General features: G+C 44.6%; 1 protein-coding gene and 1 long non-coding RNA gene across 6 annotated transcripts; one reads left to right on the forward strand and one right to left on the reverse strand.

Annotated features, from left to right (window-relative positions):
- The first annotated feature begins 11,814 nt into the window (after nt 1–11,814).
- TBC1D1 (TBC1 domain family member 1) lies at nt 11,815–238,977 on the forward strand. Of its 5 annotated transcripts, XM_078446212.2 has the most exons (22): nt 11,951–12,217; nt 21,364–21,871; nt 118,938–119,456; nt 122,275–122,364; nt 125,705–125,809; nt 126,790–126,922; nt 132,448–132,539; nt 138,853–138,963; nt 145,596–145,724; nt 147,142–147,228; nt 150,870–151,150; nt 153,101–153,262; nt 154,050–154,169; nt 155,115–155,254; nt 191,852–192,037; nt 198,222–198,383; nt 204,099–204,257; nt 218,836–219,080; nt 221,085–221,244; nt 227,911–228,080; nt 234,626–234,799; nt 238,476–238,977. In XM_078446212.2, the coding sequence occupies exons 2-22, from the start codon at nt 21,455–21,457 to the stop codon at nt 238,677–238,679; spliced, it is 3,846 nt and encodes a 1,281-aa protein (XP_078302338.1). In that variant the 5' UTR covers nt 11,951–12,217; nt 21,364–21,454; the 3' UTR covers nt 238,680–238,977. The 5 variants fall into 5 exon arrangements, with proteins under 5 accessions (XP_078302341.1, XP_078302339.1, XP_078302338.1 ...); XM_078446213.2 differs by lacking the exon at nt 154,050–154,169 and having other exon boundaries at nt 11,948–12,217; XM_060655255.3 differs by lacking the exons at nt 11,951–12,217; nt 21,364–21,871 and adding an exon at nt 87,430–87,656.
- Nucleotides 24,021–87,334, reverse strand: LOC132692616 (uncharacterized). The gene is made up of 3 exons (XR_013555316.2): nt 87,174–87,334; nt 32,455–32,547; nt 24,021–24,785 (listed from the first exon to the last, which is right to left on the reverse strand). It is a non-coding gene; the product is annotated as an uncharacterized LOC132692616 (long non-coding RNA).
- Nucleotides 238,978–253,673: the final 14,696 nt, after the last annotated feature.

The raw sequence follows: 253,673 nt of genomic DNA on the forward strand, positions 1-253,673 counted from the left end.
ATGCAGGGCTGGTTCAATATCCACAAAACAATCAATGTGATACATCACATCAATAAAAGAAAGGACAAGAACCACAAGATCCACTCAATAGATATAGAGAAAGAATTTGACAGAATACAGCACCCTTCTTGATAAAAAGAAAGTAGGGATAGAAGGATCATACCCCACGATCATAAAAGCCATATATGAAAGACCCACTGCTAATATCATCCTCAGTGGGAAAAAAACTGACAGCTTTCCCCCTAAGGTCAGGAACAAGACAGGGATGTCCACTCTTGCCACTGTTAATCAACATAGTATTGGAAGTTTTAGCCTCAACAAGCAGACAACACAAAGGACTAAAAGGCATACAAATCAACCAGGAGGAAGTCAACCTTTCACTCTTCACAGATGACATGATACTCTATTTGGAAAACCCAAAAGATTCCACCAAAAAACTGCTAGAACTGATCCATGAATTCAGCAAAGTCACAGGACATGAAAGCAATGTACAGAAATCAGTTGCATTCCTATACACCAATAATGAAGCATCAGAAAGCAAAATCAAGGAATTGATCCCATTTACAATTGCACCAAAAAAAACCCCATGAAACACATAGGAATAACTCTAACCAAAGAGGTGAAAAATCTATACACTGGAAACTATAGAAAGGTCATGAAAGAAATTGAAGAAGGCACAAAAAAATGGAAAAATATTCCATGCACCTGGATAGGAAGAACAAACATTGTTAAAATGTGGATACTACCCAAAGCAATCTACATATTCATTGCAATCCCTATCAAAATAACACCAGCATTCTTCACAGAGCTAGAACAAGTAATCCTAAAATTTGTATGGAACCAGAAAATGTCCTGAATAGCTAAAGCAATTTTGAAAAAGAAAACTGAAGCTGGAGGCATCACATTCCTGAACTTCAAGCTGTATTACAAAGCTGTAACCATCAGGACAGTATGGTACTGGCACAAGAACAGACACTCAGATCAATGGAACAGAATAGAGAACCCAGAAATGGACCCACAAAGGTATGGCCAACTAATCTTTGATAAAGCAGGAAAGAATACCCAAAGGAATAAAGACAGTCTCTTCAGCAAATCGTGCTGGGAAACCTGGACAGCGACATGCAGAAAAATGAACCTGCAAGAAAGTGGACCACTTTCTTACACCATACACAAAAATAAACTCGAAATGGATGAGAGACCTCAATGTAAGACAGGAAGCCATCAAAATCCTCAAGGAGAAAGCAGGCAAAAACCTCTTTGATTTTGGCCGTATCAACTCCTTACTCAACACATCTCTGGAGGCAAGGGAAAGAAAAGCAAAAGTGAACTATTGGGACCTCATAAAAAAAAAAAAAAAAAGCTTCTGCACAGTTCATAAAACAATCAGCAAAACTAAAAGGCAACCTACAGAATGGGAGAAGATATTTGCAAATGACATATCACATTAACGGTTAGTATCCAAAATCTATAAAGAACTTCTCAAACTCAACGCCCAAAAAAATAATCCAGTGAAGAAATGGGAAAAAGATATGAATAGACACTTCTCCAAAGAAGACACCCAGATGACCAACCGACATGAAAAACTGCTCCACATCATTCATCATCAGGGAAATACAAATCAAAACCACAATGAAATATCACCTCACACCTGTCAGAATGGCTAACATTAACAACACAGGCAACAACAGATGTTGGCGAGGATGCAGAGAAAGAGGATCTATTTTGCATTGTTGGTGGCAAGGCAAGCTGGTGCAGCCACTCTGGAAAACAGTATGGAGGTTCCTCACAAAATTAAAAATAGAACTACCCTACAACCCAGCAATTGCTCTACTAGGTATTTATCCAAAGGATACAGGTGTGCTGCTTCAAAGGGGCTCATGAACCCCAATGTTTTAGCAATACTATCGACAAGAGCCAAAGTATGGAAAGAGTCCAAATGTCCACTGATGGATGAGTGGATAAAGAAGATGTGGTGTATATATATATATATATATATATATATATATATTGCCGAGTATTACTCGGCAATCAAAAAGAATGAAGTCTTGCCATTTGCAACTACGTGGATGGAACTGGAGAGTATTATGCTAAGCAAAATTAGAGAAAGATAAATATCATATGAATTCACTCACATGAGGAATTTAAGATACAAAACAGATGAATATAAGGGAAAGGAAGCAAAAATAGTATAAAAACAGGGAGCAGGACAAAACATAAGAGACTCTTAAACAGAGGGTTGCTGGAGGGGTTGTTGTGGGGGGATGGGCTAAATGGGTAAGGGGCATTTAGGAATCTACTCCTAAAATCATTGTTGTACTATATGCTAACTAACTTGGATATAAATTTTAAAATAATAAAATAAATTAATTTAAAAAAATTGTGCTCTCAAAGATGAGGGCCTTCTAATTGCCCAATTTCCCCAGCCCACATTCTCCTTGACTTCTCAGGAGCTCTTAAGCTGAGATCAAAGATCCTCTGATGGGGGCACCTGGTGGCTCGGTTGCTAAAGTATCTGACTCTTGATTTCGGCTCAGGTCATAATCCCAGGGTTGTGGGATGGAGCCCCGCATCAGGCTCCACGCTGAGCACTGAGCATGGAGCCTGCTTAAGATTCTCTCTTCAACGACTCTATGCATATAACAACACACCATAAAAGTTTATCCATTCTCATGACTTTGTCATCAGTAGAAGTCACATTTCAGTTGTCACAGTATCTCAGAAAATCATATATATATATACATCACTACCTCAAAGTCGTGGTAGTTATTAGACCTGTGGCCAGATCTCTTTACTTAATATGTGAATAAAGAAGCATCTATTAACCCTTATTGGATCTGTGTAAATGTTTTCTCCCATGCCATAGGTTGCCTTTTCATTTTGTTGGTGGTTTCCTTTGCTGTGCAGAAGCTTTTCAGTTTGGTGAAGTTGTTTTACATTTTAAATTATTGGAAAAAGAAATGAAAAACAAAACAATATTTCATGATATGCAAAAATGTGTGAAATTCGAGCTTCAGTGTCCATAGTCACTAAAACACAGCACACGTGTGTGTATGTTGTTTATGGTGACTTCTGCCCTCAGTGACAGAATGGCTGGTTGAGACAGAGACCAAATAGCCTACAAAGGCTAAAATATTTACTGAATGGGCCTTTAGCAAAAATTTGTTGACCCTGAATTAGAAGAGTGTAAGAGTGCTGAGGACAGGGACAAGGTCTCCTCTGTGTTTCCATTACTTCAGTGCCTAGCTCAAGTCCATGGAAAGAATCGCTGATCAACAACAAAACTCTACAGGTCAAAAGATTCTACTAAGCCCTTTGTAGTATGTACCTGCCTGTTTAAGAGGCTTGGTATTTTCAATCTTATCTTTTTCTTAATCTTTTCGTCTTCAATTTTTCTCTTAGCTTCACATTCAAGGACTCACGCTCCTTTCCCTTGAATAATAGGATACCATCAGCTTATGTTTTATATTTAGCAATAGGAAAATGAGAAGAGGGCCAAATGTCTCTAGCTCAGCTTTACTGTTAAAGGAAATCACTAAGTAATGAAGCAAGCTCCCACTATAACGCTGTTGCACAATGTGAATGGTGATTCAATAGAAAAAGTGATCAGAAGGAGACTACCCTACAGCCCATTTTTTCAATATGTGCTGATCAAGGGGACCTTGATTCAGTTTAGTAGATGCTCCCTCAAGCTAAAGGATCAGAGTGGCCAAGGGGACACTCAGCCCTCCCACAGAACAGCTCACAACAAAGAAGGTTATGCTGAAAGGCAAGGAAATAGCTAGACTCTCCTGATAATCTCCTTAAAAACAAAAACAAAAACAAAAACAAAACCTCTGTACATTACCATCCTCAAAAACAGTAGTTTCAAAAGATGGTAATATAGAGGTGCCTGAATGGCTAGTTGGTTAAACATCTGACTCTTGATTTCAGCTCAGGTCTTGATCTCAGGGTCATGAATTCAAGCCCTGCATTGGGCTCCATGGTGGGTGTGAAGTCTACTTAAAAATTTTTAAAAATAAAATCAAAGGCGGTAATATGGCATAGAAGAAAAGAATTAGGCTTGGAGGCAGAGTATCTAGGATGAAATTCCAATTTCCCCCTTGACAAGTTTTCTGCCAATGAGAGAAAGATGGAAGATAACCCCTCTGAGGGCTCCTGGGAGGATTAATTAAGATGAGACATGTCAATTACAAAGCAATGTATACTTGCAGATAATACTCAGGGTGGTGATGAATGAGAGTGTTTGGTATAGTGTGGAGCCAGAGGCCATGCTAAGCAGGTTGATATGTTCTTTGCTTTGTGTAAGCCTGTTCATTCATTCATTCATTCATTCATACATTCATCCATGTCTGCCACATCCAAGAAATGATTGAAAGTGTCTTTTGTTTTTACATTCAAAAACCCTTGGGATTTTTATTTATTTTTTAAGTAACCTCTATGCCCAATGTGGGGCTTGAAACTCATGACCCCGAGATCAAGAGTTGGGTGCTCTACTGACTGAGCCAGACAAGTGCCCCTTGAAGGTGTCTTACATGCATACAAGGCAACAAAAAATTTAAAAACAAGTAAATAAGAAAATAAGACTAAAGGATGGGAAAATAGGTGAGGCTGAATGAAGGTAGGAGCAAGGTAGAAAGCCAGTGCTTCCTAGACTTTGGATTTTCTGAACCAGTAAAATTTTCCCAAATACTAGAAAATGACGAAAGCATGCTATGATATTCTTTTTGCCAGGTAAAGGCATTAAATAACAAAAGTAATAATAAAAAATAAATTAATTAATTAATTTTAAAATGTAAAACAGGCCAACAAAGACTCCTACCATTGACTCTTACCATCATGTCATAAAAGACTCTTATTAATACTGACAAAGTGGGAATAACGTGATTTCAGAATACAAGATAGTCTAATTTAGTTTTATGAGATTATACATTGTTATTCATATTTTGTCTCAAATGGATGAAACACACAAGCTGGCAAAGGGTAGAAAAGGTATTTGTGAATCAATGACTTCATATGCAAAATGGCCTCAATACTTGCCAAGCAACAGATCCCTAATCTGACTAATGAGAGCATTAGTTAGTGTAAGGAGGAAGATACAAGCAGTTGCTCAAGAAAAGTTATTCTTTGTAGAACCCTAAGAGAATTGTTTTTCGTGGATTCACCTTAAAAAGACATTGTGTTAGGTATTAATATCCTCAGACTGAATAGGGCATTTTTATAAAATGTATTCCCTTGATATGGGCAAATGGATGTGAAAATGCAATTCAACGAAAGGAATTTTTTTTTTTTCAACGTTTTTTATTTATTTTTGGGACAGAGAGAGACAGAGCATGAACGGGGGAGGGGCAGAGAGAGAGGGAGACACAGAATCGGAAACAGGCTCCAGGCTCCGAGCCATCAGCCCAGAGCCTGACGCGGGGCTCGAACTCACGGACCGCGAGATCGTGACCTGGCTGAAGTCGGACGCTTAACCGACTGCGCCATCCAGGCGCCCCGAAAGGAATTTTTTTTTGATACAGTCCAGGCAAACTGCTCTTCGCTTGGATTGACCTGATATAGAAACTGATTTGAATGGATTCAGATTCTAGAGGGCCAATCAGACGGTGTATCTTTCAGACAATTCACCAAATGGTGTTTTTCTTAACCAAACTTTTGACAAACATTGAATTCCCAGTTGTTCCATGGTTTTACAACCCTTTTACAGTATATCTGGAAATCAGATCCTATGTTGATAGTGAAACGTGGTTAAACAATGTGCTTTACCATTCGGCTCACCTGGAGGGGAGGACTGAACTCTTAGGACAGTTGAGAAACTGGATGAGGGCACAAAGGAGTAAATAGAGGGAAACCTTGAAAGTTTCTTTCTTTTTTTAAAAAATATAATTTATTGTCAAATTGGTTTCCATACAACACCCAGTGTTCATCCCAACAAGTGCCCTCCTCCATGCCCATCACCCACCCCCCATCAACCCTTAGTTTGTTCTCAGTCCTTAAGAGTCTCTTATGGTTTGCCTCCCTCCCTCTCTGTAACTTTTTTTTCCCCTTTCCCCTCCCTGAAAGTTTCTAATCTAAGGGAAGTATTATGTGGAACTCAATGAATCACAAATGTCATGTGTTACAAATTATATTCATTCATTCATTCAGCACCTATTTATTGAATGTCCACTACATGCTAGATTCTATTCTGTGCATTGGAGATATAGCAGTGAGCAAAGCAGAAAAAATTCTCTGCCCTCATGGGTTTGGGGGGTGGGGAACCACGACAGATAAGATACATAAGTAACAGCCAAAAAAGATACACAAGTAACATATTCCAGGGCAATAAATGCTATGGAAAAATACAGATCAGGAAGAGGGATAAGAAGTGGGGCGGGGGGGGGGGGGGGGGGGGGGGGGGGGGGGGGGGGGGGGGGGGGGATAGCAGTGGTTTCTATTTTCAAAAACTTGGCCAGAGAAGGCCACATGGAGAAGATACTATTTAAAAAAAAAAGATTTAAGAAGGTAAACTAAGTAGGTCTAATGTAGATATCTGTGAAAGAACACACCTGGCAGAGAAGATAGTGAATCAAAGGCCCTGGGGCAAGCATATTCTTGGCACGTATGAGGAGCCACAAGATCAATGTGTCCAGAGTGACCCAAAGCTGGTAGCAGGCAATGAAGTACAGAGGTGGTGGGGAGGGGGTGGGGGGAGGGGAGTGGGAGGGTCCCCTAGGGCTTTATACACCATTACAATGACTGACTTTTACTCTGGGAAACATGGGAAGCCATGGGAGGGTTCTAAAGTAGAGCAGTGACATGGCCCAACTAATATTTTAGCAGATTCATTTGGCTGCTGTTTTAAAAATAGACTGCAGGGTGGCAAGGACAAAAGCAGGGAGACCAGTTAGCCAGCTACTGCATTTCCTGGGTGAGATTACACATTGTGTCCCAGCCATGTCATAATGGCATTTGGGATTAGCTCAAGTGGGGATCTTGCCGTGCTGGAAGCTTGGTCATTTTACCCACTCGGGTCTGGGTAAAATCCCCGAAATCCATAACTCTTACAATTTATACAAAGAAATGCTCACTGACTTTAGACAACATCAGATGTCATAACAAAAGGTGACATATGTTATCTGACACTTGCTTAACTTGGTGCTTGACACCCAGACCCACAAAACCAGCTCAGGTGAGCAGTGGGGACCCCAAGTAAAGGCTGGATATTGTCAGAGAGCTGCATGGAACCACTGCTTGCGTAAAGAAAGTAATGATTTAACAAACAGAAGAGGAAGCTGAAAAAGGAAATGGAACCAGTGCCCAGAGTTTTATCTGCTTTGTCCATAAAAGGAAATTGGACATTTCGCAGAAACCTACTCTATACAGTTCACTTTGCTCTGACTCCACATAGATTTATGTTGTCTCATCCACTGTAAGCACAAGTCTGCCATGCAGTGCAATTTTTGTTTGTTTAAATTTCTGAAATTCCGAGATCCACACTGGTTGCTCATTTTATTTTATTTTTTACTATCGTGTGTTTTTATCATCCCTGTGCCTTTCAGAAAAAAGCAATCACAAGGCTCTAGTATTGTAGGCTAGACAATGTAATGTGCTCTCTGATTTAACTTCAATCCATTTTCTCCTCAATGAGGAATATTTCTTAAAGCTAATGACTTAATGTATTGTTTACATGCTAATAGTTACGCCCGGGTTGGCAGGATTTGGGAGATGCCCCAGGGTTGCTGCTGCCTCTTTCCATGTTTTAGATGCTGCTTCTCCATCTTGCACCCTTTTCCACCGACCTTGGACTTGCCTCAGAGACCTTCTCCACCTCAGGCTCCAGAAAGTCACCCCCAATTTCTGGAAGCAAGCATACTCAGTGAACCACCTTACTGTCCTAGGGTTTTTTCTATCCAGTATAATCTTAATTTCTTGCCTTTATGGGTGCCAGTTTTGGAAATAGGCCCACTGATGAAGAACGCTTAGCCTTATTATGCATATTTGGAAATTAGGTGAAAACTTATCATAGCAATAATCCTTTGGGTTCCTAACAACTATGAAGATTTAAACAACTGATAGATTTAATAATAATGAGTAATTTTATTAAAGTTCTCTTTTCTACATTAACCAAAGACTTTTTCATTCTAGATTTGTATATGGTTCCCTTACCTTTTTAAAAGTAACTGTGACCTCTGTTTTTTCTCTCAGCCCCTGGGCTTCCCACTTGATTTAATGGCATTAACAGCTCATTGTCTAGAGCTCACAGCCATCTTAAAGTTGATGTTAATGTTCCTGGCCTTTGACCACGAACAATTAAATATGCTGCAAACGACTAAATTAGGAAGTATCTATAGGGGATGCCCCACAAGAATGATTTCTGGCAGGATTTCAGGAGCTAGTGGAGGTTGTCACACAAGGAATGGTGGCAGCCGTGATGTTGATGCCTTCCCATCAGGGTTTTCACTCACTGAGCCAAAAGGCCAGTAAATGCCCCACGTGGGGAAGAGCTCTACACTCCTGTTCCTGGGTCACATCAGTCAAGAAAATTAAGGGCCTGGAACAAAGTCACAGCCATGTTTAGCCCCACTCCCTGCTTAGTGTTGTTACTGGTGACTTCACTATCAACAGAACACCTTCCTGGGCAGCCAGAGAGCTCTCTGTCGCTGTCACCAAGGCCCTGTGGCCCCAGCTTCAGGCATGGTGTTGTACCTGCCCTGCTGGGAGTTGTGCAACTGCACAACAAGGGCAAGGAGCTCCTTGCACTTGGCAAGTACAAGCTGGGTGGTTAGCTCTTGCCTTTCCGCTCTAACTGGGACAACATGGATGTCCCTTCCCTGTTTGACAGTCTTCATTCTGCTATCCCAGGTGTCACCATCAGTTCCAAAGTCCCTTCAACTATTTCTCCAGATCTGCTAGAAATGAGTGCAAATGAGGTTGATGGCAGGCTATCCCCATTCTCTGAGACAAGGCTTTACAGAAAAAAAAAAAAACAAAATTGAAAATCCTTAATCACATAATATAAGGAGGTTCTGTATCCAGGAAGCTAAAAGTATAAAATTCCTCATTATCATTTCAAGGGCACCAAATGGCCCTGGAAATTGGAAAAGTGATACAGAAATCACTGCTTCTCACAAGGCCATGGCCCTTCCCTAACCCAGGTTGGGGTCAGGGCAAATGGTAATTTGCCACTAAGTTGTAACTCTGAGCTGTAATGTGCTAGATTTCAGCAGTGGGGTGGGGGGAAGGAAGGTTTCCCCTCCATGCCTCAATAATATGAGAGACTTGGGTCTAGGTACCCCCCTGCTCCCCGCACCCCTTCACTTTCTACCTTGGTGGCCTGATGAGCACCCCATGTGGACTAAGTTTTCCTGCACTCTAGACCTGGGGTGTGGATGGAGTAGGGGTGAAAAGGGCTAGTGAGGAAGGGAAAAGGGAGTGGAGTGGCAGGACGGGAGTGGGTTCTAGCATCCAGGATGTTCTGTGTGCAGTGCCCAGTCTTGGCCTGACCCCACCTCCCAGGGGCTGTGGCTGGCAGGCATGGCTGTTAGGTCATTGTTTCAACCATCGTCTGGCAGGATATGTGTGAAAGGCAGTTTGGGGGTGTCAGTGAAATGGATGAGAGTGTACCTGTCTTGACATCGCAGCACTCTGGAGGTAGGTGTCTTCAGAAGGCTGCTGCAGAGAGGGAATGAGACTGTACAGGGCATTGGAGATAAAGATGTGAAATAATCATGGTGTGATCCACGAGACAACAATATGGCTTAACTGGTTTACCTCGTCTTGTAACCTAATGAAGAATAATTTCCACAACCCAATAAATGTTCTAATCATCAAAGTATTAAAGCCTGTATGTACTCTTCACTACTCTTAAAAAAAAATTTGAGGCTAAGTACACAAATAACTGTGCTATAACAAAGAATGAACTGAGTGCTACAAGAGAGGTACACGGTGGCAGGAGAGAAAGTGTGTTACAAGTGGCTTTGGATCTTGGGAGGTCCCAGTACCTACTAGCTCTGTCGCTACCATGAGGCATTAACCTCTTAGTTTCCTCCTTAGTCAAGTAGGATTTAATAATCTCTATACAGCAGAATATTTGTTAGGATCAGAGACAACATATGCAAAGTGCCTACCACAGTGTCCCAAGTAGCCTGGCCCCTCTACAAATAACTGCTACCACTCTTACAAGAATTTTAAATCAAGCCGTGGATAAAACTTTTGTGTCCCACTTAAATATACCTTCCCTGAATGGGAGCATTCAGAGGAATGGGATCAAGGAATCCCAGGGTTCTAATCGAAAAGGCTTCAAGAGTTTCAGTTAACTTCGAGGAACACACGGCTCGGGTTGGGGACCAGGCGAGAACCTTGGATTTCTATTTGTCTCCGGAGCCACGGTATAGATGGCCAGTAGTTGAGGTCTACATTCGCACCAGCGTGCTAAGCATTTTACATGCACTTTCCCACTTTATCTTCACAGTGGTCCTACAAAGCGTGTATCTGTCCCATTACACAGGTAAGAGAATGGAGAATAGAGGTCCAGCAGCTTGCCTAAGCCACCCCAGTGGTGGAATCGGGATTGGGGTTTAAGTCCAACCCTGCAGCCCAAACTCTCAGCCACTACCCTAAAGTCGGCCTCCAGCTACACTGAGCCCAAACAATCCAGCAAGAGGCCGCCTGGCTTCTCCACCGCCGCCCCCTTCAGCGGCTGCCTTACCCACCGCGTCCCACTCTCTTCCCGCTCTCCCTTTCCTGATCACTTGTCGCTGGGGTTGATGTCACGTCCCTACTTCCCTCAGATCCTCTCCCCCCCCACCCCCCCCACGGTGAAACTGCCCCGATTTACCTGCTGGGACAGGAATTTGGCAGGTTTGCCCGTTCCCTGCGCCCTGCCATCCCCTCATCCTGGGAGACCACTCCCCGCCCCCGCCCCCCTCTTCCATCTCCCGGGTCTCTCTTTCCACCCCGAGGCCGCTGGGAACTTCCCCGAATCCCACTCTAGGGCAAGTGCAGAGAGGGGAGGAGAGGCGAGGCGAGGGGTGTGTGAGTGAGTGTGTGTGTGTGTGTGTGTGTGTGTGTGTGTGTGTGCGCGCGTGCTTGCGCGCGCTGGACCGGCGGGAGGGAAGAGGAGCCGGATCGCGCGGCTGCGTCACCCGCGCAGTTCAGAAATGGGGCTGACTGGGGTTTCATTGGGGGACGACACTTCAGCCTTCACTGTTTCCCTGAGCCGCTGATTTTCCTGTCTCGCCTGCCAGCGCCCCACAGAATGGCCCTGCCTCGGTTCACTCCTTGCCTTTGTGTGCAACCCTGGGACAGGAAGAAGGGGTGATGGGGAGAAGGGCCAGGTGGCTTGGCCGCCCTCCTGTGCTCCGCGCGGTTTTCACTGTGTCCATTTCGCGAGGCGAAAGCGAGGGTGCAGATGAGGCGACGCTAGCGCGGGGCAGCGAAGGGCGGGCTGGCGGTGCCACCTGCTGAGAGCGCAGCGGGACGCGAGCGGCGGGCAGCACCACTTGCTATAAATAGGCTGCCGAGGACAGGGTGTGCGACCGCACATCCCGCCGCGAGGGCCTTCATCACGCGCGGGGCCCCGAGTCCCCGGAGCCCAGGCGGACGGCGGGCCAGGACCCTGCGTCGGGGCTGGCTGGGGCGGCGCCCCGACACCCCCGCCCCCCACCCTCCGGACTGGCGGGCTGAGGATGGGCCGTCCCGCGGGGGAGAGGCACGGAGAGGAGGGAGGCCGCGGCGGACCCGCACTGCAGCAGCTGTTGCCCGCGTGGGACTCGCCTGTCCCGGCCGCGCCGCTCGCGCAGAGTCACAAGGCGCAGAGGGGAGGGAGGGAGCACCGCGTCCCCCTCTCAGGTCTCTGGGGACCGAGTTGGGAGATCCCGGCTTCTGCCCTCCCCTCGCCTCCCCCGCGCTCGCCCAGCCCGGGGAGGAGGAAACGCGAGCCGCGCGCAGACACCTCCCCCTCCTCCTCCTCTGCCGCCGCCGCCGCTGCCGCCGCCGCCGGCGCAGCCCCCGCGCCACGGTGCCTGTTGCTGCGGCCGCCGCGGGACCCGCCGGGTCCTCAGCCCGGTGAAGAAGAGGCGGGAGCCGAGCGGAGGGGATCCCGGCCGGCCCCCCGCGGCGGAAAAGCGCAGCCGGCCCGGCACGATGGGCGCCCCGCCCGCGCAGGCCGGCCCCACGCCGCCCCCGAGCACCTGCGCGCCCCGGAGGGGCCCCGGGCTCTGAGCGCGCCGCGGCACAGGTAGGTGCTTTCTGGGTCTCCCGCACCGCCCGCGGCATCTCGCCCCCCTCCCCCCGCACCCAAAGCCTGAGCTCCCCGGCCGGCGAAGCTGGAATTCAGCGGCCCAAGGGCGTTCTTGCCGTGCTCGCCGCACCGGGGGCTTCCGGGGTGGGTGGGGTTCATTGCCACCTCCTCGCCCCCTACTTGGACGAAAGTGAAACCTTGAAGTTCATAACCACCTAGGAGCTCCCACGGGCACCTTCCTCCTGCCTCCTTTCACTCCTGCTGGCTCGGTATCCACCCCCTCCCGCCAAATATCTCTGGGGCTGTTGTGTTTGTAGGGTGACAGGATTAGGAGGAGAGTGGTCAAAGTGACCCCATATCATCCTTTAAAAGTTCAGGGTACTTTGCAGTAGTAACTTTGGCAGCTCCACCGGAGCGCACAACATTTCTTTCTATGGGCACATCCTGTACCAGTCATTTTGAAACCCTGCTTAATTGTTTCTAGCAGCTTCCTGATGGGTCTGTGATTATGAGGCTCCTCAAACTTTAGCACACACTGTTGTTGTTTTAAGAGATTGTTTTCTTTGAAATCCACCTAGAGGTGGCTTTACCTGTTGTTGTTATTTTATTTAAAATATGTTATTCTCTGAAAGTGGCTTAAAAAGGAAAAGAAATTGAAAGTGGTGATTGTTCCTCCCACCGAACAGTTGAATTTTCAGAGTGCTTTACATTAATGGATGTGTGTAGATGTCTCATTCTTCCTTTTAGATGGTTGGATGATTGCACTTATTAATATACTCAGACTTTAAAAGAGCATTTTGGGATGAGCTGGTTTAAATGGCTCACGCCAGGAAACTCCGTTATCTCTACAAATCCAGACTTCAAAACTCTTGGCACTGCACTTAAGCTGAACTGCAGGGATCTTGACAGAAACCCCTTCCTCTGGAAAGCAGACTCTCATTCCCTTCCCAGTTTTGATGCAGTTGGTAAGAGTTGAAGCATAGCCACCCCTGGGTTTTGTTATGTTTTCAGAGCCTGCTCTGGGTGGGAGGGGCAGAGGGTGGAAGACTGACTGGAGACCTGTGGTTAAGAGCCTGGGTATCCACCTTGCTAAATGACTCTCCTGTGTTTCCGGGCTCTTCATGTTCTATTACTCAGTTGGGTTAGGGATCCCCGAAGCAGCTAGACTTGTGATGCCTTCTCTTGCTTGGGGCGGAGGTGTTCCTCATGATCAGCTCTTTCCTGAGAATCCTGAAGATTGTCTGAAGGAATAAGAACATTGCATGAAACAGTTTGTATAAAAAAGGATTGACTGCTTTGCAAACAGGTGTTGTAACAACTGTTTGAAATGGAATGCTTATCACAGTCTTGAATCTCCCTGTTTCTCTTTCTTTTTTTCTTTCTTTCTTTCTTTCTTTTCTTTCTTTTCTTTCTTTCTTTCTCTTTCTTTCTTTCTTTCTTTCTTTTCTTTCCTTTCTTTCTTTCTTTCTTTCTTTCTTTCTTTCTTTCTTTCTTTCTTTCTTTTACCAAGTTACAGTGAAATTAGATCATAAAAAGGGCTTTCTCCTGAGATTTATCTGCAAGTAACCATTGGCATAATATGAGCTCCTGGATTGTGGACACAGTTGTGAATTAAAGGGTGCATGTGAAATGTTTAGGGGATATTTTCCAAAGTGAACACAAGAGGAGTATCCTGAGACTATTAATTGAGTGCAAGGAGATGTGAAAGGGACTAAGTGTGGCTCACATCAGTAAATAAAATCATCAGGTGATAATTAAAATAAATGTCTTTATATTGATCTGTCCAGGCATTTGCAAACCAGTAAAATGGGGGGAAATTCGTTGGTGTGTTATAAGTTTTATTAACGTCGAATTAAAGTTTTGCAGATGGGACTCCTGCCATAGTCTACCACTGTCTTTCCCACTGAGAGCTCTGGGGATTTCCCTTTCACCATGATAGCATTTCTGGTTGGGTGCAGTTGTGTCAGTATTGGGATGACTTTTCTCCCCATGACATTGTTTGTCACAGTACGGGAGGCTATGAGGAAGGAGTGAGTGACTCTGAGGAAACTCAGCTTGCCTCTTCTCCCTGATTATCCACCTGTCGACAGACAGTCTTTGTCCTCCATTTCCCGAAAAGGCAGCCTCGACCAGAAAGGCTGCCTCACACTCAAATACATCCCGTTGGAGCCAGGTGTGGGTGGGCGCCTCCTTTCTGCCAGATCTTCTAGGACCTTCTAGGACGTACCATGGGTAAGCAGTGCTGCGCCAAGCCCCCCATTCACACCAGCTTGTCCAATCATTATGGCGCCCGGAGTAGGGATGCCTGCTTGAGAGGATTCTGTCTTTGAATACGCCTTTAATTTTATCTTGTCAAAATGACAACTCCCTCAGGCCCCTTTTCCTTTTTTCATGGTGGCATGTCTCGAAGTTCCCCAGCCTCTGTTCTTTACACTCCCCAGATGACCTAAGTCTGCTTATGTGTTGGCATGGTTTGCTTTACCCTTTTCCCTGTTTGCTGGGCTGCACTTCTTAAGTATAATGGCCACGTTAGTGCCAACATGTGACATGTTTTCCAGCCTTTTTCTTTTGTTGAACATTAAAATTTGGAGGATCAGAGTCTGTTCGTTAAAGTGACAGGGAGTCCACTTGGGGGATAAGCAGTGTTGGGTTTGTAGCCCCCTGGTGATGGCAGAGGATTTAGGTTTTCAGAGCAGAACTGGTGCCTTACCATTGCCTTTGCTAACTTTTATCTTCATTTTTTCTTTTCCAACCCCACATTCCCCACATTTGGTTAAAAAGATTTTTTTAGAGACACGAAGGTTTCTATTTTCACAATTTTTGACATTTTCAAGCTGAGATTTCCATTTGATGGGTTCTTAGATTTTAAGGGCAAGTGTCGGTTTTCAGGTTTTGAATGTTTAGAAAAGAATTTGTCATATTTGGGCCATATGAAAAATCATGACACTTGGGTTTCAGTAAAGCTGTGCAGAATGTAGGAAATATGTTTTAGCACCCATAAAGGGGCATTTAATTTTGAGTATGCCTGTTTCCTTTGTGACAGGCAGAAGTATTTTTCTCTTAAAAAGAGCGAGTATTGGGACACCTAGCTGACTCAGTCAGAAGAGCATGTGACTCTTGATCTTGGGGTTGTGAGTTTGATCCCCATGTTGGGCATAGAGATTACTTAAAAATAATATCTTACAAAAATAATATCTTGAAAAAAGAGAGTCTACTTATTTAACAATACATTATTTATGATCAGTAAATCTAAGCTTCCAAAGAAGGTAAGTACTTACGAGATTGTTGTCAAACTTAATGAATTTATACATGTAAAGTTCTTAGAACAGTGCCAGATACATGGTGAGCACACAATGCATATTACTTATTGCTATTATTATATCATACCTTATATAATATATTGTTATATTATACTTACTATTATATGATACCTTATGTATATAATACCTATATTATAACATAAGGTATAATTTTGACATTACATTTGGATTAATGAGACCAAGCAAAATTTAGATAGAGAGATATTTTAGAGTTATTCCCTTCTAGAGATGTTTATATCACAAAGAACAGATATTTGGGCATAAGACAAATCCTACCTTCACCATTAGCCAGGGGACCTTTATAGAAAATGGGGATGATAAAACATACTTCTCAGAGTTGTAAGAATACAGAAGATCATATATGTAATGTCCCAGAAGAGGTGGTTGGTCAGTAAGTATTCCTCTAGCAAAGTGGTTAAGAGCAAGCACAAAGTCTGGAGTGGAAGGATCTGGGTTCAAAACTTGGTTCTGCCACTTGTTGCTAGTATGATGGGCAAGTGACCTTATTTCTCTGTGCCAGCAATTTCTGTCTCATCTCTTGTCTTTAAGTTGGAGGTGATAATGGTAAAAGTCCATTAGAGTCCTTATTTACATATGATACTAATCGTCTTTATTGTCCGGGGTTGTTGTAAGAGCTAAATCAGTTAACAGTCACACAGTAAGTGCTATTATGTGTTAACAATTATTATTATTATTATTGGGAGAATAAGTTAAAGCAGCCATGCCGGAGGGAAGTGTATGCATAATCCCTGAAGGCTGCTAGGACCCCCACTCTCACCCCTTCATCCTCTTCCGTACAGTAGCAGAGAATACAAGAAGTGGCCATGGCATTCTAAAGGACTAGTCTAGTCTTAAATTGGCTCTGATTCATGTAGGAAGGAAGTCATTCAAAACATCAGTACTTTACGTGTCAATTTAGAAAGGTGCATACCGGGGCTGGAGCAGCCTTGGTGATGAAAAGGTTGGATCCGCCAGCTCCAGGAGCTCTGTGTGATGGCTCTGTGTGAAAAATAGCCTACCACGCAAAAGATCTTTGGAGCCCAAGGGCAATTCCTAGGTAGCAGCACACTGCTCTGATTGGGCGGGATTCGGGGACAAATAGTGGAGCCACGCCACAGTGATCTTACTGCATGAGATTAGAGTATTTGGGTAGCAGAATAATTCTGTTCAGCCGTGTTCCCACTCTATCTGGGGTGAAGAACAGAAAAACTAAACAACTGATTTGTAAGGGGAAATGAATAGCTATCTGGGACTCTGCCCATCCTAGGAGTCTCCGACAGCTACCCAGTCTTGGTTGGTTCCTAACCTGGCTTGGAGCTAGAAGCTTCAACATCTCTCCCTCTATCCCTCTCCTTCACCCTCCTCCCCTCCCACCAGCACACTGAGAAGGTAGGGGCTGAGTCTGCAGTGGCGGTGGCATTGCTAGCTTCTGGAAAGTTCCCCGTCATACCCGCTGTGGTTTGCTGGGAGGGCGTGGAAAGGGGCTGGGAAAAGAGAGCATTCCCAATGGCGGCTTGCTCACTCCCACCATCTCTTTGCTCGCTTCCTGATCAATAAACCCTATTCTTTCTTCATGTACCTCCCCCACATTTGTATTCTTGACAGGAAGATGAAGCAGCTTTCTATCCCCACACAATGTCGGGACATTTGGTATTATACATTGTGAAAATTAGATTTACCAGATTTTAGAGATAGAAGACAATTTGAGGATGATCTTGTTCCATTCTCTTACAAGAATAAATTTGAGACTCAGAGGTTAAGTGACTTGCTTTCACAACTTCACGCTTGAAAGCATTTTCATGAGGAAACTGAGGTTCTTTGCAGTACTTGGATGGCAGTCAGTGATCGGATTGTCCTAATTCTGTCACCCAACTTGGACAAACCACTTAACTTCTCCAGAACCAAGTTTCCTCAGTTCAAATATAAGAGCTTAAAAGAGCTTAAAAGGACATTCCTAGCTCTCAGATTTTATAATACTAAGTGCATGGGATGTTTGATGTAGGATATTTGATCTAGGACTCACTAAGAAGATTATCACAACTGTTCTAATAAAAGAGTATCTTTGTGTTTGGGGTGCCCACCATGTTTATGGACTGTGGTAGGTAGGAGTGGTGTAGAATACACATGGTCTCTGTCAGGGATAGAGCTTTTACATATGAATCTACGAACAAAAACGTAACTAGAAGTCCCCTGGAGTAACAGATCATGGTATTTCTTACTGAGGGTACGATGCACAATGAGATGCACAAGAGAGCCCTCTTAGAATAGCTGGTTCTATCTGGGAATTACAGTCACATGGCATGCAAATGATGTGGACTGATACGGTTTAAAACATGATTAATATAATTTGAATAGTTCATCTGTTTCATGGAACTTTTTATTAAAAAGAAGTGCAATTACTCACCTAGTCTAAGTTATCATGAATCTTCTGTCAGCAGAATTTGAATTGATTATAAATAATTATTGTCATCTCTGGGGTAGAACTTATTTTTTTAAAGTTTTATTTATGTAAGTAATCTCTACACCCATTGTGGGGTTCGAACTCATGAGCCTGAGATCAAGAGTTCCATGCTCTTCCAGCTGAGCCAGCCAGCGCTCCCTGGGGTAGAACTTATTATGTGATAGTTTACAAATGGTATTAAGGACCAATCTATGTTTTACAGGGAGACTAAGAATGTGCCATAGCTGGTTCAACAATGAAGACTTTAAACATTCAAATAGTTTTGTCAATGACTTGGCAGAACTAATTTGATGACTGATTATTTACTAAATGTTTGGAATGACTACATTGTGTACATTTTTTACACTAGGTGTATATTGCCCTACGAGAAAACTAAAAATAATTTTGTATATTGTTGCCACCATATTAAGAATTGCCTCATCTACACTAATTGATAGATCTCAGGTCTCTCCTTTGTAATAATTCTAGTACTTCTTTAAACATGTCTTGGGATTAGCGGCTGTCAACAGTTAGAACTTGAACCAGATTCAGTTACAAGAGTGAAGTCGAGCCAGACATTTAATCTCTCACCAGGTGAGAGAGAGAAAAAAGAAGAGAGAGAGAAAACATTTATGGGGTTATATGGACTTCAAGTCTGTTTTCATCAACAGAAGGTTTACTTTAAAAGAGAAGAGATAAGGGAATACATTTCCATGAACTATGTTAGAGCTCTAAAGTATGAGTTTATTTCTGAACTTTTGAACATTTAACATAAAAAACTAGCTCCAAACTGTGTTCAAATACTATTACAAAAGTGCAATCATTGTATATGCATATATATCACATAGAAAGAGATAGAGTTAAAAGAATAGACTTTAGTTCTATGTCAGGAAAGGTTTAGCATTTGAATATTGAATATTCTTAGCTCATACATAGCTGTCTTTTCTCTTATCTCCTCACATGGTGGAAGGGGGCAAGGGAGCACTCTGAGTCTCTATGAGGGCACCAATCCCATTTATAAGGGCTTCAGCCTCATGACCAAATCACCTCTCAAAGCCCTGACTTCCAAATACTATCACATTGGGGATTACAATTTCAGCATTCAGTCTGTAGCAGTGACCCCTTGGCCTTTGGCTTGGCCAGTGAAATAGCGATACTGTTTGCAGAGACAGAGTTTATGGGAAGGAAGAGAAGTTCTGGGAAGGGGGGAGGTGAGACTGAGTCAGTTTAAAAATAATAAATTGTGGTTGAGGGGCCTCTCGGCTATTCAGATAGGAATATTGAATGGCCTGCCCTCATCTGGATCTCAGGAAGGAGGTTCAATGGGAGACAAACGCACGGGGCTCATCAATGCATATGTGATAGATGATGTTCTTGTGTAGCATTCAAGGGGATGGGTGGAGAATCAGGAGCAAACTCTCCCACACCCACCTGTGATGAGCACCTCGAGCTCTCCAGGTCTCAGTGACCCAGGCCATAACGGTGGCAATACTAGTAGTCTGTAACTGAGACTAAGGTTGGAGATGAAAGTTGTTGTAAAGACGGAATGAGATCACCCCTGAAATGTGCCTGGGTTGCAAAAGTAAGCTGTTAGCAGCAGCAGGAATTTTAGAATGTGGTTGTGGACACCCAGCCATTAGGTAAGACTGTCCAAAGAAAGCAGGTGGAATGAGGAGAGGGGATGGAGTCAAATGGGGAAAAAGCCATCAAGGAACCTGAAAAGAAGCAACCAGAGAAGTAAGATGAGAAACAGAAGGGTTTCAAGCAGGAAGGAGTGGTCCCCAATGAGAAATTCATCAGAAAGGACAAGACACTTAAGGACTATTTTGGCCCCTTTGGATTTCACAGCCAAAGGACACGGGTGACCTTAATGGGAGTAATTTCAATGCACAGGCAGTACATCTGGTCAAAATCCAGATTATAGATGGGCAGTAGGAAGTGGAGACAGTAGGTGTAGACTTTACTGTGAAGAAAGTTGTATAGGGAAGGAGGAGTTGGGGCTGGAGGTTTGAGGTCAAGGGAAAATGTTTTTTGTGGGTTTTTTGTTGTTGTTGTTGGTTTTTTTTAGATGGAGGAGACTTCATTCACTTGTTTATAATGTTACTGAGCCTCTATTCTGAGCCAGACACTGCCAGGCACTGGGGACAGCAATGGTGAATCAGATAGGTGCAGTGTGTAGGTGCTCAGGGAGAACATGAGAGAAGAAGATCCAGCGAGCGGATGAGGAAGGATGACAATTGAGATCCTGTAGACAAATCAGCTCTGTACAGAAGGATTTTGTTACCAGTGGAACAGGAAGGCGTTAGCATACATCGAATGCATTGAAAATCACCTGTAGGGGGGTGGGGGGGAAGCAGGTGAGAGACTTTGGGTCTCCTGGAAACAGCATCTTCTTTTTTTTTTAATTTTTTTTATGTTTTACTTTATTTTTGAGAGGTGGGGGAGGGGCAGAGAGAGAGGGAGACACAGAATCCGAAGCAGGTTCCAGGCTCTGAGCTATCAGCACAGAGCCCGACGAGGGGCTTGAATCCACAAACGCTGAGATCATGACCTGAGTCGAAGTCAGAGGCTTAATCGACTGAGCCACCCAGGCGCCCCTGGAAACAGCATCTTCTATTGATGAGGAGAGTGTGCACATGATGGCTTATAATACATGAATTAAATGAAACAAAAGATTTATGGCAATATTTGGAGCATAACTGGCACCAATTACATGTTAATGGAATTTGAATTCTTGTTCAGAACCTCTGGACTATGTCAGGGAAAGCCCTTTAAAACTTACGCGGTATCATAATTGAAAAGGTCAGTTGTTGAAAACTGGTCTGGTTCAGTAGACTATGATAATGGTTAGCTGATATTTTTTCTCTCCAGATTACTTTTTTTGGGGGTAGAATCACCACTACTGAATTTGATTATCTTTAAAAAATTCCTTTTAGGGACCCCTGGCTGGCTCAGTCCATAGAGCATGTGACTCTTGATCTCGGGGGCTTGAGTTCGAGCCCCACATTGGGCATAGAGATTACTTTAAAAAACTTCCTTGAAATATATGTTGCTAGAACAGGGTTTAAAAGTATCTGAGCAGGACTGTATTGCTTTCTGTCCTGCTTGCTTCTGCTGGCTCTATGAGGTTTTCGTTTCACAGAAGTTTCCCGGTGGGCTCTTTGTAACCCGTATTGAGTGTGACAGTTATGGCCTTCTCAGATTCTATATGAAGCACAATTTCAGGGCACCTCTTTCTAGGCAAAGCAGATTGTTCGTACTAATATCCGTTTCTGCCTGCGTTTGGGTTTCGGGCTTTTAAGTTCTTCTGAAATAATAACTCTCTGAAAGTAGCTATTGCTATGATTTCATTAAATTCTAATGCCTCTATTTTTCTCCCGCAGGATTCTGCCTCAGAAGCACATAAAGTAGATTGCTCGTTCTAAAGTAGAAAACAGTGGCAACGTTTTGCTGAGCTTCCAGACCTTTCCCAAAATGGAACCAATAACATTCACGGCGAGGAGACATCTGTTTCCTAACGAGGCCTCAGTGGACTTCGGCCTGCAGCTGGTGGGCTCCTTGCCTGTGCACGCTCTGACCACCATGCCGATGCTGCCGTGGGTCGTGGCCGAGGTGCGCAGGCTCAGCGGGCAGTCCTCCAGAAAGGAGCCTGGTACCAAGCAGGTCCGGCTTTGTGTTTCACCCTCCGGATTGAGATGTGAACCCGAGCCGGGCAGAAGTCAACAGTGGGATCCACTGATCTGTTCCAGCATCTTCGAGTGTAAGCCCCAGCATGTTCACAAACTGATCCACAACAGCCACGATCCAAGTTACTTTGCTTGTCTGATTAAGGACAATGCAGGCAGCCAACAGAGTATCTGCTACGTGTTCAAGGCCGACGATCAAACAAAAGTAAGTGGAAGTGGGGGTGAAAACGATGAAGGGGTCGCTAGATGGGTTTTCATCATTTGGGGATCAGGACACTTACTTTACATAGACTGGGATAAACACGATAACGCGGTGGTTATACATAGATTATTTCATCGGGTTTTTCGTTTGTGGGGATCATTTCTTTGCAGTTTTAAAGAACATTTGATAACAGATATTAGGAATTATAAATTTACGAGTTCAAAAATTCAACAGAGAACTTGGTCTCAACTTATAAATAAGAGCTGAAATGTTAGGCTTCAGATCATTTAAGGTATGTGCTCTAAAGCAGTGCTTCTCAAACAGAAATGTGCACATGAAACGCCTGGGACCTTGTTAAAATGCAAAGTTAGGTCCAGGAGGTCTGGGATGGACCGACCATAAGACTGCATTTCTAACAAGCTTCCAGGTGATGCTGATGCTGCTTCTTTGCAGATTGCAGTTTGAGTAGCAAATTCTAGATCAGTGAGCTCCACATCGTTGACCCTATTAATAAAAATATATTTATTTAGAAGCTGTAGGGGCACCTGGGTAACTCATCGGTTAGGTGTCTGACTCTTGATTTCGGCTCAGGTCATGATCTCATGGTTCGTGAGTTTGAGCCCTGCATCAGGCTCCGCACCGACAGCACAGAGCCTGCTGAGGATTCTCTCTCTCCCTCCTCTCTCTGCCCCTCCCCCAAGCGCTCTCTCTCGCTCGCTCTCTCTTGCTCTCTCAGAAATAAATAAGTTAATTAAAAAAAAAAAAAGAAACTGTGTAAGGATATATTAGCCAATTTCCCAAGGTATCACTAATGGCAAATGGTATCCTAACGTTCCCAAGGTATCCTAACGTTCACTTAGGCAAAGACCATTGACAAGAATAGTGGATATGAATCCAAGTTTTGCTACTTTCAGGTTTTGTGTGTGTGTGTGTTGCCAACTTTATGGCAGCTGGTCAACTGGTTATTGTTATAGCTCGCAACGTGGCTGAGAAAAATGTCCTATGAGAAATGGTAACAATATCGTCAGGTCTGTAACCTTCCTGCGTATTGGAGCTTGTGCTGTCGTTACGTCTTGTGGCCCTGTGCAGGACTCACTTAAAGTCACTTGACCTTTTTGTGAGGGTCAGTTTAGGTAAAATTGAAAATCTAATCCCTACGGCCGCTTTCTCAGTTGGGCCCATATGAGCTGCACTTGGGTATAGCCTGTGGAAAGCAAACAGGTGAGGACCCCAGTGCTGACTAACCCCGTGAGCTGGGGAGTGTCCATGGCAGGCCTTGCATCCCTGTGTGGCTGTCTGCCACCCACACGGAATGAGGAGGCTGGCCCGTGTCAGTCATGTGCTAAATGTCAGGAAATAGAAATAGAAATGCTAATGTTTTTCTCCCTGCACCCTACTGGGTTTTGTTTTGTTTTGTTCTGTTTTGTGTGTGGTTTCTTTTGTTTGTCTTGCATTTGGGTGGGTGGGTGGGGGGGTTTCTGCACACCCTCCAGAGTGTAGAAACTTCCTTTAGAAATTAATATTCTTGGTGACTAAGTAGATTTGTAGAGATTCACTTTTGTTTGTTCACACCTTGGTTCTTTCACTCATTCATTCGGTGAGTGCTGCTCCAGGGACCATGCAAGAGGGTATTAGTCCAGTTTGGAAGGAAGGCAGAAGGAGCGATTGGTAAATACCATGTGGCCGGTGCACGGGTCATGGTGGGGGACAGAACGGAACCTAACACGCCGGCATGTAATGAAGGTCTTTGTCAATAAAGGCTAATTTGTAGCTTAAATCCGCTATTTTACCCACAGAATTGGATATCTCCTTGTTAATAAATCATTTCATGTTATTGTCCACGCATTTCAGATAGACAGGATGGCATTCCAGTACAGAGGTTCAGAGGGGACCAAATTCCAGTCCCATCTGCCACTTATAAATTCGGTGACCATAGGCAACACCAAGCCTGTTTTCTCATCTGTAAAATGGGGATAATTATTGTGTCTATCTCATCGAATTGCTGGGGGGACCAAATGAGCTAGAAGAGGACCTTAGCCCTCACGGCCGTAAAAAATTTTCATTGAAGAAAGTTTTACCAGAAGCAGTTTATATGCTCATTTCACTTCAAGTCTTAGGTAACGGGAAAAAGGAGACCGAGATGAGTGTCTTCAGTTCCCAAGATCCTGGTCATCCATGAGCAACATTTTTATAAACTAGATACTTTAAAAATGGGATAAATAAACTTAATGCTTCCTATTACTTGGGCAGACTCCAGAATGTAAATTGAAGGACTGAACAGCCTGTACCCCAGGCCAGTTCTATATAAGGGCTGAATTTCCTTGGGGAGAGTTTTCTCATGGAGGAGTTGTTCAGCACTTCACACTTTTGACTCTTTCCCAATTTTTTTACAGCCATCTGAGAACAGGCTTCTGGCCAGTCATTCAGGTACCTGACGGGAAGAAGAGATTTAGAACTAAATTCCGTAATTGGAGCTTCCAGTCTTGCTGAAAGTAGACAACTGGCCTGACTCCGTGTTCTGAAAAGCCATGGTAGAAATATGAATTAGTTCTTGAGTTATTTTTGGCTTGCATTCCCATTTTTCCAAACACAGATTGCCAGTACTCAGAGTAATAGACTGCTGTCACCCTGTTCCTTTTGTGAAAGGGTAATTTGTACCAGAGGTACCTCAATCAGCGATCCGCTTTTGTGGGAAACTGAATGGCAAGCGAGATTAGCCCTGATTCTCCATCTGGCCTGATAGCTTTTATGTTCTTGGGACACCTCTGGCACTGAATCTCATAGTAGAGGATTATCTGCTGTAGGATCACGTTAACCTATGTCATCGTTTCTCGTGATTTTTGGTAACATTTGCTCGGTGAAATAATTCTTGAGATCAAGGCCTCTTCTAAACAGACGAGATCACTTTCGGTTGTGCCTGCCAGGGGAGAGATATGTGCATTTACTGCCAGGGTCATAAGCACAAAGCTACTATTTGAGAGAAAACCCTTTGAGAGCATATAAATTAGCTTGCTGAAGTGTGTCTAGGGAGAAGAGGCATATAAAGGAAACATTTTTAGAACACAAGATGAATATATATGAATACATATTAGAATGAATATAAGAATATAATCAACATGTTCCACAGAGAAATGCTTCTGCGATCAAAATGCGTTAGGGTAGCATGTCCAACTTTTTGATAGGAGGACCCCTTTTCAGTCTTAAAAAATTATTGAAGATCCCAAAGAGGATGAATGTGGTTTCTATTAGTAACTACTGTGTTAGAAATTAAAACTGAGAAATTATAAAGGAACTAATTTCGTAAAAAGTAATAAGCCCCTTGTGTGTTAGCATAAATAATAATTTTGTGGGGTACCTGGGTGGCTCAGTCGGTTAAGCATCTGGCTCTTGGTTTTGGTTTAGGTCATGATCTTGTGGCTTTGTGGGTTCAGGCCCACACCGGGCTCAGTGCTAATAGTACAGAGCCTGCTTGGGATTCTCTTTCTCTTTCTGCCCCTCCTCTGCTCTCTCTATCCCTCTGTCTCTCAAAATAAATAAACTTAAAAAAAATAATATTTTTGTGAAAACTATATGGTTTCCAAAAATATTTAATGATAAGAGTGACATAGTTTTACTTCTTTTTTTCCCCCCAAATCTTTTTTGTGTGGATTAATAGACAAACTACTGGATTCTCAGCTGCTTCTCCATTCATTCTGTTGTGATATGTTGTTTTGGTTGAGTATATAAAGAAAATTTGTCCTCATGCAGATATATGGTAGGAAAATGGAAAAACATTTTATACCCTTCTTAGAAAATTGTGGATATATATGTTTTTAATGTTCTATTATTTTGGGGGGAGAGAGAAAGAGAGAGTGTGAGCGGAGGAGGGACAGAGAGAGAGGGAGACACAATCCGAAGCAGGCTGCAGGCTCTGAGCTGTCAGCACAGAGCCTGATGCGGGGCTCGAACCCACAAACCATGAGATCATGACCTGAATGGAAGACGGACACTAAACCGACTGAGCCACCCACCCAGGCGCCCCCGTGTGTTTTACTACTATACCAAAACTTGACAAGTGGTAATTTCTTAAAGGTTAGATGCAATATGATATCTGAAACTGTATCAGAGCAGTTTTGTACTTTGTTATTTTAAAATTCATTGGTCTGTCCTGTACTTTAATGAATGTTTTAAGAATGTATGATTGTATAACATCATGCATTGATTATTTGGAAGACATTGGTTCACTGAGTTATATAGACCATACTCTGAGAACCAGGCTTTTAGGAAAGCTGTCTTTTCTATTTCACTCTCGAGTTGTACATGAGTCCATTAAATCACCAAATTTATTGGGCCATAGATTACATTTTCTTCATAACATCCCTCAGAACACATGTGAACACCGTGGCATAGGTTCTGGGTTGAAGTATAGTTTTGAGATGGGGCCCATGGTAGGAAATGAAAACATCCATTCTGGAAAACAGGTGGTTGCCATAGATGACCCTCGCTAGGTCTTTCCCCCTCCACATCACAAAGAAATCAAGAGTTCTGCCCAGACTCAGCCCTTGAAAAAACATAGTCTAGGAAAATTGTCTCGAGATTCTTTCTTCCAGTTCTTCAGCTTTCTCTTCTATGAAAATCTGTACTCAGAAGAACATCAGATTCACCACTCACTTGAGTTTTACTTGAGATCATTCATTAGAATATTTTTATTTCTATCCTTTTCATTATTTATGGGGTGAAAAAACTCTGCTTCCTTGAAAGAGACTTTCCATCACTGAGTTACAGGTAGTGTAAGTACTGGGGCTTCTGAATGGTCTGTTGCTGTTTTATGTCAATAGGAAGAAAGAATGGATTTTCAGAGGGGAAGGGTGGGGACTATGGAGATGGTAATAAATGGAGAAGTGTAGGTTGGTGTGCAGGTGAACGGAGAGGACAGCTGGTGTGGGACCCACAGTAAGTGAGTGATTGGGTGCATGAGAGCAGTTTTGCTGAGTGCCCACTGGTTTTTTGTTTGTTTGTTTGTTTGTTTGTTTGTTTGTTTTTCTGACTGATTTTCCTCCTCTATTAGAATATTTCCTGACTTTTCAAACACTGTTCTTGACTCTCCTCAGATTCTGATCTTCTGGATGCTGTGTCCTGTCTGGGCCCAGCATGGGTGTTTCATAATTGTGACGGGACACATATCATTAATGCAGGAGTGCTCATGGACTTCCTCTTCTCTACCCTGCCTCAGAGAATCTGCCAGAATCTTGATAGCCTTATTCCTCACTCTTCCAAAGAGGAAGTGTTATTTCTTACTGCGAGACAGGCGAAGTTGATCTCCCGTAATAAAGTGCTAAAACTCTATGGGTGAGGAGGAGGGGGAAAGTGTGGGAAGGGAGCATGGGGTTGGGGGTAGAGTAATTGCATGAACTTATAGAAGTAGAAGTGTAGAAAAAGCAGACTTCTAGAAAGAAGTTTGCTTGTAGAAGAGGACTTTATTGGGGTTAAGCATCCTACTCTTGATTTCAACTCAGGTCATGATCTCACAGTTGTGAGATCGAGCCCTGCTTCAGGCTCTGCACTTAGCATGGTGCCTGCTTGGGATCCTTGGTCTCCCTCTCTCTCCGCCCCTTGCTCCCTCAAAAATAAATAAATTTTAAAAAAAAGAAGAAGACTTTATTAAATATTGCTGAGGAAGATGTATTTGAGAGGAGGTCAGTGTCCTTTGAGAGAATGGGTTTCCTTTCCTATGATTTTTGGCATCTAAACTGCATGTCTATTTTTTTTGAGAGAGAGACAGAGCACAAGCAGGGGAGGGGCAGAGAGAGAGAGGGAGACCCAGAATCTGAAGCAGGCTCCAGGCTCCAGGCTGTCAGCCCAGAGCCCGACACGGGGCTTGAACCCACAAACTGTGGGTCCATGACCCTGAGCCGGAGTCAGACGCTTAACCAACTGAGCCACCCGGGTACGCCTAAACTGCATTTCTTGACTGTGACACATACCAGAGACTGAACCCCATGGGACTCCCTTACCACTAATATTAAGAATACTTAACTATTTGCAGACTTAAGAGCAATACATATTTCCTTTTAAAATTTCCAGCGAAGAACCAGTGTATTCTTCCATGATGCCCTGTGAGGATGTTGGCTCTCTCACTAACCCGTGGGTTTCAGAGCCACCTCACCCAGCCTGTCTGGATTAGCTTATGTTACATGTTCAGTGAAGAGGCGGTCTGCATTTTCTTTCCTGTGATTAGCAGGACTGAGACTTCAGTCCCCTATATAAAGGGCCAGAGTTGCTTTGGCTGAGTTTTATGATTTAGTCTAATACTTTGTCGGAATTTGACTTTTGACTGTAGCTTTGTTTTGGTTGCATTTTGTCCATTACTGATTTGTCTTCGTAATTCCCCATCTGCTTGGAGTTAGTTTCACATTAATCGTTTAAAATCGGCCTCAGTGACTTCAGGATTTTCAGTCGAGTCCGGCTTCCATCGCGTCTCCAGCATGGCTATTGGATTTGCCAGCTCATGACTTTCTTTCTTTGCTAGAGTGACGATGGAAATTATGACACTGAGCTGGAGCGTTTTGTTCCTGAGGGTGATGATTCAACGTAGGATTCCTTTCAAGATATTCCTATCTGTTGCCCTTCCTGCATCTGATTTTCAGAATTTCTAAATTTCAGACATTAGTCTTTTTTGCTCCTCAGGGGATGGTTCTGAGCAGGTTTTGCTGTGCAGATTTTGGAGGACTGTTTAATCTATGTTAAATTCCTGCCGGGCATCTTTAATCCTCTTCTGGTTTATTATGTAAGGTTTCGTTTGGGGTCCCCCTCGGCAGCTGTGACTCAGTGCGTGGTTGCCTGGAACAGCGTATCCGCCAGCTGATCAACACTTGACCGTCCGTCACGCTAGACAGAAGTCGGTTGCTGGGTGCAAAGGTTGGCACGGATTCTTCTTCGTCTATAAAAAGAGTGTCCCGGACTGCATGAACTCCAAAGTATTTGTTGGAGGGGTTGGGTTCATGACACGGGATTGATTACATAATTTATTTTTGACTTCGAAAAATGAGTCTGAGGGCTTCAGAAGCATCCACCATGTGATGGATGCTTAATTTTTTAAAAACTGTTTGTTTTTCAATGCATATCACTTTAGATAGCTTTGCATTTTCGCCACATGGCTTTGAGTTTGATAATTACTTTTTAATACAAACCTGTTCCTAAGAATAGAGTTTACAAGTATCTTGAACCTAAAGTTGACTGGTGTCTTAAAAGGATTTATTTATAGCCTAGACCTTTCCTGTCCAGTGCCGTAATCAGTAGCCATATGTGGCTTTTGAGCGCTTGCAGTGTGGCTGGTCTGAACTGAGATGTGCTGTAAGTGTCAGAACATAGTGGATTTCAAAGACTTTCTTTGAAAAAAAGGACTTGAAATATCTCAATAATTTTCCATATTGATTACATGTTGAAATGATAATATTTTAAATATATCGGTTAAACAAAACATTATACTAGAATTAATTTCACCTGTTCATTTTACTTTCTTTCATATGCCTACTAGAAAATTTATAATTACATATGGGGCACCGGGGAGGCCCAGTCAGTTCGGCATCTGACTCTTGGTTTGGGCTCAGGTCATGATCTCACAGTTCATGAGACTGAGCCCCGGGTCGGGCTCTGTGCGGACAGTGTGGAGCCTGCTTGGGATTCTCTCTCTCTCTCTCTCTCTCTCTCTCTCTCTCGCACACTTTCTCAACATAAATAAATAACATTAAAATTACATATGTAGCTTGTACCCTTTCTGCTAGTCAGCACTGGACTAGGCCAGCTACCTAGGAGTATTGCCAGAAATAATCTGAACGTTCATCACAGAGTGACTCCAGAGTTTCCCCCTTTTCTTTGCTGCCTTCTTTTTTTAATGATAGAATTTTGCTCAAAGTTCTTCTGAAAAAAATCATATTCAAAACTGTATCTATTTTTTTTTTGAGGTGGTATCTCATCATAGTTTTTTTTAAATTTTTTTATTTTTTAAAATTTACATCCAAATTAGCATCTAGTGCAACAATGATTTCAAGAGTAGATTCCTTAATGCCCCTGACCCATTTAGCCCATCCTCCCTCCCACAACCCCTCCAGCCACCCTCAGTTTGTTCTCCATATTTAGGAGTCTCTTCTGTTTTGTCTCCTCCCTGTTTTTATATTATTTTTGCTTCCCTTCCCTTATGTTCATCTGTTTTGTCTCATAAAGTCCTCATATGAGTGAAGTCATATGATTTTTGTCTTTCTCTGACTGACCAACTTCACTTCGCATAATACCCTCCAGTTCCATCCACGTAGTTGCAAATGGCAAGATTTCATTCTTTTTGATTGCCGAGTAATACTCCATTGTGTATATATCCCACATCTTCTTTATCCATTCATCTATCAGTGGACAGTTGGGCTCTTTCCCTTCTTTGGCTATTGTTGATAGTACGGCTATAAACATGGGGGTGCATGTGTCCCTTGGAAAAACTGTATCTATTTTTAACTCTAGATGTGTATTGCAATGAACAAGAGCCCTGTGAGCCATGAGTATGGGACATACTGGAAGAGATAAATCTCTTCTTTCTACTTTGTCTTTCTTTCTTTCTTCTTCTTCTTTTTTTTTTTTTTTTAATACTTTTCCTGCCTCTGAATACTCAGGCATCTGCTCCACTAATTGTTGCCTGTGAGCCTGAACCAACAACCAGAGCAGACCACGTGTAGAGCTGGCCTGGCTCTGAGAGCCTCAGAAGAGGCCAGAGGGCAGGTGGGGCTTTGGGGAGGAGCTGACACAGGACACGTGAGAGAAGAGGCAGCCTCGAGTGGTGCCATCACTGAGGTGGGACCCTGTGTCTGGCCGAGCACTTTAAATGTGACTTCTTGACAACCAGTCCTGCAGAAACACTCTTAGTTGCTTTAGTTCTGGGCAGTGTGTCAGAAGCCATGATTTCTTGTGGTCGAGTGATGTAGGTATTTGAAATGTTGCAGATGGAACATTAATCCATGCGCTGGAAGGCTCCCAATATGTCATGTACTTGGCTGGGTGCTCTGGTACAAAATCAAGTAAGATAAGATTGCCCCCTCAAGAGGTATAAGGATATTTTTCTGTTCTGATTGCTGCACTGCCAGGAGTTCACAACATCTGTAAGTTATAGAAGACAACATGCGGGGAGATCAGGAGGAGGTTGTGCCTCCAAGTGCCTGCAGTTATTTGAAAAGCTAACATATATATCCAAAAAGAAATAGACAAATTATGAATTGCTCTGGAGGGCAGAAGTAGGAACAGTAGATATTTGTAAAGAGACAGATCTTTGGCCCTTCCTAGTAATGATAGGCAACTAATTATGTTTAATTATTTTTAACGTTTATTTTTGAGAGAGAGAGACAGACAGGCGGATAGAGTATGAGCATGGAGGGTCAGAGAGAGGGACACACAGAATTGGAAACAGGATCCAGGCTCCGAGCTGTCGGCACAGAGCCCTAGATGGGGCTCGAACCCATGGACGGTGAGATCATTACCTGAGCCAACATCAGATGCTTAACTGACTGAGCCACCCAGGTGTCCCGATAGGCAACTAATTATTTTTTATTTTTTATTTTTTTTTAAATTTTTTTAACGTTTATTTATTTTTGAGACAGAGAGAGACAGAGCATGAACGGGGGAGGGGCAGAGAGAGAGGGAGACACAGAATCGGAAGCAGGCTCCAGGCTCTGAGCCATCAGCCCAGAGCCTGATGCGGGGCCCGAACCCACGGACCGCGAGATCGTGACCTGAGCTGAAGTCGGACGCTTAACCGACTGAGCCACCCAGGTGCCCCAATAGGCAACTAATTATTAAAGGGTCTGTATTGAGCAATGGATGTGGATGGATTTTGTCCCAAGGAGATTTCACCTGGCAAGTCTGGTTCTTGCTCTTCCTCCGGTTTCTACACCTCCTGTTTACGAGGAATGTAGTCCTGACAGTGTTCACCTTTCCTTTCAGACAACAGACTGGCTCCTAAATCTATTTTACATTGCAGTGAAGTTGTTCCTTATAGTGTCTGTTTGTCATAGCTCTGTCTTCTGGAAGGACTCCGGGTGAATGTATTTTCCATGGGACATTTGAATGGGTTTTAAAGACCCATTAGGAGTTTTCCAGGCGAATGATTGGGTACAGATCGAATGGACATTCTAGTTAGAGGATACGGGGTGTGCCAAGCCACAGCAGGACAAGGGAATGTGGAGGCACCTGCTGTGGCTGGGGCTGCTGTGATTAGAGTTTTGCAAGTTGCAGGGTCTGAGATGAGACTGGGAGGAAAGGCTGGGGACAGATTTTATGGGGCTTTGTATACCGTGCTGAGGGGGTTGGATATTCTTCTTGAGAAGGTTGCTATTTAAAGGCATTGATCAGGGAAAGTGAGATGACTGGGCTTGTTTTTAGATTTTGGAGAGGAGGAAGGGCGGAGGAATGAGAGATGAAGCTGATCAGTGAGGAGGCTATCGCCGTAGTGAGCGGGAAGGCTCAAAGGATGTCTTGACCCAGGGAGCCTGGCTGGCTTGGTCAGCAAAGCTTGCAGCTCTTAATCTCAGGTCCTGAGTTTGAGTCCCACACTGGGCAGAGGGGTTACTCACACAAATAAATGAGAAGTGTCTTGATCCGTAAGTATGATGTGAAGGGACTTGTTCTGGTGGAACCAAGTTGATGTCTTCGATCATTTTCCCCCTCTGGAAAAATGAATAGTTTAAAATTTTTTTTATGTTTATTTATTTTTGAGAGAGAGACAGAGTGTGAGTGGGGGAGGGGCAGAGAGAGGGAGACACAGACTCCGAAGCAGGCTCCAGGCTCCGAGCTGTCAGCCCAGAACCTGACGCAGGGCTCAAACTCATAGACTGCGAGATCATGACCCACGCTGAAGTTGGACGCTTAACCGACTGAGCGACCCAGGTGGCCCTGGAAAAATTAATAGTTTAATTTAATAGTTTATTGGTCTCTCCTGGACGAGAAAGTCAGTCACATTCTGATTTGCTGTCCTATTGATGCTGACCTGCCTGGTTCCTAAGGAATGATAAGAAGAGTAACATAGAAGTAAAATTTTGATCTGGTTGTGCTTAGACTTCTAAAAATATATATCCTCCTCTCTCCCATCTTAAAAACAAACCCTCTACTGACCCCATATCCCAATCCAACTTCCTGCAGTTACTGGCCCAATTTTCTGCTCCAGTTTTTTTTTTTTAAGTTTATTTATTTATTTTGAGGGAGAGAGGGAGAGAGAATCCCAAGCAGGCTCTGTGCTGTCAGCACACAACCTGACACGGGGCTTGAACTCATGAACCGTGAGATCATGACCTGAGCCAAAGTCAAGAGTCAGATGCCCAACCAACTGAGCCACCCAGGCGCGCCTTCTGCTCTGTTTGTTAAGAGCTGTCGTGGTGGCGGGGCGCCTGGGTGGCGCAGTCGGTTAAGCGTCCGACTTCAGCCAGGTCACGATCTCGCGGTCTGTGAGTTCGAGCCCCACGTCAGGCTCTGGGCTGATGGCTCGGAGCCTGGAGCCTGTTTCCGATTCTGTGTCTCCCTCTCTCTCTGCCCCTCCCCCGTTCATGCTCTGTCTCTCTCTGTCCCAAAAATAAATAAAAAACGTTGAAAAAAAAAATTTAAAAAAAAAAAAAAAAAGAGCTGTCGTGGTGGTGCCTTCACTTTCACTCACCCATTTTCTCCTCTTACCAATTGGCCTTCTGTCCTCATCATTCTGCTAAAAAGGCTCATATCAAGTCACCAGCCACCTCCAGCTTCTGAGATCTGGTGATCCCGTCACTGCTTCTGTCATCCAATTTCTCTGTAGCTTTTGGCATCGTTGGCAAGATAGCATTTCTTCTATCTTGAAACACTCTCTTCTCTTGGCTTTTGGAGAACTATACCTTTCTGTTTCCCTTTCACTTCATTAGTGGTTTCCACCCAGACCCCTGTGTTTGTTCTTCCTCTGCTTCTCAATTTTGAGTTTTGTTTTGTTTTAATATTTTATCTTTAAGAAATCTCTACATCCAATATGGGGCTTGAACTCACAACCCCAAGATCAAGAACCACATGCTCTACTGGTTGAGCCAGCCAGGCACCCCTCAATTCTGAGTTTTATGTTCCCCAAGTCTCAGTCTTCTACATTTCTCTTTTCGGTCCTCTTTCTGGATGAGCTCATCCAGTCTCATAGTGTTAAATATCACCTGTTTGGTGCTGACTCCCAAAAGTGAACCTATTGCTTCCAACTCGCTGATGACTTACAGACTTGTCTAACCAGCTGCCAACTTGACTTGTCTACGTGGCTGTTGCATAGGCATCTCAAACTCAACCTGGTTAAAAAAGAACCCTTGACTTTCCTCCCCACCAACCTGTTGCTTCCTCAGCCTTCTGCCATTCGAATGTGGCAATGACAGTCGCTCCAGCCAAAATCTAGTTGTCTTTTTCAATTTTCTTCACATTCTCTTTTGAATTATTCAGGACCTGTTCCAAATCTGCCGCTTCTCTGATTCCATTGCTAACCCTGAGCTCCAGGCCCCATCATCTCTCATCTGGACTGCTATAGTACTTCCTAACTGTTCTCCCTGTTTCTGTCCTTGCTGCTTTCTCCACCAGCCAGTCATCCAGAGAGAACCTGGAAGCACTTTTAGAAGACCTATGAATTCATGACACTTCCCTGCCTAAAACCTCTCTTGTAACTTTCCCCTATATATAAACTAGAATCCCGTGTCCTTGCTGGGGCGTACCACGTGGGCCTTGTTCCTCACATTCTTTCCAGTGCTGTCTGGACCCCAGCCACCCTGGTGTTCGTATTCCTAAAACATGACAGCCCAATTCTTCACTCAGGGTCACTGCATTTATTGTTGCCTCTGCCTGGAAGATTCTGCTAGTTCCCTAGACCATGATGGAGTTGGTTTAAATCTTATCCTCTGGCCACCCCGTTAAAAGTACCCCCACACTAATCACTGTGACTTCATCTGCTTTTTATGTCTTCATAATACTTATTAGCATCTGAAATTATCTTGTTTGTTGATAGGCTTCCTTGTTTACCATCTCCTCACCTGCCTAAACTCCTAAGAGAACAGGACAGGGCCTTTGCCTATCTTGTTCATTGCCAGACCTGGGCACCCAGAACAGTGCCTGGTACATAATGGGAACTTCATGAATGAATGAAGTGAGTGAGTGAATGAATGGGTGAGTGAGTGAATGTTATATTTTTGTGGTTATTCTTGGGGATGTGATTCTCCTTTCTGTTTTTGATTTTTTAACCCAATCTCCTCTGGAAACCCCACGTGCAGCCATATTTGTTTATTTTCCTATTTCACCTTTCCTTTCTCATGAGGACAGATTTCTCTTTGTTCGGTCAGGATTTTGTTCTCAGATACTGTCCCCCTCTCCCCAGCTCTCCTGAGCTTCTTTCCTCCCAGTCTTTGTTCATAAAATGGTATTCATTGGCTCTCAGCTCTTTGAAATCTGTGTAGTTCTCATCCTTGCTTTTTATGAACTCAAAATTTTCTTGGCATTTATTGGTCACTATTGTGGGAAAGATTTCATGAATATTGAGCAGTCTATTACTGAGAAACTTTTGCTTGTGTGTAAGGTAAATCCTTTTAGCAGTGACTTGAGCCCATTTTTTTGTATAAGTCTTTGTTTTCCAGAATAAATAGTTTTTCCGATTATACAGGCAATAATGTGAAATGTAAAAAAAAAAAAAATTAGTACAAAAGTGTTAAAATTTAAAGATTCCTCTTAATCCTACCTCCTAGAGAGAAACCAATATGAACAGATTGGCGTATATTCTTATTGATATTATTTTTTATTACATAAAAAATTTTTCTATATGGAATTAATTTATATATTCATTTTGACCATTTCTTTTTTAACTCTGTGCTCTTTGTCTCTCTCTCTCTCTCTATATATATATAATAGAAATAAATACACACACAGATACAACTATAAATATAGATATACCTTAGACACTTTTCATGGCAGTTAAAGTACATCTTTTGAGTGATTGCACAGTTGTATCAGCAAGGAAAAAGGAAGGGTTGGTTTTATAACTGTGGCACAGCCGCTCTTGGGTGACAGCATCATCTTTGGTTAGCTTTGATGAGCCATTGTCATTATAAAAAGAGAACATAGACAGGATGGGCTGCAAGTGACTCAGAGATGTCTAATCTGCTTAGCATAAGAAACAAACAAGATTTTGGAGCCACAAAAGCAAAAATAAGCAGTTGGGACTGCATCAAACTAAAAAGCTTCTGCACAGCAAAGGAAACCACTAACAACAAAATGGAAACCTGTGGACAGGGAGAAAGTATTTGCAAATCACATATCTGATGAGGGGTTAATACCTAGAAAATATAATGAACTCCTACAACTCAAGAGCAAAAAACCAATTCGATTAAAAAAATGGGTAGAGGAACTGAATAGACGATTTTCTAAAGAAGTCATACAAAAGGCCAACAACATGAAAAAGTACTCAATGTACAGGGAAGTACAAATCAAAACACAATCCTAAGGATGTCACCTCACACCTGTTAGCATGGCGATCATCAAGAAGACAAGAGATAACTAGTGTTGGCAAGGATGTGGAGAAAAGGGGTTCCTCAAACATTATTAGTGGGAATGTAAATTGGCACGGCCACTACAGAAAACATGTGGAGGTTCACCAAAAAATTAAAAATAGAATTACCTGGGATCCAGCTATTCTACCTCTGGAGATATATATATATATATATATACACACACACACATTTATATGTGTATATATACATTTATATATCTACACAAAGAAAATAAAAACAGGATCTCAAAGAGCTGTCTGCACTTCTGTGTTCATTGCAGGATTCTTCACAATAGCCAAGGCACGGAAGCAGCATGGAAACAACTAGGTCTCCATTGGGTAAATGGATAAAGAAGTTGTGAGATGTGTTGATAAAGAGTTGTGTGTGTGTGTGTGTGTGTGTGTGTGTGTGTATACATATATAATATGTATTTTTTTTTTAAGTATTTTTTAATGTTTATTTATTTTTGAGACAGAGAGAGACAGAGCATGAGCGGGGGAGGGGCAGAGAGAGAGGGAGACACAGAATCCGAAACAGGCTCCAGGCTCCGAGCTGTCAGCTCAGAGCCCGACACGGGGCTTGAACTCACGGACCGTGAGATCATGACCTGAGCCGAAGACGGCCGCCCAACCGACTGAGCCACCCAGGCGCCCCAATATAATATGTAATGGAATATTATATAATATGTATCACATAATATATAATGGAATATTATGCAGCCATGATAAAGGAAATCCTGTCATTTGTGACAACATGGATGGACCTTGAGGCCATGATGCTAAGTGAAATTAAGTCAGAGGAAGACAAATACCATATGGTATATGATACTTAAAAAGCTAAAAGCATAGAAACAGAATAGAATGGTAGTTACAAGGGGCTGGGCGTAGAGGAAATGGGGAAATGGGGTCAAAGAGTATAAACTTCCAGTTATAGGGTGAGTAAGTTCTAGTGATCTAATGTATGGCATGGTGATTACAGTTAATAACACTGTGTTGTATACTTAAAAGATTCTAACGGAGTAGAACTTAAATGTTCTCACCCCTAAAGAAATGGTAATTATCTGGTGAGATGGAGGTATTAACTAATGTGATGCTATGCTTTGCTATGGTAGTGATCATTTTGTAATAGATAAGTGCATCAAATCAATACCTTGTACACCTTAAACTTACACAGTGTTAAATGGCAATGATATCTCTGTAATGCTGGGACAAAAAGATACACGAGAACAATGAAAAAATAAAGTGAAATAAAATAATAAAAGACAAGACAGGAACCACAAAGGGTTTGGAGAAAGCCAGGCTTCAACACCGAAGTATGGGAAGCTGAGGCCAATTTTCAGTGGAAGAATTGGGGGAATGGCCAAAGTCTTCTAAGAACAGGAGTTCAGATATTAGTTTTTAGTTAGCCGCAGTGGTGTATTATGTTGCAGTAATATATCTCACTCCTCTCTCACCATGGCCTCCGCTTGCTGATATCCCCAAATAACTATTAGCATCTACTACACAGAAGAGGTCGTGTGAATATCATTTGGGGAAATCAAAGGACAGCGGCTATGTGGTCTGTCTGCACAAAGTGAGCAGGGAAAGGATGAGTGATAAGAGTGATAGGAGATAGGACAGGAAAGAGAGCCAGTGGTTGCTGGGGTCTGGAAGCTAGAACAGAGGGAGCAGAATGAGCCATGGACTCTCAAGAACCCCCTGGAGATTTTGCGATGGGTGCTGGCCTTCTCTTTCCCCATGAGAAGAGATTTTGATCCAATTCTTTAATCTCTTAAGTGACAGAATGGACCCGGCTGCTTATCTGGTCTATATATGGATGTACCATAATTTAGCCAGCCCTTATGAATAGTCATTTAGACTTTCCTTATTTTTATTATATAGTTTTTTCTGCAACAAAAACCTTGTGCAGCTTTGTATCTGCTTCTAAACAGAAATAGTTAATTCATAGAGATTAATAGAAACTATGCTGCCTCCTCAAAAAAAAAAAATGTTTTTGGTGATCCCCTTAGCAGCAGTCATGGCTTGGAGCCCATAGCTGCCCTGTGCTACCTCTGTGATGCTAAATTTCAAAACAGAGATTACATTTTAATTATGATGGCATGTCTTGATGAGATTCAGAGCTTTGAAAAACAACTGGAGACATGTCGCACATGCAAGTGAATAAACGTCACATCCATGTGATTTCCATTCTCAGAGCTTGATTTATGACACTTGGACTTCTGAAACCTATTCTTACCTTTCTCCTTCCACGGTATTATGGATTTTCTGAGGATTGCTTATAATAAATGAGGTCACTACCACTGACTTTTACAAGAGGAGATAAAGCTGTATATTCCATTTGTGCTTTATGAAGCAAGTAAAATTATATTAAACAAGATTTTATATTTTTCTTTCTTGGCTTTTATGTCTTCAATAGTGAATAAACCAATGTCATTGTGGAGTGGTTCTGGCGTCTTCTTTGTAAGGCTAGCCTACAGTTTTTGATCAGTATCCAAAACCCAGATGTACAAAAAGCATACTTCATCTATCAACTAATTGTAAATGACGCTTTTATTTTTATAAGTACACAATATATGCTATTTTAAAATTTCTTATTACATCCTCATATATATAACTTTTAAAAAAATGTTAATTAGTATAATTCAACGTAATTGTCAAAAAACTTTTCCTTTAAGGTTTTAGTTGATATTTTACTTGTAACAAAATGTCAAACAGGGAGAAAAGATGTGAAAGAAAATGATTCCTATCTAGATGCTTGAAGACTTATTCCTCACCCCCCACACATACACCTTTTTTTTAATGAGAAATGTGCATTTTAGAAATAAAAGGTTCAAAAGAAGAAACAGACCAAAGAATTTTGAGGCCATAGATTTTAATTTGATCAGACAGTTTCTATACAGTTAACTATACTGGGAAAAGAACATCTACTCCTATTTGAAACTCAAAATGTGATCACTAGTTAAAAATGCATTGCATATTTCTCAAAATAAATACAATAATGTAAATTCAAAATCTGCGATATCATCTGTTTCATAGTTGAGATATGTGAATTTCCCCCTCTTTTGACTCTTATCAGTGCTGAGTGATTACATTAAATTATCTATACGGACTTTTTTTTTTTTAAGTTTACTTATTTATTTTGAGAGAAAGGCGGGGGGGAGCGGGGAAGGGGAAGGGAGAGAGTATCCCAGGCAGGCTCTGCACTGTCAGTGCAGAGCCTAACACAGGGCTCAGACTCACGAACCATGAGATCATGACCTGAGCTGAAACCAAGAGTCAGATGCTTAACTGACTGAGCCACCCAGGTGCCCCATTTATACTGACTTTTGGATGTTAACAAATCATTTTCATCACAAGCAGAATGGTCTTATTTAGCTTTGCTACGACTGGTGCGGATTGATTTCATTCAGGAAACATTACCTGAACATGTACTATATGTCAGACACTGTGCTAGGCCTAAGGGGTACAAAACCCAACCAACTGTCCATGCCCTTGAGGAACTTAGCGCCCGGGGGCCGTGAAAGGGGGGGGGGGGGTGAGAGTTTGGAGGACAATCACAGACAGATGCTTCAGTATAACCTGGTAAGGGGTAGTGGGGATCAGTTGTATCCATGGCACTAGATGAACTCTCCTCCACCTGGGATTCCAGGAAGCTATCTTGGAGAAGATGATGTGTAATCTGAATCTTTAAAGAGGTATGAGAACCAGGTGAAGATACAAGGCACAGAGCCATGGGAAGCGTGAGGTGGGGAATGGCCAAAAAGAGGAGGGAGGATGAATGAATAGGTGTTTGGCCTTAGTGGCTGGCTGAGATGGGGAATTGGAAGAATAAGGGTGGTGACTTTCATTTGGGGCTTGTGGGGTGTTGGAGTTGTTTGAGGGACACCCCATGGGCTGAAGCTCAGATGAGTAGTCAGGACTGGAGATACATGAATGGAGCCTGTGCATGGTAGTTAAAACTATGAGAGTGGGTGACAACAGTAAGGAGAAAGGAACATCGGGGAACATGGTGGGTATTTTAGGAGGTGGGCAGGGGAAAGGGAGTCCGAAAGGGAGTATCAAGACAGGAGGCCCATGAGAAAGCAGTATCCCAACAGCCAAGACAATAGGGATTTTCAAGAATGAGGACAAGGACAGCAGTGTCAAGAACAGTAATGAAGTTTGGATGGCTAACAGCTTGACAAATGTTCCCTAGTTGTAGCCCTGTGGGTGCTTCCTACAGGGGGACCTTTGTTTCAGTGGAGTAGCAGCAGGTCAATGCTAGATGCCATCGAAGATGGCACATCAAAGACATTGAGATGCTGTTGTGACTTCTAACCCAACCCAGGAAAAAAATATGTGTGTATACACACACACACACACACACACACACACACACACACACACACACAGATAGATTGATAGACAAAATTTTCATTCTGCTTGACCTAATTTTTCTTCCTTTTTCTAATTTTATCTCAACGCCATTTGTTGTTTTTTTTTTTTTTTTTTTTTTTTTTTACCATCCCCACCTTTTGACTGTAAAAATAATGGCCACAACTAATTTGCATGGCTCTGTAACTTACAAAATGCTTTTACATACATCATTGTATTTGATATGCTCACCCACCTTTTCAGTTGATACTGTAAGTGATTTACAGTTACTTAGGGTGAAGGCTCACACACATGGGGTCCTGGATGCCTTGTAATTCAACCCCCCTTTTGATATTTAGGAAACTGAGGTTCAGAGAGACTTAGTGCCTTATGTCAAATGTCACCCCTCTCTGGAGGGCCCTAGCACCAGAGACCAGCCTCCTGATTTTCATTGCATGATTCTAATTATAGGGTGGGGACATTGGTGAGGTTCAGGCAACCGTGTCAGCATTCAGTACAAAAGAAGCTTTGACCCATCACCAGCTAAGATCCTGTACATTTAAACCATCTTCCCTCACTCTAATGCCATTTGCCTGTAGGCAACTAAACCAAAGACCCTCCAGCCTCATCTGTGTTAATTGCCTAAGCTTCCCTCACTGTGTTCCCGCTCATGTCCCCTACTATTGGAATTTGTTCTTTTTGCCTGGGCAGTATTCTATTACTTAATCTATCAATAGCCTCTTCCTTTGGTCCACTGGGAGTGACCCATGGCTAATTAGCATATTCTGTTACCTTGGCTTCAATGATTGGTTCAGGGGTGAGTTTATGATCCAAGGCAAGCAAGTCAGAGTCGATCTTGGAAAGACAAGCTCTCTGCTGGGGCTGCTGGGGACCACGTGGCCACTGCCTGGCAAGAGCCTGTGTGAATGAAGCCACCATGGAGGCAGCACAGTGATGGATGGGGTAGCTGGGCCCTGATGATGTCATCTCCGCACTGGGATCCAGCCTGCCTGGGAGCTGGAGCTCTCCCTGCACTTTCAGATGCAGGTGTCCAAGCCAGGAAAGTCCCCATTTATGCCTAATCCCTGTGGGTGGCAGTTGCAACCACAAGAACTTTAATAATTCTCTTCTTGTTTTCTTTTCTTTTTCTTTTTTTTTTTTTTAGCTCATTTGCCCCATGTCTTGACTTGACCCACTGGGTTTGATGGTTGCATTCTCTAGGATTTGCTTCAGACCTATCCTCTTACTCTGGGCTTTTTCAAAGAGGCTGCACTTGCTGGTTCCTGCCCCGTCCCCCCTCCCCCCTCCCCAAACCCTTTCCTGGGCTGTTTTTCTCATTACTGTGCTATGAGTCAGAGTTTATAAGTTTATGAGCAGCCTGTGCTTGGTATGAACTGATTATTGCTGTTATTAATAATGGCAGAAGAAATTCCTACCATTAATGCTGTACTGTTTTATTGTGGTAAAACACATATTACGTAAAATTTATCATTTTAACCATTATTAGGCTACAGTCTGGTGGCATTAAGTACATCCGCTATGTTGTACGACTATCAGCACCGTCCATTTCCAGAACTTTTTCATCATCCCAAATAGGATGTACTCTGTACCCATTAAATGTAACTCCCCATTTCCCTTCTCCCCAGACCCTGGTAACCTCTATTCTACTTAGTGTCTCTGTGAATGTGCCTATTCTAGGTATCTTTTTAATTTTTAAATTTTATTTTATTTTAATGTTTATCCATCTCTGAGAGAAAGAGAGAGACAGAGCACAAGTGGGGGAGGGGCAGGGAGGGAGGGAGACACAGAACCCGAAGCAGGCTCCAGGCTCTGAGCTGTCAGCACAGAACCCAATGCGGGGCTCGAACCCACAGGCCGCAAGATCATGACCTGAGCCAAAGTCAACTGACGCTCAAGTGACTGAGCCATCCAAGCACCCCTCTAGGTATCCTAAAGAAGTGAGATCCTGTAATATTGGTCCTTTTGTGTCTGGTTTATTTCACTTAGCAGAATATTTTTAAAGTTCATGTTGTAGCATGTATCAGAATTTCTTTAAGGCTGAATGCATTCCATTGAGTGTTATAGTCTGCATTTTGTTTATTTGTCCGTCACTTCATGGGCATTTAGGTTGATTCCACCTTTTGACTATCGTGGACAATGCTGCTACGCACACTGACACACAAGTGTGTGTTGAAATCCCTGCTTTCACTTCTTTGGGTTTATCCTGAGAAGTGAAATTGCTGGGTCAACCCTGCACTTTCTATGTGCCAGGCACTGCTGTGCTGTGTATTTTATACTCGTTATTTTCTTTAAGTTTCTCAACGACTTTATGAGGCAGTGTTATTATTGTTACTACTTTACAGCTGAGGAAACTGAGGCTCAGGGAAATTAACATGCCCAAGGACACATCCTTTTCCATGAACAAGCCATGCGTGTTGGACTCCAGAGGCTACCCCTTTGTTACGTCAGAATGCTTGGCTGCTCTAAAGTCAGCCCTTTAGGCCTCCAAGAAACACGTGTCATACCCTGAGTGCCAGGTGCCGGGCTGCAAGCTGGAGGACCTAGCCGCGTGTTCATCGTGCCCACGGTGCTCTTTAGTGACTCGAGATGAAGGGCAGTCACTCCACAGCTTATAGCACAGACTGGAAGGTGCCTGGCCTGTCTCTCGTGATGCTGTCTTCTCTTCTCCATTTGCATTGCTGGGCTTTATTCTTGCCTAGCTGGTGACCAATTTGGCCAGCCCCTTTCAGAGCATGTACAGCTGCTTTCTTTTGTGAACCCAACCCTGTGTGTAGGTGGAGGGAACAAAGAAACAAGCTAAAAACAAATTTACATGTTTCTTGAGGTTAAAAAAAAAATGAGACATGACCATTGCAGATGGTTTGGGGAAAAAAATAGAAACATATAGCAAAGAAAATAGAAACTACCCTAAAATTATGCTATTTGGAGATCAATTGTTTTTGATGAAAGTTTAAAATAAATGAACAAGATGCTATATTATCCTCTATTAGGAAAGATCAAAGTATTTTGGCATCCATTTACTCTGTAAAACTAAAGGGAGAAATTGGCCCTAAAAGTCCCCCCATCTACCTCTAATATGTTTAAATTACTCAATTCAGTTACTGAAGATTTATGTCTTTCTGTTTGGAGGACATTCATCCTACAGAATTTGCCAGATGGTGCCCTGCGATGGCTGTATGATTATCCATCATCATTAGAAGGAAATGCTCTATAATCTGCCTACATTAACTTTAAACTGTTTCAAAGGCATGCGTGTGCTTGGGAAGAAAGGTACTACATGAGGAAAATGCACAGGGAGACATTTCTAGAGAAGATGGGGAATTCTAGCAGTAAACAATATCCAAACTCTAATGCCAGAAGCAGAGAGAATGTAAATGACAGGTGACAGGATATACCCCAGGACATAGATTCCTTCCCTTTGTGCCCCTGTAGGATACCCTGTGCCCCCCATCCCTTAGGTCAGGTTGCTGTGCCTCCTTATGAGGCACATTTAGTAAATGTTCCTAGCTTTAGCATTGCTCTTCAGGGCTGCTAAAGTCCTATGGCACCTTTGTCCGCATAGAAAAAGTCATCCCTTCTTTCCTCTGAGAGGAGGTGGCCCTGCTCTACAACTTGGCCAGTGGAGCAGTGGTGAGTTCACTCTTGACTTGTTTTCCTTGGCCAGGCACCCTTGTTCGGTGAGCAACACGTAAAACTACATAATGGTCCTGGCTCTGTCTTTTCTTTTTTTTTCTTTTTTAATTGAAGTCTAATTAACATACAGTATTCTGTTAGTTTCAGGTGTACAATATAATGATTCAGCAATTCTATACATTCCTCAGTGCTCGTTGCATTCCCCATCCACCTCCCCTCTGGCAACCACCAATTTCTTCTCTGTATTAAGAGTCTGGTTTCTAGGGCGCCTGGGTGGCTCAGTGGGTTAAGCAACTGACTTCAGCTCAGGTCATGATCTCACGGTTTGTGGCTGTGCTGACAGCTCAGAACCCGGAGCCTGCTTCGGATTCTGTGTCTCCCTCTCTCTGTTCCTCCCCTGCTCGTTCTCTGTCTCAAAAATAAATAAATGTTAAAAAAAAATTAAAAAGAAAAGAATCTGGTTTCTTTTGTTTCTCTCTTTTCTTCTTCTTTCTTTCTTCCTTTCTTTCTGAGAGAGAGAGAGGGCGCAAGTGAGCAAGGGCAGAGAGAGAGAGAGAAGGCAAGAGAGAGAAGCAGGGGCTCACCCGGAGCAGGGCTTGGACTCACTTGATGTGGGACTCGAACTCACGAACAGTGAAATCACGACCTGAAATCACAACCTGAGCCGAAGTCAGATGCTTAACGACTGAGCCACGCAGGCGCCCCATTTGTTTTATTTTTTAAATTCCACATATGAATGAAATCATATGGTATTTTTCTTTTTCTGCCTGACTTATTTCACTAAGCATTATACTCTCCAGCTCCATCCATGTTGTTGCGAATGGCAGGATCTCGTTCTTTTTGTCTTAGGGTAATAAGTCCATTGTGCGTATGTATATCACACATCTTCTTTATCCATTCATCTCTTGACGGACACTTGCGTTGCTTCCATATCTTGACTATTGTAAATAATGCAACACGTGAAGCTTTATGTAATGTTCCTGGCTCTGCCTTTTTTTAAAAAAAAATTTAATATTTATTCATTTTTGAGAGAGACAAAATGTGAGTGGGGGAGGGGCACAGAGAGAGGGAGACAAAGAATCGGAAGCAGGCTCCAGGCTCCGACTTCTCAGCACAGAGCCCGATGTGGGGCTCGAACCCACGAACTGTGAGGTCATGACCTGAGCCAAAGTCAGATGCTAAACCAACTGAGCCATCCAGGCGCTCCTTGGCTCTGCCTTTTTGAGGCTTGCCTCTTTCTGGGGACATGGAGGCTGTATATAGTCTAGATGTAGGTGACGCGGCTCCATTTCTAGCCCTGGCAATGTGGTCCCCGATTCAACACGCATTTATTGAGCTCTGTCCAAGCCTAGTCCCCACGGAAAGCTACTTGGATCTGGACATCAATCCTGCCTTCTCTTTGGCCACTGCCACCACCAGCTCTGTTTTTTTAGAGGCTAGTATTTTCTTTTTTTTTTTTTTTTTTTTTTTTTTTTTTTACGTTTTTATTTTTGAGACAGAGAGAGACAGAGCATGAGCGGGGGAGGGGCAGGCAGAGAGGGAGACGCAGAACCGGAAGCAGGCTCCAGACTCTGAGCCATCAGCCCAGAGCCCGACGTGGGGCTCGAACTCACGGTCTGTGAGATCGTGACCTGAGCTGAAGTCGGACGCTTAACCGACTGAGCCACCCAGGCGCCCCAAGAGGCTAGTATTTTCAACAAACTCCTCTAAGCCCTGGCTGAATTTACTGGAAGTAGTTTTGCCTCCAGGTGCTTGAATTATCATTTTGTAATTATTAGTAGCTATTCAGATTCACACAGACTCCTAATATAGTCAGGAACACATCAGCGAGATCTTCCAAAGCTATGGTTCCATCTAAAACTCTCTTCATTTCTAATTTTTTTTTTCATTTGAAGCTAGTTCACTCTCCTTCTGCTAAAACAAATTTTGTTTCTTCTTTGGGTCTCTGTTCTTAAATTTACCAGGGATATTTGGTCTCAAGTCTTTCTCTCTTTTAAGCTACTCCTGAGGAGTCTCTCTTACAAATATTACTACTTAACTCGTATTTTCTTTGGTCTGGAGGGGCCACATCCATGGTTCCAGCTTTAAGAGGCATCATTAGTTTTTGCTTTACCACAGTGATGTGTGTGTTAAAGCAAAACCAGCAATCATATTGTCTTAGATGTGGTGGATGAATTTTTTTGTGTTAGAAACAATCATTGTGCCACAATGCAAATGAAATGTAATTTTATGGAAATATGTGATACAGTGTGAAGCAGAGCTGCTTAGACACAAATCCGTAGGTTTTTATCTGGTTAATGCAACTTCAAAAATATTGGTGGCTTGGGGCGCCTGGGTGGCTCAGTCGGTTGGGCGTCCGACTTCGGCTCAGGTCACGATCTCGCGGTCTGTGAGTTCGAGCCCCGCGTCGGGCTCTGGGCTGACGGCTCAGAGCCTGGAGCCTGCTTCGGATTCTGTGTCTCCCTCTCTCTCTGCCCCTCCCCCGTTCATGCTCTGTCTCTCTCTGTCTCAAAAATAAATAAATAAATAAAACGTTAAAAAAAATTAAAAAAAAAAAAATATTGGTGGCTTGAATTCAGGTCATTTTTGTCCCTTCTCCCAAACAGTAATGATTGATACGTGACAAATGTGGTTAAAAGCTGCACTCTAGAGCCACTTATTAGCTTAAAGACCTTAGAAAGTTACTGAATTTCTCTGTGCCTTAGTTTCCTCGTCTATTAGACGAGGATAAAAATAGTACCACTGTCTTGGGTTGTTGCAAGGATTAAATGAGTTGATATGTAAACTGCTAGAATAGGGCTAGCACATCGGTGGGTAAGAATTGGTGGGTAAGTAGGAATACTTACTACTGTGTAAGTATTAGCTAGTATATGAAAAACACTGGATGAGGATCTTTTGGAAGTCAGACAAAATGTAGGTATGCATTTTTGTAGTGTAGTGTTACTTTTTAAATGTGTTGGCTAAGCTAATTGTGATTTCAACCGTGATAAATACCAAATGTTTAAATGTTCTAAAACAGAGAACTGTTTTATTTTTGCAATTCTGTTTTATTCTGCAAACTTTTGATAATTGAGTGACCCCAGGAGTTTTCCGCCTTAGATGGGAAACAGTTATCAGAGTCAAGGTAAGGGTAAGAAGAAGAATCTGAATGTTTCTTTGACATCTCATTGGGTTTTGTGTTTGTTTGTTGTTTTGACATCTGATTGTTGAATCTCTTCCTCTGTTACTTTTTGTAATCCCCCGTGGCCAGATACTCTGCTCTGTTTTGCTTCTTGCACAGTTTGTTTGGATTTTACTTTCTCTCTTACTCACTGTAAGGCAGCCAGCTCTCGCAGTGGGTACCGTTTAGAAAATTTAGATCTCAATTTTGCAGCTTGTCTGTGCACAATAAACAGTCAACCTGTGCCAGTTTTTTTCCAGGCTCTTTTTCCAGGCAGAGGAAGGACAACTGGCCACGCTAGGCAGGAATGCCCTGTACTCCGCAGTGGGTGGCTAGGAGCTGAGCTAAAATACAAGAGAGCCAACCTCAATCTAATTTTTTCTTTCACAGATTTGGATATCATTACAACTGAAAAATGTGTGGTGGCCACTTAATTTCCCTTTTTACGCTGTTGTAGTTGTTTTTTTTAACAAGTTACTTCTTGAAATTCGAGGTCATACACACCATGAGCAGCATTCCCTGAAACGTTGCAAGATCTTCCTGAAAGGTGTCTGGTCTGGGTTTGGGAACTGTGGGTAGGAAACAAGGAATTTACTTCTGCACTGCTAGTCTGAGCCCATTGATGTCTCCCTTCATCTGTTGGTGCTTTAAATTTGTCTTCATGAAAGGATAAATGGCTCAGTGTAAAACCACATATAGTAATTTGTGTCTTCTTGATTTTTTTTTTTTTTTTTGATAATTTCGTAAGTGACTAGTGGTATCTGTAGTTAAGGGATACCAGAACAATATATCTAGTCCAGCATTTATCTATCGATTCGGTTATTTTTAAAGTAATTAAGTAATTAATTAATTTAGAGACAGAGAGAGAGAGAGGAGGGGAGGGGCAGAGAGAGAGAAAAAGAGACAATCCCAAGCAGGCTCTGCCTTGTCAGCGCAGAGCCTGGCACGGGACTCCATCTCATGAACCAAGAGATCATGACTTGAGCTGAAATCAAGAGTCAGACCTCCAACCGACTGAGCCACCCGGGCGCCCCTATCAATTCAGTTCTTGAATCAGAAATGATCATAGGTGATTTACAAGCATATATGGAATATAACAATATCCTGTGTGTTAAAAGTTGGGTGACAGAGGAAAGAAACACAGTAAGGACAAACTATGGAGTCAGAAAGACAAGTTAAAATACCATACTATAACATTATATTATACCAGTGGTTTCTAAATTTAGCTTGCATTGACCTGGGTATTTGAGTATTTGTTAAGAATGCAGGTTCTTTTGGCCTTGCCCCATGAACTCTGGCCCCAGCATTGCTAACACGTGCCTCCAGGTGATTATGATGGACTGTGTAGGACCACCTCAAGCAGCACTGACCTATGTACTTGCTGCAAATGGGAAGTATGGCTCCAAGCTTTCTGGCATTCAACATGAAAAGGCAAGGTTGCCTTTTCAGTGTGCAGAAGATACCATCTTTGGCTTAGGTATAAATAAAGGTTTAACTGTACTTATATTAACTTGGATATCTAAATAGAATCTTGACGTGCACAGGAATTTGGAAAGAAATGTCTTCTCTTACCCTCCCTAACATAAAGTATGTCAATGAGTCTGTTGTATTCAACTAAATGGTATTAATTGACCTTTTAGGGGGTATGTACCAAAGTCGCTTAGGGAGAATAGAAAAGATGGAAAAAAAAAAGTGGGAATGGGGGGATGGAAAAATACGAAACAGGAAGAGGAGTGAGAGAATGAAAAATGCAGATGGCCACCAGTTTGGACAAGAGTTTGGTCTTAATTACAAAAGGTGAACCTACTGCCTACCCCATAACCCAGCGTTTTCCTTACTAAGAGAATACCTATGAATTTGTGCACACTAATGCCAGGAAACAGGAACAGAAAGTTTATAGCTGCAGAGTTTGCAATAACTAAAAATTGGAAACACTCATCCACAGTAGAAGGGAGAAACCACGGAATACAATGGATTTCTAAACGGTGACAAAAATGAATCAACTACAGTTACGTGCACAAACATGAATTAATTAAAAAAACAATGCTCAGGTGCCTGGGTGGCTCAGTCAGTTAAGTGTCTGATTCTTGATCTTGGCTCGGGACATGATCTCACAGTTCGTGGGTTTGAGCCCTGTGTTGAGCTCTGTACTGACAGTGCAGAGCCTGCTTGGGATTCTCTGTCTCCTTCTCTCTTTTCCTCTCCCCTGCTCGCTCTCGATCTCTCTCTCTCAAAATAAATAAATAAACATTAAAAAAAAATAATGCTGATCAGAGGAAGCCAGATTGAGGAAAATGCACATTGTATGATTCCATTCGTATACATTTCAAATGGGGAAAAAAAGAGCTGACCCATTGTTTAAAGGTGCGTAGTCGGAAGTCGGGAGTCATCACCTTTCCAGGGAAGGAAGGAGCTGGGATCATGAAGGGGGCATATGGAGATCTTGGGCAGATGATGGTCATTCATTTCTTTTTCTTTTGCAGTTTTATTGAGATATAATTGACATAGAGCACTGTATAAGTTCAAGGGGAATGGGTATAATGATTTGACTTACATCTGTTGTGAAAGGATAACCACAGTAAGTTTAGTTAATATCCATCATCTCATATAGATATAGAAAAAGAAAACCAGTGTTTCTCCTGGGGTGAGATTTACACTTTTAACTTACATATATACTGTACAGCAGGGTTAGCCATAGTCATCATGCCATATATTACATCCTGTTTATTTATTTATCCTGTAACTGGAACTTTGTACCTTTTGACCACTTTCTTCCAAGTCCCCCTCCCCTCACCTCTGGTAACCAACCACAAATCTGATCTCTTTTTCTGTAAGTTTGTTTTGCTTTTGTTTTAGATTCCCCATATAAATGAGATCATGTAGTATTTGTCTTTGTCTGGCTTATTTCATTTGGCATGATGCCTTCAATGTCCATCCATATTATCCCAAATGGCAGAATCTCCTCAGTTTTTTTAGCTAAATAATATTCCACTGTATGGATATACCACAACTTCTTTATCCATTTGTCCACTGATGGACGCTAAGTTGTTTCCGTGTCTTGGCTATTGTGAATAATGCTATTAACATGGATGTGCAGCTATCTTCAACATAGTGTTTATATTTCCTTCAGATATATTTCTAGAGGTAGAACTGGATCATATGGTGGTTCTTGTTCATGTCCTGACTTGGCTGGTAGTTATATAGGTGTCTGTTTTAATATAATTCGATAAGCTGCTTTTTGTACTTTTCTGTATGTGTGTTACTTTTCACAATAAAAAAGTTTTTTAAATATGGAGGGAATGGGGCGCCTGGGTGGCGCAGTCGGTTAAGCGTCCGACTTCAGCCAGGTCACGATCTCGCGGTCTGTGAGTTCGAGCCCCGCGTCAGGCTCTGGGCTGATGGCTCGGAGCCTGGAGCCTGTTTCCGATTCTGTGTCTCCCTCTCTCTCTGCCCCTCCCCCGTTCATGCTCTGTCTCTCTCTGTCCCAAAAAAAAACAAACAAAAAAAAACAAAAAAAAAAACGTTAAATATGGAGGGAATGTTATCAACAGGTTCATGGATAAACACATGGTGGTATATCCATACAATGAAATATTACTTTGCAACAAAAAAGAATGAACTGTTGATACAAGCAACAAATTGATGGTCTCAAAATCATTACACTGAAGAAACCAGTTAAAAAGAGGGTATAATCTCTTATTCTATTTACATACAATTCTAGGAAGTAGAAACTATTCTGTAGTGGCAGAAAGGTGCTCAATGCTTGCCTGGGAACTGGGCCAAGTAGGAATGAGAGAGAGAGTTTACTAAGGGCACAAGGAAATTTCAGGAGTGATGGAGATGTTCATTATCATAATGGTGGTGATGATTTTGCAGGTAGTTAGCAAGGCCCGAATTTATCAAAGTGTGTTTGTTAAATATATGCAGATTGTTGCCTGTCGATTATACCTCAATTAGGGTGTTAAAAAAATGTTGAGGGGAGACAAATAAGGTGTCAGAAATGCCAATGTAATGGAACAGTCCTGACCAAACCCTCTCACAGTGAAGTGTGGAAATCCTTCATGCCAAGGGGGAATGAGAAGTGGTCAGAGGGAGAGGGAGGCACAGAGAGTCCCAAGCAGGCTCCACACTGTCAGCACAGAACCCTATGTGGAGTTCGAACTCACGAACCGTGAGATCATGACCTGAGCCAAAACCCAGGGTCAGATGCTCGACCGACTGAGTCACCCAGGTGCCCCACTCAGTTAAATTAAAAAAAATTTTTTTTTTCAACGTTTATTTTATTTTTTGGGACAGAGAGAGACAGAGCATGAATGGGGGAGGGACAGAGAGAGAGGGAGACACAGAATTGGAAACAGGCTCCAGGCTCTGAGCCATCAGCCCAGAGCCTGACGCGGGGCTCGAACTCACGGACTGTGAGATCGTGACCTGGCTGAAGTCGGACGCTTAACCGACTGCGCCACCCAGGCGCCCCGACCCACTCAGTTAAATTTAAATAAAATCATTTCTTAGAATCAGATCTAATTCAAACTAATGTGAAATTATAAGTGCCAAGTATTTAGTTAATTAAATTGAGACTTTGAGTAATTACACTTTTTAAAGGTAGGATAAACTAATTATTAATTCTTTCTTTAAAGATTTCTTTAAATCTTTCTTTAAAATGCTGAGCCTTGGGATGCCTGGGTGGCTCAGTTGGTTAGGTGCCTGACTTCGACTTAGGTCATGATCTCGCGGTTCGTGAGTTGGAGTCCCATGTCGGGCTCTGTGCTGACAGCTCAGAGCCTGGCTTCTGCTTCGGATTCTGTGTCTCCCTCTCTCTCTCTGCCCTTCCCCCAGTTGCACGCTCTCCCTCTTTTTCAGAAATAAATAAATATTAAAAAATTAAAATAAAATGCTGAGCTCTACAGTCAACACGTTTCTAGGGGGACAGGTAGCACTTCTAAGCATCTTCTGAGATGCTCTAGGCATCCAAAGATTTGATACCGAATGAAATGAATACGTATTTTTTATTTTTCTGGAGGAGTATTGTCAGATATTAAAATAATAAATAATTATGTAAAACTATAATGAAAGGTTGAAAAGTGAAGGTACATGCACAAGGTAAAAACTCGCCTCAACAAAGGTAGAGAAAATCACACTGGATTGTACTTTGAGTACTCTACCTGTCACATGCATACGGACAGAGAATGCATTCGGAGACTTGCTGGGATTGAGTCCATACAAGAAGAGTGATGGCCACTGCCATGGTACTCTTTCGTGCCATTCTCCATAATAGGTACTTATGTATTTTGTTTGCAGTTGTCCCCCAAATTTATGAGAATGAAGCCTTGTTCTCCCCAGGCCCCCAAACCTTTTCTGTTGTCCTCATTCTCCTTTCTGTTCACCCTCATCCACACCAGATGTTCCTCAATCTCATCCTTCAGTAGAAAAGAACTTACTCTTCCTTGTGCCTCTTACCTCACTTCCTTTGTCCTAATGGTAGTATCTGAGCAGAATCAAGAAATAAACTGTGAAAAAATGAGTTGGATCTAAAAGCCTTATGGGGTGCCTGAGCAGCTCAGTCCGTTGAGCATCCAACTTCGGCTCAGGTCACGAGCTCGTGGTTCATGAGTGCGAGCCCCCCATCGGGCTCTCTGCTGTCATTGCAAAGCCTGCTTGGGATCCTCTGTCCCCCTCTCCCTGTACCCCTCCCCTGCTCATTCTCTCTCTCTCTCTCTCTCTCTCTCTCTCAAAAAGTGAATAAACATTAAAAAAATAAATAAAAGCCTTGTATCTATTCCATTTTTCCCCCCATCAGCTTCAGTTCGTAGGATTTTGACTAACAAATTTGGAATCATCTGAGGAACTTTTAAAACTCATCTGTCATTGTTTTTTCCCCAGTGGCAGCTAAAGATTGCATTCATGGGGTTTTGCCAGAATAAACAGTCTGAATCTTTAGTGAGATCTGTGAAACCCAACTCCCAGCCATTTCTACAGGATGGGTCAAGACGGGGCCTCTTGAGTTTGCCCTTTACAGAAATAGCTTCTCTATAACTGATTCCTGGCATGGTACATTGTGGAGCCCACTAAACTTAGAATATGCAATAGGTTTTTCATTTTTGAGCTTTTAATCGACATGGGAAAATAAGAATTAACCACCGGTGCTCCATAATTGTTACGTTTTAATGTATTCATTAGATTGGAGGTCATATGAAATCAGCTTTTACTGTTTTCATTGATACTTGGGGAAAATGATTTTACAGAACTTTCGGGATGGAAAATTGTACTAGAACATCAAAAGTGCAAATACTAGTAACCGTTATGAGCAAGCATTAATCTACTTTATAAAGCTGTTATTATAAGAGGGATTTGATTTGAGATTTCATGTCTCATGAATTGTGGCAGTGTAGAGCAGGAATGGCTCTGATGAGACATCAAGTCAAATCCCTTCCTTTTACAGATAAAACCCTGAAGGTATGTGCTGCTAGGCAATGTCAGAGGTGGGACAGGGACCCAGGACTCCGGGCCTCCTACCCTTACAGAGCAATTCCTAAATCACTGTCACATGAAATATAACTTCAGAAGAGTTTATTCGAGTGCACGGGTGGCTCAGGCAGTTAAGCGTCCGACTTCAGTTCGAGTCATGACCTCACGGCTCATGGGTTCGAGCCCCCAGTTGGCCTCTCTGTAGTCAGCACAGAGCCTGCTCTGGATCTTTTGTCCCCTCCTCTCTCTCCCCATCCCCCACTAGCACACGTGCACACACGCACACACTCTCAAAAATAAACAAACATTAAAAAGAAAAAAAAGTTTATTTAATACACTTAAAGCTCAATAAATTTCAGAGTTGTAAAACTTGTGTTGGAACATTGTATGGTACTAGGTGTGATACCAGGTGGTTAACACACGGTGTATTAGAGGCCCCTGCGTGGCTCAATCGGTAGAGCATGTGACTCTTCATCTCAGGGTCATGAGTTCAAGCCCCACATTAGGCATAGAGCTTACATTAAAAAAACACACACACACGATAGGGGTGCCTGGGTGGCTCAATTGGTTAAGCCTCCGACTCTCGATTTCGGCTCAGGTTATGGTCTTAACAGTTTGTGAGTTCGAGCCCCGCCCTGCTGGTGCGGAGCCTGCTTGGGATTCTCTCTCTCCCTTTCTCCTTGCCCCTCCCCCCCCTCGCTCTCTTTCAAAATAAATAAATAACCTTAAAAAAATACAATATATCACCTACCATCTAACCAAAGATTGGAAAACTTTGACGCTTACAGCTATACACACGTGCATGTGCACACACAGACAGAATAATAGAAAATAAAGGCTCTGGAGAACTCGGCAAACCTACAACCCTCCTGGTACTGGCTGTGTTTCCTCAGGCCATTCTGTAAAGTCCTAAAACCCGAGTTTCACATTTGTGAAGTGAGGAGAAACAAATCACTCTTAGACTGCGAGGGACAGAGTGGACAGTGTGTTAAGCGTTTGGCACACTGCCACCTGACGAGCTTTCTACACATGTTCGTAGTAAAAAGATGTGCAAACTGTTGTCATTTGGAGGGAGGGGATGAAGGTATGTTGCTTCCCCTGTCATCTGTGCCCGCATGCTCCCTGTGAGGGTTGGTGCCCGTAGGCCCGAAAACTTATGCAAACGGCTTCTGACAAAGGGAAAAGGAGCAGGGTGAGCAGAGATAAAAAAAAGGGGTTTGCTTCTGTCAGGACGGAAATGCCACAGAGGAGTCTGAGAAAGGCTAGTCTGCAAAAGTTTCTACAGAGACTGGGGCAGGAGCAGACTTTCTTTGTAGGCTCCACTTTACCCGCTGACCCTTCAATGTTGCTTTTCCTCAGGGTTACCTGCTTCTCTCCCCACCCGTATCAGCCAGAGTAGGCTTGATTTTGCCACAATAACCCATGATCCCCAAATCTCAGAGGCTTCTAACAATAAACAGTTAATTACCACCATTACTTGGTTACTTGTAGTCTTTATTCTGAGACCCAGACCGACTGAGTGGCCTCTGTCTGGGATGTTGTTGCTTGTCAGAGCAGGTGGAAAAGACCATGGAGGACCTTGAGCTGGACCTCAGAGCTGCACAGAAGGGAGGAGACACACATAATTTCCATTCGTGTGTCATTGGTCCAAACAAGTAACGTGACCAAACGTGACATCAACAAGATGGTAAAATCTAAACTTCCCCAGGGAGGGGCAGTGAAGCTTTGTAACAGTAACAGTTCACTCCATGACTGTCCTGACCTCAGTGTCATCTCAACTATTCCTGTGGTCAGAGTGACTGTCTGTGTGATCCTAGATTCTGTTGTCTACCTCACATCTCTGCGCTGAAAGCCAGACCCACACACACAGCTGCAATCAGGCAGCTGTCCTTGGTCACTTTAATATGACCAAACTGAAGTCATTTCCTCTTTAGCATCTCATTTCTTTTTGATTAATGACCCACTGTCCACCTGCCCACCCAAATCAGACACCTGGGTGTCATCTTTGACTTCTTCCCCTCCTTATTCACCCCATCTCCAGCCCAACCAGAAGGTCCTCTTGATTGTAACCAATAAATGTCCCTTGAATATTTCTGCTGCCCCTACTAGTTTCTCCTACCCCTACTAGTTCAGGATATAGTCCTTCTATTCTGGACTACTTTGGTGAGCTCTTAAAAATCTCAATGGCTCCATGTTTCTCCTCTCCAATTCATTCCGCCCAAGATCCGAGCGATCTTTCTGGTTTGCAGATCTGACGACACGCCCTTCTGTTGACCCCTCTGCATAAGCCCTTGCGTGGCTTGTGATTGAGAATAAAGCTGTGGAACACGAATATGATTCTTCGTCTGCCTCTCCAGTCTCTCCTAAACCATTATTCCACCCTTCACACCTGCTTACATTTCATGCCCCTACCACAATGAGCCCCTTCCATTTTCTCTAATGCGCCCTGCTCTCTCTTACTTCTAGAATACTGTGTGTGTTGTTCCTGCTGACTATTGGGCTCTATTTCTTCTTCAGCTGGCTATGTAGTTCATCCCTCAGATCTCAGCTTAAACATCACTTCCCCCAGGAAGCCTCTGGCTGCTTCCTAAACTAGGTAAGATGTTCCTATTATGCATTTCTGTGTCACCATATTTCCTTTTCTGTGTCACAGATCACCTGCTTACAGCTTACTTAAGCTGTCTTTGCTCCTACACGGTGATCTCTAAGGGCAGTGACTGGTTCAACATTACATTTCCAACTCCTAGCAGAGTGCCTTGAATAGTCTAGGGGCTAGTAAGTGTTTATGGTACAAGAGTACATGGCCATTCATGGTGTCAAACAGTAGGGTTTGGCCTGAGCTCAAGAGCAAAGCCAGAAAGACATGAAAAGGTGTTTGCTTTCTTAATGTCAAGGCAAGCTGAGGAAGGCTAACTGGGCTTAGGGCTAGAGGTACAGTATCAAAGTGAAAAAGACCTCTGGAGAAAGGTAAAGGAAAGCAGGGTCGGGAAGAAGTGAGATCCACTGGAATAGAAGCTTCTCAAGAGGATGGATTTTTGTTTTGTTCACTGCAAAATCCCTGTGCCTAGAACAGTGTTCAACACATATTAGCCAGCTAAGAATTACTTTTTCGAATGAATGAATGAACGAACAAATTGTGGATCAGGGTCCTTGGGTTCCAGCACCAACCGTGGCTGATGTAAGCAGAAAAGGAATTTAATAGGAGGACATAGGTCACTAACAGAATCCACGTAAAGACCAGAGAATCGAGCCTTGAAAATGAACAGCAACCAAGAAGAGGTGAGCAGGTGGAACCATGGCCAAGCTTCCATCACAGGAATACCTGCTAAGGAGCTGCCACTGGCACCACTGCTGGCAGACACGGCTGTCCCTGGCCCTGCCACCACTGATCGTTAGCTGTAGAGCCACTGGACTCTTAATGCCACTGCCCTCCTTGTGAGTCAGGTCTCACCGACCCTGTGACCTGACTTGACTCCTTCAAGATTCAAAGTCCCGGACAGCAATACCTGACAGGCTGAACCAAGGTTGACTGCCTGCTCAGTGGCTGCCAGAAAGAGGAAGAGAATAAATATTTGTCCCCTGTCAGCAGAGGGGGCCATGTCACCACCTGTTTGAGATTCCTCCCTAAATGAGACATTCTGTGCAGGACAGCCTAAAAAAAAAAAAATCTTTTAAGTGTTCACTGTGGGAGGACCGGACAGAAAAATTGAGAACCAAGGAAAGTATTTTCTCATTTAAATTATTTAATCATAAACATTCACTATTAAAAACACAATCAGTTCAGAAGTTTGTAAAGTATAAAATGTATGTTTCCTCCCTACTTCCCAAGCTCCATCTCGCTGCACGAAGTAACCCCTACTGTCAGATGGGAAGATGTTCTTACACACTTCTTCAAGAAGGTTCTTGGCTAAGAATTGTTTCTTTTAATGTTTGTTTGAGAGAGAGAGCAGGGGGCGGGCAGAGAGACAGGGAGAGAGAGAATCTCAAATAGGCTCCGCACTGCTAGGGTGGAGCCCATGCCGGGCTCTAACCCACAAACCATGAGATCGTGACCTGAGCCGAAATCAAGACTCAGATGCTCAACCAACTGAGCCACCCAGGTGCCCCAAGAATTGTTTCTTAAACCACACAGGGCTGGACTCCATAGCTATTACTGGGTGCTTGTAATTTACATATAGAGCTTTACTGGCTGATGTTTTTTCCTTGGGAATCAAGTGGCTGCTTGGAGCCTCATGCCTGGTGATGGCATCTGTCACTTTGATGAGTGAGCACAATTTGAATTCTGTTGGAGGGAACGTCCTCGCTCTGCCTTACTTGATTTCTGTTGCCAAGGAGACAAGTTCCTATTCAGGATGTCTCATGTGGAGAGTTCTCTAGATTATCTGAAATAATGCTTTGCTGGGATTTTTAAGAAATAAAGTTCTAGAATGAAGCCATCTTCAACTAACCTCGAGTGAAGTTATTCTGGGGGTGTAGCTGTTAATTTTTCTTGTTGTGCTCGTGGCTGGCTGGTCCGTAGTACCCAGGAAGCAGCACTCAGGTGCCCCACTGTGGCTGGGCGGTGCAAACGTCAGACTCTTTTCTTCGAGACCATTTCACACAGAGGGTTGCTCAGATAAGCAAGTTGAATTTTAACAAAGCAGAACTGGTTGTTAAAAGATCATATTTGTAAGAAATACATGAAACAAAGTTGGAAACTGAATAATATGCTTAAGTGAGGTTGGATATAATGTGTCTCGGGTTGTCACGTGGCTGACCCAAATCAGTGAGATTAGCCCCCAAATAAGTATCCAGGGTGGTATCCCATGGGGCCTTTCAAGAGCCTGGAAGCAAATCTAGTACTTTATTCCAGCCTGCTTTGCTCTCTTGTCACATGACTAGGTTTATGTCAACGGAAGATGTTGCATCTGTAGTTTCTGAGTGGTGCCAGGTGCTGCTTCTCTACCGAAGAATGGTTGGTAATATTTGGTATTTCCACATGGACGGGAGCAGATCTGCTAAGATTTAGATGAGATCTCAGGATTCCCACCCAAAACCTTTGTGTCTGAAATTCCTGCAGTGTTAGTACTTAAACAGGTAGCAGTTCTGTTTTACACCCGGGCTAAATTTTAGGTCTTCTTGATAGAATCTAGTAAGCAGATATGGGTTGAGATTTTAAAATGTGGGTTACTTGAGATAATGCCAGTTTGGAATCTCAGCCAAAATAAAAGTCCACTTTTGGGGGCCATTTTGAGTGTTGATAACAGAGAACAGTCTTCGTTTAAAAATACCATGTTACAACAAATAATTACAGCAAAGCAGTGGTGAATATGACAGAAAGCCATAATATTTTACAAAGAAACACTGGCTCTTTAAAAAATAAGGTACCGGGTCAAGTGACAACGTTTAAAAAGAGGTGAAAGCAATGAACTTTGATGTTTTCAGTTGAAATTAAATTTAGCCCTTGCCTTGGTGTTCTTGACTGTTATACAAACAATCCTCAGTAGACAAGAAATATTGGGAAACTCAGTATCACATGTATCTGTTAAAATACTACCCTTGTTTTGTCTGAACAGGAAGTGAACAATTCTGCTGTGTCCCCAGAGAGAGGCTAGACCATGCCCGGGGCATTGAAGGGTCAGCAACTGCCCAAGGAAAAGAATTAGAGGCATCAGCTGCAGAAAAAGCAAGCTTCGCAGCGGTGGCCACGATGATGATTGTGGTGGCAGCATCAGGGGATCAGTGCTGCCTGGAGAGGGGGTTTGGGGCTGGAATCTGTGGCAGTGCTGATTCTGGTTTCCCTTTCAGTCTCTGGGCCAGAAGCCAGGTGCTCTACTGAGCGTTACAAAATTTTGGTACAGTCACAGTTTTCTCCACGGAAATGAAAATACGTGTCCATGGAAGTCTGGAACACCAGGGCTCCTAGTGGCTCTATCCAGAATAGCCCCAAATGGAAAATAGTCCAGAAACTGAAAACAACCCAGATGTCCGTCAACAGGTGGTAAGTTGAGTGTTACTCACCAGTAAAAAGGATGCACGTGGTGATGTGGAAAGTCTCAAAATTTTTATGCTGAGTGAAACAAGTCCCCTACCCCCAATGAAAAGAGTATACGCTATATAATTCCATTTATGTAAAACTCTAGAAAATGCCAACTCATCTTTAGCAAAGAAAATAGATCAGTGGCTGCTTGTGGATGGGGTAGAGGGTGGGGTGGATTACAAGGGGGCACATGGAAGGGCATCTGGGTGGCTCAGTGGATTAAGCGTCCAACTTCGGCTCGGGTCATGATCTCGTGGTTCATGAGTTTGAGCCCCGCATTGGGCTCTGTGCTGACAGCTCAGAGCCTGGAGCCTGCTTTGGATTCTGTGTCTCCCTCTCTCTGCCCCTTCCCTGCTCACTCTCTCTCTCTTAAAAATAAACATTAAAAAAAAACCCAAAACAATAGTAAAAGAATATCTGTTTTGGGGCGCCTGGGTGGCGCAGTCGGTTAAGCCTCCGACTTCAGCCAGGTCACGATCTCGCGGTCCGTGAGTTCGAGCCCCGCGTTAGGCTCTGGGCCGATGGCTCGGAGCCTGGAGCCTGTTTCCGATTCTGTGTCTCCCTCTCTCTCTGCCCCTCCCCCGTTCATGCTCTGTCTCTCTCTGTCCCAAAAATAAATAAAAAACGTTGAAAAAAAAAAATTTAAAAAAAAAAAAAAGAATATCTGTTTTATAGATGAGGAAGCTAAAGCCTAGAGAGGGTAAGTAACTTGCCCAAGGTCATGCAGCCAACTGGTGGTATGACCAGAATGCCATCGACTCCAAGATCTGAATCCCATAGTAGGAAAAGAAGTGTGAAGACAGAGCTAGAAGAATGAGCAGACCCAGAAAGAAGATTGCAAGAGGCAACATGCCAGTGAGGCAGCGAGGGGCAATAGAGAGCAAAGAGCACGGGAAGAACATCCATTGAGAGCATCTCGTGGGCACTCTTTCTTGTGTACAGGAGCCTGCCTTTTCTCTTTTCTCATTCAGTTTCCGACTCACCATAAAATTCACCATTTCAAGTATACAACTCAGTGGTTTTTATTATAGTCACAGGGCTGTGCAATCAGCATCAGCTAGTTTTATTTTTATTTTTAAAAAATGTTTAAATGTCTTATTTATTTTGAGAGAGAGATTTAGAGTGTAAGCGGGGGAGGAGCAGAGAGAAGGTGAGAATCCCAAGCAGGCTGCACACGCTCAGCGCAGAGCCTGATGCGGGGCTCGAACCCATGAGGTGTGAGATCATGACTTGAACCGAAATCAAGAGTCAGACCCTTAACCGACTGAGCCACCCAGGTGCTCCAGCATAAGCTAGTTTTTTTTTTTTTAACAATTTTGGCAGCCCCACAAGAAACTCTGTACCTGTCAGCTGTCACTCTCTGTCTTCCCCTTCACCGCACTCAGTACCCCCATCCCTAGAAACCACTAGTCTACTTTCCGTCCCTATAGTTTTGCCTCTTAGGATATTTCTTATAAATGGAATCCTACAATGTGTGGCCTTTTGTGCCCGGCACCCCTCACGTAGCATAATGTTTTTACAGTTCATCTATCTTGTAGCGTGTGTCAACACCTCATTCTTTTTCATGGATGAATAATATTCCGCTGTACAAATGAGCCACATTCCGTTTATCTGATCATCAGTTGTTGGGCATTTGGACTGCTTCTACTCTTGGTGATTATAGATAATGCTGTCGTTCTCAATCAGTTTAAACAACTGATGGTGATTTTTAAGTGATATAGGGAGAGGCAGGTATCAATCATGGGCACACATACCATCCAAGCAGAAGCCTGTTTATTTGCAGGCTTCTGGTTTACCCTACGGTTAACAAAATATGTAGGGACTCTTCTGAAATATTTTCCCACGTGGTAAAGAATTTAGACTTAGGCTGTATAGGTTACGGTGATAGTGTTTCCTAATACTAATGTTTAGGGAAATTATTTGCAAAATAAGTGACAACATTTACTGGGCCCTTTTTAAAATTTTGCGAGTGTTTTCCAGTATAATTTTACAGTCATCTCTGTGCTAACTAGGGTTATTATTTTTGTTATGGAAGAGGCCTTGAGGCCCAGAGAAGTTGTACCTAGCACGTGCTGTTGATGTGTGGCAGGGGTCTCTGACCCACCTCTGAGCTCACCTGCAGCTGTATGCAGATAGCTTCTCATTTTAGCCACCGCCATGAGGCTCTCTCAGGAGCCACAGGGGTGAGCTCAGATTGCCTGAGAGCAGCTTTGCAGGGCTGGGGATCTAGTGACCCCAGGGCAACCCGAAACTGATGAGGTAAATACCTACTCTGCTTCCCATTTTTCTTCCGGATGTTCTATAGGAGGGATTAGCAAAGTTTTTCTCTTAAGGACAGATAGTAAATATTTCCCACTTTACACGCCAAACGGTCTCTGTTGCAACTATTCAAATCTGCCCTTTCAGCAGAAAGCCCAGCCAGAAACCGTGCTAAGGGAATGAGCCTGGCTAGGGGCCAGTTAAACTTTATTTACAGAAAGAGGTGGTGGGTCTGATTTGACCTGCTGGCTGAAGTGTGCTGACCCCTATTCTCCGTGATTCCTCTGATTCCCCAGTGGGGTTGACCCCAGAGGTAACCCATTCATTACCACACGCTTTGGGCTTGTCTTTCTTTCCCGTGTTGTCACTTGCACATCCTCACTTGTGCTTCCTGGGATTTCTAACCAGACAAACGTCCTGCCCCCAGTTCCTTTTCTTAGGCCTGTTTTGGGAGGAACCAAACTGAGAAGCCAGGACAACGCTACTCAATATGATCTTTTGACGGGCAAACCATGTAAAGAGGTCACTGGCTCTGGAGTGAGTCTGAGCTGCTGTTCTGTGCCTGAATGGCCCTGGGTGAATGAATGCTTTGACCTCCTTGTACTTTGGTTTCTTCATCTGTAAAATGGGTATTATCACAGAACCTACCACAAAGTGTTGTTAAGATTTTAGGTTAATCTTTGTAAGAGAGGGTGGAGGGCCTAATATAGTGCATTTAGATATTATAAAGCATAGCAACTTTTGCACAGTTTATCAAGTTGTTGTTGTTGGTTTTTTTTTTTATTCATGGAAAAGTGCCTTGATGGTCTCTTTGCAGGAAAACTTTATATTGAATTGATGGAAATATGTTATTTATCATGCGTGAGACATATAAATGGCTGACCAAAAGTATGCGTTTATACCCAGTTTGGACCTGGCTTATTTGAAAATCTGTCGTTCATCATGTTTAAACAACACAAAAAGCACAAAGACTCTATCTTTTAGAGCTATATGCTGAAATATTTATGGACGAAATAGTATGTCATGGATCATTTTTTAAATAATCTGTTGGAGAAAAGTAGGTGTGGATATAAGTTAAACAAGATTGGTCCTGAGTTGACAGTTGTTGAAGGTGGGTGGTGGGACCTAGGAGTTTATTGTCATATTCTCTCTACTTTCCTGTTTGAAAATTTCCATAATTTTAAGTTTTTAAAAAAATCTAAAGTTTCAAAAAAATAAAGTAAAATATTAAAACCCCACGGTTTCAGGGGCACCCGGTTGGCTCAGTTGGTTGAGCATCCGACTCTGGCTCAGGTCATGATCTCACAGTCATGAGTTCCAGCCCCGCGTCGGGCTCTGTGCTGACAGCTCAGAGCCTGGAGCCTGCTTCGGATTCTGTCTCCCTCTCTCTGCTTCTCCCCCCTTGCGTGCACGTGCTCCCTGTCTCTGTCTCTCAAGAATAAATAAACATTTAAAAAAATTAACAAAAAACCCCCACAGTTTCAGAATTTAAAAATAAAACCTTGCTGTTATAAGGACTGCACTGTAGGAAGGAAGAAGGGGGATTATCTCCAGCTAGAGTCTGGGTACCACTATACCCCAATTGTCAATATATCAGAAGTACAAGATCTTTCTTATTCTAATATTTTTAATGTTTATTTATTTTTGAGAGAGAGAGAGACAGAGCACGAGTGAGGGAGGGGCAGAGAGAGGGAGAGACAGAATCTGAAGCAGGCTCCAGGCTCTAAGCTGTCCACAGAGAGCCCAATGAGGGGCTCAAATTCATGGACCACGAGGTCATGACCTGAGCCTAAGTCTGCCGCTTAACTGACTGAGCCACCCAGGCTCCCCAGGGTCTTTCTCATTCTAAGTATACCCGTGACCCCCAGCAAGGGGGTGTCTTACATGGTCAGCAGCAAGGGAAGGGGCCTCACAACACTCAGGTGGAGAAGACAAGTCCCGGTAACACTCAGCAAGGATGGGAACATGGACCTTATGGTCACAAATTAGCTAACTGCAAAAAGAATATCTGAAAAAGATGTCCAAGTAAATATTTTAAAGAGATCAGGGTATCCTCTCAGTAAAACACTTAGGATCTACAAAGTGGTGATAGTATTTGTCCAGAAGCATAAAACACTGAAGATCTAGAAAAGGGTCACAGTCTTTGCCGAGAGGAGTAAGTCATTAAGAGTTTTAGGTTTTAGGGGAGCCTGGGTGGCTCAGTTGGTTGGGCGTCCGACTTCGGCTCAGGTCACGATCTCGCGGTCCGTGAGTTCGAGCCCCGCGTCGGGCTCTGTGCTGACTGCTCAGAGCCTGGAGCCTGTTTCAGATTCTGTGTCTCCCTCTCTCTGACCCTCCCCCGTTCATGCTCTGTCTCTCTTTGTCTCAAAAATAAATAAACGTTAAAAAAAAAAATTAAAAAAAAAAAAGTTTTAGGTTTTAGAAAATTACCCTGAGGGGCGCCTGGGTGGCTCAGTCGGTTGAGCGTCCGACTTCGGCTCAGGTCATGATCTCGCGGTCCGTGAGTTCGAGCCCCGCATCAGGCTCTGTGCTGACCGCTCAGAGCCTGGAGCCTGTTTCAGATTCTGTGTCTCCCTCTCTCTCTGACCCTCCCCTGTTCATGCTCTGTCTCTCTCTGTCTCAAAAATAAATAAACATTAAAAAAAATTAAAAAAAAAAAAAAAAAAAAAAAAGAAAATTACCCTGAAGTTCAGTTGACAATGGACATGGGTTATACCATGGCCCCCACTCTGTGAGTGTAACCAATCTACAGATTAATGCCCAAGAGTCCTCAGGCTATAATGAGCCTTTCCCTTGACTGTAGTAACTCTCATTACTGTAGGAGACCTTGAAGGAGATGAAGGCAAAGGTGGGGAAGCCCAGCCAGAAAGCTGCGCTGAGCTACAGGTGTCGGCAAAGCCCAGGGGCTTCCAGTTCCAGTGGCCTTAGATGATTTCTCCTGAATCTTCATGCTGCTTTTTGAGATTGTGTTGTGGTCTTCAGATGGCTCAGAGTGTTTTCAGATTTTTAACCTTCGCAGTATGTGATTTAAAGTTCTTGTGGCTTGAAGGCACCAGGGTGGCTCAGACGGTTAAGCATCTGACTCTTGATTTCAGCTCAGGTCATGATCCCATGGTTCGTGAGATTGAACCCTGCATCGGGCTCTCTGATGACAGGGTAGAGGCTGCTTGGGATTCTCTCTCTCCCTCTCTCTCTCCCCCTCCCTCCTGCGCGCGCTCTCTCTCTCTCTCTCAATCAATAAACTTAAAATAAAATAAGATGAAATAATATAAAATAAAACTTCCATCTCTGGAGTCTTAGTTTTTCTGTTACCACTCATGTCCCTGTCATGTGCACAGATAATGTGATGGTTTTGAGTTGATCCGGGCTGCAGAAAAAGTGTGCTGATTTACGGTGGAAATCAAAGCAAATCCACTCACTTGACTGAGTTTGTGAAGTCTTCACCATGTGTTGACTGATGTGCAAGGTCTCTGACAGCTGTAGAGACTCATTACCCACACACATCTCCATTTCTCTCTCACCCCGGCGCACAGACACATGTTGCATTCAGGTCAGGTGATCTGATTCCTTTTCTGGCAAGTTTGGGATGAAAAGCATGAGTGCTGAATTTTGGAATAATATTTTAAAAGATACATGGGAACACAGTGTGGTATGAAAAGCATGCTGTTAATTAATGAACTAGAATCAGGTAGGAATTCCTTCTAAGAGAGGGGTAGTGTCTTTAATCTGGGAGTGATCATGAATAATTCCTCTGAGCACCGTTTTAAGCTGATACATATTAATATCAGACTTTTAAAAAAAATATTGGAGTGCTATGTGCAATTAGGGCTTAATCAAGGAGGGGCACATGCATGTCACAACTGGCAACAGAACACTGTTCACGTAGTTTGAAATTCCCACATTACTGTAGCAGAACATATCCATTACGTAATATGATATATAAAATCTACTAGACTCCACGGGTTTGTATAATACCCGTGGCCGCAGGCTCAGATGGCAGGCATGTCCCTTCCTTTCCACAGGAGGGAAAGACGTGAGTATACGTGGTACGTGATACCGTGCAAGGCTTTTATCCCTCACGACCATTAAAGCAATAAATAATATTATCCCTTTAGAGGTGAGGAAACTTAGCTCATCACAAGCATATACAGTAAAGGGAGAGGAGAGTTGAGATTCCAACATTGCCTGTCTGACTCCAAATTCCAATTTTTCTTTTACCCTATACTGCTCTTTTGTAAAAGTTCAGAACAGATTGTCTGATGTTTTTCTTTTCCTTCGTCATTACTTTTAAAAAGGTCACTTCTGACATTTGATTTACATTTCCGACAAGCTACGTATCCGTTCTCTTCCTTTCTCTTTTCCTTCCTTTTTTCTTGCATTTATAAAAATGCAACAGATGATGGTTTTCCACGATGTCCTGTGGATGGTACGTTTTATTGAAAATGCCAGACCAAAAAATTTAAGTAGTCGCTGGTGGAATCCTGCACTGGAGATATGATTTCAGCTATAGTTCTGTGGTTTTAAAAATGCTATTTTTGCTGATCTGTACTCGGAACCACAGAAACAGATGGCCACATTTGCTGGATTTGCTGCTGGTTTTGTGCCCCTTTTCTCATATGGTGACCAAGTTTGCTTTTAAAAACATATGCTAAGAATAATGACATTTTTCAGATTGAAGTTGTCTAGTAAAGAAGTATGCTTAAGAAACAGCCTATTAGATCATGGGTGCCTGGCTGGCTCAGTCAGCAGAGCATGTGATGCTTGATCTTGGGGTCATGAGTTCAAGCCCCACGTTGAGCACAGAGTTACTAAAAAAAAGTCTGTAAGATCAACATAGTAGATTTGTCTCCTAGAAAACCCATTCTCTGACCTGTCCACCTTCCAACCCCAAACAATAAATGCCAAACTCCTCAGCTTGACTGTCAAGGGCCTTGACCATGAGGATTTTCATACTTTTCTAATTCCAAGATTTTGTATCCTATTCTCCAACAAAATGGAACTGTCTATTCTTCTTTTTAAAAAAAGATTTAAATTTTTAAAAATATTTACTTATTTTTGAGAGAGAGAGAAAGAGCATGAGTGGGGGAGGGGCAGAGGGAAAGAGAGGGAGACACATAATCTGAAGCAGGCTCCAGGCTCTGAGCTGTCTGCGCAGAGCCCGACGTGGGGCTCGAACCCATGAACCATGAGATCATGGCCTGAGCCAGAGTTGGTTGCTTAACTGACTGAGCCACCCAGGCATCCCTTAAAAAAAGAATTTAGTTTTAGGTCATCTCTACACTCAATGTGGGGCTCGAACCTACAACCCCAAGATCAAGGGTCGCGTCCTCCCCCGGCTGAGCCAGCCAGGTGCCCTGTTTATTCTCTTGAAATAGCCAAGCTTTCCTCTTTTTTGCTCATTGCTGTTTCTTTTATCTGGAGAAGTTCTTCTCTTCCTTAATCTACGAGAAGCATTCCATCTCTCTCAGCTCAAATGCCATCTCCTCCAGAAAGCTTTCCTGGATTCGATTTGCTTTCACATCTCTACACCCCACTAGTCTTTGATTATCCCTTCTTTAGGACACTTAAACTACATTTTTTACTTTATTTCTGCACAGATTCAGAGTACCATTTAGCCCATTTAAGGGATGAATGTGCCAAAACACTTGGGAAGATGGCAATTGGCAATAGTTTCTGCTAATGGCATAATGGGGCAAGGTTGCAGACAGGTGCCTACAGATTTTTTTTTTTTTTTTTTTAAGAAGAAGAAAAGCAATTCATTGAATGCCTGCAGATTGGTGTGCGTGGCCTGTTTTGTGAGTCTTCCCACTCTCTGTGCCTTCCACCTGGCATTTTACATATTTACATTGACTGCCTGACCCCTAATGGTAACTGAATTCACAAGCTCCCTGTAGCAGTTAAATTAATCATGTGATACACCAGATCCAAATCATGGCTCTGTCACTCATTTGAACGGCCTTTTGTATTTGAGGTGGTCCTTTTGCAAATAAACAGATTTTTCTTTTCTTCTCTTTTCTCTTTTTCCTTTTCTTTCTTTCATACAAACTTAAACGCAGACATACCCATGGCTATCGGTTAAAGTTCCTGGAATGATTTGGAGAACAAGCATATTTATCTTTGCACTGAAAGGACTCTCGGTAAAACTGCCTTCAACTTAGAAACAGAAGTGACCCTTTACTGCTGTGCATCAGTAGTAAAGGACTAGGACTAGGTTGGAGTGGGGTTGGCAAATGTGTGCAGTTGTTACAACACCCCAGTACCCTGTGCCCGTGGCAAACATCATTAGTACTCATACTGCCCAGGACATGACTACCGAGTCTAGCAGATCCTTATGACTCTACTCACCACTGTGTGGTGTATTTCTACTACCAACAGAACAATGCTGGTAAAAGAGGTATATTTGGCATCTTGCAGCTGCTTTAGTCACAAGGGGAGGACTTGAATTTACTGAAGGCTGGTAGGAAGTGAGATCATGTATGCAAAAGTATGTTATAAATTAGGAAAGGCTATGGAGGCAGCTGCTGTTTTCTTTATTGGTTGCTCTGCACTTGAGCTATGTGGTTTTCGATCATTTCAAAATGCCTGAAAAATCAACAGTCAAGGCATGTAAGTTCATGATCACAACAATGATCTCTACCATAATGAACATTCTATTTGAATATAAGGTGGATCGTGTTCCTTCTTATTTTCCTTCCGCTATCCCCTGGTTCTACACTCCTTCCGTGCGAAGGCTCCCACGTTTTGAAATATGTGAACAAGATTTGCTCCTTTTTAGGATATATGAACGAGATTTGCTCCTGCAGAGAAACAGGAGACAGGAAATAGCAAAGGATAAAAGAGAAGAGGCCAGGGTCAGGTCAAGAGTTTCCCACGCCTTCTCCCCAGTCTAGCACAAACCAGATGAAAGCCTTCAGGAGATCCTAGATGTGAAAGGCGGTAATCAAGAGAAGATTGAGAGTTAAGTGGAATGCTGAAAAAAGAGGAAACACATTTGCAGCTTGGACTAACATTGATCTTAAAATGTCTGAATGGTTAAATAGTATTTATGAACTCTCATTTTGCTTCTAACGTCTTATTGCTTAAGGCAACGTATGCCCATGCCTTCGATTCTGTACAAAGCTTTTTTGGACTCACAGACATCTGATGTCCATCTAGATGACCTGTGAGGCTTTAGGAGTTCCTCTGTGGTTGATGAATTCCAGGATATAGTGATTTTTCTAGATCAAGAGTTGGTATTTATCATGCATGTTACTAGTTTGCTGTGGCTACTGACAGTGGCTGGTAGTTATGTCTCTGAATGTCTTATTCCATAAAAAGCCAACTGGATGTGGCTATTTAAGAACCATCTGAGGCAGCCAGAGACCAGGGGTTCCAGATTCCTTCCCCGTCAAAGGATGCTCAGAAGTAACCTCCAGAAAAGATAAAGTCTCAGTGTCAGGCTGCCATTCAGTTCCTTATAGAAGAGTCATGATCATGTGACCTTCTCTCCCCCTCACACTTCCCACTGGAGAGTGTTTATTAAGTTTAAAAACTCAAGACAAATCATGAAATGTTTGAGAAGTAATTGTAGGCAGTTCCTTACTCACGTTTTTTAAAACCTAGAGGTCATTCCTGATTCTTTTGTCTCACTTATACCATACTTTCTATCCTTTTGCAAGCCCTGTTGGTTCTTTTTCCAAAACATATCTTTAATCCGTCAGCTCCTATGTAATTTTCACTGCAAGCCCGAGCCTAATTCAAGCCACCACAATAGCCTCCTAACTGAAGAACTGGTCTCTTGTTCCTCCCATCCTCCCCAAGTATTCCATTCTCCATATGGTGGTCAGAGTGACCAGAATAAAGGATTGAGCCATGTGATTCCTTTCCTTAAACCCACCAATATTCCCGATTACATTCAGGATAAAGTTCAGCTCCTTAACACAGCCTTCAGGGCTTTGGCTGGTTTGTCCCTTGCTTATGTCTCTAGCTTTATCTTGAGCCACTTTCTACTCACTCTCTCTGTTGTATTCACAGAGATATTTTTTCCCTTCCATTCTCAGAGCCTTTGCACATGCTTTTCTCCTGACTTGTGACATGGCTACCTCATTCAGGTCTCAGTTTTAGCATTAATTGAGGTCTTTATTGACTGCACATTCTAAAGTAAGTCTCTTGCCCACAAGACTTTCTCTCTCACATTACCTTGTTCCTTCCTTCATAGCACTCAGCACTTTGTAATTATGTATTTCACTGGTTTCCTTACTTGCTTAATGTCTGTCTGCTCCACCAGACTGTGAGCCCCATGAGGGACAGGGACCATGACTGTTGTTCACCATGATGTCCCAGTACTTACTCTTCCCCTGGAGCTGACTGTACGGTGTGTTCTCCACATAAGTACTCTTTGTCTTGGCTCATTGGACACACAGGCCAATGAAGAGTTTCTATAACATGTGGGCATAAGCCCCAACCCATCCATTGCCTTCTTCAATGAAGGAACTGGATCTCTTCTCATATTGTGTGAATGCTAGGGCCCTGTTCTCCTGTAAGGTTCATATCTCTGTTTTGAACTTAGGCCAAGCATCACTAGTGTATCTTATGACAAGACTGAAAGTATTGCTGGGGTCAGAATCTTTGTGTCTTAACCCTGCATTCCTCTACTCATAAACCTTAGGCAGGCTGTTTAACTTCTCAGATTTTACCTCTTGAAGCTGTATTTAGAGACCTCAAACGTGTCTAAATTTTGTTTTAATGTCTAATGTTTACATTTATGTGAAATTCTTAGCTTAATGCCTGGTACATAGTATAGAAGCTCAGTAGATATTTGTTGAGTGAATAAACATGAATAATTTAGTCTCTCAGACTTCAGCTTCATTACTTGTAAATAAAGAGGTTTGGCTAGAGGATAGCTTTCTAGTCTGTTAGCCTATGGATTTAGCTATGAGGGTGTTGGTCGTTATAATAATTTGTTGTTATGTGACTATAGATTTTTTTCAGGATTGTTATAAACAATGATAAAAAGTCAAATTCTATACTGAAATAAATCAAACGAATTAAACCACAAATTGGACAAAAAAATATTTTAAAAAGCACCCTAATCCAACAGTAAGCTGGTCTTTGATTTAGTGTGCCTGTGGTCAGAACGGGGTTCGCAGCTTCTCTGAAGGTCTTTCAACGTTTCCAGGGCAGTGATTAATCATTTAGTGTAGGTATCTCCTACACGAAATGAACATGAACTCTTCATTTCAGATATCTCTTTGCATATCCTCAAGGGCAGAAGATACGAAACCATTAAGAAAACGCAAACCAGGGGCACCTGGGTGGCTCAGTTGGTGAAGTGTCTGCCTTCAGCTCAAGTCATGATCTCATGGGTCCAAGCCCCTCATAAGGCTCTGTGCTAACAGCGCAGAGCCTGCTTGGGATTCTCTCTCCTCTCCCTCTCTCTGCCCCTACCCTGCTTGTGCTCTCTCTCTCTCAAAATAAGTAAATAAACTTAAAAAAATTAAAAAGAAAAAAGAAAATACAAACCAGGGGCGTCAGCCTGGCTCAGTAGGTAGCATGTGCCAGCTACTCCGGGTTGTTAGTTCAAGCCCCCCGTTGAAAAGATAGGCAACAGTCTAGCAACCAGTCAAGGGCAGATTAAAGTAAGAAAATAACATCACACTCATTAGAATGTTGAAATTTAAGAGCTTGATAACATCAGGATTGGCAAGGATGTGAAGCAACAGGAACCCATGCACGCGGGTGTAAGTCTAAATTGGCACAGTGATTCTGCAGAGGAGTATGGCCATGTGCAGCAGAGTTGAAGATGTGGACACCTGTAGCCCGGCAGTTCCACTTTTAGGCATGTGTGATGGACATGTGCACAAGGAGACAAGGAAGAGGTGTTCTTGTGGTTAAAAAAAAAAAAAAAAAACCGGAAAGGGGTGCCTGGGTGGCTCAGTCAGGTAAGCCTCTGACTTCGGCTCAGGTCATGATCTCACGGCTCAAACAGCTCGTGAGTTCGAGCCCCGCATCTGGCTCTGTGCTGACGGCTGAGAGCCTGGAGCCTGCTTCAGATTCTGTGTCTCCCTCTCCCTCTGCTCCTCCCCCGCTCACACACTGTTTCTCTCAATCTCTCTTTCTCTCTCTCTCAAATATAAATAAACATTAAAAAAATTAAAAAAATTTTTTTTCAATGTTTATTTAGTGTTTGAGAGAGACAGAGCACGAGTGGCGGAGGGGTAGAGAGTGAGCGAGAAACAGAATCGGAGGCAGGCCCCAGGCTCCGAGCTGTCAGCACAGAGCCCGACGCAGGGCTGGAACTCATGGACGGCGAGATCCTGACCTGAGCCAAAGTCAGACGCTCAACCGACTAAGCCACCCAGGTGCCCCCCCAAAATGTTTTTTTTAAAAAGGAAAAATTCTATATCCATGAAAACTGGAGTAGGTGTGCCTGGTGGCTCAGTCTTTTACGCATCTGACTCTTGATCTCAACTCAAGTCTTGATCTCAGGGTCGTGAGTTCAAGCCCCATGTTGGGCTCCATTCTGGGCGTGAAGCCTACTTTAAAGAAAAAATGGAACAGATATGGGATAGTCATACAATTTATTACAACTGAATTTCAATCAGCAGTTAAAATACACCATGTTGAATGTAAAAAAGAAACTGCCAAAAATATAGTATACACTGTGATACCATATAGGAACAAATTGAAAAGCACAAAATGCGAGTTAATATAGTTTGTGGATTACTATTCATGGGGATAACATATCAAAACAGAGAGGGAAGATAGACCTAGCACTAGATGGTGGGTACTCCTGGGCCTGTAGGGAGATCTCTGTAAGTAACATCTTATTTCTTTAAAAAAAATACATTTATGTACCTATGCGCAAATATTTAAAACTGTTAAAACTGGGTAGAAGGTACATGAGTATCTGTCATATTATTCTATCTGATTTTTTGGAAAAAAATTTTTTTTTCTTTTTAAAAAAAACATTTTTTTAAATGTTTATTTCTTTTTGAGAGGGAGACAGAGTGCAAGGGGGGGAGGGGCAGAGAGTGAGGGAGACAAAGAATCTGAAGCAGGCTCCAGGCTCTGAGTTGTCAGCACAGAACCTGACATGGGGCTGGAACTCATGAACCATGGGATCATGACCTGAGCCGAAGTCAGATGCTTAACCGACTGAGCCACCCAGGTGCCTCTGGAAATATTTTATAATTAAACAAACAAACAAACAAACAAAACTTAGAAAACAAGAATGTTGGATGTAATAAAAAGTCCAGCATCAGATTCTGCTCTTTTGTAGATTAGGGATAATTTCACTCCTTTTTCCTTTTGTGGCTAACTTCTGCTTGACTTGGTGTGCATCTTTAAGCCTCAGGCCCTTTGGGTGGGTTTACAGGCCGCAGCGTTGGGTTCCAGGCCCTCTCTGCGTGCTCTCATAGCACCCTCTTTTCCTTCTTGCGACACTCCTCACCCGGCTGTGCAGTTTCCTGTTTACTTGCTGCGCGGGCCCACTAGAGCCTAGCACGCGCCTCTGGGGGCAGGTGGCTTATGTGCTGTAGCATCTCCAGGGACTGGTGTGCACTGTTGTACAACAGATACTTACTAAGAGACGAAGAATTCATGGATGCTTCCATGGTTTAAGTTCCCTGCTGTGCACACAGGGGGCCACAGTTGGATGCCTGAAATCACCAACTACATATACTGTGTATCAGCTATGAATTGAAACTATATAGCAACATCTGGGTGCACCGTTCTTGGCTTGGCCCGCCCTTAAGCCCTGGTACCACAACATCGCAGTTGGAGAGGAGGAACAGAGTGATGGGCTGCTTCCTGTGAGGAAACCTTGTCTTAGACCCACTGACTCCTCTAACTGAAAGAGTCAGGCTGTCATTAAACTTTGGCAGAAGACATACCCCATTCAGCCAATTTTCTGGCACTGTGAGGTCAGGGTCTTTCATTCCGTTAGCCAGGCCACCTCTTCCTAGGGAGGATCACTGCTGCCACCTGCCCCACACCCAGGAGCCCCAGCCCCTGCTTTGTCCCTGGTCAGGTTCCGGTTGGGTTGGGCTTGCCAGTCCCCAGGGTGGCCTCAGCGGGGAGTCTGCTGGAGGCCTCATTTCCTTCTTACTAGCCCCCAGCCAGCTGTAGCCTCGGGGAAGCGCCCTGCTTCCTCAGACCCAGAGAGGACTTGCTTCCTTTTCTTTTTCTTCCTCTCTTTCTTTTGATTATTCATTAGAATCTGCTCCTGTTTCAAGCCCACCCCCATGTAGCCTAGCTGCCATTGCCTCATCCCCCAGCCCCACGAAAGCAGCAGAATTCCCCCCCCCCCCCCCACCCCGGACAAAGCCAGCTGTTGGTTGGAAGGTGGTGGGTGTCTTCAGAACGTTTCTTGACGAGAATAGATCCCTGAAGTCTTAGAGCACGAAGCCCAGTGTTAATAGCACTGAGGACCATTTGCTTTCCTGCACCGTGAGAGACCATCAGCTCTACCCAGGCTCGACCTTGGGTGAGGTATTTTACCTTTCTGACCCTCAGCTTCTTTGTCTGCCAAATAGAATAAATAGTATCTTTGCCGCAGAGTTTTGAGATGATAATTAGGGGCTACGTGTGATAAAGTGGTTAAGTTGACAGAGTGTTTGGGCCTGAAGCCTGGTTCTGCCCCTGCAGTTTCCCCATCCAAAATCTGGCCTTCCTGGTCCGTCTGCACATTGGAAATGCTCAGAACAACGGCTGGCCTGTAATGAGTGCTTTCCAAAGGTTTGCTGTTTTAAGCACTGTCTGGTAGATAGTAAGCGCTCAATACACATCATGTTCTATTACTATTATTTTTACTTGTCTTAGTTCCTTAGGGTTACTGTAAAAAAAAAAAAAACACCAGTCCGAGTGGCTTGTGAACAACAGAAATTTATGTCTCACAGTTCTGGAGGCTGAGAAATTCAAGATCAAGGTGCTGGCAGATCCAGTGTCTGGTGAGGACCACTTCCCGGTTCATAGATGGCCATCTTCTCCTGTCTCCTCACATGGTGGGAGAGGCAAGGGGCCCTGTGGGATCTCTTTTACATGGACACCAATCCTATTCCCCATGGCTCCACCCTCATGACCTAATTACTTCCAAAGACCCCACCTCCAACTACCATTACGTGGAGGACTCAGTGTTAACATCTGAATTTGGGGAGGCTGTGAACCTGAAGCCTACAGCATTTTGTCCCTGCCCCCCCCGAATTCATGTGTTTCTCACATGCAAAACACATTTATTCCATTCCCAAACCCCCCAAAGTCTTCACTTGCTCCAGCATCAACTCAAAAATCTAAAGTCCAGCATTTCATCTAAAGGTCATCTAAATCAGATGTGGGTGAGACTGGAGATATGATTCATGCTGACATACACGGAGACAAATTCCTCTCTAAGCTGTGAATGTGTGAAACCAAACAAATTATGTGCTTCCAAAACACAGTGATGAAACAGGCATAGAATAAATGTTCCCATTCAAAAAAAAAACAACCAAAAAACAAAAACCCAACTACAAGGCAAAACTCCATCAGATCTTAAGGCTTAAGAAAAATCCTCTTGGCCTTGATTCTCTGCCTTCCAGACCTACTGGGACAGGAGTCCCACCTTCTGGACACACTGGGATGGAGGTCCTGACCCTGCAGTTTTGCAGGGCAGTGGTTGGGCCCACAAGACTTTGGGGTTGTTGTAAGGATTGATGAGATAATATATGAAAATACTTGGCATGCAACAGATGTTCAGTAGATGTTGTTTCCCTCCTTCCTGACCCTTGATCGTGAAGAAGGGGTACTGCAGACAGGAGGCAGGGGACCCACCCTACCACTGAGCTGTAGGCACTCATTCTTGCAAGCTTCTCCCCTGAGGTAAGGAACCAACTCTAGGTTTCCTGAAAAGTTCCAAGGGCTGCTTTGGTATCCTTGCAACATCAGGACCTTGAGATTGGTAAGCAGGTTTGTTTAATTCTGCCTTGACCCTGAGCTAAGGCTTCCAGGCATGAACCCATCACGGGCATTTAATTTAGCACTTATTTCATAGCGTTCCCAAGGGAAGCTTGGAAGGGACCTTGGAGATCTTGAGTGTAACCTCTGAAATGTACATGGTGGAAATGGGCCCAGAGATGCGACATGAGCTGCCTGAGACCACACAGCCAGTCTTGAGTAGGTAGAAGCTGGCAGTGCACATTGGACGCCCATCCCTGCGTCCCTCCTCGGCGGTCTCTGGAGATGTGTTGCCTCCACAGAGAGAAAGACTCCAAAGGACTGTGTTCAGATCAATCAGATCACTTCAGATGAATTCTGAGCCTCCTCTGACTTATCAGGCTGATTTATCTTCACTTTACCCTGAGCATGGCCTCTGTCAAGTCTGGAAAATCCCAGGTGAAGAGGGCAGTGTCTCAGACCTCCCTACGTTAGAAGCATTGGAGAAATCAAAGGAGACTCGAACATCAAGGGAAAAGGGAAGCCATTCCCTTCTTGTACCTTCTCGTCCCTAACACCTCCTGTCAAAGCCAGCAGAAATTGTTTCCAATTATGTACCTGCTTTAGCTGTATATAGAGACTGGGAGGCAGATGGGTTATTTTATAACCTACGTATTACTTTGCTAAGCTGTGAACCCAGAGGGACCCTTTATCTTCAAGTTCCGAGAGGGGCATTTACCCAGGAATGTGGCTCTTGGGTCTCAACTTCTGGGAAATGTGCTTGCTCTGTGCACCTAAAAATTGCACTGAGCATAACCAGCACTCTCCTCTGGGTGAAATGCAAGCGTACATGGCTCGGTGGACGTTTTGGAGGTATCTATCTCAAGCTATAGCGAGGAAACAGATGTGAATTGCTTTGCGTGACTATAGAGGTATGTGGCTCTGTACCAGGCACAAGTTACCAACATGGGAGAGACATTGTTCTGCTTTTTAGGTGCTTGCTGTGCAGTTCCAAAACTATTGTGATCCAAAAATACCAACATATACAAATTTAGGCTTTGAAAAGAGTGAGAGCATTTACAAGAAGAGTATCCATTGTGTTTCAAACCTGATGCTTTTGTTTAAGACCTCATTTTTCTAGAATAGTTTTAGATTCACAGCAAAGAGTGAGCACAGAGTATAGAGATTTCCCCTACACCCAGCCTCCACACATAAATAGCCTCTGCCATTATCGGCATCCGCCAGCAGGGTAATACATTTATTACAACTGGTGAATCTGTATGGACACAACATGATCACCCAAAGTCCATAGTTTACATCAGGACTCACTCTTGGTGTTGTATATTCTGTGGGTTTGGAAAAATGTAGAATGACATGTATCCATCATTATAACAGCATAACAAGTAATTGTCACTGCCCTAAAAATCCTCTGTGCTCTACCTATTCATCTCCCTCTTCCCATTCCCAACCGCTTGACAACCACTGATCTTTCACTGGTTCCATAGTTCTACGTTTTCCAGAATGTCATATAGTTGGAATTATATCTATGTAGCCTTTTCAGATTGGCCTCTTTCCTTTAGTAATGTGCATTTACAGTTCCTCCATGTATTTCCATGGTCTGGCAGTTCATTTCTTTCTAGCACTAAATAATATTCTATTATCTGGATGGACCACAGTTTATCCATTCACTTACAGAAGGACATCTTGGTTGCTTCTGGGCTTTGGTAACTAAATAAAGCTGCTACAAACATCTGTGTGCAGGTTTTTGTATGGACATAAGTTTTCAACTACTTTGGCTAAATACCAAGAAGCACGATTGCTGGATTCAAAGTTGATGACTTTAAAGAACTAGATGATAGTGGGTAAATAGAAATTGTTTTAGAAGTGGGAAATCACGCTAATTAGAGGTAAACTAAGCCACTTTTTTTTTTTTTTTTTTTTTTTTTTAGGAAATTGTAATCTATGAAATAAGGGAGAAAGGGGAGTTTTGGTCCAATTTTTATTCACTAATGGATTTGGGAATTAATATTTTTCAGTCTCATTTTTTAGGAGAAACATAACTTTCAGTTTAGAAAAAGTTATTTTTTGGTGAAATTAATGCTGTGCAAGGTGGTGTTTTTAATGTTTTTATTATAAATTATAATAAAAATATCTGAGCTTAAAGCTGAGCATCCGTGTTTAGTTATAACACAGGGTGAGGATGTCAAAAATCTTATGACTAAATTTTCAGTGTTTTCTTTTATGAGCTAATTGCTGCTGGGTTTTTCCATGATTTTGAAACGTGTGTGTACAGTACTTTGGAAAAAAGATTATTTGCTTAAACTTTATAGACTGAGCTAAAGGTAGAAAAACATTGTTTCTATTTTTGGAATGTCTTACCAACTAGAAAATGAACAAAATGACCATACATATTAAGCAAAAATACTGAGGTGGGAACAGATATTAAAATAGCAAATATAGGAGCGCCTGGATGGCTCAGTCTGTTGATGTTAGACTTTGGCTCAGGTCATGATCTCATGGTTCATGGGTTCGAGCCCCACGTCGGGCTCTGTGCTGACAGCTCAGAGCCTGGAGCCTGCTCCAGATTCTTTGTCTCCCTCGCTCTCTGTCCCTCCCCCGCTCACACACGGTCTCTCTCTCTCTCTCTCAAATATAAACATTTAAAAAAATAGCAAATATATTAATTTAGCCGGTTAGAAATGTCATAAGCCTTTTCATGAATTGTTACTTTTAATGAAGAGATAAATCTGCTATAAACTGAATTTGTTTTAAAAAGACTGCTGAGGGTAGAGAGAAACTGGTGTGAACTTTACTCTTGAGGGGGTCTGTCACAGACTGGTCCTCTCTAGAGTTAACAATTGAATGGCTCACTTTTTTACACTGCAAAGTCTTACGATTTCTAATTGGGCTGCAGCCAGATTTTAATTTTGCAAGGCTTTTTGATAAATGTACTGAAGGTGACTGGAGCCATTAAAAATGTTATTAAATCTGTTTGCTGTTATTCTGGCTAACAAGAAACTATAACCTGGTAACGGAAATCAAAACAAAATTAGAGACCTAAATTTAAACGTTGATATGGATGCATTAAAGTAGAATGTTCTTTAGCTAATAACCTGAATTTATTATCTACCTTCAAATAAGTCTTCACCAAATTTATCTTTCCTCTTCCCTCCCTCACCAATTTGTTGAGCATTGTTTGTTCTGAAGCTGGTCTTCGGGTGCTTGGGCTTGCCACCCAAAGACTCCATTTTGAATTTAGCATGATTTAAAATGTGACTGCATGTATGTGCTTGAGAGAAAGTGAGAGATGTAGACAGAAGGGGTGGGATGGGTGGGAAGAGGAATGGAATAGTAGTAGTGGGAATGAGCAGGGTTTATTGCTGAAGTAGGAATTTCTGAGGTGCCTGAAAGTGTGTGCATGCCTTCCAAGTCTCTGGCCAGCGAGAATTGTACGAATTTACCAGAGAAACTTGGAATCATTCACAGTGTGCCTTAGAGTTAAGGTAACAAATGGAGCACAGTCATGCTGCTAGACTTAGCAACTCATAAAAAGGGAGAAGCAAATATTGAGAATTGGGGAGGCCCACTCATTCTGGAATTAGTTTTGGCTAACAATCTCCACTTTGATCTCAACTGTTTGTCCTGTCTATAAACTCAGTCATGAACTTGAGACCTCCAGCCCATCATTTGTTTTATTTTTGCATTTGTACCATATACTATGTTAGGGTTCTCCAGAGAGACAGAACCAATAGGATATAGGTATATGTAAGAGGAGATTTATTACAGGAATTGGGTCATATGGTTACGGAGGCCAACAAGTTCCACCATCTGCTGTCGGCAAAGCTGGAGAACCAGGAAGGCTGGTGGAGTGGGTGTGAGTTTGGGGGCTGATAGTGTAAGTCCTGGTCTGAAGGAGAAGACGCAAGAACCAGAGCACTGATGCCCATAGGCAAGAGAAGATGAATGTCTCAGCTCAAGTAGAGAGCACCAATTCGCCCTTCCTCAGCTTTTTGTCCTATTCCTGCCCTCCACAATTGGATGATACCAACCCGATGTGCTGTGCGTGAGAGCTCTCTTCTTTAGTCAGTCTACCTATTCAAATGCTAATCTCCTCCAGAGATGCCTTCACAGATATATCCAGAAATAATCTTTACCAGCCAACTGAGCATCCCTTAGCCCTTTTAAGTGGACACATAAAATTAATCACATCATTAACCAACAGCAATCCCTGCTGGCACTACTCTTCCTACTACTGCTACTACTACTATAGCTAATGTTTCTTGAGCACCTACTATATGCAAGGATTCAGGCGGAAATGCTTCATTTGCATCTCATTTAATCCTAAAACTAGCCCTCTTCGCCTGGCTGGCTCAGTCAGTACAGCATGAGACTCTTGATCCAGGGGTAGTAAGTTCAAGCCCCACGTTGGGTGTAGAGATTACTTTAAAAAAAAAGATCCTAAAACTAGCCCTCTACAGCCCTCTACAGCGTGGGCTCCATTAATATAAAGCTTCATGGAATTAACTTACCTGAAGTCATTTAACCATTGTCACATAGGATTTAAAAAATTGCAACAGAATTCACATACCATGAAATTTAAGTTTTTTAGTATATTTAGTATAGTGAATATACTAAAAATTCCAAAATATTTTCATCATCCCAAAGAGAAACCCTATACTCATTAGCAATCACTCCCCATTTTTCCCTCCTTCCAATTCCTGGAAACCATGAATCTACTTTCTGCCTCTATGGGTTTGCCTATTCTGGATATATATTATCCATGGAATCATACAATATGTTCTCTTTTGTGTCTGGCTTCTTTCACTGAGCATAATGTTTTCAAGGTCCATTTACACCTAGCATGTATCAGCACGCTACTTTTTACGACAAAATGATACCCGTTGTGTGGGATACTACATTTTGTTTCTCCATTCATCAGTTGATGGACTCTTGGGTTGTTTCTATTTTATAGAGCTGTTATGAATACTAGTACTGTGAACATTCATGAGCAAGTTTTTTCATGGCATATGTTTTCAGTTCATGCAGAGGGATTTTGTTGCATGATTTTTTTGGACTTGATAGTACCCTCAGCAAATATTTTTTTTGGAAACAAAGTTTTATGCCAGACAGGGATAACTGCACACCTCCAAACTAAAATTTACTAAAAATTCTTTTTACAATGTGAGCTCTGTTTTCTGCCTTATCTTAGTAAGGCTTGATTTCCAGAGATAAGCACCAATTTTTTATGCTTTTGTCCAGCTGATCCTTCTTCCTAGAAAGCCCACTCCCTCATCACCATCTGTGAAAGTTGTAAAGTCTTGGGGCACCTGGCTGGCTCAGTCAGTAGAACATGTGGCTCTTGATTCTGGGTCATGACTTCGAACCCCTCATTGAGTGTAGAGATTACTTAAAAAAAGAAAAAAAAATGTCCTGTCACCTTCCAGCCAGGAAGCTCGTGCTTCCTTTGCAGCCTTAAGTTACCTTTCGTTTTTTTTCTGGGAACTCCGTGGAGCTTTACCTGGGCCTCTCCCATGGTGTTCCCTTTCCAATCTTACCAGCCACCCTGTATCTCCCTTGAGGTCAAGATTCAGGCCTTGTCACATTTCTATTCCTTGCCAAGACTTGTGTTGCTTTACACAATAGGTGATGAATATGCTAGAACTGAATCACTCCCTGATTAGCTGCCGTGATATTGTGATTTATAATAAGAAACATACATTTGATGTCGGTCCCCTTTCCTGGCACAGAGCTCCTAAAACCTTTGGAATTTCCTGTGAAGAGAGCAATGAAGGTGTCCTTTTGTTATGTTAATCAAGAGACTTTTGGAAGCCCCTTGGTCACCTAAGAAAGGAGACTGGTTGCCAGGGAATCAACCACAGGATTAGAGAGTAGGGACATTCAGTCCTACCCCCTGACCTCTGGGGGGGGGGGGGGGGAGAGGGGCTGAAGTTTGAGTTTCATCACTAGTGGCCAATGATTTAATTGATCATGCTTCGGTAATGAGGCCTGCATTAAAAATCCAAATGACAGGGTTCGGAGAGCTTCTGAGTTTGGTGAACACTTAGAGATGGCAGGACACTGGCACTTTCCGAGAGTGTGCAAGTGCACTTTCTTCACACTTTGCCCTAGGCCTCTCTGACGTCTGGCTGTTCCTGAGTTACAGCCTTTTATAATAAACCAGTTATCTAGTAAGTAAAATGTTCTGAGTTCTGTGAGCCGCGCTAACATAGGACTTGAACTCGAGGAGGGGGATGGGAGAACCTGTGGCCGGCTGGTCAGAAGCCCAGGTGACAACTTGGCCTTGTGATTGCCTTCTGGGAAGTGTGTGTGGGGGCTGCAGTCTTGTGGGACTGAGCCCTTAACTTCAGGTTGATGGTGTCAGAATCGAGTTGAATTGTAGGGTACCCAGCTGGTGTCAGAGAATTGCTTGATGGTGTGTGTGGGCGGGGGGGAAACCCATATTGTCATTGGTATCAGGATCATAGTTGCCGAGTGGTTCTGATTCACTTGAAACCAAGTTGAGTTTCCTCCTATTACGGCTGCCCTATTTTTAGCCAGGTCTTATGGGGGAGGAAGGGTCGTCAGAGTGAGGTCAGGCTTTTGTAGGCTCCCCCCTTTCTGCCTCCACCTCTGAGCTGGTGGAGCACAGCCGAGGAGGTTCATCTCCTCTGGAATTCTCAGAGGAGACTCTGCGGTCCTTGCCTCTTGCTTCTCCTCAAAGGAAGTACATGGTAGAAGAGTGGGAGCAGTGTTGGGGTTATTTCGGAGGGTTCCGGTCAGACTTAAAAGGGAAGCAACTCTACCAGTTTCTGGGTCTCCCCCCCACCATCTCTTTTCAAGTCCTCCTGTAATGTCTCAGGAAAACTGAGATTAAATCATCCTTTTAAAGTTACTTAGAGGGGCACCTGGGTGACTCAGGTGGTTGAACGTCTGACCTCTGCTCAGGTCACGATCTCGCAGTTTTTGAGTTTGAGCCCCCATGTTGGGCTCCTAGCTCGCTGCTGTCAGCGTGGAGCCTGCTTCAGATCCTCTGTCTACCCGCCACCCCCCCCCCCCCCCCCCCCCCCCGCCCCAGCGCTTCCCCGCTTGTGTTCACTCTGTCTCCTTCAAAAATAAATATTAAAAAAAAAAGTTACTTAGCAGTCTTGAAAAAAAAAATAGGGGTGCTGGATGGCTCAGGCAGTTAAGTGTTCAACTTGTCATCTTGGCTCAGGTCATGATCTGGGGGTTTGTGGGATCAAGCCCTAAGTGGGGCTCTGTGCTAAAAGCACAGAACCTGCTTGGGATTCTCTCTCTGCCCTTCCCCTGCCTGCACTGTCTCTCAAAATATATACAATAAACATTAAAGAAAAAAAAAGCAGTCTTGAATTTTCTATAAATCATTTGTTTAGATCTCAGAAGTCCTATTTGGATATATATTTTTTAAAATTGTTATTTATTCAATTCATTCATGCAAGTAATCTCTACATCCGACGTGGGACACACATGTTCTTCCAAGCTTTCAGCAAAATTAAAGGTCAACACCAGTATTGACCTCTGGCTGAATTCATTTGGGTGACCCATTTTTGCTGGGCTGGGTGGAGTTGTTAATAATTGGGTGTCCCTTCTCCAAGATGCCACAGCTCATTCAGTCCTAATTGTCTCACACCTGGCTTTCTTCACACATTTATGTGACCTGCCTGCCCTTTGACATCTCTGAGGATCTGACCCTACCCCCAATTTATCTGCCCTTCTTCCCCCCCACCCCGGGCACCACAGGTAACTGTGATAGATAGGGCTGGGAATCATCAGCACCTTTGAGTAATGATTCGTCTGTCATAGGGGTTCTCAATTCTGACGGAGAGACAATCACCAGGGAGCTGTTAAAAATAACCAATGCCTGGGAGCACCCTGGGGGTTTAGTCGGTTAAGCTTCTGAGCTCAGGTCATGATCTCATGGTTTGTGAGTTCGAGCCCAGCATTGCCCTCTCTGCTGTCAGCACAGATCCGGCTTTGGGTCCTCTGTCCTCCTCTCTCTGCCCCTCCCCTGCTCTTTCTCTCAAAAATAAACATTAAAAAAAACAACAACAACAGAAAACCAGTGCCTGGGATATCTATAGTCCTTCCCTGTGGGAATATACAGTTTCTTGGGGGGAAGGATACTTTTTTTTCAGATGGTGGTGTTTTAATGAAAATTGTTTTATTTGAATGTGGAACCAGTAGCTTGTCTGATGTTAATGGTTTTCCTTTTGTGAAATTCCAAATTATAATAGAATTTTTTCTTGCAGTGTGACTGGCAAGCTCCATGCTGGCAGTGAATTAAAATAAGACCTTTCTCCTCTATTTCTTAAACTATATGCAGAGCTCTGCATTTGACGGTCTATCAAGTCTATTCAATGGAAAGGCCCTTATGTTCCCATATTCCCATGAAATGAGTGATTTTGCCCAGTCCAGGATCAGGCAGAGATCTGGGGCAGAGGGAGACCTCTGTGTGTCTAAAGGATATATAAGCTTTAGGCAAGTCCAAACCAGGTTCTGAGAAGCCTCCACCCAGAAGTGCATATTTGGAGAACTGGATCCAGGTTGAAACAATGAGGACTTGATGTCCCTTTTTTCACCTGCCAGCACACTTTCCCGTTGTAAGTGTTACATCCAGGATTTGGTCTGACTTTTTCTTTTTTTGCAAGAAGTGTATGATTTTATCTCCTAAATTTAATCTAATTTCTTTAGATCTCCTGCCCAATTTGCAGAAAATTTATCTTGGTCAGAAGTAACTCAGGTTTCTTTCATCAATTTCAGGTTCCTTTCGTCCTTTCAACCCTAGAGTTGCTTCTAAATTCTGGGGTATTTTTATAGAGCTCAGTCTGGAGATGGGAGTGATAGAGTATGGTGATGACTGTCATGGGCCCAGCTTGTCCCACCTGGTCCTCAGCTGCCCATCCAGTCCCATCAAACTGTGTTGCTGCCTAGGAATCTTCCAGGTCTCTCTCTACCTGACCTAGTGCATACCATTCCCAGGACACCAGACAATTTTAGCTGTTCTCTCTAGGGGCTGTTGGCCAGAAACCCATTTTAAGCCTCACGTCAATGACTCTCACATACTAGTGCATCCCAAACTTGAATGTGCACACTAGACATATGGAATCAAGGTAAAATCAAAGTTCTGACTCCGTAGGTCTGGATTAGGGCAGGGCCTGAGATTCTGCATGTCTAACAACTTGCCAGATGGTGTCTAGGCTGCTGGTTCTTTGAGTAGCAAGGCTGTGGAGGACAGAAGGGCTCTTGGTGTAATGGACTTGTCAGACTCAATCTCTTCTATTTGGAGGAAGTGATTTGATAACAGGGAAGGATTTGGTTAAATGGCTGCCAATGCACGCCCTTTTTCTAGCTTTTCATTTTCTTCTTTTTTTAGTAATCTCTACACCCAATGTGGGGCTTTAACTCATGACCCTGAGATTAAGAGCAGCATACTCTTCCAGCTGAGCCAGCCAGGTGCCCTAGCTCCTAATTTCTTAGGAAATAATAATCACTGTTTAAAAGAATGAAGGAACAGCAGTTCCTTAAGATGCTCTTAGGACCTTTTTTACCCAGGTAGGCTCTGTTAGAATGCTGTCACTCTTGGCTTTCCTCATGCACTCTATCTGGAAGGAGAAACAAGAGGATGAGATGTCCCTCACCCCCATGATCCTCTCTTCTTGGCAGTCATACCCGTGTGTAATACCCGTTGTCTTGTGTGTGGACTAATTTCCTTGCATTTAATGAAGAAAATACAGCGGAAGTTGTGGGCTGTCACTTCCGAGATCAGTTTCTAAAACAACTGATTTCCTTCTTGGACACATGCTGTTTCTCAGATCATTTGTACTTGGGGGGATGCGAACTGACATTTTATGAGCAGCCCTATGGGGAGGACCACATGATGCAGCAAGAAACCCAAGCCCTTGGGGCACCTGGGTGGCTCAGTCGGTTGAGTGTCTGACTTTGGCTCAGGTCATAAGCCGGTTCACCAGTTCAAGCCCCATGTCAGGCTCTGTGCTGACAGCTCAGAGCCTGGAGCCTGCTTCAGATGCTGTGTCTCCCTCTCTCCCTGCCCCACCTCTGCTCACACTGTCTCTCTCTCTCAAAATAAATAAACATTAAAAAAAAAAAAAAGAAAGAAAAAAAGAAAAGAAACCAAAGGCCTGAGTCCAACAGCCTGTATGGAACAAACTATGGGAGTGTGCTTGAAAGTGGATCCTTCAGTCCCACTCCAGTTTTGGGATGGCCTCGGCCCCAGCTAACCGCTTGAACTCAACAAGAGTGACCTGAGCCAGAGCACCCAGCTAAGATGCTCTGGATTTCTGACCCCCCAGAAACCGGTGTTTTAAGCTTCTCAGTTTGGGGATAATTTGTTACACAGCAATGGGTAATATACCCACCTGACTCAGATTCCAGACGTTTGGAGACGGTCCAAACCGTTTGAATAAAATCTTCTATTGGCCTATCATGAAAATAATGCACAATATGACAAAAGGAAAGAGAAGCACAGTTCTCGGTCTGGGGTTGCTATTTGGCCTGATTCACACAGTGAGTGGCTCAACATGACTTACATTTACACGCTGGCTAGTAGACCTTTGCACTTTTTCTTTTTTTCTTCCAATGTGGAACTGTGGGGTGTCTTGAGTTAGAAACTCAGCTTTAACCTTTGTAGCTATAAACTGACTACACTGTCTTATCGTCTTGCCTTGGGAGAGAAGAAAACCGGTGAAGTCACCATTTCTCACGTGGCTGAAACCTGCCGGCTGGCAGGAGCTTCGTTTCCTACCCCCACCCCGAGTCTCAATAGCTTAGTTTCCTGACTCCAAGAAAACCACCTTTGATTATATAAAGGTATTAGGGGCTAGGGAAACACTAGTCCTTTTGTTACCCGCCATCTCGAGCGCTTAGAAAGAAACGCTGTGGGGGTGGGGGCAACCCCGGTTAAGTTGGGCGGGCTTTCTCAACTCTGGGGCTTGTATCCAACCTGAGCGAGAGGACTTCCCGGTTCTCCGAAAGTTGTGCGAAAGGGACGTCCGAGGCGTGTGGGTTTCCTCCTCCCGAAGCTGCGCAGCCGGGTACAGCCGCGAGGTGCGCGATCCCCGCGCGTGCCAACTTCCCGCCGCGAGCCCAGCGTGGGGGGTGGGGTGGGGGTGGGCGGGGTCGGCCGCGCTCCGTCCCCTCCCCCTCCGTCCCCTCCCCTTCCCCGCGCTCTCCCCACCCACTTCCCTTTCTCGGCCGCCCGGGCAGCCCTGCGGGCGCGACCTCTCCGAGCAGTGACGAGCGGGGAGGAGCCCGCCGCCGCCGCCGCCGCCGCCGCCGCCGGAGCCATGCCCGCGCCCCGCCGCGCCCTGAGCCCGCCCCCGGCTGTCCGCCGTCCCACGGGCCGGCGGCGGGAGTGAGCGGGAGCGACGGGCGAGGAGCCGCCTCCCGGCCCGCGATGTCACCATTGTTCAGCTGGGTGGCCAAGGTAGGCGGCGTCGGGGCAGCGTCGGGCCGGCGCCCGTTACCGTAGCGGACGGCTCTGGGAGCCGGCGTCCCGGCGGACGCGGTTCTGGGGACTTTTGTAACCGTCGAGCCGCGGGGGGTCCGGAGCGCGGGAGGAGCGCCTGCGGCGGGGGGTGGGGGGGTCTGACCGTGCCGAGACCGCCGGCGGCGGGGGACGCCCCGCTGACTGGGGACAGCGACCGGAGAGTGGCGGGCGCGGCTGGGGTCGTTTCCCCGGCGGTTCTCATTCATTAGTTGGCCTAACGGGCTAGGTGGCGTCACGCCCATTTGACGGGTGGGGAGAGCGAGGCTCGGCGCCGGACCCAGGTGTCCGCACCTGGCGGCCGGCTGCCTCTCTTCCCCCGCAGCCCACCACGCGCCGCGGATTCTCCGCCGGTTGTTTCCCCCGCGGCGGGAGCTTGGGTGGCATCCTCCTTGCCACCGGCTTGTGCTTTTTTGCCTGGGTTAGGGCGCCGAGGATGCCGAAAAGCTGGACTTGGTGCACACGGAGGGTGTCTGTCCTTTGTTTTAAACTCCCTGTTTCAGAGGGTTCGGTGGTCTGAGTTTTGAATGCAAAATGTTTACCTTCTATTTCCATAAAGTTTTATTTTCAGAACATTAGCGCCTTCAGAATAACTGAGCGTTGCAAACCCCTGCCAATTTCACTATCGCTAAAACGAAGGGATGGGAGTAGATTTCGAGAGTTCCCACCAGTTTGCGAACATAGAATTATTTTAATACCCTGGCGGAGTACCAGCCGTTTAGGTGTTTTTGAGTGATGGATCCCTCTCAGCTTCTAAAAGGCCGGCAGGACAACTGGGCACCTTTCTCACACTCCAGGGATTCCTCTTAGCCCTTAGCAGGGCTCACTCTTGGAGTTTGACAGGTTGAGTAATAAACTCTTACTGAGAGAATCTGTTAGCCATGATGTGACCGTTTACAAATAATAATTAGGTGGTTGTTATATCTTCTAGTTATGTAGTGCTTTTAGAGTGCTGGTTTTATAAATAAATACCTATTTGTGAGCCACATAAGGCTTGGCCTGTCATTTAAAGTGGTAATAAAATGGAGACACAGAAACCAGATTAGTTATTAGGCACTGTATCCTATCTTCTCATTCTCACCAGAATTTTCACTTCCTGAAACACAGCTGTGATAAAATGAAATGACTTTCAACAAAGTTTTGGGTCCTTGTGGTTTTGTGGTGAATAAAAAGAATGATAATGTCCAGATTTTTTGGTTTGAAGTGATACCTTATTGGCTTTTATAAATAATGCTAAATTAAAAAAAATGTTACGTAGTTTAAAAAGTAATTCAGGGTGTGTTGTCTGATTATATTTTACTTATTTTAGGTTGAGGATTCGAGTCCACCTTTTATACTGTTCGACTTTGTACCACAAGGCCAAAGGGAGACAAACCAAAAAAACAAGAAACAAAACAAAAACTTAGTATATATTTTTTTACTCCAAAATTGGTAAGAAGTAAATCTAAAACAACAATGACAACAACAAAAACCAAAAAGAAAAACCTATCAACAACCTTATTCCTGGTACTGTTTTATAGTTTTGTTTACTTTTCCAAAACATTTAATAAAGATGCTTTTCACTATAGGAGTGAGGTGGACTTTTGTTCACGTTGACCTATGAGATGATAGTGAAAACACCAGACTAAAGCTTTACTTAAAACATGAAGGACTTTTACAAGGATTGTCAGCTTTCTCCAACTGGCAGTACTTTTGAAAAGGTGATGTAAATGAACTGTATATTGTAACTTCCTGTAAATTGTGAATCGTGTTATTCCAGAGTTATTTAAACTACAGAACAACAGCAAAACTATGAAATGTTTTTGGAGCAAATTTATCAGTTTTCAGCAGAAAGTGTAGCTATTTTATGTTTTATGTCTTCTACATGGTGTACTCTCATAAATTGCATCCTGAAATTGATTCTTATAGATGATATGTTGTGAGTTTTTAGAATGTGAAACTATCTGAAATCATTTCTTGGGGTTATAGATTGTAAGAGTGAGTTTCTTTGGAACCTCTTTGGTTTACTGTTAAGAGATAAGGCATTAACACAGTTGGCATTCTAAACCAGGGAATGTTTTAAAAGCAGAAACAAGAGCTGCAAATAAGACAATGTGTATAATCTCAGAGTACATTTATATTTGATTTTAGAATGACTCTTCAAGAACACACAGCTGACTATGAACACACACTTCACACAAACACATCTAATGTAATTGCACATCTAATTACTTTTCTGTCTTGACCTTTGCAGACTGTGTCTTGATACCTGGTAGGGAAAGAGAAGGGGAGTAGACATCACTTGATGCAGGTGGATACCTGAACGGGAGTTTGTTTTTCTTGGGTGCTGCATTAATATTGTATGAATATTGAATATGTGGAGTGAGCAGTTTCATGGTATCGGAATACAGCCCAAACAGGGAAGAATTTTATGTTAAGGAAGGAAAAATTAAGACATACTTTCTGTTAAATTGGACATGACATGGAGCAGGGGTGCAGGTGTGCATTGTATTACCAGTGGGGCAGGTTTTAGAGAGGTGTGGTTTCTTGATTAGTCTTTCATTGGGGCACAAGAGTTTTTATGTAGATTACAAAGAAAACCTAATTTCTCAAGAATCGTGATGTTTATACTAAACCCACAGATGTCCTCAACAACCTGGCAGTTTTGAGTGTTTCTGCTCACTGCTTCTGTGTCTCTCATGCAGCAGCTAGCGAAAACTGCAGAGCTGTCGGGTAATTTTCTGAATTTATCTGAATTTGCACCTGCCTGTAAAGGTAATGGCTAAGATTATTGCTAGTGTCTCAGAGTAGTGGGTTTTAAATGTATGTGTTACTCTGTCAGATAACATGGAAAATGGGACCTAAATATATCCGGATTTGCTGTGTTCTCAAATTCATATATGCAGTTTCATATAGTTCATGCCTTGTGTTATTTCCCAGTGCTCATTATGCAGGGGATGTTTATTGGGTACCTTCTGTGTACCAGGTACTGTTCATACCCTGGAGGAGTGAGTTTAGTTCGCACAATAGGTTTATCCTTTTTATTTTTAATCTTTTTTTTTTTTTAAAGTTTATTGATGCTGAGAGAGAGAGAGAGAGAGAGCATATACAGAGAGAGAGAGGAGGAGAGAGACAGAATCTCAAGCAGGCTCCGCACTGTCAGCGCAGAGCCCAGCACGGGGCTGGAACTCATGAACGATGAGATCATGACCTGAGCCGAAACGAAGTGTCAGACATTTAACTGACTGAGCCACCCAGGTGACCATAAGTTTATCCTTTAAAAAGTGTGCACACTGGGGTTGCCTGGCTGGCTCAGCGGGTAGAGCATGTGACTACTGATCTTAGGGTTGTGAGTTCGAGCTCCACGTTGGGTATAGATATTACTTTAAAATAAAATCTCAAAAAAAAAAAAAAAGTGTGCACGCTGAAACTCTGTAAGCCAGATATTTAAAAATACATTAGGTAAGGAATCCTTTTGTAAAATAGTCACTAATTAATATTTTATGTGAAACCAGGTTTTCCATATTTTGGCCTTGCTGAAAACCTAGGGGTGTGCCTATTATTCATTCAGCAAGTCATTTAACAAATGTGTTCAACACAGATATTTATTGAACACGTAGTATGTGCCAGGTACTGATTGAGGAGTTGAGGGTTTAGCAATGACTGAGGCACACCAGGCTCCTGTTTTCATGGAGCTCGAATAAGAGGTGGGAGAGACTGCAGAGCAGCAAGCACATAGGTAAACAAGGCCATTCCAGATGGTGCTAAGTGCTGGGGAGAAAAGTAAGCAACGAGGTCTGGTAGAGAGTGACTAGGGGCTGGGGCGGCAAGGAGGTAGCAGTTCATCTGGGGAGTGAGGGTGCTCAGCACATTCCAGGCAGAGGGGACAGCAGGTACCAAGCCTGGGGGTGGCCCAGGTGGGCTCGTTAAAGCAGTGGGAAGAAGGCAGGAGTGACTGGAATGCAGCGAGCTGGGGCCCAGTGGGAGAGCGGTAACCAGGCCCGGGCCCTTTAGGGCTCTGTAAGCACAGAATGTGGTTTGGATCTGCATTTAAGCGCAGTGGGAAGCATTTAGGGGGCGTCAACCAGAGGGGTGACATAGGCTAAGGTATGCTTCAGGCAGAAGCAGATGGTGGCCATAGTGGTAGCTTCTGTAGTAGGGAAAGGACGCCTGTGGATACCTAATTGTTCTTTATCTTCTGAAATGAGCTTGTTCGTCTGATCTTGGAGCAAATGATGAGAAACTCCTTGCTTCTGTGTGGAATGCAGCTTGTCCTTGGTTAGCTGCGGCTTACCATGGCTTTGAGGCCCACTTGTGTCCCGATGCGGGCCTTGCTTGTTTACCTTTGTGGTTTCCTGCAGCCCGGCCCAGCCCACCTTGGGTGCCTCTGACCAGTCGGGCTTGCCTGTTCACTGGCACAGGGTGGCCTTCCTGTAAGGAAGCCACTGGCTGTGAGTGGGCAGGTCTGCTTTCTCGGGTACAGTCGGCTCGGTGTTGGCTTGTCCTAGGTTAATGTGATGGATTCTTTAAAACTATAAAATGTTTTTCCTTCGGTAGGCTTCTATTACGTTTAATTAGTGGATGTTTGAGTTTAATAAAGAGGGAAGACCTCCTTGTCAGAGTCAGACCATTCCTTGAATTTGAAACATTTGCTGCCTCTGCTAAGTGAAGCTGATGTCGTCGCCCCAACCAAAGCTTCGGCCGGGCTCCTGTGGGGCTCGTTTGTCTGCTGGGGGCAGGAGCCCCTCTTTGGGAGCTCTGGTTGTTCACAGTGACAGTACCTTGGGCACAGGTTGGTTTTATTAAAAGGGAATGGAGAAAAGCGGGAATAGAATCCCGCCTCATCCACAGCAGAATAGTGAGCCCAGAGTGGATCTCATAATGACAGAAAAGCAGGTTTTTTTCCCCCGCTAAACAAATTCGCTAAACTGATCTTAACCAGTGTATGTCTCTGCCTTGGTCTTCCATTTCTGACTCTCTAAACCCTTCGCATCTTTCACCCCCTCCCTGAAACATCTGTGATTGTTCATTCATTCCTTGGATGACTATATTAAAGGGGAGGTGAATATATAGAAAAAAATAGCCCCTAAGGCATTTCCTCTGCCTCGTAGTAGCTCCTCTTGGTAGAGGAGGGTAGACCACTAGCTATGGGGGTGCGGGACTGGGGGGGGGCGGCTGTAGGGAGTGGCTGCTGCTCCGGCCTGAAGCTGGCGGAGGAGTTCTGGGGGGGGGGGGGGGCGCACGCCCTGCCAAGTGGCCGGAGCAGCAGACACGGAGCCCTGGAGCCACAGTGGAGGAACCTCAGCCCCAGGATGGTCAGGCTGGCTGCAGAATGTGTTGTAGGGATCAGTAGAGGATGAAACTGGACAGGTGGGCAGTGGCCAGAGGGCACATGGCATACAGACCCAGGGCTGGCATTTTATCCTGATGGCAGTGGGGACCCTCTAGGGACCAAAGCTGATCTTTCCCCAAACTCTTGTAGCCGCATAGTCCAGTCTGTATGATGCCTTGTGTTGTGGTTATTTTGTCTCCTTCACTAGCCTGTAGACTCTATGAAAACAGGAGTGGTGTTGTCTTACATACCAGTGCATACCAATCACTTGGGCATCTTGTTAAAATATAGTTCTGCTCTAGTGGGTCTAGACGGAACCCAGGATTCTGCATTTCTCACGGGCTCCCCGGTAATGCTGATGGTGCTGGACTGGGGACCACACTTTGTAGCCAAGTTGTCTGTTATACCTACCATTAGACACAGGAGTTGCTTACAGTTGTTGGAATAAATGCCAGGATTTCAGATTAGTCACTTGTATCTGGGAGGATAGTAGTGGAAATAGAATCCCATGAAATAAAACAACAAAAAGAATTAACCTTGAAATAAAGTGTCTGGCAAATAGGAGTGGAAGGAAAAATTTGCACTGAGTACTCTTGTACCTTTTAAAAATTTCAACATTTTATGTGTTAACTATTCATTTTATCAGATTTAAAAAATACTTTGGCCTTTCATCTTTTTCAGTGTATTGAACTTTGCCTCAAAGACCATTAGGATATTATAATAGACTAGGAATCAGATTATCGTTGAAAAATTGACTCCATTGCCCTCCTATCTTTTCTCTTAAAAAAAAATTTTTTTTTAATGTTTATTTTTTGAGAGAGAGAGACAGCATGAGCAGGGGAGGGGCAGAGAGAGGGAGACACAGAATCCGAAGCAGGCTCTAGGCTCTGTGCTGATAGCAGCGAGCTGGTTGTGGGGCTTGAACTCACAAACCGTGAGATCATGACCTGAGTCGAAGTCAGACGCTCAACTGACTGAGCTACCCAAGCGCCCCTTCTTTTTTTAAATAGACTTATTATTATTTTTTTAGAGAGTATGTAGGGGGCAGAGTGGGGGCGGGGAGAGAATCCTAAGCAGGCTCCACACTCAGCAGAGAGCCCCACACAGGGCTCCATCCCACAACCCTGGGATCATGACCTGAGCCAAAATCAAAGAGTCAGACACTCAACTGCCTGAACCACCTTGGTGCTCCTGGACCTCCATATTTAAAAGCAATTTTTAGGTTCACAGCAAAATTGAGCAGAAGGTACAGAGAGTTCCCATATACTCTGATCCCACACATGCATAGCCTTTCCCATTATCAGTATCCCCAACTACTTGTTAGAGCTGATGCACCTGCATTGACACATTATCTCCTAAAGTCCAAGATTATGCTATAGTTTATTCTTGGTGTTGGATATTCTGTGTGTCTGGACAAATGTATAATGGTATGTGTTTTTACTATCATACAGAATAACTTCACTGCCCTAAAAAACCACTGTAATCTGACTTTTAACACATCTTGTCCTCTCTCCCCAATCCCTGTCAATCACAGATCTTTATAGTTTTGCCCATTCCAGAATGTCCTATAATTGGAATCATGAAATGCATCCATTTCACATTGGCTTCTTTCACACATGTAGTAACGTACATTTAAGTTTCTTCTGTATCTTTTCATGGCTAGATTGCTTATTTCTTTTTAGCTCTGAACAGTATTCCATTGTCCAGAGTACGTCTTAGCTGCTTCCAAGTTTTGGCAGTTGTGAACAAAGCTGTAAACATTTTTGTGCAGGTTTATGTACAGACAGCCGTAAGTTTTCAGCTCCCTTCGGTAAACATCACAAGGAGAGTGATTGCTGGATTATATGGTAAGCGTATGTTTAGTTTTGTAAGATGCTGCCAACCTGTCTTCCAGACGGGGGTACCATTTTTGCCTTCCCACCAGCAGTGAATGGCAGTTCTTGTTGCTCCGTATCGTATCTTCGTTTAACATTTGGTGTTGTTATTGTTCCAGGTGTGGCCATTCTAACAGGTGTGTAATGGTATCTTGTTGCTTTAATTTGCATTCCCCTGATGGCATAATGTAGAGGCCCCCCTTCCTTTTGACTGTTAACTTTTAGGCAGTAGAAATAAAAAAATTTTCCTTTTGAATTTTACTTCATAATATATGGTGGTATTCAGGTACACGTACAAAGGTTATAGAAAGACAAAAATTTAAATGGTTATATTTGTGTATGTATACTTAAGTAGCTTTAATTTTCCCATTATTTCTATTGCTTCTGACTTTGCTGTTGGTAGAATGAATCAGCCACTGACATTTTTTTAGATTTAAAAGAAAGACATGATGGAAAAGAATTTCCTTAGGTTTTTCTCTTTTTAACGTTTATTTATTTTGAGAGAGACAGAGTGTGTGAATGGGGGAGGGACAGAGAGAGAGGGAGAGAGAGACCTAGTCCTTGCTGACAGTATGGATGGTGTCCCGACGCAGGGGGCTTAATCTCCCAAACTGTGAGATCATTACCTGAGCTGAAATCAAGAGTCGGATGCTCCACCGACTGAGTCACCCCGGCACCCCGGATTTCCTTAGTTTTTATGTACTTTGGTACTTCGTTTGCAAATTATTTTTATGTTGGTCATGTGTTATAATGATTAGACTTCTAGGCCTTGTTCATTTACTTTGGTTGAGCTTAGCTGAGTTAATTTGGAGCCTTTCTCGTCTATAAAATAATAATGTAGTCTGGATTAATCTTTTTAAAGATCCTGTTCTAAAACTGAACAATGTCAAAATTGCATAGGAAATTGTGAAGATCATCTGCAAGTATAAACTCTTTGTAACACGGTCGAGTTTGCAGTTTGTCAGTGGTTTTTGTGCAAGAGTGGCTTAGGCACGTGGACCCAGAGACAGGCCCAGCCTTAGAGTGGCTTGCAGCCTAGCAGAGAGAGGTCCACCTGTGAAGGTAATTTAATGTAACAGTACAGATGTGTGCACAGGGAGTCACTAGGCTGGGGATTCGGGGAGATGTTTTAGAGGATATGAGGTCTGAAGTAAGTCTTTAAGGAACGATGATTGAGGCGTAGGTCATTGATGTGTGGGGGATTATGAAAAAGAATTGCTAGGATATGCTTGTGGTAGTTTTCCAGCATGTCTTGGAATCATTCAGGGTTGCTTTCCAACTCTGTTGCCTGTTTTTGAAACCAATGATTTTTAACCTTGGGGAAGGCAGTCACTTTAAACAAATGCCCAGATATAGGAGGTTCTGAAATAAGAGCAGCCCTCTTCCTTCACCCTGGCATGCCCTAGGGCTTACACACCCTTGTCAGTAATGGAGGCTGGTGAGGTGGTCATTCTGTTGCAACCAGAATATTATTCCGTCTTCCCTTTTCTCCGTGAGGAAGCCGAGACCCAGAGCCAGGAAGTAACTTAGTTTGAACAAGATCACATAGCTCATTGTGGCAGAACTTAAACCCAAGATCTTGGACCCCTGGATTTTGCACACCTTGTTGATGTTGCCCTGCTGATTTGTTTGCACTTTTGTCCGTAAGGTATTTTGCTAAAATCAAAAGTATGTATGTCTGTCAATATATTGTATTTTAGAATACCTTATTTAATCACCGAGTCTTTAGATGTGTATTTCACAGTAGGTCCCAGTACCCGCAGAGGAATGGACAAAGGAAGTGTGAAGGTGAGCAGTCTGCTGGAGAGGGTGGAGATCCTCTGACTTGTGAAGGGTGTTCTAAATCCTCCACGGCCTGGGAGGCTGGCCCAGTTGTGTGAACTGTGGGTAGGAAGAACCCAGGGCCTGAGGATTTGAAGAGAGTGGAAGTTGCCCAAGTCCAGTGTGGCGACACAGCTCCCTGGTGCTGGGCTCCAGTGACCTGCTGATTCACTCAGTGCTCTGTTTCTTGGAGGGCGTCCTGTGGGAGAGAGTGTAGGTGCGTATAATAGGTCTCTTCTCCTCTAATACGGGAGATTGACTTTGTTCAGAGAAACATCATTTGCAAAGCGGAATTAACAGGGGAGAAGACTACATTAGTGTTAATGCAGCCATAGAAAGGAAGAGATGATTGCGTTTTTGAGCACTTAATATGTGCCAGCTGTTGTGTTGGGAGTAGTCCCCTTCTAAATCATCGTGGAGTAGAGGTGTTATTTCCTCCTCCTTTTACTTTGGGGAAATAGTATGAAGAAACTGAAGTTCAGAGAGGTTAGGTAATTTGTCAGAGCTATTAAGATTAATGCTTGAATTGTTTGGCTGTAAATTCACATTTTATCTGTTATACCTGTGAGATCTCTGTAATAAAGGGATTACAGCACATGTTCAAGATATGGAACAGAGTTGGTCAGAACTTAAAATATTTTGTCACACCAAGGATTTGAATTTTTCTTGCTCCTTAGATGAGAGGCATAAAATGTACAACTAACTTGCTTTTAAAAATAAGCCACCTGGGTGGCTCCGTCGGTTAAGGCTCTGACTCTCGGTTTAGGCTCAGGTCATGATCTCACGGTTTCATGAGTTTGAGCCCCGCTTCTAGCTCTGTGCTGATGGGTGTCAAGCCTGCTTGGGATTCTCTCTCTTCTCCCTTGTCTCTGCCTCTCCCCCACTCATGTTGTCTCTCTCTCTAAAAAAAATAAACTTAATAAAAAAAAGTAAATAAAAATAGGTGTATAAGATTGAAGTTACATGAGATGCGGAACAAATTTTTTAAAGGCCTGAATTTCATGATGTTCTTGGTTAGAGAGGGAAGACAACAGGAAATAAGAGGAAAATCACTGGCAGAAAGATTGAACATGGGTCAAGATTGGCAGGGAGGCTAAGGGCAATTAAATGACAGACCGAAAGAGGTTAACTTTGAGGTGACCATAGCTTGATTTTTAATTTTCTTGTCAAGTGGTGGACTTTAGAGTATTATCACTTATTATCTGATATTCTCCTCAAAGCACCACGGAAGCATGTTTTCAGCCTCTCTGGGAAATTCTCTTTGTGTTTAGAGACTATTTTGAATAGGCTGTCCAGAGAATCTTATCACAGTGGACGTTTTTTTCAAGCTTAGAATATACACAAGACTGGAAGTTAAAGGCTGGAGTTGGAGGTCTCGGTTTGCCCCGAGTTTGCTGTTTAACTGTGGCTAGATGCCATGGGAGTGGTGATCACTGCCCTGTGCCATCAGGTGGTCATGTTTGGGCGTCAAATGAGATGATGTAAGTGATGTAAACTGTTGAAGCAGTTTTTAGGATAAGCTTACCTAGGAAGAAGGTTGGGTGTACGTTTCCATTAAATTTCCTGACTTATACTTCAAGTTATACTTCAGTCCTTGATCTGTAAAATGAGAACATTGTGTTGAATGATTGCTGTAATTGTTCTCAATTTGGACTCTATGTCTGTATTACTGCAGGTTGGGCCAATCATCTTATATTGTCCACCTCTGATAAGGAAGAGAGGTCCCGTGGAGCTACTGGCCTGGGACAGATAGAGCCCTTCTCCACCTTTACCGGTGGAGGTGTGACCGCAGACAAGTCCCTTCTCTGGGAGGAAGAATGTGTTCATCCACAAATGGGGATGGTAGCTGTCCTCCAGGCTGCGGAGGATTTACCCACATCGTGTACTTAGAACAATGCCTGGCTCAGATTAAGCACTTACTAGGGGTGAAACATCGCCATCCTCATCATTTGAAGTCAGAGGTGGAGACGACATTTGTGGTTGCTTAGTTCTGTTCCCCCGTTTGAAGATGAGAAATTGAGCCCTCCAGAGGTGACGTGGCTCTCCCAAAGTCCCATCTAAGATTAAGGTGTTCTGACTTTTTAGCCCAGAGTTCTTTGTGTCACCTTGTACTCGCTATGATATTTAGATTCGTTTCTGTTGTTGTATCACATTCTTCATGAATTAAACATAAGCCTTGGCTTAGTAGTACGGAACAGGAGCAAAATGCTTTTGTCAGGTCACAGATCAGATAAGGGGAAAATGGGGCAGAGAGAATTACACAGGCCTCTGCCACCACCCCCCCCCCCACCCCCCGTCCCCTCTGTGTGACCTTGATGAAGGTCACAACTTCGCCTTGATTTCTCCTTCCCTAAAATAGAGGTGGGGGGCAGCTGACTGGCTACTTCTGAGGTCCTTTTTCTCTCTCAAAATACTGTGAAGAGTTTCTTCACTGCCTGGGCTGTAAGTCCAGGAAATAGTGTGCCAACTAAAGATGTAGATTCTCCAGTTTTGGAAAACTTTAAAAATAGGAAGGAAGTTTATTTGTTTAGCAGAGTTCATAATTGTAGGCCTGCCGAAGGCAGAGAATTGGCCGAATGGTATTTTGCGGAAGTTCTTTCTACAGGGTGGACCCGGAGGAAATCAGTCATTAGGTGAAAATAAACTGTAAGATCTGTGAGACAATATTTGCTTAGAGATATTTACATAGGTCTATTGTGAAGGTCACTATTGTGTCAGGTTTTTTCTTTTATGTGTAAGTTTCCAAAGTTAAAATATTAGAGGTTTCATTGTAAAAATTGACTTTAGAAACACAAACCAAAAGCCTGATGATGAGTAATAACTTTGTGGCCCTTTGTGCATTGATTATTCATTAATTGTATGAGTATGAAATACTGCCAATACTTGTACAGGGTTTATAACTCTCTTGCAGTTCCAGAAATATCCGTATTACTGAATTTCTAGGTGAATGTGAGGGATTCTCTGCCCTTATTTGAAGATATGTGAAGGAACTATCTAGGAATTTATATTACACTGCAGTTTTAGTAAAAGCAGCTCTTTGAGTCTGTACCACCCAGGATTTGTTAGCCGAAAGAGCATCATACTAAGGTCTGATGTCGTTATTTCGGTAGTGTTGAAACTAGCTGAGATTGGGATCTCCGGCTGTTTTCCCCTGAGGAGGGAGTTCAGTGTGCTAGATCACCAGAGCATACAGGTCTGTATTAATTGTTTTGAAGTCGCCACACCATTTTGGGTAGTCTTGTGCTACTTCCAGACATCTTGGCCAAGAAATTCAGCTTCTTCAAGTTCATTGTTGGTCATGATACATTAATTGCGCATCTTCTCTGTGCCGGGCACTTGGACACGGATGCAAGGGGAGAAAGATGTGATTCGTGCCCTTGTGGAGGTGAAGACTGTGTTCGAAGGTGCTTACACCATAGGCCTGCAATAAAGTGGGCTGAAGGAAACGTAAAACCTCTGAGCAGCCTTTGGTACACGGAAGTAATTTTCCACACACAGTAAATCCCACCTGACAATCTCATTGTTGTTTTTAATCAGCAGGGATAGTCAGGACTGATTGTACACTTTTAACTCGAATGTTGTCTTTCTAAAAAAAAAAAAAAAATAGTTTTCAGTTTGGAAGCCAGTAATGTAGTTTGGATGTGGGTGTTAAGGAGGTCTACAGTGCCCTGGAGTACCTCTCTGCAGATTTTGGGGGGCTTTTTAGCTCTAATAATTTTTTGCTTTGATCCTGATTGAATAAATAGAGGCAGGGGAGCCTACTTGGCCCTTGTATGTGGGGGAGAGGATAAGTCTTCCCTCAAAGCCCTTCATGCAGACCCCAGAATGGGCACCAAAGCCTTCATTTTCACACACAGTGCCTGCTGTTAAACGTGAAAGTGCAAACCGAATAAAGCTTGTGAGTCTCAGAGACTAGAAATGTGGGCACTAGCTGGTGCTCTCTTGTTTTGTTTTTGGGTTTTGTGTGTGTGTGTTTATTTTTTAATTTAATGGGCTTAGAGGCTTTAGTCTAATAAGGAAATTTCAAACCAAAGACTTTATTTCCTCCTAGTTAAAAACAGATCATGGGGACCTGGTGTGGCCTAGAAAAAGAGTCCTGAATGGGGTGGTCCAGTTCTGCCCAGCCTGATGACCAGGTGCCAGTCATTTCAGCTCTGTGAGGCTTTGTTTCCTGATAGAATTGAATACGTTGAGTACGTGGTTTGAGGGTCCCATCCAGGGGATGAGGACATTGAGATGGAAGAAGCTGCATTAAGCCAAGGCATGAGGTAGAAATCCAAATGAGCAGAAGCCCAGGATAGGTTTGAGTGGAGTTGCATGAACCCCCATGCCCCCCATCCTCGGTGAACTCGCAGGAGGAGATGATCAGAGCCTCCCCATGGAGGGTTCTAAAGGCCTGGCCACAGTGTTGGTATTTGGTAGAGATTAGAGAGAAGCCCTGGCAGGTTTGTGCTGACATCATCAGGGCTGTCCGTGGGGAGGGGGATGGATGGGCATCTATCCTGGGAGAGGCTGGGCAGAGCTGAGCGTTGGGGTTCCTGCTGTGGCCTGGCAGGTCCTTGGGGGTGCGTACAGGCTTTGGCCAACGCTTGAGGTTTGGGGCTCATAGTGATAGAACACACACTCTGATGGCTGATGGCAGGTAGAGGGAGTAGAGAGAAGAGTGGAAGACACTTCCCCAAAACTGGTTACCTGGAAGGCATTTGGGTAACAAGTAAAGAGAGGGGCCTATTTTAGGGCAAAGACATGAGCTTGGTTTGGATGCTTTAACGTCATGGTGCCTGAAGTCTGGGGATCCTTAGGGGTAATTGAAAATTTGAGTCAAGTTGAGGGAAGAATTCAGAGCTAAAATGTAGATTAAGAAATTATCTTTGTCGGTTTTGGGGCAGTGGTTTGAGATCCCTGGAGAGAGATAGAGAGTAGAGAGAAAAGTAGAAGACCATATGGAGTAGTCCCCAGGATATCTGAGAAATGGAAGTGCATTTCACTAAATACTTCTAAAGGAGCTAATTACATCAAGAAGATTTCATTACCCCATTCCTTCCTTTAGGGCTTATTTTTATTCTTTTCCTCTTGTAAATCAAGATGAAGTCTCACTTTTGAAAATACCAGGATTCAGAGACGACAGTTCCCACTGGGTAGATTGTAGAATTAATCTGGAGTAGAGCAGAGTTAAGTTTTAGCAAGTCACTGAAGCTTCTCGACACACATTAGCCATTCCCTTGGCATGGGAAAAACAACGGAGCTTTGAATACATTCCTAGCAGCAGCTCTTGGCTGGAGCAGCCTGTCTTTATCTCTTGTCAGCCTTGGTTTCAGTGTTGGCTCTCTAGGAATGTTCCTGATTGTAAAATATCTCCTCTCATGAAGATGAAGTCAGCCCCCCACCCCCACACGTGAGGGAGGCTGAGCCCGAGAAGGAACTGTGCTTTCAAACTCCTGCTTGGTGGGAACCACTGACTACTCAGCACGACCTCAAAGGTGGAAGCAGGTGCCTGTCTTTAAATAAGGCCCTAGACTCGAGGAATTGAAAGTCTGACTCTGAGCACTGGGGACTTGCCCCCTCTGTCTGTGTTCAAGTCTTCTCCAGGGATGCTCAGTATCCATACCATCGCACATAGCTCTAACTGAAAGATTTTTATATTCTGAGCAGAAATCTTCCTCGCCTTGTGTCTCACCCCTTTCCCTTCCCCTTTATGGTGGGAGGGCACTAATGCCTCTAACCTGCGACAGATTTGTAAAGGCAGTGACCTGCTTCCCATCTTCCCCTTCCCACACCAAAAGCCCTGGTCTCCATTCATGGAATTTCAGGTACCTAGTGACTCTTACTGCTGCTGCTTTTAGAGTCTGCTAAAACCGAAAATGAAACCTCAGTGTGGCCCAGTCTGCGGGAGGATGGTGAGGCTATGACTCCCCTCTTAATGGAAAGATGACATTTCTCCTAATGCTGTAGGCTTTTTTTCCTTTTCATTCTTTTGGTATCCAGGCCATTCTGCTGGATTATCCTGGGCTTATGATCAACTAAAATCCTTAAATCTTTTTCACATGAACTTTTGGCAAGCTGGGTCTGCCCCACGGATACTTACTTACCTGCCTGAGGTATTTGGGGATTTTTGTTAGTTTTGCAGTTTACAAATACTACAGACTTTACATATGTTCTTGATGTTGGGATTTTTTGGTTTTCATTCTATATTCTAATTTATTTTTATAGAATAGTAGAATTTTGGAACTGGAAGTGATTTTGAGGGTACCGCAGTTCATTCCCTTCACTATGACACCTGGGTAAACCGCCTTAGGGACACTGGCGTGGACATTTGGTGAGGTGCTAGGACAAGATCAGATTTTCTTTCTCACACTCTAGAAGGGTAGGGTGAGTCAGGGAGGGTGAGAAATGTTAGCCGAGGGCTAACATTCACTGGTTATGAATTCAGGCCTGGGCTGCTTTATTCTGTGTGCAATTTTACTCTCTCTTTTTTGTCTTGTGTGTTTGTTTTATTGATTTCCTTCATCTCTTTAAAGCAGGAAGAAAGTGTTAAACATGTACTCTACTTTTGCGGTATTTTGCTGGGATACAATCTGAGTTTTGTAAACATTTATTGACGTTATCCAGAAGTTTATAACTTCTGAGAAAGCCAAGGAGCAACAAATAGTATTGTTGGTATTTTACAAGGTGAAAATATGTTAAATGGAAAGTAGATTAGACCATTTCTAACTAATATCCTTTACTGGCCAAAGTTCTGATTTGCCTGTTGATCAAGATACAAGAAAAGGAACCACTCCTTGGTGAAGAGAGTTTATTTCATGGTAAAATGAGTTGAGAGAAAAGTCCTGTTTCCACCACTGATCTGAATGAAGTTCAGGGTTTTAGAACATATGTGATAGGTTTTATTCAAGAATGTAATCAGTGTTCTAAAAGCTAGTGTGGTATGTTTAAAAACTGTAAATAACTGATTTATTTATGATACACCAGATTGTGATTGGGTCTGGCAGTCATGCATTAGTGACTTTAAATTTCTAACATTTGCTTGGCAATTACCATGGACCTCCCCGATGCTGGTGACAGGGCTATGACTAGACTGCTGTGTATGGTTGGCAGGTTACATACTGCAGAAAGGCAGAGCCTGAGATCCAGCCCATACCTGGCTTACCGAAGTCTACCACACATGGGCTTTCGGATGAGAGGTGGAGGAGGACAGAGATTTGGCTTTGAATAATTTGAATGGTGCCTTAAAAAAGGCACCGTAGGGGCACCTGGGTGGCTCAGTCAGCTAAGTGTCTGACTTTAGCTCAGATCATGATCTCACGGTTTGTGAGTTCAAACCCCGTGTTGGGCTCTGTGCTGACAGCTCAGAGCCTGGATCCTGCTTCAGATTCTGTGTCTCCCTCTCTCTGCCTCTCCCCCACTCATGCTCACACGCTCTCTCTCTCTCTCTCTCAAGAATAAATATTAAGAAAAAAGGCACTGTAAATGTGAGGGGTAGCCCTATGCTATCAAAAACTTTTGTGTTTAAAAAAAATTAATACTGTTGTAAAGGTGATCTGTACTGTATCCACAAATGTCATAATTTGAATTACATTCATTTTACTGCGGTTCCTAGGAAGTAGCAAGAATTTTTATCTGGTTCACAAGGTTAATGGTTATCTAAACTCAAGTTTGAACTGTCAGCTTCATAAAATAGACCAGTTCTTACTATTAATGCAATTTTGATTTAAACTAAAATTTTTGTCTTAAGTAATTACCTAGGCATATAAAAGGACAGTCTTCTGAATATTGCTTTTTAGACTGCCATCTAAAGTTTTTAGTTTCTATAGACGTTGATGTTTGTTTTTCAGCTTGTATTTCATGACTTAAAAGCTTTTTGTATGTTAATATGGTTGAAACATTTGGGGCCACTTAGAATTGTATGCCATTTCACTTGTACTGTTGAAATAATTTTTCATCATATATTTAAAGATTTTTTTTCTCCACTCTAAATCATTTCGTCTCTGGAAGGCCTCACCTAATAACAGTAGACCATAATCTCTAAAATTCCTTAAAGTTTAAGAAAAATGTACTTTTTAAAAAATGAAAAATAGGGGCACCTGGGTGGCTCAGTTGGTTAATTGTGGACTCTCAGTTTCAGCTGAGGTCATGACTTCAGGGTTTCCTGGGTTAGAGCCAGGTCAGGTTCTGTGCTGACAGTGGGGAGCCTGCTTGGGATTCCGTCTCCCTCTCTCTGTCCCTTCCCCACCTGCGCTGTCTCTGTCTCTCAAAATAAACAAACTTAAAAAAAAATTAAAAAGTGAAAAATAACCTTTAAGATTACAAAAGCAATACAGTACATGAAAATTGTAGAACAATAACCTACTGATAAGCAAAGATAACAAACCACCGCATTCCTGCTACCCAGAGACTACAGACCACAGCAGTCCCTTCCAGATCTTCTTAAATTGTGTTATCTCTTTGGCTGGAAATAAGTAGACATAGCAGCTCTTGAACACACGCTGCATTTTGTTTAGCCTGTGGGAACTTGTGGCCAGAGTGCCCCGGGGACTGAGGGTCAGTGGGTGGGGACCCCGGCTGAGCCCGGGCACACCCGGCTTTGTGGCCCGCACCCTTCCCACTGCTGGTTGGGCTAGAAAACGTCCTTGAAAAGAGTGAGAACTTGTGAATAAATACTGGATTGTAATCGCTGCTCAGGTTTCTGGGGGTTTCTGAGTCTGTGGGTGGATGGATCTGCTTGGTCTCAGCTCTCCCAGTATTACCTTCTGGATGTGGTCCGTTTCCCCTCTTCTTGCACGTGTGCAGCCAGAGCGCAGCCACTGCCACCAGGAGGCGGGTGCTTCTCCCTCCTGGGTTCTTCCATCACATATCATGGGGGTGGGGGGTATTTATCATGGGGATGGGGCGGGCCCTGGGTAACTCCCTCAGCATCCTCCTGCCCGTTGTCCTCCCCTCCAGCTCTGTCCCCCCAAGCCACCTCCCTCACAGGGCCCTTGTGGTCCCCTGGAGGGCACACGGGCCCAGCCCCACCTGCCGGGCCCTGGAGCTTGAGGGCTGGCCTGGGCAAGCCGGGTTCAGGGTGGCTCCTTTGGGCCGTGTCTCTGACCCACCTCCTGCCCCGCTGCCCCCTCAGCAGTGGGTGCCTCTGCTCTGTTCACCTGCTGAGTGAGGCTCCTGTTGCTCCCAACGGCCTCCCTCACCTTGCTTCCTACAGAGTGTCATGTCTCCGTCCCCAGACGGTGCCACGTTGGTGTGCAGCCCCAGCACCGGCATAGATTCCATCCAGAAGAGTCTGCCTTTCCGTAAAACGGAAATGTTTTTCTCAGAGGCTTGGGGTGAGCATTCAGTGAGAGTATCTGTGTAAAGCACGGTGTCTGGCAGTTAGCCCCCATAGGTGGTGGTGGTGCCTGAGATGCCGTATTAACTCTACGTAAGTGGAGGTGTCAGAAGTTTGGTTTTTCCTCCTGACAGTGTGCAGATGGTTATATAAAATACTGGGGTCATACTTTCTCTACCTGATTTTAGGTAAGGCTAGAAAATAAAGCCCTTATTGTTTCATTTCAGTTTAGAGTTCACCTACAGCACTTTGGTGTATTTTCAAGTAAATATATTTAAATTGAGTTTAATTAGTATTACAGTATCCACGTTGCACATTAAGGTGGAGAAACAGAAAACTGCCATTTATTTGCCTCTCGCATTCAAGTTGTGTGTTAAGTAAATGCTCGGACAAGGTCTGCAGGGTCCACATGATGAGTTAGACACCCTTCCACCCCCTAACCAATGTGTGGTGTGGGAGACAGACTCAGTCTTGTGACCTAGGTGACAGTAGAGGGCCAGGTGCCATGGGAACCTGGGGAATGGAGCAGAGGAGAGGTTTGAACTGGATCTAGAAGAATGGGCAGATGGTAGTGGAGAGTGGATGGAAGGACATTCTAGAATAAAGGCTTCTCTGCCTGTCTGAGGTTGTCACATGTGAGCTGTAGCCCAAATAAGTTTTCTGAAATGAGGATTCAGAGGCATTTGTCACATTTTCCCTCTTCTCCCAATGGTAGGGATAATATAAAATTTAGAGTAGAAAATAATTTTCCATCTGATATTAAACTGAATTGTCATATTCAGGGACTAGCTGGGCAGTAGATCACATTAGACTTAAATTGGATCTGGGTAATCTTTGACAAGAGTTGTAATCTTTTTATACTGATGAAGAATGTACATTATGTAGAAATTAATTCTGTAACTCTATGGACACTTGAGTTTTACCCAGTTAGAATTTGCTTTCCATATTGATGGCCCCTTGCCGTTTTAGTTCTCTTTGTAGAGTCTGATGGCTATGGCTTCTGGTGGAGCTTCCCCATCGCCAGTTGGATTTATGTTTGCACTGGAATGGCGTGCTGGTGTTGTTGCATTATTCATATATACAGTGCAAACACACTACGGCCCCGAGACAGATGCCTGGTGGTGGTGGTGATCTTGTCTTTGAGTTAGTTGTAGGTAGCTGGTTTCCCTTACCTGCTGGGCTTCCAGTAGTCCAAGAGCCCTTAACCTGGGATCTGAGGGGAGGCTGTCCGTGAACTGGGGAAAAAATTACATCTTTATTTTTACTAACTTCTTTCTAACTAAAATTTAACATTTTATTCAATTATTAACACAGTCATCAGATCCAGTAGCGTTAGCAGCTCCTGTGATGGTAACATCGACAAAACCAGTTATTTTCATATGGCATTATAATAGTTACACATTTCTAGAAAATACTCTGGATGCTTATCATTACTTTGAATTACAGCATTTATTTGACTTGCCTCTAGATCTTGTCAAATATGGGAATAAGCACATACTGTGTCATAATTATTTGGATTATTCCCTTTTAGTGTAATTAAGTTCTTTTGTATTCCCTTGTGTTCTATTTTGTGCATGTAAAAACTTTTTTCTGAGAAGGGCCCATAGGCTTCACCATGCGGTCAAGACAGAAATTTAGGAACCTCTCCTTTGGGGTGAATGCATTTGAGAGAAGAGCCTGCCAGCATTGGCTTTGGGAGGTGAGTTGGGAATGTGGGATGTTGATGGAAAGCTGGGGTGCTGGCTTTCACCCAAGACGTCTACTAATCCCATTACAGTCTTGCCTGTTGCTTTAGCCCACGGCAGTACACAGCTCAGCACGACTACAGCCCTCGTGCCATACACGTAGCTCATCGCAGCAACGAAAAGGTTAAACTTCATTCTCTGTGGTCTTTGAAAAGAAATGCACTCAGTGATTTCCATCTGAAAATTCCCATCTGAAAATAAAAATAGCTTAGGCGTTTAAAGGGATTGGCCTTCAGCTGTCTAGAAAAATCTTATGATCCAAAAGGACTTAGTCCCGCTGTTTCCGGTTTACTATTTTTGCAGCATTTGTCCTCTGCAAATACTTGTTGCATGCATATGCTCGTACATCGTGTTAGAGATATTACAGAGTTATCATGGTTCTCTTCTAAGATCTGTTTGAGATAGTTCTCATCACTTAAAAACCTTGAAGTCCCTAAATTTTTATTTTCAATTGCCACCATTCGTTAAGCATTTATTGAGTACTTGCTCTGTGCCAGGCACCATCCCAGGCACTTTGGGCTGCATCAGTGAGCAAAACAGACAATAATTCACTCTTGGAGCAGATGTTCAGGCATTTGGTGTCCTATGCTCCGAAGTTTGCAGGCCTGTCCTGAACGCCAGAAAAACTGCTTGCCACCCACAGACCTGTGTGTTTTGTAGGTAGCAGTTTCCACGCTGTTCCTGTGGGTTGTTGTGCTCCCTCAGGTCTGGCTAAAGGAGGGGAAGGGAGTGTTCTGCTTTTTCAGCTCCATTTGAATCAGAGCATTCCTGCTTTTACACATGTGGGATTGCTGGAAGGTTGGAGGGTGGGGTGAGGTGGGGGAGAGTTGTGTTGCCTACTGGATGTTTGGAAAGATGATCAAATTTTTAATGTGTTTGGCATTATCTGTTGCTGGCTGGTATAGAATAAATCTTCGTCCACTCTGTACTGAAAGGCCCTTGGCATAATAGCAAGCCCATTTCCTTTAGGTACTGTTGCTTTAGTTAAAAATTTTTTCAATTGGCTTAACACAACCATTTATTATGCATGCGATTTTGTGGGTAAGGGATTTGGGAGGGCTCCGCTGGGCTGTTTGTCTGCCTGGCTTCCTGTGGGGCAGCGAGGCACCCTCACTTCCAAGGTGGCGTCTTTGCTCAGGTGTCTGGTGTCTCAGTGGTCCTGTACTTCTCTTACTGTCCAGCTGGGGCTTCAAACCCCAGGGCTGCTTCAAGTGGCTTGGGCTCCTCAGGTACTGTCACTTTCCTGGGGAGCTGACCTTTTCTTTGTAAACATGGCAACGGCTAGCAATTATTGGGGGTGAATATGTGCCAGGCTTTATACTAACAACTGTTCCATTCATTGTTTAATTTTATCCTCAAAACAACCTCCAATTAGCTGGCAATACCTCATTGTGATAGAAGAAGAGTCCGAGGTTCTAAGAAGTGGGTGACCTGCTGAGACATGCACCTGAAGCTGCCGAGGTTGGGGGGCCCTATTTCAGCATTCCACTTACAGAATTGCCCTTAGGATCTGGCAGTGTAGCAGGTGCATGGCTGCAGCTGGGGCAGGAGTTAGGGCTGACTCTCTCCTCAGCCTTGTGACCTGCAGCTGTAAGAGTTTATCTCTGTCTTTTTAGGGGTTATTCCGTTTCACTTTCTGCTCCTAAAGAGCCCTTTCCCTCCAGTGGAATGCTTCTCTCTGGTCTAGTAAGCAATACTGGGTTCCTTCTCATCGTTTCCACCTCTCCTGCGCCCCCACTCACCTCCCGCTCACAACATGCACACAAACACCCAGCTACTCAAACAACAGCCAGAGCTCCAGGCAGTTTATGCAGAGGTTGGGATGTTCATCACACGTTTGCCAAAATGACGTATTATTGAGCAGAGTTTGTGACAGCTGACAGAGGCGCATTGGAATTGGATCCTGAGTAGGTTTAAATTTGCGTGTGTTTCTGTGTGTACAGCGTTTGCAGTGAATGGAATTGATGCTGAGGTTATCAGAAAGGAATGAGATGCTTCTCTGAGGGATGGCACGTCAGTGCAATATGTCCATGACGGTAGAAGTTAGTTGCAGAACACTGATCCTGTGCTCACGTTTGTTTGTTTGTTTGTTTGTTTTTGGTAAAGGAAATTAGCATTCTGTGTGCTCAAAGAACCACCTCCTGTCAGAAAAAAAACAAGCTGTTAACTGTGGATATTTCCGGGTTTGGGATTATACGGGCAACTTTAAGTGTTGCTGTATTTTCTTTTATATGGATGTGTATTAAACTTACTGGAAATAAAAGATGACTGCAGAATACATCCTGCTGCTGTGTTTAAAAAGGAGGCTGTATTACTGAGAAGTGGTTTTTCATGGTTTTTGAGGTTGGCCCTTTCACACCTCAGCCTGGCCAGGTTGGCGATGGGGCCCAGCCCTGCCCTCAGCCCTTGGAAGGTGCAAGGTGTTCCTCTTCTCTGTTCCTTCTTCTCAGTAGGAGCCTGCTGATCTCCCAGTGGCTCACTTAGACCTCCATGTAATACGTATATGCATACTTTGTAAATTTCACCTCTTTTTAGTCCTGTTTCTGGTCCTTTTGTGTGTTATACATGAAGACCTCCGTGTAATATGTGTGTGCATACCTTGTAAATTTCTCTTTTTCGCTCCTGTTTCTGGTCCTTTTGTGTATCACATATGATTGCAGTCCTTTCTCGTTCAGCATGGCAGGGCGTGGAGAGGCATGGGAGTAATGTGTAATCAAGTCATTCACATGTGAAACCTACTTCGGCTCTTTCTGAACATTTTTTGATGTGATCTAAAATTTTATATATTCCCTTTTTTTATAGAGAAAAAAATGAGTCAGTTGGACTCCCTGAGCGTCTTTGGTGGCTGCTTTTATTCTAAGGGCAGAATTTTGGTAAATATTTAAATCTTCCTATTTGCTCTTAATAATTTGAAGTGCACTCCGTACTGAGAATTTGCATTTCTCTATCTTCCTACCCTCCTTAGCACCTCTCCTGTAGTGTTGGTGTTCTACTCGGTTTGGTCATTTGTGTATTTCTTATCCCCTCTGTCTAGATTGTAGGTTCCCTGAAGAATAGGATCTATGCGATTCATCCTTGTATTCACCATAGAATTTGGCATAGATTTTTATCTGGTAGGAGTGTGAACAGGACTCTTAATTGCAGATGACAGACACCCAGTGTAAAATGGCATAATCTAAAATTTATTGTCATAAGAATCCCAGTTGATTGCTTCAGGTATGGCTGGATCCAGGTCCTCAAACATCAGAACCATCATTCTCTCTTGCATTTTCTGCCTCCTTGTCTCTGTTTCACCTCCTCTGGAACTGTCTAGCATGGCTGTACTTGTGATGACACCAGCAATTCCAGGCTTAGTCCTCAGAATTCTAAGTCCAAAAGCAGGTTTCCTCAACCTGGGCAATACTTCATTTGGGGGAGGATAGTTCTTTGTTGTGGGGCTGTCCTGTGCCTGGTAGGATGCACAGCGGCATCCCTGGCCTCTACCTATCAGGTGCCGGTTATGTTACCCTCCGGTTGTGACAAACCAGTATCTCCAGACATTGCCAAATGTCTCCTGGGGGGCTTGTGGTGGGTAGAATTGCCCCTGATTGGAGAACCACTGGTCTAGAGCCACAGCATGTTTTTTTTTTTTTTTTTTCCATACCAGTTCCTTAAAATGCATGGGCCTAGTCCTGGTCTGGATTGGGTGACCAACCCTAAACTAATTATATGGTGGGGTGGGGTGATAGAATATGCTGGTTGGTTTAGTCTGGGGTTGCCAGTCCACTCATGAGGTGGGACTGGGACCTAACCGTGGGAATGAGAGATACTACTTATTATTAGGGGAGAGGGCACTGGATTCTACGTAGACAAAACAAACTTCCAAAGCAAAAACAACAACAACAACAACAACAACAACAACAACAAAACATGTGGACCACTGCAGGAACTGGGAAGTCTTTTTGAATTGAGAACGAAGTCTTGGGTAGTAAGAGGATGTGTCTTGGCATCAGGCAGGTGCTGTCCTGACTCTTCAGCTCATTAGCAGGGTAACTTTGGGCTAGTTTTTTTACCCTTTCTCAATCAAATTCTATTGTGCTTGTGAAAATACTATTTTTTCATAAAATTCCATTGATGTTATATGAACAGAATTATACATAAGTCGTGTACTCGGGGCCTTCAAAGTTTGAAAAATCTTGTACAGTCAACACCTGGATGAAGAAACCGAACAGCCCAGAAGCCCACAGGCCCACTCCCTGTCACTCCTCTAGAGATAATCACTATCCTGTCCTCTGTCTTCATAGTTTAGTTTTGCCTGTTTTTGAAATTTTGCAAAAGTGAATTTCTGCCATGTGCTTCTGTTATACCTGTTGTTTTCACTCAACATGACTGTTATGAATATTTACCTATGTTGTTACACATAGAATAGCTTGTTCATTCTCCCTCTACGTGTTTTTGATTATATGAATGTAGCATATTTGTCATTGCTGTAGCTGGGCAATGTTCTGTCTCTAGTTTTTGACCGTTAGTAATGCTGTGACCATCCTTGCACTCATCTGTTGGTGAGTCAGGATGCATCGCTGCTTGGGGTGCCCTGGGCTGGGGTATCGGCTCCTGCACTAGGGCTTTTACTGCTTTTAACTGTCCTGAGATTCTCAAGGACTTTTGTTTTGAGGTATAAATGGGAACAGGTGGAAAGGCTTGTGGGTCTGTTGCCTGGTAGAGGGTCCATATCTCCTGTGTTTCGTCTAAGATTGATTTGGACATGAAAAGACAATACATGGGCACTTGCTACCTTGAAAATCGGTTTTAATAAGTTCAATGTATTTGGTCGTGGATGATTTTAGGTAGAAGCAAACTGTAGTGGGGCCCAGTCCTCTAGCTGATTTTGCTGTTTTGTTTATAAATATACACTATATGACCAAATGTTCCTTTATTCATGATCTTGTCAGTGGCAGAATTTCCAAAGGGCATCATTTATAAAAACTGATTGTGGCATTCATCCTGGAGAAGGAACTGGAGCTTTGTTTAATGTTTTCTCTCAGTACATTTACATGTTTATAGTTCCTGCCTTGTAGAAAAGGGATCTCAGTGTCCCTTTTCAAAGCTTATGTGACATACATATTAACATTGGGTGATTGCTGTGATTAACTGCTAGTTTATTATATTTGTGAGTGTTTCTTAATCTTTGAGAGATTAAGTTAGTAAACTTTGATCAGAATTATAGAGTAGCATTTCTTATAGGACATTAACACATATGCATTTAAAGAGCTGAGACCTTGGAGATGTGGTGAATTTATTTGCAAATCAAATTTGTCCTTAAATGGTATAAATGGCTGGTCAAATATCTGTGTGGAGATTTTTTTGTTTGTTTGTTTGTCTTCACTAGTTTGTTCATGTCTGCTACAAGCATGGTATGGGGCTGTGCTGGTGGTCTGCTTCAATGCTGCTAAAGCACACAGCTCACCTAGGACCTTAACAGTCCATAGGTTTTGGGTATGATGGTGTAGGGGACAGGGTGAGGAGCGAGCATTTCTTACCTTGGGACATGAAGAAGGACGGTGACAGATACATCAGGGATTCTGCCCATCAGAGCTGCCCGGTGCTTCTGAACACTGCAGGTGCCGGGGCCCCACCTCCAAACAGGCTGCTTCATCCAGGCTGGGGTGGGGCTAGACATTGTTTTTTTTTTTTTTTTTAAATCCTGAGTTGAGAACCAATGCATCAGCTGAAGAGGACTGGATTTTGAGGCCTTCTGTTCCCCAAGTTGAGCATTCAGTGATTTACTGCAATGATCTGCTAGTATTTATGCTAGCCAATCAAGACTTTTAAATATCGTTTTAGAAAATTTACAAAATAATTTCACAATCTAACAGTGATCCCTTCTCTTACTCTTCCTTGCTTACCTTCTCCACCCTCTTTCCTCAGCCCCTGCAGCCATTAAATCACTTATGTTGGTTTTTGTCTCATTGTTTTAAACATTTGTAGAAACTTGTTGGTTTGGTCAAAAGGTTGTAGTGAACCTTTCAAATGATTATTTTGGAGTAGGATGCTGGGTTTTGTGTTTGCAGAGACTTCTTTTCATGGGGTTTGAAAGCTAAGAGTTTGTCCAGTTTGCCATTTCAGAACTAGAGAAGCTGAATACTACCTCTGTTTTACACAGGAGGAAAGATCAAGACCCAAAGGACAGAAGGATGGGATGAATGAGGTGGGTGGCCCTGTGTTAGGGGCCATCGGTCATTAGCATTTCTTACGTGCCAGCTGCTTCCTCAGTCAGCTAATGAGCAAGTCTGATCTCTCAGGAAGACCGAACCCATGAGTCTGACCTTTGCGCTAATTGTAAGCATAAAGCAGGAGCTGGGGCCTTCACCGTGAGGCTCCATGACCGACAGGCAGATAAGAGAGGCCTCTACTCAGGACCGGCCTTGTCTAGCACACATTCAGCCGCTTTGCTCATGTTTGTATTCTAGCATCTGTCACATTGTACTGGAGATCATATATTTAGAGTGTCTCTTATTTCCTAGACTGTGAGCCTCTCAGGTCAGGAGGAGTCCTGTCTTATTATTCATTGTTGGAGTGTATTCACATCTCTGTGTTGACTCTAGTCTCAACAGGCCAAGCTGTTGGACAATATGAGTGTTCACGTATGTCTTATCTGGATGGTGTGGGACAGGTGTTTTATTCTCTTTAAATAATTTAAGTAGTGAGCACTCGTAAGAAGATATTTTCTTAAGTATTTTGTATAAAATTCAAGGCATATATGCTAGAGGAAGTACTTGGTTTAATTTAGTTTTCTTCCCCTATTTACCTTCTTTCTGACCAACAAATACAAAAAAACACTCATTACCGACAAAAATGAAACACAAGTCTGTTCCTTCTGGAAAATAATTATGCAGAATAATTTTCCTTTAGCATGTTGTTTTAACTTTTTGCAGTGAAAGGACATTTCATCCAAGGGACAAGGCACAGTGTGGCCTGCTGTATTTTTGCAGTTTGGGAAGGATTTAATGTTAAATAATAGGAAAAATTGCTAGAATTTTAAACACAAATATGGGCTTCTTCAGATTCAGTTAATACTTATTTGTTACTAGTTGGCAGCAAAACACAGGTATAAATGTAACGTAAAATGATTTTTCATTCCAAATATTGTTTTAGAAGCTCTTTCCTAAGTCCTTGTGAATAAAATTACACTTGCTATGTGTTTATCATCCTTTAAAATCCCTAAATCCTTACCAAAACAGTTGACCCAGATGTTTAAATGAGGACTTTATTTACGGAAGTGAATGTTTCTGACTGTCTTATACTATGGTTTTCTGGTGACTTCTAAAACAATACTCCCTTAAGCCTGCTGCAGAAACCATATATATATGTCGTGTTACCATGTGAATTCTGCATTTGTTACTGTGAATTCAGGAGAAAGTTGTGGTTGTGAAATAAGGTGCAGATTTACTTTAAGAAGGAGCTTTAGTATAAACTCAAATAGGCTGACAGAAGAGCAGTTTAAGAAATTTTATATCTAAACAGGGCCTTTTTTTTCATTGTTGGGGGATCATTTTAATTAACTTTTTTTGTTGTTGTGATTCCCAGTGTAAAAGGAAATAAAATCTCAAACCATTATTGAATTTATTGCAGTATGATGCTTTTCAGATTCTTGTTTTTACTGTAGTTAGCTTTGATTTACTCTGCTGCTGATCTGTGGTCAGAAATGACGTAGACATTACAGCTGTGGCTACGCTAAAAAAAGTATTTTTTAGATTGTATCAATGGAAGTAAACCCCACTGGCCTGGTGTATTTGCCCTAAAACGGTCACTGTGTTTGCGGTCAATATTGTAATTTGAAGTATATGTTCTGATAGCCTGAAGTTTTACCTTGAGACCCTTTTCAGTTAAGTTTGTTTATTTTGGGGGTTAGAATTGGCATCCCCCCTTTATTTACTTTTACGTATCCCCAGCCACTGCTGACTCTCCACGGCCTCCTCTCCCTCGGTTGACATCTCTGATGTCATCCTTGACGGCTTCCCTTTCTCCTCCTCTGCCTTCACTCCCTCAGTTTCTTTGCATCTGAGACATCCGTGTAGCCTACGGTCCCATCCTTGCCTTCTTCCTTTGCTTCCCCTTTTTCTGTTCCCGGGGTGTCAGCCGCCGCTTGTACGTGAGCCGTTGACATCCCAGTCTACGTGTCCTGTCTTGAACTCCAGGCCTATTTGCCCAACTGCCCACTAGATGCCTTTACTCTCAAGCCCTCCTGCTGTCACTCAGCCTGTACGGAGGCCAAGCTCCTCCTGTCTCCTTCAACCTCCTCCCGTGTTCGCAGCCTGAGGCAGTCTCTCCAAGCCACCTGCTGTCTTTCATGCCCTCAACTCCCCCACCCAGATAGCTGCTGATTCTTGTGTGTGCGGTCTTCCAGAATCCTTTACCTGGCCTTGCTCTCGACTCCCATCTGCGTTCAGGCCCCCAGCAGACCCCATCTCAGGACTGTACACGTTCTGGCTAAAGATCCTTGGGCCCCACTCCCTGCCTGGGCAGGACTGGCCTACTTCTGGACCCCTACCTCCTGGCATCAAGTGATACCTAGAAAAAGGTTTGGAAATAAAATGAGGTACATGACTCAGTTCCCTCCTGTAATAATTAACAGTGTAGGTGGGTCCAGGACAGAGTCACAAAGGATGGAGAATTCATGATTCATCACAAGTGGATGTTGTGCCTTCATTTCTCGAAAAGCGGTGCTCCAGACCTGTTGTGGTAAAGTGAACCACGGATTTACAAACTTACACATAAGTGGAGCCCATTTTTTATTTAAAAAGTCTCATATCTTACTTCCGGTGATTTTGAAACATTCGATTTGTAAGTGTTCACAATGTATTGCTGTATTATGCTGTATTATGCTGTATTATGTTTGGCGGTATTCTGTCAAATATTCTGAGATGGTTAGGCTCTTGTCAGGATCACCGTGATTCTTTTTAACCCAGTCCTCTCCTTCATACTCGTATTGCAACTCACCAGAGCAAGGAGGAGGGCTCTGGTCCTGGATTTAAAGCCCGCCTCGAGAGGATGGTGATTACTGTGTAGGAGAGAATGGCGGTCGGAAAAACTTCACAGCCTCAACCCTGACCGAGGTTGTGATGAGCTCCTCAGCCTCTTCTGAGCTTGTGAAGTGAGGTACCCCTGTCAGGTTCTCCACTCGGTGTCTTACTTGTGTCTGTGTTGTTTGCTACCGAGTCACCGTAAGTTCATGAGACTTCACACATTTTCTCTGTCCTTTGATTATATAATGAAAAACGCCATCACCTCAGAGGCAGTGGAAGGTCCAGCGTACAGAAATGAAGTTATTCTAACAAGCCTCAGAAGGCTGTGTAAGCTTTGACCTTTCTGTTCAGAGAGTAAGTTTAACAATGGGAAAGATTCATGTGACTCCTGACAAAATAATTTCATACACTTGCTCAGAAATGCGGCGAGGTTTTTTTACTGCAGGAATTGGCTGTTTTCCTTTGAAAATTCTTTGCCAAAATAACTTTGCCTGAAAAATCTTATAAGCTTTGTTTGTTTGTTTGTTTGTTTTGAGAGAAACTGAGGCTGTTTTTGCCAAGGGCCTGTAGTGACTCATTGGCAAAGGTGTGAATGGAACCTGGGCTTCCTCCCTCTCAGTCCTGTCGTCTTTCACATTAACCAGTGTTAAGGCTTCCGTGTGCTATGCGATTTGGCAATAGTGGCCTGTGCTACAGCACAAGCACATACTCGGTGCAAATAGAGGCTTGACATATGCTGCAATGTTGGCTTATTTAGTATTGTTTGGCTCTTATGCTTCAGGAATCAATTTTTAAAATATAGAATATACCTAGATCTATTTGAACTCCTTGCATGATAAAATACCTTGGAAGGGTATATCATAATCTTTATGGCAGAGATTCCGTCTTTAAGATGTGCTTGACATGAAATCACAAAGAAAAGTCTTTGGAGCCATTGGGCCTTACGGGATATAAGCATACATTCTAAACCTGCAGCCATCTCCCTTTATTGTATGTGCTGATCTTTGACCTGAATTGTAACAGGCTTTTTGTTGTTGCTGTTCTCTCCTCTATAATGTTGTTGGAAGACATTGAGCCTATGGGTATTGGGCCTTAAATTGAATTTTCTTACATAGAAAAAAGGGAAAAAAATTGCTTTGGGGTTTAGGTCATAACAAAAACTAGGTCCTTCCTTAGCAAGATTGAATTCATGCCCGTCTTGTGTTAGTGTCGTGGCCATACTTCATCTAAGTGACCACACAGGTGCTTACTGTGGTTGCAGATTTATATCTGCTGCTGCTTTGAAGGCTCTTGTTGGCAGCTCACGATGAGAGGATGTTGCCGTGGGAATGATGATAGCACAGGAGACCCTTTTGTTCGTTCTCTTGATCGTGACTCTGCACTGAACCCAGAGGCTTGGAGTCTCCGTGGGAACAGGCCCCAGTGTGTTGCCGTGATAATGATACAGCCTTAGTTACTCACTCCTTGGTTAAAACCTTCTAGCTCTGCAGTCAGCACTGCTCAACTGCGAGGAAGTATGGGACCGAGTAATACATTGTCAGCTGTCTTTGAAGAAAATAATGGTGTTGTGATTTGAAGAAGTACTTGATAAGATAATTGCCGTCCTCACTTGTCATGGTCATCCACCCATTTATTGTGGAAGACACTCCAAGGTCTACCGCCATGAAATGCAGGAGAACGTTTTGGTGGAGCCACATCAGAGACAGATCTCTTTGGGAGGTGACAGCTGCCGCAGAGAGGACTGTGGCTTTGAAGAGGGACTAAGCCACGTTTGACTCCACGGCCACACTGGGTTGTGTGTCCGTGGGCTCGTCACTCAACCTTGTGGAGTGTTGTGGGCATGTCAGTCCCCTAGCGTAGGCCCTGGCACATAAGAGGTGCTTCCTCAGTATTGTTCCTCTTTTCCTCTCTGAAAGTTGTGCGTCTCGTGGGAAGACATTTCCAGTCCCGGATTCCCCACGGATCCTACGTCAGTACCATGGAGTATGCAGTGGAGTGGTTGTGGAGAGCATAGCGTTGGTTCGTCGCATATTCCTGCCGTGTGTGTGTGTGTGTGTGTGTGTGTGTGTACACACACGTGCGTGCGCACCAGCGTGGGCATACCTACTACCGCATGTTCCAAGTAACACTCTTCCTTTCTTGGCAGGTGCCTGAGATCATCAGCTCCATCCGACAGGCCGGGAAGATTGCCCGCCAGGAGGAGCTGCATTGCCCGTCTGAGTTCGATGAGACGTTTGCCAAGAAGTTTGAGGTGCTCTTCTGTGGCCGGGTGACAGTGGCTCACAAGAAGGCCCCTCCGGCCCTGATCGACGAGTGCATCGAGAAGTTCAATCACGTCAGCTGCAGCAGGAAAGCCGAATTTGACTTGGTCTCCCAGGATTCTGAAACCCCAAATCCTGTGGGAGGGCTTTCCTTCACGGATAAGTTCCGATCTGTGCTCCAGCCGGTGGGGAATGGGGAGCAGGGCGGGAGGCCCATGCGCAAATCCTTCTCCCAGCCCGGCCTGCGCTCTTTGGCCTTTAAGAAGGAATTTCAAGATGGAAGCCTTCGAAGTAGTAGTCTCTTCAGGTCCTTTGAGGAAAACGACATTGAGAACCACCTAATTAGCGGGCACAATATTGTGCAGCCGACAGATATTGAGGAAAATCGAACTATGCTCTTCACGGTAAAATATCATCAAGCCCCGGGCTCATCCCCAGTGTGAGATACACGTTCAAAAGAAATCTTTATGGAGAATGGATTCTTAGTAAATTGCTTTTGGATTTATGTGTGAATCTAATTTTAGAGCAAATAATCCTTTTCTCAGGATAAAATCCTTTAGTTTTAGACCTTTAAAATCATCGTTGGAGGGGCGCCTGGGTGGCTCAGTTGGTTGAGCATCTCACTTTGGCTCAGGTCATGATCTCACATTTTGTGAGTTCGAGCCCCATGTCCGGCACTGTGCTGACGGCTCAGAGCCTGCTTCGGATTCTATGTCTCCCTCTCTCTCTGCCCCTCCTCTGTGCTCTCTCTCTCTCTCTCAAAACAAACATTAAAAAAGATACATATAAAATTATAGTTGGAAACCTAAAGAGAATCAATCATTTTTTTGTTTTAAGTTTATTTGAGAGAGAGAGAGCACAGTGGGGAAAGAGCAGAGAGAGAGAGAGAGACCGGGAGAGAGAGAGAATCCTAAGCAGGCTCTGCACCACCAGCACAGAGCCCAGTGTAGGGCTTGAACTCATGAACCATGAGATCATGACCTGAGCCAAAGTCAAATGCTTAACCGACTGGTATGTTCTTATCTCTACCCACTCCCCACCCTCTTGGTTGAAGGGTACCTTTTCAATGGAAGGAACAGGTGATACATGTAAGAGACTCCAAAAGAATTTTTTAAAAATCTACATTAATTTCAAGAAATATATTTCAACAAAATCTTTTAATTGGAAATTACTCCCTCTTTACTGTTTCTGTTAAATTATAAAATATTTATCCTTTGTTAATCAGAGTAATTGGTTTGGGGAGAACATGATATTTAAAATTTATACCCAAACTGAAATAATAGTTTAGCCAACTGCTTACTCCCTTGTTTTCTAGAAGAGGTTTGGTAAACTAATAGACAAGTACCAGAAAAGGAAATGGATAGGGAAGCTGTCCTCGGCTTGGGATTCCTGGGTTCCGTGCTGCTCTGGGCTCTTCTGTATGGGCTTGCCCTCCTTGGGAGTCTCTGGGTCTGAGCTGACGGGACTCGGGGCTGTCCCATCAGGGAGCTGACCTCTGATGGTACAGGGAACTGATTGTTCTCAGCCCCCTTCTAGAATGTCACGACTGATATTCTAGTGAGAGCAAAATTACCGTAAGTGTAATGTTTTTGTGCCTAACTCAGCGCAGTGAGATGGCCGACAGGTAAGGAGGCTGCCACTTAGGCTAATGGGTTGTTGGATGTAAGCAGGTTTAAGATGAAGACGATGTGTCAGTGGGTAAATAGAGCTGTTTTCATTGTTAACCAGTGTACTGAAAAGAGCTATGTTGGTATTCAGGCTTTTGCATCTTAGTCTGTGATCTGTATTTAAAAAGATAGTGGTGTCATTGTGAAAGCTACTCAGCGCATGTATTTTCAAGTACTTAGTGTGTGACTGCTGTGTGTAGGGTCCCTTTCAGAATGCTAGAAGTCACAGCAGTGAATAGGGCAGGCATGGTCTCTGCCCACACGGAAGTTAGATTCCAGTAAGGGGGACTGACAACCGATTGTACAAGTAATGGCCTCATTACAGTTGTGATAAATGCCACAAAGGAGAAGGAAGTAGAGGATGCTGTGAGAATATCTGAGGATTCCAGGAAGGCTGCTTGGAGGAAGTGATTTTCCACTGAGCAGAGGTTCAGTGTGGCCAACTAGATACTCTTCTAGTAGGAGTATCATGAATTCAGGGAGCAGCAAATGAGAAGGTCCTTGAGGCAGGGATGGGTTGTGGCAACACAGTCCTCTGCTATAATGGCGTTTATTGTGCTGACCCAAAGCTGTAAGGCAGTGTTAACATATGCTAATACTCTAACTTTATTTTTTTTAATTTGTTTAAGTTTATTTATTTATTTTGAGAGAGAGAGAGAGAGAGCGAGCGTGTGCGTGAGTGAACTATGGAGGGGCAGAGGGAGACAGGGAGAGAGAGAATCCTAACCTGAGGATCCTAATCCTGACCTGAGACTAAGTCAGATGCTTAACCAACTGAGCCACCCAGGAGGCCCTAATGCTCTAACTTTAAGAAGTCAAGTAAGTGGTATTTGAACGCCTAACAAATAGTATGTACTCAACCATGGTAGCTTATTTTAACAGTAATTCTAAAAGACTTTGCAGTTAAAAAAAAAAAAATGTCATTAGAAAGTGTTTTGGAAGTTTCAAAAGAGAACCCTTTCTGGAAGATTCGCTTTTATAGACACCTCACTTCTTACAAAGGGGAGATGTGGCATCTGAGGTTTGGTTGCTAACTTTTGGATATTTGGTTCTTTCATCTCAAAGAAGACTGCTTTAGGGCGCCTGGGTGGCTCAGTCAGCTAAGCATCCGACTTTGGCTCAGGTCACGATCTCACGGTTTGTGAGTTCGAGCCCCGCATCGGGCTCTGTGCCGACAGTTCAGAGCCTGGAGCCTGCTTCCGATTCTGTGTCTCCCTCTCTCTCTGCCCCTCCCCCACTCATGCTCTGCGTCTCTCTCTCTCTCTGTTTCTCTCAAAGATAAATAAACATTAAAAAAAGAAGACCGCTGCCTTACACAGGTGGATGTACTCACACACGTGAGGTGCTGCCTGAAATCCCCAGGGTAAACCGGAGCCCCGGGAGCTGTTCATCCTCTGCAGTGAACTTGCAACTTGAACTTGCAGTGAACTTGAACCTTAGAAGAGCTTGCCCCTCTTCTTCTGCATTTCCATAGGTCACAACACGAGAATGTTTGTATGATAAATTTGAGTTCAATTTTCATGAAAAACTGGTTTCTTTTTTTTTGTCTTTTAAGATTGGCCAGTCTGAAGTTTACCTCATCAGTCCTGACACCAAAAAAATAGCATTGGAGAAAAACTTTAAGGAAATATCCTTTTGCTCTCAGGTAAATGGAGATGGGTTGTTGGTTCATTTGCGTTTGAATTTTTAATGAATTCTTTTATTATCTGTCATTCAACAGAAGTGCTAAAAGTTTGCAAGATGTACACTTTCTGGGTGTACTTGATTTGTGATCTTCCATTTTTTCTTCAATTTGGTGTATTAAGGCAAAATTTACATATAATTTTGAAGTTAAGTTTGCTGTCAGCAACGGTAATCTGGAGAGAATACATCTACTTTTCTTTTTTCAATTATTGGTGGTAACATTCTGTAGTCACAATTTCCAGATGTGTGTGTGCGTGTTTTACTATATGTATTCATATATATACATGTAAATGTTTTTAAATAGGTGCTCATTTCTACTGTATAAAAATTCTTCACTTCTTTTGGGTGCCAGTCATTATTTCTTCTTCTTTGAATTAGTGATTATCTTTAAGGATGTTTTCCTCAGAATACAATGCCTACTTGATTCTTTCTTGATAGTCTCCCTAGGCGTGTTTCATAGAGAGATTCTGGAGAATCAGTTATAATAAGCTATGTCAGTTGTACTCAGGATCTTCCTAACAAATACGAGGTCATTTAAAGTCATTGTTTGGCTATTTTTTTAAAAAGTCCGGCTTCTCATTTCCTCACTTCCATTTTCTCATAACTAGATGTAACAAAAATCTCATTGCTGATTTATAACATGATCTACATAAAAAAAATTTCTCTTTCGAACCCTTTTCCCAAAATGTGAAAATAAAGAATGTTCCTTTTGTAGTTGGATAGGGAACCATTTGCAAAATAAATTTTTCCAAATCCTCTTCCCCAGAGAATTAATGCCTGGCATGTGTTTACCTTGCTGTTGGGGAGCATTGATTGAGATATGTCAGTGATTGCCCATTTATTGGAAAATGTTCAGCCTGAGATTATCCACAGAATTTAATCTCAATTTGCTGCTATTTCTATTGAAATGTTAATGTTTAAGGTTTGCTTTTTCGTATGACAGTTTTATTATTTCCTAAAGGGTGCAGCTTACAAGTTTACATGACGACCCGAACTTCAAGTTCATAGCGCTTGTATCTCTGCATGCTGGTGCTTTCTGAAGATACTCACGTATTAATAATTATGCTCTAGGTCTTATCTGTATCAAGGTGCCTTTTAGCTGATACTTTCAAAACAAGTTTACATATTTATTCAGAAGAGCTCTTGAGAAACAATAGTGTACAACCCTGACCTTAATATCTTACATTTAAAAGCCTCTCTACTCTCTGTGTGTACGCTTTGTGACTCATTCTTAATACCAGTGAAGTACTTGTGTTTTAGGAGTACAAATGTGTTTTAAAACTTTTTTTTTAACCTCTGTGACTGTGTTTGCATGTGTGCATGTGCTCATGTAGTTGTGTTTCTTCATTAATCTCTTATCTACTTTGGATTTTTGAAGTAGTTTTTCTTTAATACCTAAGAAAAGTTCTCTTTCTGTGTCCACTTTTCTGCACTTCCTTTTAGTACTAAAATGAACATTAAAAACTCTGGTTTTCAGTTGTTCTTGTATTATAGGGGTAATCAGAATAACATTTTAGGAGAACACTGTTAATCTTCATATTTGAGAGATGTTTTTAGATATTTAAAATATCTGAGAAAATCGTCTGGAACCACAAAAGGCCCCAAATAGCCAAGGCAATCTTGAGAACAACAAAGCTGGAGGTATCACAATTCCAGATATTAAGATAGACTACAGACTTGTAGTAATCAAAACAGTATGGTCCTGGCACAAAAATGGACCCATGGATCAGTGAAATAGAATAGAAAGCCCAGAAATAAACCCATAATCATATGGTCAATTAGTCTGTGACAAAGGAGGCAAGAGTATACAGTGGGGAAAAGGCCACCTGCTCAACAGTGGCCCTGGGAGAACTGGACAGCTACATGCAAGAGAAGGACACTGGACCACTTGCTTATACGATACACAAAAATAAACTCAAAATGGAACAAAGGCCCTAAATGTGAGGCATGAAGCCATGAAACTCCTAGAAGAAAACATAGACAGTAATTTCTTTGACATTGGCTATTGCAGAATTTTCCAGGTATCTCCTCCAGCAAGAGAAACAAAAGCAAAAATAAACTTTTGGCATTAAACCAAAATAAAAAGCTTTTACATAGAGAGGGAGACCAACACCAAAATGAAAAAAGCAGCTTACTGAATGAGAGACGATATTTGCAAAGGATATATCCCGTGAAGAGTTAATATGCAAAATAGGTAAAATACTTAACACAACTCAACACCAGAAAAACAAATAATCTAATTGAAAAACAGGCAGAGGAGCTGAATAGACATTTTCCCAAAGAAGATATACAGAGATCCAACAGGCACATGAAAAGATGCTCAGTATCACAGTCATCAGGGAAATGCACATCAGAATCTCAGTGAGTTATCCCCTTACACCTGTTAGAATGGCTAAAATAAAAAAGACAAGAAACAAGTGTTGGCAAGGATGTGGAGAAAAAGAAACCCTTGGTACCCTGCTGGTGGGAATGTAAATTGGTGCAGCCATGGTGGAAAACAGTATGGAGGTTCCTCAAAACATTAAAAATAGAACTACCATGTGATCCAGTAATTCCACTACTGGGTATTTATCCAAAGAAACAAAAACACTAATTCAAAAAGATAGGTGTATTCCTATTTTTATTGCAGCTTTATTTATATAGTAGCTAAGATATGGAAGCAATCCAAGTGTGCATAAATGAATGGATAAAGAAGATGTACACACACACACACACACACACACACACACACACACACACTGGAATATTACACAGCAATGAAAAGGATGGAGCTCTTGCCATTTGTGACAACATGGATGGACCTAGAGGGTATTATGCTGAGGGAAATAAGTCCAAGAAAAACAAATACCACATGACTTGACTTATATGTGGAATCTAAAAAACAAATGAGTAAACAAAAAGCCGAACTAGACCCAAATATGCAGAGAACAAACTGATGATTGCCAGAGGGGAGAGGAGTCGGGGATACAGGCTTTCGGTTGTGGAATGCATAAGTCCCAGGCGTGGAAGGTACAGCTAAGGGAGTATAGTCAGGGGTATCCTAATCGCACTGGATGGTGACAGATGGTAGCTACATTGGTGGTGAGCATAGCATAACATGCAGACTGATCCAATTACTGCATCATACACCTGACACTAATGTAATGTTTGGTATCAACTGTGCTTTAAAAAATCTGAGAAACTAATTTTATAGTGCTCCGGTCAGTCAGACTGTGCCGTGTCAGTCTTAAGTTGCCCTCTGACAGTTGTGCGTCTTGTGGATACAGCTCAATGTTCCTTCCTCTTTTCCCTGCCTTCAACAGGGTATTAGACACGTGGACCATTTCGGGTTTATCTGCCGAGAGGCTTCAGGGGGCAGAGGCTTTCATTTCGTCTGTTACGTGTTTCAGTGCACAAATGAGGCTCTGGTAAGTGCGACTGAGAGTTCTCCCCTGGAAACCTTATTCATGTGGAATTTCAACCTCACTGATTTTTTCTTCCCTTAGCAAACCATATAGCTTCATCAGTGTGTCATCATTTGGCTTCAGTTATTCATCATGACTATGCAACAATTAGCTAGTATACATACAAGACTTATTTGGGCATGTGTCTTCAATTTTCATTGTTTTTGTGGAATCTGCTCACTTTGCCCTCTGGCCCAGCGTTAAAAAATGTCATTTTGGATTTTTGGTCCAGAGGAGTTGGCTTTTTTGTCAGTATTTAATTTGTGGTTTTAGTTTTTACCTTAGCTCATTTAAGCGTTTTGAACATCTAGGTAGTGTTTTTAAGACTATAATCCTAGCAGATATTACGATAATGACTATGTTTGTCAGTGATTAGTGGTCCCCCCCCAAATCTTCAAATACCCAGTCTTTGCAGAGTCCTGAAATCTCAGCCCACTCATCTTTTTTTTAAAGTTATTTATTTATTTTGAGTTTATTTATTTATTTTTTAAGTTATGTCTTTATCCATTCATTCATCCTTCCATCCATCCATCTATCCCTCCCTCCCTGCGGAGGAGGAGCAGAGAAAGAGAGAATCCCAAGCAGGCTCTGCAATGTCATCACAGAACCTGACGTGACGCTCCAAATCACAAACTATGAGATCATGCCCTGAGCCAAGTCGGAGGCTTAACCAACTGAGCCACCCAGGCACCCCGCAGCCCCACTCATCTTTTTGTTGTTGTTGTTTATTTTTGAGAGAGAGCGTGAACAGGGGAGGGGCAGAGGGAGAGACAAAATCTGAAGCAGGCTCCAGGCTGTCAGTGCAGAGCCTGACGTGGGGCTCGAACCCACAAACTGTGAGATCATGACCTGAGCCAAAGTCTCACGCTCAACCGACTGTGCCACCCAGGGGCCCCAGCTCCACTCATCTTAAATGGGCTTTTTGCTATCTTCTCTCTGATCAGGTTGATGAGATTATGATGACCCTGAAGCAGGCTTTCACTGTGGCTGCGGTGCAGCAGACGGCTAAAACACCTGCCCAGCTGTGTGAGGGCTGCCCCTTGCAGGGCCTGCACAAGCTGTGTGAGCGGATAGAGGGTGAGTAGGGGCCCCCTTCAAGCCTTAACATTTCGGGACTTAAAGGTCCCAGGAAAACCTTAGGCAATCTGCATTCCTTGAAAGATTCTGCCTGAGGCTCATGTTAGTTACAGGGATTACAGGTGAACTGTCAGTATGCTGAGGGTGTCTTCTGTACTGTGCTAGGTGCTCAGGATTTGAAGATAAACATCCACTCCCCAGTCTACCATCGCCCCTCTAAGGGGCTCTGAGTAGAGAGCCAGAAGCTGCATACCGGCTGCATGGCATTTATCAAGGTTGTGCGTGATCAGCCCTATTGGCTGCTATGAAGAGATCTAGTTAAGATATGAGCTGAAGAATTTCCACCGAGTGTTTCAATTACAAGGTCATCAGTAACCTCTGCCAGAACAGTTTTCATGGAGTGAAGGGGGCAGAAGGAGGGTTGCAGTTGAGCTGAAGGGAAAGAGTAAAAAGGACTGAGTGTGGATAGGATAGGACGATAGTTTCTAGAAATTTGGTGTCAGGAGAAACTGTGGTAAATGTTACCATTTGCAGCTGATATTTGTTGAGCATTTAAGGTGTGCCAGGCACTGTGCGAGGTGCTGTAACTTGCACTGTTACCAGTTTGATCTTTAGCGCATTGTGGGAGGAAAGGGGATTGGTCGTATGCACATTTTAGGGGGAAGTAAATCAAGAATGAGTGAAGTGTAGGGGTAAACTAGTGTGTGAGTCCGGGAGTCCTCCTGCGAGGGAAAGCCCTCCCTGTTACCTGCCCCTCAGCTGCACCTCAGGAGAAGGCTGTGCGGGGGTGGGGGGGGGGGGCGCGGAGAGCCAGCTGACCCAGCTTTGTGCAGCTGGGGAGGTTTCAGCACATCCAGAGCCACAAGGGCCAGGTGGGTCAGAGTGGAACAGACGAGACCCTTCCTGAATGAGAGAGGGAATCTTCCTCAGGTGGGAAGAGAGATGCTCCATTTCTGGGCCTGCGGTGAGGGGGAGGCGAGGGGCAGAGAACAAGGTAAGCCTCTGATGATGATCCTCTGAGGGAACCTGCCATTGAAGTGGTTCATTTCCCCTCTCTCCTTGCTTTTGCATTTTTTTCCATTTATAGGAGGATTTCTAAAACTTTGTGTGCGATTCTGAGGGGAGTCACAGGATTTAAACGGCCTATGTTTTTGTAAACATCAAAACAGATGTGATAATTTCCTATGTCTCTAGAATACTTCTTTGTTTTATTTTTATTTTTGAGAGAGAGCATGATCCAGGGAAAAGGGGCGGAGGGGGGGGAGAGAGAGAGAATCCCAAGCAGGCTCCACACTCAGCGCGGAGCCTGATGCGGGGCTTGATCCCACAACGCTGGGATCATGACCTGAGCCGAAATCAAGCATCAGACACTCAACCGACCGAGCCATCCAGGCGCCCCTAGAATACTCCTAATAAGCGTTACTTGTGTAGAGAAGAACACAATTGCTATTTAGATTTCATTTCCCTTTTTGCATAATTGTGGTGAAAGTACATGTGATCTAAAACTGACCATTTTAGCCTTTTTAAAGTGTACAGTTCAGTGGCATTGAGTAGATTCACGTTGTTATGTGGTCATTGCCGACTTCTGTCTCTGGAGCTTTGTCATCTTTCCAAGTGGAGAATCAACTGAAGTGTAACTCCCTCTCCCCCTCCCCTGGTCCCTGGTCACCACCACTCTACTTCTATCTCTGTGAATGTGATGGCCCTAGTGCATCATCAGAGTGGACTCATGCTTCCTTTTGCCACTGGCTTATTTAGCATAACGTCTCCTAGGTTTATTCACGTTGTAGCGTGTGTCAGGATTTTATAGCATTTTAAGGCTGACTAGTAATACATTTTGTGTTTATACCACATTTATCTCTTCATCTGTCCATAGACGTTTGAGTTGCTTTCACCTTTTGGCTGTTGTGAGTGATGTTGCTCTCAAGTTGGTGTGCAAGTATCTGTTCATGTTCCTGCTTTCAATTCTTTTGGGAATATACCCACATGTGGAATTGCTGGATCATATGGTAATTACACATTTAATTTTCTGAGGAACCGCCGTTATATTTTCCACAGTGGCTGCACCGTCGTGCACTCCCATTAGTAGTGCACAGGGTTCCAGCTTCTCCACATCCTTGCCCACGTGTGTTACTTTCTTTAGGATAACCATCCAGTGGGTGTGAAGTGGTATTTGACTTCCCTTTTTAAGTGAGATGGATTGACAGTTATCATCTTAAGTTTCCAAGATTCGTTTACAGACATTGTAGTGCTCTTTAAAATAAATCAAAATGATTAATATTTTCAACTGTGCTTTCCTAGTTGCTACTGTTTCCTGACATTATGCAAAATAGAGCTGGAAATGAGAAAAGTTGTGCTTTACCTAGAGATCTCATCTGAAAGGATCCCTAACCCTTCCCTTAGTGGTTGTCAAGATAACGTAAACGATGACAGAAATGTCCCTTGAGAGCTTATTAAGAAGCCAACAAGGACTCTGGCCCTGAAGATAAAGCAGACCGAGATCTGCAGGAGCTGGAAGGATTCCAGAGTTACACCTGATAAATCTTTCTGTGGTCTGGCCTAGCTTTCAGAAAGTGAGAGCTGGAAAGTTTCGTCAAGGTAGGGATTTTGCTGCTGTGGTGTTGGAATTATTATTTAATTCGTCTTTTTTACCTGATAAAATCCAAGCAAAGCAGAGAGCTCTGCTCATGCAAAAACATCTCAGTAGCACAGGTAGAAGGCTGGGAGGCTGTGTAGTGCGTACCCTGATGGGAAGCATTTCTTAAGTATAGATGACACAGCGTTACAGGCATCCTTAGGCGGGAGATGCTTTTAGGAACACTTGGAAGCCTGTGCTTTTTGCTATATTGTGTTCCTAATAAGTAGAATGAAGCGGTTTATTAAAGCTCCTTGTAGGTTCCCGTAAGAGTAGTTCTCATAGGAAGTCAGGCTCTGGCCGAGCACTCTTCACGGACCAGTGACGTGGCCACAAGAAGAAGGACTTAAAAGGCTGCTTTCTTGATCGGTTGAAATCGTCAGTCTGTGCCCCGGGATTTCGGCAAGAATACGTACGCTGTGCACACCAACCACGGCGGGCGCGCCGCTCACGTCGTGTAAGCGGGTCTGGGTTGGAACTCCACACGAGTCCTAGTGGTGCGGATCTAGCATTTTGTGCATTTTAAAGTTGAGCGGAGCGTTTTGGGAATTGCTAGACTGAATTGTGTGTTCACCGAAAAGGAAAAAAGGTTGAACTGAGGTTTTCCTTTGCTGTCCAGATTTGCCTCTGGCAAAGCAAAGTCATTCATCAGACCTCCCTTAATAAGAGCCTTTTCTGCGTCAGCAGTGTGAAAGTGGCCTCACTAACAACCAGGCCGGGGGGATCGTAGCTTTCGAATGCCCTGGACTCTGGTTCCCTGTTTCTGTGTTGTTCCTCGTGTCCGTTTAACCCAGTAAAGCCTTGTAGCATCGTGTCGAGGGTGCCACGTTCGTGCTGCTGGAACCACCCGGGGCAGCGCAAGGTGTCGAGAAGCCCTGTGGAAAGTGTGCTGTGAATATGGGGTAGACAGCCAGGCACCGGGGCCTGCGTGCGTGAGAAACCTCACCTCTGGTTTGATGTGGGGCATGTACTGAGGCATCCTGGATGCAAGGATAAAACTTGTTAAGGCATCTCTTCATACCTGCTGAATGTGAATAGTCTGTGTTGCTGCCCAGTTGTTATAAGTGTGGACTTAGTCTCTCATATAATTAGTTGAATTCTTCGTGGAGCCCAGGGGCTCCCTCTGCGTGTGAGTGTCTCATTGGACAATCCACGTTTTTCCAAAATAGGATGCTTACATTGTGTCCAAGGCCTGCAGGGAGGGCTTTTGGTTAGTGATGACTGCTTATTTTACTCCTAAGTTTAAATACCGTTTTGATTCAACATTTAAGTAGTTACAGCACAGTAAAAGCATCTCTGTGTTCTCAGCTTGCCGAAAGAACACCTGAATTGTGCCCTGACGAAACCCATCTGTCTTTTCTATACTCTCACCTTCCTCTGAATTCACTTTGGTATCGAACCTACTTGTGTGTCAAGTGACTTGACTCTTTGGGCAAAGGGAGGCAGTGGAGAGTTTGAAGAGTTGCTCGTGGAGGCAAAAAACACGGTTCAGAGTCTGACTCTGTCCCCAACCTAGCCAATGGCCCAGGGCAAAATACTGGACTTTCCTGTGCCTCAGTTTCTTCATTTATGCGTTGGGATTACTAAACATGGTACCCACTTCAGGGAGTATTTTGAGGAAGGTGATACACGTAATGTTGAGCGTAGTGGCGTGGCAATCACTTAGGAAACCTTGGCTTTTATTTTTAGAGTATTTTCTTGGCAGAAAAAGGGGGGGTGGTGTTGCTGGGAGGAAGGACATCCTGGAAGCTGAGAGGGCCCCTGCAGTTTGAGGAACAGCTTCCACCAGAGCTGTCAGCGGCGGGGGGGGGGGGGGGCAGCTACTAATTGGCCTCCTGACTTTTGACAATTGCCTTGCTCCTCTAGACCTCAGCAGATGCCTCTTAAAACAGAGGCTTGATTTCTGACGTTTCAGAGGTGTCCTCTCCCAGCCATCCTTAGCTGTGTAGATGCATTCACAGTGTTCTCCGGAGTGAGTGGCCTTGGCCGGGCACCTGCCGGGTGCCCAGCCTCAGGAGGAGGGGAGGGAGTTGCAGCAGGTGGGTGAGGCGAGGGCTGCCCTTGGAATCAAAGTAACGGGGCGGCAGTTCTCCCACGGTGGTTAGGTCAGCCTTCGTTTCCAGATCTTCTCAGCATGTGTGACATTGATCTCCGGCACCAAGAAAAGGCAAAATAGGATCTAAGCCATGTATGTGTGGAGAAAGCACTTTGTGAAGTATCACATTCTCACTGGCACTAAAATTGTGACTTTGTCACTTTTCCTCCTAATCCTCTGTGATGGTCATCTGATGGTCTTACGACTGTTACTAAGGCAGTGGTGATAAAATGAAAGTTGTTAGCCACATGAATAATCCATTTTATTGGGAAGGAGTCTACCAAGGAAGAGGAAAATGTTTCACACGGAGCCATAGTTGTTTTCCGTTGAGAAGAATCATCAGGGTTTATGTATAATTACTCACAAGAATTTATTTTCTGAGGACAAGGTTCTGATTGTGTGAGGTGTGTTAACATGGTCTGGTGGAGAAAAAAGTAATTTGGAACCACACAGATGCGAGGTAGAATCCAACGTGGTGGTCTTGGGAAATCACATAAGCCTCTGGGTCTCGGTTTTCTTAACTGTACGATGGGGATAACTGAATCCTCTTCATGGATTGTTCCAGTGTTATATAATACGGGCCTAATGTTTATGACAGTGCCTGGCACGTAAGGGCTCAGCTAAAAAATGTCCGTTGTCCCCATCGGCGTCATTAACATTGTTACCAAGTAGAATGTCTGTAAAATGTCAAAAGCTTGAAGTAGGTGGCTCAGAACATAAAGAGCTCGAGTATGGAAGTTTTACTCTGCCTTATAACTTGTACTTAGAGTGTTTTCTTGTATCTCTTCTTAATAGGAATGAATTCTTCCAAAACCAAACTAGAACTCCAGAAGCACCTGACGACATTGACTAATCAGGAGCAAGCAACTATTTTTGAGGAGGTTCAGGTAAAGTACCAGTTTTTCATTTCTAGACTGAAGGAAAAGGTAAGCAGCTTACCTGAGAGATGTTACTTATGAAAAATCGCAAACCAGAGCTGTCACAGCTCTGAGGAAGTGGCCCTGAGTTCCTCTTGCTTTGAAGTTAAGCCCCACTCAGAGGTGGGGGATGGGGTGGGAGGTAGGTGAGGGGGGTGGGGGCAGGTCAGATGGCAGACTGACACAAGGTCTTGGTTTCCACAGTGAATGCAACTAACCCAGAAAGAGTACTCCCTTAAAAACATTTTAGAATAAAGAAAGGAAATTCTAGAGTGGAAAGAGCCTCAGCCCAGGGGACAGAAGACCTGGACTCTGGTCCCCAAGCTCTACAAGAGTTTCTCTGCTCTACAAGAAACTCCTGCCAGCCCCTTCCTGCTCGGGGTTTCAGCCCCGAAGCGTGGGAGTCAGCAGAGACAGTATTTTGTACGTGAACTTGGTCATTAACCGTTCCTTCCCTCTTACTCAGTGTTGGACACAAATTTAGATGATGTTATCTACTTAGAGCTATATATCAAACCTAACTGTAAAAAAAAAAAAAAAAAAATGCAAAAAAAGCCAGCTCGTCAGTTTTCTGTTAAACCTGGAAACTCGCTCTTGTCCTTGCGCGTAGATGCGGCGTCTCTCCGGGAAACCGTGCTGTGTGTGCTGGCATGCCCGTAGTGTGTTCGTTCTGAATCTTTAATGAGCTCATCAAAAATTTCCTGTCTGCTTTAGCTGAGGGGCATTTTCTATGGTTTCCTGGCACTTTTGTAGGGAGGAAGGCACATCAGAACAAAGGATAAATATTTTTGTGTGGGGAGCAGAGTGAAAGGACCTTGCAGTCAGTAAACCAATCCAGAAGGCCCGTAGCTCTGGGTTCCAGGTTCTGTCTGTCTCCACACTGGCTGCAGGACTCCATCCACCAGGCCCATGATCTGTTTTCTGTTAGCGTGAAGAGTTAGAAGACCTGTCTTTTTCTCTTTAATCCCATTAGAATTCTCTTCATCACCCTTGTTCTCCCATGGTAGGATTGGCACATGTTTGTAGAAGGAAAGCACGGGAAGGTTTTTTACTTTCATAAATAGCTTAGAATGTAATTTTCACAATTTCCACTTGCCTTTAAATTTTGTTTTCTTTTGAATCGACTTGAGACATGACATTTTGTTTTTAAATGTTCGTTTTTTTATGAGAGAGAAACTGAACGGGGGGTGGGGGAGGGGGAGAGGGACAGAGGATCTGCTATGTCAGTGCAGAGCCTGACGTGGGGCTTGAACTTCTGAACCGTGAAATCATGACCTGAGCTGAAGTCTGACTCTTTACTGACTAAGCCACCCAGGTGCCCCCTTGTTTTTACGTAAAGGATCTTTAGAGTTCTGAGTACACAGTACTCAGAAAAACTTAGTGTGATTTTTACTTGGAATTCATAATGGACAGTTTGCTTCCGATTGTTAATGCATTTACAGTGGAGGCCGGGCCTTTTCCTCTGGTGTTGGTCTATCTGCTTGCTGGTCTGGTGCTATCAAAGCCACTTCAGGGAATGTCTTTGCAGCAAGCTTAGAAGATGCACATTCCTCCCCCAGTGTGAGTTTTATTTGTTATTTTAGACAGCACCATGTAGCACTTTATTACCTATGCTGATTCATCTGACCAAAAACAGTGCGATTAACCAGCATAGGTAATAAAATATTGTCGAGCAATGAGAAATTCCTAATGGATGTGATTCTGAGATTCTCTTTGGCCCGTGTCAGTTTTTAGACACCCAGTACATACGGAAAAGAGATTTTAGAGACGAGTGGAGACAAGGTTTATTTATTTTTAAAAATGCCTGTAGTTAATATCTTGGGGTCCCCAGGTGTTGTTCTAGAAGGCTCTGTAAGTTGATTAGCTTAAAGACCAAAGGAAGGTCACTGTTGTGAAAAGCCAGCTCTTACTATGTCCTCCATCGTCGTAAGTGTGGCTTTTCCTTGAATGATACAAATTTGACATGGATGTCTTCCTCTAACAGCCTGAAGGTTTCATTGAATTATTTCCAATGACCATTCTTGATTCTGAAATGACATTTTATAAACCAAGTCATTGATTTCTTTTTAGGTAGCAGTGCCGGCTAATGTGTTTGAAAATCGTACATTTCAGAACGATCATAACAAAAAAGGTGGCTTTTCAATGTCAGGATCCCTTTTGTAAACAGAGTGGTTAATACGTTCCTTTGTACCGTCTTTCCTGGAGGGTAATTTTGTTTCTGAAGAACTCTCCAAGGGCAAATTTTCATAAGACAAATGGAATTACAATTGAAATTAGTGGCACATGATTATGTAGTTGTTAAAGCATACATAATCAGTGTTTTTGTAAATAAATGCTTAATGCAAAGAAAGAAATGCAGAGCACACAGGACATGAAGAGCAAGCCGTCAGTAATGGCCGTGATGCAGGAGATGGTCGCTACTGCAGGGAGCTGACCTCGAGCGCGCTGAGAGAGCTTTGTGCCCCCTGAGTGTGCTGGCCCGTTAACCCTTTGTGAGAAGACTCATGACACGGAGAGCCACTTTTTAATTTATGAGCTCATGAAACAGGTCGTATAATTTTCCCGCATATCTTCCTGAGCAGGGGGCCCACGGGGTCTTGCGGTCTTCCCATGCTGCCCTGCTGCTGGCTGAGTGAGCCGGATCAGGCGGTCCCCCGGAGGGCTTTCAAGCCGAAGTAGGGCAAGGAAATAAGGCAAGGAAGGGAAGTGCTTCAGAAGCCCAAGTCTTCTCATCTGAGTGAGTGTATTTCAGGGAGTGGCTGAGTTAATGCTGAGTAGGTAAGTCGAGTAGGTTCCTACTCAGAGATGTCAGTAATGGATTAAAGAACATGATTTTTCACAAGTTTTAAAGAGGAATGGAAGAACTTTTTCTCTACTTTGTAAAGAATATCAACTTCTTTGGATTTTCCATGGCTTTAAAATGATTTCATTTAAGATTTGATTATAACTTTTTGAAAAGATGTCAGAATGTAGTGTCCCAAGTGAGCATCATTTTAAGGAGTACCCTCAGAAGACCACAGACTTTCTCAGCATCGTGGTGTTCATTAGTGAGTGTTGGAAATTCAGTGACTTTTACCACCAGTTCATAGGCCCTCTCATAGAAATAAGGTCAAGAAGCATGTAGCAGAATTGGCTTGGTTATTTTTGACAGTCAGTTGGTTTGTATTTAATGAAATATAACTGTAGAAAAACACAAATCGGTGGTGTGTGTACTTCAGTGAATTGTGCTACGATGAATACACCTGTGCAGCCGGCACCAGGATGAAGACATAGAGCGTTTCCAGCCCCTCAGAATCCCCCCTGAGTATTGTCCCCGGGTACCTACTGTCCTCACTTCTGACACTGCAGATTGGTTTTGTCAAAACTAAGTTAATTTTTGACTGCAAAGTGATGTCATCCGGCTCAATTCCCCGTCATTTTCCTCAGGCTTATCTCTCTGACTAATGAAGTTTGGTAAAATTAAATCACCGGTGGAAAGTAATGATTTGCCACGGTGGAGGGTGGTGAAGTCACATGAGAGGTATTAAGGAGCAGGCACTTTGCTAATCACTTTCACTCAATAGAAGAGTAGCCCATAATCATGTTTCAATTATTTTAAGGAAGGACTTATTTCTTAACCTTGTAGGGCATCGTGAACAGTGGCTTCCCTCTGTGGTGGTTAACGAGCCCCGGGACGCAGTCTCCGGCCCTTGCTTTCAGTTTTTAATGGGCAGTGACTGTGTTTGTACATTGTGCTCAGCTGTCTCATGTTCTGTCCCTTTGAACAAATTCTTGTGTATTTTGAGGGAAAAAAGTTTCCTTCTTACTCATTTTTAAGCCTTTATTGATACTTTTGATATAAGCTATTGCACAGAATTTCTCTAAGAAAAATACACTTTTTCTTGTTGAGAACACCTTCAAACATTTAACCAAAGATATGGAAGAAGAAATGGTTCCACTTCTTGGCTGTGTGTTCAGAGGCTTCTCATAATTCCTGTCTGCTCCTCTTTCGTGGACTTCTTCTAAAAAAAATAAGACTTTATTATTATTATTATTATTATTATTATTATTATTGTTTTGTTGCAGCAGTTTTAGTTTTATAGAAGAAGTGGGTAGAAAATATCGAGTTCCCATATGACCCCTCACACCCCAGCCCTACCCCCAGGCCAGTTTTCCCTGTTGCTAATATTTTGTCCTAGTGTGGTACATTTGTTACTACTGATTAGTCCATATGGATACATTATTATTAACTGAAGTCCTTAGTTGACATGACGGTTAACTTTTAGTGTTGTTACGTTCTGTGCGTTCTAACAAACGTATAACAGCATGTATCCATCATTATAGGGTTATACAGAATTGTTTTTCACCACCCTAAAAATCCTCTGCTCCATCAGTTCATTCCTCCCCCTCCTCCAGTCCCCAGGCTTCCACTGATCTTTGGCTGCCTCCATGGTTTTGCCTTACCCAGAATGTCATCTAGTTGTAGTCATACGGTGTGCTGGAGATTGGCTTTCATGTAACAACATGCATTTAAAGTTCCTCCGTGTTTTTTCATGGCTCCGTAGCTCTTTTTATTTTAGTGCTGAATAGTGTTCCATTTTATGGATGTATCACACTTTGTTTATTCACTGTTGAAGGACATCTGGGTTGCTTGTAAGTTTCGGCAGTAATAAATAAAGCTGCTATAAACATTGGTGTGCAGGTTTTAGTGTGGGCATAAATTTTCATCTCGTTTGGGTAAATACTAAGCAGTGTGATTTGCTGGATTGCATGGTAAGAACATACTTAGTTTTTTATGAGAAGCTGTCGAACTGGTTCGCAGAGTGGCAGTATCATTTTGCCTTCCCACTGGCAATCAATGAGTTCCTCTTGCGTCCTGGGCTTATGGACCACAGGTCATCTTCTTGGGGTATAAAGTTGGGATTGTGGTGCTTGACCGTGCCTTTCCTTTGGTGAAGATCTGATGGAACTTTCTTTGGAAAAAATCCAGTTGTTTCGTAAAACATGTACAACTTCATAACATGAAGGTTCATGACTTGGAATTGAGATTGAGAGCATCTGTTCTAGCTTCCAAGATATTTAATCCTTAAATCTGAAATTTGAAAGAACAGGGAGTCCTCAGTGAAAACAACCCCTTCTAATCATTTGCTATCTTTTCCTTGAGTTACAGGAACAACTTATCATTTTAAATGATCTTTTTCTTAAGAGAGGGAGTACCAGAAGGTCTGGGTTAGTGTTACCTTTGCTTCTAAAAGCTATGGCACAAAGGGTAAAATCATTGTTTCTCGGTTAACTTGGGGAGGAGTTTGCCAAGAGTGTAGCTGACCCAGACTGGATGCTTGTATGTTTGATTCATGTATTACACCCCAACTTTGTTTTGAAGGGCAGGCTAGAAGTTTGGGATGGGGGGAGAGAGGAGGAGCAGGAAAATGGATAATCGTCGTTATGAAAAATACATATTTTCAAGGTTTATAGACTGGACGCTTTGTGTGTCTTCAGAATAAGTCAGGTTTTTCTTCATATTCAGAGAAACAAATACACTAAATTAGACGGTCTGTAAAAACTGAACACAGATATTTCAGATCCAGAGAATTTGGGACCTTGGAGTTTATTTTGTGCATAATCTTCATTTGAACAGATGAGGAAGCTAATCACTTGCCTGTGGTCACACTTATAGGCAGTACCTAGAACCTGCATATCCTGATTTCTAGTCCGGTCTGCTTTGCTACTACCTATACGAAGAATTAAAGGTGTAGGGAGAACGTTCTTAAAAAAGAAAGGGGGAAAAGAAATCCATGCCATAAAATAATGTGTGCAAGTTCATGCCTTGTTGGGCTTGCAAGAAGTGCTTCACGGTGAACATCACATTTGATGCATATGGAACCATGACCCTGGATACAGTTGCTGTTTTCCTTTCCAGTTCCCTAACCATGAAAATTTATGAACATGTAGCCCTTACGGCTCCGACCTCTGGATGTTTACACAGTTTTTACTCTTTTCTTGTTTTCAAGACTATTTATTTCTTAAATATTTCCACTGTGCCTCTATCCGAAGTGAAATATTTATTTTCCATATGAGGACATCAGAGGTCAAAAGTGAATCGGGCTCACTGGCTCCATTGTTCTTTTTAGGAAGTGTCTCCCTGTCTAGATAGGATCATTGGTGCCCCCTGGTGAGATGATTGGGTAAAAGCACCCATTGATGGATGGGAGGAAGCTGTTTGTATTTTCAAAGGCGTGGTTTAGCAGTTTTGTTAACAGTTAAAAATAAATGTGATATATTGTTTTTTTTTTTTTTTTTAAAGAAATTGCGACCAAGGAATGAGCAGCGAGAGAATGAATTGATTATTTCTTTCCTGAGGTGTTTATATGAAGAGAAACAAAAAGTTCACACCCATGTTGGGGAGATAAAGCAGGTATGGCTTTTTTTTTTTTTTTCCTCTTCTTTTAATTTTACCAGGATGCTGTGTAAAACAAAATCCTGAGGTTTTTTTCTCACGTTCTGAAACTTTTTTTCTCCCTGTATCTTATTTTTATTTCTTGCACATATGAGGGAAATTTGGGAATACTGAGACCGTGCTTAGAGGAGGTCGGCCTCACGGTGGGAGTGGGGCAGGCGCCTCCACAGGAGGGCTGGTGTAGAGCTTCCGGGATGAAATTTAAGAGTAGGTACTGCTACAACAGGCTACTTGACCTGCGGAGAGGGAGCCAGTCTCTGTCACCTCCCCTTTCTCCCTGGTAAAATGGGAATGATGTTGCAGGGTCGCCTTCAGAATCCTGTAAAGTCCCTGGAGGGTCTTTGTGACATAAATGCTACGTGAATGCAGGGAGAACACTTCAGACAAATTAGGTTATGACGTTAGAGACCCTGGCGTGTGTGCTCTTCAGATCTAGAACTTGCATTGATTCCATTTCACCTGAGGGAGGTCCAGAATCTGCCTGCCTTCCTCTCCTGGCCACAAGCATCGTTTAGCTTATCTGTCTCGGGGTGCTGGGTCAGAAGCTGGGGCTACCTGCAGGTCTCTGTCTTCGAAGTGCTCCAAGTCTGGGATTCCGTACACACGGTGCCCCAGACCATTTTCCTATGTCTTTTGGACTCTATGTAAGTCAATTCCTAGTAACTGTTATAGCTTCAGATGTGCATTTTGTATTAAAGTTCCTTGTGAGCCAGAAAATCTAGAGAAAAATCACTGAAGGATGTTCAAAACATCCTTCATTTCCCAAAAGTATATTGCCTTTTAAAAAAAACAAACACGTAACCGACACGTCCTAAAGGCACCTTTAGGTCCTTTAGCACTCAGTGGCCTGCCCCCTCCCTTGCCCTCTTCCCTATGACACCCCTGCCTTTGTCCAGTTTCACGCGGACCCACACATGGCAGCTCTCCTCAGATTTCTACCTTCCAGTTGGCTCTGGCAATCAGGTACCTTTCCTGAGCTCACAGGGCTTACGTACAGTGTCTGACATTGTTTTTAATCTCCTTGGCCGACTGTAGCATCTCTTGGCAGGGACCCCGACACCAGTGCACTGTGCGTGTGTGTCTGGCCTTCGTGTGTTGACACTCCTCCCTTCCCAAGACGGGAAGTCTTGGGAGTTCAGTGCCCCTCCGGTTCACTCGGGTGGGCCACCCAGCCTAAGCTCACAGTTAATTCTCTACTTTTTTTCAACCTATTTCTCGTCTCGCTTTCATTCTTTTTTTTTTTTTTTGGTTCCATTAATAGTTTTTCCCTAACTTGTTCCAACAGGAAATTGATAATTTTGAAATAATTTATAACTGCTAGAGGGGAATGAAGCATTTATGGTGGATGGAAAGTTTTGACCTAAGTACAGACTCATATTTAGGGAACGGAGTAGTGTCTTTTTGATTTGGGCATAGTTGAGTGCAGAGGAGACATGTAATTAATTTTATTTCCATTTGGGAACATCAGAATTTAATATAAAAAACAGAACTGTCAGCACTTTGTGTAGAGGATTCTGAACATTCTGTTATCCCATGCCCTCACATCCGTGCCTGTAAAGATGTTGCCCCGATTCCCAGTTGTGGTTGGGTCTCCCCCAGACCGGACACCCTCTTGGGCTCTGAGGATCAGGCTTTTCAGAACAGCAGCTGCTTTTAGAGGAATCAGATGAAGCTCTGAGATTTACCAGGACATTCCTGGTCTCTTTATGCTACGGAGTACTTTAACTACATGGATTTCATTACATTCTTCTTGCACCTAAAAATCCCCATACCCTTTGAAAACATGTCATGACTTGACCTAGAGAGGAGTAGAACCATGGCTTTGACAATGAACTTCTCTGACCACCGGTCTTCAAAAGTGGACAGAGAGAGACACTGAGCACAGGCTCAAGGCTGCACTTCGTTAGAGCCAGTGATCTGTTTGTGCTTTTCAGTGACTAAAGTGATAGTGTTGGATAGCTGCCAGAGGACTCAGTTTCATAAAATAGAAAACGAACTGAATGAGATTTTGTTCTTTTTTTTTTTTTTAATGTTTTTTTATTTATTTTTGAGACAGAGACAGAGCATGAACGGGGGAGGGGCAGAGAGAGAGGGAGACACAGAATCGGAAGCAGGCTCCAGGCTCTGAGCCATCAGCCCAGAGCCCGACGTGGGGCTCGAACTCACGGACCGCGAGATCGTGACCTGAGCCAAAGTTGGACGCTTAGCCGACTGAGCCACCCAGGCGCCCCTGAGATTTTGTTCTTATGGAAAAGGTAGAATCAGTTTGGGCAAAGACCTGTAAAGTAATAAAGTTAGAAGGTGTTGCGTTTTAGTCGATGAACATATTATTTCCACTTGTATATATAGAGCTGGTGCAAAAAACTTACAGTATTCACTCATCTGACACTTAATGAATGTTTGCCATGTACCAGACAAGGTTCCAATTTTTTGCATGAATGATTCCATTTCTTCTTCAGCTCTTTTGAGGCGGGTGGTCTAATACCGTTGTTAGGGATGGGGACGTGGGAACAGAAGTCAAGCAGTGTTAGGGAATGGCGGAGCCATTGTGTCTGAGGTCCAAGGACATTATCATAATCATGATGCTTTTTAGGAGCTTAGCTAACAAAGTTAAATGTTCTATAAGTACTTACTGATTTGCCCGGGTCCGTTTTCCAGTAGAGTTTTTTTCTGACATTTTATTTTGAAAGATTTCAGACATGCAGGAAAGTTGAAAGGAACAGTGAACATTCACATACCCACCATCCAGATTATACTGTTCGTAGCATTTTGTAATATTTACTTTCCTGTATGTCTATCTATTATATCACCTTGTTTTTGATGACTTTTAAAGTAAGTTTCTGATATTAATACTCTTTATTCCCAAATACCTTAGTCCGTAGCTACATTTTTAACTGTACTCAGTATTTGTTCATAAGTTTTTGGAGATTTACATCTTGTAAGTTGCACAGATCTTGAGTGTACCATTTGTGGCGTTTTGAGGCCTTCATACATTGAGGTGGCCCAGACTCCCATCAAGGTGGATGGCAGAATGTACCCCCGGACCTCTTTTCTAGTCCTCACTACTTCTCCCTGCAGACAACCATGGTTTTGATTATTTTTACCATAGACTAATCTTGCCTGTTGTAGGACTTTAATGGATGGAATCATACAGTACGTGCTTTATTGTTTCTGGCTTCTTCCACTTCACCTGATGTCCCTGCTCGTCATCCACGTTGTTGTGTGTGTCAGCGCTTCCCTTTCCTTCCTTGTGCCAACACGACAGCTTTTGTCCATCCTCCTTTTGACGGACGCTCAAGCCCCTTCTAGGTGCTAGTTGTGACGAATAAGGCCCCTAGTAGGTACGTTGTGGCGCCACAGGTTGGTGGGTTCTGACCTGAGAACTTAGTGTAGCCACAGAATTTAAAACTTGGCTCCAGACTCTCGTGCCCAGAGCTCGCCCATCTGTCGTGGGTTGGGCCGTATGATGCGGTGCAGTCTGCTCTGGGGACCCAAATTATCTATGAACCAGCATCACCTTTGAAGGAGAAACTTCTAGATGCTTATTTTATTTTATTTGGTTTTTTTTTTTAATGTTATTGAGAGAGAGAGAGAGAAAGAGAGAGAGAGCAGGGGAGGGGCAGAGGAAGAAGGAGACCGAGGATCTGAAGCAGGCTCTGTGCTGACAGCTGCGAGCCCAGCTCAGGGCTCAAACTCACAAACTCAGGTGAAATAGGACCTGAGCCGAAGTCAGATGCTCAACTGACAGAGCCACCCAGACGCCCCAGGTTTTTATTTTAAAATAAACCAGGAATATATTATTTTCTAAACTGAAATTATACTGGGTATATGATAGACCTAGAAGAGCATGGTGTCAGACGGCAGAGGAAGGAAGCCCTGAACGAAGCAAACAGACGTCCATATGACCTCGTTTAAAAAAGAGAGACCCAAGTGCAGTTTTTCTTGTATGTTTTCTGCTACGTGTCACTGGTCTCCTAGCCAGTGTTTTCTTGACATATCAGAACAATCCACTCAAAATGCTTTTACTTCACGGAAACCTGTGGAGTCTGAAAGCAAGCCCGCCGCTTCGTAACTTTGTGGGAGGACCGGTGGTGAGTCCAGGACAGGCCCCTGAGGGTCCTGTGTGGCTCCCTCCCTTTGCACTGGAGGCTGCCTCAAGTGTGGACAGGCTCCTTCTTGGTAAATGATCGCACAGGACCAGCTGCAATGAGTCAGGCACCTGCCCGTGGTGCCTCATGTTTGGCGGGCACTTAGTCACTATTGGGTGAGGGGGTCTGTTCCCTCAGGCACGTGTTTCCCATGGGCCTGCCTGGTGCTCACTGCTCATTCACTCATTCTTCGGTGAGCAAGCATGAAGTGTCCAGAGCGTGCTCAGTATACCCTGTGAAAACACAAAGATAAGTGATGGTCTCCCCTGAGGGAAGTCCTAAGCTGGTCGTCATTCTTTTAATGCACATTTTAATTCTTACAGAAGTAAAATGCTGATGAGTAGACAAAGCCAAAACGTAGCTCTTATCAGAACCTTTCTTTCTCATTTATGCCTTGAAAAACATGACAGTCATAGGTGAATTAGGATTTCATTGTTTGAAACAAGACATGAAGTCTTTGACCAGCAAATAACTGAATAAAATAAAAAAATGCTTGATGACGGAGGAATCAGGGGAAGACGAATTAAGAGACCATCTCTATCCGCCAAGTCGGTAGAAATTCAAAAATCCCCTAATACCATGTAAAAGTGAACTGTCATGTACTGGGACTATGAATTAGTGCCATTTAGGGGAGAAAAATTTGACAGTATCTGGTACATGTGAAGACACACAGACGTAGAGACCCAGCAAGGACATTTCTAAGTACTCCCCTTGCAAAACCTTTCACCTGTGTGGTAGGGAGCGCTGTTCAAGAGAGATAAGCGCAGTCTCCTTTGTAAAAACAGAAGGGAATCTGTGTTTAACCACAGGAACATGAACACATTGTGTTGTCATATGGTGAACTGCTACACTCTAACTAAAGTGAGTGAATCAAAGAACATTTGTCAACGTGGATAAATCTCAAAAACAGCATTGAAAGAGAAAAGGTCATTATGGAAGAGTATGTACAGGATGATACATTCATGTAAAGCTTCCACTATATGTAAACCATCATATATGTTTTATGGATACATATGTATATATAAAGTTATAAAAAATGAGTTGACGGACACCAGACTCAGGAGAGGGCTTATTTGTGCAGATGAAAAATGGAGAGTGGCTCCAGGAGGCTTCAGAGATGTCTGTCATGTTTTCTATTAAACGTAGAAAACAGTAGCTAATAATCACGATTGCTGACATTTACAGAGTATCAGGCATGTTCTGAGTGCTCTCATGTGCATTAATTCATCTAATGCTCGTGAGCACTCTGTGAGGAGAGCCCCCTGTGTGTCCTCAGTCTGCAGGTGGATGACCCGAGGGGGCAGCGGGTAATTACCTGTCCAAGGCCACAGAGCTAGGAAGCGGCAGAGGACCATCTCACCCGGGCAGAGCTCCAGAGCTCGCGCTCCTCACTCTTCTCAACACCTGCACGTTCACTTGGCCAGAGCTGGGGGTGGGGGTGGGATTTGTTGTATTAGTCTGTACACTTTGCTGCATGCTTTGAATGTGTAACAACAAAGAATGGTCGGAGTTTAGAGTATTGGAGGATGGGCTCGTTCATGTGGTTTTCTTAAAAAAAAAAAAAAAAAAATCATTGTCTAGCAGAAAGCAATCAGGCAAGACTCCATAGAGGTAGGAAGCAATTTAATCTAGAGGTTTTTTGTAGTTTTTTTTTTTTTTTTTTTTTAATATACCTCTTTGTTAATGAGTAACATTAAACCTCATTTAGCGGTTGGCATCCAAATGCCATTACGTTGTCAGCTTCATCTTGTGGTCAGTTAGGGGGACAAGCTTGGGCACAGAGGGAAAGGGTGACAGACACAGTTAGGAGGGAGAGAGGAAGAAGTGGAGGAGACAGAGCTCCACAGAAAGCAACGAGGGCATTAATTTAGGGTGATGGAGTGGATTCTTCATTGATAAAATTTATTTTGTTTCAACCTCTGAGATGCCCCCAAAGATAAATTATAATGTACTTTGAAGAGCTAATAATGGCCACCTTTGTACCAGAAACTCTGCTCAATGCTTTATATGATTTACCTGTTTTAATCTCACAACACAGCATTATGATTAGATCTTCAGGTGGGTCTGAGTTGACAGAGGATTCTAGAAACAAAGGCTAGGAGAGAGAAAGTAACTTGTACAAGGCCAGTTAGTGAGTGACACATCTCTGATCTGACCGCAGAGCCTGAGCTCTCGAACTTTGTTAATTGAGTGGTTTCCAAGCACCTTTCATTTGGAGCGGTCAGAGCAACTCTTCGAGGCAAACTAGTTCCTGGACCTGCAGCCATGCCGTGGAGGAGCAGATGAGGGCACAGGATCAGAATCATGGCCTGGGGCAAAAAGATGCATCCTGGAGACTTATCATTCCTTAAGGAAGGAAGGAAGGAAGGAAGGAAGGAAGGAAGGAAGGAAGGAAGGAAGCTGTAAGTGACTTACTTAACTTTTCATGGTTTCACTTTTTAGACATCACAGATTGCAGCGGAGAATATTGGAAGTGAGTTACCACCTAGTGCCGCTCGACTGAGGCTGGATATGCTGAAAAACAAAGCAAAGAGATCTTTAACAGAGTCTTTAGAAAGTATTTTGTCCCGGGTAAGTAGCATAATCTCTCCTAATTTAAGTGAAAATCACTTTTAAAGAAAACATAAGATTCAGTTCTTTGCCTTTTTAAATAAAATTTTGTTTATTTATTTATTTAGTAAGTAATTTGTACACCCAGCGCGGGGCTCAAACTTGACCCCAAGATCAAGTCACATGTTCTACCCACTGAGCCAGATAGGCGCCCCTTAAATCTTTGCTTTTGTGCCATTGAGTGTTTGCTATAAAATCTAGGAGGGTAAAAGCTTTTTAATGTCTTCTCTGTCTTACAGCAATGTTACTGACACTTTTTAACTTGGTTTAGGTTAAAACCAATTCTCTTATACTCCATGGTATTTTTTGTTTCCCAAAAGGATGTTCTTCATTGGCCGGCCTCTGTGAAGGGCACAGAGTACGGTAAAGTGTGGGTCCAGTTCTCCCTAAGTGCCACCAGGCACAGCCTAGAAAACCATTTACCATCGGCTGCTGCTGGTATGTGTCTGGAACTCTCTGTGGCGGGTCAGTGAACTGTGGCTCTTGGGCCAAACGCCACCCACCTCCTGTTTTTGTAAATAAAGTTTTGGAACCCAGCCACATCCATTCATTTACCTATTTCCTTAGTTTGCTTTTGTGCAGAGTTGAGTAGTTGCCACAAAGCCTAAGATAAGAGATTTATTGTGTGGCTCTTTAAAACAGAGAAGTTTGCAGACTGCAGCTCTACAGGAAGAACGAAGTATACGTAGATACCAATGTGGGAGTTCCTTAAGAAATTACCTGCTGTGTTCCCCACCCCAACAGGTGCAGATAACCTTTCACGGCACTCCTGAGAAAGCAGAGTTTGATTTTCTTTCAACATTTCACACCATTCTGGAGCTTGCAGTATCTTATAGTTTTGTTTCTGTTTTTGTTTTTTTAATTTCATGACACAATCCATTTAAGTCATACTTAATTGTTTTTGAAAGAAAACTGAATTTTATTTTGTTTGAAGATATTTCTGAACACTTTGCAGCATCCTTAGAGATAATTCAAAAACATCCATTTACAAAACCATGTGGCCACCTTTGGGACCCCCCAAGTAGAATGTTGTCTGATTGTCATACAGCAGGCAGGTTGTGACAGCTCATGACTTGGGAGAGAGGTGTTGAGTGTGCTTGCTCTAGCTCTTGCTTTTCCTCACAGATTCTCTCTTCTTTCTGCCCCTCGTCCCTGCCAAATGACTAATCCACGAGGTGCTCAAGAACATTTAGGTTGATGTGTGGTTAAGAAAAAAAAAAAAGACAGCAGTGTTGGTTATCTTAATGCACGTATGTGCTCAGCAGCATTTCTCACTAGATGCATTTTTCCTGAGATGCTTAGCTAGACCACGCTGCTTCTAGCTGATGCCTTTGCAAAAGCCTAAGGGAGCGTAACTTGACTGCTTTTCTTTTTGTAGGGTAATAAAGCCAGAGGCCTACAGGAACATTCTGCCAGTCTGGATCTGGACAGCTCCTTGTCTAGCACATTAAGTAACACCAGCAAAGTAAGCGCGTTTCCCTCTATGTGACGTGGTTCATGCTCATCTGTCACCTGCAGAGCCTACAAAGGGAATGAAGGAAGCCTCCTGTCTTTAATCATGAAAAGTTTGGTGCCGGCAGACTTCTTGGTGCAGGGGGAGGGCTGGTCTTGCAATTCTGTAACTTAGAAGTTTCACATAACAAAGCAGATGGCCGTTCTGTAAGCAAAGAAGCAAGATGACAATTTAATTTTATTTTATTTTAATCCTTTTTAGTGTTTATTTTTGAAAGAGAGGAGACAGAGTGCAGGCGGGGGAGGAGCAGAGAGAGGGAGACACAGAATCTGAAGCAGGCTCCAGGCTCTGAGCCATCAGCACAGAGCCTGAGCGGGTCTCAAACTCACAAACCTCGAGATCAGGACATGAGCTGAAGTCGGACGCTTAATGGACTGAGCCACCCAGGCGCCCCAACAAGATGTCAATTTTAGACCATTAAGAGATAATTTATCACAACGCAGCCAATGGACTTCTTTCCCTGTGTTGAAAATAATTGAAATTGGAAACACCTCAAGAGTGGGTCTGGGAGTTCCATGAAATATGGAACCTGAGTTCCTGAACGAACTTTACCCTTGGGCTAGCTCTGTGATTATAATGAAATACTACTGTTTTCATAAATAGCTGAGCTCCACCCCTCGCGTCCGTCACCAAGCACGGCTTTGTGATAGTGAGCAAGCCTGTGGTTCTGTTCAGCAACAAACCTGTGTCTCTGTCCTTGTGTTAATTTCTTACTTTCTAGACATTTAAGCATTTTCAGCTTTTTTAACCACCAGAAAGTGAATTTGGGGTTTGTGCTAGGGAGGCCAGCTTTCCTTCTGCTACCAGAGCTCTGACAGATGCAAATGAGAGGGAAGTTTTGTGGAGGCCGGCTCCTGACCACAGGAACTCTTAAGTTCTTCTGAGTTTCCTCCTGCACATGTGGCTTTCAAAGTTTTTAGACCATAGCCAACAGCAAGAAACTCATTTAATGTAGCAAAATGATTCACAAACATACATACACACTTATACCCAAAATTAAAATTTCACAAAACAATATTTGCTGTAGACAACCTGATACATAATGTTATTTTCAGTTGTTTTTTTACTTTAAAAATGTCTATTGCTTGGGACAAAAAGTCTGTTACTTGAGAAACACTGCCTTGAAAGGGTGCTTCTCAGATTCTCAGGTGCACCTTTAATGGGGTTCTGGTGAAAATGCAGATTCTGATTCAGTAGACCTGTGTGGGGCCTGAGATGCTGCATTTCTGACAAGCTCTGAGGTCTGTGCACCGCTCTCCCCCCTGGGGAGCGAGGCCCTAGACACCAGTCTTCTGAATATGATTTTCTGGGTTAAAATCTAGTGGGACAGAGCATCATCTGACCTCCATCCACCACATACTGGTTCTACCCCACAGTTTATTTCAAGTTTGGAAATGGTATGGTTTATCTGCCGTATACAGATGAGTGGGACAAAGCCCCTGCCCTGAGGAACTTATCTGGGAGATGACGGATACTCAACACCAGCATCAAGCAGAATATAGTAGGAGCCCTGAGAGTTTCGAATAAGACAGGATGGTTACTTAGCAGTCCCGGGAACAAGTGGAAGGGAAGTTATTTTGATCAACGGAAGCACAGAAAGCACGGGAGCAGGAGCAGTGGTGCTTTTGAATTTCATTTTCAAGTATAGGCATTCTACCTGTGGCAGTGGACAGGGAGAAGCATTCCAGACCAGTGCAAATAAAGATAACCGTGACGTTCATGTCACTCCAGTGACTTTTCCAGGAAGTCTTATTGTTTGTTTTGCATTCTTCTCCAAAGCCCAGATCTAGGAACACACATGTAACTTGAATTTCTAGGTAATCTTAAGAGAAACACAACTTTCAGAAGCCACCTGTTTGAGTTGTGTGTGGGAGGATCTTTATGTGTACTTCTTTACATCTTTTTTTTATCCTGAGATTGAGAAACTATTGTAAAGATACTTTTTTTATGTAATTGGATCTTAACCCAGAAATTGATCATCTAAGAGTTGAGGAACATCCGAGTGGCCCTTTTAGGTGTAAGATTAAGCTGAGGATTAGCTCTTTCCTGTAATTTGGAGGGATATTAATAAAAGTTGAGATGAACAGCCTTGCATAATGGAGATTGTTTGCTATGATGTATTGTCTTAGACAAAATTTTATTATTTTTTTTAAATTTTTTTTTAGCGTTTATTTATTTTTGAGACAGAGAGACAGAGCATGAACGGGGGAGGGTCAGAGAGAGGGAGACACAGAATCTGAAACAGGCTCCAGCCTCTGAGTTGTCAGCACAGAGCCCGATGTGGGGCTCAAACTCACGGACCGCGAGATCATGACCTGAGCCGAAGTCGGCCGCTTAACCGACTGAGCCACCCAGGTGCCCCTTAGACAAAATTTTAAATCCTTAAAAGGATCTTTGGAACTACAGGGTCTTAAAGAATGGAAAATTTCTGCCATGTTTAAAGGTAATTAATATTTCATAGTATGTTGGGAATTAAGTTTTTCCTATCTAATTCCTTGAGAATTAAATGTATATAATCTCTCCTCTCAATAAACATATATTTCTAAAAATGAAAATCTTTAGTGCCTACCATTTGGAAGGTACTCCACTGTATATTAAGTGAACACATAGAATTTAGATTCTCCAGTCCATCATGACATGCATTCATTTCATTTTACTTTTTTCATGTTGATTTATTTATCTCTTCTAGCAATTTCCTCAGGGGCAAACTGGTATACCTCCCCTTATTTTACATTTTTTGCCTGGAAAAGAATATATTGGCCACCAACCATGTCTTGGGTGCCGCACTAAGCATAGGATTGCCTGAGTAGTAGTACATCTCTTTGAAAAAGTATGAATCTTGAAAGGCAATGGTATTGAAATATTGTCATGATTCCCAATAGATGTGTGAGTTACCCACTCAGTAGATCCACTGAATTCCTGGTACAGTAACTTATATTTGTATAACATTTTACAGCAAACTCTCACTTGTATTATCTTGCTTACCTCTTCAAACCCAGTGAGGTAAATCTTCATTCTACCCTTTTATAGATGAGAAAAATTTAGGTACAGAAAGAAGTTAAATGATTTGCCCTGAATCGTGGCAAGAAGTGCCTAAGGAGAGATTTTTCATATTGTGAGAATAATATAGGATATAGTTTTTAACCTCAGGATTACCAAGTTGAATGTCAACATTAGATCAAAATCAGAGAGCCTTAAAATGCAGGTATAAAATACACACTCGGCAGAGATAAAGAACTTCTTGATTTGTTTAAACTGGGCAGACAAGTTCTACAAGACTGCACATGCTTCTTGAAAGCACAGTAGAGTCTTTTACAGGGAGACGGGATTATTTACAGCTTTGCTTACAACAGTCCCTCCGTCAGCTTGCATTGGGGCAGTCTCCCTAGTGGTCCAGCAGCCTAATAACATTTTGTCTCTGATGAGCTGGCACTTAATGAGCCTTCATTTCCTTCTATTTTTGGTGGCCTCTAGGTGGCATTATAGTCAGATGTGCTTATATATCAAAATGTTTTCCTGCCACTGGGATGAGAGGTTTGTAAGTCTCACAGATTCCCTGTGATGTGTCTGACCTGCTGTCCCCCCACCACCAGGAGCCATCTGGGTGTGACAGAGAGGCTCTGCCCGCCTCTGACAGCTCCTTCAGGCTCCTCGGCTCCTCGGATGACCTGTCCAGTGACTCGGAGAGCCGGCCCGCTGAAGAGCCTGCCCCACTGACGCCCCAGCAGGGCTTCAGAAGGCGGGCGAACACCCTGAGTCACTTCCCTGTGCAATGCGAGGAGCCTCCAGAACCGGCACAGGGGTCTCCAGGGGTCGCCCAGAGGAAACTTACGAGGTATCACTCAGTGAGCACAGAGACGCCTCATGAACGAAAGTAAGATTTGTTTAAAAATGTAAATCTGTTTTTACAAAAATAGCTGGGGCATATCTGTTATTAACCAGGTATGTGCAGCCCAGGTATGTTTATTGGGTGAGAGAGAGACTTGAGTCAGGTTCTGCGCTTGGCTTAAAAAGCCAAAGCCTGAAGGCGTGTTCTGTTCCTCCCCCACCTTCCTCCCATGGGAAACGTGTAGATGTAAGAGACCCTTATTACTTGTTCAAGTAGCAAGTACAGGGATCTGGAGGAAGCAGGTAAAAACGGAGCAGAAATGGCCCTCTAAGCACGTAGTAATCACGGCTCCAGCACCGTGAGAGGCAGGAGTACTGGAGCTTAGCTGCTGGCTGTGACGGAAAACGGCCAAGGGGCGAGCAGGTGAGTCCACTCATTTGTAAACCTGGAACATTTCTGTGGTGGGAGGGAGAGGCAGCGTTCAGTTCCCAGCAGAGCGTGAGAGGCGGTGTGGATGCCTCTGTAGACGCACGGTGTTGGGTTCTGGGTGTCGCTCTGTCCCGACCGGGCAGGCCTTGTGACCTGGGCAAATTCGCTTAGTTTCTGTGGGTGACACAATTGGAACAGAGGCTTCTGAAATCTTCCGTTGGAGAGTTCTAGATTTTGCTAACCAGATTTACTAATTTCAATAATTTGGCTGTCATGAGTGTTTCGAATTTCCTGGTGATAAAGATGGGTAAGCAATGTGGTAGTAGAAATTCTCCTAGTTCCTTCTGGGGTCCCTTGGCAATTAATTTGACCCTAACTGTCAGAGACCATAGATGGTCATAGAGTTTAAAAATCTTTAAAAAACTAAAAATCTTTTAAAATCCTTCACTTCATAATATATATAAGGGCCACACCTACATGTAGTTGCTGCCTTCCCTGGACTGACGTGTGTCCGTGAGGGTCATGCACGGGTAATGCAGAGTCAGAGTCTGTACAGAGGTGTTTGAAATGTTATGAGTACAGAAATGAAACAGTATTTGAAGGACGTAGCAAAGTCTCTCGGCTTTTTTCCAGTCGGCCATTGAGAATAGTTATGATGGTTTTGAGAACTTGGTTGCATATATGACCCCAAAGGAGGAGGCACAGCAGAAGGTAGTATTTAACATAAGACATTTTAGAGACAAGCATAGTTGGAGGGTTTATGGGGTTCTTGTCATCTTCTTAAAACCCTGTATACCCATTACTTCTGCCCCCTGCTGCCTTCCCAGCCCTCTTTCTGGCATTTTCAGCGATCATGGAAACATCCTTGTCCAGAGATTCCTAGTTCTCGTGCTAAGCTTGCAGTTTTCACACGAGCCGAGGTGGTAGGAAATGTGTGTCCCTGACAGTACATTTCCCTGCTCCCCCAAGAATGCAGCTTCCTGATGCGTCTTGCTGGCCAGAGGTGAGGAGACGATGGAGAAGTGCTCGCCTCCCCCTGCCCCCCCACAGCAGACCCGTTTTGCTTTCTGCTCCCTTGTGAACTCTTCCCTCATTTACACACAAGAAATGAGACACTGAACTCAAGGCCAGTTATTGTTCATTTTAAAGAGAAATGTATTTTAAAAACTCTGGAGTTTGTTTTGCTTTCCTTTGCTTTTGGTTTAAATAAAAAACAAAAAAAATTGCTGTCAGTTCCTCAAAAGGGAACAGAGGAAAAAGTACTGTTGGGTGCGCACATTTGTGAGGAATGGTCAAGAATGCTCCTTTTTTTTTTTTTTTTTTTTTTTTTTTTTTTTTTTTTTTAAACTGAGAACTACCTTTGCCAACGAGACAGTGGACGCAGAAGAGAAGTGAAGAGCAGCCCTCTGGCTCCGTGACAGCTGGTGTTTACATATGGGGACACCGGCAGCCTAGCCCGTTCTTGCCTGATCCCTCTGTGTCTCTCCCCCCCCCCCCCCCCCCACCCCACCGGTGTCCCCTCCTCTTCCCGCTAATCGCCCTGCTTTCTCTCTAATTGCTATTTAGTGTGAATCATCCACCCGTTGGCGAGTCTAAAAGTTGCTCAGGTCAGTCTTCAGCTCCTGCTCCTCCACCTCGTCTTAACCCCTCTGCCTCCTCGCCAAATTTTTTTAAGTACCTAAAGCATAGCTCGAGCGGAGAACAAAGTGGGAATGCTGTGCCAAAGAGGTGAGCACACTCACACGGCAAGTTCAGTGTGGTTTGTCTTCCCGGGAGGTTCACACAGAGAGGATGAGCTGCATGGCATGCGGGAGAGAACCCGGGGCCACTGCATCTGCGTGTGTGTGTGTGTGTGTGTGTGTGTGTGCACGCGCGCTGGTCTGTTTTTGATTTTATTTTCAGTCTGTCATCCGAACTGACTTAATTTACTATGGATTAGTTACTATTGCCAGGTCTTGATGTCAAGCCATTTCTTATATACTTATTTTCACCTGCCCCTGCCCTGCTGTACACACACAGACACACACACACAATCAGCAACTGCATTTGATCGTATGTACTGGGGTTTGTGCCAAATCAGAAACTTCATCATTAATTTAGCAAAGTTATTTTTTTCCAGTTGAAAGGAAAAGTCATTTTAGGAGATGGACTGATTTTTTACGTTTTATTGTATTCTGATAAGAACGCTTAACATGAGATGCTCTTAGTGCATTTTTAGAGTGCACAGCCCAGCATTGCTAACCACAGGCACTGTGTCGTACAGCAGGTCTCTAGAGCTTATCCACGCGCATGGCTGAATGGACTGATGTTCTCAAAGTCACTCGTAGATTCCACTCATTTAAATAGAATTTTATTGACTGAATACAAAAGTTAAATCTCATTTGTAAACTTAAATTTCTTACCTGATTTAATTTTCTTAGCGTGAGAACTGAAGTGTTTATTTTGAAGCTTATATTTTATACTTTTTGTGTTTGTATCTCTTTATCCTAAACTCTCTTCGCAACCAAACTCTCAGCATCTCCTACCGTAATGCCCTGCGGAAAAAACTTCGTTCTTCTTCCTCTGTGCCAAACTTTCTAAAATTTCTGGCTCCTGTAGATGAAAATAACACCTCTGATTTTATGAGCACAAAAAGGTAGGGTTTAATTTAGATATATCAAGCCTGGGTACAAGTGTTGAACTATTGATATACAGGGATTTTTCAGCTGTTTTTTTTGACACTTAAATCATTTTAGCTAAAGGATTGTTATCTTCTTTCTTATGCTTTCTTACCGAATGTCACTTGAAAAAAAGTCAACTTGTTCTCCAGTTTTGACTAGGACTAGTTTATTAATGCATTGTTTTCGGAAGACTCAAGAAAGTCTCAACCGGTTCTCTCAGTGGTAGCAGTGTTTCTGGATGGTGAGCATATGGCTGTGGCAGATGAGTCAGAATGTCTGATCTGTGAGCTGTGGTGACTGCTTAGCTGCAGGTGGAAGTCACCAGGCTCCCCACGGTATCCTGCAAAGGGGAAGAAAATCACTGACTAGACTACAAGTGTTGTGTTGATAAACATACCTTTTTTGTACTTTTAAAAATATAAACGTTAAGATTGTTGTCGTTGTCAAGTAACCGTGTAATCGCTGCCTGGATTGGCTTGTGTAATTGAACTTTACTCATGTTTGTGGCCATCTGTGGAGGTACACACCTGTGCCGAGAAAACACTCCCATCCGCAGCCCAGGGGGGAAGGTGGTCCTGGTGCCAGTGCCCCTGTCAGCACTTTCTCTTTTCTCAAGTGGCACCAAGAAAGGAAATGGGAAGCTAATGATCTGTGGAGCGTATTTCTTAATGCCTTTTACAGGGGAAATGAATTAAGGGCATGTAATCTTGCTCTTTTCATGAAATGCATCCTCTGAGAAAGCAGTGCCTTCGGAGCGTTGACCCCCTGTGGGCTTGATTCAGCGTCCGTGATTATCTGATTATGTCTTCTTTTACAAAGATAATTTATAATGTAGTGTTTTGTTTAAGAACCAAAAGTCAAGCTAAAATACCTTATTATATCTCCCCGTCAGTCATAAAGCCACCATCTTGTGCTTTCAGGGACTTTGACTCCAAAGCTAACCACCTTGGCGATGTCCGCGGGACCCCCGTGAAGACGCGGAGACACTCCTGGCGGCAGCAGATATTCCTCCGAGTGGCGACCCCACAGAAAGCGTGCGATTCTCCCAGCAGATACGAAGGTACCGTACACCCTGGAAACAAACCGGGTGGATGCTGGCGTGCGTCACAGCAGTGCGTTCGGTGAAAGGAGAGCTGAAGTGAGATTTCAAGTCAGAATTCTCCCGAGTTTAAAGCTGCCTCGCTAAGAAGCTCAAATGACAAGGCCTGCCGCTGTTTGCAGGGGATCCTCAGGTTCCAGGGAAGCCTGTGAGTGGACCCGGCAGCTTGCGGCACCTTGTGTGGAAAAGGGCGCCTCTGCTGAGCTGTGCCGACCGCTCACCCGGGGCACGTGGGGATGTGGAGGGTCTCGGGCCTGTTTTCAGAAGACTCAAGAAAGTCTCAACCGGTTCTCTCAGTGGTAGCAGTGTTTCTGGATGGTGAGCATATGGCTGTGGCAGATGGGTCAGGATGTCTGATCTGTGAGCTATGGTGACTGCTTAGCTGCAGGTGGGAGTCCTTGATGCCCCACTTGCCTCCTTCCCTTGCCCCCGCGTTCCCTGGCTGCAGTCCGAGTGTCGGTTTAGCACAGCCTGGCTGCAGGGGTGCTCCCTGACCCGGCACTCTGGTTCCCCTCGGAACCTCCGTGCCTCTTCCGTTGCTGCCCCTCGGTCTGGAGTCGGGGGAAGACCGTCTTGTGCCCCCCCTCCCCCATTCCGCCTGTGTCTCCCAGGCGGAGTGTGCTGGGACTGTCTGTCTCTGGGCCTTCCTATGCTGAGTTACAATGTAAAAAACGAGTTTAAATCCAGTTCTAAACTTAAAGCTTTTTCTCGACCCAGATTTTTCAACAGCAGGTATTTCTTTTCTGTAATGTTCTTTAATCAGAAAGCTTTTGTTTTCTTTAGAAAAGCAAAGCAAAACAGTAGACTTTCAAAGATTACTTGAGTTTCTCAGACCACGTGTAGCACAGATTCATTCTTGCCCCTTGATGCACTTCTGTGCATCTGTTAAGAAGCAGCATAGGCTGCCCTGAGAGTTTCCAGAGTACTTTCCACACTGCTGCCCTGGGGGAGGACCCCTGCCCACTCCTCATGCCCCTTGCCCTCTGCCCTCTTTCTTGCTGCTTCCCACTCTTCCTCCTTCCCCTACCCTTACCTCAGAGCTCTCCTTAATATGTAATTTAAAAAACACATCCTCTGCTAATTTTTTTTTGAAGTTTATTTATTTTGAGAGAGAGAGAGAGAGAGAGTGCACATGCAAGTTAGGGAGGGGCAGAGAGAGAAGGAGAGAGAATCCTAGGCCAGCTCTACACTCTCAGCACAGAGCCTGACACAGGGCTCGATCTCATGAACCATGAGGTCATGACCTGAACTGAAATCAAGAGTCAGACATTTAACCAACTGAGCCACTTAGGCGCCCCTCCTTTGCCAAATTAAACAAGAGCCTGGTTTGGGCTCCACCAGCTTTGTGATATAAATCCTATAACTTCACTTACCTTGAGTCATAAAATGGTTAGAGTGAATGTTGGCTTTTCCAGGCTCATGGGATGACAATAAATTATAAATGCAAAAATACTTTGGAAACCTAAAGACATACAAATGTAAAGTGATACAGTTATTTTTGTTAACCGTTATTGAGATTGGAGCACTGGTGTTAAGCTTCCTATACTGTTGTTTCCCAGCAGGAGCAAGATTAAAGGAACGCTGGAAAGACTGGCCTTATAAATGCAGTGAGATTTTTTTAAGTCATTAAATGGAGTTATTTCAGTGGGTATCGGTTTAGAAGGTTGAAAGGTTCATTTTCATTTTTGCAGATTGTCTGGTAAAGTCCAACAGCCAGATGGTGTGACCTAGTTCCCTCTATACGTTTCTGAGCCAAAGGGGTCTGCTGGGCTGGTAGCTGTGGAAAACACCAGGCCTGTAAAGTGCGCAGCCTAGGGGGCTGTACTCCTCGTGGGTGCTTTGACCGCTGAGGAAATGCAGTGAGCTCTGCAGGCCCCGCCCCGGGACTGCTTGCTCTCTGCCTGTGTGAGGAAGTGTGGCGAGTTCCCAGATGGACACTGGTGTCTCCCAGTCGGGGTCTGAGGAACTGGAGTCAGAAGGTTAGTCAGTGCTGGCAAATGTTTGCTTCTCTGGGGGGACCCCGAGGTCAAGTGGGCGATTGGAATGAGCCGTGGGCAGCACAGGAGAACATGGCCTTGTGTGGCCCAGCAGGTAGAAGCACCAGCCCCGCCGTGGGTGTCCAGCTTCTCTTTTTGGAAGCTTCTGTTTTTAATTGGTTAAGCCTGGAGATACTGTACGAAACGGATGTTTCACCCCAAACTGCATTCTTGTTTGTGGCGTTTGCAGTTGACAGGGTTCCTTGATGAATTCTGGGCTAGCCAACACTGTTGGGCAAAAGTTTGTAGTGAATGGATGGGACGATGGATTGTTCCGCCAGAGGCTGGAGCGCTGAGCGGATCCCCCCAGTATCCCGAAGCCTGGGCAGCATGGTCTCCCAGGACCTGAGAACAGGGCTGATGCTCTCAGATGGTATTTTTCATCGCCCCCACTGGACACAGTGCTCAGGAGTACCTGAAAGTCCACCTGGCAGCCCGCTGAGGGTCGCTCGCAAATTGATGGAGAGCAGAGAGCTCCCCTGTCAGCATGGGAGGGCCTGGGGTGGCTGTGAAGGTGCACTTAGGGAAGGAATTTAGAGCTCATTGAAGGACGTCTTCCGAGGGCTGGAGCAAAGTGGCCTCACTTAAATCCCAGCTTTTCCCCTTAAGAGCCGTGAACTGGAAGCTGTTGAAACTTCTCCCCTGTGATACAGGATTAATTATGCCTGTTACCACACTGACTGATGTGAGGGAGCATGATGTTTCTACTGACAGTTTTTTAAAATGTTTGTTTATTCTGAGAGACAGCCAGAGTGCATGAGTATGAGTAGGGGAGGGGTAGAGAGGGAGAGAGAGAATCCCAAGCAGGCTTCATGCTGTCAGCGCAGAGCCCTACGCGGGGCTCAGTCTCACGAACTGTGAGATCATGACCTGAGCTGAGGTCAAGAGTTGGATGCTTAGCTGACTGAGCCACCCAGGTGCTTTCAGAATTCGTAGATTAGAAAGAAAATCAGTGAAGCGAAGGTGTAAAGTTCCAGTGTAAAGTTCCCTCCTGTGGTGTGGAAGGTCCCTCTGGTACTCTGGGCCCCCTGCTTCTCCTGCCTCAGCCCCTCCACATGGGGGCGCCGTGGGGCCTTCCTGCTGCGTGGAGCCCCTGGGGGAGCTGTCTTGCCTAATGGCAGGGGTTTGGATTTCTCTTAACTGCCAGTGTGAGCGGGATGGCCTTGCCTCACTCTTCCCCTGCCTCGGTGGAGAGACCCGCCCACCACTGAGCTCTCTTCCCCCCCAGGTCCTCGCAGCGCCCTGTGAGGGGTTGGGGAGGGCGGGGAAGAAGGGGCAGGGACTGGAGGGAGACCCAGGAGGGGGCGCTGAGCTGTGATTTGTGGTTGAAACAACAGAACAGCAGTAACACCAGCAGTGGGATTTCGAGGTTTCACAATAGCGCCCCAGTATCGTAGTGGCCGTGCCTCGCGGGGATTGTGGAGACAGGCCTGTGGTGATGTATTTAATGTATTGAAATGTGCCACAGTAATGGGTTTAAAACTCTTGGTGCTGGGTGGCTGGGAGCGTAGTAAGGCCATGGCAGCCTGCCCCGTTTTAGAACAGTTCTGAATTTTCAGATGAACTTCTTGGATTGAGCCACATCCTGCTCCCTGTCCTTCCATCCCTGGTCTCTGCGGCCACACGGAACATACTTGTACTTCCTGTTCTTCAGATGGCAGGGGGTCATGGAGACCACCGCTTCCTCTACAGCTCTTCCCCAGCCTAACTGCCCTCATTCCTTGGCGCTCATACGGGTGACTGCTGAGTCCCGTCCAGCCCAAGTCCTGTCCTCTGAGCGCACACTGCCCCTGCTGCGGGGCCCTGCACCCCCCGGGGGCTCCTCCTGGCTCGGCCAGGCCCTCCCCTGCGCCTCCTCCTTCCTTTGAGTGGCCACTCAGTGTTTTCTTCATGTGGCCTCCCCTACAGAATCTGTTTCTGCTTTAAGTAATTGACTCACATTCCTGGCTCTTACTAGATCTTGTCCTTTGGGGCATTAGCTGTTATTTAAAAATTGGGATGATTTCTCTCGGTGCACTCGAAAGAGGTTTTTTTTAAAAAGCTGTTTCCCAAGCACCTTGTACCTGTGAAGTGCTAGAGCATTGGTTTTGGCCAGTCCTTTTGGAAATTTTTTCTTTAATTCTTTTTTTTTGTAACGTTTTATTTATTTTTTGAGAGAGAGAGAGAGAGCATGTGCTCAAGTGGAGGAGGGACAGAGGATCTTAAGCGGGCTCTGTGCTGCTAGGCTGGCAATGGAGCCACTCAGGCCCTCCTCTTGGGATGGTTCTGAAGCTTGATTCTCGTGATGAGTACATTGTCCAGAGCAATGTGAAGTTGGCGGGCCATGCCCTCTGGGCTTTTAAGTACTGAACACAGCAGAGCCCTGCATGCACGCTGCTCCTGCCCTGCCTGCCCAGTCCATACTCATCACTGAGTCTTCCCCAGCTATGGAGCGACTGTCCATTTTCCTCCCTCTCCTGCAGGAAGGGTCCTGAGAGGCCCCCATGCAATGCCAGGTGAGCGCCACGATACATCGGCCACCTGGTTGCTCTGATGGAGGCTTTGGCGGGGGCCCCTCGCTCTTGCCACCCATGCCCCACCTGAGGACTTTGCATAGCTGTTCCCTCGGTCTGGAATGCTCTTCCCCGATATTCTCATGATTCACTCCTTCCTCTGCTTCAGATCGTTGCTTAACATTAGCTTTTCAACAAGGCCTCTCCTGGCCACTCTGTTTCACACTGCACCTTCCCCTCCTACCACCAGACATTCCTGACCTCCTTATCCTGACTTTCCCGGAGCACTTATCTCCTTGTAGAGTGCTTTGGCAGTCACTTATTCATGATTTCTATCATTGGTTTCTCTAACCCTTGTGGGTTTGATGACTTTTAAAGGAAGGCAAGTAAATTGCTCAGATTTTTACAAACTTAGTACTTGTTCATTAGTGATTTCTTACCAGACTCTCCCTTCCTCCTCTATAGGAACTTGTCCTTTATGTTCTTTTTTTAGAATTAAATACTGTATGAATTTTTGGGTTGTATTGTAGGTACTTTATATGAAAGAGGAAGAGAGGAGAGAGAGAATAAAAGCATTTAGGACTCTGAATTGGTATAATAATAATCACTTATGCCGTCATTAATGGCAAGTGCTTTATATGAATTATTTCATTCCCAGTCAACCTTATGAAGGTTGGCATTTTTATTACACCTGTTTCACAGATGAGGGAGCAGATGCTTGGAGTGTCTTAAATCACTTTCCCCAAACAGCAGAGCTAGTGGGAGACAGAGGCAGGACTGGAGCACATGGGTCTATGCCCCAAAGCTCATGCTGTGAACTGCACACAAGCCTGGCTGCAGTCGGGGATGCACAGCATCACTCCCGGGTATGCCCCCTCTTCGGGAGTGAGCTCCCCTGCAGGCACCTGCCCTGGACATCTATTCTGTCTCTCCACGGGTCTCCCTATCTGTCCACGGGGCATCCACATGTTTCTGAGTCTTTTAATGTATGGACTCGCCTTTGGTCAGCCATCTCTTCTTCCATGTCCATATTGGGTCTGGAGTATGCAGGGGACGGGGAGAGATTTCTCAGTATATGTCTGTGAATTTTCTTCTCCCAGATAAGTCATCTTCATCCTCTGCCACTGTCTGCTCCCCATCTTTAGGGTACAGCGATGCCACCACTTTCTGCTTGGACCCACATTGTAGCTCTCTGTGTGTTCCCTTGCAGCTGAGACTCCTCCAGATCCTCAGACACCTTACAGCCCCAAGGTTGCTGCTTTGGATAGACTGTCCCCGCAGACTGTGTGTTGCTAGAGGTGGCTTGTGGCCTCTGTTCCTGCTTTTCCCTGGGGGCTGGACCCGTGGGCAGCCCGGCTGTCTGCAGCAGGTGGCCACTGTGAGCTCATTCCCTGACTTGGGCATGGCGAACATAAAAATGTGTTTGCAGGGAGCCCTGAATGGTGCCTTTTAAAATGTTTCAGATGCTCAGAGTGACTGCCTGTGACTATTTTGTGTTTATATTCTGGCAGTGCAAACTTAAATGGACAGGAAACCTTTTTAGCCTTTTTTTCGAGCTGAAAAAGTGAGGCAGATATTTGTACCATCCTGCCCATTTCATCCCACTTACAAAATACTAATAAAGCACCAGTGACTTATAAACCGTTTGTGTAGTGTTAAGGATACAAGGGAAGGAGAAATAGAATTTCCTGTAACTTTGGGGTTCTCATTTTTTAATACGTGGGCTAAAACCTGGAGAACATGGGTGTTAGTGAGGAATGTGGCTCTAACTAACTATAGTGCTAAAAGAGAGGAAACTATAAAGGCAGTGTGGACAGAGGTGGAGACAGAACTGGACAAATGCTGCCTCCAACAATATCAGCCTGCCATTTACTCAGGGTGTTTCACTGTCTATATACAAAATCTCTGTGAAATAATTAGGTTGCAAGAATCTGAATTTTGTTTTGGAGACCCATCTGGAGTAGGTAGGCAATTTCTATTCAGAAATTTACCCACCCATGTCTAGGAGGACCAGCACAAACGTTCCCAAATCCCAGACTTTTATTTTTGTAATTCTTGTAGGAGTCCCTGCCTGACTTTAGCAAAGTCTAGGAGGGATGGTTTCCATTCTGAACTTCAGAGAGGCAGGTCAGGTGTATGAATGCATTGAAGGGAAACCATAAGTGGGGGAACCACCAATTCGTACTTGAAGACTTGGCAAGGCAAATGTTTTTGTAATGAAACAAACACAGGTAGGTCATAAAATAGAATACAGAAAGCCGCCTGGTTGCTTAAATTTAATGCAAAATTCTTCAGTGATGCTTTAAGTTTGTGGTGACCACTTATGGCTACTGCCCCAGAAACCCCAGGAAAGCACGTGCTCTCTCCTCCGTGTTCTGAGTTCTTTGGTTGAGGAGTTGGTGAGATGGTGAGCTTGTAAAAGGTCCCCACTTGGTAGACTATAAACTCCACAGATGTGGTATCAGGGGGATGCCGTCAAATCTGCCATAGGGCAAAGCTGCTGAGGGTTGCGAGTGTTTCGGGCTGAATTTGTCGGGCACGGCTGAGCGCAGACATAATTGTTCTGAGGGGGTGGTGGTGCTGAGGTCTGGATGGCAGCCTTCTTATTTTTAGAGCCTTCCCACAGGTGATCCCACCACGGGCCTGAACTGAAGATAAAGCGGGGGAGCTGCTCTCATCCCCGCGAAGTCAGGAATGAACCTGTATATTGAATGGCTTCCTCTGGACATGGTCTCGAATGTTCATGTGCTTAGGATCCTCTGAGGTGTTTGTACAGAGACAGGTTCTGGTCCTGGGGGTCCATATGGATCCGGAGGGTCTCCCTTCCTAACAGGCTCCCCAGTGATGCTGATGGTGCTGGTCCACTCTGGGTAGCAAGGGCTTAGAACAAGCAACCACGGGGAATCCAGCCCAGACCTTCTAGACCTAGAATGGGGGCTCCCGTGCCTCTTCCTGCTATTGTGCGTCACTGACGCTGCCCTAAGGAGTCACCCACGAGTCTCAGACCTCCAGGAGATCTGGGTCACCAGTGACATTTTTTGAGGAGGTTTGTGCTGCCTGGAGAAGAAACGAGTTTGTCTGGTGGGAAAAATGCAGTGATAAACATGTGCTAAAAGGGGTAAGACAAATTTGGTATGTGCCAAATGAAACCAAGCATATGGCTCTCTGCCTGTTTCCTGCCACCTTAGTTTCCAGGGATGCTTTGTGTCTTGGGTGGCCCCCAGGTCACAGAGACCGTGCAGGTGTTTTCTTAGCAGTGGGCTCTGACCTAATTGTCAGGACTGCAAAAAATGCAGAAAGTCAACTTGCGACCAGGTACTTGGTAGTAGAGACACTGCGTGGTTTTGCCTCATTGTGTATCATACAAGAGATAATTTTTTCGTGTTAAATATTTTTTTAGGTTACTCTCGACTCTGGAAAGAGGAAAAATCATCTGAATTACCTCTGTGTGCAAAGGAACAATTTTGGTGTTAGTCTGATACCTTTCATTGAAGCGTTTCAGATTACATTGTGTGTTGACAGACTTGACCACCAGTAGAAGCCATCAGGCTTTGGATGCCTTGTTTAAAAGAGAAAATAGGAAAACCCATCTAATCTAGATAAGATTTATTGATTGGAAACCCATAAATAGTCCAGTGAAACTACTGTTCAAAGAGTTTTGTGTTTGACTGTAGCTGTGTCTAGTTTATGATAAGCTTAAGTCTGTTGGGTTAGATGTAAACAGTAATGGCAAGACTAAGGAATGTAATCTAAATCTTTATAATGATTACTTTATGTCGTGAAAATATAGAAACTATTGTATAACTATGATTTATTTGTGTTGTACATTGCCAAATTTTCAAGAATTTATATACCATTAGTAAATTTTAATGGATCGTGTAAGCGGAATGACTACAGGTAAAACTTTACTGAAAATATGAGCATCATAGTGACATCTGTATGACCTTTTGTTACGATCCCTGGTTCTTAGCTTTCACTGCGTGCACCAAAGTCACTTGGGGAGATTTTAAAATATGCGTTGCACCTGCCCCTCTGCATTCTGCCTCACCTCACGAGTCAGTTGCGTATGGAGCCTGGGCATGAATTCTTAAAAACAAAAAAACAAAACAAAACAAAAAAACCCCAAAACTCCCCACAAAGGATTTTGATTGCTGTCCCAGTTATTACTGGTCTAGACTTTAGAGGGTGACTTGAGGTGCTGTCACCACTTGGTGGCAGTGTTGTTCCCTGTGTCTTTATGGTCCTACATTCTTTCCAAGCTCAAAAATCCCTTTTCTTCCCTGTGATTTTGTTTTTGGTCTTGTTTTTGTTACAGTATGTATCTTCCTTGCTCATTTACAGCTTATTTGAATGGAGAGCCACCTTCTGAAATTGAGATGTTTTTCTTTTTCTACAGAGTTTTAGGGCGTGGGTAAAATAAGAAAGAAAAAAAAATAGTATCTGATTTCCAGAGTCCCATGGTTCTTTAAAATAGTTACTAATTTACTCTCCATATAACTTTGCTTTTCTGTAGTGAATAAAGACCAGGTTCAAGATAAAATATTGTAAGCCAGAAATCTGATTGTTCATGGATTCCTGTAGTTTGAAGCTACTAGAATTTTTCCCCTTTATTGTGCTTCTTGGCACGTCATTACTGACATTGGGAAGCCATAGTGAATGGCAAGATTTTGCCTTAGTTTGCTGTTTTTGTGCATGATAACAATTGCAAGTTAGCTCTGACAGAGCTTTTCCTAATTAACCATTGGTGTTTAAACAGTCGGTCCTTACACTTGGTGCAAAGCCTAGAGCTAAGGTTGATGAGACAAACATACCATCTCAGCCTCTGCTGCTTGGTAGGAAGGCTGCGGTACGCAGAGGGCCAAGGGCCTGGGCACTGGGGGCCCTGGGGTCTGAAGGCCTGGTTCTGAGTCCCTGCTTCCAGCACCCTAGCTGGCAGAGATTTCCCCCTCAGGGCCAATCTTACTCCAGAGCCTGTGCCTGTGTGCCTGCAGGATTGAAGTCCAAAGTGGAAGGTCTTGATTTGTCACCTTTCAGTCTTAATCTGTAGGTGTTAGGGAGCCATTGAAGTTTATAGAGCAAGGGAATGGTAAGAAGTTTGAAAATACTTCCAGGGGAGTAAAATCTGTAGACCTATCTGAACATGAAACAGCCTCAAAATCAGGGCAGGACTAGGGTGAGGCAAGCAGGTGAGCTGCGTGCAAAATTCAAGGAGGCACTCGCTGTCAAGGTCCCGCAGGTACAGGCCCTGCACCTACACAGTCCTAAGAATGAGCATCTCCTTGAATCTTGCACCTGAGGTGCCTGCCTCCCTCATAATCCTCTGGGCCCTTCTACGGTTATGCGGTTTACCCTACGGCCTGTTCGTGTGACCTGGACAGCTCTCCCAGGCAGGTTAGCTTAGCCCTGAGGACGCATTTGGCAGGAAGGGTTTGCTTTGTCTAAAAAACAGCTTTATTGCACTATAATTCATATACTGTACAATTCACCCATTTAAAGTGTACAATTCATCGTTTTTATCCCTACACTCATGGAGTTGTACAGCCATTAGCACCATCTAATTTTAAACCGTTTTAGTCCACCCAGAAGGAAGCCCATGGCTGCCACTTCCATGCGTACCACGCCTCCTTCAAACCTGAGACAACTGCTCATCTGTTTTCTGTGTCTCTAGACTGCCTGTTGGGAACGTGTCATAGATGTGGAATCACATGCTCCGTGGTCCTTTGTGGCTTTCTTCACTTAGCGTGTTCTCAACGTTCATCGTGTTATAGTACGTATTAGTGCTTTGTTCCTTTTCATGGTCCGTTAATATTCCCTTGTATGGATGTGCCACATTTTGTTTGCTTACCAGCTGAGGGGGAGTGTTTGGGTTCTTCCCACCTGTTGGCTGTTAGCAACAGTGCTGCTGTGAACATTCAGGGATGTGTTTTTGTGTGGATGCATGGTAAGGGTTTTTATGGATGAGCTGGTGTCAACCCGTCCTCCTCTGGGAGGGGCTTTGAGTTGTCACCTGTGATTCTGACCGTTAGGATTGTTAGGCCAGTGGGGGCCAGTGGGATTTGATGCCCCAGGAGCAGGCTTCTCTCCTGGCTGGCCTTGTTTACCTTTCTTCTGCTTCAGGCTGAGTGAGAGGGTGCGGGGGACTCTGGTGTTGCCCCCAGCAGCACCTGGAAAGGTGAGGGATCAGGGGAGCCTCTCTCATCCCCTCCCAGGAGCCATCAGAGGGCCACAGGTTAGTGGTATTGACCCAAGACTACATTTCCTTTAGCTGTTCTCAAAATGAACGTGCTCAAGACCCCCTTGGAGGACTCAACACACATTACTGTTGCTCAGGTCTAACGCTTCTGGTTCCGGAGATGTAGTTCTTGGGGGAGCCTGAGAATTTGCGTTTTTTACAGGTTCCCAGGTGATGCTGATGCTGTGGGTTTAGTGACCACACTTTGAAGCCCTCCGAATCTCACAGTGTAGTGGTTGATAGGCAAGGGTTCATCCTATTCTGATTTAAACTCCAAAAAAGCCCTCAGTGGTTCTTAGTAAAATGAAGAGAAGATTGAGAATTAGAAATGTGTTCAATGGCAGATTATGAAACAGCCAACAGATCCTTTTTTTTTTTTTTTTGCTATAAAGGTAATCAAATATTAATACTAGCCATTATAATTCTCCTTATCGTGTGTTAAACACGTGGTGTTTGCATTCTTACGCAGCTGGGTGGTAATTCTCACAGTGACTGTGCTGTAGGTGGCACTGCCCGCTACCTGGGAGGTGAGGCTGGAAACGCTGGGCCATATGGCCACGGCGCCCACGGCACTTGGTTCACACAGCTACGAAGCAAGCCGTGTCGGTTCTAAATCCAGTCTCTTAAACTCAGTGATGAACCGTTGCGTTTTAGGAATGTTTGCTTAAATCTGTGTGTGTGATAGGTGAAAGCAATTCTTAGTCTGGAAGGACTCTAAAATTCACCGTTAGCCCCTAATACAGCACCCAGTTTAGGCATTATTGTATCATATTTTTCAAAAACAGAATTAGAATCTTCCTGGTTGAATAGTTTCTGTTAATCTCACTTATTTAAGTGAAGGGACGTGTATCTCCTAGAGGTGGCAAAGCCGTACGTCCCCACTGGACATGAGCTGGCAGCTCCAGAATTACAGCTGTTGGCACACTTGGTGAGTTCTTGATTTTGTGAAATCTGGAGATAAAGCCAAAGGACGCATTAAACTACTTTCTAAATGGATTTTTTTCCTCAAGTAAATTTGTTTCATGACTTTCGTATGAATGAAAATGTTTGCGGAATGGATACTGACAAGATTTTAAGCCTCACTTATTGATCTAGAAATGCTACATTATGGTCTTCTATGATTCTGAAAATAATTTGTAGTACTAAACTGTGCATTTTGTACTTGAGAGAGCATAGGTTTTTCACAGGAAGTTGAAGTACTATGGTTCATTTCCTGAGCAGGTGTGTTAGCTTGAGAACTTTCGACTAAGGACAGTTCTGGTGATGAGAGATTGTAGTCTTACCTCAGTGGGTTCGGGTTTTAGATTTTTTTTTTTTTTTTTTTTTTTTTTTTTTTTTTTTGCAGCGTCACCTTTCCCCAAACAGTTACTGAGGGGAAGTTTTTCTTTTTCTTCTTGGCACTGGCCTTGTGCTGGGGGGCTGGGGCTGGGGCGGGTCATGGAGGCAGTTGACTTGTTCAGCCTTGCAAGGCTTCATACTGAGGAACTTAGGGGTCGGAGGTGGGAGTACCTGCCTTAACAAAGTGGTCTTTCTTCCTATTACTGTTTGCAAAATGTGTTCATCATTCTCCCCTAGAGAAATCTGTACGTATTGCATTCTGGAACTTTTCTTCCACTATTCCCAACACTGCAGTGTGTCCTATCAGGTGTAGGTCCCAGTGCAGAACCGGGTGCGTACAGTTAGACCAGAGGTTTTACTGGCTCGTAGTAAAGTCACTGGGCTGCCATTCATTTGTTGGGGGTTCCTCCTCATCTCCTACTGCCCGATTTCTCTGCCCTGCCAGTTGCACATTTTTTTTAGCTCCTCACTTCTCGGTGCCATTTATTGTCATTTAGGGACTGTCTGACCGAATGTATTAGAAATCTTGCTACTCTGGCATAACTGAGGAGGGACTGATTTTTCTCACACACACATACACACAAAAGCAGTATGGGTAATGTTAGAACAAGGCTAGTTCACTGGCTCCATGATCTTACCAGTGATCTGGGATCCTTCCTGTTTCATCCTCCTGCGTGGCTCATGGTCACAAGATGGCTGCCCCACCTTCAGCTTCCCCTATGTTTCCAAGCTGAGTGAAGAGGGAACCAACAAGGAGGAAAAAGGTGATCCCTCTATATCAAGAGAGCAAGGCTGTTGCAGAAATCCCAAGTAGAGCCCCACTTGGTCTCATTATCTGAACTGTGTCAGGGGCCACTCATCACCACAAGGGAGGCTGGGAGATGTGAATTATGCCTGAGCATGTTGCTACCTTATGCAATATCCCCTTTTGTAAGGACGAAGGGGAGAATGGGTATGGGGTGGGGAGCCAGGGCGACAGTGGCACTGCCTGTGCACAGTGCTTCACTGCTCACTCATGTGCTGTGCTTCTTGCAGCCATGATTTCTCATGGATGGTGTCCTTCGCCCAGAATGCTCCTCTCACTCTCTTGTCCCCTCTGCACCCAACATACTGCACATCAGCACTGATAGACTCTCCTACTCCTTCCAGGCCACTTCAGTGTCCCTGTCTCTTCCTCTTTCTCTTGGACATAATCAGCCTCTCCTTCTCTGATGCTTGTCCCTGCTGGAGAGCTACTTTGTGTTCGGGTTTTCTATCTGGACCTCTAGATCTGTGCTGGTAATTGCCACTAGCCACATAAAGCTGGTTAACCTTAAATGTTGACTAATTGCCCTTAAATACGGTACAAAATTTAGTTCCTCACTCTAGCCCCACTTCAAGTGCTCTAGACCCACATGTGGCCAGTGGCTGGCTTTAGGACATTTCCCTCCGTCAAATTCTCTTGGCCTGCACTTGACTGCTCTAGATGATGAGCTCTTTGAGGGCTCATTTTGCCCTGACTCCATCGCTCAGAACCGCAAGTGCAGCGGTGAGGTTGGTGCTTGTGTTGTGTCGTCTCCTAACTGAAATTGTAAACTTTGGGCAGGGGTTATAGACATTCCACAACCAACATGGCTTCTAAAAATATTGTTACTGGATATGTAAGAGGTATTGAGTCCACTGCTTTTAAGGAATCATAAAAGCACATGCGGACTTTGAAAGTCACGTTTCAAATTTCTCATTTAGAGATGAAGAAACGGAGACTCAGAGAAGGAAAGGGACCTCCGTAAGGTCATATAGGCAGTCGGTGGTAAGAGGACTCGACTCTTGGTTGTCGTAGCTGCATTCGCTTCTGCGTCCGTGAAACCAGCCCTGATTATCACCAACCTGCTCTCCCTAATTATGTTCTATTCTTGCCGATCCACCAGCTTCTAGTTTCTTGAGAGAGGAAGTTGTTTGCAGCGCTCAGCTGTCCTCAGATGCCCACTGCGTATAGGCGGCGCTCAGGGAATGCTCAGGAAACAGATGAGCCTTAGTCAGTCAATGATGGTTTTGTTGCAAGAAACAGAAAATGAGTCAAGCAAGCTTAATCAGAAGGAGGCTTTTAGAAATCAAAATAAGGGCAAGAGCTGGAAACTAGAAGTTGTAAGGAACCAAGGAAGTCTCTCTGGCTCCCTCTCTTTGGGGCCATGTAATTTTTCTTCTTTCGTCCGGTTTCCTCTTTATTCTACACACCAGCTTTCCCAGCTGGCTCGTCACTCTGTAGGGTCACACCAGCCTCCACGTCTGTATGACCTCTTAGCTCCAGAGGCATCCAGTCACCTAACTGCCAATCTGCTTTACTCCCAGACCTTTGGGAGCTGATTGGCCCAACTCATGGAGGCTCCTCCAAGGAGGGATGGGAGAGAGGTGTGGTGCCAGCATGGCAGAGGGGACCTACTCAAGTTTGTATCCAGCCGTGAGGGAAGAGGGTGGGGCCTGCGCTGGGAGGGGAGGCATAGCCTCCAGCTACCACAAATCCGTGTATTCTTGTTAACTATGTTGTTTACCAACCAAAGGGAGAACCATGAAACCGACTGGAGCTCACTAGCTTTTTTACAGTTGATGGCTGTCTGGAAGTAGGTGAAATTGCGTCTGGCAGGTATATTTCTTATTACTAGAAGCACTTGGAAAGAAGTTGGTGACCTTCTGTCAAAAATTCCTCTGCTGAGGGTGCCTGGGTGGCTCAGTAGGTTAAGTGTCCTTGGATTTCAGCTCAGGTCATGATCTTGTGGTCGTGAGATCGAGCCCCTCATTGGGCTCCTCGCTGGCAGTGCAGAGCCTGCTTCAGATTCTCTTTCTCTCTCCCTCCCCCACCCCCCTAAAAAATAAATACACATTAAAAAAAAAAGATGTTTAAAATATATTTAGTCTCATAGAGGGTTATAATGGAAACACATTCCTGTCACAAATCATGATAGTAACAAGTGTTCAGATTCATTGGAAATGGGCCTGGTTATAAAATCATTTCTCTCTCGTGGACTTGAACTACAGATGCTCATTTGGTGATTTTTTTTTTTCCCTTTCCTTTTTCTTCTATGGAATTATTAAACTTGGCATAACTAGTAATAAAATGACAGCCTTAATTTGGAGAAATCTAGCCTAAAAGTTAGAGATACAGCCCTTCTTTTTTTTTAATGTTTATTTATTTTTTTTAGAGAGAGAGAGAGTGAGAGAGAGAGAGCAAGAGTGAGTGAGTGAGCGGGGGAGGGGCAGAGAGAGAGGGAGACAGAATCCAAAGCAGGCTCCAGGCTCTGAGCTGTCAACACAGAGTCCAGTGTGGGGCTCAAACCTACGAACTGTCAGGTCGTGACCTGAGCTTAACTGACTGGGCCACCCAGGCGCCTCATAACCCTTCTTTGAAGGGTGTTCTTGTTGCCCTCCGGCCACTGTCATCTTTGGTGTCTCAGATGCCTTTGCCTCCCGAGGGCCACTCGCTACCTGCTCGCCGTCCCAAGAAAGTTGCACAGTTGTCTCAAAGCACTTTGATGCCTAATGATCTTTGAGATTCCAAATTTCTCTGGTTCCAGCAGAAATAAAATTGCAATACATTATGCTTATTGTTTCAGAGAATGGTTTGAACATTAATTAAAAAATAAATAAAAGTTAAGAAAGTTAAAAGCCCATGGAACCTTTTTCTCTGTAGCTTCAGAGATCCTACATTTTGTCTTCATGGATTGCTCTGGCTGTACAACTAAAAACCTTTTTTTTTTTTTTTTGAATCGTAATTGATAGATTAGTCCAAGTCAGTATGTTCTGTTTCTAAATTAACATAGTTTGTTAAAGTTTAAACTCTAGTTGAAGTCATTCTAAGGTTCCCGACAGTATGTTTTATTGTTTCTGAAGAAGTCACATCAGTGATAATAGAAAAAGCAAACGTATCATGGTGTCTTTTTTAAAAATTCATCTTACTTTTACTTTTATTTATTTATTTTTTAATATTTTAGTTAACATACAGTGCACTGTTGGTTTTAGGAGTAGAATTCAGTGATTCATCATGTAATGTGCAACACCCAGTGGTCATCACTAGTGCCCTCCTTAATCCTTAATCACCCATCTAGCCCATCCTCCTGCCCACTTCCCTCCAGCAACTCTCAGTTTGTTCTCTGTTGTTAAGAGTCTTTTGTGGTTTGTTTCCCTTTCTTCACTCCACCCCCCCTCCCAACCTGGAAATAAGGGGGGGGGGGCGGGGGGAAGCCTGATCCCAAAAGGAAAGGGAAAGAACAAGATCCATTTGGTGAATATAATTCGGTGTCTGTATGCATTACAAAGTGATCACTTCCAAAAGTTTGGTTACCATCCGTCACCATACAGTTGCCCCCTTTGCCCATTTTGCCCACCCCAGCCTCCTTCCCTTCTGATAACCATCACTCTGGAAGTCTGGTTTGGTTGGTTGGTTGGTTGGTTGGTTGGTTGGTTGGTTTTAGATTCCATATGAGTGAAGTCATTCTGTTTCTCTTCTTCTGACTTATTTTTCACTTAACACAGTACCCTCAGGGTTCATTCATGTTGTCAAAAATGGCAAGCTTTCATTCTTTTTTATGGCTGAGTAGTATTCCACTGTGTGCATGTACCACCTACTCCATATTCCTTCATCTGTCAGTGGACACTTAGGTTGTTTCCTTTTCATGGCTATTGTAAATAATGCTACTATGAACATAGGAGCACATCTCTTTTCAAATGAGTGTTTTTGTATTCTTTAGATAAGTACCTAGAAGTGGAAGAGCTGGACCATAGGGTAGTTCTATCTTTAACTTTTTGAAGAATCTCCATATGCTTTTTCCATAGTGGCTGCACCAGCTTATATTCCCACCAACAGTGTACTGAGGGATCCCTTTCCTCCACATCTTCATCAGTACTTTTTATTTTTTGTCTTCTTAAGAACCCTTCTAACTTCTGTGAGGTGATAGCTCATTGTGACGATTTGCATTTCCATGGTGATTAGTGACGTTGAGCATCTTTGCATGTCCCCCTTGGCCATGTGTATGTCATCTTTGGAAAATTGTCTTTTTAGATCCTCTGCCTATTTTTTTAAAAAAAATTTTTAATGTTTATTATTTTTGAGAGAGAGAGAGACAGCAAGCAGGGGAGAGACAGAGAGAGAGGGAGACACAGAATTAGAAGCAGGCTCCAGGCTCTGAACTGTCAGCACAGAGCCCAATGTGGGGCTCAAACTCACAGACTGGGAGATGGTGACCTGAGCTGAATAAAGTCGGCCACTTAACTGACTGAGCCACCCAGGCGCCCTTCTGCCTATTTTTTAATTGGATTGTGTTCTGTTGTTAGGTTGTATGAGTTTTTTCTGTATTTTGAGTGTTAACACCTTGTTGGATATGTGATTTGCGAGTATCTTCTCTGGTTCAGTAGGTTGCCTCTTCGTTTTGATAACAGTTTCCTTCACGGTACAGAAGCTTTTTAGTTTGATGCCATCCCATTTGTTTGTTTTTGCTTTTGTTTGCCTCTTCTTTGGAGTCAGAGCCGGAAAAATATCGCCAAGACCAATGTCATGGAGCTTACTGCCTAAGTTTTCTTCTGGGAATCTTATGGTTTCAAGTCTTACATTCAAGTCTTTAATCCATTCAAGTTAATTTTTGTATATGGTGTAAGAAAGCGGTCTACTTTCATCCTTTAAAAAAAAATTTTTTTAACGTTTATTTATTATTGAGAGATAGAGCAAGACAGAGCATGAGCATGGGAGGGGCAGAGAGAGGAGGAGACACAGAATTCGAAGGAGGCTTCAGGCTCTGAGCTGCCAGCACAGAGCCCGATGCAGGGCTCAGACCCACCAACTGCGAGATCATGACCTGAGCCGAAGTCAGACGCCCGACCCACTGAGCCACCCAGTCACCCCTACGTTCATCCTTTTTAAATGTTTGTTTATTTTTGAGACAGAAGAGAGAGTGTGTGAGCGAGCACGAGTGGGGAAGAGGCAGAGAAGAGGGAGACAGAGGACCTAAGGCGGGCTCTGTGCTGACAGCAGAGAGCCTGACATGGGGCTCGAACTTCGGAACTGTGAGATCATGACCTGAGCCGAAGTCAGACACTTAACCAAATGAGCCACCCAGGCGCCCCTGGTTTCATCCTTTGCATGTGGCTGTCCAGTTTTACCAACACATGGTGTCTATTTTTAGTGGTATAATGACCCAGGTCATTGCCCCTGGATGCTTCTCAAAAAAGCCCTGGAGGCTTTTTGCCTTTTCTGGTTGCTCATATTAACATAAACTGGTTCTCCGCCACAGTGCCTGGTTGTCCTGCCCTCAGTGTGTCACAATAACTCCTTTGGTTGTAACCGGTAACCGTTTTACCTGCTGTGGGTCAGAAATGGTTTCATAATCATCCTTTTGCTACTTCATTATTTTGGGGATAGTACAAGTCTGTCTCCGTAGTCTTTGGCACGTATATCTGTATTGGTTCTTGCCCAAGATGGTGGACTTGGATTTTGGGGTTCAAGGCTTTTTCCCATGTTAAATATCTCTGTTTCATGCTCCTATTATGGTACCCTGAGTCTGTGGAGCTCAGTAAAGTCTCTTGGATATAGTGGACAACTTAGATGATCTGGAGCTTTGCATGTTAGAAAGAAAAGGGATTCTTTACCCAGTGCCTCATTTTACAGATGAGAAGACTGGATCTCAAGGACCATATGACCCACAGGGCCTTCATCTGCATTGTATTTAGGAATACCCAGTGTTGGCCAACCACAAGGCAGCAGGTGCTTAGGGGCTGTGGAGGTGGGTGGGTCTGGGTGTGGAGTGCCAGCGCGGCCCCCCCCCCCCCCAACCCTGGGACTTTGGGCCTGCTGCCTTATCTCAGTCTCCTCCTTTGTAACATGGGGTGGGCAGTAACTGTCCCCTTCCATGAGAGGCAGCATTGCATAATGAACGAAAGCTCAGGCCCGAATAAGGCAAAAGTGCATGGCCTTGGAAAACCTCAGACCCAGGGAGAGACACGTGTTTGTATGGCAGAGAGACAGAGCTTGGGAATGTTCTGACTTCATGTTTTGAATTGGAGTGACCTTTGGGAGGATATCCTGGAATGTCAGATCTTCATCTACATCAAGACTCTTTCCTTGCACACCCACCTTTTCTGAGTTGCCAGAGTTTTAAAAATGGGCCCTTGGAGCTTTTTTCATCGCCTCATTCCAACCTGTGGTCCTCGTTTTTCTTTGTCATGAGGAGAAATAGACTGAAATTCGGTGCTAGTTGGTAGCTCCCATTGTAATGAATATTTTTGCAAATGGCTTCGGCTTCTGGCTGCTTGAGAGGAAAAGGGTCCTGCAGAGTTGCAGAAAGGCATGATCAACTGGAGAATCAGTGCGCAGCATTTTGGTTAACAGCATGGATTTAAAAAAATATTTAAAAATTTTTAGTTGTAAAAAAACACATAAAATTTACCATCTTCACCATTTTTAAGGGTATAGCTCAGTAGTGTTCAGTAAATTTACATTTTTGTGCAGTGGTTCTGCAGAACTAAAACTGAAACTCGATACCCATTAAACACTAACCCTTCATTACCCGCCCCCCCCCCCCCCCCCCCCCCCCCCCGTCCTCCCCCACCAACCATTCTACTTTCTGTTTTCTAGGAGTTTGACTACCTTAGCTACTTCATGTAAGTGGAATCGGTATGGTATTTGTCTTTTTGTGATGCCTTATTTCACTTAACATTGTGCCCTCAAGGTTCATCCAGCATATGACCGCATTTCCTTCCTTTTTAAGGCTGGATAATATTCCTGTGTGTGTGTGTATGTGTACTACATTTTGTTTATTCACGTGTCAGTGGATATTTAGGTGGTTTCTACCTTTTGGCTGTTGTGAATAATGATGCAGTGAACATGGGTGCGCAAGTAACTGCCTGAGATCTTGCTTTCAGTTCCTTTCCATACGTACCTACAGCTGGAATCATGGGATCACGTGGTCATCCTATTTGTAATTGGGAGGAGCTGCCGGACTGCTGTACAGCAGCTGCCCCACTGACATTCCTACCAGCACTCACAAGTGCCCCAGCTTCTCCACATCCTCACCAGTAGTTGTGTTCTGGGGTTTCTTTAAGTGGCCATCCTAATGGGTAAAAGGTGATATCTCTATTGTGGCTTTGATTTGCATTCCTTTAATGAATAGTGGTGGCGAGCATCCTTTCATATGCTTATTGGTCATTCGTAGATCATTTTCGGAGAAATGTCTTTTCAAGTCCTTTGCCTATTTTGTAATGGAGTTGTTTGTTCTTTTGTTGTTGTTGAGTTGAAGAGTATGGATCTTTAGGTCAGACTGGGTCTGGGCTTAAGTCCTGTCTCCTCCATTTATGAGCCATTAGCCAAGGGCACTTGCCACAGAGTCCTCTGCTGTCTCTCGGGTGTGGTCATAGCACCCACCTCATGGAATCCGGGATGTTAGGACAACCAGAGAGAAAGTACCAAAGAGACGGAGGCTACATAAAAGAGCGTAGACAGTCTGTTCCTAATAGGTTTTCGAAGGAAACAGAAACAGCTGCCTTCTCAGTCCCCACCACAGATGGCAGCCATCCTTTAATTCCATCCCCCACCACCTTCCCTTTTATCATCACTGGACTGTAGGACAAGCACAGGGATGTTCTTGGGCAATCAGAGACTCGGGCATATAGAGGACATGCACGTTGCCAAAAAACCTCCGTGAGCCTCCTGGGCAGGGTGCCCGTGGTTTGCACAATAGCTTCAGCTTGCCGGCAGAGTGTATGTCATCACTTGAAGTCACAGCCAGAGGAACCTGGGTCCTGCTCCCGCCCCACCCCAGGTGCACACCTGTGGCGACAGGACCCACCTTGCCGAGCCACACCGTGCTCTGGATTCACAGGTAGAAAAGCCACACGGAGGCCAAGAGTGCTGACAGACACAGGGAGTGGTTTCTCTTCAGTCCCTTGATGGGGAGAGACAAAAGACCAGAATTATTGCCAAGAAATGTCCTAGATGTTGCACTCTTTAAAATCATCCCAGCAGCTTTCCAGATGTCCAGGGGTTGACAAGTGCAGAGAGCTGAGACCTGGCCGGCTAAGCACACGGTTCCCAGGCTCTCCGAGGGTCAATTCCCGCCGTGCTGACATTCTTTGGAATTTAAGATGCCGCTTTGGGGCTGTGTGCACAGCACCTGGTATCCTGTGTTGTGCCAAGATGTTTAGAAAAGTGTCCATCCTTGAGAGTGGAGATATGTGAGTCTTTAGCAAATTACTTTCGTTCGTTCAGTCAGAGCAGCCAATATTTCACATTTATTTTGTCCCACGCACACATAATACCTCTTACTTCTTATGAATTCCAAATGGAAGCTCAGAATCCTGGGATGTGCCATGTTCAGTTATGGTCAGGAGAGACTTTCAAAAGGAAACGTTACTTCTTTAATGAGTTTTTGGGCTGAAGTCAGCTCTGGTAATGTTTAAAAAATTTGCTTACTACAAAAACAGTTTTCAGAGAACATTCGAACTTGACACATCCACTTTAACTCATAAACCAGATTGGTTGAAGTCTGTTAAGGTTTTGAATGAACATCAAGGTACTGACTTCTAAGAGATGGAAGCCGTCTCAGCGATCACACAGTTTGTTTCCATTTTCTCATGGAGGACAAAGCCCAAAGTTTTACACAGCAAAAGCCCAAGCTTCCCAGCTTCCCAGCAGTCATGGACACCCGAAAAGAGTGCTGCTTTCTGAGCTGGCTTCCTTCAGGATATGGGCCCTTATAAGGAAGGCTGCGAGGCCGGGGTTTTCCAGGTGGAAAGGTCACATTTCCACATATAGCCCACTGAGCACTGTGTCAAGTCGGGGGAAGAACCGGGGTCGCTGCCGTAAACTTCTTGTTTCACAGTGTGGACTTCCCCATCCCCTCTCCCCAGCGAAGCACAAAAGTATTTCCTAACTTTTAAGTCATGGGCTTCCTTTCATGGAGTCTGACCTTAGATCATATCCAGATAAGCATTGTGTAATGGGATGGGTGGGGTTCGAGTTTTTAGCCACAGATGCTCGAGAGGAGGAGGGGAGGGGAGGGCAGCAAAGTTTGTAGCTGGGGCTAAGTCACAGTCCTCCTGCAGGGCTGTCCTGCGTGCAAAGCCCCATCGAGGTTTCCTTGCTGCCTGTGCTGGTCACCTGTGTGTGCCTCTGGGACCTTTCCTTCCTCTCTTCTGCCTCTTTGGTCATAGATTTCATCCTTACAATCCGCAACAGTCCCCTCTCCTGAACTCACCACCCCCCGCCCCCCATGTTGTTTTTTTTTAAGTTTATTTATTTATTTTTGAGAGACAGAGAGAGAGAGAGAGAGAGAGAGAGGGAGAGGGAGATACGGGGCTCAAACCCATGAACCATGAGATCCTGGCCTGAGCTGAAGGCAGACGCTTAACCGACTGAGCCACCCAGGTGCCCCTCTCCTCAGCCGCTTTACGTGACAGGGCTTCCCGTTCCCACCACTTCCCACCAAAGGTCTCCCAGCTCTTCTCTGGGCATTAGGGGACTGTGATGTGACCTCATTTTATATTATTTCTGGCTAAATAGCTCCAAATACTCCTCTCCAGAGGGGAGTCCTAAGTGTGCCTGCCCACCTTGACCCCTTTCTATGGGGCTGGGGTCACGATCGCACCGTCTCCTGTGTCTTGCTCCTGCTTGGTGTGTGCCAGGCACTTCAGATGCTCATGCCCCGTTGTGATGCTGCTTTCAGAGGGAGGCGGGTTGTGGACCGAAGAGAGATCGTGTCATGCGGACAAAAACCCAGAACTGTAGTCAAATTCCTGCGGGTAGAAGGCACTTTTATATGTGCAGCGCACATCCAAGAAAAGACCCGAGGGAAACGTGAATATATTAAAAGAACTTACCTTTGGGAGGTGGGATTATAGTCGTCTTCATCTTCTTCTGTCCTATTTTTCGGTATTTCCAGTTGCCCTGTAATAAGTTAGCATACTTTTTTCAGGGCACCGTTTGCTGCCCTTCAGGGTCCCATCTGCACGGCCGCAGCAGCTTTTCCTCTGCCTCTCAGCATGGCCCTTTCTCTATATGCCTCGGACTTTATCTCACATCATCAGGGTACAGTGATACGGGCTTTAACCAAAGTCCAAAATTTGCGTGCAAAATGCAGTCCCTACCCCTGGCACACTGAGGTAGATTTATTGTGTTATTTAACATGTAAATGTTCTGAGTGCACAGCTGTATGTGAAGCACTGTACCAAGAATCGGGCTGAAAGTGGATTGGGGCTGGATAAAGGGGTGTGCAAGCACAGTAAGGGAGACATGACAGATACCAAGGGAGAGGAGAGGAGGAGAAGGGCTGAGTGCAAATATAGCCAAGTTCAAGGTTCTGAGTTGGAAAGCTGCACTGCTGAGGGGAAGAGCCTTCCCGACCCCTCCCCGGAGGGTTTTGCTGTGGTCTTGTAGTGACGAAACGCTCTTTTGTGCCGTAAACACCAAACATGCCAAACTTAATAAATATTACTTAGGTACAAATTAAATACATTAAATCCACCTGTTTATATTGTAAATGTCTGTGTGGCAGAAACTGTATCTTGATTTTTTGATTCCTTCACAAAACTTTAATGTTTTTCACCTTGAATGTACAGTTGACCCTGACCAATATGGGGTTGAACCACACAGTCACTTCTCAGATTTCCTTTCAAGGAATACAGCACAGTACTATAAATGTATCCTCTCTTCCTTAAGAGTTTCTTAACCCTTTCTTTTCTCTCCCTTTGTTATAAGAATACAGTATATAATACAGATAACAAAATGTGTGTTAAATCAACCATTTATGCTATCAGTAAGGCTTCCAGTCACCAGCAGCCTCTTAGTAGTTGAGTTTTGAGGGAGTCAAAAGTTATGTGTGGATTTTCGACTGCATGGGCGTCATTCCCTTAGCTCCTGCGTTGTTCCAGGATCAGCTGTTTTCTGTGATTTTATGTCAACAGATTGTTTGTCTCATGTCCTGAGGCTGTGGAATTGTTCTGTTTTTCTTCAACATCGTACGAGTGTTCAAGTGACTTTCACTGAAATCTGGGCTTATCACCCACACACTGGAATAGGACGCCAGGCAGTCTGGGGACGTGGAGGCACGTTTGTTCGGTGCTTGGTTGGCGCCCTGGAACAGGTTGGGTTGGAAGTACCATTTGCAGTCTTCTTCCTTCGGGGGTAAGTCAGGTTGTCCTGCATTGACAAGGAAGCAGGCTGGGTGAGGGAGTGGGAGTCCACTTCTAAGCCCTGTCCCGTGACCTGGGTTATACGAGATGCCACGACATGAAATGTACAAGGTGGTCACCTGGCAGCACAAGCCAGTTGCCACACTGATGTCAGTAGCAGGTGCTGTGGGTTCAGGAGGAAGGGTGGCTCTGAGCTGGAGTGCCTCGGTGCCTCTGCCAAGCAGCTCCTCCTTGCTGGCCTCCAGGTCTCCCCTTGCCCTGCAAAAAAAAAAAAAAAATGTTCTGACTTTTGCCAGTCCATCAAGACTCAAAACACCATCCCATCCTGTTCTTCCAGTCATAATAAAACCTTGTTACCTGTACCTTGAAAACTTTTTTCTTAGCTACTGACTGAACTTTTTAATTTTTTAAAAAAATGTTTATTTTGAGAGAGAGAGAGAGAGAGAGAGAAAGAAAGAGAGAGAGAGAATCCTAAGCAGGCTCTACACTGTCAGTGTAGTTTGACAAGGGGCTCCATCTCACAAACCTCCAGATCATGACCTGAGCTGAAATCAAAGTCAGACGCTTAACCAACTGAGCCACCAAGGTGCTCCCTGACTGAACTCTATTTATTTATTTGTTTTTGAGAGAGTTAGCAGAGAGAGAGAGAATCCTAAACAGGCTGCCAGTGCAGAGCCCGATGGAGGGCTCAAACTCAATGGAACTTGAGATCATAACCTGAACCGAAATCAAGAGTTGGAGGCTTAACCTTCTGAGTCACTCCAGTGGCCCTGACTGAACTCTTTTTAAAGGAAAGTTTTTAGAGGCCCTAAAAAACATGAAATCCAACTGCTCTGCCGAACTGGAGGGAAGGGGTAGTTCAGAAAGACGCTGGCTCCTGCTATGGATTGAATGTGTTCCCTGAAAATTCACGTGTTGACTCCCCCGGTACTTAATGTGCTGGTATTTGGAGGTGGGGCCTTTGGGAGGCAGTTAGGTTTAGATGAGGCCGTGAGGGTCGCGCTTCTGTGATGGGACCAATGGCTTACTTATAAGTGAGAGGAGGAGGATACCATGTGAGGGCCCGACAGGAAGGAGGCAAGCCAGGAAGAGGGCCTTCCCCAAGGGCCCGATCGTGCCAGCACTCTGAATTTGGACTTTCAGCCTCCAGAACCGAGGGCAGCAGATGCTTGTTGTCGTGGCCGCTCAGCCGGTGCTGTGTTGTTTAGAGGCTGAGCCGAGACTGCTGCACCCCCCACCACTGCCCTGGCCCCTGCACGGGCTTTGCTGTCAGCTCCACGGGGTGTAGTTGGAGAGCTCTCCTTCCACAGTTAGCCACTAACCCGTACCAGGTCTAACTCTGACCACCCCCCCCCCCCCCCACAACCCTGTGCTGTGGTTGGGAGGAGGCGGAGGGATTTCCTCTCCAGGCTTCCAGTAGGAACAGTTGCAGAGTGCCCCCTCCCACCCTCTGCCCCGAGACTGAGCACATCTTCCTTGCAGGGCATGGGGCAGGGACTCTCCTCTTTGGGGGAGGCTCACAGGGAGAAGGTGCTGGAAGCTGTGCTGTAAACAGATGAGCTGCTTTTCTGCAGATGGTCAAATATCACGAATTGAGAAGTCGCGATCTTAGCTTTTAGTAGTATATTTTTCTGTTTCTGCTGGGTGACTCATCAGCCTATGTTTCTGACTATTTCTGTTCATATCTGGAAGTTTTCTGGAAGGAAATTTATTATCACGGTAATAGTGTAGGTAGTTGATCTGGGTCAGCAGTGGGGGAGGGGGATGACTTTCTGAATGCAGTTCTTGAGAAACTGGTATTTTATTTTGAACCATTACCTTTGACAAAGGTTAAAATGAGGTTTGACTGGCGTTTGAAAATCAAGATATGTTGTATCTAAAATTTTTGTTTAATGGTCAGGTTATCCATAATGGATAGAGTCCTTAATTAATTTGAAATAATCTATTTAAAAGGTAACTCTGTTTCCTTGTGTCGTATAATGTGAAGCCACCAATTAAGGTAAAGGTACAACTTAAACTAAGTGGCTAAAAAAATGCTGAATGCCAGAGACCAGACATCCTTGAACTTCAATGTGTGTAGAATTCTAGACGTTAAATCCCAGATCACTGGGTCCCACTCTGGAAATCGTGAACCAGTAGGTCTAAGGTGGGGCCAAGAATTTACAGTTCTGCCAAGCAGTCAAATGATACGGTTGCTGCTGTTGTGGAGACCACACTCAGATCTGGTCCCATAGACGGAACCCCTGGCCTGGATTCTGTGGATGGTGACTGTGTGTGCTGTTGTGAGAAAGGGTCGGGGAGACGTTTGTCCTCTGTACCCACAGTGAAGTCCAAGCAGGTGGTCTTGGCCGGCAGTCGTCATGGATGTCAATGATGAATGTCGGATGGCCTGACACTTTTTAAAGGCTCCGTCTGGCCGAGATCAGAGTGCTAAGTGTGGGTGGCAGAGTGCCTCCCCACGTTAAATGCCCACTGGCTCTCTGAAACAGAACCCAGCAGCTTGTAATTTTTTCACTTCTCTGGAGCTGGTGTCAGGATGGCGGTATTGCTTACTAGCACAGGTGGCCGCTCACCCTTGGACCTGACTCATTTCTTACCATCTGCATGGACTCCCCCTCCCCAACATACACACTTTCCCAGGGGCGTGGGGAACTACCTGAAATTCCCAAATTCGTCGTGACGTTTTCATTCCTGCCCTTCGCGTGGAGTGACCTTCCCGCTCTGACAGTTGACCTTTCTGGTCGTGCTTCGGCACCTAGCGCTTGACTGCTGTCTCCAACGCTGTCCCTTCCCCCACCCCCTTGAAGGGTCAGATTGGGATCATCTCTCCTGGAGGTCGGTCTTCCATGGTGGCCCTCTGCACTTTACCCTATGTGGGCTATTCTCCTATGGGCCCTTTCTCACACTGGCCTGTCACGGTGGCCTACTCTGCTCCTTCCTTGGGGACAGAGGTTGGTTTCATTTCATTGTTCTTGGGATAAAAAGATTGGTCACAGGAGTGATTAACACCTTCTTTGTAATGTTTGTTATAAAGCTTTATAAATAAAGTTATATGTGTACATATCCGGTATCTGTACTCACGTGTAGATGTATAAAGTTTATGTAAAATTTTATTATAGTTTTTGCAATTTAAGACTAAAACTGTTGAGAAGAGCTGAGGCTGACACTTGAACCAGAACTGTGGGTTCCACGCAAGTTGCTTGTTTCTCCTTCTGTGCACGTGTGTCCTTGTCCCCTCCATCCAGATTGTCCCTCTTTTATTTCTTTCCCTTCTGCTTCGTCTTTTCCTAAGATGCTCCATGCTGCTTGATCTCCTGCTTCCCTGAGCTCCTCTTGAATTTATTGTCTGTGCTCAGGACCGTCATCATCAACCCCAGGGATGCCATTCTCAGAATTATGGGAGCTCGGCTGAGGTTTGCCACATAAAGGTCTGGCAGGGCAGGGAGTGGCAGGAGGAGTCTCCCCAGAGGGTGTGACCTTGGAGCCGAGCTCTGAAGGAGGAGGGAGTCAGCCAGACAAAGAAAGGCCAACAGGGCATCCCAGCCATTGTAAGGGTGGCCATCCCTCTCCAGCGCTTCCCTGCCTCACATGCAGGGATCCTGGATACACTAAGACAGTGACCAGGGGCCCCCTATTGTTGGGGGGAGCCCCTGGGACAACACTGTTCTTTCCCTCATAGAATAAGTGTCTGTCTTCCCCACTGTTCTTCAGGAAACTGGATTTCCCCAGCCCTAGTCTGATTGTGGAGAAGTCTAAGCAAAAGAAGGATTTTGCCAGGTTTAGAGTAAAATAGATACTGTTGATAATAGAAATTCAGTATTACCCCTGGCCAAGTACGATGTTATGTGTTCACAAGGATTTTTCATTTAGTCTGTGCAACAAAGCTGTGGGAGGTGGATGCTGTTATTTTCTGTGATTTATGGTTGAGGAAACTGAGGCACAGGGAGTCAAGGGGCTTCTTTCCTGGGTAGTAAGTGGCAGCACCGATGCCATAAGGTGCCTTCTCTTTCCGCTCTCTGCATTCATTCCCAGCATGTTGAGCCCCTGGAGTCTGAGTTCTAGTCCTGGCTCCACCAGCTAATCAGTTCTGTATCTCGGGCCGTGCCATTGAGGGGGTTAAAAACAGACCTCGCTTACCAGGTGGTTGTGAGGCTGAAATCACTGGGTACTTACAGTGCCTGGCACACGGTAACTGCTCAAAACGATGTGAGTCTGTATGTCTTTGAGCCTCAGTTTCCCCATCTGGGAAGGGGGTTGTTGAGCTAAGTCATCTCATAGCGCCCCTTTCAGCCCTGAGTTTGTGTTCCTGTGAACTTGACCGTTTCCCCCTCATCGTCCAGAAGAAGGCAGGAAGCAAGCAAGGGTGTCTAGGGCAGTCGTAATGCAGTGGCTGCTGGTGGACAGTCCCAGGACACACCTCCGGCTGGCACTGGCCTTTCGTGCTGGTGCTGGTGTTTTTCCACTCAGAGGGGTCTCAAAAAATCGCAAGAACCACAATTTGAAATCCAGTGTTCTGTAAGTGGTAATAGGAGAGAGCAAACTACGACCAAGCTCAGTGTTCTGTATTCCGACAGGCTGGATATATGTTCCTCTTTATAGTCTTATTGACTTCAATCCAGAAACAAGAGGCCTGACCTTCAGCCCCTTTGAAAAGTATCCGTGTCATTCCCCTTGCAGATGCAAAAACAAATGCTATTTATTTCAAAGGATAATTTTATCTCCTGCATTAAATATAAAAATTCATCTACAGCATTTTCTTGGTTCTTTTCAAGCTTATGTGGGCCTTAACTTTCATTGCTGCCACCTCCCCGCCACCTGGGTGCTGTGTGCCTCTGCTCTCAGAGCTCAGCCCGGAAGGGGGTGGCCAGGGGTGCGGTGGCCTGTCCAGGAGGAGCCCCCTGTCCGCCTTGAGCCCTGGACCCTCCGCCTGGCTCTCTTCCCTGGATTTTCCACCACCATGCCGCCTTCACTGCTGCTCCTTGGAGCTGTCCTCGCAGTTCCTGAGCGGGTGGATTCATTCAGGGCTTTTGGCTTCCTCGACTCCCAAGTCCTCTTCATAGAGTCTTGGAGACTTCCCCCCACAGAGTTAATACGGAAGGGTGTAGAGCCAGAGGCCTGCAGGATCCTTGCTTCTGTTTCTAGTTTCTGCATATCTTGTCTGCTGCTTTTTTATAATGTGTGTGTGCCCGACTTCTCAGCACACAGCCTCCCTCCCTCCCTCAGGCTGAGAGTTAGGCTCACTGTTGAGTCTTCAGAGCTCCCTCGGCCCCAGCAGTTTGCACATGGTTTTTTACAGTAGCCCTTTGTTTTTCTGATTCACTAAGCTGTGCATCCCCTGACAGCCGTGGTACCTTCCCCTGCTGAAGAATGCATACATGAAATACACTTTCCTTAAAAACTGGAAAAACCTCAAATCTTCCGTGATTCCCGGTTCCTTACTGATTAATGCACTAACCATTCAATGCTTTCTGTAATCTAGGCTCAACCATTCTTGTCTTGTTGTCACATACACACCATCTGCTCATTGGCCGAAATGGGTCATTGGCTGAGTAATCGCTAGTCACCTGTACACGTTGTTTCTGCCACCCTGTTTGCCTGAAATGGCTCCCGTCCCTTCCACCCGTGTGACTTTTCCTGTCCTTCAAGAACCACCACCGCTTCCAGAAACCTGATCCTGATGATGGTGGTAGGAAGAATGTTGGTTGCCATTTTATGGAATGCTTGCTCTGTGCCAGGCATAGGTACGTATTTAACGCGCACACTGCTCCAGAGACCTAGACACCGTTATGCAGATTTGTAGTTGAAACAGGCGTATAGCGAAGCTAGGTTAGTGGTGGAGCTAGGATTTGCCTCCCGGACATGTGCCCCCAGAGCTCACGCTCTACCTGACAAACAGGAGAGATTCATTTCTTTTGCTAAATTTCTCGAACACTTTCTCTGTCTTTCCTAGCAGTCATGTACTTCTCCCAGTCACCCTGTTGAAACTTGAGGGACTGTGTCCCATGCATATCTGCCACGTAGCAGGTGGCAAAAAACTTAGAAACATTTCTTTACGCCAAATGTTGTCTTTTTTTTTTTAAATCCTGTTTTCTTACTGGTAGACCATTATATAATGTGACTGGAGAAAACGATGAAATCCTTTTTATTGTTACTATTTTCCATAAAATATCCAAAGAAGTCATGGTAGGGTTTAGAGCAGCCTTGGGTAAATGACCTCTTTTGTTCGGTGACTGTCTCACGTGCACCTGCTGTGTCAGCCCGCACAGGCAGAGCAGGGAACATGGAAGCCTCTGCCCCCCGGGCAGCTGCCTCCTGTCCAAGGAGCGGTAAAGCAGCTCGTGCTTTGTAAACAGTTTGACAGCATTCATGGAGGACTGCCTGTTCCTTTCTTAAATCTACACGGTTCTTTTACTTTGTTTTTTTAAGACGTTTTCTTCAGCTGTTGGTAACAACAGATGCTGCAGACGCTAATCCCTGTTGTTGTTAACTTTTCTCCAGAGGCTTAACGTTCAGTTGTAATTCTCATTTCCAAGGCCTATTCACGTTGTTAAAACAGAGGATTCAGAAACACTGGAATTTTAAACATTTCTTTTTCTTTTGGTGTGGCAGATCAGGAGTTTTGAGATGGAGAGAGTTATAAAGTGCTCTGTTGATGGGGTAACACAAAAATCCAGAATACTGGAGAATAAGGGCCCATCTCTTCATGTTCTTCCTGGAGCTCCCCTGTCTTACAAGGCACTTAATGTGTGATTTAATGTTCTGTCTGTAAAAGGAGGAGAGCTGCAGCGCAAGCCCGACAACAGTGTCTTCTGCAAGTAGCAGCGAGGAGCCCTGCCTTCCATGCTTTACTGAGTCGGGATCCGGGCAGATGCGAGGCTGTATGCGTGCGTGGTCCTGTCTCCCCTCCCCTGCCCTGTCACGGCCTCGGCTGTGTGCATACCGATGGTGCGCACACATCTGTGTGCAGAGAGAGAGTAAAGAATGTGGCAGTGCGGTTGCAGGAGAATAGTTTGGCAGCTAAAATATTGACACACCAACATAAATCATATTTGTGGCTCTGTTGAGAAGGTCACAGCAAGGATTTCAGTAGAGGTGATTGTCTCTCAAGGCCTCTGAAATGTAGCTGGTTTTGAAATTCTCAGAACCCATTGAAACCCATCGTTTCTGCAAATCTCTATGATTTAAGCATGCTACATCCTGTCATTATAGGACATGTCAAAATAGTAAAGTGTAATCCTTTGCTAGCGTGTTATTGTGGCCCTTGGTTTTGTGGCCTTGCAGAGTTCATAAGTATGTCTGTCAGTGCCTGTGGGCGCCACAGTTGGGGCAGTCAGGGGCGAATCTCATTTCTCACATTTGGTACCGAGGGACTGGCACCCAAAAGGTGTAAGTGTTTACAGAGGTTTTCAAAGAGGGACCGCCAGACTGGCCTGGGGGTGGAAGAGCCCCCCGGGCCAGCCTCGACCGTACTCCTCCCTGTCAGCCTCTGTGCAGCAGCGGGTCAGCAAGAGTGTGGGTCAGGAAAGGAAGCCAGATCCCCAGTGTTGTTCTAAAGAATGTTAGAAACATCAAAGGAACCTCTCTTAGACCATCTAGCAGACCCCATCCCAGGTACATATAAGTGACTCAGTAAATACTGGTGAAAATGGCTTAGGAATTATCCAAGTTAAAATAATGCACATACTGGGGCACCTGGGTGGCTCAGTCAGTTAAGTGTCTGACTCTTGATTTTGGCTCAGGTCATGATCTCATGGTTTGTGAGATCAAGCCCTGTGTTGGGCTCTGCTTTGACAGTGAGGAGCCTGCTTGGGATTCTCTCTCTCTTTCTCTCTCTCTCTCTCTCTCTCAAACTAAATAAACTTCAAAAAAATAATGCACATATTTATTATTAGAACAAGGCTCTCAGCTGACTGTCCAACATCTTAATATTATTCTTGCCCTGACCCTGTCATTCCACTCAACCCCATGCATGTGAATACACATGGACTGTACCTCAAGCCCATGTGTGCATGCACCCATGAGAAAAGACTGTTAGAAAGCTATGCCCTTGACCCAAATCTAGATCTTTTTGCATTGATAAGAAAACAGCCCACTAGGATTAATTATACAGGCCAGATTTAGAACAAAGGATAATATGTTTAAAAATTGTTAATTATAAACTATAACATCAGTAATTGTTACCACATAAAAAGAATTTGGGTGAGGGGAATATATTTTTACCCATTCCCAGGGTTTAGGAGAGGATTAAGTGATGGGGAGTTATACTCTGCATGGAGTTCTTGCTGAGGATGATTTTGTTTTCCTTCTCCTCCCCAGGTGTGACAGTTGGCAATGTCAGGGCGTTTTTGATGGGCACTCCTGGGGTGGGCAAATACTACTGTCCTCTGGTGTGTAGAGCCTAGGGAACCTGCTAAATCCTCTAAAATGCACAGAACAGTCCCCCGTGACAAAGAATTATCCAGCCCAAAATGTCAATCGTGCTGAGGCTGCGAAAAGCCTGCTGTCAGCTGTTAGGTTTATTTGGTGACCTTTACAGTGGATTAGCTTTTATTTCGTGAATTCAGAGGTGAAATTAACACTAGGACTGGTCATTTTTCTTTGTATGCTGTGCTTGGTCTTGGCACCCCGGCTGAGGCCGGGACAAGCCGTGGGCATGTGTGAACGCCTCGATTCACGCAGTCGATGACAACAGTGCCTGCACGAAGTTTTAGCTGCTAGTGGTAGCAGCGAAGGGAGATGAGCTGATGTGCCCAGTACAGGGGGCTGTGGGAGGGAGGGCCAGGGGTAAAGCTGCCTTGTGGAGAAGGAGCTCTGAGAGCCAGCGGTAGCGGCATTACCTGGGAACTTGAACCGCATTGTTCAGCAGAGTTTCAGCGGCCAAGATGGTAAAAGAAAAAAGGGAAGACAAGAGCTCAAATGGAAGAGTTGAGGCTGCAGAATAAGATGAAATAAGAACACCGACTAGAATTCCTTCTGAAAAATGCAAACTCTCGGCCTCCCCAAAGATCTGCTAAACCAGAATCTGGGTTTTAGCAAGATCCCACGTGATGCTTGCGCATCTGGAAGTCAGAAGAGCCCTGGGTGAACGTTTTGTATTTCACATCGTGGCCCTGACCCTTGCCAGCCATGCGGCCTGGCCCAGGTTACAAAACTTCACTGCACCTTAGTTATTCTGGCTGTAAAATGGGGATGACAATGTCACCTGGTTCGTGAGATGGTCGTGAGACCCAGATGTGCGTATTTGTGTTGAGGACTCAACGGTAAATGCTTACCAAGCTGAGCCGTGACAGATAATAAGAAAACCAAGCTCAAGGAGAGCACATTAGGGAGGCAGTGCGTGTCCTCATCGCCAGGCAATGCCTGTACTCCTTGCAGATCTACTTCTTTGGAAGAAGAAAATAGCAAACACTGGAGCTTCAAAAGACTCTGGTTTTTGTCAGCAACCCAACTGGCAGAGAGTGATGGACCTGGGGACCAAACAGCCGAAACTCCCAGATGTGTTCCATCAAGTCCAGCCTGGGCTATGCTCTGTTCATTACCTTGCAGGGTCTGAAAGTCAGTAGGACTGTGCAAGATGCTCCGGAGGAGAAAGGCGTTGAAGAGGGGAGGGCAGGTTGGAGGCAGGAGGCTATGCGAATGAGCCCTTGACTGATTAGCGGGGTTTGAGAATGGGAAAGAATTTCTAGACCGACTGCTCCTCGTGCTCCGTCACCAGGTGGGTCCCTGGCTGCCTGCTCTGTGCACGTGAAATCATGTGTGGCGAGCCTGCCCCCCTCCCTGCCCTGCCCCCCCCCCGCCCCACAGTGAGTCTGTCTCCCAGCAATCACCTTTTGGAAACAAGACCCTTGCCAGCCAGTGGGCGTATAAATCCTTCAATATGAGACGAAGCAGAACTTGAATCACCACCGCATTGTTCAGCGGAGTTTCAGCGGCCAAGATGGTAAAAGAAAAAAGGGAAGACAAGAGCTCAAATGGAAGACTTGAGGCTGCAGAATAAGATGAAATAAGAACACTGACTAGAATTCCTTCTGAAAAAGGAAGAACTTGAGCTATGTTGTGTTCAGGAACGACTAATGCTAACAGCTGTTGGGGGTGATTGGTTTGTTTTCTGAGTGTTTTGCAGAACATTTTTCAATCTCTGATTTACATCATCACAGGTTTGCATTATTTTTCCTCATTTTTTTAATTATGAAAATTATTCATTGTCACAAATGTAGGAAATACAGACAAAAACAGCAAGCACGCCCAGACGTCGTACCCATCTAGTTGTTCTTTTAGTCAGTAGCTGTGTGCCAGGCACCTGCTGGGTGTCAGGGACTATGCCGGATGCCAGGGAAACCCTCAGGGACAAGGTGGCCTTGTCTTGCTTTCTTAGAGCTTACAGTTGAGTGGCTAAATCTTGATGTGTTTCCTTCCAATAGTTTTTTGTGTGCCCTTAATGACTATGTAATAGCAAACAGAGCTAATATTCACTGTATTCTTACTGTGTGTTCACCCCTGTTTCAGGTAGTGTATGTGATATGTATTAACTCAATCCCTGTAACAGTTCTGTGAGGGCTGTTATTCCTGCCCAGCAGATTGGGAAACCGAGGCATAAAGAGGTTAAGCAGCTTGAAGATCGCAAAATCAAAAAATGTGGAGTCTTGATTAAAACCCAAACAGCTTGGCTCCAGAGCCTGACCTTTTAATCGCTGAACTATACTGCTTCTCATAATATTTATAAGATTGAGATCATTCTGTACAGACAAGTGTGATTCCTGCTTTTATACTGACCATTACACGTGAGCACCTTTCTATAAGAACAAATGTGCACAGACTACCTCCAAGAGAAGAATTTTAATGTATTCATTCGTTTAATAGGATCATAAATAAACAGATAGAAATGTGATAAGTATTTAAATGCTTGCAGAGATCACAGAGCATTCTTAATGCTTATCATAAATTATTTTAATCCAGTACCTTTAAGAGGAGTTAAGATGGACAAGTGACTTTAGGAAATGAAATGTTTTGTAGCTTATGTTTGATTTCTTAGATTTCATAGCAGCAAATCAAACCCAACCTTAGCCAAAGATAATGAGAAGTCAACGCTAACAGCTGTTCTGGAAATTAATTGTCATGTGGCATTGTGTTGGAGCACTGGAACACTGGAAGAGACTGAATGTTGTGATCTGGGTGGTTGTGAGATTTGAGTTGTCTGAACGGCTTTTCACAGCATGTGTTAAAGACCATGGTTTTATTTAGATTCAGTTTAGACTGACATTCCCATGAATCCTTCGCCTCAGGTGAGGTCTGCTCACACAGGAGCTTTTGCTCTTCTCGGCTAGTTTCAGAGTGAGCAGGTGGGGCGTTCTTTCCGCTGGTCTGTAAGGTATCTGTGAGTTATAACAACCTTGTGTAGCAGTGGGGTCTGCAGTTGAGAAAGATACACATTCATGAAATGTGAAGAGATTTCAACTAATAACTAGAAATTTGGAAACCGGTGACATAGGAAACCTGAATTGTAGAGATACCTAGCAGAAGGCGTGAACTTCCAAATCAGGCAGACATCGGTTGCGATCCCAACACACCTGTGTATTCACTGCCTGACGCTGGGCAAGTTACTTTGCTTGGCTGAGCCTTAGTTTTCTCTTCAGGCTAATTAATCCCTGCCTCTGGCGTTGTCATCAGGATTAAATGAGTCTGTCTGTATAAAACTCCTGGCGTGGTGCCCAGCACTTGGTAGAGGATCCGTTAATGGTCACTGTTATTATTGGCTATTAAATATGCTTTCATCTTCTTCCAAAATACCTAGCCTTGTAACATAGTGGTTAAGAATGCACATGGAGGCCAGACTCCTTGGGCCCCCGGTCCTGGCTCTATACTTCCAGGCTGTGTGACATTTGGCAAGTGTCAAATGTGCTCTCGTTTGCTTTTCTTTCTTTAAAACTGAATAATTACAGTAGCTACATTTGAGGGTGGTTGAGTGTTAAACTAGTATCCATAAAGCCCCCAGGATGATCTGGTACAGAGTGAGCACTCTAGAGCGTTTGCTGTTACCAATAATACAGTCATTAACTCAGAAGGAAATAGAAATATTACACCTTTGAAAGTAGGTATCTTTGAACATTTCTTCAGCTCCTACAACTTTTGCTTACCGTTTGATGTATAATTTGATGGTTGTAGTTCACACCCAATTTATTTCAATGCATATTAAAACTTGAATTTTAAATCTGGTGATACCATTTCATGATATGCAAGCGAGCAGAATTTTCTGATCTGCCACTATGTTTAAATATAAGTCTTACCGTTCTGAAATGTCCTTTTCTGTCCCCAGATTACTCTGAGCTGGGAGAGCTACCGCCACGATCTCCTTTAGAACCGGTTTGTGAAGATGGGCCCGCTGGCCCTGTCCCAGAGGAGAGGAAAAGGACACCTCGTGAGCTTCGAGAGTTATGGCAAAAGGCTATTCTACAGCAGATCCTGCTGCTCAGAATGGAGAAGGAAAATCAGAAGCTGCAAGGTTGGTTTGCCATATTTTTTAGAACTAACAGGGCTGATAATCTTAATTTGTCTTGGCTCTGAAGTGAATCGCATCACACATAAGAATGCCATCTTTAAAAAAACAAACAAACCAAGACGCTCTAACATACGTACATACATACATACATACATACATATATACAAAATATCTGTTTACTTTTTCAAAGTGGAGTTAGTGCTTTTTACTTTCTGGAGGCTTCATGATAACCTCACCCAGCGCATTAAATTATTCCTGGATGGTCGTTTGCGGCATAACATCTGGAACTTCCAAGAGACAACCCTCAAATGTAAGCTTCAACTCTCTGAAGAGTGTTTTTTTGTTTTGTTTTCTCTTTCCCTCCTTACTTTGTCCCCAGCTACAGTCTGTGCCGGGTGGTAGGTGTGAACTAATCCTGCACAAATCAGTGAAATTCATAACCTCACTCTATGTGCCTTTTGAGTGGGTTGCAGGTAACCTAAAGCAAAGAGGACGAAGCTTCAGCATTAGCTGAGTTCTAACTGAACAAGATCCAGATATTTTATAGACAGACTCTTTTAATGCTGCCGACAGCTTTCCAGAAGGCAGGTGTTAGCCTGAAGAGGAAACTGAGGCTCACACCAGCCAAGTTCTTGCCTGGGGTTATGTCAGTATCAAAATACGACTTGAACTTTGAAAGTTTAGATTTTGTTCATTTCCTGTTTTCTTTACTGTTGCTTGAACCAAAAAATATTATCTTCATAGCAGCTAAGTGAAGTGGGTGGTATGGTGGAAAGAACGTGGGTCCCGGAGTATAGAGAGCTGACTGGATATAAAATACTGGCCATTTTGATGGGGAAATCTGAACATACTCTTTCCAAAGGAGGCTGTGCAGGCGGTTCACTTGTGCCGCCACGGCCCAGAGCAGTTTGGCAGTTAGAGCACATTTCATTGAATTTACTCCTTGGCCGCAGATCTTCGTCTTTTATCTTGATGTCTGCATATAGAGCTGAAGGTTATTAAGGCACCAAATCTGGTAAGGTTCATAGTCCACCAGCGTATGTCATCTTTGACCAAAAACACGAAGTCAGATACAAAGTAATAAGACCTTTGAATATGAAAGTAGTTGAGCATTTGGCGTGGGCTACTTACAGGTGCTGTGGGCTCTCCCTGTACCCGGTATTGAGGCTGAGAGACCCTCGAAGTGCTGTGGGAGAGGGTGCCACTGTGAGGGGAGTTTACTGCAGTGATTGCTAAGATTTCTTCCAACTCGGTTTTTCTACCATTTTCTTGGGTGTTCTTGAAGGCAGTTCTAAAAGCAGATGCTTGAAAGAGACTTGACAGTGATCACGTCACTGAGGGTACATCAGCTACATGACTGCTTTGGAGCACAGGACTCATATTCATGCATATATTGGGTTGGGGTCTTTGTTGAAAAGCAGAGAGGCAGTTCTGTTCATCATGTAGGCCGTAAGTCCTAACACTTCACCGGGCCAGTCTGCTTGCAAATGACAGCCACGGAAAATCAGGGCATAGCTGTAAAATGGGCATGGCACCGGCTGGCTTCTTGGGACGTTGGGGGGCATCATGGCTGCCATCGAAGAGACTGATCAGTGTGCCACGAGAGCAAAGCTTCTGTGAAGCTGTGTAAGTGATGATTACAGACAAGAGTGAACAGGGAAGTGTTCCCTAAGGTGACCTGGAACACCTGGCCAGGTGTTGCATCAAGTTCACTGGGCCTTGCCAGCATCTTGCCACCACTTCCTCATTCCATCTGGCGGTGGTCCATCCTGTGAGGTCTTGCATTCTTGCTATTTGCATTAATTTCTCTTTTTGTCTCTATAAAGTTCAACATATGTGTTCACCATTGTGGTGAAAGCACAATAAATTGTTTAATTCAGAAAGCATTGACTGTTTCTGTGAGTAAGGTACCTATATTGCTAAGACACTTCATCATCAATAAGAGCCTGACCGTGAATTGCCTAAAAAAACATCTTGTAAGCTTTGTTGGGGTGGGATGGGGGCAGAACTTTCTCATTAAATACAGAAGCAAGATTTGACATGAACCAACCAGGAGTATACCATGTACTAGACAGACAGTCATTCTGCTACACTGTTTGTTTGTTTAACTTCTTTTTAAAGGAAAGTTAAATTGTAGCTGGGTGTGGGATGTGGTTCTTGTAATTGATCTAGTGTTTAAGCTAGATTGCATGCTGTTTGAGAAAGAAATGAGAAGAACATGTGTGAGGAGGTTCTTCCATGGTTAATTAAGCCTATTTCCTAGATTTAAAAAAAATTTTTTTTAATGTTCATTTATTTTTGAGGCAGAGAGAGAGCATGAGTGGGGGAGGGGCAGAGAGAGAGAGAGAGAGAGAGAGAGAGAGAGAGAGAGAGAATCCAAAGCAGGCTCCAGGCTCCCGAGCTATCAGCACAGAGCCTGACGCAGGGCTCGAACTCACGGACCTCAAGATTATGACCTGAGCTAAAGTCAGATGCTTAACCGACTGAGCCACTAAGCGCCCCATCCTAGATTTTTAATATGTGGATTAAGTATCTGTTACTATTCGGGAAGCATTGCATCTGAGCAGGAACCAAACCACATCATCTAAATTCTCTTCAGTCCCTTATAGGCGGTTGAAAGCTGAATTCTAATTTCCCCAGATAACTTTTAATGGTTCTGGGACCAAAATACATTGCTTGTCTCCCAAGCCAGCAGTCTCCACCATGTCCCTCTGCAAGGCCATTCCTCCCCTATTACAAATGAAGATGTGAGAAGCCCAATGCAGGACAGGATGTGTGGTTCAGTACAACCATGGTTTGGGGTCAGAACACTATTGCTTATCTCACTGACTGATGTAATTCAAAATTTCATGCTTCAGATTAAAGTGTTATACTATATCTGCATAATGGTATGATAACACATTGAATTTTGTATTTTAACTGAAATGTAATTGATATTTTTTTAAAGGGTTTTTCCTGGTTAAGCAAACGCATTGTGTTGGTTATAAAAAAAAAATAAAGACTGTGGTTCTTCTAACATCCCTACAAGTTTGGAGGTCACTTAATCACTGATGCTTCCAGCCTCTTAGCCTTTCCTTACTAAAGTTTTAAGAGATGATGGTAATTGGGGCACCTGGGTGGCTCAGTCAGTTAAGCAGCCAACTTTGGCTTAGGTCATGATCTTGCAAATCATGAGTTTGAGCCCCGTGTCAGGCTCTGTGCTCAAAGCTCAGAGCCCGGAGCCTACTTCAGATTCTGTGTCTCCCTCTCTTTCCCTCTGCCCCTCTCCCACTCATGCTCTGTCTCTCTGTGTCTCTCAAAAATAAATAAAAACATTTAAAAAAATAAAAAAAAAAAAAAAAGGTGATGGTAGTTGGAAGAACATTTTATTTGTGAAGGCAGTCACTAGCGACGCAGGATTGGGGACAGGCAGCTACAGCCCACCCTGTGTAAGAGACATAAATCAGACCTGAACGTCATTAGTCCAAAGTCTGAGTAGGCTCATACATTCATGGTAGATGGTAATAAATGTTTTAGATGAATCTTCTGTAAGGTTACGTTTGCTCTCATATAGTCCTAGTGTCCCATAGCCCCAGAAATACTCAATCGTGGGTTTGTAGACCCTTATTTAATATTTTAAACAGTTTGGTCTTGTACATAAAGGCCTTGTCTGGGAGCTTTGACATTTGTTGCAAGCGTGTACCATCCGCGTTGCTTAATAAGACATTTTGGAGGCTCTGGATTTTAGGTAGCAATGTTAGGATACTCAAACTGCAGGATGGTGCTTAGGTCAACAGTAAAATACATGGATTAAGCCTTTTCAGCGGAATCTTCTGGCTAGATGTTATTGTCCTGTTGAGTTCAGAGAAGGCTCCTTGCATAGCTTGCTGGGCTCTTTAGTGCAGCCAGACAGGCTCACAGCAGAGCTCACTGTCAGAGAAATGTCCCTTGACACTGAGAGCCCAGTGCTACCTGCAGTCCCTGGCCAGCAAGGCTAGTCCTGAACCTGCTTTGCCACAAGGTGGTTTAATGGGACCTTAAAAAAAATGTGTTCTTCAAAGTGAGAAGGAAAAGAATAAAGATGGTAGGTAGAAAATCGCAAGAGAGGCAGCACCAGGCCTGGAGTCACTTGACTACCCACCAGCCAGTAAATAACTTAGGGCAAGCCCTGTACTTGCTCTGAACTTCAGTTTCTGTGTCCACGAAGTGAGAGGCTGGATGAGGGACGTTTTCAGCACCATCTTTTCTTGCATTTGTACTTGAAGGCAGTAATCGAGTCCATTAAGTACATAATCCATGCATCACATGAATAAGGTTTTACCATTAGGGTAGAGTTAACTAGATTAACTGAGTTTGCCTTTGCTCAATTTCTAACACGGAAAAAGAAAATATTTTATTTCATGTTATCAGCACTTAGTTTTGTAAAGCAACATTTTAGACCTTTCCTTATTTGTCTTTATATTTTTGCTAATTTGTGAGTACTTGCTGATTAGCAGAAATTTTTGGATGCTTGGTATATTTCATCTCACTGAATCCTCACAAGAATAACTCAATGAGGTAGCTGTAATTCCCGTTTTAAAAATAATAGGCACTGGAGTTCAGTGTAGTGGTTGGACCTGGAGGAAGGTATGGGGGGGAGGGGGACTTTGGGTCCTGCTCCAACACCTCCGACTTCTGTGGCCCCTCCTCTACTCCTGAATCAAGTGGGGATGGGGGTGGGGAGAGCGTGTGGACTTTGAGGGGGCTGGGGGAGGACACACTTGGAGGAGCGGGGGTGGGGGGAGCACTGGGACCTTCAGGGAGCTGGGGGAGGACACACTTGGGGGCGGGGAGAGCATGCGGACTCTCAGGGGGCTTGGGGAAGACGCACTTATGTGATGTCTGCATTGACTTAGCAGTTTCTCTAGGACTATGAATGGCTGTATGCCAGTAAACTTAACTGTTGAGATGCAATAGACAAACTGCATGAGAGGTACAGTTTACCAAAACTGAAATGAGAAGAAAAAGATCTGAATGGCCCTGTATCTGTTAAAGAGATCACATTTGTGTTGAAAATCTTTCACTCGAAAAAACTCTAGGCCTGGAAAGTTCCCCTGGGTTCTGTCAAACATTTCAGGCCCCTGATGGATACATGCCTAGTCGCAGAAAAAAGATGTGTAACCATAAGCCCCATAGTGCGATGGAGAAGGGCAAGGGCCCCAGGCCCGCCCCACCTCCTGGTCAGGGACCTGGGAGTTGCTGGTCAGCCTCTCGGCCTTGGTTTTCTCAACCAGCACCCTGCCTCAGAGAGTCATTAAGATTAACTGCTGCTGAATATAAAGTACTTAGGACATATATTTGTTTATTATTATCATAAAGACCACAGTTGATCGTCTCTGCAGAGGCCTGTGTACTGGCTCATTTAGCTGGGCAATGCTATGTGTTGTCAAGATCTGAGACCTGAGGTGGGATGGATTTGGGGGCTCACGACATCACCACTGTGTTGAAATAGAATATCATGGTTTTAGGTGGGAGTGAAGTTGTCAGATTTAATCCTGAGAATCGTCAATTTAAACTTTTCCTTTATCGATTCCCTGCCTCTCCCCCCGCCCAACCCCAGTTTGGTAATCCAGGTATAATTCTTAAGCAGTTTAAGCTGAATAAAGTTGGTGGGAAATAACAACTACCTTCGTACATTTGGGGCGATGTCATATGAAAGGGAAGATTTATTCTGTTGAGCTGCAGGAAGCAGAAACATGACGAGGTAGAGGCTACCTAAGAAGGTTTGGCTCTAAATAGGGAGGAACTGTCCTTGGAGAGGCTCTCCTGGTTCAGATGAAGAAATTGTGTTCATCTCTAACCATGCCAGGCACCAGGAATCTTAACACATAGCTCCTGTCCTTAAGATGTTTGCAGTTTAGTAGGGTAGCTGTGAAGATTGATAGAACTGGACAGGTATGGGATATATTTTAGTAGTGGAGCCAACAGGTTTCTTGGGGCAGGGCGGGGTGTTGTGCAGGGGTCAGAGAAATAAATCAAGGACACCTACTAGGCATACTCAGCTTTTTCTAAGGTAAGGAAAATGGGGTGGCGCAGGATCAGTGACTTTAGTCTGGACCTGTCAGCTTGGCTGTAACTGCTCACCATTCCAGTAGCGATGCTAGATGCTAGGAAATGAAGACTTGTAGCCATAGCATTCTCTAACACGCTCTTGCATGATCTCTTCTAGCCTCTGAAAGTGATTTGCTGAACAAGCGCCTAAAGCTTGATTATGAAGAAATCACTCCTTGTCTTAAAGAAGTGACCACAGTGTGGGAAAAGATGCTTAGCACTCCAGGAAGATCAAAAATTAAGTTTGACATGGAAAAAATGCATTCGGCTGTTGGGCAAGGTAAGCTTTATGGGGAATCCATCCCGCCATCCTTACCTCCCATTGATGTTGGGAAGAGGTATGGAATAAAAAAACATCAAGGCCCAATTTTGGTGGCTGTTTCTCTCGTAGTTACCACACCTTTCTCTAGTCTGTTTCCACATATCTTAATTTGTGTGAGTTTCATCACCTTTCATGATTCCTCTTAATTAATTAAAATGCCCAGAAGCCTAGGAAGCAGGAAGAAGATAGGAAAACAGGGCTTAGTTGCCTACAAACTGGGTAATGATGACATATCTAAGTTAGATGGTAAAGCAAAAACTGATTGCATGGCTTCTCTGGGGAAACAACACAGTTTTATGCACAGACTTCGGACAGGTTGTCCCAGGTTTAGATCCCAGCCCTACTGATTTGCCATGTGATCTTAGGCCAGTGACTTAGCCTCTCTGAGTTCCACTTTCCCTGTTTGTGAGGTGTGGGCGATGACGGTGATTGCTGTGAGCAGTAAAAAAGCTGATACCTGGAAGCACACTGCACATCCCTGCTACCCTGGAGGGCCCGGGTGGGTAGGCGGTGTTTGTGGGTTTTTAGTGTGGTTTACTGACAGTGTGCCAGTCCACACTACTACTGGCCTAAGAATAGGACTTGGGACTAAACATTTAGAAACTTTTCCAGTAATTTCACAAGGGTGATCCAAAAAAAAAAAAAAAAAAAAAAAAAAAAAAAAGTGGACTTGTCTTTTATCAGTCTTTTTTTTTCTGTTTCATTTTTATATAAATTCATTTTTACTGTATTTTATAACAGTATCAGCAGTGGATTGGAACATTTTAAAAGAAAACAAAAACTGGTTCTTCACAAATAGTTTGAGTAGCTCCATTTTACAGCTTAACTTTGATGATTATTAGTGTTCAAGTAAAACAACCATTTCTTTTAAATAAATGTATATTAGCATCTGCTGGCAAGATCAGAGACCTTTGGAGTCTAATTTTAGTGGTTATCAAGTTCTGGTCAGTTTAGTCAAGAATAACCAAGAATTCAGACAAAGCAGTTCAAATATGTATGAAGCTTAGTTTTCTTCCGTGGACTTTGTTAGCAGCTCAGCAGAAGAAGTTACACAGTGTTACTTATCTCAAGAGAGTGAGTGGGCCAAAGCATTTACTCCTACTGTAGTCTGTGGGCATTATTTAACCTTTATCTGAACTTGACTGTGTCAGTTTCAGTAATAATATGTAGTGATTGCTAGTTACGACTTTCCCCTTTCTATGGATAAGGAAACATGACGCTGTTGTAATGGTCCCAGGGCCTGTTCACACACCCATCTCCTGGAGTTCTCACCACCACACAGCACTACCTGTGGTTGGACCTGCCTCGGCAGTGCTCTTCTCAGAGAGCAGAAGTGTGGCGGGTGGTGAGGACTCAGACTCTTGATTGGCCAGCGGCTTCCCGTGTGACCTTTGGCAGGTGTCCTCGCCCTCTTGGGCTCCAGCCTTCTGGCAGCTAGAGTGAGAGGCATAGACCCTACAGAGGGTCTCACAACTCTCTTCCAGTTCTCACGTTCTTTTGCCCCTAGTGATTGCTGGAGGCTTACCATTGCACCAAGTGGCCCCAGATTGCCATTTGGAAAAGGGAGAAAGCAGAGAAAAGAAGGACTCTGTTCTTTCCCTTTTCACTATTGACTATTTGATGGTCTTCAGGTGGCTTTGCTTGTACAAAAGGTAAATCGCATGGGTCTGTGACAGCTGTTCTGAATGTTTGAGTTTCTTGGAAACTGGCACCTGGAGATACTGGTTTTTGTTATGTATTTGACAAGAGGGAACTGATGGAAACACTCCAGGCATCTGGAACCTGTGTAGTGAAGTTTGGGATAGGTGATTGTACAGTTTGTAAACTGAGATGAGCTGAGGCTAACCCTCTTGTGTCCACTGACATGGTCATATCATACCTTCTGTGGCAGAAACTCTGTTTCTAACTGCACAAGCAGCTTTTTCAGTTATTCGGCTGGTTTTAACACATAAGATGTAATGACTCCAAACAAATGCCCACAGTCCATCTTGTAGCTCAGAATAAAAAACAAGATTAAGGCGGGGGAGGGGGGGTCAGAACCACCCCTTTGGCCTCTTAGGTAGAAGCCAAGTTACTACAGAGACTTTGAAAGAGAAGATAGTCCCTGTGTGGGTGATGAGGCCCTTCCTCTTAATGGTCTGAGGACCCCTAAGTGATGGAAAAAGGGATCTATAAGCCTTCCAAGTTAAAATTGGATCAGAGCAGCAGGATTAGTGTGTCAGCTTAGGAGAAGGAAGAATAATTCTGTAGAGCTTTAAATAACTCAAAGCTTAGTTTGGGTTTAAATGATTTCACTGAAGATAGCAAGGTAGAGCTTTGTGAACCGGAGTATACTTTTCTAGGACTGAGATTGCGAAGAGGGCACCTCAGCAGTTGGCAGTTCAGGCCAGATGCAAACACTGCTTACCTGTGATCCAGCAATGCCACATATAGAAACCTGTTCTAGAAATTAACCAGTCAAAAATGTACTGCAGTAGGAAGAATGCATATTATGGTGTTGTGTAGCCAGTAGCTAAAACAGAACCAGAAACTCCTGCCATGTGACTGCCCTGTGCCATAGTCCTCGAAAATGACACAGTAGATTTGTATTTACTGGTGTAAGAGATGTCTGAGATAAGTAAATGAAAAAAAAAAATACTGTGTGGTCTCATGTACAGTTGTATATTTCTATATGCACATAGTGTGTGACACATGCATGACACAATTGCAGATATCCGAGTAATAGGATGACCATACATCCGGTTTGCCTGGCACAGCCCTGGTTTACAGCTTGTCCCAGTGAAATAATAAATAGCCTTCCTCTCTGCTTTCAAATGCTTCCTGCTTTGGCGTGGTGAATTATGTGTTCACTCTAGTTATGAGTGAGTGGTTTTTCACTTTCTTTATACCTTTTGCATTTTTAGAAGGGCTTTTTTTTTTTTTTTAAGTGGTGAGCACAAATTACTTCTGAAGTCAGTAAAAATAAAAAGGTGTTTATATTCAGGGGGAGGGTGGCCTCCTGTCCACCAGGAACCCTGCCTGCAGGCCCAGGGTACGAGTGGAGGCAAAACTGAGCATGGGGAAGGCTGTTCCAGTCCTTCTCAGCAAAAACATTGGCTCCAGTTCACATGACTCTTTGTTTTTAAATCACAAAACCTAAGCTCTCTTAAATACGAGAATATGTGGTACTGTCCAATGACACAAGCGATATTCTCTTCTTCCAAAAAATAAACGTCTGATAAGATAATGGGAATGATTTAGTAATAAGAGGAAATTGGTTATCTCATACCTTGGGAAAATATCCCAGTTTTAAAAAAATAGTTTGTGAAAAAGCCCCACTATAAATCACTTAACATGGTGACTGTTTTTCAGGCCACATTTACTTCTATTATAGTTTGAAATGTTAAGGGCTTGTGTGTGTGTGTGTTTACACACACACACACACAAACACACACACACACACACACACACACACACAATGATATTCTTCAAAGCGGGGAGAGAGGAATGGAGTAATCTAAAAAGGCAGATGTCAGGGTGTGTTAGTTTCCTATTGCTTCCGTAACAAATTATTACAAAATTGATGGCTAAAACAGAAATTTTCTTCTCACACTCCTGGAGGCTAGAAGTCTGGGGTCAGGGTGTGGGCAGGGACACACTGGGCATCCCTTGGCTTGTGGCTGCGTCACTGTGCTCTCTGTCTCCATGATCACATTGCCTGCTCTTCTCGTCTTCTCTGTGTCTCTTGTAATGACACACGTCATTGGATAGAGGGCCCACTTGTATCATAAGGATGCTGATCTCATTTTCAGACCTTAATTATGTCTACAAAGACTCTTTTTCCAAATCATGTTCACAGGTTCCAGGGGTTAGGATGCAGACACACATCTTTGGGGGCCACCATTCAACCCACTACACAGGATCATGAGATTAATGCCAAGACCAGCATTTAGAGAGGGTGTGAGTTGTGGTCACAGTGAAGTGTGGCCCTGTATTTCTCCCACAGGCTCGCCTTTTTTGTTTTCTTTTACAACTGGGCTGTGTAAGGGAAAAGTCAAATTGCTTACCGTACCCAGGATATTTCTAGGAGATGGCTGAGTGATTGTTCTAAATAGTTCCTTGTGGATCTGGTAATAAATGAAATTGACCACTATCTGGTTCAGATCCACAAATGATGATTTCATTATTAACCGCCAGGCAAGAACACAAAATATATGTTCTCTGGTCCCCACCCGAGTAGCAGCTTGCTGACTGCTCTGAGAGAGACGACAGTCCCTCCCTCTGCTCTGCTCCTACCCAGCTGGGTGATCTCGGCTGAGGGACCTGTTCCTGTGGGCTTCAGCTTCCTTGTCTTTACCAGGAAGGGCCATCATCCAGCGTCCCTCAGTGGGTCGTGGGGACGACGATGCAGTACTTAGGATGGCGACAGCACCTGGCAACATCGTGCTGGTCTAACCTGCCGCTGCTGTCTTGCCAAGGGTACAGACTTCCGTCAGATGTGGCCAGTGGAAAACCAGGAAAACTGTCTTCCCGGGCAGATGCTCTGATGAGCAGGAAAGTGTTCAAAGCGGTCCCATTTCTTCGTGGAAGGAAGGAGACCTCAGTCCCTCAATCAGAGGCTCCTTTTCTCTCCAGAGGACTCCTGTCAGAGACGAGACAGATTTGGTGTCTTACTCTGCAGGCTCCCTTGTCTCCCCATTTCTACATTCGGGCCTTGTAACAGCTTAATGGTGAACCAAAAAGTTCTGAATCAGAACCGTCAATATTCCTGCAAAGTCTGCCTTAAATGACGTCATTGGCTTTAAGAGAACTTCTCCTAGTTTCAGAGGACATTTTTAATCACGTTGCGTAGTCAAATCAGTTGTATTGAAAACGTGGAGTAGAGGCTCTCGGGTGGCTTTTCTTGTTTTCCCGTCCCAGTTGAATGCTGCCTGAGGCACGTTTGTGTGGACGGCGGCCAGTCCGGCCTCTTGTCCCTTTCTTAGCCCACCTTGTAGACGGTGTCTAATCCGTATTCCCCAATTAGGCTGCCCCCTCCCCAGCTCAGAAACATTCCGGGGTTCCCCAGAGCTGCCACATAAAGTGCAGGTAGCTTGCCTTTTATTTAGTCTCTAATAAATCCCTTCCCCCTTCCCACTGCCACCTGCCCCCACCACACATGCGCCCTGCACCCGAGGCAGAGAAACACGGAGAGTTTTCTTCCTCCGACGTGTCTTCTCTCTCCCTTACCCTTCCCACAGTCTTACATCTTGGCACAAGTGAAGGATTCTGTGAAATCTTGCCATCCTTCATCTGAACCTTCGTATGAGACAACATTTTGCATTGTAGTTTTACACGCCTGGGAGTCTTTCCCTCGAACATTAATTGGCACCAGATGGGGGCTCGTATTCATCAGCTTATCCACCCCCCCCCCCCCCCCCCCCGCCCAAGTGTAGCACAGTCCGAACATCATATATATTTGAAAGCCGTAAGGAAAGTGCGAGGGGCCAGTGGAGGTGGGGGGAAGGACGGGGGTGTGGAGGAAGGAAGGAAGGGGAGCAGGCAGGACAAAATTTTAGTTGTTTCCTTTCCCTTTCGACGCTGCTAATTCATATGAAACAAGAGGCTGTCAGTGGAGTGAAACCTAACTCATTTTTATTATTATGTCGTACTCTGAGCATAAAATCTCTCTGTTTCCTGCCCCTTCTCCTGAAGGTGTGCCACGTCATCACCGGGGGGAGATCTGGAAATTCCTAGCAGAGCAGCACCACCTCAAACACCAGTTTCCCAGTAAGCAGCAGCCAAAGGACACACCATACAAAGAACTCTTGAAACGGCTCACCTCCCAACAGCACGCGATTCTTATTGACCTTGGTAAGTCTACATTTGGTTCGACACGAAAATGGAAGGTCCACTCACTTGAAAAGTCTGGAGAGACTGTCTGAGTTATTTAGTGATCCGCCTTTAGGTTTAGCAATCAAAATTTACTGCTGAGACGTTCAAATGGAAAAGCCCTGGAGTAATCACAGCTGCCTGGAGTCATGTACTTGAAAGTGTATAAAAAGTCTCTCTCTCTGTTGTTGACTCCACTCCGCATGAAGGCTCCGCTCGTGATCATCGTTCAGTTCAGTAATTCAGATACTGATAGGCAGTTTTATCGTCAACCAAAAGAACGTCCTGGAAAACAGAAGTGTCCATACCAAGGCTTGGTCTAATCACAGGAGCCGCCCCCTGGTCTTCACTAATTACAAACAGCACTTATGAGAAAAATTGTGGAAAGCAGTTTATGGGTGGGTGGTGGGCCATTTTGTTTTGGAAACGGGGTGGCACTGGTCTCTTGAACAGTGTTAAAAATGCTAAGATGGGGGCGCCTGGGTGGCGCAGTCGGTTAAGCGTCCGACTTCGGCCAGGTCACGATCTCGCGGTCTGTGAGTTCGAGCCCCGCGTCAGGCTCTGGGCTGATGGCTCGGAGCCTGGAGCCTGTTTCCGATTCTGTGTCTCCCTCTCTCTCTGCCCCTCCCCCGTTCATGCTCTGTCTCTCTCTGTCCCAAAAATAAATAAAAAACGTTGAAAAAAAAAAAATTTAAAAAAAAAATGCTAAGATGGACATAGTGTATTGGCTGTATCCGCAGGTGCCCCGGTGAAGGACTCGTGGAATTGGGATGTAGCTGTGGTATATGAAAGGGCCCCTGACCTGTCCGTGGCTGTGGGTGCAGGTGGGGTGCATCCTCTTCTGGCCCCACGTGGCAGGAGCTCGGCCCTGTGGCTTTTAGAGGACATGGTCCTGCTTCTGGAACGTCCATCCCGGCTGCTGCTGCCACCAAGGGCGCCCGAGGGTCCGTCTGTGCTTTGGGCCCCGCAGTGGCCGTGCAGCAGCCGGGAGGTGAGGATATTTCCCAGTAATCTGGGGTGTGATCTAGATCAGACAGCATCGAGTCTTATCTGTCTGGCCACACAGCAGATTAAAAGGTCAACTGCATAAAAGTTCTTCATTAGGTCCGAGCTCAGATGTCACCTCTGAGAAACTGTGCCTTCAGACGATGAGGTCCTGCTGCTAAGCCTCTCTGTCCCGCTCCATGATACTTACACATTCATTATTGTTCCAATTACCGTTGTTACTTAAAGCTACTATGTAACTTTACCTTGAGCCAAATGCCATGTAAAGTTACTTAACTCGCCTTTTTTTAGTTTTCACACCAGGACCAGCTACCTATTGTTCTATCTCTGTTGAGAGTTGAGAAGATTGAAACACTGAGCGACGTTAAGTAACTTGCTTAAAGTAACACAGCTGGTGTGCTGCTGAGCAGTGTGGCTGCAGGGCCTGTGCCCTCTACCCCTCGCTCCCCAGCCAGTGTCCTTAATGAATAGGCAGCGCCTTCCTACTGCCCTTCTCTGTCTAATGCCGTGCTCTGCGGGCTGGACTGGGGCTGATGTACCTTCCTACCCCCAGCTCCTGGGACAGAGCCCGTCACGTAGTAGGTGCTGAGAAGTCTGAGCTGCTGAACAGGAGCCACCGCACTGGCATACCACTCTCACATGACCCCCGTAACGGCCCTGGGAAATGGGCCCTGTATCCTCTTAAGAAATGAGGAAACTGAGGCACAGAGAGGTCCGTTCTCGACCATAGACACACAGTTAACTGGCAGGACCTCACCCCGCTGTGGCTGTGTGCCACAGTAAGGCCCCTCTGTCCTGAGGCCCTCTGAGCCCATGATCCCCATGTGTTCCCATGGAAATGGCTGGCCGGGTGAAGGGTGATGCTGACGGACCATGATGACTCCGTGGGGACAGTGTACAAGGCGTGGGGCTGGAGCCCGTTTGGCCCACTGACCCCAAGGAAAGCAGTTTTGTGACCTGGCAGCTGTGTTTGCTGATGTGATGAGTAACAAAAAAATGACACTGTGTTCCTATCACGTGAAATGAAGTGAAAAATAAATTGAGAGTAGGAGGTAGAAGGGGGTGGGAGGCACAGCCGTTTTCTGCATCTGCCCCCCACTCCACGGTGGGGTGGGAGGAGGAGGCAGGACCATGTTCTCCCTTCTTCAGTAAAGATGTTCCCTTCTCTGTCTCCTGCTGCTCTCCTGTACTCACTTTTCTGCAGATGGGGAAGAGAAGGCCAGGTCAGCTCAAGGGCCTGGGGTGGGGGTGCTGCCCCTGCTGTGAGCCCACTGCAGCCTGTCCTCCGGTCAGCACTGGGCTCGTGAGAGTTGAGACGCTGCCTTTTCTCATTCACGGGCAGGGCCAGGCTGCACTCACATCCTCTGGTCCCTGCCTGTCTCCCAGCACCCCCTCGCACCCCCAGAGGCCGGCTGCAGCCACCCTTCCCGACCGCACTGGCTGCCTCTCCGCCTCACCTCTTTCCCAGTCCTGGCCTGGCCTCTACTGCGGGCCCTCCGAATGCACGCCCGAGGCCTGAAAAAGCTCTTTCCAGCAGTGCATCTTCAAGAAACCTCTGTGCGTGTCTCCGGGTTTTATCCAGGGAGCCTTCAGAGCCAGACTGCTCTCCTGACTTGAGCTGGGAAGACCACCCAGCGGTGGGCCCCGGTGTGCAGGCCACGGGCTCTGCTCAGTCGGGTTTCAGGGAGCGCTCACGCGGGAGTTCTAGCAGACTTTGCCACTGCTTCCCCCTCACTCCTCGCCAAGGGGCAGCGTGTGCCCACCTAGTTGTTTAGTCTGCACTGTGGCTAACGCGAGGCCTAGTAAAGGTGTGCAGTGCTGCCCAAAACCAAATCCGTATTTCAGTTTTTCCTAGAAGGCGGCATCTTTATCCTGGCCACAACAGAATGCCTGTTGATTGGGGTATTTTGGAACTTCATGGGTTTTTGTTTTCCTGCCGCTTGCTTTATTTTCTGAAATGAGCTGCTAATGTAATCAGCTTTTTATAAGGTTTTTCCCTGCAAAGAGTAAGAATAATAGGTAGTCAGGCAGTTTCATAGTTTATAAAACATATTGCTTAGCCTTGTCGGGTTTCAACTTTACACAACACTATGTGAATGTGGACACATATTATTTCCACTTTAGAGATGATAAACGAAGCCCAGAGAGGTAGTGTGCTTTGTCCAACTTACAAGCTGCTCGGTGGCAGAAAGTTCTGGAACCTAGGTCATCTTAGTGTCTGTATCGTATCCCTTCCAGGACACCCTGTAGCTTCTGTCTTTCTTGGATCTGCCTCCCACCTGCCAACACAGCTTCCCCACCTTAGGGATAACCACACCCAGCCCAGGGAAAATAGAGCAGAGGATGCTTAGCGACTCATTCTTAGTTCAGGAACCTGCCCCAGCCTCTTAAGCCTGGTTCCACCTACAATAATTCGTGCTGCCCCCAGGTAATTGCAGCTTTTCTCTTCTCTGGCTCTCCCTACTGAATAGACCACATGACAACCAACATCCTGCCTTCTGGCTGTGCCTCTCACTCTGGTCACGGCCACACTTAAAAGCTGCCGGTGACAGTGAGCAGCTAGCTGGAGACCCCCTTCACGCTCCCTTCCTCGGTCTTCTACCATTTCAGGGCTCCTGTCCCTGGCATCCCAGCCTGGATACCTTTCAGCACTCAGAACGTGCATCTACGAGGCTCTCCATCCTCTCCCCTGATAGGAGGGATTTAGCCAGAACAAAATGTGAACAGGTAATCTGAGAACACAGATAGAAACTGCTCCCGATCCTCCCCCACATCATTTACTTGTTTTATTAATCTGTGTTCTATAGGTTAGTAAAGCGGTGGCATAGTTTATATACTCCACAGAGGTCTAGTGAGTCTTTGGTGACCAGTAATAGTATTTTTGAGGGACTTCAAGTCTTTTTTTTTTTTTTTTTTGAGAGAGAGAGAGAGAATATCCCAAGCAGTCTCCATGCTCTCAGCACAGAGCCCAACGTGGGGCTCAGTCCCACCAACCATGAGATCATGACCTGAGCTGAAATCAAGAGTCAGACGCTTAACCAACTGAGCCACCCAGGTGCCCCTGAAGGACTTCTAGACACCCCCTTCATCAGTGACACCTACACGGGGTTAGCCATGCCCGTGCTGCAGCGAGAGGCAAAGCAGGTATCCACGGACATGGTGGGGTCCACGATCCAGCATGGGAGCTGTCATACTGATTTTTGCTTCCACTTAACATATTGTAACCAAAGGTGTAAAGCCTGCCTGGTATCTTGAAGAAAAGGAGCTGTAATCCAAGTGTTATAAAAAAGAATTTTCTCCTTGCTTTTTTAGAATCCATAAAAGATGAGGAGGAGAAGAGCCTCCAGAGTGAAGGATGAGCCGAGAGTGTTTAAGAACACTAAATATAGAAGGGCAGACAGGGTTTTCCCTTCTCCCTCCCTGTTTGGTATTTGCCTCACTTGGCCGTGCCACAAAAGCTGAGTGCTGTGCGCTTTGGGTAGGAGATGGGGTTGTTCGTTAGCAGAGGATGGGTGCGTAGCCGTTTCATTTTTGGGTTGAAGTCCTGTGTGAGAAGCTAAAAAGCATTGATGGCAAAACCCAGAAAAGTAGCTAGAATTTGTTGCACAGCAGTCTTGCTATGTAACACTTCTCTGTGTCCAGTTGGGGACTTGGGCAGGATGGAGGTCAGATGAACAGTCACAGCTCAACAGTCACAGCACCAACGGCTACATGCATAATTTCAGCAGGTCTGTCCTTGGCTCTGGTATTATCAAGACCACATTATGGGAACGTATTGATCCCCGAAATAGCATATTGATTACTCTTGAACCTCAGAGTGACAGGACTAAATGTGGATGTGATACAGCAGGGTGGCTTCATGTCTCCCTCTATTCTTCAAGCCAGTCACCGGTGTGCTGGCAAACAGCTCCCCCAAGCCCGTCAAAAGGAGGCCTGATGATAGAATTTGCAGATTTCCACAGTGTAAATGGGCTAATTTTAAGCCACCCGCTTGAGGTCACTGATTGTGGAATTTAGCAGAGATGTGCACAGACACGGGAGGAGCCAGTTCCGATGGTCACTGGACCCAGCCAAATGTTTCCTAAAAATAATCTGCATACAGAAGATGCACTCTGTATGCACTCTCCCCACTCTGCCCCCGTGTCATTCAGTAGTCATTCCACAGATGCTTCTTGAGCACCTGGTACATTCCATGCCTTCTCAGAAAGACACATTCTAGCGGGGAAGACCAACACGAAACAACCGATGACCAAATTATTTCATTAAAATTGTGAGGAGTTGCGGAGAGCATATCTTTTCTCCAGTATTTCTCAAATTTGGCTCAGAGCTAAAACGCGACTATTTCAGAAGACCTTGGGATCACAGCTGTCATCAGGGAAGGAGCCTTGGAGATCATTCAGTTGTTAGGGTTACTGTTCCTTGTGCAGATGAGGAAGCTGAGAGGCAGAGGGTCACGTCAGAGTGCTGGTTTGCCAGTACCACCCCCTGGAGACGCAGGAGTCGCCAGGTCCCTCGTGGAAGCAGTGAAGAAAGAAACTTGTTTGTCAATTGCAGACCGAATAACTTTGCAGGTGGCCTGGTGTGTGAGAGACCACTGGCCTCCCGTAGCAGCTGCAGTGAAGTAAACCAATGCTGAGGGGCTCATGGGTCTCCCCAGGATTAAGTCAAGTGAGCTGTGGAGAGAGTTGGGCAGGATACTCTTGACATTGGAATGGTATTTCTCCTGGAACCAGGCACGGGTCACCTGAGGATCCCTTGAAGGCCTTGTGAAACACACATTCCTGAGGTCACCGTCCCCGATGGGCCACTGAAGAAGACTTTTCTAGATGAGGGCCGGGAGTGTGCATGTTTACAAGTGCTCGGGTGATTCAGATGTCATTAGTGTTTGGAAACTGCTGGGAGAAAGCCCATCTTCACCCTCAAAGTGACAGAGAAGGAAAGATTCATCCTGGAAAACCATCCCTTAGCAGGGTCAACACTTAGACTGTTGAGCATTACATGAAATTAAGTTGTAGGTCATTTAGAAATACGTCTGAATTGTGGGTCTCCTTCTAGGTCTTTCCAGCACACGTCACCACGTAGACGTATGAGACACAAAATCATTCCATGTCTTTCTAATACAAATAAGGAGTTTCTTTTTTTTTTTTTTTTAAATTTTTTTTTTTTCAACGTTTTTTATTTATTTTTGGGACAGAGAGAGACAGAGCATGAACGGGGGAGGGGCAGAGAGAGAGGGAGACACAGAATCGGAAACAGGCTCCAGGCTCCGAGCCATCAGCCCAGAGCCCGACGCGGGGCTCGAACTCACAGACCGCGAGATCGTGACCTGGCTGAAGTCGGACGCTTAACCGACTGCGCCACCCAGTCGCCCCACAAATAAGGAGTTTCTTTCTGTTCATATTTGACTCTGGTCACTCAGCAGTCTCCTCGCTCTATATGTGAGGGACACCCTGCCCTAGAGAGAAATCTGAAGGCCTACGTTTCTCTACTTCATAGCAGATGATAAAATGGTGTTTAAAGAGGCAGGTACCGTAGCCTGATGCATATGCAGGAAGGAAGGGCTTCACAGTTTTTACCCCGTTTCCCTCAGGGTTGGCAGGAGCAAGGTACTTTTCCCAAGCCGGAGTCTTTCTTTCAGTGCTCAGTATGCTGTTCCTGGGCAGGCGGGTGGGCGGGCAGGCTGGTGCAGCTTCTACCCTTCTCACTGAGTCAGACCCTTCTTCTAGAATCTGCACAGACTTTGAACAAACATGCATGGTAAGCAGCATTTTACTTGTAGTTAATAATGTGTGTAGTGAGCATTGAGGTCCAAGGGGCTAAACAAGTCCTGATGTGTGCACTGCCCAAGACTCCAGTCACCAGCGGCAGATTAACATGCAGATACGTGGTCTTTATAAAATGCAGGGCTCTTTCCTGGCGCTGACTTAGTACCTTCTAAATGGGGTTGGAGGGTTGCAGCACTCAGTACCGGATTACGTGAATGCAGATGCAGATTCTCCAGGAACGTTTTTAATCGGCCTGGTCCATTTTCTGCTCACCAGGCTCGCCTCCTCCCTTCCCTCCCTCTCCTGGATGTGTACTCAAGAGCGTGGGTGAGCTGCGGTGTTCTTTTAAAAGAACTATGATAAACACATACCTATAAACATACCATTATGAACAATGCATTTTCCAAAATAAAAGAAATTTAGAGGCACTGTTTTACGTTTTTAACGTCTGGATAAATAGAATTAGCTGATTCTCATTTTTGTTTCTGCATTCAGTCTGTTGCGTTTATGTTGTTTGAAATACATGAAGACAAAGCCAACCTTGCATAGATAGATACATAGCTGGAGAAGGGAGGAAGGACCACATGGACCCTCGAAAGACCGACCATACATTGAGAACTATTGACCTAGAAACATGTAATGTAGGGAAACAGCATCCCCCCAAATAGAATTCAGTACATAGACTGCACTACGAAGTCAGATGGGCAGTCCTTCTTCTTGTCCCTTTAGTCAAGAGCTTAAGACCAGAAGCTTGTGACTGTCCCTACTTAGGAGTCGGTGCAGGGGCCTCTCTTGCTGTGCCTAGTCCCAGACGCTGTGAGACAGGAAATGGCATTGGGAATGGCATTGGGAACACTGGGACATATGTTGCAGCTCAGTCAGGTTTGTGTGGACAGGTTTCTTGCATAAAGAAAATCAGTGACAGCTTCTGACACTGCAACATGGGAGACTAGACCAGTCTGGGTAATTCCTGAAGATCTGGAAGTTTGGGGCTCACTGGTGTTTTGGTGAATCTAGATGGTGATGTTGTTTATTACTGTTTTTATTTGGAATTGTTATCAGCGTTCAGTTCCACGTGTTGATGAAATTCTAAATTCCATGGAAATCAGTTGCTAGGCCTATACTTTGCCTCAGAAGTTTGTTAGAACATGAGGTTTTCAAACTTAGGTGGGACCTTATAGTCAGAGAAAAAGTTGTGCCTCTACCTTGAAAGAGAAGTTGTGCATTTTTGCTACAGAGCTGTTGTGTGTATCCTTTTTTTTTTTTTTTCCCCGTCTTGGTTGGAAGCTGGGTTTTTGTATGTTTTCCGTGTGGCAGATCTGAGGACCATTGCCCATGCTTGAGCACCATTAATTGCACCCACTTGTGTGGGGCATTGAACGTGTATGTACTCCCAGCCCCACAAAGTATGCATTCTGCCCTTTAAAGAAGAGGAAAATATGTGTCAGACGGGTTTGGTGGTCCATTCCGAGCTGCACATGCTGCGGTTGGAATTGTGGGCTACTCCTCTACACTTGACCAGGTTGCCTCGTGGACAGATCCACATAGGAAGATTTTCTCTCCATCAGAGCTCATCTGTCATGTTTTATGTAAGACACTCAGCTAAGTTCTACATTGTGGTGGTTTTGTTTTGTTTTTTCTCCACTATTAAGAATGGGAAGGATAACACCTCTTGTTGAGGTTGCATGGGTGAATTAAGACTGAGCCTGAGAACCAAGTTCTGTCCATCCCGGTCCAAGATGTGCATCCTACCTCACACACGTGTTACCTTTCCTTTCCTTCCCTTTTTGTGAAGTTTCCGAGGGCTTAAAATAAAACCTAATTGTTCCTCACAAGTGTCCCCTAGCTTTCTACTTCCTACCCGGTCCCTTCTGTATGGGTAATTACCCTGTTTTCACTTTCATAAAAGTGAGTCCTCCAGGGGAGCCTGTGTGTCTCAGTCAGTAAGTGTCTGACTCTTGATTTTGGCTCAGGTCATGATTTCACGGTTCATGAGATCGAGCCCCATGTTGTGCTCTTTGCAAATAGTGTGGAGACTGCTTGGGATATTCTCTCTCTCTCTCTCTCTCTCTCTCTCTCTCTCTCTCTTCCTCTCTCTTCCTCTCTCTTCCTCTCTCTTCCTCTCTCTTTCTCTCTCTCTCTCTTTAAATAAATAAATAAGTAAATAAATAAATAAAAACATTTAAAAACATTTTTAAAAGTGAGTCCTCCGGGAACAAGGTTGAATAGTGAATAGCGCTTGCTAAACCAAATTCAAGCATTTGGAAGCAGAAGGGTACTTTCTCTTAAAAATATTCTGTGATGTATTCTCTCACCTAATTTGTTGTAAATTGTGATAGAAATTAACACAGGTCTGTAGTCCTAGATCTGTAATTCCAAAACCCAAAAGGCTGATGAAAACCAAAAGTTTTTCTGTAACTCCTTTTTGGCAGAACGTCATGAGTCCTGGACTCTTTGGAGGCAAAGTTTGACTCAAACTGCCATGAGGCCTTTCATAGACTTTGCTGTTCTCCTTAGTGTGGCTTTGCATTAGTATCGCTGCAGAATCGTAAGTGTGATGACGCTGCGATCCTCAGCCCCCTTGCTAGGGTTACGTAACATACAACCAATGTGTCACCTGTCTAAAATTCAGACTCTGAATTGTGAAATGCATTTCCTTCAAGGGTTTTGGTCGAGCGACTGCAGAACTATACTGAGTTGGTTCCATTTATGAGGTTCTCCAAGCTTAATAGGTCCCAACAGGAATTTGCCCCACCCTCTACCCTGTCTGCTCTTCCTGATTAGTTCTTCATTTTGATGACTCACCTGGTTTCCCAGGCTAGAAACGCCGCGGCCTGCTCTCCCCTCTCTCCTCAGTCTAAGCCTGTCCCAAGAGTAAGTCCAGAGTCCAGTGCTGGTCACACTGCCCCACCACTGCTCTCCCGGGTAAGGGCCTGTGACCGCTCCCTGGCTCGTGTCCGGGCTGACGTCCTCTGGCCCTTGCCTGCCCTGGGTTGTTTTGCAGGCCGGCTCCTGGAGTTTTCTTTAGCGAGGAATCATGTCTCTGACCCCTCAGTGACCTGTGCTGACTCCATGGCCCTCACACGGCCCATGGGCTAAGCCTGCTTTCCAAGCCCTTTGCTTACAGGCCCTGCTCTTAACTCTCCTGTCCTCTCTCCTGATGGGCCGACCCCAGACCTGGGGGTCCTGCCTGTGTGATCGCTGCTGCCTGCATGCTTTCCCCACCGGCCTGCTTGGTTCACACCTGTTTCCCCTGCTTGGTTCCGCTGAAGAGTCACTTCCTCCAAACAGCCTTCCTGGACTCCTGGCCTGGGCCTGGGCCAGGCCTCTTGGCTTTCGGGCTCATCTCTATAAACTGTCCTTCTGTGCCTGTCCTTCCAGTGCTCGCTGTCCCCATGCGATGGCAGAGAACTGCTAGTATCTTCAGTCATGTGAAATCGTCTCTCTCAGGTGACAGCCTCATGAAGGCAGGGCCACCACCTCCCGTCCTCAGCACCCTGTGTAAGACCTGTGGTCGCTGAATATTTGAGTTTTCTGGCTTTATCTCCCCTTTTTTTTCCCCTACCAGACTGTGAGTCTCTTTAGGGCCAAAAAAAAAAAAAAAAAAGGTGCATCTTTCAGTTCCGTGGCACAGTTCCTGTCCCCAGGGGAGCACCGAGGCCGGGCTGGGGGAAGGATTCTGTTAGCATGCTCACATGAGGACTTTGGAAAGCCCACATCTAGCTTGCGTGTTCTTTGGTGCACGAAGCAGGCCTAATGTGTGCTGCTGCTTGAACAGACCTTTCCCATGAATAACCGTCGTCGTCAGAACCCAGGCTCGGTGGTCACGTGGGGCCCCCGTGGCGGGTATCTATTCATTGCCAGCTATGTGTGGCGTCACAGCAGGCACGCACACCCTCTTGTGTCTAGTCCTCACGGCAGCCCCAGCGAGTGCAGTCACACTCCCTCCTTCCGGGCAAGAAGGGGAGGCTCTCAGGGATCCACCGAGTGCCCAAGGTCACACAGCTGGAACAAACGGAGACAACAGTGCCTGGTACAAGGGACTGTGTGAAAGCGCTGAGTGAGAAGTAAAGCAGAAAACACCAACCGAGTTGGAGGAGCTGGGACTCCCCAGGGGAATGCTTTGCTGAGGCGGCAGAGGACTCGAAGTCTCCATGAAAAAAAGGAAGGCAGGACTTTGGCTCTCCTGGCAACTCGTGCTGTGAGCTGGGGACACTGTGCGTGGTAATAGCTATTTTTCCCCGATTCCCATACCTTTTCCTTTGACATCTACGGTGTGAGAACTCTGTCTCCAGAGTTAGGGACCGGAGTTCAGATCCTCGGTTGGCCACTTAATAGCTGGGTGATTTTACTGAAGGGCCTTCACCCACCGCGTTTTTCTCAGTAAAATGCGGGTAATGTTACTGTCTGCGTGGTGACTTCCTAAAACGCTCCATGGAGTATTATCAGTGTGATGTATGGGCTTCTAAGATAAGTCCTGTCCCCACGTAGAGTGTGTGGATGGCTTTTTGAAGTTTCCTAAGTCAGGGACCCACAGTCCAGAGGTGTTTGCATATGTACTTCAGATGCTCTCCAAGTGTGCATCTGAGGGCTTGTTCTTAGCAGAGGAGACGCTACGTGGAAGTTTTTCTTGGTGAAATTGGATAACATTCCAGATCTGTAGTTGATCAGAAAGTGTTCGGGCCTTGCCACCAGCGACTGCGGAGCAGAGCTTGAGGCCAGCGCCCTTTGGGTCCTGCGCTCCATGGAGCTTTGGTGTGACACCATTGGTGGCCTGGCTCTGCCGTCAGACTGTCCCGGGACCCTCCTCCAGCTGAACCTTTTCCAAGAGGTGCTTGTTGGAGGCCTGAAGATAGAGCATGAGAAGTTCTCATGTGGTTCTTTTTTTCACGTCAGCATGCTGATAAAGGTCATGTGTTGGGCGGAATTTGGCCTAAGGTTTGCTCTCTCGTAACATACTGTTTGGGGGGAAAGCTGCGGGGAAGGCGGCTGGAGCAATCCCTGAAGCTTCCTAGGGGGCCGCCTGCCTCAAACAGGGTGTACAGTTTGCAGGGCCTGTTGCAAAATGAAAATGCAGAATCGCTTGTCCAAAAATTATTAAGAATTTCAAGACAGTGGGACAGCAGAGCATTAAACCCAGCACGAGACCTTTCTAAGCACACAGCCATTGTGATCACACGGGATACGATGCCTGTGAATGCCCCGCCCCAAATCTGATAATTGTTGAGTGCTCTAATTGCCAGAAGTCACTCCCTGGCTTGCTGGGCTCATCTTAGTAGGAGTCTTTGCAAGGATTAAATGAGAAATGTCCACCATTGATAGATGAATGGATAAATACGTGGTATATATACATGGAGTATTATTCAGCGATAAAAAAGACTAGGATCTTGCCATTTACAACATGGATGGACCCAGAGGGTATAATGTTAACTGAAATAAGACAGAGAAAGACAAAGACCACATGCTTTCACTTACATATGGAATCTAAAAAACAAAAATGAGCAAACAAAAAAACCCCCAGAAACCGACTCATAAATACAAAGACACCAGTGTTTGCTAGAGGGGAGGGGTGTCAGGGTGGGTGAAATAGGTGAAGGGGATTAAGAAGTCCAGTTATGAAATAAGTCACAGAGATGAAAAGTACAGCACAGGAAAGGTAGTCAGTACTGTAATAACGTCGTCTGGTGACTACACTTCCCGTGTTGAGTATTGAGTAAGGTACAGAATTGTCAAATCTGTACACCTGAAACTGAAATAACACTGTATGTCAACTGTGATCATAAAAGTAAGTTTAAAAATGCCCCCTCCACACACAGGCCATTTAGTGCTGGCTCTTGTTTCTGTGAGGGGTAGCATCTAACACGAGAGGGCGGCCCGACTAGCAGAAGCGCCAGCACGGACAGATTGAAAGGTGACCGATCTTCCCCGGCGTTCCTGCACGCCACATGAGGTCTGTGTGTTCCGCCTCCTGTACCTGTTTGAGACCCAGAGGAGGTCGGAGGGAGGGGTGCATGCTGGGCTGGAGCGGGGGCACGCGCAAAATACGCAGAGGTGGGAAGAGCCCCGTCCGCTTCGAAGCAGGTGGGGGAAACGGAGTGAAGAGCTTCCTGTCTACTTTTGCCCTGATCCCTTTGAGAATCCAGGGAAAGCGATACCTCACGCTGTCAATTCAATGGGCACAGGCGTTACTGAGCACTTGCAATACAGCAGCTCCGAACTGAGATGTGCTGTCAGTACAAGGAGTACAATTTGGTTTCAGAGGCTTCATATGAAAAAAAGGAACGCGGAATGTCTCAGTAATTTGTGTATTGATTATCTGTTGAAATAACATTTGTTTATGTTGGGTTAAACAAACAGTCTTAAAATTAATTTTACCTGTTGCTTTTTAATATGGCTGAAGGAAAATTTTAATTACATGTGTGCCTGTCACCACAGTTGTTACATGCTGTAGACTAGGAAAATGCACAGGAGGCATAGTACACCCTCTCATGCTCTCACACACACTTGCAGGGCTGCGCGCAGCCCAGGGAGGTTCAGAGCCTCTGAACACCCCCTCCCTGCTCCCCGGCCATGCCCTGGAGTAGAGGATGAGGCGGGGAGAGTAGGTGAGGAGGTGTGCAGAGCTCCCAGGCTGGGGGGGGTAGGATTTGTTCTTTGAGCACCGGGGGCTGTTGATTGCTTTCCAGCAGTGGGGGGTGACGTGTTCAGGGTGTGTTTGGGGATGATTTGTTGGGGGAAGAGGTAGAGCCGGCACTGAATGAATGCAGGACAAGAGATCAGGAAAGTAGTTAGGCCGTGGCTGTCCTCTTAAGTCAAGTTCAGACAACCCGATCTGGATTAGTTAAGTGCTTTCTCATGAGCCCGAGGAAGAACACATAAATGCATCCTCCCTTTGCTGAGGCTAAATAAGGTGAACAATGAACTTGTGGCCTAGATGCACCTTCTGCCTTTACTGATCCAGACAAGGCTGTAATTCTCACCTGGGTCCAAGGTTGGCCCTCAGCTTGGCTCTAGACGTTTCCTCTCTCAATCAAGTACTTTTCTCCCTGGGAGCACATTTCCCTGTCATGCGCATTCCAGAAGGAGGGGGGTGAGGTGGTATTTGACAGGTATCAGCCACAAAAGCCTACGGGACAAAAGAAGTCCTTAAACCTTATCTGAATACCAGCTTTTTATGAAAATAATCAGGATGTTGAGGGTTTGGGTTTTTTTTTTTTTTTTTTTTTCTTTCTTTTTCTTTCTGGAAGGTAACTGTTTTGTGTAAAAGAAAACACCTGCTGCTTCTCGGTCTGTTTCAAAGCGCTGCCTGTGGTTTAAGAGTACAGAAATATGCATGTGGCGTGAAGCATTTGCAGGCAGAACATGGAAAAGCTGGTTGGGGCATGTCCATAGAAAGGCGAGGCCTGTGGCTGCAGGTGGGTGAGGTGGGACAAGCTGGTAACAGAGCCACAGCTGTCCCCTCCTTGTGAGAGTAGAGGTACATTCAGAGGATCGACAGTTTTCTTTTTGTTGTACATTGAAATCCAGATAACTGCAGGACCAAAGGTGGTTCTCATTTCTTTCACCTGAAGCACCGTCAAAGAAGGCACGGATCATTGCCGATTTTTTACTTGCTAACGTTACTCTAAGAGCAACCACCTACTCTTGTTGACAGAGCTGGTTTGTAATCCACCTTCCAAAGATCTGTTCTTTAACCTGAAGCACATCGGATTTCTGGTTCAATAAGCTTGCTTTCTTTTCTTTCTTTTCTTTTTGTTGATTATTATAACTAACGTGTATTATTTTTGCAGGGCGAACCTTTCCAACACATCCGTACTTCTCGGCGCAGCTGGGGGCGGGCCAGCTCTCACTTTACAACATTCTGAAGGCCTACTCGCTTCTCGACCAGGAAGTGGGGTACTGCCAGGGTCTCAGCTTTGTAGCGGGCATCTTGCTGCTTCACATGGGTGAGGAAGAGGCATTTCACATGCTCAAGTTCCTGATGTTTGAAATGGGACTGCGGAAACAGTACCGGCCGGACATGATTATTTTACAGGTAGAGAGCGCTCCTTATGCGTATGCCAGAGACAAATGCCAAAAATGTTTACGATCCCTTTCCAGGTCTCTGTGAGGAACTTTCCCCACCGTCCATTAACACCGGAGTAGCTGTCGTTGCCGGGCACTGCCCATGTGCTAGGCGTTTCATATTGCCCTTCTCCCCTCAGCAGCCCTCAGGGAGACGCTATTCATCAGCTCAATTTATAGATGGGAAGACTGAGGCTCAGGTTACCCAGCTAGCGAGTGGCGGGGTTGGGGTTTAAAGCCGGCCCTGTCTGACTCCGGGCCCTCCCTTTACCCTCCATCACACCCCCTTCGGGGGATCTGATTTCTGCCTCCCACTGTGTCAGCCACTTCCTCTGCCAGGGATCCCCCTCAGCACACCCAGGCTTCAGCTCAAATACCGAATCCTGCTAGAAGCTCTTCCTGACCACCTGATGTTGTGTCCCACACTTCACCCCTCCCCAGGCACGTGTACTGTGTTATGCCGCCTCGTTTCTTTTGCCATGAAACACTCACTGCCTGAAAGTATCTATCTTGTTTCCTTACTTGTTGACCTGTGTATCTTCTGACTTCTCTTAAAACATACCATGAGAAGGGAGGGATCTTACCTGTCTTGGAGCTTCATCCCTAGTTCCTAGAACAGTGCCTGGGATGAAGTAGGCACCCGGTCGGTATTTGTTGAATGGACAAGTGGCAGGGGGCAGGCCAGAGCAAAAGAAAACCAAACAGCGGTGTGTGTAAGTGCTGCCACTGCAACCTTTCAGAGGTAGGGAGAGCTCCGGGCCCTGCTGCGGGACTATTCCGAAACGTTGGAGCACATGCATACACGTTCCCTTACCAGCAAGTTCTCGGATATCAGAGCCTTAGAAAGTATTTTTTGGACAGGATACGTGAGAGCCAAGGACTCTTTGAGAGCACCAAATTGGGTGCTTAAAAATGCTTTCGCCTCCACCTGTGAATACGAACCACGTGAACATAAAATTCCCACAAAACAAAGCTATTTCACTAAAAAATTTGGACCCACAGAAGACTGCCCACAGCTACAGTCAGGTTCTTTCTATGTGCTCCCCATTAGCTTCAATATAGGCGCATCTCCCATCTGAGAGAGCAGAATTTTCAAGTTAATTTAGCATTAACTTGAAGCACACGGCCATCTTTGGGCTGGGGGCCTTAGTGACTAGATTCCTTTCGATCCAAAAAAGCCACAGCTACTACTGAAGACGGCTGTGTGGTCTGGGCCTCTGGAAACACTTGTTTTTGCCAGTTTGGAAAGTTATGTGTCCAACCTATAGCATCTCATTGGGCTTCTGACCCTTTCCAGATTGTTTCTTTGGGCTCAGCCATCACTGACTGCAGAAATCTGGGCTGACGCTAGGACCCCTGTGAGCCGTGGGACCCATCATGAGCTTCCTGCCAGAACCATAGCAGTCTCTGAAGAGGGGACCCTTTGGAAAAGTTATTTTCTCCATCTTGAGATAAACACTTGTCTTCCTATTTTAACTTGCCTGGGATCTGTGTATATTTCAGGGGGCAGTCGGGGTCTAGAGCGAATTTACTAAGTGAGCGGGTGTAATAGAGCCTTTCCACAGTGCCATCATGTGCCCCCCCTTCGCTCTTAGCAGAGAGGCTGGCTTTACATTTCGGATTCCCCTGGGTTTGAGTTTTGCTAGGAATGTGTATTTATAAGAGAGTTTGAAATGTTCCCAGCAGACAGATGTTTCGATTCTCTTAGCCAAGGAACACAAGGAACGGTAGAAAGAAAGGCAGTGGTAGGAGGAGCCCGGGTGTAAGTGTGCTGGGCCACACCTGGCCAGGACCTCGCAGGCACTGGGCACCCAGGATGTGCCTGTTGGATAAGGGTAGTGGAGATCAGTGGTTATCACAATCCAAATAGAGTGTTTGACACCGTGATAAATCTCTCACAGCCTGAGTGGGATGAGTAACTGAACACACGTAGCAGGAATCTGATTGTGACACCTGTGCATGTGTGTCCCCACAGATCCAGATGTACCAGCTCTCGAGGCTTCTTCACGATTACCACAGAGACCTCTACAATCACCTCGAGGAGCATGAGATCGGCCCGAGCCTCTATGCCGCCCCCTGGTTTCTCACCGTGTTTGCCTCACAGTTCCCTCTGGGATTTGTAGCCAGAGTCTTCGGTAAGTGTGTGTAATCTGTTTGCCCGAACCAGCCTTCCCCTGTCAGATGGGAAACGTTTAGTCTCGTCCTGTGGGGAGTCTCGTCATTTGTATACCTGCATCTTCTACAAGAATGGGGTGATTTGATGCTCTGAATCTAGTCAGCGTTGGGTTTGGTGGATTTCAAGACCTGCTTCACCTCTGATACTTACCTGGTGGGGTTTAGACCCACTCTTCTCACTGCCAGCCGTCCCCGGAGCAGACGTCTTAAAGACGTGGCCAGGGAGCCCCATGCTTGTATTCCAGGCGTGTGTCTCTCATGAATCATCTTCCGCAACCTCTCTGACCCGCGGTTCTGTTCGTTGATGGCTCCTTGGAACTTTTTGTCCCATGACTTCTGGGCTCCTGTTCTTTTCTACATTCCTCCCATGTCTCTTCTTCCCTGCCCTTGGCTCTGCATTTCCTTTGTCCACTCACTGTGGAAGCCCCTCCCTGCTGCACCTCACGTGGCCCCCGCCTCATCTTCCCAGAGCCCCCAGCCCTTCACCACTGTGCCCACTGGGACCGCAGGCAGCTCACATTTCAAATGTCTCCTACTTTCTTGATTTACTTTTTGAGAAGATGGTCTCTGTCAAAGTTAAACGGTTATTCACATGCAAAGTCTCCAAGTGGCCTTGAGATGGCAGGGGTAATAATCACATCTGCTCAGGCTCAGGAGCCCAGTGACCCCCGTGAGCCTGGGCAGCTCTCAGACACTGGGCTTTCCCTGCTTCAGAGTGAAAGAACTATTTTGAGAATTCAGGTTCTTTTTAATTTTCTTCTCTGACTGCAGAGGTTATTAAAAAATTGATAATCCTCACACATCGAGTGTTTTAAAAGTGTCACTGATGGGCGCGTGGGTGGCTCAGTCGGTTAAGCATCCTACGTCATGATCTCATGGTTCGTGCGTTCGAGCCCCACATCAGGCTCTCAGCTATCAGCTCACAGAGCCCACTGCAGATCCTGTCTCCCTCTCTCTGCCCCTCCCCTCCTCTGTCTCTCTCTCTCAAAAATAAATAAAACTTTTAAAAAATTATAAAAAATAAAGTGTCACTGATGTTGAGTCACTTGATAGCTTAAAAATCTGTAGTCTTCTCATACTCTTTCAGATTTGCTTCTAGAATTAGAGACCATCTCAAAGAGAATGTCCAAAAACATTGCGAGAGCACTCCTTTGGCATGCTTGGGAAAGACAACTTGTAGATGCAAATTCTAGATGCCTGAAATTTGCTTTTTAACATCGGTAGGCATTGAGTTGATCTTTGCTCCTCTTTTCCCCAGGGTACTAGATTTTTATTCTTACTTACTCCTATCCACAAGGACTTCTAAAGACTTTATTTACCATTTGGCTTTACTAGAAGAATCCATGTTCTGAAAATATTTTCTACCTGCATCCCCTTTTGCATAACTCCCTCCCCAAACTGATTCTTATTTTATGTCCCTTAAAAAAAAATCATTGGAACAAAAGAGATACTTAAAAAAAAATAAAATCTCTCCTGGTTAAATAAATCATTAGTGAGATTTCATGAACTATTTATATTTATACCATAGTTTAAAAAGAAGATAATTAAAAGCCTCAATTAAAAAAAAAAAAAACCACCTCAGAATTGTCTGCTTAGTTTACTAATGAAAGAGTCACCGAAACCATATGATCTCTAGCTGTAGGCTGTAGTCTTTCTTGCCAAAAATGTCTATATTTTCTTTTTACTTTTCTTACTCTGGAACTTAAAATAATTAGTGCACTTTAGTTTTTCTCCTGATTTTTTCAAACAGGAGAGGAGTGAAGATTGAAATAGGTGGGAGTGGGGGTGGGGAGAGTTGATGTTAATGGTTTGAAAATAGCTCAAGAACCGAATTACACCATTTGTGAGAAACCGTTGCATTCCGCCAAGGGGATTTGGATGGGAGGGTCAGCACTGAGTTCTCCCCCCACTGCCCCGCGCCCCCACTTGCAAGTAGTTCTGGGGTACCCTGGCCAGAGAACTGTGTCTGGAAAAGTCTTCCTTTAGGCTGCTTAGGTAAGAGGACAGCAAACAAAATGATTTGGAAACAGCCCTCCCACTGGAGAATATTCGCATCTCTAAAGCTCATTCTGACGACTTCATAAGTTAGAAGCTAAAGCCATCAAAAGCAGGGTATTTATATTACGTAATCAGTGGTGAGTCTCAGAGGCTCTTATACATTATGCATAATGATGCCAGTGTCTGTAACTCCTGGATCCCACAGACCCCTGCCGTACTAAGTGGGTGCATGTCCGGCTGGCTGAGGCTCCCCAGATTGTAGGCAGGAAGTAGGAACTTGAGGCAGGACTGTGTTATGTCATTTTGCAACAACTGTTGGGGTTTTTGTTTTTGTTTTGCACAGTCTGTTCCATTTATCAGTACTTAAAACCAAACCGTTTTATTATTAGTAGGTTCCATAGAAAGGTTTTTTAGAAACCACTTCTGTACTTAGCGTCGGTCGGCGACTTAAACCGTGTTTGTTTAGCTCCGTGACGCTCGATAGCTTAGTTTTAATTGCCCAAACCTGCCATTCATACGCTCTAGTCTTTTTTGGCCTGAAGCCCATTTCATTGTAAGCCTTTAGGCCTGAATAAACCATAAAAACAAATGGACCTTTGTCAACTATTCACCATTTCATATGTAAGTACGGGATTCTCAGCTTGCGGACAGCATAGCTCGTATGTTAATTAACAGGTTGCTTCACATTAAGTATATGCTCTTTGGAGGCACACTAGCCAGCGATGCATGTGCCTTAACCTTCACATGGTAATCACACTTCCTGAATGTCTGTCTTCTGATGGGGTGTCCCATAAGGTAAAATAGCCTCCTCCTGTATGTTTCCAGTTTGGGTGTAGAGGGGGCTTGGGAGAGCTGTTTACTCTGTTCACCTTCAAATCACATCTACCTTTGTAAAAAAAAAAAAAAAAAAAAATCTGAGAAACAAGACCGGCTCGCGCCTGCTGGAGGCAGCGGCTGTGGTGCTCAGCTCCTAGTGTTTGCTGAGGGAGACACTGCCAAGTAGAGGAGGGAGGAGGTGGGAGTGTAAAAATGAAGGGTTTGCAAAAAAAAAAAAAAAAAAAAAAAAAAAACACACAGAAGCCACCTGTACTACAGGGAAGGACCCAGAGAGGCTTTAGGACTAAGATAGATTTAGGAAAACAAGATGGTTTAAATGGCCAGGAAAAATAAAGCTCCCCAGGGAACGTGACACAGAGTTAGGGAAGTGAGTTTTTGTCAAATCTGCTTGTACTGTGTCTGCCGTCATCCTTCATTTTCCCCCCACCTGGTCCTGGGAGGAAGGTAGAGCTCTCATACCTGGAGGACTCCAGGCTCCCAGGGGAAAGTCAAGGAGAGGGATTGCCCTTGACAAAAAGACAAAGGTGGCTGGAAAAGAAATGCATGAGAAGTTGGCTTACTGGCCACACGCTTTGCATTGATGGTTTCCCCCTGTAGGAAACTGCATCTTTTTATCACGGGGAGTTTCAAATAGAGTTCCAACACATGTTAACACAATAACAGGGAAGTGTCTTCAAAGGAAAGTAGTAGCTATTTGCCTTGTTCTCCGCGAATAATTGGCAAAGTGGTGGAGTCAGCCGAAATTCAGGCCCCCTTTACTTCCTGCCTGATAAAACCCTTTGCCTGCTTCTGGGTGGCTCGAAACAGGAGAGAAGGGAAGTTGGCTGCAGTGTGGTGAGCAGGGCTTCTGTGGGGCTGCTGGGTGGCTCTCGCAGCTCACTTTCTTGAGCACCGATTTTCAGATGCAGGAAATTAATTCACTTTTCAAGGAGATTATTGTTTTTGGATTTTTGTTTGTTTGTTTGTTTGAAATTTCCAGAATGGGGGTGCCTGGGTGGCTCAGTTGGTTAAGCCAACCGATCTCACGGTCAGTGAGTTCAAGCCCTGTGTTGGGCTCTGTGCTGACATCTCGGAGCCTGGAGCCTGCTTTGGATTCTGTGTCTCCCTCTCTGTCCCTCCTCTGCTCATGCTGTCTCTCTAAATAAATAAATTAAATGAATAAATAAATAAATATTTTTAAAATAATAAAAATAAAAATTTCCAGAATGTAAACATGTAAAGATTGGAAGATGAACAAAAGTGAAAGTAATTCTTTACTGTTATTTAAAAATTATTTAATTTGGGGGGGCGCCTGGTTGGCTCAGTCAGCTGAGCATCTGACTTCGGCTCAGGTCATGATCTCAAGGATCATGAGTTCCAGCCCTGCATCGGGCTGTCTGCTGTCAGCACAGAGCCTGCTTTTGGATCCTCTCACTCCCCTCTCTCTGCCCCTCACCCACTCGTTCCACTCTCTCCCTCCCTCTCTCTCTCAAAAATAAATAAACATTAAAAAATGTTTTAAAAAAGTGCCTCCCCCAACTTTTTGTTTTGCTTTGTTTTCTTCATATAGTCCAGAAAAGTCTAAGTTTATAATGCTAGGGAGCACTCTCCTAAGTAGATTTGTTATAAAAACCAAGATCCTAGGAGAACAAAATTTGGAAGACCCGACGTCAACCTTAAGAGATCACAGATATGGGGCACCTGGGGGGCTCAGCCGGTTGAGAGTCTCTTCGGTTGAGGTCATGATCTCATGATTTGTGGGATGGAGTCCTACATCGGGCTCTGCACTCACAGTGCAAAGCCTGCTTGGGATTCTCCCTCTCTCTCTGCCCCTCCCCTGCCCGTGCTCATTTGCTCACTCTCTCAAAATAAATAAACATTAAAGGAAAAAAGATTGCTGATATTGATTGCATATTTGATAATGGTCCTAAAACTTCACCAATAATTATGTATCTTAATTGGCTTAGATGCAGCACTCTAACTTTAAGGTACGCGTCTCTCAGAGACTAAAGGCACTAAGCTGTGGCATTCGGTCCGGTGCCATAGTCCTTTTCTAGGACCTTGCACAGGATGGCTTGGTATTCTGATAGATGCTGTCAATTTTTGTTCGGCTATAAATGTTGATGTATTGAAAGGAGGTCTCACTGGCTAAACCACAGAAGCTTCACCTTTACCTTGTTTTGTTTTGGGGGAAATGTCATTTCTGTTTAAAAATACATCTTAGTTATAGTGCTATTTTAGATCTTTTTTATTTTCTATAGTGGTGAATTACATGGTTGAACTGTGTATTTTGTAAAGCAGACATTTCACAAGAATATTCTTCCACAGGGCGGTCTCGATACCCGTAATACTTCCCCTAAGAAGCTCACATTTCAAAGATCCCATCAGTTCGCTAATTTATCTTCCCATCCTCTAGAGTCACACCTAAGAAGGAGGCAGCCCTCCGTCCTTTCCAGCTTCCTGGGGCCTCCTGAGCCGTGAGCACTGTGATGTTTGTGAAACAGTGTGCCTCTGAGCTCTGTGAGAGAGTGGGGCGGACCTCGGCGGGTGGCACGCACCCTGGCACCGAGTCTGCTTCTGCAGTTGAGGCCTCGGTGAAGGTCACAGAGCATCTCCAGGGCTCACCCGGCCGGCTGGCACCTAGGTGTGCCCTGTGCACTGTGCACAGACCTCTCCGATTCAGACATCTTCCCTGTGTGTGCAGCAGCTTCCAGCCTCTCCTGTTTCTTGATGGCTTTTATGTGCTATCGCACTGAGCCACCTAGAGACACCCAGCGTGGCTGGGGACTCCTCCTCTCACCTGCTAATGCCTTCCCCAACTTGATGGGATGGACAACTTCTTTGTCTCTTCCATTGTCCTGCAGCACCACCACCACCCCACCCCCCAAATTGACAGGTGGCCTTTAATTAGATTTTTGGCTCTCATCATTAAAGTTGTATTTTTTTCTTGTATTGTTAACTCCAGTTGTTAGGTAACTTGCCTGAATATAGTCACCGAACAGTTCGTTGGTAGGGCTGTATGTTTTATTCTCAGAACAATTTGACTCTTTCTCGAGTGGCTTCAGCTCGTGAGGAGGGGGCGCCAGGCCTGGACTGGCTGCTCGCCCAGTTCCCCGGGCCACTTGCCCTCCCTCGCACCATGTACAGCCCATGTAGGGGTTGCTAACATGTGCCAGCTGTTCTAAGAAAAAGCTATGACAAGAACTAGAAAATAACTCTGACAAAGTTCTTTGAATTTCTCTGAACAAAGATGGTTTTCACTCCATTATTATGCTAAAATGTAGTGTATTGCAAGTATTTAATAATGTACTTTTGCAACTCTGCAGACATTTTATAGATTTTAGAGATCTTTTAATTCAATTCTTTATTTCAAAACAGGAAAGAGGAGCATTTTTAAAAATTTCTCATGTTTTATATCTAAAAACCTTTCAGTTTTACCCATAAAAATGTGTTTTAGTAACTCCTTTAAAATCCAGAGCATTTCTAGAAAAAGAGTGATAAAAAGTTTTCTTTTTCTCAGTTTAACTTCTGAAGCATGTTTGAATTTAATATGTTTTTAGAACAACAACAAAAAAGATTTATCTTAACCTATGACAAAATCTTAGCAGTATGTTTATTTATATTTCTTCTATTATTTGCAATATTGTCTTGACAACCTTATCTGAAATATCAGGCACTTAAAAAGGAAATAAAGTTTGCAATTTGGACTTACGTTTCCCACCATCCTGCTCTGATGTGTGGAAAAGAAAATGCAATGTTAGTTCATCAGAAACTGGTCTGCTTTAACTTTCTGCATTTCTGTGTTTTCCCAGATATGATCTTTCTTCAGGGATCAGAGGTCATATTTAAAGTGGCATTAAGTCTGTTGGGAAGCCATAAGCCCTTGATTCTGCAACATGAAAACCTAGAAACCATAGTTGACTTTATAAAAAACACCCTTCCCAACCTGGGCTTGGTGCAAATGGAAAAGACCATCAGTCAGGTATGATTCGATCCGACCTTCAGGCTTAAGCCATCCTGGATACGGAGAGCTTAATTTTTTTTGATCGGGACCTATTTCCTACCACTTTGTATCCTGGGCAGTATCTTGTGTGATGCCCGGCATGTGGGAAACACATGTGTACACATACGAAACACATAGCCGGATGTGTGTTCAGTGATTCGGTGCGTGAATGTGACGGGGGTACGCCACATGGAAACACGGTGACGGTGACGGTGTTCAGGTGGATAACCGCAAGCCACAAGTAGTTTCTTGTAGCCAAGAGGCTTCACCCCTAGTTGCTTGTTCTTCTGAAACACACGTGCTATTCAATGTAGGCTCTTACGCATGCTTTGATTTTTTCTGCTGCGTGGTATTATTTGGAATTCTCTAAAAACAACCCTTTGATAGCAAAGTTGTGATAGAGAATATATATTCTAGAAGTTTGTTCCATGATGTGGTTTTTAAGATAGAAGTCAGCTCCCCATCTGTGACCTCAGCACTTGTAGTAGATAGCCGAACCATGAGGTGAGGGCGGATTGAGCCAGAATTACACCGAGGCCAGTTGTTAAATGGTCTGGGCTAGGGGCGGGAGCAGATTTTGACTGTGTATAAAGAAGAATCTACTAGTAATGATTGTTGACTCTGAAGGACTGAGCTGTTTGGCAGAGGGTACATCACCACTGGAAGTGTCCAGAGGCCGGATGGCTTAGAAAATGCTCTGGAAGGGATTTCTGCATCAGGGCCAATAGTCAGGCCCCTTCTAAGCCTAGAACTTATCTCACCTGCTCAAAATACGATGAAAACATAGAGCAGTCAGGTAAAAACAAGTAGTGAAACAAAGCTATTTTTTTTAAACAAATCTTTATTCTGAGGATGTCTGATAGTCCCAGAGAAATGCTGCGACCCCAGTGGATTGCACCCACATGGCGTGTTTGTGGTCTCATTGGCTGCTCCTCCTTCAATGTTGAGCACTGAGAAAGCAGCAGTCCTGACCTGGGGTGGGGTGGGGGCAGGTGGCAGCCATGTGGCTCTGGGTCTCCACACGTTTCCTGGGCCTGTGTGAGAGGGCACTCCCTGCCTTTCCACTCTGCATTTCCGTTTTTAGTTAATTGATAGGCTCTGCATCTCTCGGTATTTTGCTTCCCTGGCACGTTTCTCTCCATGTGAATAGCTTTGGCTTGTTCGGGCCCTACTTTCTGCCAGATTCTGTGTGAATCTACATATACACATGATCTCATTTAATCATGACCAAATTCCTGAGAGGATAGATGGACTTAACCCATGAGGATCTCAGGGCCTGGAGAGGTAAACTCACTGGCCCACAGTCGCCCTGCTGCAAAGCAGGACGGGAGGGTTTCTTTTGCCTCCAGGTGGTTTAGTAGCTACTCAACACCGCCAAGTGTCTCCGGGTGTCATTTAATTACAGAATTTTTCTCTATTTCACCAGTGTGTTAATACTGAATTCTCAGCTCCTTTGATTCTTTAACTTTTGGCATTCATGTGCACGGACGGACTCCCTGTTAGAGCTTTCATTGCATATATGTCTACTTTATGGCTGCTGGGGCATAAAGCCTTGGCTACCTAAAGTCTGTGCCAGTGAATGCCTTCACTTTGCACCTGGCTCCAGGCTCTAAGACAGGCAGTCTCAACTGACATTCAGTTTACCTCCTAGATATTGAGCTCCAGAAAAGAATCCCATTTTTTCTCCTTTTCTGTAAAGAATATTTATTCACAGTATCAAGTTCTCTCTAAACGTTGAAAGAATAGAAATGGACATAGCGTGGAGAGAGAACATTGTGTGTGTGTGTGTGTGTGTGTGTGTGTGTGTGTGAGAGAGAGAGAGAGAGAGAGAGAAAGAGAGAGAGAGAGTGTGTGAGAGATACGTTCTAGGCAACTGTCTTAAACTTGGCATCCTTTATTCTGTTGACTCCTTGAAAACCCTGGGGCATGTTTTATAATCCCCATTTTTATAGGGGGGGAAACTGGGCATAGAAAGAGTAACATGCCCAATGCAGTGGCAAAGCCAAGAATGTGAGGTGTCTCTGACACCAGAGCCCATCCTGTGCAGAAAATAAACATGTAATCCAGTAATTTCAAGTGTGGTAAGAGCCACAGTAGTGCCTGTGCAAGGGCTTATGGGAGCCGGGCCTCGAGCTGGTGGAGTGAACATTGCTGATTGAGAATTGGGGGAGTTGAATTCAACTGGGCCCAAAGAATCAGCTAAGAACAGAGGTCACACATTTTCTGTCGTGGGCCATGTAGGGAGTCTTTCGGGCTTTGTGAGCCAGAAGATCTCTGTTGCAGTCACTAGTCACTCTGTCTTTGAGGCACAAAGTCAACCAGGTAATATGTACATGAGTGAAGTGACTATGTTGCAATAAAACTTTATGAAAACATGCAGTGGGACAGATGCAGTCCACAGGCCGCACTTTGCTGATGTCTGATCACAGGCAGGGGAGTGAGAATAGAAATTCTAGATGCCTCTGCAGTGAGCTTTGAAGGGGAGGGCGCTTGGGGATTGGGAGCAGCAGGGCAGACAACACAAAATCTGTTTCTGGGCCCGGATTTTCAACCTGCCAGAAGTCTTGACGGGAAGCTGTTAGAATGCCAGGCAGCTCACTGCCCCTCACCTCCAGAGGGTGCTCTGGTTTCAAATTCTACGCAGAGATGAGGCCTGAGGTACAGTGTGACTCCTGCAGCCTCAGAGGACCCCCAAGCTCAAATCTTGGAGGTCCACAGGGTGGAAGTGATAGACCTATTCACTGCACATGACAGAGCATTCGGTCCTGTGTACGAATGGGCAGAGTCTGGGTGGTCCTCTGTGATGGCTAATGGCTTCATCTCATTACATACCTTTTCTACAGGTGGCGTCAGCTTGAGCCCCTGGGATGCAGCCTGCATCCAGGACATGGTTGGGAAGGCCGCTAAGGATAGGGTTCTGTAGCTTTGGCTTAGTTTGGGTTGGCGGGGACCAGCCACGGCAGGGCAGGTCCAGAGTGGACAGTGTCCGGGGCAGAAGGACAAGGGTCTCTAAAGTCTCTGTGGCAGTTCCTCAGTGTGACTTAACTGTCTGTCATATGTGAGCTATAAAAATCCTCTGACCCAAGAAGGGGGAAACCCTGGGGATAAACAGAAGCGAAGAGGAGGAGGTCCGGTTTGTATGCTTGTCACGGTGAGTGCCGTCTGCCTTTGCAGCCTCATTGCCGTGCAGGGAAGAACAACAGAGTTGGAGAGGGACTTTGGGAGACAGAGCAAACAGCCTGTTTTCAACATCCTTTGGGCTACATTCAGAGTGTGGCCCCAGACCAGCACCGTGTGTCATTGTATCATGTAGGAACTTGTTAGAAACGCGGAATCTGGGGCCTCACCCCAGACCTGCTGAGTCAGAATCTGCATTTTAACAAGATCCCCAGGGTATTCACACACACTGGAACATTTGAAAAGCTCTGCTATGGGCAACTTCATTAAAAACACACTAGACAATTCCCTGTTCTAGTTGAGCTTGTAGGATAGAAACCAGAATCTTAACAAGGTCCCTTTTGTTCAGAAGACGCTCCTCAAAATCACCGTGTTGAGGCCGCCCCTTCTGCACCGGGAGGGGCCTTCACCGCTTAGGCAGTTTACTGTTGAAAATGAGCACTTTTTAAAAGGCCAATCAGTGCCATACCAAAAGGGTGGGGTACAGTGAGGAGGAATATTTTACCACTGGTATTGTTAAGAATTGCTTGCATGTGGTGATAATAAAAAGCAGACCGGTTTTTAGTTGGGTTTATTATTTTTTAATTCACTACAGGCACTGTACTCCCTGACTGCCGATACCGGGCACACTGCCCCACCCTCCAGCCCTTGGTATGCCACTGAGACGGACAGACAGACAACTGTGGGGAGCGAAGGGTTCTGGAGGTTGGGAAGGTGGAAAGTATGTGGCTGGTTCTGCAGACATCAGGGTTAATGGCTTCATTCTACCGAATGTCCACAGACTGCAGAGAGAAACTCACTGGGTCTCCAATAGCAAATGAGCCAAGAACATAAACAGACAATTCACTAAAAAGGAGATACATCTAATAAGCAAATATCTGCGAAAATATTTCGCTTCATGCATAATTTCAAAAACACGTAACGCTCTACCTACTAGATTAACAAAATGAAAAATCTTAAGGCCAGTAGCCAGTGCGGAGGCCATACTGTATCTGGCACATTGGTATGTTGTTGTTAATGGCATTGTGCGTTGATGATTCCCATTTGGGAAGCAATTTGGCAATGTGTATCACAAGCCGGTAAAATATTCATACCCTTTGACTCAGTAATCCCATTTCTTGGAATGTATCCTTAGGAAATAATCCAAAATATGGGAAAAGCCATATGTACAAGGATGTTCAGGGTTGTCATTTAAAACAACAGAAACTTTGCGAGTAACTAGATATCCAGTGTTTGATGAATGGGTCCACGTGGTTATGACATGTCGAGCACGTAGAATAACGAAGCCATTGGTAATTACAGAAATGCAGAATCTAGAGCAACTTGAAAAACCACTGTTCGAGGACCTGGGCTCTCCTTTCTCCACCAGTCACACTCTGCCATGGTTTGAGATATTCTAGGGCATAACTGCAGAATCAAGGGCTCTAAGTGTTTCAGCCGCCAGGAGATAATGGTGCAGTTAAGCAGCAGTGATTACGACCCAGGATGGCTCCTGGGGATTGATGGAGTCCTGAAAGAGTTTACAGCTTTGGGCCCAGCTGAGAGCCATTAACCTTAGCAGGTCGTCAATCTGCATTAAAGGCCACAGGTTTTGTTCCCAGGTTTTCCAGATTAGTAGCTCATTTAAAAAATCTCTGTGGAAGAAAAAAAGTGTGGGTATGACATTTATTCTGCCTCATATTTATAATTATACACAGTGCCACAGCAATCTCGGTTTTAATGTTTGTGGTTTCTACTCTGAGCTATTCAGAGGTTCCGTGATGCGGCATCCTTTGCGATTTTGCTGAAGCACAGGGTTGAATGTGAAGCATGTGGAAGCAGCTTCCTTAGCTAAGCCAGCACCTGCTCACCTTGCCAGCATGTGCCGGGCACCTCCACGAGTTGTCTCACGTAACTCCCGCAGCGATGCCGGGAGGTGGGTGCTGTCACCCCCATGTCAGAGGCCAGGAACCGAGGCCGGGAGAGGTCATTCAGGGCGTCGCCAGTGGAGCCCTGCTTCAAGGGGCTGAGTCCGTTTTCTTGACTGTAACATAGAGACGATAATCCCTGCTGACCTCACAGGTACTCTGAGGGACAACAGAGACTCCGACCAGCGCAGCAGACTTTCACACACATACATGCCACGAACACGCCGTGTATTAGTTTCTCAGCATAGAATGACTTTTGTGCCTAATTGGTACTGTCCACTGAATTAAACTGAAAAGCAGGAAGCTAAAAAACTAAATCACAAGGAAGAGAAGATTGTTGGGAATGGTGTGAAAGTAAACCTAGATTTTGAAAATTGCTTTCAGGGAAGGTCGGATTCATCTGTGTTTGAATGCTGATAGGGTGCCATCAAGGGAAATGAGTTTTCATTGATTTTAACTATGTTGGCGTTTCTTAAGGAAAGACAGTGAAGAGTCCTTTTGTGCCCTTCTAAAGTCTAACTTTGTCCTCTAAATGTGTGTTCTGATGGTGCTGGCCATCTGTGGTCCCAACGTGACTAAAGGCTCAGACCTGCACACACAGTCATGTTGGAACGTCACTTGTGTGCTGAGAGGCACGGCCCGTGGGGCTATCCCACAGCAAAGGCTGGGAAGAGAGGACGCGCCTTGGGCGGCCGCAGCGTCTGCCTCCTGACCCCCTCTTGAGCCCAGCTTCCATGCAGCTCACTCATCAGGAGAAAGTACAAACTTGAACAACTCACTTGCGCACTTTGGGGCTGCTGTTCACACGGGTGTGTTTTGATCACTGTCACTATTCTAGGCAGGAAGGCAGTGTTTCACATGCACTCATCTGTGTGGGCGGCATTTGGGGTTTGGCTCATTTCTGCATATCTTGTGTGCAAAGGAGGGTTTTTTAGTAAACAGTTCCATTACTTAGCTGTTCTTGTAACTCTAAAAAACCCAACTGAACTATAATTAAACTTTGACTCGGTGACTGGGCAAATAGGTCTATGATTCTTTTGTTTTGTTTTTTTCCTCTCTCTTTGACCCATAGCTGACGTATCTAACATAATAGAATTTTCGGAGAAAAAGGAAATAAGTACTGAAATAAGAACTAAAAATATATTTTTATAAGCCTTGTGAAAAATAAAGTTTTGGCTTCTGGAAAATGAGTATCAGAGACCCACACTTGTTGTTACCTTGGGTTTATTTCTAAATGCTGCTTTTATTTTTTCTTCCCAAGTAAAATTGTTACCTTACTAATGCAGAGGGTTTTCCTTTTTTTTTTTTTTTTTTTTATGACTAATCGTAAGAACCAGGCATAGAGTGGGTACTTAGTGGATGCTTGTCGACATGGTTGCATGTGTGTGCACGTGTATTTTTCTCATTTTCAGTGCCTGATGACTTTTTTGTGTATAACAGGTGTTTGAGATGGATATCTCTAAGCAGTTACAAGCCTATGAAGTCGAGTACCATGTGCTTCAAGAAGAACTTATCGATTCCTCTCCTCTCAGTGACAACCAAAGAATGGACAAATTAGAGAAGACCAACAGCAGCTTGCGCAAACAGAACCTTGACCTACTGGAGCAACTGCAGGTGAGCACGTGTATAAAGCAGCTTCCTGAGCCTGGAAGGCACGGTAGATCATTAGCGCGCCAAAGCACCAGCCGGCTGGGTTTTCCCACGACCACAGGACCTCTCTCCCTCCCCTGGTCTGTTTATAGTTGGGATCAAAGGTACCCCAGGAGAATTGGGCCTTTTTATTAGGAAGCAGACAGATTATCCTGTGCTGGGGTCAGACAGTCCTGGAACTTTCTGAGAGGCTGTCTCTGCACTTGATCCTTTTAGGAGAGAGGGACAGCGACGACCTTGGGTCCAGGATGCCGAGGGACTCTTTGCTGAATGCCAGCAATTGTGCTTTGAGTAATAACCAGAGAAAGGCTTGGGCTTCTGTGAGTGAAACCAGCTAGGTCGTGGAGAGCAGTAACGCAGAAATCTACCTACAAAATAAACCAGAGCATGTGGTCATGATTTGGGAGTCCGTACTTCAAGTATTGGATTAATGAAGGACACTGTTCTTCCCTCTAGAAGCTTCCATTTTAGCATGGATAAATGTGCATGAGGACATACGGCGGAAAGGCAAACAGACGATGCGTACAGAAGGGTGAAATGGGCCAGGCCAGGGGTTGCAGTCCAGAAAGCCAGCTCTTGCTAGGTCCAGTGTTGTCCCTGCCCAGACTGCCACAAGGCACGCACTGCTGACCTGCTGTGTCCTGATTCCCTCATCTGTACGACGTAGACGGAATCCCTAACTGCTTAGCACAGCCCCTTTACCAATCAAATGGGACAAAGTAACCACATGGTGTACTTCTTTAGAGCCATAAATGGGTGGTAATGCTATTAATACTAAGGAATTGTTGGGGGGGGGGGGTATTTTAAAAATTTTTTGAGCTGTTGGAAAGGCAAATACATATTTTTCCCCAAAGTGTGTACCTTATGGTGTTCCTGGGCTGTCCTTATAATAAGCTTTCCGTCCTGACCTAAGCCTCTTATTTTTCTCCATAGAAAGTTGCCGCTTTGCAGACACAGGCTTGGCAGTGATATGAGAAAGGCCAGCGTTTGAGAGCTTAATAAATCAACCCTTGTCCAAAATGCATTCCTCCCAGCAGGGATTTACCCCAGGAGACCCCGGTGGCTATTTACTGTAGAGGAACAAAGAAAAATGCTTTAGGGAAACCAGTCCTAACTACCAGGCACATTCTGAAATTTGGCTGCTTTTTCTCCCCCTAAGACTGAGATGTCCTAACCAAAAATGTGCTTGCATACAGTGTCTCCAGGGTGTCTCAGCTGTAACCTGACGGGAGGCTCCAGGGGATAAAGAGCCTTATCTGGCCTGTAATGGTCTGCAGCTGAAGTGGTGATTTTAAGTGACTTCCAAACAAACAGTATGTCTCTGAAATAGAACCTGCTGGAATGTTTCTGACAAAGCTCAGATTTGCATTTGAAGCATTCGGCTCCTTAAGATAGGCAGTACGGAAATAAAAGATTCAGTTTATTGGGCTAATGCCCATGTGATCTTTTTTGTGGTGAAGGGTGCACGTAATTTCACCTTGCCTCTGTGATACTATACCCCTTTCGTGACAAGAGGAAGCTGTGAAAAGTTGTTGAGATCTCTAAATTCCTCAAGAAAGGCATCAGGCTGTCATGCCTGACACCCTCCTTGGAATGGTCTTTCTTTGAGCAAGTGGCTCTGCACTTCTGGGGGTATCATTCAAGACTGCAGAGGTGCCCGCCCCCCAGCATTTGGGGTCCTTGCCTTGCTGGCGTGCCAGGGGCCACCAAGGTTCAGAAGATGCTGCTGTCCAAGAGTTGGGGCAGGGATTGCGGTGTTTGGGGGTGCTTGAAGATCGTTTTCCCGTTGCCATGTGTGAGTCACGTGGGTTTACTGTCGTGCAGCCAGACTACACATACTCTGTAAGACTCGCATCTCCTTTCCTTTTTTTTTTTAAACAGTTTTCAGAGTCCAAGCGTAGGTGTGGATAGGTGTTCAGTATAATAGTTTTTGACCATAAATCTTTGGGGTTTTTTGCCAGAGTATCAAAATTGACCTGTTATCTAGCTTTGCTCTGTTCATATAGTTTCCAGACATACCAAGGTCCCATTGATTTTCTTGGTAAACATTTGATGTTATCTAGCTGCTGGAGAGCAAAGTGTTCAACCCGCTTTGTCCAGCAGCACATACAAGACGATTGCGTTAATATACAAATGGTGCCGGATGATAATGGATGCACGTTTGTTATACTAGGCCGCTATGAGTCATCGAGGGCCAGTGAACTAGGTGCTGGGGCACCCATGTGCAGGAAGAGACGTGCTTCCTTCCATGAAAGTGCTTCAGTCTCACTGAGGAGACCAACGTTCACGTAGAACATAAAGGGTCAGGCAGAACCGCTCACCGCTAACTGGGTGGCACACTTGGGAATGCCATGGGCCTGAAGAACAAGGTGGACCTGTCCCAGGCCTTGACCTTGGGTGGGAATGTGAGGATCGCAGAGTACTCCTTGCAGGTGCGCACTGAGCGTGAGCACCTGCCCAGTAAGCAGACAGACTTAGGCTCTCAGTCCTTTCTCCTTTCTATTTTGAGTGTTTCAGCGGCACAGCCAGAGCTAGACTTTGAGTCGTGAGTTGTCTGTCTGGCACAAGTGTTGTCTTGTTCAAAAACCTGTTTCCCTTGTTTTGAAAATGAGAGAAAAAAAAAAATACATGTGCCATTTTCCCCACCCAAAATAAAGAGGAGCGTGTGCGGGGCTGGGCTGAGAGCAGCAGCTTAGGGACCTCGTGACCTGAGCACGGCAGGATGTAGCTGTGAGCTGAGGGATGGGCCGGGAAGGCCTCGGGGACGGCAGCAGGTGAAGGCCGGACTTCCTGTGGTTTTCTCAGGAAGCCCCTCAGCTTCACTGGAGACCCCTTGGTGCCGGAGAAGCCGGCCCTGCTGGATTGGGAAGAGGAGGGACGGTAGTTAGAAGCACCTGGGAAGTTCTGCCTCGCTGACACTGGGTGCCAGGTGCCGAGGATGCAGACTGGGTGCGAGTGAGGACACCGCTGATCTTGGTGGTGCTGACCGGGCAGTGAGACCACGCTCGTGGACCTTGTAACAGATGCTCGGACCTTCTGAGCTCTCCGCACGAGTTCTGGGGGAAATGCCCGTGTTCCTGGATGTGCTGGTGTCTGGTTCCTGTCAGGAAGACAGAGAGGGTTTTGGGTTCGAGGACTGATGCTGCTGGGGCCTTCACATGGAAACCGTTTGATCAGGGTGAAATCGGTCTACGTATGAGTATGTGTATCCGTACAAATAGGCCAGGCCGTGCTGCAGTAATAAAGAAAGCTCGACATCTCAGTGGCTTGGCACAGCAGGAGTCTTTTTGTCCCCGAAACTCCACCTCTTGTTCACGAAGCGTTCTTTGCCCATATCAGACCGTCTTCCCTATCGTCAGTGATGGGGATCAGGCTCCCTTTGCGCCGTGAAGCCACTGTCTCAGAGTCACCACAGCGGGGGAAGAAAATGCTGGAGGCTCGCAGAGTGGCCCAGGCTTCCTGCAAGGGGACCTGGGAAATGCAGTTTTCCTGTGTGCCCAGAAGAACTGATGACAAACACATAGACTTATCTCTGCCCAAATAGGCCTCTGAGGTGTCCCCAAGGCTAGACAGCAGAGCATTCGGTGGATCCCCTCATGTTATCACTGGACAGTCCACATTCTGTTCTTCTGTTCCCCAGGTGGCAAACAGTAGGATCCAGAGCCTGGAGGCCACCGTTGAGAAGCTTCTGAGCAGTGAAAGCAAGCTGAAGCAGGCCACCCTCGCCCTGGAGCTGGAGCGGGCCGCCCTGCTGCAGGTGGTGGGGGAGCTTCGGAGGCAGACGGCGGCAGAGCCGAGCGGCCCGGAGCCTGACCTCGCACGGCCCGGGCCCACCGGGGACTGACTGCACAGGAGACGGCTCCCGAGGAGACACTGTGGCCCTGCCCCAACACTGTCCAGGCCTTAACTGAGAGGGACAGAAGATGCTGGAGGGAGAGAACGAGGCACGACGCGTGCTTCTCAGGGAGGAGACTGGCTTGCCAGCCTGCAGACTGGCCTGAACTAAAACTTGCAAGTCATGGGGATGGATGTCCCGGTGTTTCTGTTGTCGTTTAGATTGTATTTCGTCCTTCTCCAGTCCTGATTACTGTACCCGGTAGGTTTAGATGGCATGGATGTGAATAAATGCACCTTTCTGTTTCTGTGTTGTTTCCTCTTTCAGTATCACTGTGCTCGCAGAGAGCATTTAGTGCTGTGAAGTTCAAGGGCCGGAAGGAAGGGCTGGAGAGGAGTCCTCTGACACAGATGTGGGCCCGTCGCTCTTCCACAGCAGGTTCGTGGGCCTGCAGCCTCCACATCACCGGCGGGCTGTGTGGCTCACCCTTGTCTGTCCTGGCTATGGAAGCCCCAGATAACCATTAGGACATCTTGACTTTATCACTGTCCTTGGTATTTAATGAAGTTTGCCTTTTAAAAAAATTAGTTTTCACTTTTTGCTTCGTTCTTAAGTATCAAGTCACTATAGATAAATGTTTTATGGGCAGATCACCAGTTTTTAGGCTCAAACCAAGTGTTACTAGCGAGCGGCCTGCATTTGTAGACTCTGAGATGTTTATTTCTTTGCGGGTTTTCATCGCCATTTATAGCCGTGTATTTATTTTTGCTGTTGTATGATACAGTGCAGCTGTGTGTCCCTCTGAGTCTCCACCCTTGGGAATCGTATACCCTGCAGGAGTAGCTGGGCACGTCGGGATTTTCATGGGTGCCAGAGATTCTGGGACTTTCAAAAAAGCAATCAGCCCAAAATTGTAATCAAATACATGGCAGCTGAGAGAAGTTTTCCAGAGGTAGGAGGTGTGTTTTTTTAATTTTTTTTTTTTAATGTTTTCATTTATTTTTGAGACAGAGCATGAGCAGGGGAGGGGCAGAGAGAGAGGGAGACAAAGAATCCGAAGCAGGCTCCAGGCTCTGAGCTGTCAGCACAGAGCCCGACGCGGGGCTCGAACACACAAACCGTGAGATCATGGCCTGAGCCGAAGTCGGACGCTTAACTGACTGAGCCACCCAGGCACCCCAGAGATGTGTTTTGAATGTAACTCACAGTCCCTTCCCTCGGGATGATGAGGGCCCTGTGCCTTCAACAAGCAGAGACCACTCACGGTTGGCATGGCTTCGTCTGGTCACCGTGCGAGGCCTCTTCACAAGCGCTCTCAGAACGGGCTGTCAGGTGAGAGAGGAGCTCTGTGGGCACATATCCCTTTGTGAGGGCAGGGTCACTCTGGTCTTTGGCATCGTAGCCCTTCTACCCCTTCTAGTCCACAAAAGCTTCTAGTGACTCTCTCAGTGGTAGGCGTCTCTTTAAGCCTGAGGTGAAAGGAAGGATTTTCACATTGGAGATCATCGTAGATCTCCCCAGACATCTCAAAGGGTGACAAACATGCTGTCCCCAGTGCCTAACAGTTGGCTGACACTGGGGACTGTCCTTTTCCTGTATCAGGGGATAGCAGTTCTCCTCACAAACCAAGATGACCAGCCCAGGAGCCTCTGTCCCAAGTCGTTCCACCAGATAGAACTTTGAGGAGTTAACAATTGAGGGCTTCTTTCCACATATTTTACTGTTTAAATATTTAATAATGTTGAATTTTGGACGTCTTATTCCTCAAAAACATGGACTCTGCATTCAATAAAAAACAAGACAACAATAAATCCATGCCCACGCTTTATGGTGTCTTTTTTATTTGTAAACTTCGGATTTTTGCTTCTCAGCCTGGGCGAAAAAATGCCTGGTGAGCACCAGTGGGTCAAAGTGGGAATGATCACCTAACCGGAAGTGAAATCATTTGAGGTTTTGGTATCGGCCTCTTTTGTTTCCAGTATTGTGAACCAAGTGCTCGTTATATTGTAGCACCTCTACACCAGCGTGAGTAGTAACAGGAATGAGTTGCAGGTGCCAGCCAGTGCTGTTGTGAGATTGCACTGGGCAGACAGAACACAGGCCCGTGGATACAGATTGGACAGAGTCTCAGCCAGAAACATCCGCAGAGCCAATTCACGTTACCGCGTGAGGATTTGTGGAAGCAAATTCTTAAACCAAGTAAATGTCATGTTCTGTTTTTTCCCCAACACCCAGCTAGATGCTCACATGTGTGTACTTGAAGGTTGTCTTTCTTTTGATGCCATTTATGTTCTCTTGGACTTGGGGCATCGTGAGCCCTCAGAAACACACGATTTATAGAGCACTCAGTCTCGGGTGGCTCTTAGGAGTTACATATGGTTAGAATAACAGTGTCCGTCGTTCGGTTTGGTTGGTGAATCAGGAGAGAAGAGTTGCCCCAAGCTCCATGGGCTATAGGATGGTTACAGGAATCCCACCAAACACTGCTGTGTGCGGAGCTGGAGAAAAGAAGGTGCAGAGGGAGGTACTTGAATCAGGGGGGGTCACCAGTTGGTCCATCTGAGAAAAGCAACACACACTCGGGTGCCAGACTGGGCCTGGCCAAGGTGGCACACAGGAGCTCTCTGGGGCTCTCTTCTGCCACACGAGGAATGGCTGTATCTGCAGGCAGGTGTCTAGCATCGGCCTGGGGCCACTCTAGGTCAACACCCAAGGTCAACACTTGAGAAGCAGAGGTGGAGCAGAAGACTGCCAGGCACCCCTGTGTCTGTCTGTCACTTTTAACTATGATGACCTTCAGAGAACAATGGCCCTTGCTTCACTTTTGCCTTCCAGATCTCACACATGCATGCCTTTAAGCCATGTCTGACTTAGAACCACTAGGGAAGGGGGCCCTGGAAAAGGTAGCTCGGGCTTAACCAAGTTGACCTGGTATAAACTGCCACAGTTAATTGTGGAATCCACCTGATTCGAAAGATAGCATGTATGTGTGGGCATTTCACAAAGGCCCTCCGTCCAAGTATCTATGATTAGTGATCCATAGAGTTCAGATTCATAGGTTGATTGTGACTGTGGAAGTCACTGGTGGTGTCATCTTGGGAGACTAAAAAGTACAGCAGATCACTGCTGGCATCGGGGACAGCCACCCCCTTCATCTGCTGGCCTCTGTCAAGTGTTACCAAATGGTCCTACGGATTAAGATCCAGAAAGTCTATGTGGTATAAAATAATTTACAGGCCACATTGTCTGCCCCTGACACTGCTGTAAGGGTTTGGAATAGCTCAAAATAATCTTGGCCTGAGAAAGCCAGAGGGAAGCTTCTACTTCATACTAGAAAACCACTTTTCACCTCATAGAGGAAAAAACTACGTAAGGTGAAGAGAGGTTTTCAAAATCACCTCATTGTCAGCTGCAGGATCAGAATGGATCCCCAGTCTCCTGACTGCTTAATAGTCAACACCTTTAATTCCAGTGGTTTCTGGGAATCGTTTCTGGTGACATCAAGCAAGATCCGGAGCCACAAAGATCTTCTTCATTTTTTTTTTTTTTAATGTTTATTTATTTTTGAGACAGAGACACAGCATGAGTAGGGAAGGGGCAGAGAGAGAGGGAGACAGAATGTGAAGCAGGCTCCAGGCTCTGAGCTGTCAGCACAGAGCCTGACGCGGGGCTCGAACTCACGAACTGTGAGATCGTGACCTGAGCCAAAGTCGGATGCTTAACCTACTGAGCCACCCAGGCGCCCCAGTTCTGCTTCATTTTCACAAGGATGATCTGTATTAGTTAGGAGCCCAAATCAGATTCTCTCCTAAGATGCAGGGTCTTCAGGGGGCCTTGATTTTTCATGAGTTAAAACCAAGGGGGTTGGGTGGGGGGAGTTCTCCAGCTCACTCCTGTCTGTGGGCTTGTAGGCTGAGGAATCCTCCTTCACCAGCATCTAAATTAGGTACAGTATTTGCTCCCAATAGTCATTTCTTTTTTATCTTCAGACTTTTGAAAACCCTTGCATTGTAACGTTTTTAAAACAACAGAGAATTGCCTTTGGTTTTATAGAAGTGAAACTTACCAGTTATGTAAAGGGTTTCGCTGCCATCTTTGGAAAGGATTAGAACAATTAGGGAAATGGAAGAGCTGTGGAACAGCCACAAGGGTCTGTTCTTTGGACAATTTGAAACTGATCACAAAAGATGAAAAAGAATATCCTTGGTCTCCAGACTGCATACTATCTGCCTTTATATCTCTAAACTGAGTAACCAACTATGTTGGTTGTAAACCCTTACTGGGAAAGTTTGAATTTACACTGCTGTATGCATATTAAAACATTTTGTATGTGAGTAAGTTTTATCATAAAATAGAAATTTTAAATGAGGTGAAACAAACTAGTTTAAAAATATTAATGATTAAGATGTTGATATCCAGTGTTTCTAAGGAAAGCAATGAATACCTGGTCATTTCAAATATGGCTTTAAGATTGTGATTCAGTAATGCAGTAATGTTAGCTTCTAAGTTCAGCCCACTTTGTTGGTTTTATTATTTTTTTTAATGTTTATTTTTGAGAGACAGCACACACAAGCAGGGGAAGGGCAGAGAGAGGGGGAGAGAAGATCTGAAGCGGGCTCTGCACTGAAGCAGAGAGCCCAACACGAGGCTCAAACTCACGAACCGTGAGATCATGACCTGAGCCTAAATTGGACACTTAACTGACTGAGCCACCCGGGCGCCCCTGATTGTTGGTTTTAATGCAGTGTCGAGGGTGGAAAAAAGATGGCTTCCAAATTCTAAATGGAGGAAGGGTACTGCTGGTCACATTAATTCACTTTTATTCACCGATTATGCAAAGGTGTTTGTTGAAATCCGGCTAGTAAATTTCCATTCCATCTTCTCTCATGGCAGACTAATGCAAACTAATTGAAACATGTTACAAAGTTTATGTTTTTTAACCAAGGACTTTAAAGCACTCAAACTCTTCACTTGGAAAGTTTTGAGCAAGTTATAAAAGCATCTCCAAGACTGTTTGAGCAACGTTTACATGGTTCTTGGCCAAGAGCTGACCTAAGCCCAGCAACACTTCCAAACATCCTTTTCTGAAAGGCCCTTTCCACAGGACTTGTCTGTAGTCTTGCCTTGGTTCCCCCACTTGGAGCCCTCTGCCCTCAGTAATGGTGCAAGGGTGGAGTAGGTTCTGGTGTGCAACTCTGTAGCTAGCTGCCTGCTCTCCTGCCTGCTGCCTGCTGTAGACACATGGTCTCACTGCCCGCCCCTTTCCCGCAGCCCCTCGGGATCCCAGAGGTTCTGGAGGAGAGCAGAGAGGAGCTGAATGGCGAGCATTAAAAATAGCGCCAGTGACTCACTGCACTTTATTGCTGCAGTGCCCTTTCCTCAGAACCACCAAGATAGCCTGGACAATCTGACAGGGTGAGGGGAAACAACTTTCTCACAATCTTTCGCCCAGTCGGATTCCTCTGCTTTTCCTCACCCTTCTGGCTATTTCCTTCTGCCACTGTCTTTGTCTTATTCCATATTTAGATCTATGTTGACCAATTTCTGTGTTGACCAACTTTGGGTGTCTTCTTCCCGCTCCCATAGACATCTCTTATTCCTAAAACCTTGTGTTTCTTATTTCTTCCAACTGTTGGAGAAGCTGACTCTGATTACTGCTCAACTCTGGCTTTGGCTCTCAGCACCCTCCAGGATGACATCCTGAGGCGCCATCTTGAGGAATCTGCAGATGACGTAGCATATTAGGGAAGTAGAGGCAAGCTTGCTTGAGGTGGGGGGGGGGGGGGGTCTGTTTCATGTCATCAAATGTCTGCCCACCTTAGGTCTTCCTGTATTTGCTACCAAGGATATGACATGATCCATTTTCCTTCCTTTGAGGTACATGGCAGTCAACTTTATTGCTAAGTTTCATATGCTCCAATCATCTAAATGGCTTGGTTATTAGAAAGGACAAAATGAACTTTTTCACTCGGGATCCTTCTCTTTTCCCCCATATGCTTCTATGATCATTCCTAGGATCACTTTCATCTGCTGCCTTCCCACAGTGAAGAGAATTGGACCGGCCTGCCTCTCAGGCCCCACCTCTGCAACTCTGATACCTCCCTTGCTTGCCTACCTTCACTCTTCCCAGCAAATGGTTGTGGTTTCCCCTCCTATGGTCACTCTGATTAAGGTCCTGGGACTACAAGGGAAGTGTCTGCCATCACTGAGCTTTTGTTTAGCTGGGGAGATAGGTAATTAAAATAAACAAAAATCGATTACGGGGTGGCAGCTGCCCGCATAGAGTGGTCAGAGTAGGCTCCGCTGAGGAGCTGGTATTCAAGGTGAGATCTGAAGGGTCTGAAGAGGACGGAGCTGAGGAGCAGGTGGGTGAGAGTGTTCTGGGCAGCTTGATGTTAGAAGATGGAAGAATACTTTCCAAACGATACAGAATTCTCTCCTAGCCTTGCATCTTGTACCAAGAGATCTCTTTCTTAAAGTTCCAACACACTTTTTTTTTTTAAGTTTATTTATTTTGAGAGAGAGTACAAATGTGTATGGTTGCACCCACATGCATGGGGGAAGGGCAAAGAGAGAGGGAGGAAGAGAGAGAGAGAATCCCAAGCAGGCTTCACGCAGTCAGTGCAGAGCCTCATGCAGGGTTTGACTGAACCCACAGACCATGAGGTCATGACCTGAGCAGAAACCAAGTTGGACGCTTAACCGACTGAGCCACCCAGGTGCCCCCCAACACCCTTTGAATACCACCTCTTTTTCAGATGGCAAGGAAATACCAATATTTTTCAAGATAAAAATCCCATTTCTCTGTAGTCCCATAAAGATAAATGATAAAATATTGGTCCCATCCACTGGCTGTTTCAAGTGCCCCAGGGGGATCTGCTATTCTTGACTTTGCATCGAGCTACAAGGAGGAATGAATTGGTGAAATGGCATCGCGATGGACACCTATCTGACAGAGTGACCTCTTTATTTCAGTTCGTGCTCATCTCATTACAGATCTCACAGCCTGTGGACACGGCCATATCGGCTTCATGCCGGGATGATCAGCAAGGGGAAACTGGCAAGGAGAAGACACTCCTTAGAGTTAGGTGTGATTTCATGGCATGAAAGCCCCAAAGGGAAGGTGAATCAAGAGACTGTGGAAACTCTCCAAAGGTAAATCCTGACTGCCCACATCACATTCCGGGGTACTGAGAAAATGTGAGCAAAGAATTGCTCAATCGCAATATTCTCTTGGAACGAGTGGAGGATAGTGGATGAAGTGCTGCAAACAGGAATGCAGAAATCTTTGTAGAATTCTAAAAGTAGCTATAATACCACCCCCCTTTTTTTTTAAGAAGGGAGGAAGCGGATGGTGTAAATCATGGTTTGTTGAGACCTGTGAAGCTCTTGTCTGCCTGAATCATGAGATTATTCTTGCAGACCTTCCTTTAATCCTCAGTGTCTTCTTTAAAGAGCCCCAGGGCTTCTCAGGTTCGTCCCCTGAGCACTGTTTGTGTGTAATCCATTGTCAGCTGGGCGACTGAGCATCGCATTGACATTTCCAGCACACTCAAAGCCAAATCGGTGACCCTTCTGTTAGCAAATGTGCAAGCATTTTGTTCTGACCCATGACTCATTTTGACCCTTTACTCCAGTCTTACTTTACTCCAGTTATTTCATGCTTTCTCATATTGCTAATATCTTTGTAAGTCATTGTAAAGCGTTTGAGGAACAAGATGGAGCCTGGAAAATATAAATAGAAACAACATGTAGCGGTTAAAAGTACAGGCCCTAGAGTCAGCTGGAATCCAACCCCCCTTCCGTATCTACTAGAAACAATAATAGCTATTTTGTAGGATTATTTGAATATTTATGAAGAATACTGAGCACTGTCACTGAGACAAAGTTAAGCAATACATATGTAGTAGCTATCATTCCGTTACGATTATATAACTAAATGGATCCAATCCTGCGAGCTTGAAATTGACCCCAGCCAAAATTCCTCATCAGATTGTAAACATATTTAAAAGATGATCTTTAAAATTAGTATGATTCCCTAAGACCATGTCATACTAGGCCAATATAATCTTATATATATTTTTTTAATTGTAATGACTGACTGTAAGAGGGAAAGCTGTAGGAAAACATACCTTGATATCAGCAAAGCTTTTAGCATCTCACAATAGCTTAAATAAGTTAAAGCTTATTTAACTTATTAAAGCTTAAATAACTTAAAGTTACATGGACAGAGGACAGTTCAGTTAGGTTGATTCAACACATTAAACCAGTAAGACCTCTAGATGGTCGTTCTCAGCCCTGGTTACACTTTGGAGATTTTTTTTTTTCTTTTTCAAGTACCGATGCCTGTGGGTACTCCAGGTTGACAAACTCAGCCTCTCTGAGGTGGGGCATGGGCCTTGTGTTTTGTTTTGTTTTTCCTTTTTAAGCTCCCCTCTGATTTTAAAGTTTAACAAAAATTGAGAACTACTGCTGTGATTATATGGCTTGAAGGGAGACTAAAAGCCAAGGGTTTAATCACCCTATCTGGATTTTGTCCTTAGCCTGCCCGGTCCACATTTGTCTCAGTGACCTACAGAAGGACTAAGGGGGCATAACCTGTCAGATGCATGGATGCCACAAAGCAAATGCAGTGAATGACATGACAGACTCTGATTGATGTTGACAAGCTGGACCCATGACCTGATTTGAGCAAAATGCACTTTTAAACGTCAGGTTCTAAGTTCATGCGCAGGGCCGTGGGTCCCAGAGCGTAATCCCCAGACCAATAGCATCGGTGTCATCCGACAACTTGTTAAAAATGTAAATTCTCAGGCTCTACCCCAATCTACTAATTTAGAAACTGTAGAGGGTGGAGCTGGCAGTCTTTTTGGAAATCTTTCTGGGGAATTCTGATGCCTGCTAAAGCTTGAGAACCACTTGTGTCGGGGGAGAAAATCTCAATGGACCAAGTGGGAGACACCTGGGATTGAAACAACGCTGCGAAGAGAGTCTCTTTTTTTCTTAGTGATCTATTATCTCTTTCTTCGTGACCTTTTATTCTCACTTGCCAATTGCCATGAAGACCTCCCATACTTTGTGGCTCATGCCAGTTGCTTATCTCTTTGTACCTCATTCATGATATAAACTGTTCGTTGACAATCTAAATAATTCTAGGGACAAATAGAAATGTAGAATATGATGATATATGAATGTAGAATATGATGATATAATAGCTAAAAGAGAGCAGTCACCATATTGCTGGGCACTATTAGGAGCCCTTTAGGTGAATATTAATTCCTTTAATGAGGAAAGGCACTGTTAGGATTTGATCTATTGCAACCGTAGAATGATGGCCATTTTTGGTGGGTTAGAGTGGAAGGGCAGGCTCAGTTAACTTCCAGTGTTTCTGCTCGGTCTCTAGCTGTGCTATGTGCCTGAGGAGGTTTTGGGTAAATAGTAAAGAAGATTAAGAATGAACGGATCACCAGGATTTAAAATTTAAACCCCTCTCCCTCATTCCTTCCCCATTCTCTGAAAAAGGGCAGGTGAGGGGGAGAAGAAAAATCTGTCTCAACACATTTGAGGGAATAGAAGAAGGCAAAAAAGTAGGGGGTGGGACCCTGCAAGGCAGACAGTTGGCCCTGTTCCAGGGAACATGGACAGACATGCACCTGTCCAAGGCCACGTGGGAATGGGGTGGAGAGGGTGAAAACATGTTTCCAGCAGTGGAACCCAAACACGTCCCCCCTCCTCCAGCTCCTGGAGGACTTGCAGGTTGTTCAGCCACAAGGGGTGGTACAGACCACAGACACCCAGACTACCTGTGAGGCTTTTTCTTGAGAGAGAATTGCTTAGAGCCAGCCAAGAGTTGCCTCAAAGAACTGTCATATCTCAAGGCATAGTTCTTAACTTAACGTAGAAGGAGCAGGCCCATTCCAGCAAGATGCCTGGAATAAATTTTTCTGTGGCTGTGGCCAGACTTTTAACTGTTTCCTAGATTTGGAGGGCTCCAGGAAGCAGCGTCCCAAAGTGCTCTGGGGCACACACCATTTTGGATTTTCCTCCTCTGGGAGATTAAAACTCGGTTAGCATGTGTTAAGGATGCTAAGTCTTATAGAAGACATGATATTGTGATTAATAATAAGAAATACATAGATTTTTTCCTTCATCCAGGTTCCTGGCACAGAACTCCTCAGACCATTGGAACTTCCTATGTTGGGAGCAATAAAGGTGTCATGTGTTATGTTAATGAGGTGACTTTTGGAAAGCACCTGAGACTGGCTGTTGCCACTGGAGCCAACCATGTGATTAGAGAATTGGAACTTTAGGTCCCACCCCCTGACCTCTTGGGAGGGAAGAGGCCTCCTCCTCAGGTTGGATCAGTCACCAATGGCCAATGATTTCATCAATCATACCTATGAAAAGAAGCCTCTATAAAAACCCTGAAGGACAGGGTTCAGAGAGTTTCTGGGTTGGTGGACACATGGAGATTCTGGAAGAGTGGCATGCCCAGAGAAGATCATGGGAGCTCCACACCCCCTCCCTACACCTTTCCCATCTCTCCCACCTGGCTGATCCTGATTTATATATAGCCTTTTGTAATAAACCAGTAGTAAGCAAACCAAAACTGGTTTCCTAAGTTCTGTGAGTGGCTCTGGCAAATTAACTGACACCAAGGAGGGGGTCATGAGAACTTTGATCTACAGCCAACAGGTCAGAAGCACTGTGACAACCTGAATGTGTGATGGGCATCTGAAGGAGGATGGAGGAGGGGGGGGGTATGGTCTTGTGGGATCGAGCCCTTAATCTGTGGGATCTGATACTATTTCCAGGTTGACAGTTCTAAATCAAGTGAATTTTAGGACACCCAGCTGGCGTCTAAGAATTGAAAGCCTGTGTCCATTTTTCTAATCCGTGGTCCTTCCAAAACATTTCCCCACGTCGTCGCTGTGGTAAAAGCACACAACAGAAACATACAAAATAAAAGCAAAGTCCTCCAAAGTCCCCTCTATGCATGTGCTACAACCTAAGGGTAGTCACTCTTACTATTTTATCATTTGTTCTTCTAAAAATTAATATGTGTGTCACAGGAAACGTGTATGTGAGTGTTTGTGGAAGCATCTTCGGTTGTAAAAACCTGAGGGAGAGGGGGGCATGTGCCTCTGTCTTCTAGTGGGTAGAGGACAGAGACGCTACTAAATGTCCTACAGTATGAAAAACAGCCCTCACGACAAAGAATTATCGACCCAGGGTCAAGCTGCTGATGTTGAGAAACTCTGCTCCAGGGTAGAGTGGTTTTGAAACCTGACTGCTTTAGAATCCCCTGGAGGTTTGTTAGAACACAGATTGCCGGGCCCCACCCCCAAAGTTTCTAATTCAGTAGGTCTGGAGCGGGGCCCCACAATTTGCATTTCTATAAGTTTCCAGGGGATGCTGATGTGGCAGGTCTAGGACCACACTTGATGAACCTTGCCCCGGGGACCTTCCGTGTGGGGCCTTTCCCTTGTCCTCATGGACAAGGTGGGCTCACCAGCACCTGCCCTCCGTGCCGCCAGAAGGAAGGGATAAAAGCCCACTCTGTGGCTGCCCAACCAAGAAGTAGCAGAAGTCGCAGAAATCATTTCCACTCACAGCCCGTTGGCGAGAACCCCACAGAGAAGCCACACCCAGTTGCATGAGAGACTGGAAGATGTGAGTTCTAGCACACCGTTCATGAGCCCCGAGAAGACAGCGGGGGGCGGGGGGCTGAAAGGAGGGAGAGAGGATGGATGTTGAGGACAGTCTTGGAAGGCACGACGCGATCTGCACCCCACCCCAGCTCTCTGTCATCTCCCTTCCCTCCTGTCCCCTCACTTGCTCTTCCCTAGACACACCCAGCTCTCTGCTCTGCGGCCAGCACGCTCCCTGCGTGGCATTTGTGTTCCCTGTTCCCTCTGCCTCGGAAGCTCCTCTCCCAGTCACTTGGCTTGTTCTCTCACTTGGTTCTGGTCCCAGCTCAAATGTTCCTCCTCAGAGTGGCTGGCCCCGGCCACCCCGACGGGTAACCCCCCCTCCTCTGCCCCACTTGCCCCTCTGGTCTTTCTCCCCTTACCCCACTTTCCCCTGTCCATGTCGGTGCTGTCAGCAGCATGTTGCATATTTATTTGCTTCTCTCTTTGCCCCTGTCACAGGAAAGCAAGGTTTATGAGGGCAAGGCCTGTCTTCTTCACTTTTATGTCCTGGAACAGCTCCTGGCACAGAAGAGGCGCTTAAATCTTTGCTGAACAAGTGAAATCTTCCGTTTTTGATAGGCACTGCCAGATGGCTCCTCAAATAGATTTTTGGGTTTAAGTTCTAAATTCGCGAGTCAGTTCAACCCTCATTAATGTGGAATATTTTCTTTGGGCTTCTTGTGTCCAATGTTTTTGCAAATCATGGCCCTGAAATATTCATCACTGGTTCCTCTGCCTCACTGGGGCGGCCTCATCAACCCAGGTCCTGGAAGCTACATTTCCCAGCTGGGGTGTGAGCCAGAAGAAACAAAGTGGGCTGGCAGTAAATCTTCCTAACTAGGCAACACTATTTCTCAAAGGAACATGTGATAGTCACACCCATTTAATGTAAGAGTCCAATCAAGGGAGAGGCATTGATTCAGCTGATTTAGCCCCCATCAGAAAAATCGTCCCCTATCTAAACTATCTTGATTTACAAGATTCTTAATGGCCCAAAAGTGCTGTATCAGCTTAAGCTGATCTAAGAAAATAAACATTTCATAACTGTGATAATATAAATGCCTCCAGACACAGAACAGCTCAGCCCCAATGGATGGTTCTTATAAATAAACCAGGCAATAGCACACTACAGAAATAACCAGAATTTCTGTGACTTCATGGGGAGCCAAATGGAAATGCCCTTGCCAAGTGAATGCTAAAGTCATCTCATAGTCAAAATATGGTCAGGCCCTAGATGGGAGCCAGACATTTTGCTCCAACGAGAGCCATTTCTCAAGTGGAAGCTGGTTAACTTGAGCCCTCAAAATAGAATTTTTATGCTTTGAGTTTAGGGAAAGGGGATGTACTACAAGAAAATGAGTTCATCTAAGGGGTCTGGTTAAAACCAGACAGAAACAAGACGCCAGCCGCAGGCCTGGAACCAGCTTTGACGCGGTGGCTTATGTGTTGTAGGCCGACAGCCCATGCGTCTGGATTCACCGTGCCCCGCAGCCCAGCAGGGTCCTGTGTGATTACAAGCAGGCCAGGCCCTGGTCCACGAGACAGAGATTTTCAGCATCGTTGGTTAAAATAAAAACAGCTTCCTGTTGATCAGAAGAGGCCAGTTATCGGAAGAATCTCATTTCCTGAACATTTTAATTTTTGAGATTTTACGGTGATAAGAAGAAAGCAAATTAATTTTCAAGGGTGTGTGCTGTGGCGATTTCTCTGGGAAATTACATTTTCTGGGACAAGGTGTCCATGTGGTCATCTTTGGATGGACATAGAAGTATCCCAGACAAAATCAGGGACACCTCCCCGCCCCCCCGCCACCTTTGCCCACTGGCTCGATTCTGGGACAACTGGTGCCTCTGTAAGGGCTGGGCTGCACTGAGGCCAGGTTGGCCAGAAGAGATCATTTGGTTCAGACTGTCCCCATAATCTTCCCTGCAGCATAGATGGTGATTTTTCTTACTCCCCAGATTCCAGATCCTCTCAGTAACTAGCTTGGCAGTCTACATGATGGGCAGTGACAGAGAGGAGTGAATGCGTCAGAAAGTGAGGCCAACCCGAGGCTTGGGAAGGCCCTAGGTGGGTGGGGACCTGTGCAAACCCATGCGTGGTCACCTCTGTGGCTTCAGGACTAGCAGGCACCAGCCACAAGGTCCCATCTTGGTCCCATTCAGAGTCTTCTAGAAGGTTCTAGCATTTTCTGCACAAGGCAAGCACAAGCACCATAATCCTGTGGTTTAATGGGGTGAGCACAGCTGATGCTGGGGCAGCTTCCCCCTCAGGGAGGGCCTTCCTCCATATTCACTGGTAGGATCAGACCTCAGTGAGCTCAGGTCCTCAGAGCACAAAAAGAAATTATTTTTCATCTAACGTGTTTGGAAACTATTCCTCGTACAGAGGCACACAGAGCCTTCAAAGGCCACAGACCTAACACTGTTTCGGACACTTTGGAAGCCAAAGAAGCTTTTCCAGATTTTGAGGCTGTGTGTAAAGGCTGTCACTCTTCCTACAGCTGGTGGTTCAAAGATTCTCCCCTTTCTTTCTTTTCTCTTTCGGCTTCTTCCCTCATCAGATCCTTTTATTCCCCAACTGTGACAGCCTGGTCTCAGCCGAAAGCCTCACTCCAGCTGGGAACTTGGAGGGAGGTGCAGAAACCATGTCCTCTGAAAGCAGAAGTCCCGGGGTCGCATTGCCCTCCAGATCTCTGGGAGGCCAGTGGCTTTTATGTTTTGTTCACAGTGTCCATGACCCATCCCCACCCTGACACTCATACCCACACTGTCAAGGGCTCCAGGAGAAGACAGAAGAGAAGCATGACGCTTGGAGCCTGGACGTCCTGTCTCTGACGCCATCTCTGACTGCCAGCTCTCTTGCCAGCCTCCCCACACTGGCATTAGCACCCTGCTCTTCCCCAGACGCCATCGAAGACCTGAGCTGGAGACCACGCCAAACAATTCCACGGCAAATCCAGCCGGCGCTCTGGGACTGTGAGTGCGATCCAGGCTCCACTGGCCACGTGTGCAGACTGAGCACTTGAAACGTAGCTACTGCGCACGGAGGTAAGTATAAAATACACAGCAGATTTCGGACGCTCAGCATAAAAAGAGAATGTAAAATGTCTCATAATGTTTATATTGATCACATTTTGAAATGATGCTATTTTTTATATACTGGGTTAAATAAAATATATTAAAATGAACTTCATCATTTGTTGCTTTTTACTTTTTTTTAAAGCTTTTTTTAAAAAAATGTTTATTTAGACAGAGAGAGGGAGAGAAAGAGCATGCTCAAGCAGGGGAGGGACAGAGAGGGAGAGAGA

This window comes from Panthera onca, chromosome B1 (assembly GCF_046562875.1).
Source record: "Panthera onca isolate mPanOnc1 chromosome B1, mPanOnc1 haplotype 2, whole genome shotgun sequence".
Lineage (NCBI taxonomy): Eukaryota > Metazoa > Chordata > Mammalia > Carnivora > Felidae > Panthera > Panthera onca.

What these genes read in the sequence shown, in the direction of transcription:
- TBC1D1 (XM_078446212.2), top strand. Translation starts at nt 21,455, where the DNA reads ATGGAACCAATAACATTCACGGCGAGGAGACATCTGTTTCCTAACGAG. An exon ending in CGCGATTCTTATTGACCTTG is followed by an intron (nt 204,258 to 218,835) that starts GTAAGTCTACAT and finishes TTATTTTTGCAG; the next exon opens with GGCGAACCTTTCCAACACAT. An exon ending in CGGACATGATTATTTTACAG is followed by an intron (nt 219,081 to 221,084) that starts GTAGAGAGCGCT and finishes GTGTCCCCACAG; the next exon opens with ATCCAGATGTACCAGCTCTC.